Below are 288358 nucleotides of genomic sequence, written 5' to 3'. Positions count from 1 at the left end.
CTGACTTCATAGAGCTAAGGATATTAATAACTCATTTAATATTTCAAACATAAATTTTAGATCATTCAATAAGAATTCAGATGCCCTTAATGTATTTTATGGTAATTTGGACTTAAATTTTGATGTAATTTCTTTATCAGAAATATGGAATGTGTCAGATAAAAATTTGTTTTCCACCGACGGGTACAATTTTGAAGTAAATGTGAAAAAAGGTACCGAGCAGAGACTATTTCACTTCAGAGTGCTTCCTTTTGGTGTTGTCAATAGCCTTGCTACTTTTCAGAGACTGATGCACCATGTATACTAGGAGACCTCATTGGTACATTGTAGATGTTGATCCGTCTATTTGGACGACATTGTTTGCTACTCAACGAACATTGCAGAACACCTGGTTGACCTACAGAGTGTGCTCTGTATATTGAGAATTGGGGCCTCATAGCACTGTCAATGCTGAAAAGTGCCAGTTCTTGCACCGGGAGATGAGATAACTTGGGCACATTGTTAGTGCAGGTGGCCTGAAACCAGATCCTGCCAAGGTCTCAGCAATTGAACAAAACATATGTAGAACCTGCATCAGTAAAGGACCTGGAGAGGTTTCTTGGCCTTCTTGGGTGGTACCAGAAGTTAATTCCTAGGTTCACTGACTTAGCTGCACCTTTGTATAGGCTGAAGAAGAAGAATCTCCACTGGTAATGGACAGAGGAGTGCTCAGCTGCTTTCCAGTCATTGAAAGATGCTCTTACCAGAGAACCAGTGTTAGGTTACCCAGATCGGCAAGCTCAATTCGTTGTGCACACAGATGCCAGTGATGTAGGTTTAGGGGCTGTTCTGAACCAAAGACAGGGCTCTGAGACCCAAACCATAGCATTTGCCAGCCGTACATTGTCTGGTGCTGAAAGAAACTACAGCACCACAGAAAAGGAATGTCTCGCAGTGATATGGGCTCTTGAAAAATGGAGGCCATTCCTAGAGGGTAGACCGATCACCAGGTCCTCTGCTGGCTCTTTTGTAAGAGGAAACAACTGGACAATTGGACAAGGGGGATAGAGTGCATATTAAGACATATCCCATCTCAGACGCAAAGAAATGCTTCATCCCACCAGCAAAGTTGGCACCCCACTGGTCAGAAACCTTTCTCGTTACGAAAAAACTAACCCCAGTCAATTTTGAAGTTGTCAGTGAAAAGGACAAAGAAGAGAAACGTGTGGTACATGTGGACAAGCTAAAAGTTGTCTCTAGAGTGTAACATATATACATAAAGGCAAAACTGAAGGACAATCAAGACTGAAAGGTTCATGAAATAAAACTGAAGGACAAACAAGACTGAAAAGTTGATGAAATAACACTCTCAAGTCATGGTGTTGGGTCAAAATTTAAACAGAAGTATATGGCACCACCCCTCACCTTTTTGTAATAGTGCGGTGGACTTGTTAGCCACGCATTCTTTATGACTGAGTAATTTGGTTGTATTACATGTTGAAGAAAGTGTAACTCAATGATTGTTGTGTATATTTTTCATACATGTTAGTGATGTTTTCAAAGTTTCATTGTGACTAAACAGCCAAAAATCATTGGCTCACATATTGTTATGTAGATGTGCATGGTTTGCTCCCTCCCTTCTGCTGTGCTGGGGAGTGGAACATTTTAGTGGAACATAAACATTGAGTAGGGAAAATCATACTTTAAGCATTACTGAGGTATTACACTGTTTTGTTGGAAGATGTAACTCCCATATTTTGTATTGTGTTGTTCATGAATGATTAGATTGGAATTAACAAGATACAACTGTACTGAGGTGTGAGTTAGAGCTGATGTACTGTCAAAATTGAGATTGAAACATAATTTTGTCTCACAAGAAGACTCAGATTATTTATGGACGTTACATGTACAAATTGTAGGTTGAGTGTTAATAATTGAATATGTGTGAGGAGTCTGTTAGTGTGTTAGACATTCAAGCTGGTGATTAGCTTAACTAAAACGTGATGACAGAATTCTAGTTGCATAATGCACAGTTATTATATATGATGTTTAATAACTTTATTATGCTGATGGGTTGGAGTACAGAAAGAAATTGTAGTTATGATTGTTCTCTCTGCTCTCACTTTGTATTTTGCGGGGTTTTTGTTCTTGTTTTGGTTTCTGTTTTACCTTGTTCCATATTTCCTCTGTTGGGTGCTGACTTTCGCAGTGCGAAAGATTAAATTCTTTCACCCCCCTACTTCTTGCGTGGTCTCGACTCTTTTGGCATATTGAGTACATCCTGACAACGTGACACAATCACCCCAAGACCGGACTACAAGCTCCCATGAGTACTAGTATATATTTGATCCCCTTTAGGTGCCTCACAGGCAGTTTTGAAAATGCAACATGCTGGCATAAATACCAATGTGCAGCAGATGATTAACCTGGACTCCAGCTTTTACCTACACAGTGAGGGGAGAGTACTAGTACCTTTGATATAGTACAATGGAAATGAAAACTCCCGATATGTCTTTGGAGTGAAGACCTGCTGACACAGCTCAACCAAAGCCATCGCAGCAGGCTCCCTGCAGTTCTAACCACCAGGCTGACCATTAATAAGAAGTGTCTGACCCTCATGAAGCCAAGGACTGAGGGCAACAGCTCCAGTTAGAGTAAAAAAGCCCTGGAGGAGACTCACAGTGAGTGGGGCAGGAAGATGATTGGAAACCTAGCAGCGTGAGCTTCTTAAGACTTTCATGCCACTACTGAGAATGGGTGATCCAACTACATAAGGGTAAAAATGGTCACAAGTCATATACCTGGTACATGTCTGCATACCAGTAAGGGTTGTAGGATTACAAAAGGACATTCTTTTTTTTTTTTTCTTACTGCTGTCCATTTTGTGCAAGGGGTCTTAATTTTGCCTCAGTCAAGGCATTTTTGTTTTTGTTTTTACCAAAGCAGCTCCCCAAGGTCATACAGGAGGCTGACGAAGAGTGGTTAGCCCATGTCCTTTACGACGACCAAGATCATCTTGGCATTTCATACTGTCAGAATTGGTACATGCCGCTACCACCTCCACAGAAATCATTTTCACCGTCATTGCCAGGGGCAGGGGATTATTTTTGCCAAAGGCTGTTCATGTGGGCACCCATGAGGATGTTTGGGATCCCATTTAAGTGCCCAACATGCAAGGTAAAAATGCTGCATGCGGGTATTTACACCAAGGCGTGGCAGGTAATTGACCTGGACTCCAGGTACTACCTCATCACGGGAGAATACCCTTTATGTGGCAAGTGCAAGGTTCCAGTGTGTCCATGGAGTGAGGATCTGTTGTCACAACTCCATCCAAGTCACTGCAGCATGTTTACTGCAGTACTCACAACCAGACTGGCCCTTGACAAGAAATGTTTAACTCTAATGAAACCAAGAACCGAGGGCAACAGCTCAAGCTACAGCCAGAAAGCCCTGGAGGATGTCCATAGTGAGGACTGAGGCAGGAGAGTGATCAAGTATCTGGCAGCATGTGAGAATCACAAGAGGGGGCAGGCTTCATGCAAGCTGCCAGTTTATGAGCCACTGCCTCCAGTGGCTTGAAACAGTACATGCAAACCACATTTTGGGTCACCTTGATGAGCACAAGAACATTATCATCCAGACACATGGCCGAATACTCAAAATTGGCTCGACAAAGAAGGTAATGTGGCCATTATGATATTTTTATATGTTAACAGTTGGAACTATACTGTGTATAATATGTAACAAATATAGTTGATACAGCCAAGGGTGTTTGAAAGACAAGGGAAGCACAGCTCCTTAACTTATAACTTGAGCTTTCATGCTGATATAACTTGAGCTTTCATGCTGAAAAAATCAGCTTGACTAGAGGTGTGAAACAGACGTGAGAACAATCAACTTTATTTTTATTGAGGTAGAGCTTGTACCTTCACCAAAAAAAAAAAAAAAAATGTTACAGCCTAATTCCTAATCTATTGCTATGATTACATATGTGTGACTACCTCATTTCATTTTTGTTTTTTATTATCACCTGACAATTTGAGAAATTGTTCAGCTATTAGAAAGAGAAAAGTTATTCACTTCATCATAACCTATTTATCTTCTAAAATTATTTTGAAAGTGAAAGTCAAATTTTCATTCACACTAGCTTTAAAAAGTGTTGATTTGATGATCATAAGACTGGATACTGTTCATCCTGTAAGCAATATCAAGAAAAGTCGAGAAGAAATTGTTACTCCAAAAGAGTGAATCTGTAGTTGCACATGTGAATTGTGAATTCCTGTTCACCACTCTAGAATTCAAATCATATTCATATTTGTTGATTTTTATGCCTCTACTTCGATGATTGTAACATGTCTAACATTTTCTGTGAGTCTATTTGTACACCCTACACGTTAGATATGGTTTACTTCCTACTTTTCTCCAACATGACGTATACTAGTGGAGTTTTTGTTTTGGGGTGCTATAAGAAAATCTTTAATAAGAATTTCAGTCTTGTGATGTGGTTCAGCTTTTCTGAACAACTCATTTTCATGCTTTCAAAGAGCCAAACTTCTAATGATGTATGAAGAACAATTGCAAATCCTTCCCCAGCAAATGGCAAATGCCAAACTGTATAGGAGCTTTAGACGGGAAGCACATCATCCTTTGCCAACCAAGAAATTCAGGCTACACTTTCTGCCTCAAAAAAACAAAACAGAACACACATCAGTTGTCAATTGCGTGAATGGAGAATTTCATACTTTACTGCTATGACTGCATGTATATATGTGTGACTACCTTGTACGTATCATCACTTGACAATTTGAGAAATTATGCAGTTGTTGGACTGAGGAAAAAAAGTTATTCAATACATCACAACCTTGTTATACACTAAAGTAATTTTGAAAGTGAAAGTCAAATTTTCATTCACACTAGCTTTAAAAAGTGTCAATTAAATGATCAATAAAACTTTGGATACCGTTCATCCCATACAATTTCATGAAAAGTTTTGATCCGACTACATTTAGGGTCAAAATGGTCACAAGTCACATACATGTCTACATACCAGTATTGGTTGTTGGATTATAAAAGGATATTTTTATCTATTTATCTATTTTCTTACAGTGCTGTTCATTTTGTACACATATACAGGTCTTATTTTGCCTCAGTCAAGGAGTTTTTTTTTAGCAAAGCAGTTCCTCGTGGTCATACAGGAAGCTGACGAGGAATGGACAGGCCATGTCCTATATGATGACCAAAGCCATCTGGGGGTTTCATACCATCAGAATTGGTACATGCTGCCACCACCTCCACAGAAGTTGTTTTTACCGCCATAACCAGGGATTATTTTCGCCAAAGGCTGTTCGTGTGGGCACCCAGGAGGATGTTCGGGATCCCATTTAAGTGCCCAACATGCAAGGTAAAAATGCTGCATGCAGGTATTTATACAAAGGCATGGCAGGTAATTGACCTGGACTCCAGGTACTACCTCGTCGGAGGAGAAAACCCTTGATGTGGCAAGTGCAAGGTTCTAGTGTCTCCATGGAGTGAGGATCTGTTGTCACAACTCCATCCAAGTCACTGCAGCATGTTTACTGCAGTACTCACAACCATAGTGGCCCTTGACAAGAAATGTTTAACTCTAATGAAACCAAGAACCGAGGGCAACAGCTCAAGCTACAGCCAGAAAGCCCTGGAGGAGGTCCATAGTGAGGACTGAGGCAAGAGAGCGATCAAGTATCTGGCAGCATGTGAGACACACAAGAGGGGACAGGCTTCATGCAAGCTGCCAGTTTATGAGCCACCGCCTCCAGTGGCTTGAAACAGTACATGCAAACCACATTTTGGGTCACCTTGATGAGCACAAGAACGTTATCACCCAGACACATGGCCGAATACTCTAAATTGGCTCAACAAAGAAGGTAAGGCCATTATGATATTTGTACATTAACAGTTGGAACTATGTGTATAATGTGACAGATATATAGTTGATACAGCCAAGGGTGTTTGAAAGACAAGGGAGTCACAGCTCCTTAATCTATATTTACTTGAGCTTTCATGCTGAATTGGGAAAATCAGCTCGACTAGAGGTGTGAAACAGACGTGAGAACAATCAACTTTATTTCTGTTGAGGTAGAGCTTGTATCTTCACTAAAAAATAAAATGCTACAGCCTAATTCCTAATTTATTGCTATGATTACATAGGTGTGACTATCTCATTTCATTTTTGTTTTATCACCTGACAATTCCAGAAATTGTTCAGTTGTTAGAAAGAGAAACATATTATTCAATTCATCATTGAAACCTAGGTACCTCCTAAAATTATTTTGAAAGTGAGAGTCAAATTTTCATTCACACTTGCTTTGAAAAGTGTTGTTTAGATGATTATTAGACTTTGGATACTGTTCATCCTAAGCAATATCAAGAAAAGTCAAGAAGAAATTGTTACTCCAAAAGAGTGAATCTGTAGTTGGACATGTAGCAATTGTGAATTCCTCTTCACCACTCTATAATTCAAAACATATTCATATTTGTTGATTTGTATGCCTCTACTCCGATGATTGTAACATGTTTTACATTTTCTGTGACTCTATTGAATTTGTACATCCTACACGTTAGATATGGTTTACTTCCTTACTTTTCTGCAACATGACGTATACTAGTGGAGTTTTTGTTTAGGGGTGCTATAAAAAAAAAAATTTTATAAGAATTTCAATCTTGTGATGTGGTTCAGCTTTTCTGAAGAACTCATTTTCATGTTTTCACAGAGCCAAACTTGTAATGATGTATGAAGAAAAATTACAAATCCTTCACCAGCAAATGGCAGTATGCCAAACTGTATAGGAGCTTTAGACGGGAAGCACATCATCCTTTGCCAACCATGAAATTCAGGCTACACTTTCTGCCACAAAAAAAACAACAACAACAAAACAAAACAAAAACACACATATCAGTTTTTAATTCTGTTAATGGAGAATTTCCTAATTTAATTCTATGACTGCATATGTGTGACTACTTTACTTTATTTTTGTTTTATTATCACTTGAAAATTTGAGAAATTATTCAGTTGTTGGAATGAGAAAAAAAAAGTCATTCAATACATCATAACCTTGTTATCCACTAAAGTTATTTTGAAAGTGAAAGTCAAGATTTTCATTCACACTAGCTTCAAAAAGTGTCAATTAAATGATCAATAAAACTTTGGATACTGTTCATCCCATGCAATTTCAAGAAAAGTTATGATCCGACTACATTTAGGGTCAAAATGGTCACAAGTCACATACATGTCCACGTACCAGTACGGGTTGTTGGATTATAAAAGGATTTCTTTTTTAACAGTAATGTTCATTTTGTACACAGGTCTTATTTTGCCTCAGTCAAGGAGTTTTTCTAGTAAAGCAGTTCCTCGTGGTCATACAGGAAGCTGACGAGGAATGGACAGGCCATGTCCTATATGATGACCAAAGCCATCTGGGGGTTTCATACCATCAGAATTGGTACATGCCGCCACAACCTCCACAGAAGTTGTTTTCACCGTCATAGCCAGGGGATTATTTTCCCCAAAGGCTGTTCGTGTGGGCACCCAGGAGGATGTTCGGGATCAAATTTAAGTGCCCAACATGCAAGGTAAAAATGCTGCAGGCGGGTATTTATACCAAGGCATGGCAGGTAATTGACCTGGACTCCAGGTACTACCTCGTCGGGGGGAGAATACCCTTGATGTGGCAAGTGCAAGGTTCCAGTGTGTCCATGGAGTGAGGATCTGTTGTCACAACTCCATCCAAGTCACTGCAGCATGTTTACTGCAGTACGCACAACCAGACTGGCCCTTGACAAGAAATGTTTAACTCTAATGAAACCAAGAACCGAGGGCAACAGCTCAAGCTACAGCCAGAAAGCCCTGGAGGAGGTCCATAGTGAGGACTGAGGCAGGAGAGTGGCAAGTATCTGGCAGCATGTGAGACACACAAGAGGAGGCAGGCTTCATGCAAGCTGCCAGTTTATGAGCCACCGCCTCCAGTGGCTTGAAACAGTACATGCAAACCACATTCTGGGTCACCTTGATGAGCACAACAAAGTTATCACCTAGACACATGGTCAAATACTAAAAATTGGCTCAACAAAGAAGGTAAGGCTATTATGACATCTGTACATAAACAGTTGGAACTATGTGTATAATAAGACAAATATAGTTGACACAGCCAAGGGTGTTTGAAAGACAAGGGAGGCACAGCTTCTTTATCTATCTTTACTTGAGCTTTCATGCTGAATTGAGAAAATCAGCTCGACTAGAGGTGTGAAACAGATGTGAGAACAATCAACTTTATTTCTATCGCGGTAGAGCTTGTATCTTCACCAAAAAAAAAATTTAAGAAAATAAAATAAAATGAAATAATAGTCTGGGGAGACAAGCCCACATGTCCGGTCACGTGTTCTGTTCCCGCCAAGGCAAACACGTGTATATGCCTTGGCTCAGCACTCCTATACTGACAAAAGGTGTGTGAAAAGCAGAGCTCAGTACAGTCACCAGTAGGATTTAAAAGCCTACAAAAATCATCAGCCGAGAATGACAGGGCATTCAGACACAAAAAATTTATACTAGAACTGTATAGCTATACCAAAACGGTATAGCTATACGACGGTCAGAGCATCGTTTCGAACTAGAACTCGACAACGAATCAGCATTCCGTGTGCGTCTGAACGTATGGCGACCATAGAACGGTATAACTGGGCAGGGCCTAATGTAAGCGCGCGAGAAAGGCGACCCCAGCTCTCACTTCCGCTTCCGTTCCTCGACCTTTAACACAGCTGTTTTCATTGACAATGCTCTCGCGATGACTCAGATGTGTAATTCAGTACGCTCTCGACTCACGTGTGTAATAATAGTACATGTATTATGCTTTGCTGTTGTTTTGACATCATGAATTGGTGGTGCTGGTACAAACCTGGTAATCAGTGGTATACGAATGCGTGCAACCAGAACAAGAACCAGAACCAGTCTGATCAAAATAGTAAGTAAAAATGTCCAACTCTTCTAAAGAGCGAGGCGACACGTGGAGTATTTTGGAGATAAATTGCTTGCTAGACGTGTGGGGGAGCAACCGGGTACAACGCATGTTCGCGGGGACCCACCGAAACAGAGAAGTGTATGAAAGAGTGAGCATCAGTCTGAGCAAACTTGGCTTTGAACAACGATCTTGGGAAAAAGTGAGGGATAAGGTGAACAGGTTGTGTGTGGAATATATAGGAAAATTAAAGACAAGCTGAATAAATCAGGTGAGGGCAGGGATGAGATCCAAATACCAGAGTGGTTCAAAACCATGGACGGAGTGTTAGGTACTAAACCTGCTACGAAGCCTTCTACAGTCTTTGACAGTGGGACTGTCTCTGCTCAAAACGAGAAGGAGTCCGATGAGGAAACTGAGCATACAGCAGGTACTGGTAAGTAATTAAGATTAAAGAAATCAAACTTTTTACTGAAGGTATGAATTGATCAGAATCGTCTCTCCATTTGTTCAAAAATAGAATACCAATACTATAGGTGATCAAGATTGGTAATTATAAAGCTTCTATTCATAGCCTAAAATTGTAGCTAGGACACACTCATTGCATTTAATACTGTATTAATGGCTGTCTTTTCCAGCACATGCAGTGTGGAACCACTAGACTCTGAAACAAAAAATGAAAAAAAAAATGCTTAAAAGCAACAAAATGAACGACATCTGTGCCTCTGAAATCATACCCTACTCTCTTAATTTCTAGGACTTAAATTTTAAATCTTTCTTACGACTTAAAATATTTTTAAGTCTTTAAGACTTATTTTTAAATAGGTGGCTTCGATTAAAAGTTGAATGTCGGTGCTGGTTCGCAATCTAAATCTTACAAGGACTTAAAACTTTCAGCCAATCAGATGACTTGTAAATGACGTCATGTGCTTGAATCGCCTAAAACCGGAATTGCCCTGGCCATCATTTTGCTTCATGCGATATCGATGCCCAGATAGCGCGGTCGCAGGCCCGTAGCCAGGGGGGTGCGTCGGGTGCGTACGCACCCCCCCCCCCCAAATTCTGAAAGGTCCACTTTTTCATAATAACGGTTTTTAGCAATTCTCAAGATAACAATCCAAATAAATATAAAGACACATTATATGCTACGTAAATGTGGAAGAGTACGTTTAACAATGTTAAAAATAATTGTACGAAACCCTTTTGTTGTATGAACCATCGGATCGTTCCCATGCACACAAACACAAATGTTATGTATCAATTTGTGCGAGCTATTACATATTGAAAACTTTCGGTTATCTGCGAAGCCGCGCTTCTGCGCGAACGCTACAACACGTAAAACGGGTCAAAAATCGACGCATTTTTCCACAAAATCTGCCATAACTTTTAAACTGTTTAAGAAGCAAACTTGGGGCGCCCGGATTCTGAAAGTGGATACTTTAGGGATTATTTATGTGTATATATCTTTATTGTAACATTTGTAGCAGTGACGCAAATTAGATCAGAAAAGTACCTTATGAGTAGAATTGTCTATGGCGAACAGTCCAAATTTGACGAATTTGAGCATATTTTGCCGTCTTGCAATTCTTCCAGACGGGATATCTCGAGAACGGAAGATCGCACAAACTTGGGGCGCACAGTTTCAGAAAGTAGAGGTTCTGCCCATTTTTGTGACATAAGAATCTTGTCCATTGGTTGAGCAGTCCTGACGCAAATTTGCAGTAAAGCTAGACTACCCATTCACAATTGCTGTCATAGGGAATGTGTACAATCCATACAGAACTATCACGTGACGAGACTACCAACGAAAATTTGAGCCGTTGACCTTCACTGTCTGCCGTTGTCAGCAGTGTGACAGTTCTATTGGTTCTCATTTTAAAGTGAGCCAAAACCTAAGAACATTCTCACTTATAATTTCCAAAGAGTATTATGCAGGCATGCAAACTCATTTTAGTTGTATTTCATTTAAATGTAATAGGTAAGAGGGTATGAGAGAGAATGGAAAGTGCTGAGCTATGAAGTAAAATGGTAAAGTAAAAAGTTTGTCAGATAGTATTACAAAAGCCTGAATATTGCAAGAGCTCCGGAGTAAAAGCAGTCAGTGAAAAAACCCTATGTATGATAGCATTGTGAGAGCGTTAGACTGCATTGTGACGCATCGTTATTTAATTTACATTCTTTATTGATATATTTTCATAAATATCTCAGGTAATGAGTCGGATTGGATTACAATTCTCACTTACAGCTTTGTAGAAGTCTGAGTCAACAGTATCACACAGTACTTCAAGACATATTATAGTACAAACGATTTCTTGAGCCTGCACCGTTTCAGGCTCTGTTCTGGATACGGCGGTAGAAACTCATTCTTTTTTGTTGTTTATTTTATCATTATTTACTAATCTCTTTTCTAACTTACAGGTAGCGGATTTCTTTGCAGGCCAAATTCGGAAATGTAGTGTTGATTATTACTTATACATTTTCTCATGTTGTGACAGTTCTATTGGTTCTCATTTTAAAGTGAGCCAAAACCTAAGAACATTTTCACTTATAATTTCCAAAGAGTATTGTATGCAGGCACGCAAACTCATTCTAGTTGTATTTCATTTAAATGTAATGGGTAATAGGGTATGAGAGAGAATGGAAAGTGCTGAGCTATGAAGTAAAATGGTAAAGTAAAAAGTTTGTTAGATAGTATTACAAAAGAAACTCATTCTTTTTTGTTTGTTTATTTTATCATTATTTACTTATCTCTCTTCTAACTTAAAGGTAGTGGATCTCTTTGCAGCCCAAATTCGAAAATGCCTAGACAGCTAGTAACCAAATATGCTACTATAATTTAATAAATAAGAAATAACCATTCCAGTATGTATCTTAGTGTGCACAGTAAGATAGATCAAATCAAATAGGAAAACATCTGAGCACTAAGCCTGAGGTCTGAATTTGCACTCAACTTCTTCCAATGGCTATTAAACGGATGTTTAATTTTTGAATTTCACTGACCTCCAAATTTCACAAAGAAAACCTTCTTAGCATGATGGTTAATATGACATTTGACTGATATTGGAGATGTTTGCGAATCGGATCTACTACCTTTAATATTATTAAATCTAAAATGATTATTTGAAAGTTCAGAAATGCTGGAAATATCCTACCACAAGGAGGCAAAATATAAATGGTTCACATTTACAACTCATTTTGTTTTAAAAATTTTCTTATTTATTTTCGTTTTTGACAAACTCGCATACCAACGGCTGATATACTGTATAGTAAAGTGAATGTTTCATCTTACAAACAGCATCCAATGGGATGGAAAACTCCAACTGAAAGGTGGACACCGTGACCATACTCGCTAAAGAAAACGCGTAATAGGGGTCGTTTTTTCTCACGGATTAGATGGAAAGTGTGATGTACTAGCGTATATAATCAAAGGGTATCAAAAAGGCCGAAATTTGGGAAAATGGTATATTGTTCAATCATGATGAAGTACTTCTTTAGGGTGCAGGAAACATTTAAGGAATACTTGTTTTTAAGGCCCGAAAAAAATCATATGATCATTACTCGTTTAGGGGCCATTTTGAAGGTCCATGTATGAGCATGGTGTTCACCTTTTAATTGTCGCTACCCCTCCCGGGACAGTATCAAAGGACCATTTTGTTAATTAACGCAATCCCCCCTTCCTTTAAAAATCCTGGCTTCAGGCCTGCTAACGCGGGTATACAATAGAAAAAATAAAAGTTAAAACAACACCAGGAAAATCACTATTCTCAATTTTGCGGCGCGCTACGCGCGCAGAGTCTCGAACACAATTAAACTTTGCAACTTCCTGGCAAAATGAGTTTTTACTATTTCCTAGATGAAATACCGTAACGCGATTGCATGCAACAGACAAAAATACAAATTTCCTCGAGACTTTAAAACGTCATTAAAACAGTCAAAATTCACAATTTGCGGCGCGCTTCGCGCGCAAATTCTTATACAACTTTTGTAGTTCAATCGTCCAAAGAATATATATATAATTGTGTGTGTGTGTGTGTGTGTGTGTCATCATTGGTATTGGTACCGAAGGTCCGTTTTTTTAGTGACCGCACCCCCCCTTGAAAAATCCTGGCTACGGGCCTGGGTCGTACACACACACATGCAGTGCACATACCATATCATTGCAAACGCTATTGACTCGAACAGTTGGTCTTGAAGGCAGAAGTCACGCAGGCCGGAGTTTTTCGAGGGCATTGGTTCTGACGAAAGCTTGACCAAGTTGCTTAAAGGTCAGCTTTTTGCTGTATGAATGCTTAAGAATGTGTTTGATAACTCTGGGACTCAGTAGCCAAAGATAAAGATGTTAAGATGTGCACTACATTTTTGGCGAGTTTGAGCCTTGCCGCTGTTTCCAGCGCTGTCCGCGAAGCGCCAGTGCTAATGTTAGCTGTTCACGGCTAGTGTGTCTAACATTGTATCAAGTTACATGTAGGCTAACGTTATACTGGGGGGGGGGGGGCTCTATCTCGGTGAAACTACATGTAATAATACAGGGACTCTTATAAAGCGCTCGTTCTACCTAAATTTTACGGTGTTAGGGTCTAACGTTAGAGTAGAGTGTGTTAGATCAAGACTAACGTCACACTACAGTGGGTGTAACGTCGTGTCTTGACACTTAAAAACTGTTAAACTAACGTTAAAAGGTAAAGCCATTAAAGAACAGGCTACTGTACTGTACTCGTAGTGTATGCCTAAACTGTCGGTCCACCCCTTCCTACACTCATGTAAGGTTTAATTTATCAGTTTCAACGTAGGCCTTAGGCCCTATGCTGTGATAATATGTAGGGCCTATGCTCAGTCAATATATGACGTTTGACGTCTATTCTGTAGTGTTAGATGGGTTTATACTTCAGCATTATAGGCCACAAATAGTAGGCCCTATATTTTATGGGCGCTAAAATAGAACTGCGACCAGCCCGAACACGAAGCCCCCTGTGTGATGAGCGCCCGGGGTTTAGGGTGCCACTATGGCAGTGCCATAACAGTGCAGTGGCGTCAAGCTTTGAACTTTAAAGACTGAACTATCACATTTTGGTTACAGGGTAAAAAGAGTAGAAAACGCTTGTGAATATTCTGTGATGACATGTAGGCCCTATTTGATCATTTGGACTTGGTACTAACACCTATGTTGTTCACGCTAGTTCACTACAATTTTGTACTTGGAAAGTCATTTGTTTGAGCAAAATGGATATCGCATGGCTGACATCACCAATTTCCATTGACTCCCGTATGTATGTTAAACAGTTTTTGTTCCATTCAATGCATGACTAGGCCTACTGAGTCAGATGTCACAATAAACAATTACCTTTGGCGTGTGCACTCAACAGTTATAAGCGCGTATCCTGTCACTCATTTTACTGGAGTAAAGAACTTCAAATGCTATTAACGCTCGGCTTCGCGTATGTAATGTGAATGTGCTACTCATTTGCATCCCATGAAAATACTAGTAGTAGGCCTAGACACCTAGGCCTTATGGTTGTCATTTCTCTACTGAATTCACGAATCTGTCTGGAACTACATGTAGTAGTAGTATGGTCTGTTATCGTTGAAGGTGTTGTATGAAACAAATAGTGTATGGAATTTACTCGTACAATGGAACAAGATTTCACACTTGGTGAAAGATATCCTACTCCAGTCTTTCTGTATGTAGCATGATCAATGTGATGATCTGTGTTTGAGTAGAAGGATCTAGTATTAGACTTAGAAATTCTATAGATCTACACTTCTGGCTGAGATATGCACTAGGCATCACACACATCAGTGAGGGAATGTAGTGAAGTTTTACAAATGTGAAGTCTTTTATTTAATTTTTTTTTTATTTCGATATTTTTTTAAGATAAAGGGAATGAAAATTACCTGTTATTTGTATAAGTTTGTACTCCAAGGAGTAATCTCTCAGGACTATCCCTTCTTGGTGTTTAGATATGCAAGACATACCTGCGGGTATTTCTAAAAATTGATTATAACGATAACATCTCAAACAAAAATCAGAGATATCGGTCTCATTTTTTCTCCAGCATGAAATACAACCGTCGAGACCATAGAAATAATTCATTACATAAAAAGCTAGAAATGTTTCTATGGCGACCGTTTATACCCCTGGTGCATGTTTGTTTTCTTCTTTTTTTTTTTTGTCAAACATTTCTGTTTTTCATTTTCCACTTCCTTATCACTGACATTTCACAGTTTTTGTGTTTATTTTCAGATCAATGTGGACTTTGCCCAGTTGTACCCAGAAAAGTGCGATGAGATGGAGAACACATGGGGGCCATCCGACATCAAAAGAATAATTGCACTTGCCAAGCGAGACTACCCTAAGTTGCAAGACATCAAGAAGATATGAAGACATGGATGGAGACAGTAAGTCCTTCCTCATCAATCTTGTGGCATTGATTATGATTATTGGAACAACTTCTGTCCAAAGTGTACTAGTAAAACTTTCCCAATTGTTTATGCTTCATTGATATTACACCTTTCAGGAAAGTGAATGTGTACTAGTCTGCTCTCCATAGACTAATATTGATAATAAGTCAAAAACTTAATGTTAAAGATTGTCATAGCTGATACAATACGTCATATCTAATATATTAAAGATAATGTGTGAAATACTTGAAGTTGAGAAAAAAAACAAACATTTGTATTGTGTTGCATATGCATATTCTATAGGACTTGTGTGGGTTGTCACTACTTGCAGCGATGCTTCACAGACCCACATGTAGAAGAAAGGGACGGGACCTCTCACATGTCACATGCTTCTGAGGGGATGCCTAGCAGTACCTGGTGCAGAATGTGCCTGTAAGTACAGTATATGCTTTATGTTTATAGACTTGAAATCAGTTTATGATCAAATCATTGAGCTTCAAATTTTGAGAATTATCAATATGCATGTTTCATTGGGCTTTTAAGTACCAGCACATGTTTAGAGAAGAATATTGAGCTTCGTATCTTACAAAGCAAGACTCGTGTAGACATCTACATGTAACAGGTTGAATTTAAAAATCTGAATTTCCCATGCTGTCGTAAGAAATTTAGTTTTCTTATCTGATATATCAGTGTTTTTGAAGCGATTCTTCTCAAACTACCTTTAGAACATTGAGCAATGAGTATTGTGTATCTATTTTGACATTTTTCTTTTAAAATCGTTAAATTAAGGATTCAAAAATGCATGCTGACTTCTATTGATTTGTAATAATATGTACATCAAATATCTTATGAGTCTGGGACATGTAAATATCATGTAGGCCCCCACCCCGATGATGTCAAAAGAGTAATCTGATTTCTGGGATTTTTTTTCAAGGCGTGAGGTGTACCATATAAGACAAAATGTTTTAAAATTATATATATTCCAAAATATATTTGAAATATTTACATCACAAACTAAAAGGTATGTGATGAATATGTTATTAGTATTTAAGATCAATATGTAAAAATGTATCTTAATGTTTTTCACCTCCAGAGTGCCCTCTCACTGAGAACTGAACTTCCCTCTACGTGATGCAAAGTTCACTTGATATAATTGTAACCTTTATCATTTGCTCACACGATTCAAGTGAAATTTAGTTTGAAATATCAGTAGTACTAGATGCATTGTACATGTTTAATCTCTTTTCAGGTAGCAACCAATGTTCAAGGCCTTGCTGATGCAGAGACTCCAACCCCAGCCCCAAGCATCTTCTGATCTGGAGATTCTCCTGCCTGAAAGCCCTAGCAAACGCCAAGTTGATCCGCGCGAAACGTACATCACGAGCGAGAAGCGCGAAGTTCAGTGATGCTAAAGATGCCACCTTTAGCCAGCCTGCCTAGTCAGATTAGGGAGTGACAAGACATACATCCAGTACTTTCTCATCCTGGACAAGACCATACTAAGTCCAGGCTGGAGATGACTGGAAGCAAGAATTTGACAGAGTCTTTAAAGCCCACTGTGTCTTCATCGTCGAATATATTTGGGTGCTTGAAGCATTCTATCATTTTGTGGCAGCATATCTTACAACGTACTGCTACAATCCCAAGTGAGGGCTTCCGTCTGGGCATTAGTCACGAACTTCAAGAACACGTCAGTGTGTGGTGCTAGTAAAATTTTCCGACATTGCGCCACAAACCCATGCACACAAGAAGCATATATCTGACATGCCCTGATGTGCAGCACAGTTTTCTGGTTTTTTTTGCGCCACAAACCCATGCACACAAGAAACATATGTGACATGCCCTGATGTGCAGCAAAGTTTTCTTAATTTTGTGTGAATTAATAAATCAAAGTAACACAGGTAATATGCAGCAATATTTCCTTTGAAGGTACTATCATGCATAAAGTGACTCCTGGATATTGAGTTATGTTATGTGTTCCTCACTTTTACATTTATATTGAGCTACAAATCCATGCACACAAGAAGCATATCTGCCATGCCCTGATGAGTATGTACATGTAGTAAAGTTTTCTTTTAATTTTCTTTGTTGTGCATTCTTAAATCAAAATAACACAATAAGGAAAGTATATGTAGCAATGTTTCCTTTAAAGGTACTATCATGCATAATGTTTGACTCCTGAATATTGAATTATGTGTGTGCCTCACTTTTGCATTTGCATTGTTAGATGAACATTTAAACAATATTTCAAGTTTTTATACACGCCCAGTTTCAATTTGTTTATTGTTCATCTTTGGCTTGTTTTCTGTATATGTCAGGTTGATGATAAAAAAAAGTAATGCCAGATAGTTGGCATATAGATAAGATTTAAATCGAAAGAAGAAAGTTTAATTTCCCCTGAACACTTTTGTAATTATTCAAAGATTACCTAATTTTGATCACTCCCACAATGTTGTTGAGCCATTGTCCAACGCATTTACTGAGCAGTGATTTGTTGCTAGTTTTCACTATGACGTTGTGGCTATACACTTTATGAAACTCTCTATAAAGAAAAAAACTTTGGTTTTCCTACCAAAGTATGTGCTTGAATCCACGAGGAAGGATAGATTCAGCGTAGATGGGCACCTTAAACCATCATGTGGAATCAATATAAACTTTAAGACATTGTTATATAAAAATTAAGATGGCATCACTTCGACATAGTGCTTTGTTACGAAATGTGACATCAAAGTAATTAAGAAACTAGCGGTCCATCTCACTTGAACAGTCTCTTGAGATGGTCCCCCTGTCATCAGTTGAGATGGATCCTTAAATATCAATAAATCAAGCAGGAATTTGTATATTCTTTTGTCAAACAGTTTGTCCACCAAAATGCAGTATTAAAATAAACTTATGTAAATCCATTTCAGACAATCGATATTGAAGGAATGAGCTAAGTAAGTTTAGCATGTTAATTGTTATTTGAGCTTGTTAAAGGTAGGGAATCCCATTTGCATGCCTTAAATGAAGAGTTGTGTAAACACAGTGGTATGTTGAAGAGAGTATCATTTTAGAAAATCCCATAAAGTATTGAAAGTGGAAGGTAACATTTAGTGCATTTTAATTGACCGTTAGATTTTGAATTGAATTTTTTTCGGGGCTCACCGTAAATTCCAGTACATTACTAGGCTACCTTTGCAGACCCATGCACTGCATGTGTGTCCATCGTGTATATTTTGTGAATAAAGTTCATCAAAACTTACAAACATTTCTATATACATTCTTGCCACACACTCTATATGTTATTACATCAGCTCTTATACTTTTAGATTTGTGTTTATAGATAAAAAATACAGAAGACTGCAACAAAAAGGCTTAAGTGTGGCTGACACACAGAACTACTGAGTAGTTGAGTTTTGTGCATTATTCAAATTGTAGATAACTGTTGACTCCCAAATTTCTAAGCAGTGGCCTAAACAAGTCCCCTGAGGTTCATATTTAATGTTTTGCTGCATTTTGGGAGTTCTGTAAAAGGTATCCCCTACCTTTAATGTTCAAGGTGAATTTACTTCAGAGTTTACATAGATCTTGATCCCTACTGTTGTATGTATTACACAGTTCGGATTCAATTTTAAATTTTCCCTACAGAATATTGGAAAAGAATCAGGAAAGTCTGGTAAGAAATAAGAAAATTTAACACGTTTTCAGAAAACATTTCTCGACTAATCCGTGCGAATATGCAAATACATGCAAGTGAAACCATATCCCTGTTTTACAACATGTCGATAGATAGTAAGTTTTACTGTCTTGTAGCTAAATTACGAGGTTTTTGTCATTTCTCTCAATGAAAAGTGTAAAAATATTGTGACGGAATGACATCATCAATTCCGTCATTTGGACGTTCATAAAGACTGGACAAGAACTGTTTTCTAAAAATGTGTGAAATTGGAAAATGCCATATCTTCCTTATTTCGTAGCTGATTTTCATAATTTTTGCACCATCCTGTATAGGGAAATTCCTTCTCTTTTCTGATTTGATTACACTAATCTTGGCCTTTACTTCCCTCTTCATTAAATTTATACTATGTGTTATTTCAAAAAATCAAATAATTCTTTAAATTGCATGCATGGGACAAAGCGTGTAAATTTACACATCGAGTTAATGGAATATTGTTTATTACACGACATCATTTCTGAGATTAAAGTTATTAGAATTTATATATAATCTTATGTTTGTTCATAGTTTCCATCTTACGACTTAACGATGCTCACCAGGGAAAGAAATATATAAAATGAAAGTCTGAATCGAGTCGTATGGAGTCATCTTGCAAGAAAAAAGAAAAAGAAAAAAAAAGTAATCTGTTTGGCAATGAAGGTTCCAGTCGTCTAATAACTTGTTTATAAAACACAGTGAAAGAAGCATCAGTAACATTAAGGTGAAGATGTGACTATCTGAGACTATTGCAAGAAATGCACTGTTTTCATCATGTCGTATTTCCTTTTTTTCTGGAGCCTGCATGTGCATGACAATCATCTTTATATTTTGTAACTTATCGATGTTTGTGAAATATATGAATCAGTTTTATCTTAATGAAATAAATAGACCTTTACATGTGCAGAAAGTGCATCAATTGGCTGTCATTTCCAGTAGTCTGAGTTTAAATCCATGATGGACTTATTTGAAATAAATCCAAGGAAGGCTTGAAATCAGTCTTTCATCGTTTAAATCCAAGCTGGATTTATTCTAAAAACAAGTCCAAGAAAGGTTTAAATGTAATCTAATAAGACTTAAAAAACAAATCCAATAGACTTGAAATTTAAATCGTACATAGACTTAAATTTTTAAATCCTAGCTAAGACTTACTTTTAAGTCCTATGGTTCTGTCTGTATTTACAGTCCCCTAGGACTTAAAGAAATAAATCCTTAGGACTTATAAATAAATCCTAGAAATTAAGAGAGTAGGGAGTAATAGTGCAAATTGTACACTCACCTGCTTTGAGTTACCAATCTCTAGATTTTCATTTATGAATAAAGTAAAAAGTTGTTATTATAGAAATGAAAAATGTAGTTAAAAAAACAAGGGCGAAGGGCGTTCAAGTGCCTCAAACACTATGGGTTTAGTGGTTAATGCCCTTATCATCCTCAGCTGACGTATTCATCTCTTTCAAAACAGACTGGAGTGAAGATGAAATCCCTAAGAACAGCATATGGAAGGCTCCTAAGAGTAGAGAAAGTGAGAAGTGGGGAATCAGCAGGGGGCTCTGCCAGTTGGTTGACCTGCAAACGCGAGATTTGTGACAGTATATACACATCTGAGCCAAGAATCATTTTCCAATTCAGAGACAGCGGTCCCATGTTGGAAGTTATACAAATCAAGACTGTACTACAATTCCTAATCTATTGCCATGATTACATTTAAATGTGTGACTACCTCATTTCATTTTCGTTTCATTATCGTCTGACAATTTGAGAAATTGTTCAGTGGTTAGAAAAAAGTAAAGTTATTCACTTCATCATAACCTATTTATCTTCTAAAATTATTTTGAAAGTGAAAGTCAAATTTTCATTCACACTAGCTTTGAAAAGTGTTGTTTGGATGATTATAAGACTTTTGATACTGTTCATCCTAAGCAATATCAAGAAAAGTTAAGAAAAAATTGTTACTCCATAAGAGTTAAGCTGTAGTTGCACATGTGGCAATTGTGAAATCCTCTTCACCACTCTATAATTCAAAACATATTTATATTTGTTGATTTTTATGCCTCTACTCAGATGATTGTGACATGTTTTACATTTTCTGTGAGTCTATTTGTACGTCCTACACTTAAGATACGGTTTACTTCCTTAGTTTTCTGCAAACGACGTACACTAGTGGAGTTTTTGTTTTGGGGTGCTATAAGAAAAATTTTAATAAAAATTTCAGTCTTGTGATGTGGTTCAGCTTTTCTGAACAACTCATATTCATGCTTTCAGAGCCAAACTTCTAATGATGTATGAAGAAAAATTACAAATCCTTCCCCATCAAATGGCAAATTCCAAACTGTATAGGAGCAAAAAAAGCCAAAACAAAACACACATCAGTTTTCAATTGTGTGAATGGAGAATTTCCTATTTTACTGCTATGAGTACATATGTGTGACTACTTCACTTTATTTTGTTTTATTGTCACTAGACAATTTGAAAAATTATTCAGTTGTAGGAATGAGAAAAAAAATATTCAATATATCATAACCTTGTTATCCACTAAAGTTATTTTGAAAGTGAAAGTCAAAATTTTCATTCACACTAGCTTTAAAAAGTGTTGATTGAATGATCAATAAAACTTTGGATACTGTTCATCCCATACAATTTCAAGAAAAGTTAGGAAAAAATTATTACTCCAAAAGAGTTCGACTTGCACATTTGGCAATTGTGAATTTGTCTTCACCACGCTAAATACATTTCTGGTATCGGCGGGTTAGGATGCATGTGTGAGTTGCTCTTCTATTTTGCTCCCTACACCCATCAATTTATATCTTTATTGAATTTTTTTACATTGACTGAACACTTTCTCTAAGCTGGACCTGTTTGTGAGAGTACTTTGTGACACCTCACCACCATTTGGGGCTTTTTTCAACATTTTTTTAAAAATCTTTCTGGGATATACTGTATTTGCTTCAGATACTTTATGTCGAACTTCATCATCAATATCATAGTAAGGCATCATATGTGCATCTTTTTGTACACTAGAAAAGAGCATGTCAAAATCTATGGTGTAAGGGAAAAGGAGGACGATATGACCAGGGTCGTCATTGAGATGGCTACAGAGGTTGGGGTCAACGTGACCACACTGGACCTGAGTATTTGCCATCATCTCGGGAGTGGCCCCAAGGGAAAGGGCACCATCACAGCACCCTCTGCAAAGGAGAGAGGCTAAGGCTTCTCTAATGAAGAGAAAGAAAGACATGAGGAAAAAGGTGTCGCTCAAAGAAGTTTACATCAACGATATGACGAGAATGCACGGCAAAGTTATGCAGGAGATGAGAAAGGACACCAATATTCTGAAGGTATGGACCATCCACGGGGAAAATCAACTTCAAGTCCAAAAAGGATGAGAAGGCTGTCAAGGTAATAGACTTATTCGATAGAGTCATGATGCAACTTGGGTGTGATGAGAAGAAATTGAAAGAGTTTGATATTTACTTTTACCTATAGGAACTCGAGGCACATGTCTGCAAAGTTCAAGGACACTGTGCTTTCCAATACCACAATTATTGCAATTTCTCTGCAATCAAACTTAGATTATTAGGTCTTAACTTCTACAGTCTCAAGGAAAAATGTGATTATGGAATATTAAGAGAATACATAAAGAATTTTGATACAGTCTGTTTATCTGAAACTAAAACTGATATCATCATTGATCTGGTTTGCTTCCCTGACTTCCACTGTATTATCGCATAGAAAAAGAATTGAAAAGTTCCCATGCTCTTGATGGTGTTCCTGGTCTGGCAATGATAATTTCAGATAAATATATAAGTGACTATGAGATATTGGATGGAACAGAGTCAGATTCAGTTTCATGGACCAAACTGGTTTTAGACTCTATCAGAATTTTAAGCATTGATTAGGGGCAGTTTATATCCTGCATGAAGGTTCAAAATATTTTGAAAGCAATGTATTTGATACTATTACATGTATAAATGATAGCACCAATATAAAAGCCAAGTATGATATTCCCTTGCTGTTGGTTGGTAACTTTAATTCTAGGATGACTTGTCTCCAAGATTTTGTTACTATTGAGACTGAAATTCAGAATGAAACTGGTTTGCATTTTATGAATGATTCCATTTTCAATGTAAGAAATGAGCTTGAATCTCGTGGTATTTGCACCAACAGATACAATATGCATCACATGACCAATAACAGTGGATTTAAATTGATAGAATTGTGTAAATGTTTAGATTTGCATTTGTCAATTGTAGAATTGGTAATGATAAAGGTAAAGGTAGCATTACATGTGCAGATGTTAGCACCATTGACTATGCAATAGCCTTATGTGAACTTGATGTGAGTTTCAGTATTTACTTTTATGGAGATATCCCTGATGACATATGTGCGACTACTTTATCTTATTTTTGTTTTATTATCATCTGACATATTTTGAGCAATTGTTCAGTTGTTAGAACGGGAAAGGAAGAGAGTTATTCAATACATCAAATCCTGTTATCCTCTAAGTAAAGTGCAAGTCAAATTTTCATCCACAACAGCCTCAAAATATGTTGATTAAGTGATCATAAAACTTCAAATACTGTTCATACCATGCAATTTCAAGAAGGAGCCACTAGTTGCCTCGGAGTCACTGATGGGAAGCACATCATCCTTCAGCAACCTAGAAATTCAGGTTACACGTTCTACAATCACAAACATCAGCTTTCAATTGTGTTAATGGAGGTACTAGCTGATGCCGATTACAATTTTCTCTACATTGACATTAGGAGACAGAGGAGAGTATCTGATGGAGGGTTTCGTTTTTTTTTCCCCCATGAACTACATTACAGCATGCTATCAACTCAAACTGTCTTAACAACAGACCCATGTCTAGTCACTCTTTGCTACCTAATTCACAATCTGCACTGTAAGAAATAGGTGAAAAACAGAAGGCATCAAAAAGAACCTGGCTGTCAGTCCACTTTTGTCACTGTAACTGAAGAAGGTAAGTCGGTCATTGACAAATACGAAGCATATCCAGCAGAAATGCAAATTCAAGTATGATTAGGGTATGTCTTTCATATATCCATCAAAATTAAGCCTAATGAGATAGGACATTTAGGAGAAGTTAGCAGTAGCTTTTGGTTCAATGTTGACTGAAAGGATTAGAGAAGTTTACAACTGGGTATTTTAGGGTGCATTTGTTAGGGTTGCTGAGTACTCAATGAATAACTGAATTTAATTGATTTTAAATTAACTATTTAGAACATTTTTTCATAATAAATTCAGGTTGGATAAAGATTGAAACAAAAACAAAAACCCCTAAAAACAACCAGCACCTACAAACGCCACTGATGCAATGCTTGACCCTACCACATAAAGTGAAGGTGGCAAAGGATCCATGCTCTATCTGAATCTTGTTCAAGACCAATACAGAGAAAAGAACATGGCCTTTAGAAGATGGAGTTTGTTGAGCCACCGAACAGAGAGGGAGAGACTTCACTACAAGCGAGAAAATGGCTTAACTCTCAGATAAGCATGCAGGCACTGCGAAAGGCTCTCAGTGATGCGGTCCCGCAGCCAGTCCAGTGGTAACCTCCTCTTGTGTATCCATGACCCTTAACCTCCATTAAAGAATCACTAAGGTAAATTATGTACACACCACCAAGTCTTGCTAGACCAAATTGGTGGAGGACAAATGCTGCTCAAGCAGACCAAGGATAAGGTCCTCGCAATGTGAGCCATCTTGGAAGAGGTAAATTAAGAGAAAGGAGGTGCATTCATATTCTACTTGTATGTAAAAAGCCCAAGACAAATAAAAGATGTGCACGTGTAAGTGACAAGAAAGCGGTATGCCTGGAAATGGGAAAAAATGTAGAGGAGTGGGAGAGCACTCTCTACATTTGGTAATTACCAAACTGTCAGATGTTGCCTACCGAATCCAACAGAACTTCAGGTGGAACCCCATGGTGGTGCACATTGACAGAATGAAGCCATACTGTGGTCCAATACTAACAAGCTGGTTAAACATGCTGCCAGTGAGAAGGAATTCATAGATTTTTAAAGTGACTTGGGTATATGTATGCATCCCTTGTTTAATTAATTCTTAAAGATGCCTTCTTGCTGGCATTGCCAACAGTGGGAGCCAAACTATGCTGACATGATGGCTAACGTGACAGATGTACTGTATGGATATTATCCAATGATTTTTAAGTGCCAGAGGTGCAAAGTGTCTACAAAAACTGGGCAGATATTAACTGGCATTATAACAGGCAACACCCTCATCACAGAAGGGAAACCACCTCTATTGTGCCAGAGACAGCACAGGAGGAATTTAAACTGTCTGCTAATTATCGTTCATTAATTACATGATCAGAGCAACATTCTGATCAGTTTCAAAGTGGAAGAATGGGTGTGGTTACATCGAGTGCAGAGAAAGAGAGGTTTTTGCCCTAAATTCGAGCACAAGTGGACTGGTCCATATTTGGTCATTACCAAATTGCTAGATGATAAACAGAGTCCAATAGGACTCCAGAGGAAGCGCAGGGTGGTTCACGTGGACAGAATGAAGCTATACTGTGGTGCTGTGCAAAACTAAGAAGTAGATTAGACATGCTGAACGTCAGAAAGAATCTGACCTACACATGTTTGCCTGCTGTTTGTAATAAAAGCAACCACCGTGTGTTGAAAGTTTGAAGTAATGCAAGGGCAGTGACGTCCTTAAGTTATGATCTTTGAAACATGGAGCAGGACAACCATTTTGGCGCATAATGAAAACACCTTGAACTAGAACTAGATGTACATGTATTTGTTGCTCAAGACTGACTGTATAGTCCAGGCTAGGCTCCATAGAAAGTGCACCTAACCTTGTTTTTTTATATATACAATGTTTTTTGATGGTTTCTTGTCAATTCGAGGGTGCTGATTCCAAATCCGATTGATGCCACTCGCGTAACCTTGAGCATTTTCGGCAAAATGCAAAAATCCAAAATGGCCGCCAAATATGCTAATTGGCCGTGATAATCACAATAATGTGCATTCTGTGACCAATTATTCCACCAAACTTTGTACATTTCTGTTCCGAGAGCTACTTTAAAGGGAAGGTAAACCCAAAGAGCAATGTGAATTGAGTGAAAGCAGCAACATTACTAGAACACATCAGTGAAAGTTTGAGGAAAATCGGACAATCGATGCAAAAGTTATGACTTTTTAAAGTTTTGGTGATGGAACCGCTGGATGAGGAGACTACTAGAGGAAATGACGTATGAGTGGACAACGATACAAAGAAAATATAAAGGAAATTCAACAAAAATTCACTTTTGTAGAATTATGAAAGAGCAGTGGACCAACCGCTTTCAGAAAACAGGGGGAATAATTGCTACCCTTAACATATGTCAATATCAAGTTGATGGAATTTGTAATTTTCATGAAAAATGGATTTTTGTAGTATTTTCTTTATATTTTCTTGGTATTGTTGTCCACTCATACGTCATAACCTCTAGTAGTCTCCTCATCCAGCGGTTCCAACACCAAAACTTTAAAAATTCATAACTTTTGCATCGATTGTCCGATTTTCTTCAAACTTTCACTGATGTGTTCTACTAATGTTGCTGCTTTCACTCAATCCACATTGTTCTTGGGGTTTATCTTCCCTTTAAGTGCATTCACAAGATAACTTTCACTTCATATAGTTTCATTTGGCATTTAAAGCTCATTTCCCATTCAAAATGGCCGCCATTCCTATGCTCATGTACAATATGAATGGCAAAAAGTATGCATGGAAATATATAACAAATTTACTGTATTTCCAGTTCCGTACCTATGCTGTTATAAAGTGTTGCATGTGCAATGCAAATCTGATGAGTGCCACTAGCAAAACAAGCAAACAAGCAAACAAACAAACAGAAAATATATTGTTTTTAGGCTTATATATTCTTCTTAAAACAAACCTTCAAAATGGGTGCCACTAATATTCCTCTGTACAATATGAACGGCAAAATTCACATGGCAATAAACAAATTTTTTTTTTTTTTTTTTTTTTTTGGTTTTCTGTCACGCAGCTACACTGGTTATCAATTTGGGTGCTGATTATCAATCAGAAGGTTGTCACTAACAAAACAAAAAGCTGTTTTAGTTGTGATGCAAACATCCAAATTTGCTACATTGTATCTCAATCTGGATTTTCCCCTAGGAATTGGGGAAAAACCCACCAAACTTGAATTGACGCCAACATCAAGATCTTTTATCAGAAATCATTAGATATGAACATTTGATACTTATTTGCCTTGAAACTGATGTTCAACATCATAATATTCACTGTGTTTCTTGAATTGAAAGGCTAAATCTTAGATGATGACACTAATGAAATTTCGAAATAACTGTTCTGTTCTACATTATCTAAAAGCGATATTACACAAACTTTTCAACACCCTCATCCGAGAAAGAACATGAGGCAGGGGAAAGTGGAACAAAGGGACCACCTCACTTCTTTTCGTCAAATCTCTGAAATAAAAAAAGCCCCACATTTTGCCATGTTAACCCAGAATTATGATTTGCTTGAAAACACAAATGACAAATGACCTACTGTCTTATCTGTATATCTGCATGATTTTCCCTACTTGCTCAAGGCTGGTTAAAATGTAACAGCACGGACAAGTGTGTTTGGAGGATTACAAAGAGTTTGGTAGAGTATTGATAGTGGTACCACTATAATTTTATGTTTTATCATAGTAAACAGAAAGTCCATCACACCACAGTAGTCCTATTTTGAAATATCCAAGAATGATTTTGTATTTTCTCTAGGAATGCAATCACTTAAGGTTGTAATGGAATCGACGCATATGATGCAGCCACTGTAAAAGGGACTAATTTTCTGTCTGGAGAAGTACTTTGCTCACACCTTTCCTTCAATGATGAGTTGTGGAATCATGGAATATTTACCAATGTTAATATAACGCAGAAGATTCATGATGAATATATGTGTAATGGGTCCATTTCAGTCAAAGGGCTTGTTTTACACCTGCTTGCCCCCATCGCACCTCTGTTGCTGTCCAACCGTCGGTTCCGCGACCCCTGCAATCCTGCAATTGCCTTACAAGTAGAAACGTTTTGTCTGACAAGTTTGTCTGACAAATTTGCTCTCAGCCAATCAGATACAAGGATTCTAGTAGCTTATAACAGCTTGTTTAAAAAAAAAACTGACAAAACGCTTCATGGCATGCCCCCCGATCAACCTGCCATCAATGCGCTTGAAATCTCACAAGCCAACCTATAGATTTCCCTCCTTCGCTTATTATTATTATTATTATCATTATTATTATTATTATTATTATCATTATTATTATTTATTCGGCTTTCATTCACAAATTTCATAGTACATATTTCGAAATCAGAACATACACTGGAGTGGTAAGGGTGCACCAGGTTGGGCAGCCCGGGTCTGGAAAGAGCCAACTAAATGACTTGGGCCCTCAGGCCATCCTCCCCAACCCACCTGGTGCATCCAAAACAGTCAGTTTACAATACTAAAAAAATACAAAAAAGTACAAAAAAAAAATACAAAAAATACAACAAAAAACAACAAAAAAAAAAATACAAAAAAATACAAAAGCTTCAAAGCTTTGATCCCAAAACAGGGTGGTGCAGATGTTGGGCTGATGTCATCTCTGATACCACCCAAGTTACCTACAACACAGTCTCTTGCCTGGCGACAAAGCCAAAGGGCTTCAAAGGGTGGTGAAGCAAGTCTTTGATGTCTTCATCCTGTTTCTATGGCAAAAAAAAAATTACCCTCTGACCCCGGAGGAAGTCCTGAACATAATCAGATGTGGTTGCAAGTAAGGCAATTGCAGGACTGATATGTATCTTTAGCCTGAGAATCTTGCAAATTTGGGGCTGATGTCACCTGCTGCCAAATATCCAATTAAAGAGATCTTTAAAGACAATAAAAATGAAGAAAATCAAGTTTGCTCGATAATATCAAGGCGTCACTCCTAAATTATAATCATAACAAAGCGATGGAGGTTATTATCTATTTAAAACTTGCCTCAGGACTCCCCCTCCCCCATCTTCGAGCTGGAAAAAAAAAGCTACATTGTAAAGGGTTTTGTCATTAATGTTTTTGTCCGCAATCATGTATTTCTACAGTACTGTATATGATTTTTCTGTACCTTATTTATAATGGTTTTAGGGGAATACATCTTAAGCTTTACTTTCTAGCTTCCACTCCATTTTTAACACTTGATAAATGATATGGATCTAGGCTTCTTAATATATTTTGTTAGTATTACACTTTTATATTCAAGCTGCTTGTAGAATATGATGGTACATTATTGATTTTTTTTTTTTGCGTGGTGTTTGGTGCACTTAGTATATATATTCTTTGTTGAAACAAAATAAAATATTTTACATTGTGTTAAACATCGCAAGGTCTATGATTGTTAAATGCTCGAAACTCCATCCGTAATTCCTAGTGAAAATCCTAATTTATGTGGTGAATCGGGACTTTTGCATCACAAAATAAAAACTTTCTGTTAAGAACATCCTTGAGATAATGATCAGCACTAAATCTTAAAGGTAGGGAATCCCATTTGCATGCCTTAAATGAAGAGTTGTATAAACACAGTGGTATGTTGAAGAGAGTATCATTTTAGAAACTCCCATAAATTATTGAAAGTGGAAGGTAACATTTAGTACATTTTTACTGACCGTTAGATTTTGAATTGAATTCTTTTCGGGGCTCACCGTAAATTCCAGTACATTACTAGGCTACCTTTGCAGACCCATGCACTGCATGTGTGTCCATCACGTATATTTTGTGAATAAATCTCATCAAAACTTTACAAACATTTCTATATACATTCTTGCCACACACTCTATATGTTATTACATCAGCTCTTATACTTTTAGATTGTGTTTGTAGATAAAAAATACAGAAGACTGCAACAAAAAGGCTTAAGTGCGGCTGACACACAGAACTACTGAGTAGTTGAGTTTTGTGCATTATTCAAATTGCAGATAACTGTTGACTTCCAAATTTCTAAGCAGTGGCCTAAACAAATCCCCTGAGGTTCATATTTAATGTTTTGCTGCATTTTGGGAGTTCTGGAAAAGGTATCCCCTACAACTGTACCTTTAACAAACTATGTAGCTGCATGTCAGAAAAAACAGCAAATTAGTTTTCTATTTCCACGTATATTTTTGCTATTCATATTGTACAGGAGAATAAGAGTGGCGACCATTTAGAAGAATAAAAATGCATGTAGGCCCCCTATATTGTAATTGGCACCCATCATATGTTATTAGTAGGCCTATTGCACATGCAACATTTTATAACAGCATAGGAACGGAACTGGAAATACAGTAAATTTGTTATATATTTCCATGCATACTTTTTGCCATTCATATTGTACATGAGCATAGGAATGGCGGCCATTTTGAATTGAAAATGATCTTTAAATACCAAATGAAACTATATGGAAATGAAAATTTTCTTGCAAATGCACATGGAGTAACTCTAGGAACAGAAATGTACAAAGTTTGGTGGAATAATTGGTCACAGAATGCAAATTATTGTGATTATCAGGGCCAAATTAGCATACTTGGCGGCCATTTTGGATTTTTGCATTTTGCCGAAAATGCTCAAGGTTACGCAAGTGGCATCAATCGGATTTGGAATCAGCACCCTCGAATTGACAAGAAACCATCAAGAAACATTGTATATATCAAAAAACAAGGTTAGGTGCCGTCTAGCCTGGACTAGTAGTAACCTTTAGTGACAAGCCAGCACCATCAATTGCCCAGATTGCTCTTCAATTTACAGCAGAGGAAAATGAACAGAAATTTCCTGAGGCAGCAATGCAGGTAATTCAAGGAGATCACCTACATGGACGATATTGCTTCTCAGGGATTCAAAGTAAAGGGATCATCATCAGATGAGGACATTTTAGACAGATCCACGAAGATATCAGTGAGGAAAAAGTTCCTGGGGCCCGTTGCATAAAACTCCAACCGGATTTTTTTCTGGTTGAAATCACAAAATTCCGGTTGGAAACTCCCAACCGGAATTTTACGATTGCATAAAACTCCAACCAGAGTTTTCTACGGTTAGCCTGACAAAACTCTGGTTGAGAATATGAAAAATTCCGGTTGGTGTAACCCTTGCCCTCACACTAGCGGTTGCTACGCTAAAAACTCCGGTTGGACTTCTTTGTTCCAAAATGGCTGCAATTCTGCAGGCAATTCAGGCTGGGGAAGCTCTCAAAAGAGAAAGAATATTCTGAGATCGCCTGCATCCCTTAGATGCATACGACGACCAACAATTAAGAAAATTATACCGATTCTCTAGAGCTGGGTGCATTGCCATCATCAACAGGCTTGCCCCAAGGATTCAACATCCAACTCAGAGAAATATGGCTCTTCCACCCAGCCTACAAGTGTTTGTGTCACTTCGATATTTTGCCAGTGGAAGCCTTCTTGACGACATCAGTTTCGTTCATGGGATACACACATCGACTGCATGCAGAACCATTCAGAGAGTTGCACACGCACTCTTTGATATGAGGGATGAGGTAATTATTGATTTTATTTTGGTTCCCTTGATGAGAAATGATTGCAAAGCTAAAGCTGAACCAGTGTAAACCTTGCATGGCCTTGCCCTTGGATTTGATCGCTCAGCCAGATTAGAGGCTGGCCTGAGGGGTAGACTAACAATTAGACTAAGTATAAACACTGTATTCTGCCAGGATTCTTCAACTCCCTAAACTAAAGGCTACAGTTAGGCCTAGCAGAGTCTAGAGCAGCTTTTCAAGATGTGCTGTGATGTAGCAGACTATAACTTTGTATCAAGTAAAATCGTACTGTCACAGCAGCTGGGAGTAGCTCGCGCTCGCTACAGCTACCCTGTGCCAAGGCTGAGCTGAGCTAACCTGGAGTTGTATGGGAGCAAAAGATTGACTGATAGTCTCTTACACAGAAAAGACAGAGAAAGTTCAAGATAGCAAGAAAGTATCTAGATAAGAACTGACAAAGGAAAAGATCTTAAGCTTAAGTTTAATAGCAAGAATCTTCTACACATTTGGCTTTACTGCAGCCTTCTTTGAAAAGGGCAAGATTGGATTGCGGTGCTTGCAGGATTTAGCAGGTGGCTGGGATGATATGCTGACTAGAGAACAGTGGAAGAATTGAGAATACGCTGGTAATCTGTTGAGATGTTTTTTATTTTTTCTTTACTGATATCCTCCCCACCCCCTGGGTTTTCAGTGTTCTAATCACACACAAACAGCTAGTCCAATGTCAAGTATCTGTAGACATCATTTTCATATCCTGCTAGAAATATGACTACAATCTTACTGATTGGTCAACAGAATTCTGAAAATTCAGCACTTTTCACTGTACCCTGCTTTAACATTTCTGCTTTTTTCGTCTACTCCAAGGCAGACATGACTCATTCCAACAGAGGTCCACTTTCATAATCCTTGTACTACATTATGATCTGCAAAATCATAACATTATACATGCATACACCTCTTTGTTCTACATTCCTTCTCTTATGCAGTACATATGGGGGCAACACAGTACATCCTAAATTCAACACTTCCAGAAGCAATGGACTATTCTTTGGACAAATTTTACACTACATGTTCATAAGATACAGAGCCTTCACTAACTCTACTGAATGTACAATTGTGTACCTCACACTCCAATCAGTCCATCATGTACATCTTGCTCTCCAAGTGCTCATTAGCTGTTTCACTCATTCCTGCAAAGGCTTTGGTCTCGTGGTTGACATAAACAAGACCAATGTCCTCGGTCAGGATGTCAGCTCGGCTCCCTGCATCTCTCCATCAGTGACTGCACCTCTGATGTGGTGGAAGACTCCACATACCTTGGTCCCACCATCTCCAACAGTCTCAACCTGGACACCAAGCTGAATTCATGAATTGGCAAGGCATCATCAGCAATGGGCCACCTGTCAAAGAGAATGTGGAGATTATACTCATGTGATATCATCTTTATTCAGTCATTGAATTTTGTATGGTGTTTGCATGGTTATGATGATTGTGTATGAATTAAGGAACATCACAAGTGCAAATCTGATTTTAATCAAATCTGCAAAATATATAAAATACCAGTACGTATTTTGTTTCTCAGTTCCTGCACAAAGACATCTCATGGATTAGGGCCTAAATTGGTTTGTGTGATAGTGATACCACTAATGATGAATGTGTATGACGAGACTGGGGGGGTATTTCATAAAACTTCAGTGACAACAGTTTAAAGTATACACCAGATTGCATCCCTTAATATGTAAAATTGTCAAAGCTCCCTATTGTAGATGGGGAACACTTCCCTTCACCTTGAAATTTGAACGCGCGAAGCACCATCAAAAGCCAGGCCAGTGCCAGGGAGCCCTGGAAGCACCCAGATTGCCGAACAGTGCTGTGGTTGGTTGATGAAGCTATCTCGGTCGTCTGAACTGGTGACCACTCCCACTGGTGCATGGTGTTAGAGTTCTCTACGGAGTCGGTAGAGCTGTCTTCACTGTGCAAACAGAACGAAAGCCTTGGACCTTGCCTTCTTCGTTCTTGCCAATCTTGGTATCTACTCGCAGTGACTCTAATCTATGAAGTGCGGTGCATAACCAGTAAGTCGTGACCACTTCACTCTGCTCTGACCACGTCTGAATTTTGTCGGTAGAGTTGGTGTAGATGCACTTCAGGGCCGGTGTAGATCAAATGAGATCTACATGTAGATCTAGTTCAGTCAAGGAGGTAACTCCTTGGTTCAGTGATGGGAATAGTCCTGACATTCCGACCGACATAAAATGTAAGTTTACACTAACTGCCAGCAGCAGAGTCTAGTCAAGTGTCCCTTTAATTCTCTCGTCTTTCCAGCTCACACAGTGCTACTGCTAGGAGCTAGGTGCACGCACATGAGTGTCGGCCATACCAGTGCCGTATATCAATACCCACTCTTCTGAGTTCTAACCCGTGGTGGCAGCATACGGTTTATTAGTCCAAAAGTCCCGCGTTCGGTGCATGCACAGTAGAGTTCTGTGGTTCGGTGTTGGCAGTGATTTGATACTGGTAGTCTGGTTTACAAACCCTTTATATCTGTAGTCCCTCTCACAAAATTTCTCTTCCATGGTGACGAAGTCATGGCCTGCAACAAAGTCGCCCCTTTTACTGAACGCAACCAGAACAAGCCATCTCAATCCGCTACTTCTTTTTTTTCATTTATTTAGAAGACATTGATATTCTTTGGAGCCTACTAGTACAGCATATGGTCTGGAAATTAGTCTAATGATTCGATTGCGCAAGCATTTTTTTTTTCTCACGGATGATTTCACTCGATTTATATACTGTAATGTGTTTGGTTTTTTTTTTATATGCCCTCGTAAGTGAGAAGGAGTTACAGACTTACATGATTCAATATATTCAAGGGATATAGGTTTGGTACATGTCAAAACTTTCTCATGAAGAAATTGTTAGTAGGGATGACTTATAATCGAGTTATCTATGTTGAAGAGAGATTATTTGCAGTATAGATTTACAAATATATTTTTTTGTGTTTTGAATCGCATTTGTACCGTTTTTTGTTCATGTTACACCCAGAATGGGTTGATTTATGAATGATTTGAATGAAATCAATAAATATCAAGGAAAAACAAAAAAAAAGTAAATCACTGTCTTTACACAAAAGTTCTAGTTCTGTGTCTTGTCACAGTGACGTGTTCAAGATTTGATAAACAGTGTCATTGCTATAATAAATATTATCTATTTATTTGTTTGGTTTTGGAGTATTATGTTCAGTATTTATATTTAGTCAATGTTAGGCTGCGTTCACATAGAAGTATACTATTCGGGTATTCGGGCTCGTTTTTCGAGGGCACGCGAATAGCTTGAATCGAACGATAGGATTTCCTCACACCGGTTCACATAGGAGGGCACTATTCGAAAGTACCGAATAGCTGCGAAAAGTATAGCAAAGTGGGTATCGAGCTTGTTCGATTTTCTCTCGTTTATGAAATAATCACACTATTTGTCTGGACTTGTCCTTTAGCAAAAATAAGCATGTAGACTGACATTTTGATGCAGTTTAGAAATTGTTAATAAGATTTGCTGGGATGTAGGAGGAAGAAATCCTCACTGCATGGGATGGTGAGTTGACGGTGCGGGTGATGGTGTACTCGGTGCCTGAATAGCGAATAGCGAATAGCGAATACCGAATACCGAATACTTCTATGTGAACGCAGCCTAATACGGTAATATCAACTCAAACATGGAGTGGAGTTTCAGTGTAAACTGTAAACTGAATGACATGTTGACGAGAATACAAAATCATACTTTTTCATATTGCATCGATTTAATTTGGCAGGATATCAGTTTCTGAATGTATATAATGTATGTGTTTCTCTCTCTCGCTCTCTCTTTCTCTCTCTCTCTCTGTGCCAGAACTACCAGATACAGCTTGTTTCAACGGGTTTTACCTGTTTTTGGAAAGCAAGGGATAATATTGTATAAAAAGGGTTGATGGGAGGATCGACAAAATATTTTTACAAAAATGACGAAACAGAAACTAGAGTAGAAAGAAGGCCTGCTTTTGATACTGAGTATTCGATAACAACTGCTTTAAATTTCTGCTGATCTTTGCTAAATCTACCGTTGTGACAATAAAGGGACTCGAATTTTAGGTCACGCAAGTAAAAGTTCGACGAGGATGGGATTCGAACCCACGCGTGCAGAGCACAATGGATTAGCAGTCCATCGCCTTAACCACTCGGCCACCTCGTCACCACGAAGGCTACGGTTGTCGTTGTCAAAGTGTCTCTTTATTGTGATATTTACAATGTCAGGTGGGCTCTTATGATTACTAGTATACTCAAAATAAACGTCCCCCCCCCTCTCTCTCTCTCTCTCTCTCTCTCTCTCTCTTTGGACTTGTCTCGATCATGGACCTATAAATACCACACATAGACATTCATCGCTCGTTAATTAGTTCGTGCACCTGTTTCTGTCAAAAGTGTCACAACAACATTTTAACATGCTTTCCTGCTTTGATCCAGTGTTGTCCATCGGCAGCCAGCCTAAATAAAAACAAGACGGCGCTTTGATGAAATTGTTTTAGCGATGATTTCGCAATATACACTACAACTGCACATGCATTTTTCTTGATTTAAGAGAGTTATTATCTTCTGCGCAAGTAGTTTTTAGATTTCTCAAAAATCTAAAAACTACTCGCGCAGAAGATAATAACTCTATTAAATCAAGAAAAATGCATGTGCAGTTGTAGTGTATATTGCGAAATCATCGCTAAAGCAATTTCATTTGCGAAATGCAAGTACTTTACAAGAAAAAGCAAAAGCAGATTGACTGTGATTTGTAATCTATTTTTCCCCATTTGTCGCACATTGTTTCAGAGTAAACATGGGCAGTGACAGCTGCCAGACGACATGCTTGTCTTGCCATTCAGGGATAATATATGCATGGCTGCAAGTGGCCGCTTCAGTAATTACCAATTTTGTGACGCAAAATTTGTTCTTGTTTCAGGTTTGGTGCTCCCCAACATTGGTGTTTATTCAAAGGCTGAGTCGAGTCTGAAAGGCACCTCAGCCAAATAGGACCGGAAACGAGGGAGACTGGGTTCTTTTGTCAGTGATGATGCACGATTACACAATCGTCATTGTCCAAACGTCTGAATGTACTCATTAAGATACACATAATCAGGTGGCGGTGGTGAACATTGGATCAAAGAAAGACCTCCGTTCATGGTCCATATGTGTAGTAGGTCCATGTCTCGATGCACTTGTAGCAGCTCAACTTTTCTCTGCTTCTTTCTCCTCCACAATCTCCTTCTCTCCGCTCCGACCTCTGATCTCTGTCTTCCACACAATATGCACTCTCACTCTCTCTCCTCCTCTCTCTGTGGGTCATTTATCCTCCCCGCTGGTTCTCTTCAAAACAATTCCAAGGTAACCGCTTGACAGCACTGACCACTTGTTTGTTTCACTGTCTGATACCAGAGAGGTGAGTCACCTCCTGTACATGTATAAATACCGACTGCTCTTTGTGTAAAAATGCAGAGTGTATCACAATTTCACCGTTGTCACATCAGTGACTGGCTCCCACAACTTGGTGCAGAGCCTCTAATAAACCATCCAATCTACAATGTACGCTCGGAGTGCTCGATGTCTTCATTTCCTATAGTGTATTCGACCTTGATTAATTAGTGAGTAGGTGTTGCTACCACTACACAATCATCATCAATACCACTCACTAAATTGGTGACCCCGTATTACGAACAACAACGCAGCAATCATGACTGACACGACATTTCAACCACGCCATTTACGTCCTACTGACTACAGTTAGTCTTCGTCAACCGCGATAGCCGGACTTTACCCGAGCACGATATAATCGCAAGCGATAAAAAGACTCAGTCATATTCAGGACATTCGTATTGGACACTCATTTCACCGTTTGTATCATGATTTACATTTTGTATCATGTCTGTCAAGTCAGCATCACTTTGCACATTTCAATTGTACTACACGTATGATCGGATGAGCATGCTTTTATTCTCTAAATTTCTATGTTGCCTTTCGATATGCGATAACACGGTTTATAAACACTGCCTGCAACGACACGCGTCAAACTGCCAGTGATTATTTTTGTATCGTCATCTTGAAACGAAAACATGTAAATTGACAGAATTATTGTGTGCAAATTCCAATTGTTCATACGTTTACCAAATCCCATGCATTTTAATTGTACATGACGCATACAATTCGATAAGTTCATTGCTTTGAAACGTTCAGCATAATTGGCATTTGTTCCGTTCGCATTTCTCGAACCACGTTCACTTTGGCATTGTCATGTATACGATTACATAGCGCGTTTCATGCCTTACAACGGTTCACGAAATTTAACATAACGAATGTTAATCATTATGTACATTTTTCAAACCATTCTGTACATTTTATAATTTCCATGTGTGCTCTAGCCTCGCTGCATACTTTTACATTTTCTATCGTTCCCATCTCTCTCTTTCACCTTTCGAGAAGCTCACTAGGGGGGAGCTACTGTAGCAGCTCAACTTTTCTCTGCTTCTTTCTCCTCCACAATCTCCTTCTCTCCGCTCCGACCTCTGATCTCTGTCTTCCACACAATATGCACTCTCACTCTCTCTCCTCCTCTCTCTGTGGGTCATTTATCCTCCCCGCTGGTTCTCTTCAAAACAATTCCAAGGTAACCGCTTGACAGCACTGACCACTTGTTTGTTTCACTGTCTGATACCAGAGAGGTGAGTCACCTCCTGTACATGTATAAATACCGACTGCTCTTTGTGTAAAAATGCAGAGTGTATCACAATTTCACCGTTGTCACATCAGTGACTGGCTCCCACAACTTGGTGCAGAGCCTCTAATAAACCATCCAATCTACAATGTACGCTCGGAGTGCTCGATGTCTTCATTTCCTATAGTGTATTCGACCTTGATTAATTAGTGAGTAGGTGTTGCTACCACTACACAATCATCATCAATACCACTCACTAAACACTCATAGCCACCATTGGGATACAAACGACTATAAACTTTATCTGTGTAGGATAATACCCCGCGTTCCATATAAATTTTGTCTCATCAGTCACTTAAATTGTCAGAAACAAAGTTTGCTGCTTCCGGCCACCAACGGAAGTGTATCGGTCTGATTAATTCGACTGGTGTTGGTCTACTATCAGGTCAGTGTCATACGTGTTGGGTGATGATGCGATGAACTAAGCAAGATCGTTCGATGAGGATCACGCGTGACATGTCTCACATTGACCTCATAGTCGACCAACACGAGTCGTAATCAACAGACTGCGGTCCGATTATTACATTTCGGTGGGTGGCCGGGAGGCCGGGAGCAAATAACTGTGCTTCCGACTCGAGTGACTGATGGGAAGAAAATATATATTTTAGGAATGGGGGTATATATAGTCGTATTTCGGACCCTGATATGATATCAGCAACAAACGTCCTACCTTAAAATCAAATTTAAAGCAAGTTCAGTCTGCAGTCTACTTGGTATTGTTTCGCTGATATACATCTTTTGTGAACGAGTTCAATCTCTAAGCTTCAGATGACTGGACCTGTGCAAATGCAATCCGAAGTGCCCATGGTGTATAAAATGGTGTCTGGATGAACCTAGTATTTTTAAATGCAAACCTGTTCTGATATTCTCTTTTTATATACATGTTCTTCTAATCCTAATACACGTACCTGTGCAAATGATAATAAGAAAAGAATTTAGCATACAGTAATGATAGTCCATAATTCTTTTTTTAATGCGCCCTTTTGGCGCGACTTGCTAATGTGCCCAATCATGACGTGACGGCAGCCCTTTTCATATTGCCCTCGCCCATGCGCGTAATGCGCTCATAATATAGGACGAGTAGCAGACGACATCATGCAGGCACATTCGTGTGTACCCGGCAATGACTCTTACGCATGCATAAGAGTAGGCAATTCACCGTCAAAAATGCCAAGTAGTATTTTACAATATTGTATATCATTTGCGGGGACTGGCAAGGGATTCTCTCTTCTTCTTCTTCTTTTGCTATTCCTAATCAACGGAAAGACAGGGAAATGATATCATTACATGATATTTAGCTACGAAACCTCGTGCGAAAAAAAAAACACAAACAAACAAACAAACAGACCGCCAAGCAATTCGCCTTTGCTATTATACAAACTTCGAAAAACCCGGCGCCGTACCGACAAAATTTCAGCACAGGAGATATTATGGAGACTGCGAACTTAGACATTCGACTTTCAGAAGGAAGTGAAAGGAAGAATGTAATGAGATATATGCATTTTCTTTACTTTCTTGATTCTTCACATTTTGCGATGATGATGCGTACCATCCACTGGATTATCATCAGATTCTATACGCCTATCCAAGCCTCAGTGTATTCATAACCCAACTACAATGTATACTCGCCGTGCGAACCACAACTCAACGCGAGAGACAGTATGACAATTTCGTAGAAAAATTTACCTCTGATTTCGAAAAATAGATCAATTTGGAAATGAGTCTTGTTGAAAAGTAACAGAAATAGTCAATTTGATTTTGAATTAAGACCTTGAATGTGATATTATCTATAGTACTTGAGGTTTCTTCAGTAAACAAGTCTAGAGTTGCATGGTTGTCTTACCAAAGACGGAGTCGGGATGCCGTAATGACGAAAATGCGCATTTTCTTTTCTTTCTCCCCCCCCCCCCCCCCCCCCCACTGTTTGCTATTATCATTTTCCAAAGATTTATTATACAAGCTTTTCTCAGATTGTAAAGTTTTTTCTTTCTTACAATTGCTCTTCCATTTAATATATTATAAGACTGAAAGAAAAAATATTAAGACCTGTCAGTATACATAAGTCTTCATTTAGGGTGCAAGATGGGTGTATATATCGTTTGGACTATCAATAAAGTTGGTTAATGCCAATCTTTGCAGAATAACGGTATACCGTTGTGACAATAAAGGGACTCGAATTTTAGGTCATTCAAGTAAAAGTTCGACGAGGATGGGATTCGAACCCACGCGTGCAGAGCACAATGGATTAGCAATCCATCGCCTTAACCACTCGGCCACCTCGTCACTGTGACGAGGTCTCTAGCTGTGGTTGGCAAAGTTTATCTTTACTTGGTTATTGCGATATATGTATTGCGATATTACAGGTGGGCCCTATATGATACTCAAAATAAACATCGATCCCCCCCCCCCTCTCTCTCTCTCTCTTTCTCTCACACACTCTCTCTCCCCTTCTCTCTTTGACTACAGTTTTTATATACTCACTTGTCTCGATGCACTCAAAGCCACCATTTGGATACAGCCGAGTACACATCATGTAATCTGAATAGGATATGGCGCAATCTAAAAGGTCCCTGTAATCCAAAATAAATGTATGTTGACCTCTGTTGATTCCTTTTGATCTATATAGGCCTACATAACCATTTTACTGAATACTTAAAGAGGAATTCCAGATGATTTCACCTCATATATATGTATATATATATACATATATATATATATATATATATATGTACATATATATATAATAAAACATTATATCGATAGTGTCACGTAAAGATTTATGAAATTTATTGTGGTCCTTAATTGAGCAGATAAACAGATACACTGAAAAAACAAAAACAAATTTGTCTACACTGAACAAAAAAGATAACATAGGAGGCTCACACTTCCTGGATATAGCATTGTAATTCCATTATACCATGGCTTGCCTAACAACTTCACCTGTGTATAATTTTATGCATGCTTTCTATTTTTGTTCTGCTTCCTTGAGGATCCAATCATGCATTCCTTTGCATTGTTTCGTTTATACATTTACATCAAGGACACGCAATTCAGCCTCTGGGCTGCTGGTGTGTACCTTCCTTTTGATGAAATGAACCAATATCTCTATCTATCTCTATCTTTCTATCTATCTATCTATCTATCTATCTATCTATCTATCTATCTATTCCTAATGTGAAGCTGCCATGTCATCATCTTCGTTTATTGTGATTTTTAATGAATTTTTAAAACATTCTTATTCCTCATCCCAGTCACTCCAAATTCTGAAACTCTGTACCCAATGTAGGATTAACCAGTAGTCTGAAAATCAGCCACAAGTCTCCTTTGAATAAGAATACGCATCATTATTTCCGAACATTTTTCTGAATTTTTTCTGCACCAGAGTGTTAAGCCCATCTCTGAAAAAAAAAATCATCCAGATCACCTTTCTTCATATTCTTAGCTGCGATATCATCCCCCTGTAATACTTGAGCCTATCAATAGACACAGTAACATGCCTTACCATTCATTGCTACTATACCTGCATTTACAACAGCATATGCAAATGTTTCTAACGAAATTTTTGATGTAGCAATGAATGGTGGAAGGCACATAACCGTGTTACTGTTCAGGTCAAGTGTTATGGAGGGTGGAGTCACAGCTGGAATATGAACAAGGATGGTCTGGCGTATTTTCTTAAAGATATTCTATGGGGCTTAACAGGGTGCAGACTGTATGACGCATATTTTTTTTTTTCATGAAGCACTAGTGATTTGGTCATGCACAAACAGGAATCAATTGAGGTCAACATACATTGGGATTACAGGGACCTTTTAGATTGCGCCATATCCTATTCCAGGGCTGCCAACCTTGAGTGAGAGTTTGGCGTGAGACACTACGAGGGAGCGGAGCGACCTCGCTGGCTAGCACCTGGCGGCCTGCTGTGCGGCCGTACGTACGTACGTACGTACTACGTACACAGTCAGTGTATGTAAAGCGATGTAATGCACACGTCATAGCCATACAATATGTACTGTAATTTGCCAAAAGTACACGCTACGCTCACGTGGTATAGGTAGAAGCCAATCGTAATCCAATAGCTCGTCTTTGCGCGCGAACCGAAAACGATTATTATTGGTTAAGCTTTACACCCGCGCTGGAAAATCTCGACATTTTGGGCTTGGGCATATCGATATTCGGAATATCAGAGAATTTAGAGATATATTTATTTTTGTAGTCATGTACAGTCCATTTAGGGGGTTTAGCGTGAGATTTCGTTTATCAGAGTGAGACAGTCAAAATTGGTTGAATTGCGTGAGTCTCACGCTCAATGCGTGAGAGTTGGCAGCCCTGCTATTCAGATTACAATGATGTATACTTGGCTGCATCCAACACTATATGGTGGCTCATCCTGACAAATGAATGGTCAAAGAGAGACAGAGAGAAAGGGGGTGTCAGCAATGTGTATTTTGAGTATCATTATAGGGCTCACCTGTAGTATCGCAATATTGCAATTTAACCAAAAGGGCCATTTGCCAACCACAGGTAAAGCCTTCGTATAGTGACGAGGTGGCCGAGTGGTTAAGGCGATGGATTGCTAATCCATTGTGCTCTGCACGCGTGGGTTCGAATCCCATGCATCCTCGTCGAACTTTTTACTTTACATGACTTAACATTTGATTCCTTATCGTCTCAACGATTAATTCTGCAAAAGATTGACATGGTTTAAAACAGTTATTATCAATGTTTTACTTATCTATAGGTTTTCCCATCCATTTTTGCACTTTTGTCCTTCAATTCAAAGATTTATTATTCAATTTCGTCCCGAGAAGCACGTGGAACGCAAATCCTAACTTCAATTTCGTCAATTGTCATTGTAATTCGTTTTTCGTCAAACATTTTCGAAGACGTAGCATTCAAAATCGTCAATTGTCATTCAAATTCTTCCCTCCCGCTGACGGATCGCAGAATGTGAAGATCAAATTCGTTTTTGTTCACACAATTTCATGAATTTTTCATTCAAATTAGTGTCAGTGTTTTCGTATGCGAGACGGTACGTCTGTTTGTATCAGTGTGTACTCGGATTGCTTGAGTGTGTGTCTTATCTGTGGTTATGTGTGTGGGTGGGGGGGGGGGGGACACTTGTGTGTATGTTAACAGGCGCGCCGGAAGCAGTTTTGGATTGGGGGGGCAAACATTGGAGGGGGCTCAAGATTAGACCATACATATGTTACTCAATATACACATACACACACACACACACACACACACACGCACACACATCTATTATATATATATATATATATAGAGAGAGAGAGAGAGAGAGAGAGAGAGAGAAAGTGGCGTACGGTGGGTCGAAACATGGGGGGAACCACAAAGTAATTTTGACGGTCTGTATGCTTGTGCGTGTGTGCGTGAGCAATAATGGGACTACAATACATTACGGAATGTGATATACATTCAACAACGCAGTCATTGAGGAACATTGTAAGTTTTCCTTACATGGATTATGAAATGACGGTGTGAAACGATCGACAAATTATATACTGTCAGCAACATAAGGTGAATGGCATAACAATAAAAATGCGAGCGAGCGAAGCGAGCGAGCTTGAAAATTTTGATATTCTACAGTTCCAAAACTGGAGTTTTAATTGTATAGCTATATATTTCGCTTTGGAAATAAATGGGGGCGCATCGGGCGCAACTGCTGGCAATTATTGGCAGCAACATAAGGAGAACGGCATAACGATTGAATGCGAGCGAGCGAAGCGAGCAAGCTTGAAAATTTTGACATTCTACAGTCCCAAAACTGGGGTTTGCAGCTATATCTTTCACTTTGGAAATTAATGGGGCGACGCATCGGGCGCAACTGCTGGCAATTACTGGCAGCAACATTAGGAGAATGGCATAACGATTCAATGCGAGCGAGCAAAGTGAGCGAGCTTGAAAATTTTGACATGTTACAGTTAAAAAACTCCCGCTTGTAGCTATATCTTTCGCTTTGGAAATTAAGGGGGGGCATCGGGCGCAACTGCTGGCAATTACTGGCAGCAACGTTAGGAGAGTGGCATAACGATTCAATGCGAGCGAGCGAAGCGAGCGAGCTTGAAAAATTTTGACATGTTACAGTCCCAAAACTCCCGTTTGTAACTATACCTTTCGCTTTGGAAATTAAGGGGGGGGGGGCATCGGGCGCAACTGCTGGCAATTACTGGCAGCAACATTAGGAGAGTGGCATAACGATTCAATGCGAGCGAGCGAAGCGAGCGAGCTTGAAAATTTTGACATTTTACAGTCCCCAAACTCCCGTTTATTTATAGCTAATATTTATCTTTCGCTTTGGAAATTAAGGGGTGGGGGCATCGGGCGCAACTACTGGCAATTACTGTCAGCAACATTAGGAGAATGGCATAAAGATTCAATGCGAGCGAGCGAAGCGAGCGAGCTTGAAAATTTTGACATTCTAGAGTCCAACAACTGCCGTCGTAGCTATGTTTTTCGCTTTAGAAATTAAGGGGGAGGCGCACCGGGCTCAACTGCTGCGAGCGAGCGAAGCGAGCGAGCCTGAAAATTTTGACATGTTTACAATCCAAAAGCTGCCGTTTGTAGCCATATTTTTCCCTTTTATTCATATATATACATATTCATTTTATTTTCTTTGTTTTATTATTTTTATTATTATTATTATTTTTTTTTTTTTTGGGGGGGGGGGCTTTTTGGGGGGGCAAAAATGCGTTTTGCCCCCCCACTTTTTGGATTGGGGGGGCGGCCGCCCCCCCTGCCCCCCCACTTCCGGCGCCTATGTATGTTAACTCCTGAATGTAAGATGTGAACGGTTACAGAAAAAATACATGAATGACTGGGAAATCACACCGGATAGAGATATGAGACGAATATGAATGAAAATTTAACGAAAAATTAGGATTGACAAAAGACGAAATCGATCCTGCTTTTTTGAGTGCTGCGAGTGAGACTGACGAATTTGAACTGTAAATGACGAAGATGTATGCCAAATGACTAAATTGAATGGACTTTATTTGAAAATGAAGGACGAAAGACGAATTTGAAAGTAAGATTTGTCTATACCCGACATTCCGCGACGAAATTTAAGTAAAAATTTGTGAAATTGAATGAATTGGAAAACCTATATTAGTGGTCAAATTGATATGAATCCATATTGCACCCTAGAAGAAAACTGTTTACTGACATGTTCTAATAGTTTTATCATTCTTATCTTTATTATGGAAGACCAATTGCCGGGGAAAAAAAACAGATTTTAAAAAATCCAAGATAAGCTCGTAATAAATCTGTGAAAAATGATAATAGTGAGCAGCGGACCAGAAAAGAAAAGAAAATGCATAATGAACGGCATCCCAACTCCGGCTTTGGCAAGACATTCAGCTCTTGTTTATTGTAGAACCTTTAAGTACTGTATAGATAACAATAGTCATCATAATTCAAGGTTTTATAATGAAATCAAATTGTTTGACTATTTATATTAATTCTCTACATGACTCATTTCCAAATTGATCTATTTTGCGAAATCAGAGGTAAATTTCTGTAAATTATTGTCTGATACTGTCTCTCGTGTTGAGAGTCGTGGTTCCCACGGCGAGTGGTTGGGCTGCACTGAGGTTGGGATATGGGAATGGTGCGTATCAGTATGGGAAGATGTATGTCAAGAATTTTAAAAAGGTAAAGAAAAATACATACCTCATTTCTCTTCGTATCACTTACCTTCTGAAAGTCGAAGGTTTAGTCTCCATAGCTCCTGTGCCGAAATGTTGGCAGGTCTAACAGATTCACGGGATAGTGGAGCCGCAGCTGGGATTATGAACAGAGATATTTAAAAATGTGAATGCATATTTTGTCATGAGTGTGAAGTATTTAGTGATTGGTTATGCACAGACCAAAAGGAATCAATAGAAGTTAACATACATTTGAGGTTAGCAAACACTCATAAATATCTTAAAATCAAGCTTCAGAAGACTATATGGACGTGTGCAAATGCAATTAAAATTGACGGAAAAAAATAATGCCGTGTTTGCATTTTCTTCTTTTTTAATTACTCTCCGACCGATGTATTACATGGACCGGAAACCATTTGTTCCGACTAGGTCTCCTAAATAAAGTAGGCCTATGCCGCTGTCATACCAATCTACATAAAATGGGTGCTGTTCGTTATTCCGAAGGTTCGCTATTCCGAAGGTTCGTTATTCCGAAGGGTCGTTAATCCGAAACACGCAAATTCCCTACACCTACAGGTTCGTTAATCCGAAAATGAAATAGGGTTCGTTAATCCGAAAATTTGTGTCTTTATTCCGAAGGTTCGTTATTCCGAAGAATGGTTGATCCGAAAATGAAATTCGGAACAATGAACCTTCGGAATAACGAATTTTAGGAATAAAGAGCTTTCGGAATAACGAACCTTCGGAATAACGAGCTGTAACCCATAAAATAGCTAATGCTTATATCAAACAACAGAAGGTTGTTGCGCTAAACAATCCGATTTAAGGACTGTGGTTTTGTAGCTATGCTCCCATGCTTTATTTCTTCTTCTTTTTTTAAGTTTAGGATTTTGTTTTTTATCAACATTCATAATGATATTGCTATAATTAGAATTCAACAACAACAACAACGTAAATGCACCCTGATAAATGATATCAATTAATAAGAACACGTCATTTTCCATATTATTTCCCAACCATTTATCGAAAACTGAACAGTTGTTTTTGTTTATTCAACATGTTTATTCCAGCACCTTTACTGAAATCCTCTAAGATACTTCTCTGTATTTCCCCCCCCCCCAAACCTTCAAAAACCTAGGCGGCATTGAGTCTACCACTATTATAATATGAGTAATTTGCCTAAAAGCTAAAGTTATTAGAGCAATAACTCATCCAAAATAATATTTACAGGCTCCTTTTTGTCAACTGTAAAGATTTTTTTTTTTCAATGTGGATATTTTTCCCCATTCTAAATCCAAAGCTGTATCATTATTGAGATAAATATAATTTCCTAAATATCTTGCTGGTTTATTCGACCACTTCAGGTGAAATATCAGGTGAAAACTTCTAGCATTTACACTGTTCACCCAGCCACATCATAAATGTTTTATCTTTATCAGTCTTCGGGCCTGCTACATCACCAAAAAAAAAATGCAAATCTTTTGAAATTTCAGCAAACGATTTTTTTTTTAATCTGAAAAAATAAAGTTTCATCATCCTACTGTAACGATTTAAGTTGAAAGTCATACTATAATCTGCCAGTTCCACTGGCCGAATGTTTTTCTTTTTCCTGGTAGGCCTAAATAAATTGGACATACAGTAATATTTTTATTCAGGAGCCCAAATAACTAATAATTAGTGATGGCAAAGGACATCCTTGTCGGATATCTCTTTCAGCATTAAAACAGGCTCCTACGAAACGGATGTACTTCCTGGAGCTGGCCAATTTGCTCTTTAAATACCCTTTTCGTGAATCTGCCACTGACACCGGACAGCTGTTGGTCTACTACAGATGTCATTTGTGAAACTCCTCTGAAAAGTTGGAAAAAATGACAAAACCAAAGAAGAAATTTCATGGTCAAAAACCATGAAAGAAAGACACGTTTGATGACAACAGGAGGAGCGAGCGCCTGAGAAGTAATATTAAAGCAACTTGGAATCTCATAAATACACTCTTGAATAGAGGTGGTAAATGTGTTACTGATATGCAAATGAAATGTTATGGTGAACTAACTACTGACTCTCACAAAATTGCAAATGCTTTTAATTCATATTTTACTCAGGTTGGTCCAAATCTTGATAAGTTGATACCACAAAATAATTCTAACTTTATGAGTTATCTAGTGAACCCTTGTTTGAATACCATTTATTTTCATGCAACATTTGAAGCAGAGATATGTAGCATTGTCAACTCTTTTCGGAATAATACAGCCTCTGGAAGTGATGATTTCAGTCCTCGTATAATCAAACATACAATAAAAGAAATGAGCAAACCGTTATGTCATATATTCAATTTATCTTTATCATCAGGAGTCTTTCCAGATAAATTGAAAATTGCTCGTGTAACCCCTGTGTTTAAAAATGGTGACAAAATAAATGTGAATTGTCAAATTATAGACCAAATTTCAGTGCTTCCTTGTTTTTCGAAAATTTTGGAAAGGATTGTCTACAACCGTACTGTTAAGTTTCTTGATCAAAATGATATGAGAATAACATCTGAATTGAAAAAAAAAAATTGAATTGAATTGATGCCCAGACACCGGCCAGCTTTCGGCTAAGAAGGAGACCAGTGTAGTGGTGCCATGCAGTGCAGCTGCTCACTCCGTACCATCGACCAGGACAATGAGAGCGAAAGTTCTATTGAACTTGACCGAGACAATTCAAAATTATTGAAAGTTACGTGTATAATATAGTTTGTGAAGACCACCAAGTCTTCGAGCATGCTGCGTTCGGAAAAAAAAAGACTGAAAAGCGATTTGCTTTGGCTACAAGGCGGCGAACAAACCCGCAGAAAGTCCTACAAAAACGGACCTATAAAAACCGTACCGATAGTTCGTCACATCAGCTATGGAGACTGCAGGTCTAAACCTTCCACTTCCAGAAGGAAAGTGATAAAAAAGTGATGAGGAACGTGTGCATTTTTCTTTACAGAATTCTTTACATACATTTTGCGATACTGATGCGTATATACAGGGCTCCACACTAACTTTTTTTTTGGTGGCCCAAAGGCAAACATCCGACCTTTTTTGGTGGCCACCAAATTATTCATTTCTGAAATTTTGGTGGACCGACGTGCGTTTTTGGTGGCCCCGGGCCACCGTTAGTGTCGAACCCTGGTACACTGGTATATACCATTCCTTTATCATCTATCCCAACCTCAGTGTAGCTCAACTAGACGCCGTGTGAATCACGGCTGTCAACGCGAGCGGCGTTTTGGGGTATATGACTGCACGTTTTATCCCAAAATTTACCCCTAATTTTAACAAAATAGATTAATTTGGAAGTGATTCATGTTGAGAAGTAACAGAAATAGTCAAACAATTTGATTTTGAATTCATATAAAAATTTGAAATATGATCGTGTGTGTGTATGTGTGTGTGTGTGTGTCTGTGTGTGTGTGTCTGTGTGTGTGTGTGTGTGTGTGTGTGTGTGTGTGTGGATGTATGTAGGCCTATGTATGTAGTACTTCAGGTAAGGTTTCTTCAGCAAATAAGGGCTGGTTGTCTTGCTAAAGGCGGAGGAAGGCTGCCATGAATGCATTTTTTTCTTTCAACTAGCGGCTCGCTATGGATTTTTTCAAAGTACGTGTATAATGGCAGGCTTTTCTAGGGTTTTAAAATCTTTTCTTTCCAACAATTGGTCTGCCATGATAAAGTTAAGAAGTATTAAAAAAAGTCAGTAGTCTTCTTTTAAGATCCATCATGAATATATCAATTTTGGACCTCTAATAATAGATATGTACATCTACATGAAGATGCGCAAGTAATGATTGACACGGGGAAAAAGACCTCATGATTCCATAGTCTCCTTTACATGGAGGAGGCGGTCAACTGGATATGTTAACTAAAAGGCAGGCAAGTTGATAGGCTATCCTTTCCGTCTCTCCCCCCCCCCCCCATCACTCTGCAGACATACACACATGTAAACATGCACATACATCCCTTGACATCATCTGTAGACTATAAAATGTATGGTCATGATGTATGGTTCAAGCAATCTACATGGATGTACCTGCTGTCTGATGTTGTCATGGTGTAGCTATGGCTGAGCTGGCAATGATCTGACTGAAGGTGGATGTAAGGTAAATACTGTATTAGCTATAGCCTCCACTTCAGTCTGTCTCCACAGAGACAAAATCACAGCAAGGTCGACTACGTAATTAACGATAATGATAACAAAGGACCACGATAATCAAGAGACAGTGGGTACATTGGTAAGCAGTATGATTAAAACTTCCTCTTTTATTATGTATACAGAACAAACCTAAGTTATGATGCAGTGACTCTTTGCCCTTTTTGAGTAGCTATAGTGTCCCCACAAACCAATCTCATTACACCGAGATAACTAAATATAAGAAATACAAAAAGTCTTCATATAATGGGGAGAGGCATCTGTTCATTATTCCCTTCAGAAAATATCTGAGCACCAATAATGAGTGAAGTGTTGCATCAAAACTGACTGGACTTTTAAGCTCTCCAACAGAGAAGAGAATTGAAGAAATTAGAGCAGTAGATCAGATAAATAGACCTAAAAGCATTGGTACATCTTTTATCTGAGAAATTCCAGCAGACTATCAGCATGTATTCTTTGAAATTATAAATGACTGCTCTGTAGCATAATTGAACTCGACCATCTCACATCAGTGAATGATCCACATTAGCTCTTCTGATTTCAGATAAAAGCATCTCACATTTTTAATCACTATTTTCAATAGCAGATTGCAAATGTAAAGTGCACTTTGCGGCATTCTATCACCACAATCTCAATGTACGGGACATATTAAACACAATGCCTTGCCACGGGTTGGGGTGAGATGGAAAGTCTAGAGAGTTCGACAAAATGCCACACATAATGCATAGTAAGGTGTTAGTTTACTTGAAAAGAAATATCTTAAAGTTGCAACACTTGATACTGGTATGGTTTCACACTGAGATACTCAATTGAAAAACAATCTCACTGCAATCCTCAACTTATAATGAAAATACAAGGGGGAAAACACCAAAAATGATATCGATATGAGTAAAAGGATCTGATGGTCCAGTGTACTATAGATGGAAAATAGCAAAGAAAGTCTCAAACTTAAAAAGTCTACATAAATACCTCCCAATTACAACTCAAATATGTTTATCCTCTATACATCCAAGTCTGCAAGCATACTGGCAATATACCTAACAGCTTAAAATCATCATTCAAAACATGGTTACCACTTTCAATATAAGTTGTCTCTAAAACCTCTTGAAACATTTGTGTGGTGCCTTGTGCAGTTGAAAATGAAGCATTTACATGTCTGGTCCAAATATCCATTTCATGAATTTTATTCTATGCCATTCCAAAGAGTATCTGATGTTAGTAAACATGTACAACTGCTTTGCATAAAACTTATCTACATCTAAATCTATCGCACACAGCCACAAGAGGACACAATCAGTTATTCAACCCACTCATTAGTGCCATGTTGCTGAATTTTGTGGTTGAAACTACAGATTACATATTATGTTTTGCTGTCATTTCTCTTCCTGAACATAACATTTGTTATACACAGTCTCAAACCAACCATATATGTGAATGTCAGCACTAAACTCTCAAACACAAGTAACCTCTACCCCTCTGGCTTCTGCCAAGCTTTCACATTTGCCTGTTAGATGTACATCGTCCCCTTTGAAAATCTGAAAGGTTATCAGTGAAAAATGATTCAAAAGTCTTGATAAAAAGTGTGACGGGCTACAGTAAGAGTTTGTGAGTGTGCAAAAGACGCCTTCTTGTGCCTGACTTCTGAGCATTGGCTCATGCCCACTGACAAATAGTGTACACTATCTCATTGGTTGAGAAGTGCTCTAAGGGACCCTATCTGATTTAGTGGAGAGTATACTGTACATGCTTTACAAAGCAACTGTAATGCCTCTCTTTAATCCCACCAGAGAAAATAAGACAAGCAAACAAGGAACTCTATTAATGTCTTGAGATTCTACAAAAGTATCAAAATGTCCCACTAATGTCCACAAAATGATTCTAAAAACACAGCAAGCAACAATATCCACTTTAAGCCAGATGAAAAACAAGTGATTATCTATACAACTCTAGAGAAATTCCCGCATGCCAAGCTTGTCATTTCCAGAGGATCCAAAATGCAGAAATATTGACTGGAGGCAACAAACAGTTAGACTTGGAAAATGACTCACAGGATCACTGGTGTGACCTAGCTGTCAAAATTACTACCACGGATGTGTGAATACTCCCTTGAGCACTTCTTTTTACCATACAAGCAACGAAAGGCACTGCATATTGGTATGTTCCATACATTCAATTTACATTTTATGCATAAGGTTTCTACATGAGTATCATGAGGCCATACATTTATTTGATACTAGTCTTGCAGTCTTGCATCAAACCAGTAAGATTGAAAGCAGTACAGAATTCATCCTTTACTTCGACCCTCACTAGATCTACTCAAAATTCATGCTACTGAAGCATCTATAAAGTCATATTGTCAACAGATGTTATCTAATATTGTAGTTGCATAACATTTGGTCAAATTATAGAAATTCATCTTGACTGTTGACAGCAACGATGCATAAACGGTATGTAAATAAATCCAAAAGTTGAACAGGTTAATTTTCAACCTAAACCAATTATGACAGAACTTCACCGAGCACTAGTTATGTCAGTCGTTGAAACATCAAATACAGCGATAAACCTTGCAAGACATATCTTTGACCTTTGACCCAATGACCTGACACCTTAGCAGTTCTTTGTTTAATGGTAGGGCACACATGAACCCAGTTTCATTCTAGGTCTTGATATACCAAGTTTCATTTCAAAGCTCTTCCCCAGTTATGTTGGTAACAAGAACTGATTACTGACAGATACACAAAGAACCTGAAAACACACTGCCTTGCACATTGCATAGGCATTACACAAAATTTAACGAGGCAATAAGCTTGTCAGAATAACTTGCGTTGAAGGTGTGCCTACTCTCTCAGGGAGTGATGACACTAGTAATATACAGATATCAGGATGCACAAGACTGGCAACCCTAGTTCTTTTGTTGATCCGTGTCATGACAGCACACTCCAGAGGAGTGTGCGTTATCAGAAAGGTTAACAGATACATTCGAGATATGAACACCAGTGCAACAGATAGAGAGAGATAGAGAATTGAAAGAAAAAAGAGAAGAAAATAAACCAAGAAAGACAAAAACTGAGTGGACAAGATGTCAGGCAACTCGCGAGCAAGGAGCACAGCAAGCTTTTACATACTGTGAAGCATTTCGCTTGTGCTAGAGTTTTTGACACTTCCCCGTGAATATAAACATGGAGTCATTAGGGAAAGAATATGATTATTGAATATTCTGCCAAGATGTAACATCAACACATATACAAGGCACATCATTTATCATTTATGACATTTCTCATTAGATACTAAGATGTCGACAATAGCTGCTGACAGTATGTTAATCTTTATTGTACACTATTATTGTGATGCAAATTACCTATGTTAAAACAGTATCAATGATAGAAGAATAAATGCTTAAAACCTATGAATACCTCGGCACACTACCATATTTAACACAGATGACCTACTTCTTATTTTAGTTTTCTTTTAGGTTTACACATCTGAAGAGGGAACTGTATAAAAATCCTTAAAATCAGATCCCTTCCAGATCATTACACGCCCTTAAAGACAACAAGAAACAAACAAAAAAGGGCAGTTCCACTCAAAGGCCACACATTCACATGAGCCACAATTCAAATCAGTACCAGACTGTTATTCATGAAGAAGCTGTGACAGTATGCATGACATGATGTACGGTACTGTACGCAACACAGGCTTGATATTTCAATCACAGATACAAAGTGAGAGGATGAAAGGAAAATACATCATCTTTCTATCAAATACCTGTACAGACATGCAGCTACCATTACATTGGGGGGAAACACATTAACAGAAGAAACAAAGCAATAACAAACAAAAAGGGAAGAAAATTCATAAATTACAATCTACAGTCGTAATAAATATCTAATACCTCCTGATTACATCTTCGGTCAAAAAAAAAGAAAGAAAGAAAAAGAAAGTAGAACTATAGGTATTCTTCTTATATACTCATTATGCTTTGTCTATTTACATGTCTTTACATACCAGGTAAGTAATATTGTGTTCATGCATTCTCATTATGAAGCTCATCTACCATAAACCCTAAATACAGTCAGGCCCCTGCTTCTTTACAATTGGATCTGCAATGTCACAGTGGACCTAACAAGTCCTTGTATCAACTGCACAATTTTTTAGACTGATGCCTTTATTACATTTATTCCCTTTGAAGGCCCACAAATTAGATTTTTAAACTCTAAATTGTGACTCAAACTTCAAAATGTGTACCTTCTGAACAAAAAATTCCAATGCTCAACAGTTACTCTACCATCTCAATCAAAACATACAACAGCACATGATCAACCGCCGATCCTGACCCCATAATGTTAGAGACGTGCATCCAGGTCCGCTCTTCTGCTGATTCACAGGAGAGTTAACCTGCAAATCCCAATTTTAATCTTCAATTGATGCCACTTGCAACATTTTCATACCACTATCACCAAAGTACCACGCCAAATAACCATGGCAAGAGTACAATGAATGAAGGATACCCTGCCTACACTTGCCGGACACAGTTGTATGATTATTTGGAACAAACCAGGAAACTGGCGGATAGCCATTATGACAGCCATTTCCGTTACAGTTTGATGCATAAAAAAAAACAATAATTTAAAAAAAAAATGTAAAACACAAAAACAAAACTCTCCTCAGTATTGGCAAATGTTCTCCCCTAAAACTTACACACTCTTAAGCTTCCAATACTGCCTTGCCCGACTTAGGCTTCCTGCATTGCTGTGTTATAGACAGATAAAAACATGGACTTTCTGTTGACTGTGTGGCTCCAACGCCCCATAAGGTTCCACAGTCACAGTCCTGCCTACTTCTTCTTGCCTTTGGGAGGGGTCACAGGTCTGCCGGAGTTGATTCCTGCATACTGGTATTTTGCTTTCTTCTCTGATGGTTTCAATATCTGCAGGACAAATTTTGAAATATGGAGATATAAAGATTACAGAGAAAATACTAGACTACAACTTATGATATAAATTCTGGTATGTAAGGGCATAACCGGAAGAATATACTGTAAAACGAGGAATGTTCTCGTGCATTTTAATTTCGCAAATTTAGTGAGCGTCAAGATTTGCGAAATTAAAATGCACGCGAAAGTTCTTGCTTGCACAATATGCATTGGATACCAGTGGCAAGTCACGAAAATTTCATGCTGCGAGAAAGGCCATCGGCTCCAATTTGCGAAATTTTCATGCCACGAATATATCGTGTTTTACAGTAATCAATTTGTTCATGCCAGATATCTGGGTTTCTAAAAGCAAACAAAATATGAGCAAAATGACTTGACATGAAAGCTTGATAAGCACATGACAAAGATCAGTGATATGTTTGAGACATCACACTAAATCTTAAATTTTGTCAAGCACAAAGAGATAGATACCAGGTAAATAGATGAATAGATAGATGAATAGATAGATAGATAGATAGATAGATAGATAGATAGATGGATGGATGGAAGGACAGAGAAACAAAGAGAGAGAGAGAGAGAGAGAGAGAGAGAGAGAGAGAGAAGCTGGCACGGACAGATCCACATCATCAAGGAAGTAACACACAATTGCATGCACACATGGACAACGGAAGGAAATAGCTGATTCAACACATGCAAAGTCTTGAATGGTTTGAATAGCTGTTTATCTCATCAGACACACATAACGCATGAGATACATGGAAAGATCTGGTAGTGTTATTTTTGTAAATGTATTTGTGGAAGTACAAATCAAACTTGAGCACTTAAACTGTGGCACTATTGAATGGGATGCCTCTGCCTTATCACACAATTACTACATAGTATGGTCCATCATTACAGTGGTGAGAAAGTTCACTGGTGAAATGATCCATGACCATGAAGATTGTTTACTCTGCTGAACACAAAGGAATTTGTCCAAATTTATCTCTATTGTTATTACAAAATTGCATCCGGTTGGACTTCCCATATAAAGAAATTGATAAAAAGGAAATTTTTTGGTCACGGGTAGATGACCTACGCCCTTGAATTTTGACTTTCTTATGAGTCAATATCCGAACGTCCAGCTCAAAACCCACAAGTTGCCAATTAGAATTCTCCGTATTGGACCAAAATAGTCATTTGGGTTGACTGACTCAAATCTTTTAACCTGTTGAGGACGAGTCCCGAGTATACTCTGGCAAGTGTTGCAAGTGTCTATGGGAAATCCATGTTGTAGCAAAATTTAGCCCGTCCTCAACGGGTTAAGAGTGTTTTACCTGGGCTGGGAGAGTAATCTTTTCTCTATCTACTGTCTAAGTTTGGCGGTTTAAAACAAAACTGGAAACAAGCTATAGACAGCTTTTCTGGACCTTTTTTTTTTTTGACAGGCGCTACTTTCAATGGGAAATATGTTTTCATTGCTTATTTTGTACAGCCTGCCTGAGTGATCATTCAATCCTCTTTTCTCTCTTTTCTGTGAACCAGCACCTCCTAACTCTGCCTTATTTCAATCACTTTTTGAATAGGTTAGGATGGTCCACATTTAACAAATTATTTATCATTTTAAAGCTTAGAGCTATACTCTTAAACTATGTGAAAAAGTGGAAATTATGTTTGGCCTACTTTTTGTGGGTCTTGAGCTGGGCAGTCATATATAATATGACTGTATTTCTAACCTTCCTTCTAACCAAATCATCCTGCCAAGATAAATTTCCAGGTGTTATTATGGCTAGAATATGTCATTTTGGCTTCCATCTATTGACCTTTGATCTTGAGGCAATTTGCAAAAATTCCTATAAGAGCACCAACAACCCATCATCCACCTTTGAGACTTTCTTAACTGCACTCACAAAATCTGGTGCAGATGGACAACTTGCAATGACAATGCTTCCAGTGAACTTTGTGCACAGAGGCATAAAGATTTAGCATGAGGAAGATAACTTAGTGATGACTCCTTGGTTTTTTAGCCTTTTGTTTTTTCAACAAGAGACAATGTGATGATGGCTAGATAGAGATATACTCACCTGGAATGAACACATGAGCGTGTCGTCTACACTCATCATTCCTCCAGCGTTGTCAAACTCCCCACAATAGTTGGGAGCTGAGAACAAAGTCACCAGCTGACGCTTTGCAAAGAACTCATAGCCGTCTTCCACCACCTTGCAGCACAGGGAAAGAAAATACGAGAGATACAACAATGTTCACTTTTTGAGGTAATCAACAAACACATGAACCACAATGCTCAATTTTATTGGTCATACTGAGCCAAAATGTTGCATATTTTTAAAAGGATAATTTTGGAAATGGACAAACCCTACAGGCACTCTAGTGTTCTCAGAGAGTTCTTTCTAAAAATTTTCTCCTGTTGCACTCAGAAGGATTCTACTCTAAAACACAAAAAGCTTGGTGGGTTGGAACCACTGTTTTCAAACAGACCATTTAGTGTTAATGAATAGATGGTACTGTACATATAATACATGACCATAATAATAATACATATTATCAAACTTTATCAACAACTCAGTACTAAATATAAATGTCAGAGTGACTCATGCAAAATTTCTTTTGGTGGCGCTTCTTAGAAAGAAAAGAATATGAATTCTTGATTTTTCCAAACATATCTCTAACCAGAGTAAACTACAAGCCCTTTTTCGATAATGAAATTTATAACTTCACTCAGCAGCCATCAGCCTAAAAAGGCACAAAGTAGTCATCTTGATAGCATCTGTACCTGATGGGCTCTGCAGATCAGGTCCAAGTCATGTCTGTTGAGGAACTTTGCCACAATATCTGCACCAAATGTAAACGAGACCCCACGGTCGTTTTCACCCCAGCCGGACACATCTTTGTCAGGGTCTGACCAGAGCAAATCGCAAAGCAAGCCTGTTTGGTAAGAGATGAAACAACGCAAAATATAATTTCACATCTTTTACAAAGGACTGTGGAACTTGGAAAATCAATCAGTCACAGTAGAATATGCAATTTGTTCAATTCACTGTGCTTTTTTAGTTTCAACATTTAACAATACAAACGCATGCAAAATAAGGGAAACACATACCAATACATATATTTGCCGTTATTCTTGCATCCATGCTACTTGTTTAGTCATATTCTATCAGTAACAGGTGTCATTTTAAATAACATACAAGTTTGATTTGACATTTAAGCAGAGACGAAAGTCTTAATAATGAAAGTCATTCCCTTGATTTTATTGTTCTTTTCATCATTAAAATAAATCATCTTCTGTCAGTTAATATTCAAAATGACATGTCTTGCATGAGGCATTGCAACACCATATTAAGAGAACATCAAATCAAACATCACAAACATGAACACCTCCTCACCTACTTCTTGCAAATGATTATTAAAATATAAATCTACTGTAAAACTAGACACTTTCGCAGCATGAAACTTTCATGAATTGCCACTGCCATTCGATGTATTGTGTAGACAAAACCTTTTGTGTGTTCTTCCACGAAACTTTGTTCCTCCCTAAAGTTGCAAGCATGCAAAAATTTCTGGTTTTACAGAACACATTTTGAGTCACAAATAACTAGATCTGTGACATTTTACTATTTTCATCTATATACATAAATTGTAACTCTTTTCCTGACTTCCATTCACAAATGACTTTGAAGCCTACTTATCAGTAATGGTGAATTAAAGCATTTACAAAATCGATTAATGTGTAATATATTCAAGTGTATGCCAGAAAAAATATTTTGCATGATCACAACAGTCATAGAGTAATATGCAGAAAATAAAAATACCAAAAATAGACTGAACACAAGGCTTGGTTTTGCTCAGTTATATGAGTCCTAATACCTACATTTTCTTAAACATCTTGGGAGGGGCACTGTAGAGGAGATTGAATTGGACTCTGGATGGATTTGAACTTGAAGGCACAAAATTCCTCCATTAAGAAGGCAAAAAAAACCCCACCCATGTCACTTAAAAGTTAAGGCAAGTGAGTGTGTGTGTGTCCACTTGGCTAATTTGCCTCTGTGCCCTAAATACACGAGGAAACTGGAGAGAGATTAGTGGGGTGTTTTTCAAATTTAGATCTGACATCTAAGAAGGAATATCCTATTTTAAAAACAATAATCATGATTTCCTTCATCAATCATACAAAGAAAATGATACAAAAAAACAATATCTTTTATGAATAGCTTAGTGACCCAATGGATCATAAGAGTATTACAAAAGCTTTTGAGCTACAAAAATATAAATAGCAACTGGAAAGAACATTGTAACACACAACGTTGTACACTGTGGCCATTCAAAACTAACCTTTTTTTTTTTAAGAAGAATTTTTTTTTTTTCTTTGGGATAGTCACAACGAAGCATGATTTTTCTTTTCAGGAACTGTGACAGAGCTTGGATTGAATCCTATACAAAGACTGACAAAGCTGAGATTGAAATATTCTTTAAAGGTTGCCAAAATTAAAATTCAAAATGGCAATTGAAATGAGGAAATAAAAGGGTATGCCTAGCACAGAAGATCTTGTAAATATTTTAGTATCATGTGCAAAACTTTACACTTCTAACCAAGATTGTTGCCTTGGACTATGCACACAGAGGAAGAGAAATAATGCACATAACATGCAATGCTGCCAGCCACTAGCATGATGTAATGAGTCATGAATAGGCACACAGGATGTGCATCATGAATGGATGTGGAGGAACAGAGAGGCAATGGCTAATAAATTCAGGGAAATATTTCTAACGAGCCAGGATTACCTCACTTTCTGACTAACCGTGCCAAGATTACACTTATAGACAGCAATGTGAGTAAAAAGCATGCTGGCTTGATGAAAATTGATGTAAATGGAGAGAACGACAAGAAAGACCCAGACACTGTTCACACTTGGTAAAATGGCAGCCCTTATAAATTTAGATCAGAATGAACTTGTGTGTGTTTTATGCTGCCAATGTCAGTTTTGAATATTTCATAAAATCCTATATCAGTCTTGTACAGCAAAGTTGCAAAGAAATAATTGTATTGGTTCTAGGACCAAAAAAAAAAAAAGCCTTTGCATACACAAAGCTAAAAGTTGAACATGTGACCTCATCATAGCTACAAGGGATGATTCATTGTACAAGCCAAACACACAAAGTTGTCATAAGTTAAACACGCACATTTTGACACACCATATTTGAACAGATAATAGTCACTACAATTAGGTAACAACATGCTCCATATTAAATTTCTCCCAGACAGTATACATAATGACAAATTGTGTAAAAGCTTGCCTTAAAACATTTCATGTTGTTAATATTCTTTATTAGCGATAAAAATCATATGTAATGCACTATTACAATAAAATCTAAGGGCTGCCTCACTTATCATCTTCTGTATGGATAGGTCAAAGAAGATGCCATTCCTAACAGGTTAGGTAATCAAAATCATAATGAATATCATGTAACTGGCCATGTCTGTTATACCTGTTTCAGGAACGTCAGTTGGTCTCATTATCCTTCTGATCTGTTCCATTGACTGCAGATCTGGGGATAGTCCTGTGTGGGGAAGGATTCATATAATACGCACACGTCACTGATAACGACAGTCAGTTTTGCAGGCACTGTTAGACAGTGCTCAGTATAAAACTACTGAAGACAATGCTAAAGAATAAATAGATAAATGCAGTCAAACCTGTCTATAGCGACCACCGTCAATAGCGACCACCTGCTGTATGCGACCACTAAACAAAATCCCCCCCCCCCCACCCCCCCCCCCGAGAAAGGCCATGCTAACGACCCTGTCTATAGCAGCCATTTGTCTACAATGGCCACTTTTTTATCTCCCTTGGGTGGCTATTATAGACAGGTTTGACTGTACTTAAATAAATACACAATAAATAAAGGAATATGTACACACATACACACATGTACGCACAAGCACAAACACAGATGGAGACAGAGAAAACGGTGTGCCTCCATGACAGACTACATCTGGAAAGGAAGTGGCAATATAGCAAACAAATGATGATACAGCAAAACAGAAGGGAAACAAAATCCAATGTAGTACAAATTACTATCAACACGATTCAGTGTGGTCATGTACATAGATACAGTGTATGTGAAAAACAAACATTCTAAAGCAAACTAGGACCGACCTACCGCCATGGCAACAGAAGATTTTCTCATCAACAATGGCTGCGACTGGCAGGCAGTTGAAGCAGTCTGTGAACGTTTTCCAGATCTTGATGTTGTAGCGTCTTTTGCCTTTGTACATAATGTAGAAATTCAGATATGGATCATTGTGTCATTAGTCATCATCAGCAGTTCATGACTGAGCACTGGATAAGAACAGCTGGCTGCATATTTCACCATTTCTTCTTAGGAAAATTTGCTTCAACTTTCTAATATCAAAGAAATGTAATTTGCAATGATCTTAGTTTTGAGCTGTTAAAACTCATTTGTTCTATATTAGTTACGATAACACAACATAACACTACAAGATACTAAAAATACAGTACAATTGTACTTGTGGCAATTCTCTAACCCCCCCCCCCCCCCACCCCCCATAGTTCATGGTCTTGACTCAGAGCAGGACTATCACTCTCCTGAATAAATTGTGATTGTTAGCAACATAAACAAAATCTCAACAAACCCATGTAAACTCTATTTCTTCACAATTGACAGTTACTGAGTGAAAGAATGATTAAAGTCACAATGATATTTAAAACTTGCACAAGCCAGTTTCCTGACTTAATCTTAACCTGTACACGATATGCATTTTGACATGTTGACACATTCACCTAAGATGCATTCTCAATATCTGCAAAGCACAGATACATTTGTAAAGAGGTTTCCATCACATTGCAGTGACATGCATACATGTGCACATTATGCATCACATTACGCATTATATGTATTATACTTACATTCATCATAGAAGCCATAGATTCTGTTGATGCTTGCACATTCATGGTTCCCTCTGAGCAGGAAGAAGTTTTCTGGATACTTGATCTTGTAGGAGAGGAGAAGACAAACTGTCTCCAAAGACTGCTTTCCTCTGTCCACATAATCACCCAGGAAGAGATAGTTTGACTCTGGTGGAAAGCCTCCATACTCAAATAGTCTGAGGAGATCTGTATACTGACCATGGATGTCACCTAAGTGCGAACAAAACAGTGATTTTGCATTTGTTAAGGGGTGGCTCCTTGAGCAACAATGAAATTCTGTGAAATGACTCTATTTCATGGTTCAGGGGCAAAATCTGACTTTAATTTAAGTTTAAATCAATATAACTTTCCAAACAAAGTGTTGCAAGTACCATCACAGTACAAGTACATCTGCAAATGTGTATTAGAGCTACACACTGTACAAACATCAGAAGCATGAGACATCTGTAATCTTGTTAGAACATGCACAGACGTTGCATTATTTTAGGTCTGATATTACTCTGTTTATGTGAACATTAAAAGTAAAATATGATAAATACTGATATTCCAGCTTCACATGTACAGCTGTACAAGTGTTTAATTTTCCTGTGCTAACACTATTTTCCCACTTGAATTCAAAGGTCCTTTTTTCCATCTACATGGACAAACAAGTCTACCAGTATACTGTACCTGGTAGGCCTACCTTTATTTCAAGAGTTTGCATTATTCTCAAGTACATATTTAAGTTCTTTGAGAATTCTTGCATAATGGTTCAGTAAATCATATTTTTATCAATGTGACTCTGACAACTTGAAATGAATAATTCCTTTCCATTATCAAATGCAATGATGGCATCAGTCAAGCATAAAGATGAATCTCATATTTCATAATTTTCCACAAAATGTACATCTTGTATATAAGCCTGCCATCTATCAATAGACTGGGGAGATTTTAAGGTACAGTAGGATTCACTCTTCAATGCAAGTGACTAGTACAAAAAGACCAATTGCCCATTTCTTTTGTGGGTGCATTTGATTTTTTTTTTTTTTTTTTTTTTTTGGGGGGGGGGGGGGGGGGGAATAAAGCATATGATTCAATAGACATTTGTTGAATTACATGCATGGTACATTCACTCTCCTGTATGAGCTGCATAGAGACCCTGTCCATGTACACATACTTCCTTGTACAAACTTGCATTGTACATTATATTAGGTCAATTATGATCTCATGTTCATCACATGGCTGTACTACAGAGCATATACAACCGTGAGCCAATAGTCCCTACAAACACAACTGAGTTTACACATTTTCCCTGGAGACTGAAAACAGAATACCACAGGTAATACAATGTATGTTCCGTCATAAACAACTGAGTTTTTTACACATTGCTTTGACTGCTAGTCAATACCAAAGAAAGGAAAATACATTTGCATAACCATGTTTATATCACATGAACTTGGCCAATGACACTCACAGAAGTTAAAGGTATGGTACAGTATTGGTAGAGGTGAGAAATGGGCTTTTATCTTTTTGCGAGATATCAAGAAACCGTTTATAAAATAGTAGAGCGTACCTTTCTAAGAGGAATTCAAAGTTTATTTGATGAATATCTGTTTTGGAATGGCTGAGACATCCAAAAATAAAGCAAAACAAAGCATCGTAATAAAAGGTGGGTCCCACATTTTATTAGAATTACTCTGCTTTGGGTATCTCAGCCATTTCAAAACCAATTTTCATCAAATAAATGTTGAATTCCTTTTGAATTACATGCTCTTTCATATTTCATAAGAGGTTTCTCATAATCTCACCCCAAAATGTTGGAAACCTGAGATTAGGTCTCAACCAAAACTATACGATCCCTTTAAGGTACACATACATGTACACGTACATTGTACGTGTAGATAAAAGGTTATTGAAATGTTACAGTGCCAGTCCGCAAGGTTCCACACATACAAAATACACACACACACACACACACACACACACACACATTGCTTGGTCTGTGAACTGAAGACTACAATGCATCCATACAGAGCTTACTGTGGCCTTATGATACTGATCACGACAGCATCTATGAAACACCATAAGAATAAGAAAACCACTGAAACATACAATGTAGGGAAAGTATGGAGTTCTATTAACTTGCTTAAATACTTCACACTGTTTAAATAAAATGGTATGTTGGATTTACATAAAATGAAACATCTTCATGAGATTTTCCTGGTTCAAGTATGTCATCCATTCGAATCTGTCCTACATTTGTGCAATGTACCTGTAATAACTTTATGAATCATATACTGGTCTACCCGCACAATTGCCTTCACTTTGAGGGAAATGGCAGTACAGGTGTAATGATGCTGATGACACAGATAACATAATGTACACCATATGTACCTTAAGTTTTCGAGTGATTTCTGTGTATAAAGACATAGCAGTTTCTGACATGTATCACTCATCTATAAAATAAATATGTTTACAGATACACGTGTAGCATGTGATGTAGGCTGACTGAATGCAGACATCAATGCAGCCTGTATTCTGAGACTAGGCCGGCATCCAGTGCTCTTACATTTTGGCTGGTATGTGAATGGTATGCCAAAAGTGACAGTAGGAGCTTTGGTATGTGTGCATCATCGACTGAGTGCCCAGGGCAGCCTCGCTGTCATTATGCATATATCTTTCTGTAGTACATGTACATATACTCTTCCCCGCTTTCCCTTACCTTCTCTGCAGTGGCCTTTTCAAAAGATGTCAATTGCTCATGATCATATTCTTGCTCAATTTTACTTCTCAAATTTCACAAGCATCTTTTTTTTTTCTTCTTTTTTTTTGTCAGTAACTGGTAAGACATCTGTACTGTTCTATAATTTTACAGTGAAATTGATACTCATTTGTTTTGCAAAGCAGTGAGTCAAATTTATTGAGTCAAATTTATGGGTAATTGCGCAGCAAGCCTCCATTCAGCACGGAGAAAATATTTCCTGCTGTGTACACACACACACACTCACACACACACAAATCTGCAAGAAAAGAGAACAGTATTAGAACCAATGAGTTATAAGATGCAATACTTGGTACCCTCGGGTGCCAAATGAAAATTCGCCATTTTTCATTTTTTTTTTTCAGCCCTCTACCCTGGGTCACCAAAAAATGTGTAAATATGATTTTTGGTATTGTGCACAAAAATGCCTTCTTGCTTATCAAATGATTATGCAACAATTAATGCATGCAAATAGAATGATAACTTTTTTCTCATTTACCTGCTATGTTGTATTGCTGTCTAATGATTGTGTAATAAATGTAACTGTAAAAAAAATAATGATAATAATAAATTCTTGAATAGTTACTCAGTGAAATTTGTATTATCATTGTAATTAGATGAACACAAGTTGACATGGAAGGAAAATCGGCACTGGGATCGTTATCGCTGCTCAGATTAATGGCGGTGCTGGTGATGAGAAAAAAAGTCACCATGACAACATTGTGCAACTGTATGATAATGGACATGAGATGGCGCTACATAACGCTGTACCCTGGGATACGGTGTGCCGATTCATATATATTTTTCATGCGAGTGTGAATGACAATGTTGCTACAGATGGGAATGCTCAATGAAACCCTGAAGTTTTCCAGTTTAATAGGTGGTTAAAATGGGAGTAGAAATTAATACATTACCAACTGACACTAAAATGATAAACTGTGAACTCCCGTATTTCCAAATTATGATCAGAATAGATGATGATAAGCAGGAACACAGTACTAATGGTTCGGTGAAGCCTACACTGTTTACTTGTACACACAACAGCAAAATTAAACCAAGGAAACTCCACCACAAATAGATCATGTCTGTGGTGAACTGACACTGCACATCAAGCTCTGTCTCGTGACAGTGCACAATCCCCACTATCTGATGTACAGTGTATTGGCCATAAGGTTCTGATATGCAGAAGCATTTACCATGAATTTTGCAAAATTGCTTGAAACAAAGGAAGCGATATCTCACCTGCATATCATAATCTGTATATGTGACCGTGCACCTCAAAACGAACATAAAGTCGCACACACTGATTTTGCGTGAGGACTGAAAATAAGTGAAATGGGTCAACCTAGCCGAACTTTATTTTTTCATATTTTCTGAAAGAGCGGGTCTTCTTTTACATTATGCTAAAATTTGGTATCATAAAACGGGCAGGAAAGTGTGTTTTTTTAGCAGTTTATCTCACACATTTTTGGTAGAATAGTGTGATTAGGTGTGTCTTTAGAATCCCTTTTTCATTTCTGAAAAACCTTGTCCACACTCTTCACTTTCAACTCTAATAACTTTTCAAAGGATAGTGCTACTGCTTTGAAAGTTGGCATTAATTATGGACAGAATGTGTTAATGAGGCATGTTTAATTTCAGTTTAATCTAATAATCCCTTCATTGTTGTTACTCTGGTGGTTTACTTCCTGTTTTTTTGTCCCATTCATCACACTCCCAGCACGGTTTGGTAAAAATTAAGCGCTTGAATAGACACTGTACTTCAGAGCCTCTTTTCTCAGTTCACGCTTTTCCTTAGTTTGTGCTTTCTTTCCAATATTTAGATAGGTTAGGAGAGTCCATTTGATTTGAGTTACACATCATTTTAAAGCTTAAAGTCTGCTCTTTCAGAATGTGGTCTTAACTAAAAATTCATGTCTGGCGACTTTTTGTTTGTTTTGAGGTGCAGGGTCACATATGATGGTTTAATAACTTGACACAATTCCCAAGTGAGGGAATGTCATAAAGACTTGAAGTTCTCTATTAAAAGAGCTCTAAAAAAAACAAAACAAAACAAAACAAAACCATGTCATAACTCAAAGCTACAGTATGGAAAGTTACTCAGTTTAAGTTTAGTTTATTTTGCACCAAGCTTACGATAAAAACAAGAAGGGACAAGATGAGGTACAAATACACAAAGTTCATAAATCATACAACATACTATTTGAAATAATGTGGTGGTAGGAACATCCCAGAAAAGACAATGCAATTGGTGAGGGAAGCAGCAAGGAAGGAAAAAGCCTTTGTGAGTAGCTGACCCATATGAACATGTACCTTTAACAGATCCCCTATGAAAATGTCAGTTAAGTTGACAAAACAGAACAATTCCAAACAATACAGTCAAGGCGCTAATTCCTGTAAGGGGCTTAATTAAGGAGTTCGTTCAACCCACCCGGCAGAAAAGGTTTGACCACACAGGGTGGTAGATGGGACCTCCATGAACACCCCCAGGTAGTATGTGATTCCAAATTGTGGTATCAATAAAATTTTACGGGCCATTTTTCATCATTATTTGTTGGAACAAACATAAAAAAGTCGGCGTACGCCAAGACTACTACATGCACCATGGGCACTTGTAGGAAGCTCTATGGGACGCACAGTGCCAGTGCCGCGTGTATTAGTCTTGACGCAGGCTTTTTTCGACCAAAAAAAGGTTTGTGCCTGCAAACTAACGGAGCTGTCACACCTTTCCGGGTAAGCTACGCCGGCTTGTAACGAGTATGGATTTTCCAGCAAGCAGGAGAATTTTCTGCGGGCGGACAAAGGTGTTGGCGAGTTCCGTACTTGTGTCTTACCTGCTAGACGCGTGCTACTTACCTGTTACTCGAGTGTAATTCCGTGTGATCTGCGCGAAAGCTTTGAAACTGACCCGTTTTCAGTTACGAGCAAGGTCTGCCACTAAGGGCCTCTTACTTGTGTTCTGCGTGTACCTCTGCGGGCAACCCCCCGCGACTCACCATGAACAAGTTTTGAGCATGCTCAAGGTCTTGTCAAACCGTGCCTGGGGAAGCCTTGCGGGTTGACTTGCGGGGGGGAAAAAATAGCTACCTGGAGCTCCCCGCAGTTGGCCCACACCTGGCAGTACTTATCTGGTATCTCGCCCGTAGTTGCCCGGAGGTGCGGACGCTAATCCGATACATTTACCAAGTTTTGAGCATGACCAAAACATTTTCCGAGTGAGTCGCGGAGATTGCCTGCAGAGGTCCACGCAGAACACCAGTAGGAGGCCCGTAGCTGCCGCAAGTCGCAAGCAGTTGATCCGCTTGAAGTATGTAAGTTGCCTGTGAATCTATGCAAATCGAATTCCTTTAGAAGGATTCCTTCACCAAGTTGTCAGCCCTCATTCGCCACCCATGCGTCTGACACGCAGGTCACATGGAATGCACTGAAGACGAACGTAAGTAGCACGGGTCCAGCATGTAGGACGCACGTGAAACTCGCCCAAAGCCTTGTCTGCCCGCAAAAATTGTCCTGCATGCAGGAAAATCCCCACACGTAACAAGCCCGCGTAGATTGCCCAGAAAGGTGACGGGGCCTAAACTTGACTGCGGGTAAATGGGACTTGCGTGCACAACTCCGGGTAACTACGGGCGAGATTCATACTAGGTACTATGATGATCATGTGCGGGTTATTTGCGGGGACCTTTCCTCTGCTCTTTTCAAAGGTTGTTTCGAATAACCATCGCTCTGTAAATATTCAAAAGAGGTAACATTAGAATATCATTGGCTTAATTGCTCTCTGTATTCACATATATTTTTAAGGGAAATTTGTGTCCATACATTGCTAAAAACTACATTTGCGTGTACTTTGAAGTCAAATTTGTTTTGAAAGTATGACGGATGCAACTTTTTCATGCATTTTACTATTCGAAAATGATATCTTCCTTTCAATGGCCGTTTACTCAAAACGTGTTTTTATATGCCTTTGTTTACTTTTCAAATTTTGCTGTAACTTGAGAATGCCTCAATATTTTCTTCCTATAGGCGGTACACTTATGCAGAAGGACATGCTTATCGAGCTTTCTGAAATTATGGGCTTTAGTTTTAAGTAATTGATAGCTGAATCCTGATTGGATAATACTGGTTGCCATGGCAACAGGAGAACTTTTCTACAATAATTTATAAAAATGCTTGTTTTTTTCCCACATTGCATCTATCTAAAAATATGAACGAAAATACCAAAGTTTGAAGCAGTAGGCATTTTGGGGTTACCAATCACCAGTAGGCATCTGGTTACCATGGTAACCATGCACAATATTACCTTACAATGTATCCCATTGTATTGCTGACATCTCTAGCTACATGTACATATATGGTATAATGGAGTTTTGATGAATTCTTCATGAAGTAAATGCGAAAACTGTGATTATTTTGTCGTTTTATAGCGACAAGTGTCACTGGCCCTGGTCTAGTTTCTAGCCGTTTTTATTTCGTCTTTATTTCTGTCTTGCAGCTTGTGTATGTGCACAAGCCCGCTGGCCCATACCCAGTGATTGCGACGGCAAAAAAAAAAAAAAAAAAAAAAAAAAAACGGTTCAGGCGTCTCAGTCTCTGGGTAATTCATGCGCCCTTACTCAGCTTGCTGCAGCTCGGAAAAATTAAGACGAAATAAAAACGTCTAGAAACTATACTACACCGACCCCAGCTTGGCATGAAAAATTAGGTTGCTGGCAAAAACCCTTGTTTGTTGAAGAAAAAGTCTGCGTACGCTAAGACTACTACATGCACCACTGGAGCTGGCGCCTCTAGCAGTGCTAGTGGTTCGTGTAGTAGTCTTGGCATGCGCAGACTCTTTTTCGAACAATAAGGTCTTGTCGCAACTAAAGTGGCCTGTAAAATTTTATTGATACCACAATTTGGAATCACATACTACCTAGGGGTGTTCCAGAGGGTCCAACTGACCACCCCATGCAGTCAAACCTTTTCTGCGGGGTGGGTTGAATGAAGTCATTTTTTCTGGGTCCCTGCGCCTTGACTAATACAATCATTTCAAAATAAACTACATAGATATGAAAAATAAAAATACGAACAAAATAAAAATGTGCTCTTGAATTAGCTACACTATTGCATGTGTATAGTCTTCCACAAGGAATTGTTTATATTTGAATTTACAATCATTTACAGATTTTAACTCTTTAATCGAGTACATGTAACTGTAAAAAAAAGAAAAAATCATAAAATTGCAGCATTTTATACAATTCATATAATATTGAGAGTACTCCCCAATTGTGTGATTAGTGTTTCACAATGTAAGTTCATACAGCTACAAAAGATTGTACATGTAACTGTATACCTTTTGACCTTTGATTTTAACTGGCATCTTAAGGTGATGTAGCTGTGGTGAGAATTTGGTAGTCATGACTCAAAGCTGTGGACAGTTATTGACACAACAACACAATATGAGTATAGTGCTTGTCAGGTACATGTATTTCACTGACCTTGTCAGGCTGAAGCAATATTTATACTTAACCTGCATCTTAGGTGATGTACCCGCGGTGTGTTTTGTGGTCACGGCTCAAAGCTGTTGAAAGATGATACTGTGAGTACCATGCTTATCAGCAAAAGTTCATTGACATTTGTCTTGTTGGACTTCACCCACATTTGAACTTGACATGCATTTTTCCCTCTGCAAAGGGAGGAGGTTATGTTTTCGTTACCGTGGTTTGTGTGTTCGTTTGTTAGTTTGTCCGTGTGCAAAATAACTCAAAAAGTAGTTAACGGATTTGGATGAATCTTGCAGGAAAGGTTTAGAATGATACAAGTAACAGATGATTAAATTTTGGTAGTGATCCGATAATTTTGGGGGAATTTATGAAGGATTTTTGACATTTTGGCAGGTAGGGTCAATGAACTTGGGAGTTCAGGCTGCGCGTATTGAGGTTTGCATGCACGCACTAAAGTGCGTGCTCTAGTTTCTGCTAGGGCGAGGCGCGCCGTGCAGCTGAGGGTTTATGACATAACAAAGGCTTCTATATTGGGAAATCGGGCAACTTTCAGTACATGGGTGGAAATCACTGATATCTCTATGGAAGACCAAGATCAGTGGTGGAAATCAGCTGCACGCTTGGCGGAGGTCCGCGCTCTCAGAGTGCTTTTCTAGTTACCTCCACTAAGGGAGAGGGTTATGTTTTCGTTACCGTTTGTTTGTTTGTTAGTTAGTTCGTGGGGTGAGGCGCGCCGTGCAGCTGAGGGCTTATGACGTAACAAAGGCTTCTATATTGGGAAATCAGTCGACTTTCAGCACTGATGTTGTGTATCTCTCTGGAAGAACAAGATCAGTGTAGCGGTGGAAATAAGTTGCATGCTTGGCGGAGGTCTGCGCTCTCAGAGTGCTTTTCTAGTTAGGTTATGTACCGGTGGTGTGAGTCTGGTGGTAATATTCTGTAGCTCAACGCTGTGGAAAGTTATTGAGAGCACACCAAATTGCTGATGCCGCCGCTGCTGCAGACGACATTGACAATGACGAAGACAGAATGGCAATGCTTACATCTCGCTTCCACTAGGCAGGCCAGACAAAAACCATACATGCTGTGTGCCATCAACCTATCCAGCAAATGTGACAACAACTTCCAATTTAAGTAACCTTTTCTTCCTATAAAACTGGCATAGCTTTTGCATGCAATGACAACAGAGAATTGTCTTTTTTTTTTCATCAACAGCAATGTCTAAATCACTAGATGGGTTAATTGGTGAGCCTGTGGAACTATGCAAGACGGTTCCATGACCTTTGCTCCTGTGACAATTGCTCCCATAAAATATCTGCACACTAAGCCAAACATAAATTCTACCCACAAACATAACCTTAATCCTAATCCTAATCATCACATCAAAGTACTGAAAACCTAAAACCCTACCCTAACCCTACATTTGCAAGTCCTTTAGAGAAGATAAGACTATTATATAGCAATTGTTGCAGAAGCAAATGTCATGTCACTAGGCAAGACATACTGTACATAATGTGCGCAGGAGCAGCTTTGGTTGAAAAAAAAAATACATAAAAAATAAATAAACAATAGGGACTCATATTAAAGACACACGAAAAGAAGCCCTTTTTACACATTTCTTTGGCATTTTGGGGATCAAAACCTTAATCAATGATTCTTTTTTTTTAAAGACATCAGTGGACGAAGGTCGGAGTAACCATTGTACAACCTTGCATTTCACTGGCTTGTGGATGAACAAGAGTGGAGCCTGAGGCAAGTTCAAATTCATCACACAGAGATACTTTTCTACGCAGAATACATTATGTAGTTTAGAATTCTGTTAAAAAACTATAGCTAAACAGAGTGAGTGAGAGAAAGAGAGAGAGAGAAAAAAAAATAAAACTAGAAATGTCACTATGGCGACTGGTATGCCTTCGCCATAATGCATGGTTCTCTTAATACAGTTCGTCCTCGATTATCCGGCCTCCTTTTATCTGGAAATCTCTATTATCCGGACGCGTTCATGCAGTGAAGGACTTTTTTTTTTCATCCAAAAATTAAGAAAAAACAGTGACTTTAAACTCAATTAAAATTTCTACAAAACTTACATGATTTACCTACAATATTCCCGACAGAACTAACATAAATTCACACCACATTATCACCGTAAAAGTAATTTAAGCAGTCATCACCACCGTTGCGGGGTACGCCACCTGCCTAGCTGCCAGTGCACTGGGACCGTCACGGCAGCTTGGACGGCAGCTACCGGTATATTAACATTGTGTCTCCCATATCCGGCCAATTCGCTTATCCGGATGAGTGCCGGTCCAAACATGGCCGGATAATCGAGGTCGAACTGTAGGTCTATAGTACATGTGGACAACGTGTGATTACATTTTCACAAAATTGGCAAAATATTAAAATAACAAGTTTGTCACAAATGTGTTGAATGTTCACCTTCCTTGACCTAGGTTTAATTGGATGAATAGGAGAGCATGTACAGTATTTGGAGATTTAAGAACTTTAACTTGACTTTGATCCATTCATAAGTTTATGCACTGAGTAATTTTCAAGGTATGGAGAAAAAGTGTAATTTCTGTATTGAATAGTAAATTGTTGCCATTTTCATCTGGCCTTTGACCCTAGAATTCATATTAAGATAATCAAGCAGAACATGCAAAAATATGTAGTAAGTTTCAAAATAATTTGAACCATTTCCTAGATATGGAAGAAACAGTTAGTTCAGCACATTCACTTGATCTTTGACCTTTTGACCTTTGAGGCAAAAAAAAAAAACCAAACTTAACAGAGAATGTGTACACCAAGTGTAAAAAAAATTATCCTGCTGGCATTGCATAAATATGAGGGAAATAGTAACATTTTGAAGTGTTGCCCTTGACCTTTGACCCCTGACCTTTGACCCCATGAACCCTAAATTCTCTAGATAATCACTGCCAGTCAGTACATGTACATGTACAATGTATATATACGATTGTACTATGTTCCATGAAGATACCTTGAACAATTTCCAAGGTACAGAGAAAAAAGTGAAATCTTAATATTTCTACTTGACCTTTTGACCTTTGAACTTTGACCTCATGACCCCAAACTTTCACCAGAGAATCTTAATTGGGTAATACATGTATACACTAAGTTTCAAGAAAATATTTTCAGGCGATGCAGAGATATGGAGGAAATAAAGAAATTTTACATATTTGACCTTGACCTTTTGATCTTTGACCTTGAGCATGTGCACCCAAAAGTTGATAGGCACAACTTCACCCCCTAATACACATACGTTGTACATGCCAAGTTTCATTAGGATACCTCAAAAGGTTTTTTAGTTACGCTTGCCACAAAATTCATTACGGACGGACGGAAGGAGGGACGGACGGACAACCCGAAAACATAATGCCTCCGGCACCACTTCGTGGCGGAGGCATAAAAACAGAAAAAAGAGATACTGTACTGTAAAAGCTGATTTTTTTTTTTTTTTGTATACATTAATTTTCGCAATGTCACACATTTAGGCTACCATAAGTGCGCTAATGCCTATCCTTTCGCTATATTTTTGTGTGTTGCTAAATTCACGGCCAAACAGTGATTCGCGAAATTCATGAATTATTAAACCCTTGTGAAAACAACTTTTACAGTAAAGCGAGACCAAGCATCCATGTTCACATCAGAATAACCTCCATAAAAGAGAATGTATGATTTGAACATATTCTTCTGTATAAATGAAACATTAAGTTTTGTGGATGTAAGGAAACAAAAGCAAGATTGAAAAAATTAACAAAACATAAAAACATAAATTTCTAATTCTATGAATGTCAGCACATACACTTACCTAAAATAGTGTTTGGCAAGCACATCAACTGATACATAAGTCATCTACTACATGTAGGGCATTGGATATGCATACATGTACGTGATATTCTCTGCATAATACTAATCATGTGCTCTGAGTTTTGATGATATCATTCCAAGCTCATCTTTCACATTTAGGTGATATCTGTTTTTTAATACTCTGCCCATGATGTATTAAAGAACTAACATGAAGTCTGCATTTCTACTTAGATCAAGGAGTTGTTTTATAATCTGGCTAGGACTAAAAGAAAAATATGAATTTGGTGGAGTTTCAAAGAATTACATGACCACATGGACTAGGGGCCATTTTTTAAAGGTCAATGTGTTGTGGGACACTATAATATATGCCTGATGATTTAAGACATGCACAGTACCAACAGTGAAACTTTGTACTTTTCAATTCTGCATTATACTTCACATATATTTTCTATGTCATGTCTTGATTTCACCATCTGAATTTTTTTCTATTTTTCTTTTTTGCCAAGTCCTTTTTAAATAAATCCCCTCTAGCTTATAAACAGATAGATGACTAATCACTCCTTGAAGATTTGGAAGTAAAATAATACTCAAAATATGATGTCTACCGTATGTTTACGATAGGATGTAGTTGCAATGCCTCCTCTGTCTTGCCTCAAAGGCAGTTCCACTCATTATCTGTATCACAGTCATCCTTAATGTAAACATTCTCATTGTAAATTAATGTAGGCCGGGTAGAAACAAATTACATTATTAACTGTCATTCTAAGGAGTTAGCAATATTGTACCAATACTGATTCACGATCATCAGATGACTGTATGAAGGTTTGTTTATTAAATACAAAATAAACATTGTCCATGAATAACAGCCAAGATTCTGTGTAACTTGTGGGTGTCTTCTCAAATAGTCCCTGACAATATCTGTATGTGATGCAGTTTTCAGTAATTTGGGGTACGAAATAGAAATCCGCCATTCTGTCCAATTATTTACATATTTTCATTCTCATTTTTTCTAGCACTGTACTATGAGTTACCAAAAATTGCGTGAAAATAATTCTTAGTGTTTTATGGAAGAAAATATTGTTGCAAAAGTGATCTCAGCAGTGCACCAGCATCATAACAGCAGCACTGCTCATCACACACTCTACCAGTGATCGATGTTAAGCACAAACAGCTGCGCCGCACTCTGCATTATAAATCCATGAAAGATGTACAGTACGCAATGTAGAATATCAAAGTAATAGGACAAGTTCATGGATTAACATGATCTTATTCTCAATTACTGTTCAGAATTGTGATAACATGTTTTGAAAACATACAAAGTATTAGATATTATTATCAATGTGATTACCGTGAAAAAAAAAAAATCCATAACAGGGCTGAATTGGCACTTGGATCATTATCTCAGAGTGCTGAATTTTGGCCACCACGATCTCAGTGTGTTTCTCTATACCTCTTCCGAACACATAAAGTACACCAATGTAAAAGACACAGATGCATGTCAAGAATCTTGACATAAACATGTTATGAATGCAAACACCATCTACTATGCCAACCACAAATACACAAAGAAATCATTCACTGGATTGTGATGAAGCAATTTGAAACTTACCACATATTTTCAGAGGGGCCTCTAACTCTAGGAGAATGGGCTGGCTCAGAAAGATTTCTCTTGATTTCACACAAAGCCCTCTGACCTCTGCTTCTGATAACACGATTTGTTTGAAAGGCTTTCCTCTGGCTGTTTGGGGACAAGAAAGAGAATTTAACAATATCTGGACATTCAAAGTTATTCATTTTTACAAAGTTCTGATGATATCCATGTGCCATCATTGCTGGATAAAAAGGATAACAAAATTCATAACTTTGGAACAGATTCTCTTGATTTTATGTATCTAAATTTCCCCCTATATACGGTACAAAATTGTCAGCTAACTTTCAGACAATCTGAGGTACACATGTCTCATGTGTTACATAGAGAAAATTATTACAATCACAACATGATTTATGATTTGTGAAATATGATTTACAGCCTCAATACAATACATTGATTCCTTTGAAAAGTCTCAAAAAAAGATCACAAACTCATAAAAATAACTTTGTAAGCCTTTGTAAACTCGGCTAGCCAATTTTCATAACGAGGAATGTCAGATAGTTGTTGTCTTATTAAAGAAAAAAGGAAGAGAGAGAGAGAAAAAGATTGTTGTACACAATGAAAACAATCGATACATGTGAAAAAAAAAATGCAGATTTTAGTAATAGAATGTAACACAAATACTTACACAGAGAACTATGATTATTTGATTATTTTTAATGACATGATACATTATATATAAACTTATACTGTGATGGCAATAAAAAAAAAAAAAAAAACTTATACTGTAATGTTCACTTCGACCAATAATAATGTCCAATCGTGCCCTGCTGCCTGCACGCAGAGTGAATAAATTTGTCAACACTGACAACAGCAGCTCATCGTGAGCAGGAAATGGTGGAGTTTTTTCAGTGATCACCCATTTTCTGATAAAACTCTTCTTTTGTTACCACAAAGCTTAAATCTAAGGTTGAAAAAGGATTGTGTAGTGGTTTATCAGTGATGCACAACTGCAGTCAACATACAGCTGTAGCGTCGAGATCTACACATGTAGAGCGTCTACAAGATCTAGAGAGTAGGAAAGTGCATTAGTGGCCCAATATTCCTCTTTAAGCATAACACTAATGTCAGCATGAAAATTTAGTCAATAGCATATGAATCTCAGTATGCTGAAAACCTACAAAGATGTATTACATGCCAAATGATGAGCCCTGTTGCTATACACAAGTGAGCTTTGCACAGCGTCTGGTCGGGATAACACAGAACTAGATCTAATAAAAGAACACTTGACTTGCCTCTTTCAGAAGGCGGGGTGGGGGGGGGGAATAACATTATATCTAACTTTACCCTTAGGCTTAATATACATTTGTACGTCAGTGACAAGTTGAGGGAATGTGTACCTGTTGTTTTTTTAATAATAATGTTTGTGAAATTCTCTTTAGGGTAAGCTCTAGCTAGGCTCCATATTTTCTTTATTAGACATCTAGAATCTATATTGTTCTATGCATGTGACATTATCACTGTACAAATGTAGTAGCCAGTCTTCTCATCCAGCAGTGACTGTGCAGAAACTTTAAAAATTCACAACTTTTGAACAGATTGTCCAATTTTCCTCAAAAACTGAAATCACTGCGACTGATCAGTGATGTGTTTCTACTAATTTATGGCCTAAATATATGGAGTACCATGGAAAATGGATTTCAATGCAGCAGCCCAACAAATTTGTTATCAATGGAAAGCTTGTTATAAAAGAAACACAATGGTGTTTAAATTAGCTTTATATCTTTAAATCTGACAGAGATATGCAGGTTTCACTGTTTTTGTAGCAAAATTAGAACTGTAAATTTCAAAAGTGAAATAATTAATGAGTAATGACTATTTTCCAATGTACTGAATCTTTGATAGACTTTCTCCTGTTGCAGCTACATAAATATGGTATCACTGGAAAGCTTGTCACAAAAGAAACACACTGGTGTTCAAATCAGCTTAATAGTCATACCTCTAAATTGACCAAGTTATGCAAGTTTTATCATCATTGGTACAGCTTTTTTTTATAAAAAAAAGTAGTGAAATGGTGAGTAGCAACTGTTTCCCAATAGATTGGAATCTTTACAGGCATTTTCAAGTTGCAGCTACATCAATTTGGTATCATCGGAAGTACACTGTAAGTAAACCCACTGGTGTTTAAATCAGCTATAAGCCTCTACATCTTTAAAATCTTGTGCTAGTTTAACAATGTTGCTGGTAAAGTGATATCTTGTTGAAATTTTCCAGTTGCAGCGCTCTATACTTAAAAAGGCATAAATTACCATTTGCAGATGAAACAAAAACCCAGCATTAGTGCTTCAAAAACAGTTATAAAATGTGAGTTAGGGATCTGAAACAACCAATGTAAAACTTTGAACCAGTATAATTAATGTTAACTGTCGTTAAATATAAAAAATGTGAACAATAGTTATAATAAAAATGTTTCCAAACTAAACCATCAACAGTCATGGTTTAATGAGAAAAATAGTGATATCTCCTTATATTTTAGGCTTTATTGCAAAAATTTTATATTTAAGATGTTTTGTGATACAACTGACCTACACATACAAGTATGCATCAAAAGTGAAACATTTTTGAAATCACTGCTCCCTACAGTATGGTAACAAGACTTTCAATTTGGTATCATTGCCAGGGTATTTTAACTTTGTTGGACTCTCAGTTAAATATACCATAAATACAAATGTAAATGGATATCAATTTTCTTGTCAAAAAGGAAAAACATCGGTGTTAATATACAAATAAATTGAAGGGAGGCTATTCCCTGCCTTCCAACCATTTGTAATCTTAAAAAAAGATTAATAAAATAAAGCAAAACAAAAACACAGATCCCCAGCTTTGTCAGCAATGCCCCCTTCAATAAAAAACAAATAAACAAATAGCCATGATCACTGCATGACATTCAATATTCTACTGTATGCACTCTGTTTCAAAACTTACTCGAAAAACAAACTCCTATATTTGTTATTGACAAATCATAAACTGCCCATATTGAGCTTGAAGATACAAATCAAGTTGATCAACATGTAGGTTCTTTAAACCGCATTGGTGGCCCTAACCCAGGGTGGTCCACAACTTGAAATTTTAGCATGTTGCAAGCTCAGAATCTGAGAATATTGCAGAAATTGAATATGCGCGGAGCGCACACGATGAGTACGTAGTACGCAATATTTTGCTGCTTATCTCTCTTTGTGCTGCTTACATTCAATGTTCTCTCTCATGTTTTGCACACAAATATCTAAAGTACCTGGTAGTTTGATGTTTCTTATGTCATGCACATGTTTTGCACATTTTTGAATACTTTTACTTTGAGCTTGTTGCAAATTCTTGAGGATGTTGCATAGCATGTTGCTGGCTTTTTAGGATGTTGCACAAGAATTTTAGCATGTTGCAGCGACATGCTAAAACCCCTCATGGACCACCCTGTAACCACACTGATACGTTCCTGGTCATAGCGCCTGGGGTTATGGTGACCCAAACACTTTGTGTTCGGAGCCGCCTGTGTGCATGTAAGGTACATTGTACTTGTATATTCTCTATATCCCAAGATGGCCAACAACATCAAAATTGGCAAGTGAACATCTTTTTTTTTTCATCGGAAAAGCAGAGTAGGCCTATCGTAGTTATGGGTAAACTCGGCCACTTGTAATGCGCGCGCTGGGGCCAAGTTTACCCGCTAGGCCAAGTTTACCCATAACTATGGTAAAATAGAGGTCTATTTTCTTTACATGTGAGTAAAACTTAAGGCAAATTGACAGAAGTAGAACTATCTATAATGACAGAAAAACATTGTCATTAGGTTGATGTGTTGGACACCCAACTAGACCTACAAGAAATAGGTTCTAGTAACTATTCTATGGTAGAGTCTAACTTTAATGTTTAAGAATGAAGGTGAACTGTCCTTGGCATGCCCTGTCGCTGTCCTAGCCCGACCAGACCACGTACCTACATTTGTACGTACAGCGACTGGGCTGTGTATAGTTAGCCCTGTCCTTTAACATGTTGAACAGTTTAAATAAATCATGTTTGCTTTTTTCATTTTACAATTACATCATTACCATTTGGGATCTGCTCTAGACTAAATTTATGTCTACGAATAGAACCAAGTAATACTAGCTAGCCTGGCCTTAGCCCCAGAGACCGCGCCGCCAGGCGCGGTCCTGGCGGCTTCCCCGCAGTTTCGCTTATGTGAGAATAACGAATAGCTCCCCTATTCTGTGCGCTTGTGCAAGTGATTGTGAATTCTGTGAACATCAGTGAGCTGCTTATAAGACATCATTTTGTGCATCACAAGCAATGAAATGCATCAAACAGTCGCCGATGATAGTCATTTAGGTTTCATCGACCCATGTAAGTATTCCTAGTAGTTTCTGTTGAAAAATTAAGGAAATATAGCGCCGCAAAGGCACCCGTTTGTTCAACATGAAGATCTGAATGGGAGCACGGCGCAGCCGCCACACGCTGCGTGTGGCGGCTGTCGCAGTTAGCCTGGCCTAGGTATCACTACGAACATACACGTTCTACTTCTAGCTATTCACTAATCTGTTCTCCGTAGTGATTTGCCTGCGAGAATACGGCAATAGAATAGAGTCTACTAGATTCTACATCAAGGTTAGATCTATTCTAACAGTTACTACAGTAGAACTAGAGACTAGTAGTTTATATCAGATCAGCATCATAGCATAGGGTCTAACCGGTTACATTCGATGAGATAGACCTAACGTTACGTCCTACGCGGGTTGGCTACTTCGAATTCAAGTCTGACTTGCCATTAACACTGATTAAAAAAACCTTGCATTTGACTTTTAATATCACCTTACCGGACACCCATAAGATACCTGCCATATTTAGAAATGTAAAGGGTAAGAAACAATGAAACGAAGTGACTCACCTTCTAAAAGCCGGCTGATTATGCTGTCGATATTCAGTTTCTCGTCCGCCATGTTTCCTGGTTCTTCCAAATGTGTGTCAATCTTATCTTGATAGTTTTCGCTAGTGGAGCGCTTCGCAATAAACAGAAGCAGTATACCGAACAGTACACCGCCTGTGTTCCGTGTTTGTACGGCCGCCCCTCACCACGGTCGTCGTCCTGTGATAGATGTGTATGAAGTGTGATAGCGAGCTAGCTCGGCGTAGAGAACAATCGAACAAACATCCGCGAGAAATTATCGATCGATCAATAGTAGCCCACCAGCGCAACGTGTACACCGTTGGGGTACCGTCCAACTGAGAAAAACACAATCGGTAGCTCTCGATAGACTCGTATTCGTAGAGATGAAAAATAATAAGGACAGAAATGACTCCAAACATGTATTTAGACTTGCTATGTGTATAGAGCGTTACTTGATGTTCAGAATCACGCATAATCTAATGGAATGTGAATTATTTGGTGCTTCATGTATTTCATATTTACAAGTGAAATGGAATAAATCCGTGCTCCTGTATCGATATCGCGGGCAGGGCCGAAGGCTGGGTCATGACGTCATGGGTTATAGAAGATTCCCTTATTTGGGTGACGGGTATCCCAAGGGTATCATTCGATGGCGATATGGAGAGAAAAATAATGTTAGAAATGTTCTAAATCATCAAATTCTGTGAGGAACGTCTCATGTTATGGCAGTAAAATTCTGGCTGTTCAATGTCATTTATCTCGAAACGTCTTTTTTCTTTTTCCTCCCTGAATCACACCCTCTACATACAACAGGCTGGACATCAGAATCAGTTGCGCAATCTGGCCCCATTTCATAAAAAAGTTGATGTGATAGCAACTCTTGCTGGAATAGCAATTGTCATGGTAATGACAATACATGTAATTCACTTTTCTGATCGGGTGTTGCTATGGAAAGTTTCCATTTCAGCAAGAGATGCAGTGCGAACATCTTTATGAAATGGAGCCCAGCTGTTTATACATGCCGTTATATTTTGTCATTGCGTGTGGTGACAGATATATCAATACCTGATTATAGCTATTCACATTTCACTGAATATCAATTTTTCTTTTTGTTAGTAAAAATTTCGCAAATATTTCTCCGAAAGTGTGCACACACTCAATGAAATTCAAAAGCTCTCTTAGTGTTTAGGAGCGGATATATGTACACCCCCTCCCGTCCCTGCAATTCGACATTTTATGAAATTATTATATCATATTATTGTATCAAAATGATTATATAAAACTGATTCGATCAGTATTGAGGGAATCGTAAACAATCATAGAATTACGGGATCTAGTTCAGTGGTTTGGGGCTTTTTCTAGCAACTTGTAAGATCAAGTAACCAACATAGGATTATCGTCCTATATTTTTTGAATGAAATTTTCCCAAATGCGCACCAGATTGTTGAAGTTCATTCTTAAACATGCACTCTTCCTCGTGTGGAAGAGAGGCGTTTCCCCTCCCACACCGCCCTCATCAAACTCAAAATATATACTTATTCAATCTTTAATCATCCCAGTGGCGAATCTACGGGGGGGGGGGGGTTAGGGGGTTTAAACCCCCTCCTTGGGCTGCCAAGTAAAAAAAAAAAAACACACACACACAACTTGATAAAAAACAAATAATTATCTTAAGACCAAAATGAACATTTTCGCCCCTAACGGCGAATTAATAATATTAACATTATCATAGGATTATATACACTAATATTTACTTATGAGTAAATTTAGTGTAGGCCTATCAAGGGTTACAGCTCGTTATTCCGAAGGTTCGTCATTCCGAATTTCATTTTCGGATTAACAAATCTTCGGAATAACGAACCTTTATTCAGAATAACGCCACAAAATTGTTCGGATTAACAAACCCTTTTTCATTTTCGGATTAACGAACCTTCGGAATAACGAACCTTCGGAACAGCGAACTTTCGGAATAACGAACAGCACCCAAATCAAGATGGTAGCCTTTATACGTGTCCTCGAGTGTGCCCCGTGGAACAGCTTTAGTAAACCCTATAAACATTTTTCATTTTCTTCTTTGTTTTAGTAATATATTATAAGAATAATTTTTATTGCTCGAACAATGCAATTACGTTATAGCTTTTAATGAATACATTTTAGACGAATGGCAAAGTATACTTACAGTAAAATGAATAGTTTGCATAAGTTATGACATTGTCCTTCGCAGTGATATTTTTTACTATGTTTAATTCCCTAGAAATTTGATTTCAATGCTCTATAAACGCCATTTTTATACTCTGTTTTTACAAAAAGTCCCTGCCGTGGGAAGGGGTATTCCCCTCCCACATCATCCTTCCCGCTCGGTCGCTTCGCTCCCTCGCCGAGGATCTCACACCGTCACATAACGTACCCCGTATGTTATGATTATAGTCCTTCACAATGATTCTTTCCACTGTTTAATTCCCTAGAAATTTGCTTTTAAATGCTCTATAAACGCGACTTTTGTTCTCCGTCTTTACAAAAAGTCCCTACCGTGCATGGGAGGGGGTATCCCCCTCCCACACACTCCCCCCCCCCCCCCCCCCCACCGGCTCGGTCGCTTCGCTCCCTCGCCGAGGATCTCACACCGTCACATGAATGTGCCCCCGTGCTCCGGCTTGCAGCCCCCCCCCCTATTATTTGGGCAAAAAAAGATAAGAAATAGAGCATGCAAGTATGCTTAAAATCGCAAGCTGGCAACCCTAAAAATGAAAAATCTCCCTACTGTGGGAGGGGGATACCCATGCGAGTGAATACGTATATACTGAAGTAGGTCCTATCATTTCACACTTTGTTCAAGGAGACGTCAATAAGAAGTGTAAAACCAAACAAGCATAATGGTGAAGATCCATGAAATTGGACTTATAATCCATAAGGAAGTCATGGAATGCTTCACATATTTCTATAAAAGTGATTTCATGCCAATAACATAAGGTGATGACGTCATGGCCTCTATACACATGACTTTTACTAACTTTCATTTTGTGTATGTCGATGTGTATGAGTGTGTGTGTGTGTGTTTATGTGTATGAACTCAAGCAGAAAAAAAAATGAAGCAAAAATCTAGCGGATAGTTCCCTTCACATTCCAAGTGCAGTGGATAACCTGGTCATTTATTTTGTTTGTTATTTTGGGGGATATCGTATAGGGACATGTATAAGTTTGGTGACTCACTCACTAAAACATAAGTTTTCATAGACAGTTCGTGATGTAAATAAATGGAAGAGTTGTGAGTTGAAGACAGTATCATTCAGTTCAATTCAATTTATTCAGAAATTATTTAGAATCGTTACCAAATTTAATTCATATATATATATATATATACATATAATGTGAAGGGACCAACATTTTTTACTTCAAAATATGATTAGCATGAGATACTTCAAATTTTCATAAATTCGACCTGTTCATCTGCTTTTACTATATACTTTACATTCCATTAAAGTGAACTTGAACAGGGTGTATTGAAGATACCGAATTAATCATGTATACAAACATGAGTTTCATTGTAATAGGCCTGTTACACAAGATGGCTCTGAAGGCAAATGAACAATGCAATAAAGTAACATTGCAATTTTCCAAGAAATTAGTGACAATGCATCTGAGAAGTTCTATAATGTTCATAAATTCCACTTTCTCTCATATTTGTTATGATGAACATGCCTATCGCCCATGCTGTCACATTATCATAAAGTGTTTGAATGCAAAAACAGATAAACGCTATTTTTGAAGTCTTTTTTATAAAGTAAGATAATTATCAGAATCTTTTCAATGATACCACACTCGTTACATAACAAGACATCGAAGTCAGTGCAAACTTCCAGTCGAGGTGACAAATCATGATGAGTGTCAGATTAACTAGGAAACCCTTAAATATATCATATATTTTACAGAGTAATATTGTTAACAAATGTTTAGATATACATGGTACAGTATTACAATGTAATTTCTATCAAAATGAACTGAGATAGAATTCTTTTGGCCTGGTAAAGGTCAAGGTATAGTTTTTAATACATATACAACGCTTTGTGATGATTCCTGACAAGATCCAGTCCAGAATGATCCAGTCCAGAGTCCATCGTGTGTTTATTTGACCGAAAATCAGTATAAAAATCGGATCACGAATACAGTTGATGAAACATTTTTGTTAGCTCACTTTAACATACGCAGTATCAATAAAAATTTTGATAAGTTGCGCTTACTCTTAGAAAACCCAGATCATAAATCTTGCTCCATCATAGGGCTAACAGAAACATGGTTGAACTCTAATATCAGTCATTTATTTTCTTTACCCGGATTCGAATTTGTATTTAGAAATAGAAATGAGAGAGTTGGTGGAGGAGTTGGTTTGTACATCTCGAAAAAAATTAAATATATTATACATGAGGAGATTAGTGTTATGAGCGATGTACTCGAATCCCTTTTTATTGAATTGATAAATCCACATGGAAAAAACATTATGATTGGTGTAATTTACAGGCCCCCTCGGTCGAATTTGAATGATTTTTTGACAGTTTTGCAGGATTTAGTACAAAATCCCATGATATCTATTAAAGATACATTTCTGATGGGCGATTTTAATATCGATCTCATGAAATGTAACTCCCAAACAGTTCAAAAGAATTTATAGAAACATTAATGTCTGCTTCGCTTTTACCATTAATTTCCAAGCCTACCCGTGTCACCAGCCAATCGGCTACCCTCATAGACAACATTTTTTGTAATGTTCTTCCACTTCCTGAGTCTGGTATCGTCCTCTCAGACATCACTGACCATTTTCCTATATTTGCTCAGGTTCCAATTAAACTGAATAAACAAAATAATTATTATAAGCGTCGTAAGATTACTGTAGATAATCTAAAAAGTCTCCAAAACAGTTTAAAAGAACTCGATTGGTCTTCTGTATACAACACTACCGATGTCAATTTGTCTTATGATTATTTCATATCTACTCTTACCTCCGAAATCGATAACCATATTCCCCTGCGTAACATAAAAAATAGATATAAGCAAATTCCAAGACTCCCGTGGATAACCCAGTCTATATTACGATCTATAAATAGGAAAAATAATTTGTTTTATAAATATAGATGTAATCCCACTGAAAAAAATAAGAAAAAATATGTTTCATACAAAAACACACTCACCAAATTATTGCGTACGCAGAAGAAATTTTTTTATGTTAATCAGATAAGCAAATATAAAAATGACATTAAAAACACATGGAAAACATTAAAGAATGCTATGAATACACCTAACAATTCATCTAATATTTCTGAAGTTCGGTGGGGCAATGCCTCCAGCAACACTCCCGCTGGCATGGCTGAAATTTTTAATGATTTCTTTTCTTCAATTGGAAAAAATCTTTCTCAAAATATTCCTCTTTCTAGTAAATCTTTTAGTGATTTTTTAGATACACCTAACTCTAAAACTATATTTTTTGACCCAACATATAAAGAAGAAATAATAAAGATTGTTGCCAATTTGAAAGAAGGTAAAAGTCCTGGCCACGACGGAATTGACAACTATTTGATAAAAAACATAATTCCTCAAATAGTGGATCCCTTAGTACATATTATCAACTCATCGCTTGCAACTGGCCATGTGCCAAATAGCATGAAAATTGCGAAAGTAATTCCTATTTATAAGAAAGGGGAGAAGGATGATGTCAATAACTATAGACCCATATCTTTATTATCTTCTATTTCTAAGATTCTTGAAAGAATAGTCTACATCAGGACAGTACGTTTTCTTAAAACCTACGACATATTTTCAAACTTTCAATTTGGATTCAGGGAAAATCACAGCACAACACACGCACTACTTGCCCTCATCGACAAAGTCACACACGCACTCGACACACTTTCACACACAATAGGTATCTTCTTGGACTTCTCCAAGGCCTTTGACACGATTAACCACGGAATACTTCTCGCCAAACTGTCTCATTATGGAATACGTGGAAAGGCCTTGGAGTGGTTCACGAGTTACCTATCAGAAAGATCCCAATTTGTACATGTCAACGGCTTTGACTCTCAAAGTAAAACAATTGCATGTGGTGTTCCACAAGGGAGTTTATTAGGCCCATTGTTATTCATTATTTATATTAATGATTTTCATAGATCGTCGGAGAAACTATCATTCATATTATTCGCGGATGACTCTAATCTTTTTTTTTCCCACCCTGACCCAAATATCTTAATAAGAACAGTTAATGAAAAATTGATAAAGGTCATACAATGGATATACGCAAACAAATTGTCATTAAATATTCAAAAAACAAAAGTTATGCTCTTTAGTAATTCTTTAGATAGCCTCCCAGGCAATATAACATTTGATACTACTCCCTTAGAAGAAGTTTCTTCTTTTAAATTTCTTGGTGTTTGCGTTGATAACAAGCTTTCATGGAGGAATCATATTGATAACATATGTAAAATTATTTCACGTAACATTGGCGTAATGAATAGATTAAAATATTATCTTCCTTCATCTGCATTATTAACTCTTTATTCTAGTTTGATACTCCCTTATTTAAACTACGGGATTCTTGCTTGGGGTAATACATATCAGATGTTACTTGATAAACTTCTTTTATTGCAAAAGAAAGCGCTTAGAATTGTTTTTAATTTACATACCCGAGAACATACAGATGCTTTGTTTTCTGACCATAAAATATTAAAAGTAAATGATTTGTATGTGTTTCAACTTGGTCAGTTTATGTTTAATTACAACAGTACCTTTTTACCTAAAATATTCCACGATATATTTCATCGAAACAGTCATGTTCATAACTATCCCACGCGACGATCCGACGAATTCCTTCTTCCGTTAATGAGAACCGCACATGCCCAAAATACATTTCTTTATACCGGACCCAGACTTTGGAATAAATTAGATAATACTTTAAAAGATTCCCCCAAATTTGTCACATTTAAATATAAACTCAGAAAACATTTACTTTCTACTTATAATCTTAGATAATCTAAATTGTTATAATTTATGCTTGAGCTTTCACCTGTCCTGATGTCGCAGCACTTGGCGTGTTCTGTGTGCAGACCTCTCTTCTTTCTTCTCTCCTTTTCCTTTCCTGTCTATTGTTCTTCGTAGACTTGTATTGTTACCGTCTTCTCTCCTCTCGGTACTGTCTCGCGTCCAACAGTGTATATGCGTGTGGGTAATTGAATGTGTGTACGAATGTATTGTCCTTGTCATATTTTCCCGGTACACGTGGTTCAATGAACAGTGTCCGGGCACTATAGCATTGGTATTCTATATTTTTTTCCCGACCTGTGTATCTCAAAATAACTACATGTATATTGTTATAGAATAGTATATCATTCACTCATTATTTATCTAGCGATCCACGTCCGACAAGCTTTGCTTTTTAGTGGATCACTATTTTCCATGATCGAATTTATTTTCCGCTCGCCCACGTAGTATTTGTACAGTATTCCTCTTTATTATTGTACATATATGTTGTTCTATAATTTGTCTCGTATATTACATGAATCTTTTGCAAGCGTTTGAACAATATCATTTAATGACATGTATACATTGTACTATGTTTTTGATTTTCGTTGATTGGAAATAAACTATGATTGAATTGAATTGAATTGAATTGATCTAAATAAGTAGGTCCTTTATACTCTAGATTATGCTAGTGCACAGAGAGACCTGACATGAAGGCGAGACCATGACTTTCAAAAATTGTGTTATATCTACATCTTTTGCTGATTAACTGGTTTGTTTTTTTTTCAACAGAAGCCATTACACAGGTATGCCATTAATGTTTAATTGATCAGCGTACATCCGGTGTAGGCCATATTCGCAGCTGGTTAGCCTCATTATGACATAAAATTTTAACATACGACTTGCAGAGTCATGCTATTTCCAAGTTCCCTCTGCTCCTGCTCATCCTCCTCCTTCTATTGTACTGTTGCTACTACTACTGAGTCCTACTACACATATTACTATTACCCAGGCCTACTACTACTATACTACTACTACTACTACTACTACTACTACTACTACTATACTACTACTGCTACCATGGCCGGCGGAACCCGGGGGAGGGGGGGGGGGGGGGGCTCGCCCCCACACTTTTTGTGCACCATACAAAGGAATACGTAGGGTGTCATTACTCCCCCCCCCCCTCCCCCCACTTTTTTACCCCGCCGAAGTACGTGACACTAAAAAGAAATAGATAGAGGTCTTGAAGTGTGAGCGTATTAAGGTTATGTTTTTGCGCTGAAGCCCCCCCCCCCTTTTTTCTTTTTTTTTTCTTGTTAACTCATGAAACCCGGAAATGCCCCCCCCCCCCCCCACACACACACACACACACACACACACACTTTTAAAAACGCTCCGCCGGCCCTGACTATATTACTTCTTCTTCTTCTTCTTCTTTCACTTTCACTGATCAGAAACTCAGGCGGTTTTCAATCATAGCCACTGACTTTACATTGATGAATTTCATTACTGTACTCTGTAAAGAATAAGTGTTGATGGACAATTGAAGCTCATACCCTTACATTTCATTTTAATCTGGCTAAAACTTCCTACAAGAATTCATGTCTGCTGGTGATTTTCACTCTTTTGGATGCCCGAGACTGACTGATCCTTGGTATAGCTGATATATAGATCCGTGGTTTGTTTCTTGCGTGCGCGCGCGTGCGATGCGACAACGCACGATGTGGCAAAGGCCGGAAAAGAGAACGAGCGCGCGCGCACGTACGTATTACTATGGAAACTCTACGAAGCTTCCAGTGCCGATCTTGAGAAAGGAAATAGATTCTACGTAAGTGCATGAATAGACTTGCTAAAAGTTACCTTTTAGTGGTCGTATGAATTATTATCCAGTGTATCTGCATTCATTACATAGTTAATTGTAAACATTGCTTATTCGTTGTTTAGGGCTAGCTCCTAATGCCTGTGGGAGTCTGAGGGCGTCCGTCAATTAGCCGAGGTGCAAGTCTATATTGGGTAGCCCCATACATAAGAAATTTTGTTAGTATTCGATTGAAGTTTCCCGTACGTGCAGGGATCAAACTACATGCACACCGTATCACGTTAAAAGACTATAACAGTTAGAATCTAACTCTTATAGTTAGATTATATCTAACCCTTAGAATCTTGTTAGTCTTAGCGTTTAGAGTAGAATCTACATGAATGTGGGCGCAAGTGTATTTTTTATACATGTAAATATCTCGAATTATATGTCATAACCAAATTGAATCAAAACCGCTACCTACTACTAAACCAGGACTCAGGAGTCAGGACCTAGTTAGGCTTATCTACTGGAAAAGTGGATATTTTCGCGTGACTGATTTTTCACGCTGGGCGAGCTGAGAAGAGTTTCGCGTGTTTTTAATTCCGCGGAATCAAGACATCGACTACTGGAACATAGACAATATGGCAAGCAAAAATATTCGTGTGCTTTAATTTCGCGCTAGTTTCCGGTTGCGCGAAATGCGCAAAAATTTCAACACCCAAAAATTTCCACTTTTGCAGTACCTCTAATGGTTAGATCTAGGTATTCTAGGTCTTTGATAAGTTTGAAGATGACATTTTATTAAAATTTTTGGTAGCTGGATTCTGAGGAGATCCATGCGATGTATCCACGGGATGGTCAGTTTATGCAATCTGGATTAAATTTGTTAATGTTTCTGCTTCCAGTGATCATTGAGCTTAGACTTAAAGCTGTTCACTGATGTTGCCTCGACAGCTTCTGCACAAAGGCTATTCCAAGTATTTGCTACTCTCTGAAAGAGTTCAACCTTTTGCTAGTTCGACACCTTCCTTGTTCTACACAACTTAAATTTATGACCTTGTGTGACCTATAGAGATTAGAGTCCTAACTAAGGAGAGGGGTGAAGATATGAGCAGTCAATTTGACTGCAATTTTTAGCAGTCAATTTGACTGCTAAATTTGTAAGATCACAACTGCTAATCTACATTATTAAACATGTTGGAAAAAAAGGAGCCAACAAATTTTGAACTGATGCTATTAAAATGTCAAGCCCTGTTGTTGTTTTTCATTGTCCAATGATATGCAATCTGTCCCTTTTTGCCGACATTCAAGTCCTGGTGATGTATGCTCAACGTTGTCTTAATGATATTACCCTTTTGTCTTTCACGTCCTTTTCCTTTCATTTGCAATGCAGTTCTGTAAAAGAGAGTGGAAACATTACCATCAAAATAGAGAGACTACTTACAGCATCATGGCAGCAGAAGAGGAGCAGCAGAAACAGCGCCCTCCAGAGCCAGTGAATGTCACTATTCTAAGAGCGAGAAATTTGGTAGGTGAACTTTTAATTCCATAGAGATGTAAAATTATGGTATTTTCCTTCTTTGTTTTTCTTTTTTTTCATATTTGTCGTGCTGACTTTCAGATTATGACAAGTTGAAAGTTTGTCACCTAGAGATGTTGTATTATTCAGTGCCTTATCTGCGGTGCTATGTATATACAATGTAGTTACTTCTTTTTTCCAGAACACTCAAATATTCTCTAAAAGAAAGATAAAATAGCTGTGTAGAGTTGTATCATGTAAGTGCTTTAGCATTCATTTTGGCATATTTTGGGGGCTTTCTTGTCATGTCGTTATGATATGTTTTAAACATGACTGAAAATTTCCTTTTTCCAATGGTTTATCTTTGTTGATCTTTCTGCATTCAATATTTTGTTTACCAATGTCAATCAACAGAAAGGGAGTAAGGCAGAGACCCTTAATTCTCTTGTTCGTGTGGAATATGGCACAAATCTTCTGGGAGAGTCTGCTAAGGTTGATGCTGGTCCAGACCTCTGTACTGAGTACAATTTCAACACAAAGTTTGACTGCAGCTTTGATGACCCGTCCATCCTGGATGAAATTGCATACAAGCCAGTTCTCGGTAAGGATTACTGGAATATAATGACCATTTGGCCTGACCACACTGCTGTTTTTCAAATGGCTGATATAAATACCAATGAATGCTGTACTGCTATGTTTTGTTGAAGATGATTCATGTGGTCATGAGAATGTAACAATAATACTCGAATGACAAGAAAACAAAGATAATTCATGAAAAAAAATCTGATTTATGGTATTGTTGACAACTGCCCCATGAAAAGGGGCATGTTCCAAGAGCTACAATTTTTACTTTCTTTCTGGTCACCTATAGTGAATATTGTATGCATATTTTTTTTCCTTTTTTTTTTTTTTTTTGGTAATGATAATAATTCAAGTGGCACTGGCCGTATTCAGTAAGATCACCTCACTTTTCAAAACTTGTCCTCAAATTGTATGTACAATATTTCTGCAAATGTACATTTTGAAAGTTGTCTCCACTTTCCAACAATATGAAGTATGAATTTTGTGCTGTTATCAAAGGTGTGTTTTAATTTCACATTTGTTACTTCTATAATCCTATCCATACCCTCTCTTTGTCTCTCTCCAGTGACATTTGTGGAGGTTCTTCCAAAGGAGAAGAAGCAGAAGGAGGAGAAGACTGTCCTCCTGGGCCAGTGCACCATTGACCTCTTGCCCCTAGTCAAGGGAGAGACCAAGTACCGGACTACTCTTCAGATCCACCCTCTCCAGGGATCCCCTTTAGAGGGCGCTGCTCCAGATGCCCCAAAGGTACTTTAGAATCTTGTGGTTGGCGGGCTTATTTGCATCTTAACCCGTCAAATCTTCGGGGTATTTTGCTGCAGAGATTCACATGTTGTCATCATTAATATGGCACCCTTGAATTTCACTGCATATCTTGTATTGGAGAAAGATTTTATGGAACTGGTTGAATTCATTGAATCTGGAGAAAATCATATGGGGAAAAATACAAAAAATTGCTAATTTGAGATAGAAAAATGAACTGTGATCATGTAGAATATTTTGCCAATGAAGGATCAGGACTTGATTTAGTGATTTAGAAGATTTTGATAGTTCTACAATCAAACTGAACAATGGTATATGACCAAACTAGGGCTAAAATGAAGGTTTTTATTCTACCTTAGCAGTAATGCAGCATTACTAGCAATACATGATAAATATAAGGATAAAGTGATACAGCATCATCCACATTTTCATGAGTTAGTGCCATACTTTTTTTATTATGACACTTACCAGTCACTGTTAATGCTTCGTGTGTATAGTAGCAAATCTCTTTCATCACAGCTCTTTGTCGTCTATTTGTGTTTGTTTCTGTTGAAGAATATCAGATAGCCTCTCAAGACTTGATGTGCCACAAAGGTTGTATGCTTGAGAAAGATGTTAAAAGATATCTTCCTTATATTTTCCTCACTTGAGTTACTTTAAATACATCATAGTCTTCCTGTTCTGGAATGTTCGATGTTGTGTAGGGTTCCTTCATAGACTTTGAAAAGTTGTTTAATGAAGAGATATGTACACTGAAATGTATCTTTAACTAAATGGTATGAGATCAAATATTAATGTCTTATGCCAAGCCCATATTTTGAATTTCCTAAGTGTCTGTAATGTTTTTGACCCCAAGAATTTGATTGTGTAGTCAACAAAGATTAATAAATCCTCAGTGTTTTCAAACTGCTTACTATGTCTAAGCATGTACTCTATATGAAGATATGTATCCTATACCAAGGAAGACCAATTTTCAATTCAATTCAATTCAATTTATTTTCATACTTCTCAGTGAAGGAATGTACATCAAATATAATAAAAACATAGTGAATCATAATATCCGGCTTGGATGTACAGTAAATTAATGTAAGGATATAAAACATTATAAAACAATTGAATAAAAAACATATAAAAAACATATAAAACAATTGAATGCTTGAACTGCACAAGAAGAAGGAAAATATAAATTATACATACATATAACCTTCATTCATCCTTCCTTAAAGAAAAGCAAGAACTGTGCTAATATAATTGTCATATGGTCTACTTTCTTTCCTTTTTCCATATTTCATAGCCTGAGATGGATGTTGTAGTCTTTGTCAATGAGCCCCTGTTGACTGAAGACCAGCTAAAGAGTGGCAACCTCTTGACAATCACATCTGAGACACTGTACTCTGTCCCTGAGGCCTGGAATCCCACTGGCACACAGTACATGTACAATGTCACTCTGCCTATTCCGCTCACTGAGGAGGTAAGTGTGGACATGCCTCTAACTTTGATTTGATTAGATACCTTTGAATTGCATTAGGAGAAAATTGACAGTCTAGAATGAGAAAGTGTACATGCTATGACAGGTTAAAGACTGAATAAGAAGCCAGTTGTTGTCAGACCTCCCAACCATTCTGAATTTGGAGGAAAGGATCTGAATTTTGACCATTTCTAGCTTGTGTTTCAATGGGAGTTTTTTATTTTCCTGATAATTTTTCTACACACTCCTATGGGAACTGTTCTTTCTTTCCTTCTTTTGAGCCAAATCATCCCTTTTTTAAGTTAGAAAGGTTAGGAGGTTTGTGTTGTGTGAGTAAAAGAAAAAGAAAGAATATACAGAGCTTTGTTGTAACATGCTTGATAGATTATGTTGAATGTAGAAAATAATGAAACAGAAAGTGAAGTTCAAACAGAAAGTGAAGTTACATTGTAAAAAGAAAAGAAATTCAGCTCAGTCACCTCTACCTAATTCTAACAGGTATTTGTATCACACCAGGGGGGTGTTTCATCAATTTAGTCAGCACTGACAAGTTGTCAGTCTCTGACAATTTCAGCAAAATCCTTGGTTTTGATTGGCTTAGATGCTCTGGTCACTGACTGTTATTGTGGTTATTGTCAGAGACTGACAACTTGTCAGCGCTGACTAACTTGATGAACCCCCCTGATGAACTTCTCAGCCATTGACTGCATTCTACAGGCTTTTCTTCATATAATTGAAGCATGATGACATTCCTCAGATCCTGGCAGTGATGTCATGAATGATGCAAGAACTTGCTGCTAAATGATGATACAGAGGTGGCATTGAGATGTGTAAAAATGATGTGAAAAGTGTTTTAGCAAAAACATGATGTAGAAAAGAAAGATAAATGAAGAAACACTTTTGAAGCTATCTTTCAAACTAGTGTTTTATGATCACAATAGATTTCACAGCTGATCTGTCTGTGCTCCCTTGGTGTATGGGTAAGCAATGCAGAGATAATGTGTGAAGGACAAAGCTGACCTCTTTTTCATTATATCTTTTTTTTTCTTCTTTTTGACAGAGAGAATCAACAGTGGTAATGTCCAATGGTGTCCTTAAAGCGGTCAATGATAAAGAAATACCGTCCAAACAAAAGAAGTGGCCCGTCCCGGGTGGAGCACAAGGTGGTGCCATCTACATCCCTGACAAGTATGTTTTTTTCTTCTTCTACTTCTTTCTTCTTCTTGTTTGTGCATTGCAGAACTATTCCTACTACTATCGTTATTAAAGTATGCCAGATTCTTGACGTTGTTCTCAGCTTTCTATGACACTCAGGATAGTGTAAAACCTGTTCCAATTTTCACTGTATTTCAGCCAATAATATTCATTTTAGTTATTCAATTTGAAAAGAAGAAGAGGAAGAAGGACATTAGATTTTTAAGACATATTCAAGATTGTTGAATTTCTCTAGAATTTCTTTGAAAATTAAATATTTGGGATTTAGAGCAAGTACTGAGAATGACGTATGAGGAGGAGAGACTGTGGAATTTTCATCTAGTAATGAATTGAAGTTACCCAAAGTGTCATGTACTGAATGTCTTCCTTGTTACAATTTGTTACAGATTTGTTCAACCTAGTAGCTATGATCAAGAAGATGGTGAAATGACTTCAAAAGAAGTAAGTAAATCTTCAACCTTTTTTGTATTTTCTTTTTTTCTTTTTTTCTTTATTGTTTCATTTACATATTTATTCATTTATTTCTTGCTTATCTTGTAGAGGCCATCACAAGCCAATAAAGTCCTCTAGTCACAGGGAAACCTTAGTAGTACTATAAAGTTGTTTTCGTTATTTTTGTGATAATCAAGTCACAGCTTCTGTAAGTAATAGTAATTTAGTATTACTTTCTTTTCCATTTTTTTTTTTTTTTTTTGCTGTTAGTAGCTTTCTTCTTGCAATATATCACATCACAAGAGGTTGCTCTCTCAACCAGCATATTATGGATGTGACTTCTTCAGAGTAAACCCCTCAAATTGTCAATACTTCCCCCAAACAGTATCAACATTGCTGGACTGCTGTGTCGTATGTGCATACCAGGATTCACAGTAGATCATTGTGTGACTCTAGTTTGCTAGTTTGTGTAACACCCACCATTCGTGATACCAGGTCTTTCCATAGTTGATCAAAGAGCATATTGAAACAGCTCTAAAAGACTGATGCCTAGATATTTTTTGATAGAATGAAATAACTCTAAATCCTTGATTTAAAGTTGTCATTAATCACGCTTGTTCAGTGGATGAATCAACATTAATTAGTGATGTGTTCTTACTTTGAGTGTAAGAAAGCTTGTGAATGAAGACTACAGAGATGAAGAAAGTTCACAAACATTTAAACACAAGCTTTGTGGAAACTGAGGAGAATGACTTATAATTAATGAAATTCTGGACCCCCCCCCCCCCTTCTTTGTAAACAGGATCGGGACTTCCGCGCTGAAGCAGAGGCAGAGAAGAATAGAGTGTACTGGAACTGTGAGAGAAGGGCTTTCATGGACCCCACAGCAGTCCAGAGGTAATTGTGTTGTACATGCTGACTACACACCTGCTTTTTGTATTGATAACTGCCTGTATTTCTTTCTTCTTCTTTTTAAAATCTTCTCATTTTTTCATAGCTGCAAAGCACACTAATTGGGAGGGAAACAACAACATGCAGTCACTATTACTTGAATACACTTACAAAAACTCAAGTACCTTAATAGCAGAGACATATCACATAAGGAAAACATCAGATTGAAATTTCCTTTCTGCTGATACCAGAAAGCAAAAAGAAAGAAAGATAATATAATTGATGCTAGTAATGGAACTTTCAAGTTCATTTGGATAAAATATAGAGTGGTCATCAGATAAAAATCTCTTACCAGTGCATCTACTGTATGTGTTATGATGTTTGCATCAAACTTCCATCAATTGTGAGTCAAATAAAAGCAAGGCAAAACTCGTACATGACTTGTAGATGTAAACACATACCAAAGGCTCATTATGTGCTCAGTTTTTTTGATACATGTATGTACGTATAATGCCAGATACGATTTTCAGTTCATGTTTTTGTCTTTGTTTGTTTGTTTGTTTGTGCATATGTGTGTGTTTGTGTATAAATTGAAATAGTCTTCAAACCAAGATTGCTCAGACCCGGTACTGGCCTGTTGAGATCATGAGGATGCCAATGCCTTCAGCTGCCAAGCCCAAAGGGAAGGTGAGTCAAGTGCTTGCTTGACACTATTTAGCTGCTTTGTATCAGTCTTATGCCAAGAGGTGTCATGCAAGCAGGATTTGCATGACTGAAGTGGGCAACAACAACAACAACAAAGAATAATTTGATTCGGACGATGAGTGCTATGTCAATCAAGCCCCCTTTTTTTCTTTTTTTTTAAAGAATTCTGAATATTGTCCTTAAGTTTGTTGTGGTACCACTCACTCATTCAGAATGAGTTTTTTACTATGTCATTGGTATTATTTTTTTTTTGTAGAACTTATCCAGCTGTGTTCCTTGATCATTTTTTTTTTTAAATATAAGTAGAAAAATCAATAACATTGAAATTCCATGTGTCCTTCACCTGTAGAAATGTGAAAAGTTGTATTTCATAGTTATGCAAACTGAGGTGCGTTGTGGCCAACTGTATTTAATGTCTGTTCTTTTACAGGAGGAAGACAATCAGATTTTCTTCCATGGTGTTGCATTTGTCAACATGGCGCCCTTGTTGTATCCAGGAGGTGAGACAGTACTTGGTTGTTTTTTTGTTCAAACCTTTGCCTCTGATGAGAATTTTTGGTCAACTGATGATCTGGATACTAATGAGGATGACAACAGTGATAACGGTTATGATGATTGCAATACAATTGCAAAATTGTGTCATGTTTAATGTCATTGTAAATGTACTACAGAAGACATTCCACTTACGACTGTGGCCTGTAACTCTGCATTGATAGGGAATTATTCTCATCTGAATTCAGTCACTGTTCCCAAAATATGTTATTTCTATATTGAGTTACAATTATCCAAACCTTCCAACTGAATACATCAAAACTAGTTGCAAATTCAGTATGTTGAGGAAATATGAATATATCACAATCATATTTTTACCCAGGTGAATACAATGAAAGTAGAAAAGTGATGTACTTGTAATTCACTTGATTTAACTGTGCAACTAATTTACATGGGATTGTATGATATCATCTGATATCATACAAATTCAAATTTGAATTTGAATTTGATAAGAACTTGACATAGTTAAAAGCTATAGATTGTAGCACATCTCAGAACATCTGCTTTTCTCTTCCAAATATCTGCAGTCAAGAAAATTCGAGGAGCATACAGAGTTCACGCATTCACTGAGCAAGAAGTCTTTGAAAAGGTGAGGAAATGTGTATTATGTGATGAAGTATATACTATGCCTAGTTCACTGTATAATATGTAATTGAGGTTATGAAAAACTGCCATGGTGACAAAACATTTTGTTAGCGCTACACATATCAATGATGCACAGGTACAGTTTGTCAATTTATCAATCTGTCAATGGTGCAGCTGTTGGATCAGTATGTAGCTTCTTCATGCATTACTTTTACCGCCAGATAGAAATTTGTACACAGATATGCTTATTGTGTGTGTGTGTGTGTGTGTGTGTGTGTGTGTGTGTGTGTGTGTAAGAGTGTTGCCATAATATGACTAATATGACATATTATGATTCTTGGATTCATGTCACTGACATAATATGACTCTTGGATTCATGTCACTGATAAAACATTTTTCAATTGTTTTCACAGTGCAAGAGGAAAGGAGGTTTGGCCGAGGAGGCTGCTCGCATGGCAACCAACATGCTGAGGAATGCATCCCCCTTTACCCGGGGAGCAGGGAAAGGGGGCAAGGATGAGAAGGGGGGCAAGGACAAGGAGAAAGAAAAGGACAAAGATGCTGCCACCAAAAAGGTAGGGAAAAATTGTGTACATTTTGCCCCAACGCTAAACATTCACTTGAAAGAGAAAACAATCTTAAAGTATACTGAATGGTTCCCTTACAATCCTATATGAATTGATATACTTTTATGTGAATAGATATGTGATATGTCGTGATATGTGCAGATTTTGTGTAAAAGTTTGTGAAGTGTTTTTTGGCTAGTTAAACGGCAGATCAGCCCATAAAACACACACTTTTGCACTAATCCTATCCTTGTCGCCAAACTATTTTTTCAGACAAGCTGTGATCATGTGATTCCCCGCTCGTACCACTGACAACCGCTCTCAAGCGCATACGTACCCGGTACAATAGTGAAATCATCATGCAACATATGTGTTCATATTGGTCACTGTGACTTTGTATATATCACAAGATGATAATCTCATTTGATAATAATCTGACAAGATTAGGTACTGTAAAAGTGGATATTTTGGCGCAACTGATTTTTCACGCTCAGCCAGGTAAGAAGAGTTTCATAGGTTTTTCATTCCGCAGAATGAAGACATCAACTACTGGAACATATGGCAAGCAAGAATATTCATGTGCTTTTATTTTTGCACTAGTTTCTGGTTGTGCGAAATGTGCGAAAATTTCAACACTGCGAAAGTTTCCACTTTTACAGTATGTTGTTTATCAATGTTGATGTAGTAAAACAAACTGGCATACAATAATGTGAAAATATAATATGAAGTGCAGGTATAAAGAGATGTTCCATCTTTATACATGGATATCATTTTAATCATGTGCCAATATGGTCTAGAAATAGCAACTCACCCAGTGGTTGGCTAGTTGTTTGTTCTTATTTTTTTTTATTATCATTTCTTTTCTTTTTTTGTGTAGTGTTCTCAGAATTTTGCTTTCACCTCCAAAAGACCTACATGTTTACATGTCTTGGTCAATGCCTGTCCATAAACCAAATCTCTCCTCACCCCCCACTATATGACATCCCTCACCCCAACAAACAGCAACCCTCCCAGATGCTGAAGCCAGGTGCCCCAGGGACGGAGGCAGCGGCAGACACAGAAGCCCCACCCCCACAGAATGTGGAAGGGATGCAGTACGAGGAGGCCTCGACGTACATCGTCATAGAGTTTGAACTGGACTCACCAATTGTTCCAAAGAGGGCGCCAGAAGAGTTGGCAAAGAAGTGAGTCATTGTTCGTGTTGCTTGTTACTGTTCAGACAAAGACAATCGCTCCTGCTTTTACTGTAGGTGATGCTGCAAACCTTCCTTTGGTTTACATGATTATCCTCAGTATGTCAAGCAAGGTTAGCTTGCTGTATCACAGTTATTCATTGAGGTGCTTTGTTGTCAAATGTAGAATTCATAAGGGTAGAGTCATTGCTTCAGTTATGCATCCATGCATAGTTTCCAACATCAATGTCATTTTGTAGTTCTACTAACTGTCACTGGCATCTCATTCAGTGAAGGGTATACAAGTAGTGCAGTTGTTGGTAAGAGCACCCTTTGTATAATGTGATTATTTGTTCAATCAAAAGACAGCAATAATGATGGCACATTTATGGTGTTAACGATTTTGTGTCTAAAGAATTCCCCACAATTTATTGTCCTCTCAAACATTTAATTGGCTCATCATGATGTGTGTTTGTACATTTCTGTGCTTATCTTGGCTACCTGCAGAGTGGCTGAATACATTCCCCCGAGGCCCCTCTTCCCAAGGAGGACCAATGGAGCCCAGAAGGCAGTAGAAGACTTCCACACACAGGTGGCTAGCATCAGCAAGCTGGTGCTGGAAGAATTCAGGCAAGTTTTAAACCAAAACTAGAAAAGCACTCTGAGAGCGCAGACCTCTGCCAAGTATGCAGCTCATTTCCACCACTGATCTTGTTCATCCATAGAGATATCAGTGATTTCCACCCATCGCCCGATTTCCCCATGTACATGTAGAAGCCTTTGTTACGTCATAAACCCTCAGCTGCACGGCGCGCCTTGCCCTAGCAGAAACTAGAGCACGCACTTTAGTGCGCGCATGCAAACCTCAAATACGCGCAGCCTGAACTCCCAAGTTCATTGACCCTACGTGCCAAAATATCAAAAATCCTTCATAAATTCCCCAAAAATTTTCAGATCACTACCAAAAGTTAATCGTTTGTTACTTGTGTCATTCTATAATCTTTCCTGCAAGTTTCATCTCAATCCGTTGACTACTTTTTGAGTTATTTTGCACACAGACAAACGAATGAACGAACCAACCAACCAACCAACTAACAAACAAACCAACGGTAACGAAAACATAACCTCCCCCTTGGCGGAGGTAACTAGTGGACTTGTGTCTAAGATATCTATATCATAGCTATATAGTGAAGATGGGATAAATTCAGTTGTCAGATTGTACATGCATATTTGTTCTGCTATTTTGTGGAAACAGAAATTGTGAATCAACATTTGAATGTGTGGATTAGATTTGCAATGAGAGTAGTTACCATGTGCATATTCTTTGACCATCTAGTTTCTGTCATTTATATATCTTGTCTATGGATATGTCTATTGTATAAAGACTGTGTACTGTAACAGAGAACAGAGATTTGCAGTGATTCCAGCTACCATGTCAACAGAAAGAAATCTTAAAAGCTTGATGTGCTGTTGTCACACGGTGATGATCGTAAGCTCCTATTATGGTGAAGTGTTTACAGAATGGGGATTAGCTGAGGATAGGTGGTAACAAGCCCACAATAAAGACAGTGTGCCATGTGTGTCACTTTCATAACACAGGGGCCTGTTTGGTGACCCAAGTACAGATCTCACCAAAAACAACAACGATGTACAAGAAGAGAGACAGCGCAAACTGGTTTATGAACTGAACACATCCGGGAAATACTTTGCCTTCAAGGAACAGCTTAAGGTATGACTGAATTCAGTCAAGGTTACATTGAGAAAAAACAAAACCAACATTGTGCCCATTCAGTAGTCACCACACTGTGTGCAAGTGAGATGGTACATCATGTTTTCAGTTTGTCCATTCATCTGTTGTCTGACCATCCATTAGTATGCAAATGATGCACAGGATAGAGTGCGTTAGTGGAGATGTAGCGCTCGAGGGTATTTACAATTGTGAAACATGCACGAGGCGAAGCCGAGTGCATGTTGCACTACATTGTAGATACCCGAGAGTGAGCTGCATCTCCACTAACGCCACAAAATAATCCTGTGCATCATATGTTTTATAAAATGGGTCGAAAACTAACAGCATTTTTAACGTACCTTTGTGGGTCAATACCAGTCAAAGAGTCAAGATGTCCGAAGATGTTCGTCCCAAACATTTACGCACGTCGCCCTTGGAAATCCCGCACATATAAGTACTGTACGTATAAGAGTATACGTACGCCACACATGTTATGCATACAAGAAAGGCCGGCCGGCAGCCCGATTTAGAAGTTGTTTACAGGATTGACAGCGTGTATAGTAGCGCGCGACGCACTTGTAACAACTGATTGAGTGCGCACTGCTAGTGTAAACACTGTGACGTCAGGCCGTGCATGTTAGTGAGAAATTAATACAGGCACACGTGACTCATTTCAGCGCTTCCAATTGGCTACATTCTGGAACCCATTTTATAATATGTGATAATTATTTGTGTTGCTGTAGTCACTTGAGAATGATTTTTGACAGGAAAAAAAAAAAATGTACTTTTTCCAATGTAATGAAGGTTTCGGGGCATAGTCAAAGCCAAAGTTGAAGTCTGAATCTGAGACCACTTATATGTCTGAGATTATTAACCTCAAACGTTTTGCAGGATTTTGTAATAACTACTCCCAACAGTCCTTTGCGACATTTCTGTCATGTAGCTTGTCGATAGTTTACTTGTTTCATACTATATCAGCAACAATGTTCTCCATCATGTGAAATTAATAATTTGCAAAATAAATCACAATAGTAGGAAAAAAGGAATTAGATTTCATATTCTGAAAGAGAACTGATTAAAATAAGAGATCAGAAATTACTTCACATGCAGGCAGTCACAATATATGTCTCTCCTGCTTTATTCCAGCACTCCGTAGTCAAGATTGTCAGAGAGAAGTACTTGCGAACCAGCACATTTGAAGACAAGGAAGAACTTCAGGTAAGGCCTCTGTTTTTGAAGAAGGACATACGTTATGACTGAGGAGCATTTTATTAATCCAACGTTTTCCAAAGTTTTGTTCATTCTGTAATTCTAACAAAGCAGTCATTTGAATACCATATGGAAATTCAACCTATCCCTAAAGTAGTCTTTATTTGGTTGGTGAAAGTATGTAGGCTGTATAATCTCTGCTACATTAATGTACACTGTAGTATGCCGGTAGTGTTGCTTACTTGTATATATGTGATGAAACAATTAATACAACACCATTAAGAATCACTGAATCCTAAATCCTGTACAAGCTTTAAAGTTGTCATTCCATTTCTCTGCATTTTTCCGGGATTGCTGAAGAGAAATTGTCTTAAAGACCATTGAGGATTGCCATATCGAACATGAATTCATGTTGGAAGGTTCTAACAAGACAGTATCAACAGCATTTACTAGTAAGGTTCTGTGCGTGTTCAGTACCATGACTTCTTGAGACTGATAGATAATTTTGATCATAGAACATATGTTTAATTAGATAGTAAATTGTAGATAACTGACCATTTAATGTAAACACTGATGTCGTCTGTGCCTTGGGTCTTTTTTTTTTTTTGGGGGGGGGGGGCAACTTCAAGTTCTGACAAGTTCATGTCGAGGAATCAGTCCTAGATTTTTAGATGTATTTTAGAAACTTTTAGATGTACTGTTTCCCGTAGGACATAAAGCATCTTACACTGTATGTCAATTTTTGACACAATCTGTTATCTAATTTTGATACCAATGCTGTCTTATATTATTAAAGTCAATAGGCTGTATAAGCAGATACAATGTGTACTCATTATTTGATCATAACACCATACTTTGCACATTCTTACACTTTAGTTACTGAATATCCATGAGGTGCATCAACAAATAAGATTTCTCCTGTTCCCATACCAACAGGCATTCCTTAGCGAGCTGTACGTCTTCTTGGTGGACCAGATGCATGTTGGGATAGGGAAAGTGCTGTCACTAGAGGATGAGACCCCAGTCCCGGCCCCACTCACTGACTCCGCCCAGCTCAAGCACTTTGCCCGGGAGGCTGAGGTTAATGACAACCCTGAGCTGGCCTCCAAATACTACCAGGAGGTAAAAATTGCAAGGCCCGTGGGGGTATGGATGGAGAGAAACATGAATAAATCATGATCTCAGGGGGGCATTTCATGAAGTGTTTTTGTCCGACAAATTTGTCTGACAAATTTGCTCTCAGCCAGTCAGATGCAAGGATTTCAGTAGCTTATAACAGTTTGTCACAAAAAAATATCCAAGAAAAGGATTCATGAAATGCCCCCTAGAACTGTATGGTCTTTTCCATTGCCCATGTTAATGCAGTGTTATTCGTTAGTTCATTCATTCATTCATTCATTCATTCATTCATTCATTCATTCATTCATTCATTCATTCATTCATTCATTCATTCATTCCTCATTCATTCATTCATTCATTCATTCATTCATTCATTCATCTTTTCATCCATCAGTTTCATCCATCCATCCACTCATTCATTCATTTATTCATTCATTTGTGCAGTCAATCATCCATTCAACCAAGTGTTCTGAGGCAAGGTCTGTAGTTAAATTCTTGACTTTGTATATATTCCCTCTTTTTGTATTTCTAGCGTATCGCCCGCAACAGGAATGATGCCGACCACTGGTTTGACTATGGCTGTTTCTGTCTTTACATCAATGATGTCGCAAAGGTTAGTAAATAATCTCCTTCATAAATAGAGTTCTTTATTCAGTGATGGAAATAAAATACTGTTAACCACTGTATTATGATATACACTTGACTCTCCCCTATATACCAAAGTAAACTTTAACGTGCAGTAAAATTTACCTTCATATATAGATGTCACTTAATGACTATTTGTATGATGCATCACATAACAGTGAATGCCTAAATTATCACTTTTAGCTAGTCCCGGTCTTGATCCCCGCCTTTGATGATGTACATGATAAGCCATTGCGTTGCAGACCATTTGCATGTTGACTAAGTTACGTCCTACCCAGAACACTGCTTGACCTTCCCCTGACTGACAAGACTTCATTCTGTTGCGTCACCAGGCGGAGGAGTGCTTCAAGGAGACAATCTCCATCAACCAGCGTCATCTCCATGGCCTCCTGCTCTATGGTGTGGTCTGCGCCATGGAGGACGGCAATGACGCCGCCGAGACGTTCTTTGAGGCGGCCACCTGTGTGGACCCATCCAGTGTCTTAGCCTGGACCATGCGTGGTATGGCTGCAATAAATGATCAAAACATACTGCAAACACTCAACTGTCATTGACGCATTTATGGTCCTATCACCTTAAATTTGAGTTACTGATGTGAAACATTCTTTCCTTTCCTGCTCTGCGAAGACCAACAAGACTTTTTTTTAAAGTTGTCTTGAAAAAGAAATGATAATAATTAACAGGACATTCCTTATGTATTGTCAGCTGTGTGCTCTTTTTTTAGTGGAGTTTATCTCTTTGTTTGCTCTTGTTTTGTTTTGTCTTGCTGCTGTATGTGGAAGCAGTTCCCTTTTGACTTGCTTTGTATATTCAAGAATATATTACCAAGTCATGTGTAAGTACATGTATATGCAGTAGCATAAGAGTCATGCACAGGCAAATACGTGCACATTGTGTTGCACATGGTAATCATGTGGGTTTGTCTACTGTCATTGACAAAGCACAAGAAGCATAGAGCAGGCCATATATCGAGAACAAACGATTTAGTGTCACCACTACCTGCCTTTCTTGTGTCATGAATTCTTCAATTTAATGCGTTGCAAATGATTTGATCATGTTTTCACCATCTCTACCCGTGGTAGGCCTTTATTACGATGGCATAGACTGTGACATCCAGGCCGAGTATGCACTGATGGAGGCACGTCGTCTCAACATGGCTCACGCGGCAGCCAAGCAGCGTACGGCCAGGGTCGCCAAGGATGCTGCAGCGGCTGCAGCTGCTGCAGCAGCAGCTCCCACTGAGGCACTGGACGAACCAGAATCCATTGTCCCACCTGCTGAGGGAGAGGAAGAGGCCTCTCCAGAGGGAGGCCAGGAGAACTCTGCAGCAGAGGGAGGTCCGGTGGAGGACACCGCTAGTGAGAAAGGTTAGGAAGAGATTTTGATCAATGAATAATGATGATATCCACCCATTGAAGTCTAGTCCCGAGAATACCCAGGCAGGTGTGTATGGGAAATGTGATATAGCAAAATCAGTCCGTCCTCAACGGGTTAGTAATACAGTGCTTGTATAGCACACATCACTAACGTAGTGTCTCTTGGTGCTTTAAGGGAGAGGGTTGGAAATGGAAAAGGAAGTCCTGTGCATCTTGAAAATAAAGCAAATAGTGGTAGAAATTTAATCAAATTCAGACACAAAATGAGAAAGTAGCAGGATTTTAAGTTTTGTGTTATTTCAGGACATTGCAGTATCTATTGCAACCGCATTTGTAAATCAGTGTACCGTTTTCATGAAAGTTGTCAGTCTCTGACAAGTTCAGTAAAACCCTTGATTTTGATTGGCTGAGAAGCTCTGGTCACTGACTGTTACTATGGTGATTGTCAGAAACTGACAACTTGTCAGGGCTGACAACTTTCATGAAACGGTGCCTGCAGGTGATGCACAAGTGTCCCATTGACCTGCACAGATATCTTCCATGAGAGACTTGTGTGGCAATTACATCATTACCTCACCAAACTGCATGGGTGTGTGTGATTTCAACCATTGTAGGTTTCACTGTAGACCCACTTCTCCATCAAGGTCAAATGGGCATGGCATGGCACTGCACTGTTAACCAAATGTAGAATATATTTATCTATTCAGTCTATTTGCTTTGTTTGTTGTTTTTTTTTTTAGCTGTCTACATATCCTTAAATCATGGCAGCTTTTGCAATACCAATCTCCTTTTTCTTCTGTTTGCTATGTAATTGCTCCTTCAACTGTCTACATATATCCTCACATCGTGGCAGCTTCATTTCATATTGACCTCTTCAATGGAACACTGGAACCTGTGTGGAATGTATTTATGCTGCCATGGTGCTTGATTAGCCAATTCTATTCTTTGCACAGATTGTACGTCATCCTAACTTGGTCTAGCATTCATTTCTGCTGTTACTGCAGAGAGCTCTGTGCCGACGGTGAACAAAGTCCCTGCCACTCCCACAGATGTTGGGAAGGGCCAAAACAAGTCTCCAGCGGTCAAGCCTGCACCTCCAGCCACCAACAAGAAGAGAATGTCAATTTCATCCAAATCAGGTAAGGCTCTAATTTTCAAGAATGTGGCTGGGATTAGCCCATAGGTGGCTAGGATTAGGATTAGAATAGAGCAGTTTAAGAGAGAGAGAGAGAAAAAAAAAAAAAAACCCACAAAGTTTTGTAATTCTGACTGGACTGGACTGGATTACAGCATTCATTGAAAAAATTGTTTTGTGACCATGATTTACTGAGCAAGATTTTGTTGTTAATGTCTACATTTCTCATATTGCACATACAGTTTGCATTCATTATATCTGTTTTGTCTTTGGTTTGGTTTGTTTTGTGTTTTTGTTTTTACTGTTTTTAGCATCATCTGTTCTGCCTGTCTCTATCACTTCTTTATGTGCAGTGAGACAATGTATGATGATAATGATCATAAAGTTTCCATTTAAGATGTTGCCATCACATTGAACCTGACATGACCAATATAATGGCTTATTGCGATACAGCTCATGACACAGCACATGATCATCTGTGGAAGCTCGACACACTTTTGTGGCCAGTGGGCATTTGAATCACAGCAAAGTTCATTCCTCAAAAATCTTTTTGTCAAGAGACCAAAGAGAATAATCCTGTGCTCCTTGCCTCTTTACCTAGCAGTTTTCCTTGGATTTGAGGATTTCTCCTTGGTCTTTGGCTAATGACAGATTAATCACAGAGAAAGTGAAGTTTTATGTGTGAGAGACTCCTTAGCAAGGCAAAGTACATAAGAGTTATGTCACACATTATGTTATGACATATACTCATAATGTAATACAGAGCAGTAGACTTGGAGTAGGAGCATTTTAGCCATTGTTGAATTCTGCTTTTTTTTAAATGTCAGAATATAATGCCAAATTCAGTTTCTTTTGATATCATGAGATGTGAATAATTTATGTTAACTAATAATTCTGAAGATACGGATCATAGCTAGTGTGTCATCAAACATGTCTATTACCCTTTAGAGAACTTTGACTCTTTACCAAAAATGCTCATAATGGAATAACATGCATGCATGACTTGTCATATCATTTTGTGGTTGGTTGTTGTTGTTGTTTTAAGCTCTTTCCTTGGATGTTTTTTTTTTTCTTTTCTTTAAACATTGGTTGCATGAAAACTTTTTGTTTGTGTGTCAGAGTGTTGTTTTTTTCTCAAACCTTGTTGGTTGTTGCCCCGTTTTATTGCTCAGACTCTCTTCAGTCACTGAACCAAATCGGCGCCAAAGGTAACACAGGTTGATGGTCAGGGCAATCTTCTACTAAATGTATATAATTATGTAGTTCATCTGTAATGTATGCATTTTTTCATTTTTTTTTTATTTTACTGCAATGCTGGTTAATGCAAATTTTATATCTGTCACAACTATTTTGACTTCTTTTCAATATGATTTAGAAAGCAGGGACAAAGTTGTGAAAGCTACTGTGTGCAAGCATTGTCAAAATGCACAATTGGAAAAAAAAAAGAAATCCCCTTCTTAACATCAAGTCATTTTAAGACAAAAGTAGCTTCATGTTGACTACTAACAATGAAAACTGCAGCATTACAGATGGATACATGTGAAGGTGCATTGTTACCAGGGGAAGGCTCATTCGTCATTTTGTGCAACATTTTGACCACTATTTTGTATTGATATATTTAGACATGGAAATACAAATATGATAACACTAATCCAGTTGTAATATTCTAGACAAGCTTCAAATCTGCCTCACTGTACTAGTGTGTAACTTGCTATTTGCATTTGGAAAAAAAAATGTAGACACTGTAGATTTCATTACAAATCCAAGTTCAACCTTATTATATTTGTAGGAGCAGTAGCTCTTAAAAAAAAAAAAAGAATGCAGGAATAGAGTACATTCTAGATGGGAAATGCTGGGACCTAACCAAACTCCATATTATGTAATCCTTTTTTCTTTTTCTTTTTTTACTTTTCTTTGATTTTGTTTGTTAGGGCTTATCAGAATAATACTATGTATATATTTGGCAATTTCAAGTAACACAAAAAATGTTTTAAAGACACTAAAGCAAAGCAATAGAATGATAATGATGAGCATGCCTTAAACTACTCTGTACCTTTGTGTCACATACCTAAATCAGCTAATATCCTGTGTGCCAACTAAATCAAATATCAAATATCTTTTCAAGCAATTAATGTTGAAATTAAAACTGATACCTTGATGACTGTGCCACTAATTTTTAAAACTGAAATAACCATGTGAACTATCAGTACACTCATTTGCTTCTATTCACATCTGTCCTTAATATGCACTCTGACATCATATACATAATTTTATGTATATGTGAATATGAAGAGTTTGCTTGCAAAACGAGTTAAAACTCCTTTCTTGTAAATTTCAGATATTTGTGATTAAGTCTGCTAGAAACAAAAAATTAAAGAGAAAGATTTGGGACGTTTTTAATCATAACTTCAAGACTAGTGAGGTACCACTGGAAAGGTTTTTATTTTGCTCTATCTGATGATGGACTTACTTTGAAATGATTTAAAAATGGCTTTAACCTGTTTTTGCAATGAAACTCTTCATGTGTATAGATAATTTGACAGATAAAAAGAAATAATAGATACTTGTATGCGTACATATATAAGCAAGCAAGCAAGATTGTACACTTACTATGATTACACTTTCACGCTGTAATCAAACAGTGGAAAGCATAAACTCTTATCAGGAGCAACAGCTTATGATATCAAAATGAAATCACACAATAAGAATGATAATTAGAACAAAAATGACAGTGATGAAATGATAATCATCGTCATCATTATAATGATGATAATGATAATAATAATAATGATGATAATAATAATAACAATAATAATAATAATAATAATGATAATATAATAATGATAATAATCATAATAATAATAATAGTGATAGTAATAATAATAATGATAATAATGATAATAATGATAATAATGATAATGATAATGATAATGATAATAATAATATAATGATGATGATGATGATTATAATGATATTGAAAACAAATAACATTTATATGGTGCTCATGTGGTCCTATAGAAAAAATTGGAGATGAATTATGAAAAGATGAATGGAGGAAACTGGCAGGAATAAAACCAAAATCACAAGTAAAGTTTTAAAAACAAAGAAGTGATTAGTTTTGTATCTTGCTGTGTAAGATTCTTACATTAGTTTGATCATGGACCTAACAGAAAAGGTCCATGGTTTTGATCTACCACTGTTTAACATTGACTTCAGCAAGTACACGTATGTACAGTGAGAGATTCCTCACTTTCAAAATCCACTCATCTTGACTATGCAGGTCTTTGACCGTCTTCTTGTATCAGTTTTGTCGACTCAACTGCCTAAAATGCGACTGTCATTATTGAGCTATGCATGTAAATCATTTGTTGCTAGCCAGAACACTGCAAAAAACATAAAACAGCATTAGTCCCTGACATAGCCTTGATAGATGACAAAGAAAACATTACAAAATATGACATTTTAAAAAAAGACATTTATTGAAATGTGTGATATTCAGCAAATGTGAAAGTTAGATGAGTTCTCATATACCATGCACCTTTTAAATCAACAGTTAAAGTGGCTATTGTATTGCAATATAGTTGGTAGCATTTCCTTTTTAAATCACACTCCAATTCTTGTTGAAAAAGAAAAAGAACCGAGGAAGGATACAACTGGCCATGTACCAGTCATTTTATCCTGTCATAGTAAATTCCATGCATAAGTAGGAGCAAAAAACTGAAGTCATTTATGAATGCTGCAAATGTGCAAAAGAATATAAATTTTATCTGTTGATGCCATGCACCTGAGAAAATTCCTTTAGCGAAGAATGGTCACTAATTGCAGATCACAAGATGGGTCTCGTGGATATCATATTGCAATCTGACAGAAATGTTACCACAAAAGCATTGTGACATGTAAATGTACCCATTGCTGTAGTATGGCTCCTTAACTTATCATCGTGTTGGTGTCTGGCATAGCTAGAAAAATTGTCATTGTTGTTGTTGCTTGTAGGCATGATGTTTTTGTGTGCTCATGTTTGAAAACAATGCCAAAGCTTACATCACATTGCATATGAAAAGTCCTAGCATTGCAGTGGTCATAAATGTTTGACGGTTATCCATTCACTATCGGACCAAGATCCCAAGTTAAGAACACAGGGATGTACATGTCATCGATACAGATTTCGGCTCCTTCGAGATTTCAAGTTATGATCTTCTGCAGCCCGTCGTTATCCCAGTGTGATATACTGGAGCTGAGCATTAGGGAGTGGTTGTACACTGAATTCCTACCTGTTGCCCCACCATTTGTTTTGTTGTTTTCTTTCTTTGATCTCCTAAAGGTGTAGTCCTGCACTCATGATATGATTTGGTAGCCATCAGTTAGTCAAACTGTTACATTTGTAACTATCTGCAATATCTGCTGTGAAAGTGTGGTGTGCTGTATGTGAATAATATACAATTGAAAGCTAATAGTGTTCATACCTACCAAAATTCCAATTCTTTTGCACAGCTTTTAATTTGTTCATCTGTCATTGTTTGCTACAGTTACCCAAACCATTCAGTGCTTTTTCTTTATTTTATCTCTTTTTTTTTTGCTTCATCATGAACCCATGAACCCCACATAATCGTGTGTGAATGCATTACATGTGCTACCCAAATATTCATGTTACATAAGTTCAACCCCTTCGTCAAAAACATCATCGTCATTTATTAGACCCCAAGCGTGTGGGCAGCGCCGCCAGCGGTTAGGGCGGGCAGCGTCAGGGCCAGCAGTCGGCCGGGATCTGCCGAGCAGGAAGCCGAGGGGGCGGGGTGCCCCCGGGAGAGCACCCCAGTCCCGGAATCCAGCATATTCATGATTGCTGTAGAGTTTCTGCTCGAGGTCAAAGGCATGCAGGTAGGTTGTGGCAGCTGATCAGAGCTAGAGAAATAAATGTCAGCATTGTGTGTGTGTGTCAGTGTACTCTACATCTTATATATTTTCATGAATGGAGACTTGTAAGACAATTTGCAAAAATGAGAAATGTTTATCTCTTTGGGGAGAAAAATATTAATTTCCCACCTTGAAGCTGATATACAACACAGTTGTGTTGTGAGAGACAAATATTTTTGTCAGTTGTTAATTTCAAAAACATCATTATAACCCATGAAATGTGCAAAAAATAGTAACACTGTGTATGAAATATACCACTTGTAAATAAGTTCCAATCAATATCTTGTGTATTTTGTTTAAGTTTTTTATATTTCAATGCACACCAAGGAAAGAAGCACAGCTACAGTTATTACCAAAGAACTGCACAAGTCTTTTTTTTTCAGTTTCAGTCAGATACTAAGAAATTTATCAAAAGCTATACAGAGTTTGGCTTGTTGTCAGCTTTCATATATACCAACATTCATTGTTTAACAGGCATGGCCTTACTCCGAAGAGGACAAAATTGGAGTAATATATATATATATATATATATATCTATATATATATAATATATATATCTTTTTCTTTTTTTTCAGAAAGTCTAATATTTATAATGAGTATTAATGATGTACAACCAAAAAACACAGCACTTTTCCATTACTGATCACTACATGATTTATTGCATCTAATTTCTGTGCAGTAAACACATTCCAGTCGTACAGAAAATGATTACCTTCCGTCTTAAGAGATGTATTACGTTAAGATTTGTGTTCCAATCGTGTCTAATCCTAGTTTTGTGAGCGAGCCCTCTCCCATGAGCTCCTGGACCCAAAGAGGTGGTCCCACCTCTGCCTACCATGTGGCCCTGGCCAGACTCAAGCTTCAGAAGAAGGAACTGAATGAGGCCAATGAGAGCCTGACCAGGCCTTGGTCCTGAACTATCAGGTGAGATGACACAGTGTTTGTTTGTTTGTTTGGGTTTTTTTTGTGTTGTTGTTGTTGTTTTTTTTTTTGGGGGGGGAGAGGTTTCTGGTCCAAAGATCTGGTAATATTTTACATCACATGTGTAAAGAATGTTGAAAAGCTATATACGCCAAATATTTTGCTAGGTTTTTATTTGCACAAAATTTGGCGAGTCAGGTACTATTTGCAAATTTAAAGACATGCTAAAATATTGACTCTGATTCCAACATGAATGTGACATGCACACATACATTTCTCCATTCTTTTTTTTTTTTTTTTTTCCAACTTTATTTTCCCAATTCACATGCTGCTTCATATACCAAATACATGCAAAATAATGAATAGTACATTATGGAAAAAACATACATTTATAACATAGAAAAACTATGGTATAAGAGCTTGCCATTTGCTCACATGAAAATCTAGACGATTCTTTTTCATAGCTATGATGCGTTCTGTATTTTCCAAATGCTTCATAGAAAACAGAAACGGATTTAGAGTTGGAATGATATTTTTTGATTTTACAAGAAAATATAAAATATTTTGCATAATAGATAATTGTATTCACGAAATGTCCCCTTCCAACATGCAAAGTTCCAAAACAGATTTCTTCATCTGTGAACATAACATTGCGGACATTTTTAGCTTTGAGCCAAAGAAATACTTCATACCAGAAGGATGACACATGGGTAACATTTCAGAAATAAATGTAATAATGTCTGTGGATGAGAGTCACAAAAATTACAAAGTGCAGAATCACTGATACCTATTTTACATAGTAATATTGAGTAGCGATTTTTCTATGTACGAACTTAAATTGAAAATTACGAATTCTGTTCTCTATCGATGATCTATAGATCAAAGAAAATCGAGACTTCCATAACAAAGAATCTTGTAAGTTCAACAGTAAATCAGTTTCCCATTTTACTTGATGGTCTGTCTCTGAAAGTGTGGTTTTATGATTCTTTACAAAGTATGGGTAACAAAAATTTGAAACTCTTTTGGATTTAAGAAAATTGTTCAGTAGAAGATCACAAGGATTCGAAAGTAATACAACACTTTGACAATCCATATTTTGTTTTATGGTGAATTTCCATTCTTGAGGAATTGCATATACTATTGAAAAATAAATCAAGAATGACCCTGGATTAAATTTCTGTGATATTTGGTCATAATTCATGAAGGAACCATCAGGGTTGATAATATTTCCTATGTAAATCATGTTTGATTCAAACAAATTTCTAGAATAAATAGGCTGACCATCAACTAAAATATGGGAATTAAACCATAATGGCTGTGAAACAATTTCCTTGAATTTAACTGGATTGTAGTACTTGTAATGACACCATGCAAAGAGAACATTGTACCAAAAAATATCAATATTATCATTTAGAATAAGGTGCCGAGGTGAAAGATTCCATTTAAAGAACATATCACCGCCCATAGTTGTTACATACATTCTAAGAAAAACTTTGTGTTTACTCTCATTTTCTTTATCAAGGTACCTCTTTACCCAAGTTATTTTCATACCAGAGGTAAAAGATTGCAGATGCGGCATTTTCAGACCACCCTCATCATAATCATTATACAACAAAGAACGTTTTATCTTATCGTTCTTATAACTCCATAAAAACCCAAAGAATAATTTTTGAACCTCATCAAAGAAAGATGGAGGAGGATTTGGCAATATACTTAAAGGATAAATCAATTTTGGAATTATCAAAGATTTTATAATAACAATTTTTCCATAAAGTGTCAAAGATCTACAATTCCACAAATTCAAAAGTGCTCTTATTTCTGCAATTTTAGGTTTGAAATTCAAATCATAATCGTTGGTACAATCAGAGAGGGGAATCTTTATTCCTAGATACATAAACAAATCTGTTGGCCAAATAAATGGAATGTCTCGACACAATGTTTCTGAAAAACCTCCAAGTCTGACTACATTGCATTTCTCAAGGTTTATTTTTAGGCCTGACATTTCTCTAAAACTATCCAACACTCCAATACATTTTCTTAGATTCAATTCATTCGGCTTCAAAAACATAATTGTGTCGTCTGCATATTGACATATTTTCACATCTATATCGTATATTCTTAATCCCTTGATTTCCTCATTTTGTCGCATTAAACAGCCAAGTAACTCAACTGCAATTATAAAAAGATATGGAGATAAAGGACAACCTTGTCTCACTCCACGTTGTATATCAAAAGATTTCGAAGAAAACCCATTATTTATTACGCAACCCTCAATTTTGCAGTATAGCAATTTGACCCACTGAATAAAAGACTGATCAAAACCAAAGGTATAAAGAGCATAATATAAGAAATCCCAATCTAACATATCAAAGGCTTTTTCAAAATCAATGCTTAAAGCAATACCTTCCATGTTATGCATTTCACAATAATGTTTTATATCAATGAACAACCGTATAATTTCTCCTATGTATCTACCTTTCAGGAAACCATATTGATCCCTACTTATTATATAAGATAAAACCTTTTTAAGTCTTTGGGAGAGAATTTTTGCCAAAATCTTGTAGTCACTATTAAGAAGTGATATTGGACGCCAGTTCTTTAAAAGTAACAGGTCTTTACCTTTTTTTGGAATCAAAGTTATAATGCTTCTTCGCATTGAATGTGGAAGAGATTTTTCCTCAAAACATTTATTATACATAGAACATAACAAATCTCTAATCTGAAACCAAAATATTTTGTAAAACTCGATGGGTAAACCATCAGATCCCGGTGTTTTATCGTTTGCAAACGACATTATAGTTTCATAACATTCCTTCTCTGAAATCTTTCCCCCAATGAATCGTTCTTCATTCTGATGCAGTGTAGGTAACACCAAATTTTTAATTGGATCAACATCTAATTTTTTCAGATTGTCTTTGGTATATAACCGGAGATAAAATAACCTTTCTTCTTCAAGAATATCAGTTGCATCGGTTAAAATGCCATTGTTTGTAGATAATCGAGAAATACACTTCTTTTGAAAATTTCTCTTTTCCAAATTAAAGAAATACTTAGTATTACGTTCACCTTCAGCAATCCATTTGGCTTTGGTGCGGACAATTACACCACGCACGACTTCTTCCTGTAATTCTTCATATTCCCTTTCTTTCCTTTTCAGATCATTCAATAACACATTGTTATCATTCAATTTATCTGTATTACGCAATTTATTAATTTCTGATTCTAATTTACTCAATCTTTTCTGACGGACACTTTTATTTTCTTTTGAAATTTGAATACACTTTTGTCTTACTTTGTATTTCAAATATTCCCAAGTCTTTATTGGGTTCGAATCTTTGTTTTCAGTCAAAACTAAATCTACTACACTTTGTATCTTTTCCACATTTTTTGCCGAAGCTAAAATAGATGTGTTGAGTTTCCAAAATCCCGGCCCCCGCTTTGCAACGGACTTCATTAACATCAAAGAAATCAAAGAATGGTCCGTTTTATATCCAAAGCGGATATCACATTTTTCAACTGAAGTGGTTAAGCTTTGGGATATCAAAAAATAATCAATACGACTTCCTATCTTACTGTCATGAGACATCCAAGTGTATTTCAATTTTGATAAATTAAAGGATCTCCATATATCAATCAAATCAAAATCTAACATTATATCAGTTATGGCCTTGAAGCATCGTGGATGATTTTGGATCAAATTCGGAAATTTATCTAACTTAGCATCTAAAATTGTATTAAAATCACCACCGATTACATATGGTTCTTCCCCGTGCATTGCAAGTAGCTTATGCAGATCAGCAAAAAAACTATCGTTGTCATTATTGGGGCCGTAAATATTACCGAGTGTTAACAAATTTGCATTTAATTTCAGGACGACCAACAATATTCTACCATTGTCATCTCTAACAGTGTTTACTATTTCAAAAGTTGCAGAAGGTTTCAGAAGCATACATACTCCTGCACTGTCAGATCGACCATGGTTGAATATGATTTTATATCCCCATTCTTGACACCATCTTTTTTCTGAATCTGGTGAAGAATGCGTTTCTTGTAAGAAAATCACATGATAATCTGAATTTCTTATCCAATTAAAAACGCATCGTCTTTTAAAGGGGTTTCCAAGTCCCCTCACATTCAAAGAACAGAGTTTGATATCAATTGGCTCACTCATGACGTACGTAAAACATTCTCACAGTATTATACGGATTGTACAGACAATATGTGAGAAGGAAATTGGCATGTATTTTCATTCCGAAACTCAAAAGGCACAGTATGAACAAGTGATGTGAATTGAGTTTTTGGCCTAGATTTGTAGGCAGATTTGAAATGAAACAAAGCAAAAAGCACCACCACCCAAAAGAAACCGTAAAACACGAAAATTGCTGATTTGCGATTTTCGTTTTTCCGCCAGCACACATTTCCGTGGCGTGCGAAAAGGAGCTCGTCATTTGAGTATTTTTGGCCTTCTAAAACAGCATGAAATAAAATAACTCACATTATTTGACTTTGTTATCTCGAGCAAAGGATCTATATAGTGTGTCGTTTATAATAGTTACGTCTCTGTGATAGCAATTTTGTCTTTTATTCTAAACATACATTTTACAATAGACGTAATGGACAGAATAGCTACCTCCATAGAACATCATTCTATGCACTAAAGACTGTACGACCTACACTTTATGCAAATCTGACAACCTCAGTGTTTTCAGAGAACCGGGGGAATCTTTAGGGCCATCTTTGTACTTGATAAGTCTTGGTACCGAGTTCGGGATGAAAGCGAACTTGTTTTCCTCCCTGAGCTTTTTCACTTTGACCATGAGCTGCTTGTGTTCCATCCGCGTGTCTTTGTGTACATCGTCGCTCACGCCCACTTTGGATCCGCGAATGGTGACACCTTTCAAAACGGAACTACGCTTCAGAATCGCTTCGCGATCAGTGAAACGCAGCAGCTTGATATGGATGGGGCGTGGTCTCGAGCGGCTACCTTCGTTCCCAGTAGGGCGGTGTACACGTGGTGTGCGATGGGCACGCTCAATCTCCACCTCACGCATATTCAGATGAGTCGCCAAGAAGTCGCGGGCATAGGTTACGCAATCCTGTGATCCATTCGACAATTCTTCCCCTTCTGGAATCCCGTGTAGTATGACGTTGTTCTGCTTGCTGCGGTTGACAAGGTCAACAACATTCCTGCGTAGCTCATTTACATACTCAAGGTCGGCCTTTACTTTGCGAATTTCCCCAAGATCTTGCTTGATTTCTCCCATTTCTGTCTCCATATATGACACTCCATGTTCAAGGTCAGATATTCTAGTGTCTAGGCTTTCAATGTTTCCCTCTATCTTCGTGACTTTTTCGGAGATAACATCAATTTTTTTGCACATACCATCGAGCATCGACACCTTTTCTAGAATGTTACGTAGTAGAGACTCGGTATTTTCCGTACGTACCTCAGCAATGGAAGGTGATATGGGAGTGGCACTTTCACTTACTGTTTTCTCTTGGTCCGCTTCTCCTGATTTATCCTCAGAACTCGACACACGGAGACGTTTGAAACTAAGCATGGCTCTTTACTTTCAGGAAAGAAAAAACTGTTAAAGCTTGGTCCAAATGAAATTAGGCCGTCAAAAATAATGGTTGAAGCGCAGCTCCAAATTTTGCGTCCTCTCTAGCTCGACATCAAGCTACATTTCTCCATTCAGTAATGTGCTCCATGATCGTGAAATCATTGAGAAGTCCCAGAAAATTAGGCTCGCTAAATGTATGGCGTATACAGTATATGATCGTGCTGATAACAGTACAGGGCATGCATTGTGACCATTTTAGTTTATTTGAATTAGATTTAGGTGTGGGGAATGTGTTATCACAATTGCAATTGCAAATATAAATACGTGAAGAGTTATCAAGTTCACGAGAGTGGCAAAATATAATTTTCAATCAAGTCATTAACAAGAAGTGTATAATGTTTATTTCTGTAAGTCCAGCAATTGTCATTACGTTGGGAAAGACAACAGAAGGATTTTCCTCTCCTTTCTGTTCTCAGAACTAAGAAATTTGTGATTCAATTTAGAAATGAGATTTCTGTGCACAAATAGTCAAGTGAATATAAAGTTGGTCCTTAACTCTCCATCTTTGTGCAGGACCCAGATGCCTGGTCTATCATGGGCCATCTGCGCTATCTCCAGGGCAACTGTGAAGAGGCCAAGGACTGCTACGAGAGGACGCTGTCATTTGTGGCCGACGCCCGAGAGATGCATGCAATATACCTCCGACTGGCATCCATCTACCTCCAGGATGGACAGGTTAGCATCATAATTCACTGTTTTGTCACAGCTTCTTTGCTAACATATATGTCATATGCTGATTAATTACCTCCGCCAAGGGAGGAGGTTATGTTTTCATCAGCATTATTTGTGACCGTGCACCTCAAAACGAACATAAAGTCGCACACACTGATTTTGCGTGAGGACTGAAAATAAGTGAAATGGGTCAACCTAGCCGAACTTGACTTTTTCATATTTTCTGAAAGAGCGGGTCGTCTTTTACATTATGCTAAAATTTGGTATCATAAAACGGGCAGGAAAGTATGTTTTTTAGCAGTTTATCTCGAACATTTTTGGTAGAGTAGTGTGATTAGGTGTGTCTTTAGAATCCCTTTTTCATTTCTGAAAAACCTTGTCCACACTCTTCACTTTCAACTCTAATAACTTTTGAAAGGATAGGGCTGCTGCTTTGAAAGTTGGCATTGATTATGAACAGAATGTGTTAATGAGGCATGCTTAATTCCAGTTTAATCTGATAATCTCTTCATTGTTGTTACTCTGGTGGTTTACTTCCTGTTTTTTGTCCCATTCATCACACAGCCAGCACAGTTTGGTAAAGATTAAGCGCTTGAATAGACACTGTACTTCAGAGCCTCTTTTCTCAGTTCACACTTTTCCTGAGTTTGTGCTTTCTTTCCAATATTTAGATAGGTTAGGAGAGTCCATTTGATTTGAGTTATACATCATTTTAAAGCTTAAAGTCTTCTCTTTCAGAATATGGTCTTAATTAAAAATTCATGTCTGACGACTTTTTGTTTGTTTTGAGGTGCAGGGTCACATTTGTTTGTTGGTTGGTTGGTTTGTTGGTTAGTTTGTTTGTCAGTGTGCAAAATATCTCAAAAAGTTCTGAACGGATTTGAATGAAACTTGCAGGAAAGGTAGAGCATGACACAAGAAACAGATGACTAGATTTTGGTTGTGATCCGGCAATTTTGATGGATTTTATGAAGGACTTTTGATGTTTTGACAGGCAGGGTCAATGAACTTGGGAGTTCAAGATGCGCCTTTTTTTGTGGTTTGCACTAAAGTGCATGTTCTAGTTTCTGCTAGGGCGAGGCGCACTGCACAGCTGGAAGTTGATGACATAACAAAAGGCTTCTATATTGGGAAACTGGGCAATTTTCAGCATGCATACGTATTGGTGGATATCACTGATCTCTATGAAAAAACACGATCAGTGGTGGAAATGAGCTGCTTAGTGGAGGTCTGCACTCTTATAGTGCTACTCTAGTTTGATATGAGCACCTAGTGATATGCTTTTCATCTTCTGGTTGTTTTTTGTTTGTTTGGAGTTTTTCTGTCGCTGCAAGCCATTGTGTGTTTTCAGAGTTATTTTTTCATGTTACAATAGCAATTAATGGACATTGCAGTCATGACATCAGTTCTTGTGGAAAAAAAGAGAAGTTTCAAAGCAGAGAGTAAAATGTTGGCCGACTCCAATTTCAAGGGAAGCAGAGGAGACCTACACTTCAGTTAAACTGCAGTGACAAGCAAGCATGATTTTGTTTTAAAATATAGCATTCATTCTCTTTTTGACAAAGTCATTTGCACACATACATCAATTCAAAAAATTGTAAGTGCGCTTATAATATGCATGCCGTTGATTAAGTTATCACTTTTCATGCTACAGATAAGTGTGCATCATTGAAACAATCGCCTGACTGATGTAAGGTGTTTTACTGCTCAAAGAATTAGATTGCAAGAACAGTTTTCTTAGTAACTATCAATTTCTTCATTTTTGTTGATTACTGTGATATGTATCATGTCTTTGTAGTATGAGCAAGCAAAGACGACGTTCCTCTTGGCATGCAAGAACTCCCCATCCTGCATATCTTGGCTCGGCGTTGGAATAGCTTGCTATCGGGTGAGTATAACCCCCTCTCAGAGTCTGTGCTACCAAAGTAACAAGGCTAGAGGTGATTGCCTTATCTTGATGCTCCTGTTGTCGGTGAGAAGGGGGGCTAACGCTGATGATTTGTGGCAGCGGGGATTGTGCTGTTTGGGGTGGATTTAGTATAATATCATGCAACCATCAGGAATGGCAATGAAGGGATCCATGGGAATTGAAGATCTCAAGTCTCTATATGTATTATTTGTGTGTTGTTATTTCTTTCAAAGAACCTCCTTCAAAGTAAAGACTGCACTTGTAAGAATGCTCACTGAAATTCATTATGAAAATTACTTCCTTTGCCATTATCTTCTAATTCTCCCCTTTTTTCCAAGTGACATGATCATTGTATCCGACAGGAATTTATAGCACAGTTCTTGGAACAGTTTATCTTCAAATATTCTTTTTGAAATTCGTTGCAAGTTAATAACAAATTTCCTGCTTTTGGTATGAACACACTTTAACACTGTAATGATGTAGTACATGTAGAAGTGCCATCAAGTTCCTTAAAGCATTTTCTTGAGATAATATGAACAATACCATGGGAGTGATAACATGCACTAAATGAAAGAACCTACTTGAAATGATGATAGGGCACACTTCTCAAATAGCATGCCATGGAAAAACAGTTGTGATGTTCTTACCCTGCCTCTTAAGTTGACTTACAATGAATTTAGTAGACAATTGCCATCAAGCATTTGCCAGAGTCTTGAGATACTATCTTCTCTGTTTGCTTTGTTCTAATGACATGAAGGAAACAATGAGTAATGTTTGCTTACTGTCATGCTCATTTCCTGAAGTGACCAAAACTCTTACTAGCTACAAGGAAATACTTTGACTGTTTTCTGTTAAATGCAGTGGAGCATACAGTACTGTAAAGGTGGAAATTTTCACGCATTTCGCACAACCAGAAACCAGCGCAAAAATAAAAGCACACAAATATTTTTGCTTGCACTATATGTTCCAGTAGTTGATGTCTTGATTCCGCAGAATTAAAAATACGCGAAACTCTTCTTACCCAGCCCAGCACGAAATATTAGTCGCGTGAAAATATCCACCTTTACAGTATCCTTTTTTTAAAATATATATATATATAAGAAGCTTATCTGTTATACCAATCATGTTTCCAAACTGCTGTCCATACAGCTTGGTGAGCTCTCTGAAGCAGAGGACGCCCTCTGTGAGGCAAACATCTTGAACAACAGCGACCCCGAGGTCTGGGGCTACCTCTCCCTGGTGTGCCTGAGGACCGGACGCCAGCAAGAGGCTGAGCAGGCCTACAAGTACGCTCTCAAGGTTGGACTCTGTGACGAGGACCTCCTCGGAGAGGTGCACGCGGTGCAGGAGGAGGTTGGATTTGGCAATCCTCAGTTTTAGAGGGCGCTGTTTGCGAACTTGAATCCTGGACTAACATAATGTTGACTGGCTAATGGGGCAAGACAGGCAGCTAGGACAAAAATGCAAGAATGCTTACTGTCAAAACTGTGGAATGCGCTCATGAATAATTATATGGTCAAATGTATACTGCAACATGTCATACAGCTTTGCCTTGTGGGTGCAATGACAATTTCTGTCTAGGAAGTCACTTTCTCACAAAGTTCCATCACCTGTATTCTTTAATAAGGTTACTACACTCCCAGGAAAGGGACCATTACTGTAGTCGCATTTTGTGATGTTGCAAACAAGCCCTCATGGAATAATCATTTCACAGGCTCGTTGCAAGGGAGGACAAGGCTTTCTCCAGAATGTATTAAAAGTGGTGGGTGAAGATAATCAATTTCCCTTGTGGGGTAGTGTATTGAAACCAGAAACTGCATCTGCACCTGTGTTTTCATTTTAGAAAAGATATTTGCCATCATTGATAGTATCAATGATTGCAGTTAACCATTGACAGCAACAACTTGAATGCTCAGACTAACTGTGTGTCTTGTTGCTTCTGCCCTAGGAACTTCAATGAATGCATTTTTACAATTGCTGTCTATGAAATAGGACACCAAAGTACTGGGACTTTATTCATTCCAGTTTATTGTAGCCAAACACAGTGATATGCCGTACAACCAAGTAATTGTGTCATGGTGTACAGACACTTAACTCACTCTACCAGTCATTTCATTCATTGATAACTTAATCACTTTTCATAATGAAACAATCCTCTGTGTGTGAAGTTTTCCCCCCTTAAGCGTGGATGTCTGAAGTGTTAGCATTTGTCATGAAAATTGTCATATTGGGCTTGGGATCAGAGAGAAATGTGGTATATGAAAAGTCTGCGACAATAACCCCCGATTGCTTCTCAGTTACCTGCAGCATCAAATATATGAGATAAAGCAAATGCATGCATCATTTATACACCAACATAAATATTCTTCTTGAGTATTCTGATATTTCCGTCCACTTCAAAGAACATTCAACACCTATATGCAATCTTTCAAGACTTGATAATATATTTCTTATGTCATGTACATATGTAAGTTGGGATTTTTTTGTTTTCACTCTCTGTGTAGATATCCTTCATACCATGTACTGTGAATACTGTTATCTCCATATGTAAGAATATAATGTGTATAATATAAAAGCAACCCTCAGCAAAGGTTTTAATGGACATGGACTACATCTGTGCCTTCATCATTGCTGGATTTGATTTTTATCACACATTGTTGATGTTTATGTCTTTTTCTTGAGGGTGCTACATGACTCTACACATGAAAAGTGCATTGAGAATTGCCAAATAACATTCCTACTTACTTGTAGTGGAGTGCCGGCCCAAATTCATTCTCACTCAACATCTTGATCCTTGTGATGAAATGAATTGTTTTTCTTTAAAAAAAAAAAAATTTAAAAAAATTAAATAAATGAATTAGATAAATGAATTAGATGTAAAGGCCTCGCACAAGAGAAAAGGCATTGTCACCTGCCATGCAACTCCACAAGCACATATTGATATAGCATATATGATGTGAGTTTGTGTGTGTGTGTTTTCATGTGTATCTGTGTGGAGAGCATATGGGTTTCTGTTGTATGGAAATACCAGCATGTGAGTGCCATGATTGCAGAGATGTCATTGCTGTGGTTCCTCAAAGAACATCAAGGATAAAGACCGAAGTGATGTATGACAATATCCATTAACCCTCTAAGAACATTTTGTAACTTTCATGACCCTCAGCCATGGCCTTTCTCTTTTCACATTTTGTTCATAACTTTATCACTACCATTACAGTACCTCCACATTCTCCCATTTGCAAAGTGATGAATCAATGTATTAATATTTAGATGTTCCCTGGTTAATCAGATAGTTCATAGTAAAGCATTTAAAAAGTGGAAACATATCTTAAACATTTCAAAACAGTGTATGCCTGTAAACCTCCATTTTTTTTTTCTTCACAGTCTTCATGAGTGATTGAATAGCACTATGACAGTGTATTGTCATTAAAATAGAGAGAGAGAGAGAGGCAAACACACACACACACACAACAGACTGTGTTCATTCTGTTTGATAACAGTGGGACGTAGCAATGGTGGTCATCAAGCTTGAAACAATTGTAATGAAACACAGACACAAAGCAACTGCTTTAACAGAAGAAGTTTCTAGAAAAATGTTTCCTTCCTATCTTTATTCATCACTGGCTGAAAATATTTCATTGCTGCTACAGATAAGACCCCCTTGCACCCAACTATTCTTTAAAAAGGTGAAAAAATACATGTACTTGCATCATCCCACTGGCATTTCTCAGGTTGCTCACATGTTAAGTACAACTTGGAAAGAATCAACATTTTGCAGCGACATAAAAATCAATACACTGTTCATGTGTCAATCCTCTACGACAATTGACTTACGTGACATAATTTCTTTAGAAAGGATTCCTGGCCAGAGGTGCAGTGTACGAACATCATATGAATGTTTTTTTAATTCATTTACGCTCTGTGCTCTTCTTCTTTTGCCTATGTGTACATACACACACACTGTGACATGGATGCCTACCTGGCAAGACAACAAATAAGAAAGCTTTCTCATCACATATGTGACAGGTTAAAGTTATTCTGGAAACACTTTACACTCTGCCAATATCAAGTTCACTGTCAAAACTTTATACATGAGCGCATCAAGTAAGGTTACCACAAAAATAGGCATTCATGTCCTATAGTTGTTGACACAACTCTCAGAGTAACGGGTAAGTGATACGGAACTTATTGATATACAGTATTGTATCAATTTTACCACAGGAAGATACAAGGTACCCATATACAATGTGTACTGGTAGGGGTGGCAGCTGATAGGTGAATGAAGCCCTTAGTTATCCAACCAGAAATATTCTTAAAGGAAGAAGGTACCATATCGTATCTTACCATCTTCTTTTTCCAGGGAAAACACAGTTTCCTTTCTCATTTTTTTTGCTCTCCTATAGCATCTCTTCATGATACATTATCTCTTTTTTTTTTCAAGAGACAGGAAAGGGGCTTATCTTTGAGCTACGCGTTGCCATCTACAATCCAAACACCAGCAAAGTCCCTTCCGAGCAAATGTAACATGATCACAAATCTGAATGAGATGAATAACTGGCACATTCTGGTCAAAGCTGCACCTACATGCAGTGACATATGCCACTACCATGAACACACATACACACCGTATCTAGTGTGTGTTGCCCAAGTATCAATTCCAGATTATCTCACATAGGACCACGGAATTCAACTCCTTCAATGCAAAAACTATGCTTTGCATCCAGACATGATTTGCACATAATGAAAAATAGAAATGCAATAGTTTAAATTCACACTATTTACACAAAATGTATGACTTTAATACAGCAGGGAGACCCCTAAAAGCCTGTAGGAACACACCAAGCTGCATCTTGGTGCTCTTTACTTGTATAAATAAGTCAAATTATAAGACAAATTTCAGTAGGATCACCTTGAATATCAATCTCTTGTATGAAGGGAAGGACCTTCTTGATTGTTTATCAAAAATCACATTTGTCATATACAATGATGCAATGCACAGAATTAATAATAATAAAAGAACAATCAAACACAACAATAAGCGATTAAGAGATAAGTTGACCTCTTTCAACTTTGATTCTAATTGTTTCAAGGCATGACAAACCAATGACTGATACTCACAACTGAATGTATGATGAGAGAAAAGCTTTTACTCCAAATAATTAACAAGCCAAGAGGTTCAAGAACCGAGAGATAGTGGTATTGCAGTTCTCAAAGATAATGATTCATTTCAATTACAAAAAAAAACCAAACAAATCTAAGAAAGTAACAGGAACATTATTCTGACAAAAATAAAAAGCACCTACGATACAAGCTCCATAATTGCTTTTTCTCCCTTGGTCATGGCAAGATGATGATGATAAAATCAAACTAGCTCTTGATTGAACTACACAGGATTCCAAACAGACACATATCAGATTCCACAAGTTTTATTCCACTCTAAGTCTTAGCAGAACACAATCACCTTTACAGGCATGTGGTTCCATTTATTGCACTTTTCAACTGGCCATAACAGCCATATATTATGTATAACTCGTCTCAGTACACATGAAAAGGTAAAATTTGGATATTTTCAGCATTCACATGTCACAAGACAGGGATTCTTCTTAGGGGCATCGTCCTCAGAAAATTATGTTGATTGAATGAACACAGAATATCAAGAGAAACTGTAAACTGAGCAAATTTGGACAGACTTTAATAATCTTTTAAAGATTTTTTTTTTTCTTTTAGTTTTGGTCAAATTCAATGAAATCATTATGCCATCCATACAAGTTGGCAAATATGCATCATGATGGAGGAATGTCTCTCCAGTGGAAATGGAAACAAAAATACACAAGCATGGCATATATCTCATTAAATAGACACATTCCCTTATTTCTTGTAAATCAAGCATGTTTGGGAAATTATCACTCTGTACTGTTTTGAAATGAGATCCACCAATAGCTTCACTTTTATCCAAGAAAGTGACATGTGTGAAAACTTATACAGAACCAATAAAGGGTGATGCATCCATGACATTGCATCAGGTTACCAATGTATGATGGTACAAGAAGGATTTCATGAGATTACACCTACACTTCCACAATCATACCTCTCATTAAGGATAATCCCATTTACAGTCATAGTATCATGTTTGGGTTTCTGTAAGCATTCTGCATCTAATAACTTCAACTATTGTTTTCTGAGGACTGCCCTACAAAGAGAAAGTTGTCAAAATTGTTGTTTCATGAAGCATCTTAGACCTTGCCACATTTTGAAGTGGTTTGCTAGTACTTGGATGTTTGAGGCATACACAATATCCACAAACAGTCATAGGTAATGAGGCTACATACAGATTCATGAGGTTGACATATATACACTGTAAAGACAGCCATTGCTGTATTCTCTCCAGAAACTCCTCCTGCCAACACACGCACATACATTGTAAAGTTACATGCAACACAACATGATTTTCAGAGATGGTATCAGTGATTCAAGCAACACTAACGATACTACGTCATTGTTGATTATGGCGTAAACACAACAGCAGCAAAATATAGAAACAAAATCATCATGAAGCATTTAGTGGACATGTCAGTAAATACAGTCAATGCATTAATGCAACACACCAGACAACAAGAAGAAATAAAGCAAAGTAAGATTCCTTCTTCACAAAAGAAACAATTTCTAACCCCATTTTGAAATAAACGCAGTCACTAATCTAAATTATTCACAGCTCTACCAAAATTTGACGAGGCATTCTCAAGTGGAAGATGAAAATGTACAATAAGGGCCCAATTTTTTCAAGATTCCTTAATTTGGGGGAATTGGGGCCCCCTGGGGCCCTCTGGGTGGGGCATGGTGCCCAGTTTGATAAATTGAGATCCTGACCACCTAGGGATGCTACCTGCCAAGTTTGACAAAAATCCATCATGAGGTTTTCAGGAAGAAGATGAAAATGTACAATTCAGGCCTCCATTTGGACCCTTCCAACCACCCCCCCCCCACCCCCAAGAGGGGCACCCCTGGATCTCCTATGAACAAACTTGAAACTACAGTCATTACTGTACTCACTCATAGTATTATCTCAGCTCTATAACTTCTGATTCTAGAGAAGATTTTTAAAGATTCCTTCATTTGGGGGGTTTGGGCCCCCTGGGGGCCCCCTGGGCGGGGCATGGTGCCCATTTTAAGAAATTGAGATCCTAACCCCCTAGGGATGCTACCTGCCAAGTTTGGTGAAAATGGGTCATGGGGTTCTCAAGAAGAAGATAAAAATGTACAATTTAGGCCCCATTAGGACCCCTCCTCACCCCCCCCCCCCCCCCCCCCCCCCCCCGGTCCAAAGGGGGGCACCCCTGATTCTGCCATGAACAAACTTGAAACTACAGTCATCAATGTGCTAACTCATAGTATTAACCTAGCTCTATCACTTCTGGTTCTAGAGAAGAAGATTTTTGCGGATTCCTTAATTTTGGGGGGTTTGGGCCCCCTGGGGGCCCCCTGGGTGGGTCATGGTGCCCATTTTAACAAATGGAGTTCCTAACCCCCTAGGGATGCTACCTGCCAAGTTTGGTGAAAATGGGTCATGGAGTTCTCAAGAAGAAGATGAAAATGTACAATTTAGGCCCCATTAGAACCCTTCCCCACCCCCCTCCCCTGGGTCCCAAGGGGGGCACCCCTGATTCTGCCATGAACAAACTTGAAACAAAAAGTTAAGCAGCAAGCAGTGTACAAACAATAATCCCATGCCTAATATTCTGTTTCAAGGAATCATAGAATTCGGACAAATGTAAGTTCAAAATATATTTACAGTGCCATGAAAGTTCACATAATGTATGTTAAGTTGATTCTAGTATCGAATCTAAAATTGCCACTCCCACTAGCAAGAGATTGCGAAAGCACACAATAGCGACTGAACCATACCAATCGTCTCAAATTGAGGTGAAGCAGAACAATGCACTGCATCAACACATCTCACAACAGTAAAATTTTAAAAAAGATTCTAATAAAGTATCTAAAAAAGAAAAGTTTACATTACATGTAACCCTAACTACTGACAATTTAAAACCTAAAATGGAATTCCATGGGCCCGTAAAATGGATTGAAATCAGTGCATTGATGAATACTGTAAAAGTGGTTATTTCAGCGTGAGTAATCTTTTGCGCTCAGCAGAGTGAGATGAATTTCGCATGTTTTTCATTCTGCGAAATCAAGACATTTATTAGTGGAACATACAGCGTGCAAAAGTATTCATGTGTTTATATTTTTGTGCTGGTTTCTGGTCATGCGAAATGCGCAAAAATGTCCACTTTCACAGTACAAACAAATCAATCAAATACAATCAAATATCATATTTGTCACATTGTTATCTGTCACTTCTTTTGTAAAGATTGAAAGGCTACTTTGTTGTGTACTACACAATTACCTGTATTTGCTTCAGTGTTGCAATTGACTGCCACTGAAACACGGCACACAGTTCTGTATAAGTACAAGGTATCTCTTCATGTTTATCAGTTTTCTCTTCTCAGTCTTTCACATGCAACTAATTGCATGCAAGACTTATGCAACACCGCTGCAGAAACTGCACGTCATGCAGAGAATCCTGCAGCAGCTGGCATTCAACATTGGACATTTGCTATCTATCCATCTGAGCTTGTTCAATAAGGATTACATGCACTCCGTGTGCACTCTGCATCACCACTGTAACATCACTTGCTTCAATTGCACACTTTCTTTATTCCAGTCCAAGTTTGTTGTTTTTTCAGTTATCCTATTTGACATTTTATTTCTAAACAAGGCAAAGTGGAATTCATATTTATGCAAAGACAGACAAGAGAAGGTTGCATGAGAGATTTGCACTTGTGACCCGCCAGTTTAAGTATCGTGCTGAAAATTCCAATGCGCCATAAGAGAATTACAAGACATACATGTATCAATTTCAAAATCGACAAAGTCATATGATCTACGCATAAGTAGAAAAGTTGGAAGACATGTGGAAATTCTGATTTAATTAAATATTTCCGAGATAGTATATCAAAATACATTTCCTTGAAATCTGAATACCATCAATGACCGTGATATTTCTGACTACCAAGAGAGATTCCAGTCCAAGGCATTGTCTTTAGATCAACACAGGGGTGCATAATTCTTGACTTACACCTAGATGTTGTCCCTCGAAACGCATGTATCCAATATCATTCCCAAGATTACCTTCATCAAACACAACAAACAGAAAGGACAAAGCACAAAGACCCAAACAAGATAGATGCACCATGACTGAGAAACAGCTGTGCACACACACACCCGAAAGATCACAAAATATAGTCTGGTATCCATTTGGAACTGTGACTAGTCCTTTCAGATATTCTAAATACTTGGAAAGGATGACCCTCCCAAGGTTCAAATTGAACATTAAGACAACATTTTTGTTCCCTTTAGTGGCTGGAAGTGTGTGCATGGCACTTTTACCCTGCTCAAGTGTCAAAGATCCATTCTAGAAATTGGAATATAAAATGCAGGTCAACCAACCAGCCAAGAAGTTGATATCAAACATGTTGGCCGACTACAGATATAACTCTCCACAGAAAAAAAAGAAAATCACTGTAAAAACTGCACAAATCACTGAGTCATCACGGATTAATATCTGCTTTGTCCTCAAGAGGGTACTCTACACTTGAACGTTAAATGCATCCAAATTTTTTGACAACTTTCCACACAGCCCTTCAAATGCCCCGCCCCGTCTTGACCAGCAGATATTGATATTATTTGTAAATCATTCCTTGGAGCCGAAACACCGCCTCAGAGAAATCAAACTGTTTAATGTATGGGTGTGTGTTGAGGCACAGTCACATTTAGTCCCCTCTGACTGAGTGTTGCATTTGTTTCATTCATATGCACCAGAGTCCCCCTACTCATATTTCTTCACAGTCAGCATTCAGTCGGCCAGGCGTTGTGGCATGCGCCTGTAATCCAGCTACTTTGGAGGCAAGGGCGGGGATATGGCTCAGTCGGTAGCGCGTCTACCTTCACATCCAAGAGTACCAGGTTCAAGTCCTGAGTCTCACTGAGCAATGTTGTGTTTAAGCATCCTGTCCCCTCTAGTAATAGGCAAAAAACAATCTGTCCCTCAGATAGGACATAACATGGAGGTCCCGTGGGTGTGTTAGCCACGATACATGCACATTAAAGATCCCACTTCATTTATCGCAAAGAACAGGGTGTCAACCCAGTGAAGTAGTCCCCTACCCACCCCCACGAGAAAACGGGCAAATGATACCAACCCCTCGTGGTTCACCCCAGGTGACTAGCAATAGTCAGCAAACGGTATCAACCAGGCACAATGTGCCATACGCTCAAATGAATGAATGTATGAATGAGCATTCAGTCACTGTTAATGCTAAGTTATTGGCTTCTTCAGACTGAATAGGATGCATGGCTGCTTACAAGGTTTAAGTGGTCCCATGCAATCAAGTTCTTTTCTCGTTTTCCCTAGTAAGGACCAGTAGTCTTTTGCCGGAGCCATCAACCAATTTTAGTTGTCCCTCGAGTCTCCATACAGACATGGCACTGTAGGGCTATCTCGCCAGTAACTGAAGAATTACTCAGCACATTAAGGCTAGACATAATTATTACTTCAAAAACATTTTGATGCAACATAGACAGAAATTTTGTCATAATGCCACGGGCTGCAAGATTCTAGCCATTAAACTTCTACAACATTGATTCACTCTGAGAAGTAGGTTAATATACAGCCAATTTTCTATAGCAAAAGCACATATGCCATGAGCCCTGTAATATCATATTTCTCATAACTGTTAGCAGCTTTTTAAGTTTGTAATTTGAGGGACAAAAAAAAATGCACATTTGGGTTTAAAAGGACAGTAACATTGCCGCAATGGCACAGGCATATTACGTATAAAGCACTGCGCTTGATTACTTAGTCTTTAATTGCATAACCATGTTATGTGAAGAGTAGAACCCTGCAGATAGGATGCATGTCTTCCAGGCACTGATATGGCACAAGAAGAAAGAATTCCATTCCCCTGACTGAGAGGACTTGGGCTAAATAGCCTTGTAACAAAGTGCACACAGTGATTTACTTATAAGGTATAGAAATCAATATTTTATGGGGAGGGGGTGTCTTTCTTGTACATATGCAATTAAAACAGCTTTGCTCCTCCTCCCCCCCCCCCCCCAAAAAAAAAAGGAACAACAAAATGTCACTATTAGTAATGTCTCATATGGATAGGATGCAATGTGACACAGTCTAGGGGCAACTACAGGTAAGGAAGGGCTTGAAGATAGAGATAATCCATTAAAAGTGATTCAGTGGCAACATAGCATGTAAGAGATATCTACTCACAAACACACTTTGGCAAGTTTTACACTGCAGCGTTACTTCCACTTGTCACATGTCCTACATTATAACTTGGAGAGAATTTGAGAGGTCTTTGCCGGCAATATTTCCCCACCAGGACATGCGACAAAACAGCTGCTCCACATGTTTCATCCCGTGCCGTACTTGGTGACGTCAAAGGCCCCCTTACGGAAGAAAGGGTACCAATCACACAGGACCTGCTTGGAGAGGACCCGGCCTGGCCCGGGAGCAATGGGGCACTTTGGTATCCTCTGGCAGACTGTGACAAGGTTCTGAAGATATCTCTGAAATTAAAAAGTGAAGGACCCAAATACATTCAGATACCACAGTGTCACACAGCTAGTAATTTGCTATGCACACAGAATGAAAACATAGATTTAACATTTATTGAATTCAAAGTTAATGGAAGAAATGAAATTGGATAACATGATTATCAACTGATGAAAATGGTAAATTTACGTGTAATTACAAGGTTCTTATATTTGGACTGGGTTACCATTTCTATGATGCAATGCTGACTTATGATATATGTATTATTACGATCTCATTTCGAGGATGAAATGATTATTTTTTACCATTGTTATCATGCTTTTTGGTTCTTCTTTATTTTTTTTATTTTTTTTTTATTTTTATTTATTTTTTTTTTTTTTGGGGGGGGGGAGGGGGGGGGGGGGGGGGTGGACGACAGGACATGAGCACTGACATCTCAGAATTTACTGAACATAATACAGCCATCTTAACAGCAGCCGAACACTAGCTGTTTCATGTTTGCAGCACACAACACCAAGATGTGACTGTGAAAGACAGTGCATAAAACGTTGAAACTTTACTTTACTTTACTTTACTTAACTTTACCCCCCCCCCCTTCCCGAAGTTGAGATAACTGTCATTTTGTTTAGAGTCCACTGTTTTCCCACAATTCTTAATCTGTGGCAGATACTGTACAATCAAATTTAGACACAGGCAAAATCTGTTTCCTCCCTCCCTCCCTCCCTCACCCCCCCCCCAAAAAAAAGAATCATGATAAATATCAGATATAGACAGCAAAAAAACAGAAATGTACAGCAGTATCAAGGACTAGTTCCCTCACCTCTAAGTCCACCCTCCTTCTCAAGACCACTCTCTCAGACTTGTTGCCAAACAGGTGCCGAGGAGGGAACTGGATCGCCCCAACCTGAATGGACGAAGAGAGAGATGCACAAAAATTTGAAGGAGATGCATTACATCTGAAGTTGCACTATTACCACCATTTGCACACAGCACAGAGAAGCTGTACCATTATGGCCAATAATCAATACTGTAAAACGAGGAATGTTCCCGTGCATTTTAATTTTGCAAATTTCGCGAACGCCAAGATTGTGAAATTAAAATGCATGCGAAAGTTCTTGTCTACACTATATGCATTGAATGCTAGTGGCAATTCGCAAAAATTTCGTGCCGCAATAAAGGCCGCCGGCTCCAATTCGCGAAAATTTCATGCCGCAAATATATCATGTTTTACAGTACATAAGATCCTGTCACTAACATGAGAGAATGAAATGAATGGGTGGATTGCTACAATGTAGAGCAAAATCACAAACAGATTCCAAATTGCAGGAGCATGATGAATCTGATGTTATAATTGTCGCATGCATACTCAGATAATTAATATTGAAGCTAAGGGCAGCATATAGTTTGAGTCATAATTTAGCATTTCTTTGTATATGTGCAATGGGCACACATAATTTTTGGAAATTGGTGCTACACAATATCTAGTATGATTTTTCGTGAAATGTACACATGACTCTGGAACAAATGACAAGCTACAATAAATTCATGATATAATCATGGTAGCTGCATGACGCATACATTTGACATTCCTGTGCTTCACATGGGTAGACAAACATTTTAGAAAAATCTTGCTAAATACCAGCAGCATTGAGAGAAACCAAAACATATCCAGCACAGCCTTGATATTGATGTTTGCTTCCTAACATTGGATTTTTATGCAATGCACATAAAACTAAAATGACTAAAATTTATCTTAAATACATTTCACTGCATTCTGATCTCTAACATGATATCATGATTAATAATATGTAGGAATGTTGGTAAATCTTTGGTACAAGTTAGCTTGGCCTGGGCAAACATAATTCACAGCCAAGACAGGTATCATGTACTGGTTTTGGTCCCTTGAATACTACATGTATGGACATTTGCCCTGTGTCTGAATGGTCATGCAGGGAAAAACAGTGCTTTCATTGCCCCAGGTAACAGCAAAATTGAATAAGGAATTCATGCCTTGTTTACAATTATCAGTCTTTAGAAATTGTTATCATGATGTTTACAGATTCTCATCCCACACCATAATGACAGACTCTGGTTTAATACTCATTTTTAAAATTTATTTCATTCCAGGATGGAAAGAGTTGGTTTTGCTTTGCTTTCATTCTCTGGAGGCACAATTTTCAGTCAAATGTGTAGTTCAGTCCCAAGATAACCTTACCTCATTGTATTTTCTCCTCATGTAGTCGTGCAGCTCCCTGAACTTTCGGTAGCGCCGAAAGACCACCCACGTCTCGTTCAACACCCTTAGCTGTAACAATATGGAACAATGAATTTCACAAGATGTTACCTGGACCATCCTGAAATGAGATTTTGTCTAATGCCAGCTATGGGCATTGGGCTCTTTATAGAATCAATTCTTTAATAAATTCATATACATTGCAAGCACTCAAAGCCAACTTCACTTTGGGACACAACATTGCAGAATTTCCATAGTGTCAAGAATATATATCAGCTAATTGTGTTGCTTTGAGGGCTAGGCACAGAACAGCAATGGGTGTGTGTTTTATAGACACTATTATGTGCATGTATATTCGCAATTTTGGCTGCAAATTGAGTCAAATTTATTTTCATTCTGCAAAGCTTCACTGACTAGCAGTAAGGTTTTGAACAATTTTCAGAACTAGTATTACTAACATGCAGATCGTCTCTCACGGCAAAGTATTAGAGCATGATTAAAACAGCGACATAGACATCTAAGGCCATCATTCATTTTGTGTGCAAGTGCAGAAGACCAGAGTAAAAAAAAAAAATGGAGAAAGCTTACATGGAGTTCAAAGACAAAGAAGGAGTTCCAGCCGTGTCCACGCTGCATGAAGCGTGGTATGGTGATACCAATCGCATCTCGGATAGCTTCTGTGTGCGGGGCCTCAATGAAATCCTAAATATTACGAAGAAAGTGGGACCCAAGTTGGAGTCATTATGAAGTTGCCATATTATAACTTTCCCTTTTAAAATATGTTGGTATGCACGTACATACCACAAATGTTAAACTTGCTCTGTGTCAATCTTTTCTTCTTACATGTCTTTTTCTATGACAACTATTTTTGAAGCGCAAATGGCATAGAGACTAATGGGCAGTCCACATTCCACGATCTGTTTACAATGCTTTTTGATATGCATGATCAATACTGCTTCATTAATCTTTACACTGTTAAAGAATTTCACAATACCAATTTATCACATAAATAAAAGCAAATATTTCTCAAAATATGAAGAGTTTGGAGGGGAAAAAAAATAAAACACCAAATGGGAAGAGATAGGATGGCTACAAACATTTAACCTCGATTCTGGCAAATTAACAATCTATGACTGATTAGATACAATATGACATCTACAATCATGTGGTGCAACAACTAATATGCTTATGAACTCACAGATATTCTCCTTTGCTCTGTTGTGTATGAACCATCTGCACTAGCATTCTGAAAAAAACAAAACAAAACAAAACAAAATACACAAATCAAATAGTGTAAAACAATGGAAAAAGTGTTGGTGCAGTCATACCTTTTGAGCTCCCTCACTAAAATCAGTTTTTGCTGTTTTTTTAATTAATAAATGATAATATGATCATAAGAAATAACATTATATCTATCTGGTCATGACCACCAATACCCAACCACTAAATGTAGGAGTGCAAATTCCCATTGTACAGTGCAGGGCCTAATCACACACATTTCTTGAATTCATACACACCTGTGTACATACTACGTACCTTTGGCTCATTCACAACCAAATCTTGTCATGTAATGATAAATCAACAATACCAACACAAAAAATAGCTTTTTAAAAAAGAAACATCAAAACCTAATTAAAGCAAAATGTAAATGGTCAAAGAACCACTTCATGGAACATTATTTACTTACCAAAGATAATCTTGATGAGCGCAAATCAGTAATTGAGTGACTGCCCCTGGAAAGACATGAATTACAGTGTATGTCACTCTATTATCTAAACAAACATGACCAAAAAATAAAAATAAACTTGAGAAGACAGTATCGTACATTCTGATAGAACTGACACCATCTAACACAGAATATCAAAGGAGCAATAAAATCTAACAGAAGAAGCTCAGTGTCATTAGCAGGGGTCGCACTTAACTTTTTTTTTTTAACTAGTCAGGCGGACTACTTAGAATCAATTTTGACACTGAAGCAATATTTTGGCTAGCCAGACGGACTAATAACCTCAGAATTTTATGATTTTTAGCTAGTCCGACGTGATTTTGGGTGGCCAATGGCCAGCGGACCATCGCTAATTTCGAACCCTGATTAGGGGACACTTTCCTATTTGTTAAAATACACCAAGGCCTTTGAGGTTTACATCAGAAGAACAAGGTATTTAGGATGTTTTTTGCCATTCCTCAAAGGATGCAGAAGTACACAAGGTTGTGCATTCACTCTTTCTTTTGATAAAGAATCTTCATAAATGCATTTCTCTGTAAAAAATTTGATGAGAAACAAAGGGAAAACAAAACTAGATATATCGCTACGGCTACTGATATGCCTCCGCCATAATGCATGGTTCTCCTAATAGGTCTATAGTACAATGTCTTGACAATGTGTGATGACAGTTTCACACAATTGGCAAAATATTAAAATGACAGGTTTGACATAAATAAGCTGAATGTTCACTTTCCTAGAACTAGGTTCAATTGGATGAATGATTAAAATGTCAGAGTGCAGGTATTTGGGGAACTGATGATTTTTACTTGACTTTTGACCCTTTTATAAGTTTATGCATTGAGTAATTTTCAAGGTATTGAGAAAAAGTATAATTTCAGTATTGAATGCGAAAATAGCATTATCTAAACCTGGCCTTTGACCTTTGACCTCACAGTTCCAAAGAGAATCACTGTTAGGTTGAACATGCATAAATATGTAAGTTTCATGATGATACCTTGAGTTACTTTCGAGATATGGAGGAAAAAGTGCAATTTAGCACTTTCACTTGACCTTTACCTTTTGACCTTTGACCTTTTGGCAAGAAACTTCCCCAAAAATATATATTGGGTAATACATGCCATACATCAAGTTAAAAAAAAAAAAAAACTTCAGGCATATTGCATTTTAAGGAAAGTAGTGATATTTTGAGGAGCTGATCTTGACCTTTGACCCCCCTGACCTTTGACCAATGACCCCCAACTTCCCTAGATAATCACTGCCCATCGGTACAAGCATATATACTAAGTTCCATGAAGATACCTTGAACCATTTGCGAGATATGGAGAAAAACATGAAATTTCATTTTTTTTCCACAAAATAACCTGTGACCTTTGACCTTTGACCCTGTGACCCTAAAATCCACACAAAGTATTATCCCCCAAGGATATACCCTCATACCAAGTTTGATGTAAAACCACCACACGGTTCTTGAGATATCGACAAAAACAAAACGGGACGGACGGACGTACGGACGGACGTACGGACGTACGGACGGACGGACGGACGGACGACCCGAAAACATAATGCCTCCGGCCACTTCGTTGCGGAGGCATAAAAATTCCAACCGACAGCCATTTAAACATATTGTTCAAATTTGTATCAATCAGTGTCACAGTAATTGAATGTGCCTATGATAATTTTGATCTACTTAAACTGACAAATTACAATCCACGCTTCATGTGTAGCTCATAGAGCCAGACACACACTCACAAAACAAGAAAAAGAAACTAAAGAACTTAGCAGTTTCTCTCCAATTTGAGATTTAGTTGCCATGGTTACCTCATGGCCAGCTGATGCCTCATCTCCGCCATCTCTCTCTCATGGGCGTCACGCAGGGCGGCCATCTGCTGCTCCTTCTCCAGCCTCTCCTTCTCCTTCTGAATGAGGGCGCTGTTCTCCCGCTCCATGCGCTCCTCAAGGAGGCGCTTCTTCACTTCCTCTTCGATGAGGCGGTTGATCCTATCAGCCAGAGTCGGGTTAAAAGGAAAGAATAATCAAGATCGCTTTCCAGGTTAACACATTGCAAGAAGATGCCCTTTGCAAACCTACTACAAATTGTGGATGCAAGGTGAGTGTTTGTCGTTTGTTTTGTTGTTTGTTTGTTTGTTTTTTTGGGGGGATACATATGAGCAGTAACAGTGGTGTATTGATACCTAATCTGACTAATGGACTATCATAAACTAGCTTTGATTTGTATAGCATCCCACACAAATAAGTTGAGACCCTGTATTGCTAAGGGTTTACATGCCAGACATAAAAGCAGAATGGAGCCACTGACATACATGTTAGTCTTATCACCAGTCTAAACAGAATTTTGAGCGTATCAAGGCCAAGTTCTGTGGAGAAAGTATGCCAGAACATCAATCATGCCATCCAGAGGGTTGACCAACATGTAACTGGATATTAGACTAGTTAGTGAGGCTGTACATTGCATAGAGTTGCATCCAAACATCATCAAGCCACTGTGATCAGGAAGCTGCTTTGTTTTCCTATTAGTAATCACCTCTCCTGGTTCTCAAGGTCACTAAGTTTGCTCTTCTCTTCCTCAATCTTCTCCAGCTCTCTCCTCCGCTCCTCCTCAAATTTCTCACGCTGCTTCTGCAGCTCCTGCTCCGCCTGCAGCATCTGCTCCTCGTGAACTTGAACACTCTGGTGAAGTAAAAGAGAGAAGCAGGTAATCTCCACGCATCATCATGTATGGACATGCATGCTTGACTTAAGCCCTCCATACACTATACGAGCCAATCAGTTGCACGACAACTACGGCAATAAGCTAGGTCATACAACCAGTCATGCGACTTGACACCACTCATCATGCGATCTGACTACACAGCTAAGCATCTGATTGTACTAGTGTCAATATATCATATACCGTAGTGTGATTGGCTGAAAGTCCACAACCAGTCTTGAAAATTTGACATGTCAAATATCTACTGCTGGTACAGCGACCAAGTCTAACGTCTGGAAACTGGCAAGGCTTGTGAGTCCACACTTCCAGGCTTTAGGTCGTTATGACTGGTGAATCGTGGCAAAATCTTGTAGTGTGTGGTGGGCTTTAGTCCCAGGTATATTATTTTGTCAATGGTCTCTTTATACAGTGTATATCTACTTCCATGAATTGGTGAAGAATGTGAAGAATACTCAGCTATCCATTAAACTCATTGACAACAACCATAGATCATGTTTACATTCACACCAATGGGTGCATTCTAATTGGTTTTATTATACAAAAAGAGCTAATGTGGATTGCTTCCAGGGTAAATATGTCATCTTAGCACCAAAGTCATGTTACCCAATATCACTGCTGGTTCTAAATTTATATGATATTGCCTCTCCTTTTCATCTAAAACCTGTAGGATGATGTAATGTTAGTGAATAATCATGATATGCTCTCTTTCTTGCACAATGAAGAATACCAGTGTACACAAAAACAATGACTGAACTAAGTAGAGATCTTTATCAGGATTGCATACTAAGTGATATTGATACAAAATAGGGTAGGGTTTGAGAATGAGCCTGTGAATTAGCTTACCGAAAGCTTTTGGTCAAGCTTCTTCTGCTCCTCCCTAAACTGGCTCTCCATAAAGCTCCCAGTCTGGTTGAGTTCCTCTAGCTTCCCTTGCTGCTTGACGATCTCCTCATTGAGCTTCACCAGCTCGGCCTCCGTTGATGTCACCTTCTCCTGGTAGCTCTGTAGGATGTCCGCCTGCTTGTTCTCCATACTTTCCACCCGTCCCTTCTGAACCTTGATGGCGGCCCCACCCTCATCGTGTGCATCCACCTCCGCAATCCTCTGTTCCACCCCAGCAATTTCACCCTGTAGACCTCGCTCACGGTTCTTAAACTCGTCCTTGAGGACTGTCCGTTCCGTATCCAGCTGCTGCGTGGCAGCGGCCTCCTGGCTACACAGGTCATCCTGCTGCTGGTGGTAGTTCTTCAACTGCTTCTCCATGTTGCTGAGCTTCTTCTTCTGCTTGTCCCAGGCCATGGATCGGTCCACCACCTCCTGCTCGATGAACTGCAGGTTAGCCGCCTCGATCTGCAGCAGGCTTTTCCACTGCTCCTCTAGCAGCGTCTCATCTTTCCGTTTGCGCTGCTCAAGCACCACAAACTCATCCTCGATCAGTTTTTCGACATTCTCCTCCTCTGCATCAAGTGAGTCTCTCTCCTCAAGGACAGTTTTTTTCCTCTTTCCAACTTCCTCCAGAGACTGTTCGAGGAGTGTACGCTCCTCATCACCAGTAAAGAGTCCATTTTCCAGCCGATGCTGCCCCTCCCGTTCCCTATCATCGAGTCCTTGAAGTTCGCTCTGCAGCCGCGACCGCTTCTCCCAAATCTTGCCCACCAGAAACTCCGCCTTGGCCTGGATGTTCTTCTCTGCTTCCTCCACAGCATCCAGCTGCTGCTGCTTCAACTTCTCAAACTCGTCGCGAGCCTCGGCGATCTGACCGCTCTCCCTGGACAGTCTCTCTCTGGCAGCATCGTCCATCTGTGCGGATAGGCCCTGGGCGATGTCTTGCTTGTCCCGGAGGGCATCCAGCTTCTCTCGTTCCACCTGTAGGAAGTGACGCTCCTCATCCCTCTCCTGCTGCAGCTTCTCCTTCTTCATGTTCACTTCATCTTGCAACTGTTCAACAAAACATTGGACATTACAAATAAGTGCAAAACATTGCAAAACATAGCTGCAATTAGCAACTTTAAGCCTGCACATTCAGGATCTCTGAACAAAATCATCCCCTGAATATATCTACTTAAAATGGTAATACCCTATTATTCATACTAAGAAAACTCCCTTGGAACATTGACAGCTGCATCACATATACTGCTATCATCTCTCAATCTGCAAAGGTACTTACTGTTACTTGCAAGCTGATTATTTGGCGTTTTTTCATTAGCATTCTGTTCATTCCAAATCATCTGACCTCATTACATGTTTGCATGCCAACTTAGGCACAACATTTTAAATTCAACAGGAAGGCCATGGTGTCACAATATGGATTCGTGGGGATTAGGTCACTTCCATCAATCAACACGTAATTTTTGGACATCTCTGCCAATCTGTGAGGAAGGCACTTCAGCAGATGTGCCACTTGACATAGCAAACAAACATTAGTAAGAATTGAACAATTCTCAAATGTTCAGGTGGTAGGAGGCTTAACAGTGCACCCCATATTCTTTCTAGGGTGTGTACATGTGTGTGGCCCTAAAAAGGGCCTACCCACTCCTGATGTTCAATAAGCATGTTCTGGCCATTATGGAAGAATATGTGGTGTATCGTCAAGCCTTCTACCACCCAATGTTCTACGGCCACGGAAGCCTTCAAAGATTCATCTCCAATGTTCTTGATTAAGACATCCTGCTACTGCTAAGAATTGACTATGAATATTGTCATGGTGAAGCAGAAGAAAAATCTCTCAATTCACTACATGTTATAACTTCCTTCTTCCACCAAAGCAACCCAATGAACACTGAGGAATGCAGACAGACCTTTTTCATGGCTTCCCTCATCCCCTTCTCCCTCTCGTCAACTGCTCTCAGATTTTCTTCCAGTCTCCGCTTCTGCTCTGCGAGTTGCTCCTCAAGCTCTTTCTTCTGCTCCGTCAATTCTCCAATTGCTGCCAAGACTTCTGCTGCCCTCTTTTGTTCAAGCTCTGATAACTTGGCTTTCTCAATGGCAACATCCTCTGTAAAAGAAGGGTTTCCATCATAATTTGACTGTTGTATTCCATTATTATATCATTGCATTATATGAAAGTGAATTTCAAATGTAGGTGGACAATCAGAGCAATGTACATATCTCCACTGATGGGATATTTTGGTTGGTCTTGTACAACCCTAAGGATATGTCAGCTAAAGCCTACAGGAAACAAATCAACTCTATACAAAAATGTTTAAAGAGTGTGGAGCAGATATGGATCTGGGTATGTTATTTTCACATCATTTTCTCTTATCTAAAGTCAGTTGGCCCATGGTAGGGAAGGTTGTATGAGCTCCACAAAAGAATTTGGCATAAAGATGCATGTGAAATAGACATGGGTTCCTCTTCAAAAGAAGATAAACCTACTACATCGAAGCTCAATTTCTCGATGCATTTGAATTATGCAAGTTAGCACACACCAGCCTCATGAATGTTTTGAGATCGAGAAATCTCTCAATCCTGTGAACCTCAACAATGCGGATGCTCAGTAGTCACACCACACACACCTTGGATGTCCTGCTGGCTCCGCTTCATCTGACCCTCCAGCGTGGTGCGGATGTGTTCCAGCGAGGCCTTCTCTCCCTCCAGCTCCCGGAGACGCTCTTCAATCTCCCGCTGGTGCCTCGTCTTCTCCCGCTGGAACTCCGCCAGCTGCTGCATGATGTCCACGCTCTGGCGCTTGAGCCGCCGGCGCTCATGCTCCAGGCGGCGCTCTGCCTCCGCCGTCTGCTGCTGGGCCGAGAGCCCTTCCTCCCGCAGCCGATCCAGCGCCACCAGCCGCTCCTGCAGCCCACGCTCCTGGGCCTCTTGCTCCTGCTGCCTGGTAAGCTCCTGCTGACGATGCATCTCCTCCAGCTGCTGGATCTCAGATCTGTGCACATGTGTGTGTGTATGTATAAGAGATAGAAAGTCATCATGAAATATACTGACAAACAGGGAGAGATAAATGAAGAGAGAGATATATAGGGGCATGACGGGAGATATATATCATATGTGTACATTATTATATATTATATAATCAAAATGATTTCATTTCAGAGAGCAAGAGAAAGAGAAAACGATCCAAAACAAAGACATCAACACATGGAGAGTGTAAGAGAAGAAGAGAGATATCTGTTGTGAGACAAGGAGGGAAAGGCAAATAGAATGAGGGGCAAAGGTAAAAAAAAATTTTTTTTTAATGAACAGATTGGAAGACAGAAGGGAAATTCTAATGGACAGCTAGAGGACAGAGAAGAAATTATCAAGGCAGGAAGATGGCAAGATGGCAGGAGAGAGGACTGAGATATTCAACAACACACATCAGCTGAGAATAGTGAACCAGAGAAACTGAGAATACAAACAGAAATGTCTTAAGCACACACACACACACACACACACAAAAGGCAGGCATAATAACATAGGGACAGAGAGACAACAAGACCTAGAGAAAAGGTAGAGAAAAACAGAGACAGGCAGATAGTGAGACTGTAAAAAGATTTCTCTCCAAACCTGATCATATAATCGTGTACGCTTTTCATGAGTAGAGATCCCATGCATGGCAAGCTGCATAACAATTCTATAAAGTTCTTTTTTTTTTAATGTCTAGTCCTGCTAGTGTATGAAAGGACAAGGCATACATCCTCAAATGATATGGTATGTTTAAAGGCAACAAAACATGGTAGGAGGATTAGCTTCAGAAACCAACGGATAAAATGTGATGCCTATACAGTTCATTCAACATGTTACATACATCCCCTCGTTTAGTCGATTACAATGTTGTTTAATATTCTCTTATTATTGACCACATACATATTTGCAATAGTATAAATTCCATCAATACATGCAGTGATATATAGCAGACTTCACCATGAACAATATAACACACATACACACAGAACACACACACACACAAATCATGGCCATCCAAGGTCTAAGTTTGTAGCATGGCCTTTCCGAGGGAAGCTGATATATTTCCTGCATGCCGTTGTGTGCATGCTGTGCAATCGGCAATGGAAGCAGATGAAAGCAGTGGATGACTGAATGTTAGTAGGTGCATGGCTTAAGCTCAAAGCAAAAACCTTCGGCAAGATATCATGAGAAACTTTTCGCTGCGATGGAAAATTCATTTTACAAATCATTTGGTGACAGCTCCTTCAGAGAAGAGAGAGAGAACAAAAAAAAAATGTGCAGAGTAATAACCAATTTCTGATAATGTCTGCTTCTTTCCAACAAACTTACCAGATCTCGCCATCAGCAATGTGATATTACATCACACCCTAAACTCACATGCCAGACCAATACACAGTCTAATATCTGCCATTAAATAACTGGGGAATGTATCAGACATGCAACCTAAAGAGCAGCTGTGATATCATCAGTGACATCACGATTCACCAGAGTAAATTTTGCTAATGCCATGTCTTTCATCTGACTCTGGGGTGAAGGAACAGTCAACAATGATCAGCAAATGCATTCCTTACACAGACTATTTCATAGAAAAAGAAAGTAATGCAAGCATTGCATATATGCAAGATGTATGCTATAGACATCCCCTTTTATGCTACAGACATCCCCTTTTAAATCAAACATCTAATCAATAACTCTACAGGCGCGGCGATACGGTGCAATTAACTCGCCAAAAGCATATGACCTTGAAGCCTCATTCGCATAAAGTAGACAGCTTGTGTACGCAAAACCGCTGGGGAAGTGTTGCAGGACAATCGCAATATCTCACCTCAGAAGCCATCAAATGATTAAATCCACAAAGCAAAATGAAGAAGAAACTATTCTCCAACTCGCAATGTTAGTTATTTTGGGTTTTATTGAGGATAAACCTGTCAAAATAACATCGAAACTCAGATTCCAAAACAGAACATTTGGTCTCAAAACAAGTGTTATTTTTTCACGTTTTCCTTCATTGCCCAAAAATGAAACTTCGGTATATGACTATTGTTAGTATATCCATACTGTGTTCCAAATATCTTTTCTGTATCATTTGGCACATGGATATGTCCAGAAAAATTTGAGATCACTGTCACTCGTGACCCACGTAAAATCCATAGCATAAGCAGTACGCAGTCCGATGTATCAGTTTTTGTACGTGCTGCCTGAAACAGTTGAAGCACATTGCAGGGTTCCTCTCTTGCCCACTCACCACCCTGTGGACCAAAAACCAAACCCTGTCGCACTGCGCCGAACCTGACACCACTGATTGGCTAAGCATGCACTGACCAGTAGAGAATGCATGCGCAGGAGGATGATCTAGTTGTGCATGTCCAGTATTTTTCTCTTTAATTGGGTTATCTTTTTGATCTTATTTTCACCTAACGACTAATTGCGCAAATACGAAATTTCGCAGGCAGTGAGTCTGGTGTATACAGACTAGCAATATGTTAGTCAAATGCATATTCATGCAGGCCAGACTTATGTCCAGAAAAAATCGTAACCCTTTCCCACGGTCGACTCAAACAGAGAAACACACAACATACCTCGAAAGATACATCAGCATTTTCGCCCAAAAATCATACGAAGGATGATATATCCATATTAGATATATGTGTGAAGTTTCAAGGGATTTGGTGGTAAAATAAGGGAGATACGAGGAGGTGAACTTTCGAGATTTTTTTGTCCTTCCCTCCGCACAGTGCTTCGATGACCCATACAAATTCAAAAGCTTTGGCCTCTTATCAATCAGTGAGTTGATTGCACCGTATCGCCGGGGCTGTCTACTGTATGAATATCTTTTTTCTCATATCCATTACAAGCAACAATATGAACACTATTGTTCTTGCAATAAAATGTGCCATCTTGAAATGTAGGCTTTTCATTTATAACAGGGTATTAACCACAAAATACTGCCATCTCCTTATATGAAGATCATACAGTTGTATTTGCTGGTATATGAATTGCACCCCAGTTTTCAGCCATCAGGCAAAAAAAAAGAAGAAAAATGAGCACCCAATTGGCAATACTGATGGTCATCAATTAACCAACATATTGCAACTGAAAAAAACCTGTTCTGCTCATGTGTTTACTCTCTGCATTAGTGCGTACACTGATGACAGGATATGATCCGGGAGGACACAAAAATGGGTGAAGTATGCTTCTAGCAGCACTTGTAAACAAAGTCATGGTGGCTATGTTTTTGCAATTTTTTTTCCTCATTGCTACCTTACCACAGACTGGTGCAGCCTCAAAGTGCAGCAGCTGTTATCAAACAGTGATATAATATTGCTTTAATAATCTCATTTCACTGACTTTTCATTTGTATAGAATTTCATTTACTTCTTGAAGACAGCATTCTCACCAGGTAATGATGCACAACTAGTGGTAAAATGATGTAAACCAGCTTCAAAAATTCATGCATGACAGCTCGACAACACATGTGGTAGGGTAGCAAACCCTCCCCCTCCCCCTCCCCCCCCCAAAAAAAAATAATAAATAAATAAATAAATAAAAAATCTTAACATTTTTCCACATCTGCCATATGAACAGACCACTTCAAAGAAATATGTAAGTGATCCACTGCCAACATTACAAGAATAAACCAAAGTGATATTGAATGTAGATGTTGATATGCATATTCTGTAGTGAATAAAAATCACTTACAGATAACTGTCCACACAAATATTGAATGATTAGATTACCTGTACTCCAAAAGTTTCTGGCTTTGGGTTACAATTATCTTCAGATTTGCATTTCCCCGGATTGCAAATGCTAAGCAAATATCTCAAATCAACACAACTATATATTAAGTAACTGCAAGTAATTAATGTAGTATATGTAAATGGCACTGGTGTCATTTCTTTTTGTTCAAATGGTTTGACAGCCATGTCAAACTGAACACAGTATTGCTAAGATGCATATTTTTTCCCCGTTTTTGTTTTGTTTTGTTTTGTTTTGGTTTGGTTTGGTTTGTTATTTTTGGTCATCATCATGGCATTATAAACATAAACATTATAGTAAAAGTTAGGAGTGGACATACAGTGCCAGTAGTGTTTGAAGTCTTTGTGAGAAATATTTATATTCCATTTTTCTGAATATCATACAAGACAAAATATGAGATAGCTTCTATGGTATTTGTTCTCCCAAATATCTCTGAAATGTCATATTACTCTGGAATTATATTCAGTGGGAAGAGAAACTTGAAACGCATTACCTTTGCAGAGGTGTTACTTATTCAAAAATCAAGCCAATATATCAAGAACTCGAAAAGTGATCATCAGTTGGTGGAATGTTCATTTGTAGCACATATATATATGGTAGGAGTTACAAATTTCATGCGTTACAAGTCATAATTATGATGAAGAGATATACTGACATGTAAATGAATAAAGTTAGAATGGCTGATCAGACTGATTGTCTGTGGAAAGATGCTTCTACATAATCATACACACAAGATTTAAGTAGCACACCTGATGTTTCTAAATTCCATGCTTGTTAACTGACCTAGCACTGATATGATATCATATCAAATATGCAAACTATATATGCAGATACAGCACCGAGATACAAGTGTACTCCCAAATTCCTCTGTACAATACTCACATGATTTGTGCGAGTTTGTGTCTTATCCTTTCCAGCAAACTACATCAGGCAGCATATATTGTGAAATTAAATGGTATTATTATATAGAATTATATGGAATATTAATGGAAAATTATATGGTAAAATTGAATGGGAATCCACTGACTGCTTATCACAAATATTTGCCTTAACATCTCTTTGCATTTTAGAAATTTTCTTTGAATATGACAAGACCGGTAGTGTCTGGTTGTTTCAGACAATGTATACGCTACCAAGGATTATTTTCCCCCTGCTTTTTTTCTCAATTCTGGTTTGGTTTTTTTCTGCTTTGGCTGTATGAAAAACTAAAATGAGTGAAAGATGACCAAATCAAGATCCACAACAACAGTAAATTCTGCTGAAGGAAAACAATATAAAATATACAAAAACAAACAAACAGAAGAGTTAAACTGGTACTTCAATCCTGTGGGCAAGAATGATTATAGTGCGAAAAATAACAATAACTGTACTCATCACAGCGCCTGGGCCCCATTTAAAAAAACAAAAATAAAAATTGTTAGGATAGCAACTCTTACCAGAATACAAACTTTTTGTAGTTACAGCCAATCAGGAAGCTGGATTTTTGCTATTACCATAACTATTGCCAATTGTCAATAAGACAATTGCTATTCGAGCCAGAGTTGTCCATCATGGTAACTTTTTTATGAAATGGGGCCCAGGTATTTTGTTCTTGAACTTTATACTGAATAAGCTGTTATTTTCACGCACAGATATTTCCACAAATGAGGAAGACGCAGACTTTGTCACGTGATGTTGTTTTCGCGAGTTGACACCGAAGCTATAGTAAGTGCACTATCACTCCAGCACGCGGTGACATTTTTGCATGTTGTTAAATTCGCGGTCCAACAGTGATTTGCGAAATTTGCGAAAATCAAACCCTCGCAAAAATAACAGCTTATACAGTACGTGCTTTGACAAGTAAGTATCACATAGTCCAATGGCTGAAGAAAAAAAAATTAATGGAAAAAAAAGTTAGATGAGTGAACTATAATCTTTGATGATGGTGGGTCAAAGAGGCAGTGTCAATTATTGTGGCTCTCACGGCAGTGAAAACAAAAACGTCAACGACACTAATCAAGCAGCGCAGTTTGCAAATTGGCAATGTTCACTAACAGCTATTTTCACATTCCTGAATTTTGCATGCTGTATGACTGTCATGGCGATGAGGTTAATTATGACATCACAAATACAAACAAAAATGAAAGAAGAAATGATGAAGAGAGAACATGTCGCAGGCTCCTGACCTCTTGAGATTCAGGTTATTCCACTCTTGCTGGTTCTTTTCTCTGATTCTAAGGCTGCAATGGAAAAATACAGTTTTACTTTCACAAATCACATCACAACATTCACCACTTTAAAAAAAGAAAAAAGAAAATGAGAATACGTGGACAAATAGCAGAATGGGTTGATTTATGATGAAATAGTAATAATCAACATACATTCATATATTTTGAGAAAGGAAGAGAGACAGAGAGAGAAAGAGAAAGAAACAGAGAGGGAAGGAGATTTCAAGGAAAAATATTAAAGGGATGTACAGTTTCGGTTGAGATGGGATTTTGGGTTTCAATTTTTTTAATGATACTTTTTACGAAAATTGGTTTTGAAATGGCCGAGATAACCAAAACAAAGCGATCCTAATGACCTTTCATTAGGATTGCTTTGCTTTACTTTGTTTTGGGACATCTCAGCCCTGTCGAAACCGATTTTTATTGAATAAACTTTGAATTCCTCTTAGAAATGTATGCTTTTTAACATGTCATAAAGTGGTATCTACGTATCTCTCAAAAAGTTAAAAGCTGAATCCTCACCTCAACCAATAATATACCATCTCTTTAAACAGCATGTGCAAGTTATTTTAATGAGATGGACAAAAGACTTACAGGACTGAGACAATGTGATCCCAATGAGACCGTACTATAGGATATGATTTTTTTTTTTTTTTTTTTTTTTTTTTTTTGGGGGGGGGGGGTATTCTAGTTCAGACACCAGCGTACACAGTGGTCTGAATTCATAATGGCAGTTAGAATCAAAGCCATAGCTTACATTTCCTCCAAGGATGAAAACATATGGGAATTTTGCTCACCCTGTGATATGTCAGTGTGCATTCATGATTGGATGTCAGTTAGCGTGTGCAATGTGTCACGCATGTGTACGCAGTTGAAATTTGCATATTATTAACCTTTGGACTAGATCTGAACTACCGTCATTAATTCTGGCCTGAGGGACCATTTCATGAAGTTGTCTGCAATCATTCAAAATTTGAAGAGGTGCAGTTAACATGGTAATGATTTCAATACCCAATAATGAATTAGTTGTTTTCTTGCTTTTGTCCAACAATCTTGGTAATTGTTGCCTTTGAAAACAATCACAAACATCTTCTTGGTGTGTGTTTGCATGTTTTGGGGATGTTGTTGTTGTTGGTTTTTTGTTGTTGTTGCTGTTGTTGTTGGGTTTCGTTTTGTTTTTGTTTTGTTTTTTGTTTTTTGTTTTGTTTTGTTTTTGTTTTTTTGGGGGGTATAGTGTGGACCGTAAGAGGCACAAGTGCACAGACAGTATAGGATAATGATGAAAAACTTGAAGTAAGAGAAAAGAAAGGAATGGCCCTGTAAACATGGAACATTCCAAAGGTTATTATCTCATTGAAGAAAATGAAGCCAGCATTTGAACAAGTATTTTTATCCAAAGGCAAAAATGGAGGAGAGCCAAAATGCACCCTTCTTGCCCAAAAGATGTTGCAGCTGACGCAAGGATGACAAACTGTTTGTTTCCAAGGACCACATCAACAATCACATACTATCCATCTTCACAAATAGGCCACAGACTGCATATGGAGTTATACACAGTGCTTTGGAGGGTAGTTTTCATGTCACTGTGCCATTTCCAGTATATCTCCTTTCTTTCTTTTTTTAAGCTACATTGTAAACTAATTTTGGGAAAAAGGGATGTCTGTGCAAGACAGCAAGATCAGTCCAACAGTGTGTGATGACTCATTCAAGTTGATATACTGTATACGCCACATATTTAGTGAGTCTAATTCTTCGCAAATCGGGACTTCCCCAAAATTTTGCAAGTGGTTGAATTTGTGATTGTGAAGCACGAGTAATGAACAGAGGGATGTATGTTTGCACATCACACTTGTGTCAGCATCAGAGTAAATACTTTCGAGTATTGCTAAATTCGCAAAGAGCACCGGACTTTAAAAATTCACGAAAATAAAAACCTCACAACATACATGGCATAACAGTACTGTGTGTGATTGTGTATTGTTTGTTCAGTACAGAGACAAAGTGGGATTATGAACATTGGTTAATTTTTTCAATTCAGATTTTGATTATGCTTGACTTAACCCAATGGCACTTTTTCTCATAAAAAGCTGAAGAAGAGTAGAGGCAGACACACAGTATTGTATTTATATCACTGCACAGAATTGCAACTGCATGATCATTCTTTATGACAGCAAGCAGATGACAATGCTTATCTAACACAGAAAGTATAAAACACTCCAGAAATAAGAAAGGATTCCCGAGTTGATTCTCCAGTGACAATTTATAATGTTGAATAAGCGCAGGTGCAAGATGAACTGCAATGTGAGCAACAGTATGAATACAAAACATACAGGAAGGTAAAAACACCCAAGTAATAGCAAAGCTTATCCATGGTGAGGACAAATCTGGTTGTTATGGTTACCATATTAACAGCATCATCATTCTTTTTTTTACCTGTCATCAATGAGTGTCCTGTTTACAGAGCATCTGAAACTTGAACTTATATGAAATTTTTCGTATGATGAGATGTAAATATCTTTTTCTCTGTCAAAACAAACACACCACTCTTTTCTCTGTTCAGAGTCCTGCAGCAAAAAAAAAAAAAAAAAGTAACAGAGGACAAGTTTATTTGTTCTCTTACCCAAGTGGGGAGAAGAGCGAGGGTGCCAACAGGTTGTCCATGGAGCGGTACAGGGAGAGGTCATTCATGGACTTGGACTTGAGCTCCCGACGGAGCCGCCTGGCCTCAGCCGGGTGCTTGAAGCGGAAGAGGTTACTCTGGCCGATGGACACAAAGCACCCTGTAGGAGATGGGAGTGGAAGATGAGATGGAAGGGGGGGGATGGAGGGGGGGGATGGAGGGGAGATGGGGATGAGAGAGGGAATGACAGAAGGTGTGTGTGTGTGTGTGTGTGTGTTCAAAACAATATAGATACGAGTAGAAGAGGGAGAGAAAGACATGAGAGAATAAAGGGGAGAGAAAAAGTGTAGATAGAGGAAAGGAATAAAGAAAGATGGAGAGGATATGGACAGAGAGGAATGGTTAGAGTGGTAAGTACAATGTATATTATACAAGAAATCAAAAACTGGGCAAGGAATAGCATTCAAAGCTAAGCAACCCTGTCCATATCAATTTTGCTTCATTCCAAAATCTTGTAACAATCTCCAGAACCATTGGAGATCCCTATCTCAGCACACAGAGTTTATAATCAACTTTCAGTTTGTGACATACCCAAACAAGGAAAGATCACTGACCTTTGTGACTTTGATACGTCAAGGAATATCTTCTGCAATTACTACAGAGGGATTCAAGACTTGCTGCAAATGTCAGGGGGAACATGATTGCACCCCCCCCCCCCCCTCCACCGATACACATATTGAAACGATAAGAGGTTATGTAAACATACAAGAATCACTGAAAATGCCAAAAAAATAACAAAACAAAAACATTCATAACAAATGCAAGAGGATATCATAAAAAGCAATGAGACATCCATGCGGTTTTACCTTGAGTTAGCTTCATAGGCTCTGTGACCAACTTGCCATTGACGGCACAGTCAGCCTCCGGGATGGGGTGGAGAAAGACGCTGTCATTGGTACAGACAAAGCGACAGTGCTCATCCTGAATGTCAAGACCACTCAGCACTGGAAAGAAAATAGGTAACCAACCACAGATTATGCAGGTTGTCGGATGAATTGAAGATATTGCAATCTGATTTCTCACTGCATTTGAATGCTCTTCATCTTCATAAATCTTGATATACATTCCTGACAAAGTTTTGCATACAGCTCCACATAAGTCAAAAGTTAGCACATTTGCACAGTTGTCATAGCAAGTGAGAAGCATGTGTTTGTTTTTTCCTACCCATGATTTCATTGATTACCTTAAAGATGCAATTTTGAGGTGTGAGTTTTCTTAAATTTGTCTCCCTCTACAAATGAAATTTGTCAGATCGCAACTGCTGATCTATAATTTTAACAAACATGTTGGAAAAAGGAACCAAGGGACTCGAACCTGTCATCTACTGCTTTCCAGGCAGCGTCACTACCACCAAGCTATTCCTGGTTGCCGGCAGTGACACAATGAACTTGGAACAAATACCCATGCTCCAAAAGTCTGACACTGTTATGTTAAGTCATACGGGATTATAATTTAGGGCAATGCATCAAAAACCCAGTTGAACAGAGTTTGTGTCTTACAAAAACGTGCAATACGTATCGTACACCATGCTTCATATCTTGCCCTTTCAAAACCAATCTTTCATTTGTATAAGATGCTGCAATTTTATGATATTTATCTTTTACAGTTGGGTATTTTTATGTACTTATGTTACAAAAAGTTACTTCCAGAATCCCTTTTAGATTATTTTTTGCTGAACAGCACTATCCATAATTACGGAACAAGAAATTCTGCAAACTATCATCTATATCACATGCGCACCTCATTTTTTTTAAATTCAGTTATATATCAGGGCTGTCATACATGGTATTCTATCCCCAGAAAAATTAAAGCATCAAAATCTGCAAATAATTTCAAAATTAAATATAAACAATTTTATTGGAAGATTACAAACATAGCTAATTCAAGGCATATTTTGTTGTTGCTATTTTCTGTGTTGTTATCGTCCATACCTCAGTAGTTTTGTTTTGTAATGATTGCATTGTTTTGACTTGTTCTGTTTTGTCAATTTAACTGACATTTGTGTTTAAATCTGTCAAAGGTATTTATGTTACAGCACATGGGTCAGCTACTCACAAGGGCTTTTTCTTTTCTTGCTGCTTCCCTGACCAATGGCATTGTCTTTGTATGTAGTCATACCGCCACATTATTTCTAATTTTATGTTGTATGTCCTATGAATTTTTCTCTTTTTGTATCTCATTTTGTACTTTCATGATTTATTGTATGCTCTGTATATTTTTAATGCTTGGTGCAAAATAAACAAAACTGAAACTGAAGTAGTCAATGGTGGACAAGGCATTAATAAAAGCAAGAAATTATTAAGCAGAGGGGTGAAGGTTGACGTGTTAATATCATAGATCTTAGCTGTTACGATCTTACAAATTTCATTGCAGAGGGAGACAAATTGAAGAAATCTCACACCTCTATCTTGCACGAATGAAAAACATTTAATTTGTTTTATATAACACCTAAGAATAGATGCTTGTCATTTGATGTTTTATAAATTTAGAAACAAGAGAGAATGCGCAAGATCTGAGATTGAGAGAGTGCGCACTGATCGCTATACGCTATCGCACTGTCGGTTAATATGCTTGATCGCATTGCACACTCCAATGCAAGCGTTTTACATACATATTGTGCCCAGCTCTGGAGCAAATTGCAGAGATCCAAGATTGCACAGTAACTGGAGCCACAGTTGCAAGAATGATGATGTAATAGTAAAATGGGACAAATGATCAATATCAAACAACCAATCAATTGACAAGGATCTATTTAGGTGTTATATAGATCACTCTGTGTCTCTTAGTTTGTCTCAATGGGTCTAAGGCAATTATCCCCTGGGCAATTACCCCAGACCCTTCCCATGACCCTAACCCTAATCCCAATCCTGATCCTAATCCTGATCCTAACCCAAACTTTGAACCCTAAACCTAACCCTAACCCTAATCTTTACTCTAACCTTGTCACTAACCAGTATTTAGGTGGGGGTAATTGCCCTCCGGGGGTAATTGCCCTGATACAGTATCAATCTACTGGTATCTATCCATCTATCCATAGTTCTTTCTTTCTATCTCCCTGGACATTCTTGATAAATGATGACTGAGATGGTCTATCTCTGTTGACACTTTTATTCTACTCTACGAAACAGTAGTAAAGAGCAGTCAGAATCATAACAAAGAGATTATGTAATTATAGCACCAAACCACAAACTGTGGTTTCTTTAGTAGACTTGGTGGGTTGATGAAGAGTGTAAAGAGTCAGAACTTACTGATGTCACATTTGTTATCAGCATCTTGGTGTCCCACAGTGGTCGTACCCTCCTTGATGTGGTACAGCTTCAGCCCCGTACTCAGAGGGTCATCGTCGATCACACTCAGGTGAGGCAGCTCGGAGTCTAGGACCACACCCACACCTTCCGAGCGCAGTGCAAGCGTGCGTTCCTGTTTAATAATCGCACAGGGACAGGAATGCGAGTCCAAACACAGTATGTGAATATGTTATATATGTATACACACATACATAATTTGCCATGTACTGTTTTTATGTGCTTGTGTATGCATGTGCATGACCTACTGCAAAAGACACACAATTCCTGATTCAATGCCATCAAATGCAGACTAGCAAATATATAGTATATGTATAACATACACACACACATACTCTAATACTCTGATTAAGCGGCAGTCCATTTGAAATCTGTTTTACATAAATGGAGGTTGAAAGCAACTTCAATATAACTAAACACTCAGTCCACAAAAGATTACCATAGATAGATTCGTACTGGAGGTAGAGTCGTTATAAATTACTGTATATTTGCATAGAAGATTTCAAAATTATGCACCCGAGTTATAAAGTACCACGGCTGAGTAACAAATCACTCCAAATTTGGTGCAGTAATCTTCTTACCGTGGACTCCCCCATGATTACAATGGTTTCTGGTAACCTAGCAACAGGTTATAAAAGAATGAGGGGAAAAAAAGTACATGTACATGGTGATGACATTGTATCATCTTCAAATTGATATCTCACCTTGAGAAGAGTTTGCGTCTCCTTCCACTTTGATGCCCACTCTTCGGTCAAAACCTTCACCTGTTCACACACAAGAAAATTATGTCGATATTGAGATGAAACCAACTAGGATACTGGTTCACTGTGAACAAATTCTCATAAAGCACTTAGATCTCCTCTCAGTCACTGAACAGTACAACATAAACATAGTTTGACACAGTAATCATTAAACGACATGGAAAATGCTTCATGCAAGATTTGACTTAATTTTCAGGCATTCTCTGAATATAAAGTACATTTCTCTTTTTTCCAGCACCTCATACAAGAAAAAAAAAAAAAAGGAAACCGATGCATACATGAGAAAAGTCAAATTTATACCTGTTATCAGAAAGCAGATGTGAAAGCCTACCTTCAGGTGACACATGAATGTTAGTCATGATAGGAAGCATACGACAGAATATGCAACACTGAATTCCATGCTAGCGATGCTGTTTTGTTTTTGATTTGTTTGAATAAGGTAACAATAAGGCAATGCGCAATCATGACTCATTCTTTTCACTCTCAGCAAGATCTTAATGATTTTTCATTAAATAATATTCAAGAGCCTGTGTATTTCTACATTATATAAATATATTATGGTATCACTTCAAGCTATCTTAACCATGTCAATCAAGTGATATTTCATGCATGACAAACATAACTCACCTGAGCCATAAACTGGTACACAAATCATGACACACATTTGAAAAGATCTAACACTCATGTGTTGTAAATGTACGGCTACAGATTTCACAAGAACAAAAAAGAAATGTACACTTTGTGAGTTTTTTTTTTTTATTTTTTATAAGAATAGAAAAGAAGAATATGGACCAGGTGGTTTGGTATTCTTAAAATTATCATACAATAACTAGACAGTATCACATTTAAAGGATTAACAAGATAGGTAAAGATGAATATAATAATAATTATGTGGAACATACCATAACTCAGATTATAATGAAGAGTTAATATAGCATTATGAGTAAATGCAGGATGGGTTTGGACATTAAAGGCACACATACAGGCAACATAACCATCTACTGGGTGCAACAGAATAGAAAAAACAAACAAACAAACAAACAAACAAACATACACTCAAACAAACAGACAAACAAATGAATGCTGCAGCCGATTGCAGGGTAAAAAAATCATCAAACCTCGAAACACGCCCTTAAAACAATGGCTACATAATCATGAAGAGTTATTCATACAGTGAAATTAGATGAAAGAGTACGAATGCATATGATGGTATTTGCATGTATGAATCCTTTAAAAGTCTATTTCCGCAAAACACTTTTTATTGTCACACTGGTAGCACAGGGCGGAGTACCCATAGATGATCAGAGTACAACCCATCGCTTGAGAACTCAGGGGGGACTTGATGCATGCACGTACATGTAACATCATTAGCCAGGGTTACTTTCTGAAGCCTCATGAGACTGTGTTCTTTGTTCACACGGATGCTGCACGCCTTTAACAAGTTCTGCAGGGATTTTTCAGCAGCAGTCATCCCTTGGTGCGCATACATGCAAACAAGCTTTACAGTTTCATAACATATTTAAAGATGCTCCAATTATCCTCAGTGACATCATACTCATGTCATAGAAATAATGCAAAAGTTCAGGTGTTCACGAAAGATTGGAATAGATTACAACCAATGTGCTTAGGCACTTTAATCAGTAATTCACTTGAACTTGACCCAGTTACAGATTAGGTCAAAGCCAATTCAGTTATAGTCCTGGTCCAATAGTTAAGACCATAGTGACTCAAGAGGGATTAGGGGGATTAGGTAATCTCTATTCATTGACAATCAGGCTGCTGACATCTGTGCAATTGGCAAAGAAAACACTGCAGGGTGCATGCTAATCTGTGGGTTGGGGGTCAAAGGAGAGATCTCCTAAGTGCTTTTTCGATATGATGTAGCCACAACACCAAGGCCCTAATGCATAAACAAATATATCTAAAATCATAATTAGGAGCAGATGACTGATTTAGATTGGATTAAGATTGGGTGGTCTGATATCATGAAAATTTTCCATAGTGCTTTTGAGCTCCAGCCCAGAGCTGAATTTGTGCCTTTCCTATATTAATCTAAAACAAATGATTCAAATGATAACAAATTGTCTGGCCACACAGCATAAAAACTAGCTGGTGATTGGTCAAAATGCAATCACATGGCTAATACAGTAAGGATGCAACATCACATCAGGTAATATCATAGAAAAATTTGACTGGCTGTTAACAGGGCTGGGATAAGACGATGACGCATCATTACCTGTTGACCATATATATCATATTACCTTGTGTGTATTTCCCTGTTGAGACAATATCTCTAGGGGAAAAATCATTAACTCCTGTGTGAGAATGAGAAACATTATATTACGCCACCTCTAAAAGGGCATTACAGTGAAAAGACCCAGGCAGCTAAAGTGTGTGCATATTTGTGACTGTATGTTTGAGAGTGATTGCATGTATTTCTGGGAGAGAGAAAAAAGAAATGGGTGAATGATGAGAGGGTGGACAAGAATGTAATCCATTTACCTCTGCCATCCACTCTCTTTTCTGGAAATATGCATTACATTAAATAAATATTGCATAATTTTGAATACATTGTACTAGATTGTATGCATGACAAATTCACAATTAGCCCAAGTGTATTTTCATTTCAATGAGGCCAAAGGCTAAGAAAAAATAGAATTGCACAAGGGCTATGTATTTGGAGTGTACATTGGCTAGGGTAGGCTAGCGCATGAAAGAACATGTACTATTTTTCATGGCAAATAAAGTGTATTTTAAACACTGATTTTTCTAGCTCTAGGACGGTCTAGACCAGGACCGTACATTCTGCACAAACAACTGAAAATTCTAGCTTCCAACTAGACTACAAACTGCAACTTTGTCATGGTTTGACATACATGTACATTTGTACCAATACCCTGCATGCCTACTACACTATATAGCAGTCCATTAAGAATTAAGCCCGAGTTTCCTAAGAATAAGGGGTACAACCACTGTAAGATTAAAATACAGGTGTCATCCAAGTCTAAATAGAATGATAGGTTCCATACCACTGTTGTGTTAAGACCTGAAATGGGGCCTTCAGTTCACACTGCTTGCCTCTAAGACTACTGTAAACGTGGAAATTTTCGCGGTACATTAATTTTCGCGGATTTCGCGCTACGTTCGGCTAGCGCGAATTCAAAAACGCGCGAATATATCTTCACAATTTTCTATGCACATTTTGAACGGGATGAATTGTGTGTGCTTCATCGATGATACTGCTACGTAGTACAGTACAATGTACAGGCATGTTTACGCTACTAGTACTGTGCGAAGAGACGATAGATTGCTGTGTACTGTAGCATGCAGTGTGCACCGCGCGCACCGATGCTACATTCCCCCGTGACTACGGTACTACAGTCACAGCTGTACTACGTATTTGAGTGCTTGTACTCGCAGTCGAGCCGCTCGCTACGTCGCTTGTCGTACGCTGGCATAGCAAGCTATGTAGCAGAGGCTTTGGATGAAAGCAGCGAATGTGTACTACAGTAAAGTAACCTGCTGCGGAGCGCGAATTTAAGAACCCGCGAATACGTTTTCGAGCCGCTCAGCGCGAAGAATTAATCGCGCGAAAATAATGACGTTTACAGTATACATAAAATTGTGACATTATGTACCGACTACACAGAGCATGCAGTAATTGTACAATTGAGCTTAAATCGAGCACAAAGTTACCACTGGAATTTATATTACATGCAGATATTTTATGATACCTGACTTTAAGAACTGAGATGAAATGTTTGCACAAGGGAGATGCTTGCTTTTTACAAATGTCCACAGTCCATGTAAGTTGTACATCCATATTGAAATAGGTCAGTTTGCATAATTCATAAACACATATATGCAAAGAGAGGCATACACAAACAAACGAAAAGAAAAACACAGTCTATCAACACAGCCAACGCATACACACAGATACACACACATTAAAGGACAAGTCAACCTTCATATACATGTGGTTTGAGTGAATGCAACAATATTAGTAGAACACATCAGTGAAAATTTGGGGAAAATCTGACAATCCGTTCAAAAGTTATGAATTTTTAAAGTATTTGTGCAGTCACTACTGGATGAGAAGACTACTACAGTGTATGATGTCATATGCATACGATATAAGGAAAATAAAAAGAGATTTAACAAAACTTTACTTTTTGAATAAAGTGCACATTTCTTCAAATTGTTACTGGCGTATGTTAAGGGTAATATTATTCCCCCTGTCTTCTGAAAGAGAGAAGTCGAGTATTCTTTTGCTATGAGAGAAAAGTGAAAATATGTTGAATTTTCTTTATTCTTTCTTTATATCGTTGTACACATGTGACATCACAAGCTATAGTAGTCTTCTCATCCAGCTGTGACTGAGCAGGAACTTCAAAAATTCGTAACTTTTGAACGGATTGTCCGATTTTCCTGAAACTCTCACTGATGTGTTCTACTAATATTGCTGCATTCTCTCAACCCACATGTCCATGAAGGTGAACTTGTCCTATAACTTTCTTCACACTGAACACACTGCATACACACACACAAACACACGCACACACACACACACACACACACACACACACACACACACACACACACACACACACACACACACACACACACACACAAATGTTTGCTCTTGCGCATGTACAAATCCACCATGGATTCTGCCTCCTCCTAAAAGGACCAGGGCATGGCAGGTTGCCTCCCCCAGCTGATTGGCTGTGCACTCACCATGTGACACAGTGACCACTGTCCAATGGGGATGGTCATCCTCCTCTCACCCCCCATGCCCTTTGTGACAAATTGTGAATGCCCTGATTACCTTCAGTCACCACTGAGCCATGACGGCCATCAAATGCATGGTATCAAGACCAGAGGAAGTTTACTGGCCATCTCTCTCATGATATCAGTAGTGACTCTGGAAGGGGTTGGGTCCATATGTATGGTTTTTGACCCAAGTGTGGAGTGGTTTTGCTTCTATTTGCTGTGATTCGGTGACAACCTGAACCTTCAAACATTGGTGACTCTTCCTCATCATGATTCATCAGGTTAGTGTCTCATAAGTATTTATTTCTACTGGCAGTCTGAAAATCCTACTACATATCAGAAAAAAATTACAACTACCACTGAATGAGATTAATAATCCAATCTAAAACTGTGGGAGTTAGCTTAACCCACAATATTTTATGTATGTTTTTTATTTTGAAAATGCTGTTACCATGGCAATGCATTATTCAACATTGATTAAAGGTGTGTTCTGCTCATCAAAATTTAAGTTGGTCACACATGCCAAACTGCAAGTAAAATGCAAAAAAAAAAAAAAAAAAATGAGTGAGTTGAGCTAAATCCACTAGTAATTTGTATGATTTTCATTTAGAATATGCTGCTACCATAGCAATATTGTTTGACATTGATGAAAGATGAAGTTTGCACATCTATATATAACATTACAGTCACATGTGCCTAATTTCAACTCAAATGCTGAAAAACTGAGGGAGCTAATTCAATTCATAATTTTTTTGCAAGATTTATACAGTAAAAAAAATGCTGTTACCATGACAACACATTGTTCGACATTGCCTGAAGATGTGTTTGCACATCTGAAATTTATTTTTGTCACATGTACCAAACCTCAAATCAAATTGTTCCAAAACTGAGAGAGTTAGCTAAATCCACTGGCAATTTGTATGATTTTCATTAAAAATAATGTTGTTACCAAGGCAACTACCATCTGACAAAGACTGAAGATGAAGTCTCCACATCTATATACATGCTACACCAGTCACATGTTCCAAATTTCAAGTCAAATACTCGAAAACTGAGGGATTTAGCAAAATCTACAATATTTTGCATGATTTGTTATTGCCACAGCAACACTTTGTTCTACAATGACAGAAGATAAAGTTTGCATATTATCCGCATACAATAGTGGTCACATGTTGCCACACAATTTTGAAATGGACTGCCCGATGGACTGCCTGTCTGACCAACCACCCGGCCATCCAACCTCAGAGTGATTCTTATTTACCTCAATATATACACTACATGTGTGGGTGGGGTATTCACAAAAAAAACACACTCATCAAAGATGAATTATTGTATGGGGGTACAGAATCTAATCAAGGTGAGTCTAATACCTCCTTGGTCTCATATCAGAAGAAGAAAAAAAAAATCAAATAAAATATCTTACATATTCCTCTCCAAAAACTGAAACACAATTTACTTCATTACGTTCAATCAGAGAAATTAACCATTAATCATTTTGCTGTTTCCCCCTTATGAGCAGGAGACATACCAGGTATGACTTCTGTATAACACATGCTCTTCAGACTGTACACCAGTATTGAATGTCCTCATAGACATTATAAAATTACTGTAAAACATGATATATTCGCGGCATGAAATTTTCGCGAATTGGAGCCGACAGCCTTTTTCGTGGCATGAAATTTTCGCGAATTGCCACTGGCGTTCAATGCATGTAGTGTAAACAAAAACTTTCGCGTGCATTTTAATTTCGCGAATTTTGGCCCTCGCGAAATTCGCGAAATTAAAATGCATGCGAAAATTCCTCGTTTTACAGTAATTTCTTTCTCTCTCCATTCTCCCCTTTTTTCCAAGAGATCAACTTTTCTCTTGCACCCCTAAACAGAACAAGAAAATAGTGGAATAAGCAAAAAATTTTGATTTAAGCACCAATGTAATTCTGAAAGACATAAATACCTATGGAGTCAACTATTAAACCCAATGGTACCAACTGATACCTGTGACATACAGCACTACACACAAGGGAGCTTTAGATTTTTGCTACACAGACTTTCAAAGGAAAAAAACATACTGTGTGCATGCATAAAACTGCTCATCAAAATCCATCTATATATATATATAAATTGTAAAAGTGGATATTTTCACGTGACTAATTTTTTGTACTTGGCTTGGTAAGATGAGTTTCATGTGTTTTCAGTTCCGCGGAATCAAGACATCAACTGCTGGATCATATGGCAAGCAAAAATATTTGCTTGCTTTTATTTTCACGTTAGTTTCTTGTTGCGCAAAATGCGCGAAAATTTCCACTTTTACAAAAGCTCACATCATCTGAGTTTTCACCACGCGTGCTGGGCTACTTTCACATCCACTCAATTCACAACGCAGAGAGCTACTTGATGCACTGATCATATGGAGGCACTATTTAATTTTTTAGAGGTTGCGACCTCAGGTAATCTAAGGCTATTATGCAACATGATGCAGGGAGAGAAGAGAATAGCAGATTAAATCATTGCCTAAAGCGCCCACATCACTAATCGTAAGCTCCCAACAAGCAATGAAGAAAATGAAAAACAAGACTATGTCACATTAATCATATATACACTTCCAGTCACTAATATGTTTCTTCCTTAAAGGTTCCCTGAAATACAAATGCATAACTTGCATGTTCCCTCACCATGTCTTTTGTTAGTCACATTAATATCACAGAAACATGTAAGTTATGCTGAGTAGAGGGTAAGGTGCATTCCAATGTCTTTTGTTAACTCTTAACGTGCCATGGTCGCCGATCGGCGACCATAGTCCTGACGTGCCATGGTCGCCGATCGGCGACTAAGAAGAGCAAGAAAACTCCTGCTCATTAAAATGTTTGTGGTATCATAATTACTTGCACTATGAAACTGCCATTGATATATAATGATAGCAGATAAGTGTATCTATCGTTTGAACTAAATATTTGTGTATGCTTACATAGGATTTTTTAGAGTAAATTCATGATTTTTCGACAAGGTATGTTTTCTTCGCGCCGGGAAAATTCGGCGTGAGCGCACCCTCTGTGAGCTGTGTATAAATCAAAAGTCTCATTGGTAAACCACGCGTGTGTACGCTATTGAGTCTGCGTGTCTTTTCTATGAGGTTCCAGTCGTCTTGTTCCGCTTGGATGCTGTCCTGCGGGACGGCTGAAAGCATGCTTTCATTTTGTCCCTCAGAGAAGGTCAGCTTTTATTTTGACGGTCAAGCCTTTCATCCTTTTGTCTGTTTGATGTACTGTAATCGTCCCGACGCTTACATACAATCAGATACAAAAGAAGAAAACGCCTTTGTCCTTGTGTATGCACGCGTACCAGCAAGCGAAAACTTGACTCGTGAACTAAGCCGCACGGCACATCCATATAATTTGCGTTGACGTGATCGTCATTGTTTTTAGCCTGTCATTGCCCGTCTCCTTGTCCAAATGAAAGTGAATACCAGGAGAAATTTAGGTTGGCGTACTTTAGGACTAAAGACAGAATGGGAGAAAAAGAGGGGGAGGTGAAAAGGGTATAAAGATACCCAGGTATAGTCCCCTTTTGTGTGTGAATGTGTCATTACATAATATCATTAGCGCTAGAAAGAGTTCGATATACACACCTTGAGAAAGGGAAGTACTGAATACATAATGCAGCTGGTATGGTATTGCCCGACATCATAGTAATTTCGTATGCATATTTCTGCGTACTTACGATCTTCAATACTCGCGGGACCTCGTAGACTGGCCTCACAAATCGTTTATAAGGACCGAAACCGCAAAAATAGAATGCAACACAAAAATGCAAAAACGTTAAGAAATTCACATTTTACCTCAGATTTAGAAGAAGATGTCGATTTATCGCAAGATTTTATCATGGGAACTATTCAAAATGTTCGTATTAGACATTTTGCGGTGAGAAAAAAAAATGAGCCTCATTAGCCGATTCTTTTTCTCTTTGTCCTCCCCTCGGTAAGAATACTAGTAGGTACATGTAGTGAACCTTGGGTAAGAATTGTGGTTCTGGTGCAAGAACAAGATGTGAAAGCATTGACTATGCCATTACGAAAATCATGTACCTAATTATAATGCGATTTTTTTTTTTGCGGTTGTAAAAGACAACTTTTGATTTTTTTTTAAATTTTTGGAGAGAAAGATATACTTGAAGCCTATTCTCCAAAAACCTGAGTGAATAATTTGCGTACTTTTGCTGAATTCGTATTTTCAGGACTTTGTGAATAACCGGTGTTATTTTTTGCCGACATTTCATCCACTTTGTGCTGAATTCAAAGCCACAAAAAAAAAGGCGTTCGGTGATACGATCCGCTCTCCTACTGTATACATAGTAAACGATTCATAGACATTCACAAAGCACACATCGCGATAGCTAATGTCCTATCTTTTTGGCCCTTTGTATGCGTTTATTGTGTACTTTCTTCTGACGATAAGTGTCCCATGTTTTGTAAAATGGTAAAGTGCTCAACAAAACTAGTCAACAAAAGGAATTCCAATGTTGACATTGATCAAATCCAAAAACGTACGTGAAGGACTTTCCAAGATAGCGGAAGTCATTCAAACTGACTAAACTCTCACTAAAACCCTGTGGACTTACGAACCTTATTGCTATCTGCACCGCGTAGTGCGCCGTGTTTTCATTTCTGTTGTTGTTATCGTACGTATCGAGGGCTGCAAATTATTATGACGTTACACTTCTGAAGATCGTTTTATAACGGATTTTTGACTCGGTGAAAAATCCATCGGAAATACAAAATAAAGATATTACTTTTGATATTTCTGGGCAATGAATCGAACCGCGATATGTCTTTATTTCTTCTTATTGTTGTTGTGTATCAATGAGCTCCTCATATACTTGGCGAGCAACTCTCTTGCACTTCCTCTTCTACAAAATTTCGTGAATAAATTTGGCAAATACAACAGATCACAGTACTGTAGGCTGTCTTACTTGACACCTGACGCTGTTTTACGTAATTTGTGCAAAGTGCAACGTGATTTTGACCTTTTTTTAGCTTAGCTTTTTTGTTCTAATCTAAGATAGAACTAAGTGTACCCGTATAATCAAACCTTTTGTTGTGGAACTTGCCTTGATTCTTGTTTGTGTGTTGTTTGATATGTGTGTGTGTGTGTGTGTGTGTTCTTTTTTTTTTTGGGGGGGGTACTATCCATACAAACGATCAAGACGCAGCCTTTTTCAATATTCAATAATTGGTGCAATTTGGTCATACAAGAATGTCGTTAACTCAAATCTTTACTTCACAAAATAAGTGAAGAAGTCGAGGTAAAATTATTATATCTCTCTATGATATATGAATAACTTCAAATTATTGTTGTAACGTTAACCTCAATATCCATCTGTCCCTTCTCTCTCTCTCTCTCTCTCTCTCTCTCTTTCTGACAGAATAGCTTTGTCTCTCAAACTCTTGTTGTTACTAATACCCTATTGGCGAATTTCATTTCTTCTTCTTTTTTTCTCTCTCTCTCTCTCTTTTTTTTTTTTGGGGGGGGGGAGAACTATATACTCTAAAGAGGAATTGCTGTACAAGGCTTCGTGCATTGTTTCTTCGTACCTTGCGTCTCGTATGATTTGATGCGGATATAAAAACTGTTAGCTTACATGTTGACGTTGTTGTACAGTACGTTTGCATGGAGTGTATGATTTGATGAATTCCTTTGTTGTGCATGTTTTCAGCTTCGCTTATTATACTTTTCCAACCTTACATACAACTAAGTGTGCTAATAATCATACTCTTGCTTTGTTTGTATGTGTGCTTTTGAGTCTTGTTTGTCGGTTGTTTATTTGATTTTGTGTTTTTAGGCGAAGAAGAAACTGACGACCTCGATCTATGTATGTATACAATATATATATATATATATATATATATATATAGAGAGAGAGAGAGAGAGAGAGAGAGAGAGTAAGAAATATACGCATATTATATACTTATATATTTATATATATATATATATATATATGTATGTATATATACATATATATATATGTATATATATATATTATATGCACACATGTTTATTATTATTATTATTATTATCGTTATACTGTATGTCATAGATAACTATTTTTGGAACGTCGAGTTCCATTTCCATTCGTCACTTTCTCTCTCTCTCTCTCTCTCTCTCTCTCTCTCTCTGTCTTTCTGGCAATAGTATTCTCTCTTCAAACTGATCTCACTCCACATATACAACCTGTTACTGAATATACATTGCACCTTCTCTCGTCAATATCTCTAGATACTACTAGTATCCTTCAGTAGTTACATACACTTCAGTTTTGCAATCTCACTATAATTGATCAGCTTTGATCTGACATTACACACTCAGCAACGCTGATTAAATTACAAATAAGAAACAGATGAGTATAGTTTATCTCTTTCACTCGTCACTGTGAATAATGCTTTATTTTCAATTCCTCATTCACACGATGACTAGTGATATCCGGAAAAGAATTCACTGCTCTTACATTGACAACTTACATGCATGTAATATGTGGTGATATGACAATTACTTATTCAAATGCGATCGTGGAACTCGCTGTAAAATCATGACAGCGGCTACTTATTGTTGAAGAGCCAAGGAATAATTACACAATGACATAAATAACCCCACATAATCTAAAGTTTGATAAGATACACCATTGAATTCATAAACACGACAATATACCATCGAGATTCAGAATTGCCACTGACAAGTATACATTGTAAGTGTAATGAGCACTACACAAATCCATAATTCCATAATTTGTCGGACATATGTATGTATACAAAATAAATTACTAGTACAAGTTGATAATAAACTTGCTAGTGGCACAATCACTGGCATATCACTGACACCAGTTACTCATGGGGATCGATTTGACCCATAATATCAACCTTTTCTGATAATACAAGAACTTGTGAGCTACATCTCAATAAATTATCACATTGTCATTGATATTTTGTGTATAACCATATCATCAATATGAACGTTTATCTCTTTGTACAGTATTTGATTTTTTTAATGCTATTAATTACTATTTCGAAGACTTACGGATAATAAATAACCAATCCTTACAATTACGGGAATATCACCATTATTGTAATGTACATACATTGTGTGTACACTGTAAATAGGCAATGTAATATGAGAGATAACTTGGCAGAGAAATTCATGTCTAAAGATTTCACGTTACCCTGGCTAATGACATAATCATTGGTAATTGGGATCGATTTGACAGACAATAACCACCTGGTTTTGTGTACATGCAAATGAGTACAAGTGAGAGTACACGGAACGTTTCTTTTGGGGTGAAGTTCAGACAGATATCGCGATTATACTTCAATACATCTCAGTCTTGGATCGTAAAACCAATAATGTCCATGTAATTACAATGAATCATGCACCTGGAAATGCTTGCCATCTGTGAGCTGTAATTTGAACATGCATATTCTATAAGCAACGGTAGACAGGCCTATACACGACAAGTTCATGACATTGTTTAGAGTTCATGTCATCAGAAGACTCAGTGTTTGTGACCTATGATCGGAAATCTTTTCTGGTGTGGTAGATCTCGAAACACGGGATGCAACACATAGCAAGTCCACATTGGCGGCAGTATGTCCTCGTCTGTCTTCGCCTTCCCCTCCTGCGGTCCGAACACACGTAGCAGTCAGGACGATGTTGTCGATCTTCGAACTCTGCTGGGAAGTGGCGCTCAGTCAGTCTTGCCTCGTTGTCGGCGATGGGAGGTGACGGTGTCCGACGATAGCGAGATGCTCTGTAGCCGTTCAGCAGACCCTCAATCACCCGACATCTGAAGTCGCGCGTGGACATCTTGTGGCCAGCCATGCGAAATGCGATGTAAGCGTTCACGAGAGCTACTTCCATGGTGAAGTGGTAGGTTACGCGGTATCCCTTGATTTTCTTATGAGGGTAGCGGTAGTAGGACATGCGTTGATCCATTTTGTCCACGCCGTTCATGAACCTGTTGTACACGTCAACAGTTGCTGGCTTCTGAATCGTACGGCGACCTCCTTCGGCGTTCTTACTCCGTATCTGCTTCTGTTTGAGATCGTTGCTGCTGACGGTCGACAGCACGTTCACGAGTTTCACGTCATGCCAAGTCACTGCTGACATCTCCCTCCCTTTGGCGAAAAACACGGGATCGTCACCTTTCGCAAGGTGCAGACCACCACGTCGGATCTCTTCTGGAAGTCCTCGTCGGTTGCTCCTCACCGTTCCACAGGCTCCAAGTCCGTTCCGTGACAGATCCTCGTAGAGCTTTACGGAACTATAATAGTTGTCCATCACGATCACGCGATCCGTGTTGTAGAATGGCTCCGTCAGCTGTTTCACCAGGGCTTCAGTGGCGCTGTCCCCATTGTCTTGTCCCTCGGCTCCGACATACTGCCGCCACCGCAGACAAAATCCCGTTTGGGCGTCACAGAGCATCCAGAATTTTATCCCCCATTTCCGTGGTTTGTTTGGGATGTACTGTCTGTAGGAGATTCTTCCTTTGAACGGCGCCAAGCTCTCGTCGATTGACAGGTATCCCCCGGGAAGGAAATGCTCAAGGTACGTCGGCTGGGACATATCGATGAGGGGGCGCGTCTTGTGAAGGGGGTCGAAACCGGGCTGTCCACGGGGCACGAGCTTCTCGTTGTCATTGAAATGAAGGAAGGTGTTCAATAGCTGAAATCGATTCCTGGAAATGACGTCGGCAAACCCAGGAGTCACTAAGATGTCGGAGTTCGTTTCCCAGTACTGAGGCACAGATGGCTTTGACACCAGTCCCATCGCTATTTGAAGTGCGGTGAAAGCGCGTATCTCCTCCTCATCGGTGTCCAGCCATACGCCGAATCGAGAAGCCTCTGGGAGGGGCGCTGGGCAATCGAAGAATTGTTGCGCATACTTGTTCGTTTCATCTGCTATGTGGGCAAAGATGGGAGTCGGATAGAACTTCGTAAAAAAGTCCACTGGCTCCAATCCTTCAGCGTCGAAAAGTAGTCTGGGTTGGTCGTCATACACTCGTCGACTTGACTTGAATCGCTCGTCAGGCTCAAGTCTCCGCCAATCGTGATCGGAGAGTGGTTCAGCATGAGTTGTTGGATGAGGCGGAGGTAGATCATTGAGGTGGTCATCGTCACCTCCATCAGCTTCGTCGCCTGACGAGTCTTCAAACAGTGATTCACCGTGCTCTTCAAACTCCGGGAGAAGACGTGAGGAATCACGTTCTTCTGTGCTTTCACTGCTACGAGATGATTGCGTGTCTTCTTCCCAGTTGTTATCTACAATATCCTCGATTTCGAAGTCAGAGTCCAACATGAAATCACGGACCTCTTCGGCAGTGAACTCACGCCTTCGCCGTTTTCTCGGTGGAGCCATAGAAGCGAGCACACTTTAGCTCATTCAGAAGAGACTGATAGAGTATTTAGAGATTATGAAGCAGTAACGTTGTTGAATCGCAGGAGAGATCGAGATAAATGATGATCACTGGCAATTTCCCCCTTCTTATGTAAGTCAATGTGATCAGTTCGGGTGATAGAATAGCAGGATTAAAACTATCAACGTTCGATACCTTCGCCAATCACGTATAAGCAAAGGTTATTATAGCTCTAGAATAAAACTTTCGTTTGAAAGACCTGAAAAGAAAGAGTACCGCCTATTTCCAAAACCTAGCCCATAATAAAGACGCGGCACGCGTGAATAGATGTTTCATGGCCACCGCCACCTCACCGCGGATACAATAAGAGTGCCTTATTTGCATAGATGAAAGCGCTTACCGAAAGACCGCCTCAAACAAAAGAAGGCCTTGACACCCAACCTTGGTCATGGTCTATTACATTCGAAAAACATGTGTCAGTATTTTGTTGGTCAAACTATGGAAATACATGAAAATATCCTGTCGAAACAAGAATATCGGTCTGTAAACACTCGTAAAATAATTGGGAATGAGTGTTTTGAACTGGCAGTAATTCAATTGCGAATGTCAACCTTACCTTTTCCCTGTTATATTGTACCTTTTCTCCCAGCAGATTCAAACGCGTTAATAATTGTGACAGACTATAATTATCATGCAGTTGATTTTAGTCAGTAAATCTAAGTTTCATCAAATATGTCAACGAACTAAACATTGTAATAAAATGAAGTACATTCATTTCAATAAACCATTACCATGTCGATTTAAAAGACACATGTACATATATATATATATATATATATATATATATATATACACTCATATATACAGAGTGGGAAAAGATAAAGGCATTCATGGACGTATAGATAACGTACATGTTTCACGTATATACAGTATACACACATTCGTTGAACTACGTTCGTGAATGCCCTTATCTTCTCACCCTGGATGAATAATGAAGTAGCTACATGTACACTTGTTCTGTACAAGGCGCCTTCTCTTCCTCGCTCTCTCTCTCTCTCTTATATGTATAATATATATATATATATATATATATATATATATATATATATATATATATATATATATACATATATAAAGATAAGTAACAAAAATACAATGAATAATACAATAATATAAAATGAATTTTGTTATTGTTCTCTCAGTATCAACACTTGAGAAAGGGCGGCGAGACGCTCGAAAATTTGTGTGAAGAAATAAACCGTTGGTGAATACAGCATGAACTTTGTTACAGCTTTGTTACTTATCTTTTTATCTTGCCAACACGTGGGCTACCTTATCAACATATATATATATATATATATATATATATATATATTCATATTTTTAATACACATATGTGTATCTTTATAATATATATAATTTTGCCTTATTCTGTTCAAATGTATGCAAATTGGTTGCTTTTTTGCGCGCTTTTGTGTTTACGTCCCAAGCCCTTGAAAAAGACTGGTAACTCCGTCGAAAGCTTGGGAGAGTAAAAGGCTATTAGTGAACATTACTGCAACGTCTGCGAGCAGTCTTTCCCGTCACACCTACACATAAATATAATTCAGCACCCACAACGTAGGAGGCCAAGCCCGCTTCACCTTATATGTTGTATATATATGATTATATATAATGAAACGTTTAGTCCGCGTGTTGGTACCAGTAGGTATAGAAAAGATGAAAAAGTAGAGTGGTAATGCATTTTGACAGTCTTCATCTTCATCATCATTTTTTCTGTCTACATGTATATAGAAATATATATATATATATATATATATATATATATATATATATACCAAAATATATGTATCTTACATACAATTATAAATTCAGCAATGTTATAACAACTGCACTTGATAACCTAGGACGGCGCTTCTTCTCTGTCATAATAGTATAGGACAAAATATGTACCATGTAAAGCAGAACATAAAAATGCTTCTCCTTCATGCTTCAGTCAGATTTTTTTATCCCGTTTTGCAAAGCTTCTTCAGCATACATAATACCGTGTTGTTGTAGCCTATAAGAAAAGCAATCAGCTTTTGTGAGAAAAAGGAAAGAAAGAACACAGACAAGTTTCAAACGTAAAACTTGCCATTCATCTCTCTCATCTTGACCACACAGTGGTATAAACACGAACTAAAGATTTGCCACGCAAACGCTAAGAGGACGCTAATCAGGCAGATCATTATGTTCTGAACATGCGCGACACAGCCAACAGCCATGATCATTGTCCAACACGGGAGGCTGCGCCGTCTTGATGTTAGCGTCGCCGATCTGAAGAACTCGCTGTTACCACAGATCAAAATTGAAGATCGCGGGTAGTAGAATACCCATTTCCATGAATTTTGGATACTAGAGGTATTCACATGTGCATAAAAAAATCACACTATCGATCGAGATAAATGATGATCACTGGCAATTTCCCCCTTCTTATGTAAGTCAATGTGATCAGTTCGGGTGATAGAATAGCAGGATTAAAACTATCAACGTTCGATACCTTCGCCAATCACGTATAAGCAAAGGTTATTATAGCTCTAGAATAAAACTTTCGTTTGAAAGACCTGAAAAGAAAGAGTGTCGCCTATTTCCAAAACCTAGCCCATAATAAAGGCGCGGCACGCGTGAATAGATGTTTCATGGCCACGCCACCTCACCGCGAATACAATAAGAGTGCCTTATTTGCATAGATGAAAGCGCCTACCGAAAGACCGCCTCAAACAAAAGAAGGCCATGATATCCAACCTTGGTCATGGTTTGTTACATTCGAAAAACATGTGTCAGTATTTTGTTGGTCAAACTATGGAAATATATGAACATATCCCGTCGAAACAAGAATATCGGTCTGTAAACACTCGTAAAATAATGGGGAATGAGTGTTTTGAACTGGCAACACCTCAATTGCAAATGTCAACCTTACCTTTTCCCTGTCATATTGTACCTTTTCTGCCAGCAGAATCAAACACGTGAATGATTGTGACAGACTATATTATCGCGCAATTGATTGTGGGCTGTAAATCTAGGTTTCATCAAGTATGTCAACGAACTAAATATTGAAAAGAAATTAAATATTCATTTCAATAAAGCATTGTCATGTCGATTTAAAAGATATACATACATACATAATATGCAGAGTGGGAATAGATAAAGGCATTCATGGACGTATAGATAATTCAACGTACATGTTCCACGTATACACACATTCGTTGAACTACGTTCGTGAATGCCCTTATCTTCTCACCCTGGATGAATAATGAAGTAGCTACATGTACACTTGTTCTGTACAAGGCGCCTTCTCTTCCTCGCTCTCTCTCTCTCTCTTATATGTATAATATATATATATATATATATATATATATATATATATATATATATATATATATATATATATATATAACAGCAACAAATAGTTTCTTCTCGGAGTCCTAAGAAAGTATAGATTCACTACAGTAGGTCAATATAAACTCCGTTGGAGACGTAAAGTGTCAAATGTATTGACTTGACAAAGCCCTATGGGCGAAAATGCGTCTAATTTACGTCTCCAACGGAGTTTATATTGACCTACTGTTGTGAATATATATATATATATATATATATATATATATATATATATATATATAAATATATATATAAATATATATATACGATTTTGCGTTTACTTATTCTGTTCAAATGTATGCAAATTGGTTGCTTTTCTGCTTTTGTGTTTACGTTCCAAGCCCTTGAAAAAGACTGGTAACTCGGTCGAAAGCTTGGGAGAGTAAAAGGCTATTAGTGAACATTACTGCAACATCTGCGAGCAGTCTTTCCCGTCACACCTACACATGAATATAATGCAGCACCCACAACGGAGGAGGCCAAGCCGCTTCACCTTGTATGCTATATATATATAGATTATGATTATGTATTATGAAACTCATAGTCCGCGTGTTGGTACCAGTAAAGAAAAGATAAACAAGTAGAGTGGTAATGCATTTTGACAGTCCAACAGTGCTATTTATTAGCACATTCGGACTTTCAAAATTCATTACCATTCTACTTCTTCATCTTTTCTACCGACATGTATATAGAAGTATATATATATATATATATATATATATATATATATATATATATATATATATTGACAGTAATGTTATAACGACTGCGCTTGATAACCTAAGACGGCGCTTCTTCTCTGTCATAATAGTATAGGACAAAATATGTACCATGTAAAGCAGAACATAAAATGCTTCTCCTTCATGCTGCAGTCAGATTTTTTTGTTTATTCCGCTTTGCAAAGCTTCTTCAGGATACATAATACCGTGTTGTTGTAGCCTATAAGAAAAGCAATCAGCTTTTGCGAGAAAAAGGAAAGAAAGAACACAGACAAGCTTCAATCATAAAACTTGCCATTCATCTCTCTCATCTTGACCACACAGTGGTATAAACACGAACTAAAGATTTGCCTCGCAAACGCTAAGAGGACGCTAATCAGGCAGATCATTATGTTCTGAACATGCGCGACACAGCCAACAGCCATGATCATTGTCCAACACGGGAATCTGCGCCGTCTTGATGTTAGCGTCGCCGATCTGAAGAACTCGCTGTTACCACAGATCAGAATTGAAGATCGCGGGCAGTACAATACCCATTTTCGTGAATTTTGGATACTAGAGGTATTCACATGTTCTTAAAAAAAATCAAACTATCATTTTTTTAGCTCTGTATTATTCAATTTTCAAAACAGATTCAAATTCTGTCCATTCCAGTTGCATTACTCCTGTCTCGATACCGGTGGGACGTGGCTGTTGTGATGGGTCCGTACATGTATTTCCATAACCATCCTCCATCATGTCTATAGCAACGTGGATTGACTGTATGCATTGTGCCAACGATTTTCGTGTACATTTTTCAAGAAGTGATTATGTCAGTAATGCATCTAATTGTTATCAAAAAAAGAAAATCAACAAGCTGTATACAGGTACTTGAAATACGTGGGGTACCTTGTATGAAGAATGTGGTAATGACAGGGTGTTGAAGGAAGGCCTCTGATTTCGACGGACTGTGAGAAAAAATAGGAAATGATTATCATTAGCGCAGATAGGGTCTTTACCAAGAAAGAAGAGTCAATCAGAGCAACGTACAGAACAGAAACCAAGAATTCAAGAGACCTCCCCTGATGGTAGCATAAGTTGTGAAGATTTTGCATGTTCAAAGAAAGCTTTAGTTCATGAATAAACGCAGTATAAGCATATACAAACTTCGCCTTTTGTGAGAGTTCTTTCGGTCGACTTTCAAATACAGTGAGCATCGCGGAGCTGCAAGAAAACGATACATGTTTTATGAAGACTAGAAGAGCCCTATGATAGTTATAGTCGAAGCCTGTGAATGAAACTTATATACTAGCGTGACACCTACGCTTTATTGAACATGGTTTGAGTTTTTAGGTCAGTAAAACACGTTTCCAAATTAATCTTTGACAGGAATTACTTCGACTCCCTTTGCCTATAGCATATTTTGCTTCATTTCTGTGCACAACAAAATATGAGTTTCAGTACCACCTGTGTTCTGCATTCATTCCTTGAAACCCTTCAGTTTGTAGCGAAATGAAGCATCATCCTATATGCATCCTACAGCATACGAGTGATTGCATGGGTGTATACGAAACTACAAACGTGAAAAACAGCTCATTCTGTATTTGGCGTGTACATGCATTCATTTATTATGTATAATTATTATCATCATTGAGCGTATCTAATTGAACTCATGAACCAGACGGCGAAAACTTCCCCCTTCCTTTGCAGCGATAGTGATTACTATTGACATTGAGATTATCGTAACTTCACAGTCAATTATGCCTAATGTGAATAACAAGTCAACGATCAGAAATGAAGAAGTTGAGGGGCAAGATATAAAGAGAGAGTGAGGGAGAGAGAAAGAGAGGGGGAGACAGAGCACATACTTTGATTTATGCAAAGGCACGATCAGTGATCGAAATCATAAAAATTGATAAAGAAAAGTATGAATAATGAAGCTAGCATTCTACGCTACACCGGGACGACTGAACTTCGACAGTATAGAGTGTAAATACTGTTTCTGCTAGAGAAAAAGATGACACTCTGAGTTACAAGACGTGTAGTGAACAGAATTAGCAGCAATAAGAAAAGCGCCTCAGATCTTCCGACAGAAGATAGCTGTATTGACTATACTGCTGAATAACGTAAACTAATCAGGAGCGATTAGCGAGTAAGGAGACGTAATTTCAAAAGAGAGATAATGACATCAAAAAAGCCCACATTAGCAGAGTTTCTAAAGGTTGTCTTTATGTTTGTAGTTTCCTTTCGTTGTTTGTTTGTTTGATTGATTGACATCTTGTTTCTTTGCTTGATATTTTGTTGCCCCGGCGGCTCAATCCCACTTACCAGCATTGCCTTCTTCTTTATAGCTGCTACACGGGTACGATGATTTTTGAAGTCCTTTGATTCTCTCTTTCTATCATTTTGCATCATGGTAATTTTGTTGGAAAGATTTTAGTTTTTACTGCACCTCAAATGTTTTCCCTCATGTTTTTTTTTTTTTTTTACCTCAAATAACGTGATCATACTAATCATATAATGTTCAACAATTTTATATATATTTTCTTTTTTTTCAAAACATAAGGATGCGTGCTTGACTTGATCATATTCTTTGATGTGTGGATGCATGACTTTCGCGACGGATGAGTGCTAGACTTTACATTCTGATTTTGCAGTTTTCTCCGATATTACTAAGGTTGTGAGACGTTAGCGGTTAAAATGTCGGGAAATGAATCTGCCGTCATGCGAAGGTCCAGCATCTAAACACTTTTCCGAAGTGAAGTACAATTTCTGGGATACCTCTAATATCGCTGATATTCTGTTTGTAAGTGTTACCCAACACCCAATGTACCGATCACGTCAAAAAGCAAAGTAATAGATTTTTTCACATGGTCATGATATTGGTGCGATACGAAAATGAAACTCACTAAGCTCCAAAATAATTTCAGTAAACAATGATATTGTTACCGATCAAAATCTTTTGGAATATTCAGAAATAGGCAAACCAAAAATCACTCTCTCCCTTTCTTTACGCCTCCCCCCCCCCCCACGAATCACCGCACTGCAGTGCACGCAAATGAACTATCAGTAACCTTTGTTTATTTCATATGGATGTGTAGTTCTTGGTCTGTGTGCCATTATGTCCTTCATTTTGAAATAGACTAATTAGTTTGAGAATTTCATATTCCTACAAAACGATGTTCGCATACAGTTCGCGGGAATATTAGACCTAGATGAGGGTCTGATTGCTCTTCAAAATCTGGTGAACGTTTCAGAATGAGGATTATGGAGATATGTGTAGTGCTATATTTTCAAATTCCACTTTGTTCCACGTATCTGGTTTCAACCAGCGCTAGGCGCAACAAGCACGTGGATTCAACTGCAGGTTTCAGCGGCTGTCCTCGTGGTGCTGTGAGTAAATCGCTTGTTGTGAGCCAAACATGCGTCGTTGTTATGAAGTTACTAAGGTTACACTTTAGTCATGCCGCGATCGCTTTGGTGGTGGGTAGCTACGCAAAACAAGGAACTGACCATTGATCGATTACTCGTAGACTTTTGATGAAATAATAAGGAAGGCATGCGCCGCATTGTCAATAAGATATTTTTTGGTCCGACAGTGTAGCACATTGTTCAAGGCATCCTCGGATTATCTCCGCCTGTGACCATGGGCTCGCACGCCAACGAGCCCCTCACCGACAAAGGACTGCCGATTTCAATAGGGCACGCTCGCCCCTCACACTAACAAAAGAGGGATTACTGTTGGCACTTCCTGCTCAAATGGATAAAAGAGTGGAAAGACTCTCCTCCAAGACCCGGGACAATTACCTTTACTCTCAAAGAGGAACCGGGACTAAATAACCAAAGTTTGGGAATGAACTACTCGGTCAAAAAAGTAAATTGCATGGGCAAAACAAACTGCGAATATCTTTGAAAGTATACGACTCTAGTTGACAAATGTGGTATCATTCGAAAGAAAAAATGTATATCTAAAACTTTGTCACAGAGTCAAACACACGTTCTATTGAAGAAAATTCACAATTAATTCTTCCTTTTCATGCTACCCAAAATTTCTTAATAATTTTTTTATGATATGATTTCTTTCAGCAATATTTCAAATTAGGATAAATATTACTGCAAACTGACGACATGGCACGAAAGAATTACCATTTCTCCACATTTTTTGTGCAGACAACATTTCAAAACAAGCAGTAATTACAGAGATATGACAGTTTGAAATTACCCTGTCTATCCAGATTCGGAGCTTCCGAGCACTGGCTAAAAATCTCTGGCACGTTAGGGGTTTTGGGCCTGGCACATTAAGAGTTAAACATATCAGTACTTTAGCAATGATTGACAGATGAGGTCACAGCAGAAATATTGGTATGGAAGGATTTTTTTGTGGACTTATCCAAGTAATCTGAAGAAAAATAGAATAAAAATTATTTAAAAATATATGGATGTTATTAAAAATTCATTTCACCACAAAGGTGATGTTGAGGGTATCATAAGTCAACTCAAATCAACATGCATTTGTATCTCAGAGAACCTTTAACCCTTGACGTGCCCAGGCATAGTAGCTGCCGAGCTTCTTCATAAGCATTCGGTAATCCCACCAAACTTGACCCAGTTTTAGATTAGACAAAGTCCATTCAGGTATAGCAACAGAAAGGCCATGGTGACACAATGGGGATGAGGGTGATGAGGTAATCTCTTGCACCCATCCAGCCAAAGAAAGCACTCCAGGCTGCTGTGACAATGAACACACTAAGCACAATAAGGGTTTACTCCTTCAATGCCCCTCATTACCACCCAATATCTGCAGCCTTGCACATCCCACTTTTGGTCTCTTCCATTCATTCATTCATCTTTTACCCCCATCTCCACACCCCCACTTCAAACTGAACAATCTCCTTTGGTTTCTGCACTTTAATGTCTATTCCTGTTGGGGTACTTAATACAAACCTTAAAGGCATGATTTACCATTTGCAGAATGATGAAACAAAAACCTGGCAATAGTGCTTCAAAATAGTTCTACAATGTGAGTTAAGGATAGAAACAACCAATGTAACAAACTAGTATAATCGATGTTAAGTATTGTTAAGTATACAAAATGTGAACAATAGTAGAAAACCAGAAATGTCGCTATAGCGACTGATGCCTCCGCCATAATGCATGATTCTCCCAATAGGTCTATGTATGGTACAATGTCTTCACAATGTGTTATGACAGTTTCACAAAACTGACAAAATATCGAAATGACAGGTTTGTAAGAAATATCTTGAATGTTCACTTTCCTTGAACTAGGTTTGCTATAATTGTCTAAGAGTGCAGGTACCTGTATTTGGGGAATTGAGAATTTTTACTTGACTTCTGACTGACCCTTTTATAAGTTTATGCATTGAGTAATTTTCAAGGTATGAAGAAAGAGTGTAATTACAGTATAATTTTTTTTTTCATTTAAACCTGGTCTTTGACCCTTAACCTTTGACCCGTTGACCTTCTGGCAGGAAATTTCCCGGAGAATCTCCATTAGGGAATATATACATGTAAGTTTTAGTTTTAAAAATAATAATGCAAGCATTGCATATAATAGTATGAGTGAAATAGTAACATTTTGAGGAGTTGACCTTGACCTTTGACCCCCTGACTATTGACCCATGACCCCTACATTCCCTAGAAAATCCCTGCCAGTCAGTACATGCGTATGCACCAAGTCCCATGAAGATACATTGAACCATTTGCGAGAAAAGTGAAATTGTGACATATTCACCTAACCTTTGACCTCTCTCTGGAGAATCTTTATGCAGTAGTACATGTCTACACCAAGTTCCAAGAAAATACCTTCGAGAATTGCATGGATATGGGGGGAATAGCAATGTTTTTAGCATTTGACCTTGACCTTTTGACCTTTGACCTCTTGCCAATGTCATTGAAATCTACTCAACTACTGTATACGCCAATATTTTCGCGTACAGATATTTTCGCGAATCACGGTATCAGTGGCATTTTCGCGTGTTGTTAAATTCGCGATTGATAGTAGTAGTAGGGTCTACTGCCAAGCCCGAGAAACACGTTCAAACACTTGCCAACGTACTCGAAACATTTTTCCATTTGCATTGTGACTCCCAAACATGAAAATAGAAATGACATAGTTGAAGATTTATAAAATAAAACAATTACGGCATTCACAAGTACTCAGTACCTGCCAAATGTTGCAACAAATAGACGAAAAAGTTTCAAAGCTGCGCTAGCGCTAGCGAAAGTTTTACATGCATCCTATATACTTGGCCCTGTCGCTGTACACAAGTGTCGCACTAGCTACACCTAGCTGCGCATGGCGTCTGTACGGCCCTGCGCACACGGCGTCTGGTCGGGCTTCATGCATCCCTAGGCCTCACCCGTGTACCCAACCTCGTCGAGCCGGTGTTCGTTTGCGTACGGGTAACGTAGCACGGAGATAGCGCATTTTAACGCACGTTTAGCATCGTACTGCACTTCCACAATCGGTCGCAGCCAAAGAGGTTCTATAGAACCTCTTTGGTCGCACCATAGTATAGCGTACGTACTAGTAATTAATATAGTATGTGTACGTACTGGCGATGTAGCCGCATTCTGGTCCGGCCAGCCTTGGATGCATTTTGTCATTTAATTGCACATAAGGTATGACGGGGTAATATTTTCGCGTGTCTTTAATTTTGCGATCAGCCCGAAGCTCGCGAAATTCGTGAAAATAAAACCCTCGCGAAAATAACGGCGTATACAGTAATTGCCCCATCAAACATCATCCTTGCATCAAGTTTGGTGAAAGCTGCTTCATCCAGTTTTGAGTTATCAAGCAAACAGATATATTTTAGGATTTGACCTTGATCTTTGACCTTTGACCTCTGTCCAATTTCACTCAAAAACTAATCAATTATACATCATCCTCAGACAAAGTTTGGTGAAATTTGCTGAATCCAGTCTTGAGTTATCGCGTAAACAGATACAATTTAATGATTTGACCTTGACCTTTGACCTTTTGCCGATTTCACCCAAAATCTAATCAAGTAATTGCCCCATCATACTTTATACTTGGACCAAGTTTGGTAAAATTCAAGTCAATATTACTCAAGTTATCGCGTAAACGAATGCGGATGGACGTACGTGCGGACAACTCGAAAACATAATGCCTCCGGCACCACTTCGTGGTGGAAGCATAAAAATGTTTCCAGACTAAACCATCTACAGTTATGGTTTAATGAGAAAAATAGTGATATCTCCTAATATTTTAGGCTTTATTGCAAAAATCCTATAGGGTAGGATATTTTGTCAATTAACTGACCAACATGTAGATGCATTAAAAGTGATATCTTGAACATCTTTTAAATCACTGCTCCCAAGGGTAAACACGACCTTTAACTTCAAGGGGATGTTGATAGCAGCAATATCATTAATCTATGAGCTGAAAATGTAAAAATCATAAAAAGCAAGAGTGTTACAAAGTGACACTGTAGTATTAAAATACAAAACAACTGGGAAAAAGATGCACTTTTGAAACTGGTGTGTGACAGTATAGCATACGCCCACAAAGACACTTCAGTGTTTTTGTTTTTGCACTATTCCACTCTGCTGTTCCTTTTGTCTTTCTCAACCTTTCCTGTAAGTTTTATCTGTTCACAACTTTCTGAGTTATTTTGCATAGAGATGAACAAATAAACAAACAAATAAACCAGCGCCGGTGAAAACATAACCTCCTCCCTTGGTGGAGGTAACTAGCAATGAAACTGGAATGATTATCCAACAAAGTGACATTTCAAAACTCAAAGTTTAGAACTGAAAATGCTCAGCTTCAAAGTAGATTAATCTCATGGTTTGCTTTTAAAAGATTCTCAGGATACATATGGATGAAATTGGATGATTACATTTATATACATGTATGTAAATACAAAATGGTCCATTTTTCCTTTCAACTGTTACTTTTTGTCATGTGTTTTGGCTGTGTATTTTACAGGACATTGCAACCATAACAGAACTTCTCAATGAGACAACGGAGTTGGTTCCTCCTGGCGTAGTGGTACCAAACTATACCTTAATAACGATAATTTGCATCCTCATTGCGGCCATTACCACAAGCAATTGCCTGTCAATCAGAACCATAGCCTCCTCGTCCAGTCTCTTCAATCAAACAGGTGAGTGGCGTCACTCTACCAGAGAACTGTCAGGCGGCAACTTAATTGCTCACAAAATTGTGAGGCAATTCACAACCGTTGGAATTAAGTTGTTTGTTTTTCATTCACTTTGGATCAATTGGTTATCTTTCCACCAACCAGAAAGGAGTACTACAAGAGGGCATGGAAATGGTTATTTCAGAGAAGTGATATTTAAAGGCTATATTGTACAAATCCCACAATGCATCACTTTCATTTTTTTTCTCTCTAGTAAATGAGCATACACCATAATATCAATGTAAAGTTAGGGGGAAGTAGAGATAGTAAATGAACTGTAAATAACAATCATCTAGGCGTTAATTTCATCAAGTACTAAAAGACAATATGGTTGATAAGAAAACAATTTGGCTAAGAAGAAAACATTAACATCATCTCCCTAACATCTACTGTTCTTATTCCTCCCTCCTCATAGGATTCTGTCTCATCAACCTGGCTATTTCCGACATCACAGTTGGGGTATTCTGCCTTCCATTTTGCTTCCCTGCCACACAGATGGGAGACAAGTATTTCTTCTGCCGCTTAATGGTTGCTACATCCATTGTCGCTGGCGTCGTCTCCATCGTGACACTGGCCCTTATTAGCGTGGACCGCTACATCTGCATCTCGAGGCCCTTACGCTATCAGCAGCTCTTCTCCAAGCAGCGCATCACATGGCTGCTGCTCTTCACTTGGATCTATGGAGGGGCAGTGGCTGCTTCTTCTGCAGCTGTGCCACACTTCGCTGAGTTCCAGCCCAGAGTTTCCAACTGTGCAGTCACCGTGACAACAAAGGGGACCTTGTTCTACACTCTCACTCTGCTTACATGTGGCTTCTATGCCCCCCTCTGCATCATTTGCTTCTGCTCCTACCGGATCGCCTGCATCAGCTGGAGAGCCCAGCGGAGCATCTATCTCCAGAGGGCAGCCTTACAGGATGGGGAACTTGACTCCGTCAGGGAGACTCAGCAGCATGTGAAGAAGGCATTGAGGGTGTTTGTTGTCTTTGTAGCCTTCCTCACCTGCTGGGGACCCTATGTAGTGGGGATGCAGTACCGCGCCATCACTGGAAAACAGTTCCCGTGGCAGCTTAGCGCCGCATTTGGGTTCCTGGCTAAGTTCAACAGCACAATGAACCCGTTCATCTACATGATCACAAATTCTACATTTCGCAGAGTCTTTTTCAAAAAGCACTGTCCATGTCTCTGCAGAGAAAGGAAAACTGCCCGACACTTGACCCCTGCACGAGGAGCCACACAAACATATGTGCACAGGTTTTATAGTCAATATCATCATCATTTCTAAGGTAACTGTAAGCATTGGACAAACCTGATTTTCCTGCAAGTGTTATGAATGCATTGCAAGCCTACTTTTTCTCATGATGCTGCACTTTACTTTTTTCAGTCGTCTATTGCAATATTTATGCTGAATATCTGCGACTGGGTGAGATTAGATAGACATAATAAAAGAAAACTAGAATTAATGTTACTATGGTGACTGGTATGCCTCCACCATATCGCACTATTCTCCCCTAGGTCTGTTGTACACATTGATAGTGTGAGATGACTATCTCACATGATTGGTACAAAATTTAAATCACGTGTTTGAAAGTTTGATGCCACAAATATTTCCTTACAGAATCATTGTGCAGTAATACAAGCAAATACCCAGCTTATTAGGTGTATGCACTGGGTAATTCTTAAGATATGGAGAAAATAGTGTAATTTCAGCATCAAATAGCAGACTTTGGGATGTTCACCTGACCTTTGACCCTTGAACTTTGACCACAAGATGCAAGAATTCTTGAAAGAATCATTATCAGGCAGATTCTGCATATATATATTAAAAGTTTAACACAAGCCATTTCCAAATTATGCAGAAAAATGTGAAATTTTAACATTTTTACTTGACCTTTGAATTTAAAATCCATGGCTCAAAGCTTTCCCTAGAGAATTTCTACCTGGTAATACATGTATACACTCAGTTTAATAAAAATACCATAAAGCAATTCAGAAATTAGGGAAAATTTTAAGAATTTGACCTTGACTTTGAGCATGTGCACCCAAAAGTTGATACGCACAACTTCATCCACTCATCCCTACAAATACGAAGTTTCAGTTGGATACCTCACATGGTTTAAGTGTCGCTGTCCACAAAACTGATTACAGACGGAAGGATGGAAGGACAGACGAACAACCCCAAAACAAAATGCCTCCAGCGACACTTCATGTAGGAGGCATGAAAAAGGCATCCTAAAATTTAAACAAGACTTATAGCAGCATTGTCTCTCTCACGGCAAATTGCAGTGATATTGTCTAAATGTGAGCATCTGAAACGATCTTGTATGTGACATGAATGCTGTTTTTGTTTTTTTGTTATGTTTGTTTTTTAAAGAAACCTTGTAAAACTTGAATCTCATTTGGGTCCATTATTCTCATGAGCTACAGACTAACAAGTAGGCAACTTTAAATTTGTAGAATAGGTGCTGGTTAAATTAAGACAGTAATGAAGAAACATTCAAAATTCCTTGCCGAATCTCAAGTTTTTAGTTATTTCTCATTACTCTGTCTTTGCAGACCATAATTGTGAAGTCACACCTCACAAGGTAAGCTAGAAATGATACATACGAGAAGTGTACTGTATGGAAACTCATCATTTACGGCAAACAAAATATTTAACGTCAAGTCACCCAGCAGGTGAATTTGCATACAAAAGGAAAAACAGACACATGATGTTAAGAGCAGGTGGCCTTTGAGGACAGGTTGATGGTCATACTTCAGTTATTTCAGTGTGGGAAAAAAAAGATGATGGTGTATATTCACCAAATCGAGTTGTAGTCACCCATGCCACATCCTCATATTTGTGAGTAACATGATATTTGAAGTCAAAGAGAGACACAATGTATCTGTGGACCATTCTTTGAAAGATACACGTAGACATGTTGAAGTGAGGTGACATTGTTTTAAGGATATTAGAGTTGGTAGTACTTTCTGTCATTAAAACAGCTGGGGGTATTTCACAAAGAATTTAGGTCCATCTTGAATTTTAAGATCAACTTAATGATGGGCTGTGCGTGATTTCAATAATTTTCTTTTTTTCATAAAAAAAAGAATACTTTGAAGACTTTTTGATACAGATATTAATGAACAAAATAAAGTAAACATTTTTTTTCTGTAAATTTTGATAACAATTTGAAGTGGATTCTGAAAACATTAGATACAACTGAAAAGAGAAACCAACAGCATTCCATAATTCTAAGTCGATCTTAACTTTTAAGTTTGACTTACATTGTACTTTCTTTGTGAAACACCCCAAGGACTACAAAAGATTACAGCTACAAAGCACTACGAGTTTGACAGCCAGTGAGTCAACTTGAACTTAAATGTCAATGAAAACAGTAGCAGTACTGTATATCAGAATATGGATGTGTGACATTCGATTTTAATTTTATAGTTGATGCTGAAATTCCATGCCACTCCCCATGAATGGGTAAAGTCTTGCATTCATTATATCATGTCTTTATGTATTACTAGACATGAGTTGAAAATACCTGTACATTTTTAAATGAATGCATAAAAAATAGAATTATTCATCTCTAAGAAAATTCACAATACCACAAAGGAAATAAAGATTATTTCATAAGAAAAACTGATAGGACAGACTGTATCAACATCACTTCATAATGCCCACTCAAAGCAATATTGTGTATGACTATTGGCGGGTACTGGCATGGGATATGACATTGTATTGACATCTGATTAGCAAATTATCAATTTTTAGGCAATATTAAGAGGCAGTGGCCCATTACAAAGGACAGGCTGACAAAATGGCTGTAACGCATCCAACACTTGGATGGATACAGGGCATAAACTCAACAGCTGGTAACATCTTTTCCTGTGTTTGTATGATCTGTAAATCCAAGTATGTTACCGTAATTTACAGCAACGGAATTGCAAGTAAAGTCAAGCTGATGTTAACAATTTATGTCCTTTTTACTTGTCTTTGGTCTGTACTGTAGTGTACTGTACTGTACAGTAGATGCCATATGTTTGCAGATACGATATATTGCGAATCAAGAGTTGTAAGACAATAAGCCAGTTCGTAGTTCCACTTTGCGCATGAGCAGAAACAAGGTCATTTGGACCAACAGGCATAATGGTTTTTAAGTTCACTGGGATAAGCATCTGTAATGTAATGATTATTCATGAGATACTTATAAATGCTGCTTGCCAGCACATCCACCTGACAGCAAAAGTGGTATTTGGCAATATCAATAGAAAGAGATTGTCAATACATTCAATGCAAAATAATGAAATGGATGCTTTCCCAAGTGTAAATTGACGGATCGTTCTGCTCATCTGGTCTACGCAACTCTATTCTTTGTTTGAACAGGATTGTGAATCCCATAAATTGTTATGTAAGGCTTATGCATTATGTCACTCTAAAACCAGTTAAGTGCCCCTAACCAACTGAGAAAAGAGAAAGGTCATTCGTACCAATGCGCCCATGAGCTAACTCCGAACTAGCTTATTGGTTGAATTTGAAATTGGGAACCACCTATTAGCAGAACACAGTAAACAGTAAGCAAGGTCTCTGTGTTCAACTGTTGTCCTCTGCCAATGTTGCATGTTTGTACCTACAACTTGTACTATCACTCTCATACCTAGTGCTCACAATCTACACTGGAGGGCAATATTTAATTCATTTATTTAATTCAAATTCTACATATTTTTACTCACAAAATTAATGATCATACCCTCTGTGAAAATGCTCAGCATCCACAGTACTATACAATATATGTATGTATGTGTGTATGTGTGTTTATGTGTGTAAACATGTATGTGTGTGCATTGAAGTGGAAGAGAGATATCTTGCACCCCTTGGTGTGTATGATGGTGTGTATGTGGTCATGAAATAATGTCCCACACATCAGTGTGGCAGTCCAGATAGCACCACAATTCACCACAAACAAAAACAAAAAAAACCCATCAAAACATGAGACAAGTTGCTGCCTTATCTAGCATCAAAGTTGTCAAAATGAAAAGAAAAAGCAACAAGTGCTGCAGCTTTTCTGCAAACTTAAATGCTTATCACATTCAACAAACTATGAGATTCAAAGATTGTTCTGCCAATACAGATGTCAGGCACTGAATGCACCCCCTTGTAAAAAAAAAAAAAAAAAAAAAAAAAAAAAAAAGATTATTATTATTATAATAAATAAAGAAAGAAAGAAAAAAATAAAAAATAAGAAATGGCCAATGAAGCAGCGAAAAAAAAAAAAATAGTCAAACTAGGAAGACGAGAAAATAAATGAGTCAGTAGTGTTCCATGCATTGTGATATGACAAAGCAATTTCAACACATGACATAAAGGATAGATGAGATAGCATACTCAGGACTGTGCCAAGAATCAATGGGTGAAAGAGGGTTAATTCAATGGTGCTTTCTAAATTATGAGTGTATCTGCATTACAGCAATGTCCTTCCATTAACTGCAGTTACCACTGAAGACAAATCCACATCCACAAGAGCACATAGATAAACATCAGGTTACACAAAGACAGACATACAGATCAAGAGACACATTTGCCGTAGGACTACCAGTTAACACCCGTGCAAAATGCTTGGTGATTTACTCACTCTTTCTTCATTCTCATGCAATTTGTCCTTCATATTACTACCGATCTGGAGATCATCAAAGTCCTTCGGAGTGAGTGGGAGAAAGGGAAACATTGGATTTATCGTTAAGTTAATTCTTAAATCTTAAAACAAAATGTTGTTACTAACATCAAAACAAGATGCCATCTGCATGTTTAACTTTGCATATGGCATGGACAGCATGTCATCTTGTTGGCAGATAAAACCTGTGGTGGTGGACTTGGGATGCATGTGTTGAAAGAGATCAACAACTCACCATATAGAGATATGACAAGCACCATTATATCTCAAATCACTAACTTTGTTAAACATGGGTCAGTATGATCTGGATGATATGTACATTCATGGCAGATATTAAAGGAACAAACAGCTCAGATACTCAAGTAACATCTGAACTCAAAAATTTACAATTCGATAGCCAAGATTTTCTACCAAAAAATATTTTAAAAAATATGTGGCACATGTAGTGTTACTGGAAAGAACAGGGGCCAAGAAATTTGAAAAACTCATCAGATCATTTCCAAAGCATGAAGACATACACTCTATGTAGCTCCCAATAAAGTCAACATAGCCATCCAAACCCTTACGTGAGCATGAACATTATGACACCTTCTGGCATTGAAAAACTGCAACATGTTTCAAAAAAAAAAAAAACACAAAAAAGAAACCCTTGGCAGAAATTGCACAGTGCATAAATCTATGTAGAATGGGCCTTTTTGGAGGGGGAAGGACGGCTACGAGGGGTCACTCTCACTGGCAATGTTTTGGCCTCTATATGGAAGCAGCATTGGGGTGCTAAGGTGTTAATGGAAGGGGAAAGGTGGGGGTGGGGGAAGGGAGGACGAGCCAAGCACAAGGTGTATCAGAAATGGAATGACAAAGCAGGACGGAAAATGCTGTACTTATCCTCTTTCTGTTCATTAATATGACAAATTTCACATCAACATTTGGAAGTCTTCATCAACTAGTCAAGGATTCTTCATGAAAACTGATTAGATAAAACAGAATGAAACTGCCTTGTCTGTTACACAAAATCATCTTGACACTTAAATTTGCATATATTCAAAGACAGCTAGAATAAATTCTCACATTATCTGAGAGACCCATTCGACTTGTACAGCCAGTTGGAAAATTAAATGCTGCTATGAACTAAACTGAGGTTGGTTTTATCACTGTGCCACGCCATCAGAAATCTTATCAATACCAGTATGAAACAAAATGTCCTCCCAAAGTACATGCGTATATTTAGACATCTACCTCAATGTGTTTTTGAAAGTTTACTTTTGGAGAAAACATGATTTTTCTCCAATTGAAGTTGTATTTGGTAGAGTGGTTTGACTATCACAAAAAGGTTGTAGAATGACAGAACATATTCAGCTAGTGATATTCTTGGAAAGGACAGTACTGTCAATACCATATTCCGCACAGATGATGTAAATACTTACAGACGTTCCAAGCCTCCTCTTGAGTCTGGCAATCTCTGCTCTGAGCTCTCTGATCAGCTTCACGTTGGGATCCTGAGAGGAGAACAATGAATCACTCAGGATGAAGCTAGTTAAATTACAAGTCATTTACTGGGATAACACACAGCATCCAACATTAGTCAAGCTGGTAGTTAATCTTAACTCTGATGATCACAGTTTCTACATTTGAAATGGTGGTCCTGATTTTTGTCTGTGAAGATTTTACCATAATCCATGTCTGCTGAAGCAAAGGACTGAAATCACAGGTTAAACCAAAACCACAATATTTTAGGATGAGGGTAGCATGAAGCTAGTCAAAGTATCGTAAGCTGAGAGTTAAAACCATGGTTTAAATCTAACAAAATGGTCACTAGACACAGGTTGAAGATGTCAGACCCATGATGTACTGTATGTGATTGATATTGATTGGTGTCAGTCTAGCAAACCTCCTGGAAACAAACAACAACATACATGACAAAATAACTTTCTACCCCAAGTGATTTCATTTATATTGAAGGTTCTCAGTTCAGCTCAACAAAAGCCACAAACATACATTTATTTTCTCCATCCACATAAACGGACGATCATACCTCATTGATGGTTGGTTTGTTGATAATATTCTTGGCACGGTTGGCATACCGCAGCGTGCTCAGTGTCTCCCCATAGTTGACGTCTGCAGGGGAGATAGCTGCAGGAGGAGAGAAAAGGCAGAAAAAGCTAAGGTGAGCTTTAACATATTAAAAAAACAACAACAATACGGGAAGAAAGAGTTAAAGCTGCTGAAATATTGATAAATACAATCTATGGTTTATTTAAAAGGAGACAGAAGAGAGACGGAAGCAGCTGTCCAGTGCTCCGTTTCGCTAGCATGAGAACTAAATCTTGCTGAATGAAGAACCCAAAGTTGGGACAGATTCAGATCAGAGCTAGTGGGGAAGGATACACAGACATTTATGATGTATTCTAGAATGTGGCAGGGTGTGTGCAAGATATTGTTCCCAAATGGCTTAGAAAAATAGTTTCAAACTTCTGAGGACCACTTGATCCCAAACTTATCCCTAAGATGAATTAAATTGAACTTGGGATGGATTTTAGAGCTTGGTGAAACGGCCCCCAGGATTCTGAAAGAAGGACAACAGGAAGTCCTTTACAAAGTAGAAATATATTCCAACATTACATATCAGTCTTCGGTCAATTTGACTATGTTGTAGGTTACAGCCACTCAGTAATAAACTGGGATTCTACATGAAGGGATTATGTAAGTCACTAGACCAAAAACTGGGCTACATGGCAAGTAGTTTATTCTTGGCAAAGCCTTGCCACATTCTCTCAGACAAGACCATGGTATGTAGCACTTCTGAAAATATTTGATTAAACACTAAAATTGAAGAACTAACCAGCTTTGCATCATAGGGTACCCTAGGCAATCACTCAACCAACCAACTAACCAACCAATCGATCAACCAATCAATTAACCAATTAATTAATCATCCAATTAATCAAGGGATCAACTGATTGATTGATCATTCAAGCATGTACCTTATCAATATACTCACATTCAAATCTACCCATTTATCCCTCTATCAATCATCTACAAGATGTGACAGAATGAAAGACAGATACATCTAGAGAGATTAATAGATCATATAGATTTAGCTACGTCAGCATAGAAGTATGATAGACCTAAGAGATGTATTACCTGACCTACAAAGAAGTAAAAGTTTGAGTAATCAGAAAATCAGCACCACAAAATTTCAAGGAGCCACCTGTTCTGAGGCCTGTGGCAGCACTGACCTTTGATAAGTGAGAAAACCACTGAGTGAGCCAAAATTCTTGGATGACTAAGAGACCATCATGGTGTCTCCTGCCCAACATGTAGCCACACTTCAGGAAATGGTTCCATGACATTTGGTCCTGTGACAATTACTCCCATGAAATATCTGCACACTAAGCCAAACTTAAATTCTATCCACAAATATAACCCTATCCCTAATCCTCACATCAAACTAAACCTAAAACCCTATTACAACCCTAACCCTAACCCTAAGTCCTTGGAGAAGATAACACCGGAGCAACTGTCGGAGGAGCAAATGTTGTGTCACCCAGGAAACACATCTGCTGTGTTCTACACAAACTCATCACTTAATCATCTTCTCCCTCCTTAATCAACAGAGCAAGTGTCACAACATGTCTAGGAGTCACCTGGCAGAACAAGGACATAGTTTTTATTCATAAGGGTTTCTACATCTGGTTTCATCATAACCTCATGTTCTGGCCAAAAAGAAAGAAAAAAAAAGTAGCTTCAACCCTAAGCACCTCTTAAACAGGAAATTCTCCCGCCTGGACCCCCTAGCAAACTGGAGACTCTTGATGGCATGATCATGCGAACACTAAACTATGTGCTGGGAGTGCACATCACAAGCTTAAAGCGTAACGTCCTTTGCGGCCGAGTTCTAAAGCGGGTCCTGGAAGCTCTAAGGTTGTAGATGTTCTCTGGTTCTATCTCAGCTTTAATTTTGAACCTATATGATAAAATAAGTGTTGGACAGGAGAGACCTAAATTCTATGTGGGAGAAAATACATCTTTAGCAGGAAACACACCACAACAGCAGGAGACATTCAAGCTCAAGCAGGAGAGAGGGAAATTTTGAGAAAATGGTCCCAAGGTGAGTAATCTCCCACCTCACGCAGTAGAGTTGGAATCCCTGAAGAAATGATGTAAAAACACACACACCTAATTTTTTGACTGCAACCACCCTGTATATCACACATCACATCCTCAACGAAGATAGTTCTTGATGAACCATGAAAGAATGCATGACATTTCAACTACTTCTGATCAGTGATGTAATCTCAAGCGCACTACTATCAAGTGCGGGTATAGAGAACTAGAAAAAGGAATAGTCGATTTAGTACCCATAAAAGAAGCAGCAAGGACATAGGTAGTAGTAATGAAGGTTGTAGAATTAGAGGTAACAGTCACTGCTATAGCGCAGAAGTAGCAGAACTAGAGTTAGCATTATTAGTAAAGTAACAGTAAAAGTAGTAGTGTAGTAGTAGTAGTGCAATAATAGTAATGGTAGTAGTAGCGGTAGTAGTAGTAATAGGAGTAATAGTAATAGTAATAGTAGTAGTCGTAGTAGTAGTAGTATTTGTAGTAGCAGTAGTTGTTGTGTCAACAGTGTTAGTAATAGTACTATACCACTGTATGTGACTGCTAATACTATGCTATTACCACTACTATTACTACTTCTACTACTACTACTACATCTACCACTACTCTGACTACCAAGTGGTACTATTACTTTTACTACTGCTACTACTACAACTACTAGTACTAGTACTAGCAATACTACTATTGAATGTGCACTGCTACTACTCCAACTACAACTTCATCTTCACTACTACTACTACTACTAGTACTACTACTACCATTACTTTAACTGTTGTTGCTACTAGATCATTTGTAACTGAGATATATGAATGTGTAGTACTTACTTGCTACCATGATAGTCTTGGAGTTTCCACCTAGGCTATCCTTCAGCAGCCAGGTTAGGACCGAGTCTCGGTACGGAATGAAGAGTGACTTTTTCCTGTTCCCTCCTGGACTAGTCACTGTGTTTGAGGCATCAGCTGGAGAGAAGAGAGGGAAAGGATGCCAATTTACAGGTTTGCAAAGAAGACAACATACCAGATGATACCCTTGGACAGAGGATTTAGTAAGAGTCTACAGAACCTTTGACCCACTGTTCGATAACTTGCATACTATAGGGTGTGAATATTTCAGTAACATAAAGACATGGCTCGTTTTGATCTGTCCCATATCTCATTTGCCTTAATGATTCTGCCAAAAAGAATATAGTAATAAATGCAGTACCAATTGCTTAAAAATGAAAATGATATATTGTACAATTTATAGAAATACATGAATTGCTTTGATTTTGTGTTGCTTTGTTGTTCATAGTTATTGATGTAATTAACATTTGTTACTGTACATTGTACACCTCTGTTTTTTATCACACAGTTGAAGAATATGCCTACTTTTCATTCTTAATAGTAGATCTTTTGGACAAAAACAATATATCTTGACTTGAATTTTTAACAATCTGATCAGGAGACATGACTGTGAGTAAAAGATAGCATGTATTTATAAATATTAACAAGAAAAACTTGAAATATGAGATCATTACAAATGAGTACGAGTGAACTCTCAAAGAAAAAAAGTGCACGATTTGCATCTTTTCCATACTGTCTTAGAGGTGCTCAAACAGCTGTAACTCTCCCATTCGGTGCAATTTTACATTTTATTGCACCTTGAAAGGTGGCCAGAGTGTCAAATAACTGACTTTGACACCAAAATATACTTTGATGGGGTCATATACCACAATCACGCAAAAGTAAATATTGTTGCCACTGTACAAGTAGCATCTGGTAAACACACACCCACAAGCTTGGACAGCACATGACCACAAGTACAATAAGGGGGGGGGGGGGGGGGGGCATACCAGACTTTGATTGCCAGCCATGAGCAAAGCAAACAGCAAACTCAAACAAATACATATAGGGTATACTTTTATTCCCCTGGACAATAACAGACTTATTTCATACTTACCGGTATGTCTATTGACTGACTATATCTGATTTGAGTACCATCATTTAAAAGCTTATCAAGTGAGCAATATTGTGGTGCAGGGGAGCAAATATTGCAAAAGCGCAAACACCCTCAACAGCCAGCCACAGACAAAACAGACAAAGCTTACAGGCTGTCCATCCAGCGGTGCAATAGTTACCACCATTGGTGGTAATGACATTGACATACCAATGTGTGGCATCTACACATCAGTATTTCCCTAAAATTTTATGTTGTATTTTTGATTGCCAACAACTTAAGCCTTTGTGTGCCCAAGCACTTCACTTAATCTGCCAAGCTTTTTTATCCACATTCAGTAATCCATCATAATTTGACTTATAGCTCCATCAGCAATGAAAGCACTCCAGCATGAACAGAAATCTTTGAAAATAGCACAATAAGGTTTGACAAACCTTTGAGGCATTCTATCCACATTTAACAATGACAAAACTATCCTCTCTAGACAATATATGAAGGCATATCTAACAAATAGTTTTCCATGCTGGTTCTGCAGCAGGCCAAAATACAGTACTTACTAAATTGTTTTTTAAAAAAAAAAACATTTTCTACTCATGGCAACTGTAGAATCACAGGATATGGATTTTGATACTTTTTAAGGATGGATCACTGAATAGTACAGATTTCAGCAGGATTACGATGGCCTGGTAAATTTAACCCGTTGATGACGGCCTGATTTTGCTACAACACGCCTTTCCCATAGACCCCTGCAAGAGTATATTCGGTACTCATCCTCAACAGGTTAATGTCCAGCACTAATGTCAGTATCTAACAGCACCAGTATTAAAAGTTCTTATTTCATTCAGAGCAGTAATGTCTGATGAACTGGACTGTAGGCCAAACATGACTTACCAAGGGCCGAGATTACGTTGCCAAGGGTAACCAGTGACTTGTTGATGTTGGCGCCCTCTTTTAACCTCTCTCCGGTAGCACCTGTAGCATTGGCACGCTCACTGGAACAAAAGGGGCCAAAATTTATTCGAAAATTAAGTTTCCAATCTTGAACTTCTCCTGTCTGAATTTTTAGGTAAATGCAATGTCCTACAGGCCAAACTGCATCTGAATGTCATAGTCACTTTCTGAAACATATAATGCTTATCTGCTGACAGGCTAAATTACCTTCTCCAGGGGAAGTTTTTGGAAATAAAGTAGGACATATCATGAGATACTGAAAACCATGGGAATTCAGAAATTTGACCATGTTGAAATTACAGTTTGACTTTTGTCGGTTACACAAGGTGATGGGCGACACACATTTTGCTGAATATTAACTGCAAAATTCTACTGATGATTAACAAAACTGTAAAAAATAGTGCTACATTGTGTATGATTTGACTTCAGTCATTTGCTTCACGACACACATCTTCATCAGCATCAAACAAGGTTTCCATTCTTTGGTGAAAATAGTTGCACTTTCAGTTCATAATCAATTAACAAATAGCAGCAGTGCTAAATAAAAAAAAGCAAATTAAAAACAAAATGAAACAAACCAAATGCAAAATCATAGAACTCTCAAGAGCAAAGACTCAAGAGCTAGGACTCAAGAGCTAGGACTCAAGAACTAAGACTCAATAGCTAAAACGCAAGAGCTAGGACTTGACAGCTAAGACTTGAGAGCTAAGACTCAAGAGCTAAGACTCAAGAGCTAGGACTCAAGAGCTAAGACTCAAGAGCTAGGACTCAAGAGCTAGGACTCAAGAGCTAAGACTCAAGAGCAAAGATTGGAGTGCAATGACTCATGTACAAGGATTCGAGTACAATGATTCAAGAGCAAAGACTCAAGAGCAAAACAGTAGATACAAACTGTCAATGATTAGATAGTCAGTCAGACATGATGTTTTACTTTGTCATAATCACAGCTAATTTTAGCTTTCCCAATTTAGTTCAAGTCTGCTCGTACTGTCATGAACAAAATAAAGCCATGAAAAGCAAAGTGCATATGGGATTCAACAACAGTGATTTTTCCCTTTAAAAGACAAGTTCACCTTCATATACACTGTACATGTGGATTGAGTGAATGCAGCAATATTGGGAGAACACATTAGTGAAAGTTTGAGGAAAATCTGACAATCCGTTCAAAACATGAATTCTTAACGTTTCTGTGCAATCACTGCTGGATAAGACTACAAAAGTTGATGATGTCGCAAGCGTAGAACAATATAAGGAAAATACAAAGAGAATTCCGTAAAAATCAAATTTTTACAAAATGTACAAATTCAAAGGTGATATCATTCCCCCCCCCCCCTACCTTTTAAAAGAGGCAAGTCAAGTGCTCTTTTCTTATGAAAAAAAAAGTGAAAATATGTTGAATTTCTTTATACTTTCTTCTTATCGTTTTATGCATGTGACATCACAAGCTGCAGGAATCTTATCATCCAGAGATGGCGGCACTGAAACTTCAAAAATTAATAACTTTTGAACAGATAGTCTGATTTTCCTCAAACCTTCACTTATGTATTCAATTCACATGTATATTACGGTGAACTTGTCTTTTAATGCTCATGGAATCACTGTCCGTAAAATGTTGTTACTATTGCATGAGACTGTTTTGCTATAGGGGGAGGTGTTGAATTCTGGGGACTCTCTCTCTTCTAATAGCTTCCTCTCGACCCAAGCAGTTTCGGTTTCCCACTTTCAATTTGCTGCCATCACATTTCTCTTCGATGAACTCACCTGCCAGCTAGGTCGACAAGGTTGATTTTACTGACAGTCTCACTTGGCATATCAGCAATGTATTTGGCCTGAAGAGGAGACAAAATAAACGGTGTGGTGGAATGATGTCATGCCTAATCGCAATGTGCTTTTGGTAAGATTTTGTGAGATGACAGAGCATTGATAGTCTGAACTACGTGGTTTGCCAACATTCTGTGCATTCTATACAAATGACTGATGGCTGATACTGATAAAAAAACAAACTTGTCACTATGAGACAAATTGGACATTTAAAGTACATGTAATGGACAAAATCTAGGCAAGTAGAAGAATTAATTCATAACAAAAAATGCTGGAAGACTTTGATTCTCTTATCTCTGCTTGCTGAGAAAAGTGGGGCAGTGTGTAAAGGTGACCAAAAAAAAAGTACTATACAACAAAAACAAGCTTGATATGGATAACAAGCACTATCAAATGACTATTCTAATTAGTTTCCTCTTGGATAAATTTGTGAATTTCTAACAGCAACTTCAAAATTTACGAAGAATAATTCTCACACTCCAATGAGAAATTTATCACAAAATTCTTCAGTCTTAGAATTGAATATATGAGCAAATAAATAGATAAGATTAAATAAAATAAATGAAATAAAATGACAAAAAATAGGATAAATCAAAATAATAAAAACATACATAAATACATCAAATAAACAGATCAAAAAAATGCATGAAAGGTAATAGAGAGGGAATCACGAGTTTCAGAACTTGAGAAACTTCCACTTACTTGAGTGAAGGTGATTGTGAAGATGGCATGGGATCTGCTACTGGTATCATTCATGTTGGTGGAAGCAGTTGTCCTGAGAGAACAATTACACAAAGACTATAAGTATATCTCTGAGGCAAACTGCCACATTTGCCGCTGATGAGGCTGCAACAACCTACAAGCTGGACCCAGATTTAGGTGATTTTAAAAGAGAAGCCCTGAGTGGCATTTACTCTGATAAAAAGTTTAATTCACTCACACCGTACAACTTCCTAGAAAATAGCTGATGTTTTGCCTGAGATAGCACTATTGTGTGATGCACACAGGGTATGTTATTGCATTTGTTGCTATGGCTAAATAAACTTACTTGTTCATGCTGCACCTTCTGTTTAAGACTTTGTCTAATCTCCTCAAAATTGGCATGGAAACATCAGTGATTAGTAGCTGATGGCCAAAAATAGTTGTCACTTGATTGTGGAACATGATATTGCTTCTACAACTGATTAACTCCAGAGTTGCTCATTGCCATTTTGCATAGTCCCATTCATAATTATGTGTGATGGTTGAGCAGGTGATTCCCTGGGTTGGAAAGACCATAATTTAGTCACATCAGATTAATCAACAACTGCAAACCAGGTCTTCACATGGAAGGATGTCTACATTTCAGAATTCTATGTGGGCTGCAATGATAAACTGTACATTGATACTCTCAAAATTTACCGCTGTATATTTCCTTTGTCCATAAGTGTCTTGACATCATAGTAGTCGGATACAAGGTGTTTGGACAGATCTGTTGACAGAGACAAATAAAGAGCACATGCATTTTACAACAAATTCAGAGCTCCTGGACCAGTGCACACATTGTGTGTCCAGAAATATTAACATGCAGTTGAACACGTAATCCAGTCAATACACATTCAAAACCATGGATTAAATGTCATGTATTTCACTTCTAATCTTTATGATTCAACAAAGTTTTGATCACATAACAAGTAACAGGGAACAGGGGTTTATGATGCATTGTAAAAGTCATAGCTATTCATGGTGCTCTCAAAGACATTCAGAGCTACCAAGTCTCACGCATTCTGCGTGAGACTCAAGCATTTAGGGGCCATCTCACGATCTCACGCATGACACCCATTTTTCTCACGCATCGGGCGAAGTCTGCAACTTGGGCTTATAATAATGAGCATAGCTCAAAAGATTAAAGTGATAGTTGCAATGGAAGGTATATTTCCCTTTTGTCTTTCCGAATGAGTAAAAATTAGTCACTTAAGTATGCACCTGATCGCACCTTCAAGAGCTAAAAATTGAAAAAGCTCCCTACCGTGGGAGGCCAGAGGGGGGGAAAAACCCCTCCCACACCCTCGCTCGCGCGCATATTCGCATGCCGAGATGCCGAGTCATGAAAATCTCACTCATAAAATTTTTTTGAACTTGGCATCCCTGGACATTCAGAATGCAAGTATCACTGGAAAAACAAACAAACAAACAAACTGATCATCTTTCAAAGGGGTAATGACAGTAGACCAGGACTACTCTGAAGTGAGCTTTCTTGGTGACACTGCGGTGGAACTTGCCTTGTACGTAGGGTCCATCTCTTGGATGTTCCCTTACTCTCAGGGTGTGCTCCCGTCTTGTCTTCAGCAAGTCTCGTACACGCTCGCAGTAGATCTCAAGGTAGCTGCAAAAAGAATCACAAAAAACACTGATCCCTTATTCACGACATTTTATGGAGACATCACTTAAAAATATCCAAAACTTATGACATTTACAGACATCTTTTGCAAAGGGTTACTGCAATCACATGGCAATCATTCCATGCTTTTTGCCATCCTAACCATCGGTGGCAAGTTGCACCATGAAACTTTTAGAGTCAAACTATCTGTCTAGCTGGACTTTTTATTACTGAATATTGAAAACACTTCTCATAATTCATTTCTCTCACTTCTTTGTGCAGAAGAGCCATATGACATAATGCAGCTATACATAAACAAGTATAGATACGTGGACAACCTAAATATTTTTGCAGTGCAATGATTGTATATCATAATCATATGGAAGATGAAAGATGAAACTACAGCAGCAAATATACACACAAGATGTCAATTTCATATGATTATATGATTGCTGAAATTTTATCCATATTTTTACTATACTCTAATGTTTTGCCCTCCCCCCCCCCCTCCCAACTAAAACACACACACACACACACACACACACACATATTCTAGTTATGCTTATGGGAGTTTTGCATCATATAATTATCTGCAAAAGAGTACACTTCATGTCAAAATCATGATGCAAGCATTGCTTTTCAGAATATTTCTCTAGCAAATGGTGAGAACAATGATTCTGGCACACACTTCTGAGCCAACAAAAACAGTACAAATTGGTCTATTGTACTCTATGACAGCAAATATGTCTGGCCCTGTGTACATGGTTGGCCAGTTGTTCCTTGTTTGTGTACACAGTGCGTCACATTTCCCCTTGACACTCCCCATGATGTAAAAAACATTGCACAGGCACTAAATATACACCTACAATGTCTTATGAGTGAGCCCTAACAATAGCAATATTCATTTCTTGGAAGACAGAAGTGGGGAGGGATGACTTTCACAGGAAAGACAACATCATAATCAATAAGTGGGACCAAAGCATCAAGAGAAATTGTTCTCTTAAACTGAATTCATATCAGCTTCAAAGAGTATTTAATTTCTTTCTTTTACATGCCTCTCAGCCGAGATATTTTCACACACCATCTAGCTGCTTGGTGGCTGGAGACACATACAACTTTTATCCCTATATAAACTGAAGTTTACAGCATCAAGCAAGTGTAGAATCTTTGTAGTCTACTGAATTGTGGGTATGTTACCGGGTGGATATTTACTCTTATGTCAGTCATCTGTGCATTATACTCCCTCCCACTTCCCCTCCCATGCCTTGTTTCTGTGGTTAAGACTGAATCAGACATGGCTCACAGCCAGGCTCAGTTTGTATCACTGTTTCCATTGGGAGTCTATGACTACTTGCTTCTGTCCCCTTCTTATCCCCCTTCCCTTCTCTCATCATATCTCTCTCCCTCTCTCACTTTCCTCTCCTTCTTCTTTTCTCCCCTGTCTGCCTATCTATCTCTCTGCCTATCCATTTCTCTCCCTCCCTCCCTCCCTGTCTCCGCCTTTCTTCTCCTTCTGTCGATCAGTCTCATTGTATTGTTCTCATAGCCTTCAAAATGACGCGTTACTTCCATTCGCAATAAGGATCGCGACATAAATTTAGAAATTTTTACAATGAGAACAGAAATAATGTGTTGTTTTGCGTGATTTGGGTCACAATCCAAGATGTGATACTTTTGTATGATTTTTTCTCTTTTTTTTGCAAAAAGATGTGAGGTTGTGCAGTGAGAAAGGCGACCACAAAAAATTTCAAAATCTTATATCCCACAATGCAACGTGCTCATCACTCCTTGCTATTTTTACCGGCTGTGATGTGGCGCACTGACTACTGACTTGGCTCTGCGATGTAGACTAGCGAGCATACCCTTCATAACATGCACAGGTCAGCTCTTCTCATATAATCGCGACCCAAAAAGTTTCTTTCTTTTTTTTTTTTACAGTGAAAATGCTGAATCAAAAAAGACATGACTGTGATGGCGACCCAAATTTTGAAATTTTTGCAATGAAAATGGCACTATTCTCTCACTCACCTCTCCCTCCTACATTTCTCCCTGTGTAATCATCTCCCTCGCATATATCTTTTATTTTCTCCTTCCTTCTCCCTACTGCTCTCCTTTTCTTATTGTTCTTCTCTCCTTCCCTCGACTCTCTCTTCCTGCAACTCCTTTTGCTCCCATCTGTTTTGATCTCTTCTTTCCTCTCTCTTATTGTTCTTCGTTCTTTTTCTCTTTTCTGTCCTTCTCTGTCTCACTATTCTTCTCTCCCTCTCTCACCCCTCTCTCTCCCTCACTTTCTCATCCCTTTTCCTCCCTCAGTCTGTCTGTTTCTCCCCCTCTCACTTTCTTGTGGTTTTGATATTTGAGGGATTTGAAATAATTTGTCTCCGAGCCTACCTGACTTCTGTTCTGTATGACACATCATCGTCTGACTTGATTCTGGCAAACAGGCCCTGCAATTCAGTCAGGGAGGGGTAAAAATGTAAAGATTAGTAGGAACGAGCAAAGTTTCAAAACTGAACACAAGATCTGACAAGAGACATATGATGCCAAAAATAATGAACAACTACTTTAAGAAGCAATCATATATGATCTTTGAAACATTCAATCGACTAAACATTAATCATAAACCTGAAATCATACTAGGACTAAAAACTTCTTGGGGACAAATTTTCAAATTCCACATACATACTGCACATCTAGAAAACATTACATATATATCAACAAGTTCAATCATCACAAATGTGACTGAAGACAATGAATTGAACTGAACATCCAGAAAATAATTCCTTTAAGACAAGATATGTCAGGAACAAGAAAACAGAAGAAGATTAGTCAGGGAGGATCCCTGCTTTTCCTCCAGACTTTGAAACTCACCTCACATATTCTTGGGATGAGGCCTGGGCCCTCCTGCAAAATGAAGAACACGAAAGAATGAAAGAAAGAAAAAAGCATTAGCACAGACACCAAGTTCTTGCTGTGAACATCAATACTGAATGGATAATGTGATTATAAACCACCTTGCAAGAAATGGTAGTTTCATGAATAATCATGTGTTTCATGATGATCACGATAATGATGAAGATGACAATGATGATGACATGGATAGAAGTAGTAGTAGTTACTACTGCTAATGATAATGATGATGATGATGATGATGATGATGATGATGATGATGAATAATAATAATAATAATAATAATAATAATAATAATAATAATAATAATAATAATAATAATAATAATAATAATAATAATAATAATGATAATAATAATAATAATAATAAAATAATGATAATAATAATAATAAAAACATTCATAAGAATTTAACCTAATTTAATTCATATAAGTATATACATATATATATGAAGGCAGATATCCCATACCATCATTTCATCTGAACATATATCATTTAGATGGCACTGCGCACAGCTTGTACAGTGCACTCGCAGAAAACTGATACATGGGTCAGGTGTGTCAGTAACATCGCAAATGAAGCAAAATTGAAAACGTGAGTCACCTGCCTAATGCAGTCAACACTACACCATTCCTGCCCCAATCCTGAATGCAGAGAACAAGCATCTAACTAATGTAGTTAACTTCATTTCGTTTCTGCATCCATCTCGTATGCAGAGGACGGGCATCGAGATGACTGGACGCAAAGTTGATGCATGGGTAATTCATCACTACTCATTAGAGTGAAAACAGAATCTTATTTCCCCCACTGCATCATCCGACCATGTCTCTTCTGGCACCATGCATTCATCAGTCTGGTGGCATGTGGTAAGAAGTATGAGAGACAACCCTCTTTTGTCCAGAAAACAAAACATCTTCCCCCACAATGACATATTATACATATTATTGACACAGAGATAGCTTTCTTCCAAGAGAACATTTTACATTGACACAGAAATGGCATTAGACCCCGATGCTCAGCAACCATGATTGCATTCATAACACAAACTCACTCCAGAGTTTAATACCTATTTAGCATTACTCTTCCTTGACACGAGAGGGAGAACATGACATAAATGACATTTCTTGCAAAACCTTCTTCTACCTACATAAAGGGTGACCAGCGTCATCATTAGTTCATTAACTTGACCAAGAAGGTTGTTCTTTTCACCGACACGTTTCTGTTTGTCTGTCTGTTGTGAATGCCGGTTGTGAATGGACCCAGGGAGAAAAAAAAAGGTTCAAGAAAAGTTAGAAATGGGCTTCAAAACAAATTGTTTGTTCCAGCAGTTAAACTTATAATACTGCCCTGATCCAGGGATCATTCTTTCTTTTTTTTCTTCTTCTTTTTCTTTGGGGAGGGAGGAGGGGGGATAAGATTCTTTATAATTACAGGAGAGAGGCAGTTTCAAAATTTAACTCCATAACTCCAAAACAGAATACCTGAGATGCCTAAATGAAAAACGTAAGGCAACCTCACCATCAGTTCTGTGTTGGGGCCTGAGTTTGGGACTATTTTAGTTCCAAGTTAGTTCTTGGTTTAGTCTGGGATAGGTCTATGATCTGGATTTCTGGCATCATGGTACAGATAACAGTACATTTTATATTATATGCTTTATAAAAAGCCAACATAGAATCAATGTCTTGTCTACTGGGTAGAAGAAAAAAAAAATCATATCTGATTGTAAAAATTGACTAACTCCTGCAGCACATGGGTTCATGGTTGGTTTGATTCATCCATGATTCAAAATAGTGTGATAGCCTGAAATATGGGCATCGTGTATCATACTTACTCATTCAAGCTTTCTGATCAAAGACAGTGGCAATGAAGCCAGCACACACTTACACCTTAATCGTTTGCCCTGTTTCAGGCTATTCCCCAATATGAATGACTCATACTTGTAGGCCCTTAATGAGCCTGTGAGACCGTGAAGAAAATAAGAATGAAGTACAATTGCTTCATCAGCTATAATGTGACAGATTATTAAAATTGGCCTATAAAATATTAATAACATTGCAGAGGACCCTCCTCCCCCCCCCCCCCCCCCCCCCCCCAAAAAAAAAAAAAAAAAAAAAAGAGGAAAAGGGTATAGCAAAGGAATTTGTCTTAAAAGCTATAGGCCTATGTATATCTCTGGCATTGTCATACAATATCACCTGCTGCTCTGATAAAGGAAAAATATCAATAGTACAAAATATGAAGATATCATCACCCTTCAAGAATACAGTACAGCTGCAAGGCTAAGTACAAAATGGTTTCAACTAGCCTACTAGGAGAAACATTTTACCCTTTTGGCATCAGTATAAAGACAGAAAAAAAAATCCCAATGAATTAAAAACAAATGAATCTTGATATATTTGTCACCAAATTATGAAAATAAAACCTGCAAATTGCTCTTACAGAAAGGCAACTTCTGTTGTGCAAGGTAAACAACATTTCATGTTCACATAAGCTAGTAAAGTAAATACAAATATGTGAAGTCACATATGAACCTTGTAAGTAGGAATGGGCCCCATCACCCACAGGCCTCACACGAGTACACTAATTGTTGACCATACAGTGTGTACATTCATCTCCTGGTTTAATGACCACTCAAGCATTGTTAACCTTCACTCAATGACCCTATTTGCAGATTTAAGAGCTGATACTCAGTTTAGCAAGAGCCTTAGTGGGTGAAACCTGGCTGAATGCAACAATTTTCTGTCATATAATGCTCATCGCCAGTCTTCAGAATTTAACAACATGTTAACAATATTCTTTCCTTACGAAAATACATGTACATTAACCATATTGAGTGCTTCTGGTTCATGGTTGCATGGATTATCATATTAATTACATTTTCATGTGATAACAATGATAATACTGAGTATTTGTTTGTGCTTTTCTACCAAAGTATCAATTTCTTGCAAGTTAAATCCATCATCATGAAAATGAGTCAATTCTCAGAAGCCTTTTCAATCAACTGTGGCGGCTTCTCTCAACTCTGTAGGGATGGTGAGTATAACATTATTGAAAGACTCCTTGAAAAGGTACAAGCATATTTCTTAATCTGTCATGGGAAATGGAACCTTGCAGGAAGAAGGCATTTCAAATGGGATCTCCTGTTAAAGATATTTTCCTGAATAGTTCACTTCAGATAGTTCTGGATGTTATTCATACATGTACTATTAGCAGATAGTTTGGGTTCTGTTGCTGTACAATGTACATCAATTGAATAAAAGATAAAAAAACCATGAGACTGAGATGCTTTCAATGTTTGGACAATATTGCATTAAAAGTAAAGCAAAAGTCATAAGGTTGCACCAAGACCAATACATCAGCACACATACACAAACACACAAAAATTTTTCATTTAGTTTTTGGCCTTACATGACTGCAGCAATAGCTATTACAGATTCCTAAATGAGACACATGATTCTCTCAATTTGTTTTTTCCAGGTATTACAAATATTATGTTTAGAGCAACTTCAACCAGCTTGTGAGAAACTGTGCCATTCTGACTTTTGAAAGCTCACATAAATACATTGTATGTTACAAACAGCACTAAATTCTTGCAGCCATACTGAGATTTCCTTTTCATTCAAAGCCAGGCAACGCTGCAGAGCCATCGAAGGAGGTGTCAAAACAATGCAAACCATGTGTCATCACAGATTCACTATGTATGTTTGATTCATTAAGCCCTGGTACTGCAGATATTGGTTTACAGTTCGAACATAGGCTAAACATCTGGCAATATTTCTCTGTTCGAAGAGAAATGAGTCACAGCTATGGCTACATGTACATCTGCAAAAATGGAGAAGCGAATATATCCATCTATGGAGAGTCCATATTGAAAGCTCTCAACACACACCACACACAACAATTTTTTTCAAACCTGTTATATATTGCTTTGATGTTCTTTTACATACCAATAAACATCGGTCCTATGCAAAAGATTGTATGACCCCCTCCCTCTCCCCTCCCATCATTTGTACAAACTATGATCTCCAATTCCAACCCATAACGCAAACCAGATGCTGGACGGTGAGTGACCGAACAGCTCACTTGAGCCAATTGGTTCACTTCAGGTTCATCATCACACATGGTAAATGTATTTACTAAATGAAAAAAAAAAACCAACAAAGCAAAACAGACACACATACACACACACCAAAATTGCAAGCATGTCATGAACTGTATTAGCAGCACTGACAAGAAACATGCCTCACTCCTTTAAGCATACATTTCTTGTGTTTTGTATGAATGCCAGTCATAAACAGAAGTTTGAATGCTTTGACCCCTGCATTTGTAAATAAATACACAAATATATATATATGAATATGAATATTGAAATATTTTATAAACAAATGAATACTCAAATAAATACATAGGCCTACATGATTAAATTGAAGAGTACAAAATTGATAAAAAGGAAAAATAAGTGAATTAATCCATCACTACATTTAAAAAATAATGGATATATTAGACTTAAATACAAAGGCAGTAAGAACTTACCGGATCACCCATCATGGTGAAAGATTTTCCTGAGCCAGTCTGCCCATAGGCAAAGATGCAGGCATTGTAGCCCTCAAAGGCTGATTGGAGAACATCTTCACCGAGGTCAGAGTACACCTTAGGAGGTAACCCAGAAAGACACACAGACAGAAAGACAGACAGACAGACAGACAGACAGACAGACAGACAAGAGGAGCACAAGTAAGAGAGAAATAAAGAGAAGTGATTAGTTGCTTGTATCAAGAATGCTAAAACAGTGGTATTTGCTCCATTGCACTTATGTACCAAGAAGGTACATTGTATTTTGTATCTTGGATTAATTTGAGACAGTTAGTCCAATCGTCAAAGGCTGTGGGACACAGAAATAAATTTATATGCGCATGAGCAAAATTGTCTTCATTCTGAATTATCAATCACATGGATTTAAACTAGAAATGTCGCTATGGCGACTGGTATGCCTCCGCCATAATGCATGATTCTCCTAATAGGTCTATAGTACATGTGGACAATGTGTGATTACATTTTCACAAAAGTGGCAAAATATTAAAATGACATGTTTGTCACAAATGTATTGAATGTTTACCTTCCTTGACCTATGTTTAATTGGATGAATAGGAGAGCATGTATTTGGGGATTTAAGAACTTTAACTTGACTTTGACCATTTCATAAGTTTATGCACTGAGTAATTTTCAAGGTATGGAGAAAAAGCGCAATTTCTGTATTGAACAGTAAATTGTTATCATTTTCATCTGGCCTTTGATTTATAAGAGAAGCACTGTCAGGCAGAACATACATAAATTCAGCATGTACTAAGTTTCAAGATAATTTGAGCCACTTCCGAGATATGGAGAAAAAAGTAAGTTCAGCACGTTCACTTGATCTTTGACCTTTTGACCTTTGACCTTCTTGGCAAAAAAAAAATCCCAGAGAATCTCTATTGGGTTAGACATGCATACATCAAGTTTTAAAAAAAAATATCCTGCTGGCATTGCATAAATATAAGGAAAATAGTAAGATTTTGAAGTATTGCCCTTGACCTTTGACCCCTGACCTTTGACCCCATGAACCCTAAATTCCCTAGATAACCACTGCCAGTCAGTAGATGCATATACACTATGTTCCATGAAGATACCTTGAACAATTTCCAAGATACAGAGAAAAAAGTGAAATTTTAACATTTTACTTGACCTTTTGACCTTTGACCTTTTGACCTCATGACCCCAAACTTTCACCAGAGAATCTTAATTGGGTAGTACATGTATACACTAAGTTTCAAGAAAATATCTTCAGGCATTGCATAGATATGGGGGAAATAGTAAAATTTTAAGCATTTGACCTTGACCTTTTGACCTTTGACCTTGAGCATGTGCACCCAAAAGTTGATAGGCACAACTTCACCCCCTAATACACATACATGCCAAGTTTCATTAGGATACCTCAAAAGGTTTTGGTAGTTACCCTGTCCACAAAATTCATTACGGACGGAAGGACGGACGGACGGACGGACGGACGGACAACCCGAAAACATAATGCCTCCGGCACCACTTCGTGGCGGAGGCATAAAAACAGAAGCATTCAAATTGTCCTATGATTACACACGAGTAATACCTTTCATCTTTATTATAGCATTCTGTGATCTAATGTTCAACTGACTAGCATATGGTGTGCAGTAAATGACACCAAGGTAACACTGCCACCTGAATGAGTACACACTGCATATCATTCAGCATTTGTCAGACAGCATTCGCCTAACTTCACATCTTCTGTGACAGGAGATTGATAGGATAATTTGTGGCGCGTGACACAATTGACCATTTACTGCACCCAGTGATTCATGACTTGGCTAACATATGCACAGCTTTTTTCCCCTAACTCTTTTCCATAAAAAGGTCTGCCACTCAATTTCCGTAACAACCTTGAATCAGTCAATATATTCCACTCTGCCAACAGCGGCATGCAGTGTACAGGAGTGCATATCCTGCTGCACATATCCACTCAAGGTGCAGTACACAAAATTTACCTTCAGCATCTGCATACAGGTATCCTATAACACACAGGATGTATCCACGATGTCATTTACAACAACCATGAATCACATCAACTGAAGTGATTCTCTACAGAAACACACATTGGCCAAAATATCACGTTAAAAATGATTACCAATGAAGTACCGGTACATCACATATTTACAAATTACAGCACCTGTACAAGACTAAATAAAGGTATTTGATTGATCATATTGCAAACATTTTGTATCCCTCTAGGTTAACTAGGAACATGTGTGCTCAATACTTCCTGATAAATGAGATAATCAGTGATTAGTTTTGATAGGTTTAATCATTGCTACAGAGCAAATATCTGCCCTGCTTCTGAAAATTCATCATGTTTGTCTTTAATAGCCATATTTGAAGGATTGTACAGGAGATTACTATGAACTGAAGTCTGATGTACAAAATCTAGCTCAATAAGTCTTTTCAAGACATACCATCTCTACCCAGAAAGTATGATAGCCTACCAAAAAAATAAACAAACAAAACAAATAAGCAAACAAAATGCACAAGGACAGAAACAAGACATGTACAGTGTATCCACAATTTCCATGATATGCATATAAATTTTTATGCATGTTCTGAATTGCTAGTGATCCAATAATCAGATTCTTAATATCTTTGCAAGTTGCTTGTAAAAGAATAAGCAAGTAGAATAAAAATCTCTTTTTTTTTTCTTACCCTGATCTTATTGCTGAATTACATTTCTTATATCTCTGGGCATAAATTGTGCATTTTGTTAGTATAATCGTGTAGTTGTAGGTGTCAAGCTCACAATATAGTACATTAGATTTTCATTTCAAATCAATGCACAATGTGATCTGAAAAATATATACATAAATAGATTAAAAAAAACATTTTATAACATTTTCAAGGTAAATGAAAATAGGTAAGAATGGAATTTGAGGAACATTTCAAACAACACTAAGTAAAAATATATATATCAAGGGATGCCCTATCTCACTAAGAGAACAAATGCAACAAAACAGACTACTAAGATGACATCATGGCTTTTTACAGAATATTTCAGGCAAATATTTCCTGAAGATTGACAAATGAAACTAACATTTTTCCCCAACACATACTTGCTTTCCTTTCAGTTTTGTTTCTCACAAGCACTACGTAGTGAATTCCCTTTCTGTAATACTGGAAAATCCCACAGCTTCTGTGCTAACATAATCCTTACAAAATGAAACAGCCTCTCCATACTGGACATTGACTGCCAGAAGCAGTGTACAGTGTACAATGCTTGTCCGTTATCCAGTGCTACTTCGCAGTTAATTACACATCACACCTAATTATCATGAAATGGTTAGATGCACCAGAGGAGATGGACCAAGATGAAGGTGATAAATTTAGATACCAGTAGTACATCATTGACTGCCTTTGAGAGGCGACTTTGGACTTCTCACAATTCTGACTGCCCTACTGACAGATATTTGAAAGTGATGACGAATGTGACAATTTTTGCCATTTAGTCCATCTATCGAGAACCTGCAAAAGCGATAAATGTGCATATGCTTCAGCAGCACACACTCAAACTGTTATTTAGAGTTTTTAATGATATCATCACCTAAACTGTTCACAAGATCACAGATCAGTGGAAAATCTCACAGGAAAATCATGTAAGCTGCTCCTGTACTTTGGAACATTCTTCTCCTACGGATTGTATAATATCAGGCATTCCACCACTGCTAAGAATTTCACTTGCTCATAATACACAGTGCTACATAGTTTGTTGTAGCACACAACTGCATACACTGGAAAAAATGATAATGTTCATGGGCTTACTCTCCTTGCACTCAATCTATATTATTCAAGATGTAATTTACATGTTTTTTATTTGCCATTTCAAGCCACTTTTTTTGCCACTTTGCTTGTGGCAATAAATACTTACAAGGACAAAACATGGTTAACAAAATATTTGCATTTCTGTTGCTCTCACTGCTGGCATTAGAGCATGAAATGCAAGCAAATTTCCACACCCTGAAATGTTCCACATTTACCTTACTGGTATTTGTCCAGCTATTATGAAATACCATACTGGTATTTGTCCAGCTATTCTGAAACGTTAACCTAAAAAGAAGTGACCATATACTCAGTGGAGGTTTTGTCACACTATTTGCACACAGAGACTATGCCCATCACTTACTCCTAATATGCCATGGAAAATGATCTCAGTCTCTTTGCATTTTTGTCCTAAAATGACCCTAGAGACCACTGAGTCACGGACTGTAAATGTCTTCCACTGAGGTCGTGCCAAGGTCATAGTCAGGGTGAGGAAGCTCCTACCCCCTCCTGTCACAGAAGAGGAGTATCCAGTCAAATCGCCGTCGAACGAGGAAGGGGAACATTCCAGGGGTGTGGGTTTGTCACCCTCATCACATCCCTTCCCTTCCCACTTGCCTCCCTACCTGACCACACACTAAAAAAAAAATACAATACAATACAATACTATATCATATGTTTACCAGAAGTACATCTACAATTGTACATGTATCATAGGTTTTACCCCCCCCCCCCCCTCCAAAAAAAAAAAAAAGAGTAAATTCTCTTGATACACTTGGACAATGTATTTAAGCCAATACATTTGTATGTCCCAGGACATTTTCATTCATGGTCGTCTAGGTGTATGTGCATGTATGTGTGTGTATGCATGCATGTTGTGTGTGCTTGCATTCGTATAGAACATGTCCATATTTGTACACGAGTATGATATGCAAGATTATAATCATGTGTGTGTGTTGCATATTTACGGGATGATGGGCGTTATCCACTCTATGACCTCATGCCCTCTCATCCTCTCTACTACAGATGATCACATTATATCACTTAGATAAGTTCATGTGACTTGCAAGAAGAAATCCTCCTCCTAGAACATGATACATTGAGTGTTCTGATGACTGTAAACATTTTATCTCTTTGATTTCATTCCTACCCTAGATTTCAAACATTTTGGTCCACCTCTTCAACAAGCATACCCTTACACCTCCCATCCCACCCCATCCCCCCCCCCCCCCCCATTTCAGACATCTCAAAATCTGAAATCTGTAATCTGTTGTAATGCTGATGATTGGAGGAATGCTATGGTGAGGTTCAGGCACTGTTCTCACTGCTGTCTCTACATTTGTTATGGTGTACTAAAGGGGGTGTGTCAATGTACATGTATACCTCTAACCCCCTCCCCCCCCCCCCCCCCCCCCCCATCTTGAGGAGCTGACTGAAGATCCTGCCTTTACCTTCTCCTGAGATGCAAAGTGGGGATCCCCCTTCTTGACAGACCAGTAGGAGTAGTCATAGGTGAAGGTCTTGACTCGCTCTCTCCCTGTCACTCTCTCTGATGATGATGGAGGTATCTGGCAACAACAACAAAAACAAAACAAAACAAAAATGCTAGGAGAAATAGTGAGAAGAGAATCAGCATCAAATTCTATCACTCATCAATCTGTAAATTGCGAGGGCAGCCACATAGATTAACCCGTTGAGGACGAGTCCCGAGTAAACTCGGGCAAGTGTCTATGGGAAATGCGTGTTGTAGCAAAATCAAACCGTCCTCAACGGGTTAAGGTCAACTCAGTCTGAGAAGGAAAGTAACCCCTTGTTCAGACACAAGCCAGTTTATACCAAAACTCAATACAGAAACAATGTATAAAGAATCATCGTATAGCCAACAGACCATTCAGACGCTAATGTCGACCGTTCTGGAAAACGTATAGATGAGCAGTTTCCCAGTGCGCATGCTGTTATGGTCATGAGTGACAGCTATGGGGTCACCTTTCGTGTGCGCTCCCATTAAGCCCCGCCCAGTTATACCGTTCTATGGTCGCCATACGTTCATAACTATCGTTCATATTTTGTATATTTAACAATTGATTGCACTGATTAAAATTTTTACATTGGTTGTTTCTATCCCTAACACATTAAGAAATATTTTGAAGCACTAAAGCTGGGTTTTTGTTACATCTGTAAATGGTAAATGGAATTCCTGCAATGAATAACATAAAAGTCATACTAAAATGTAAACTCTGACAAAAGAAATGATTGTGTCATTTTTAATTAGCCAATGAAAATCATGATATCTCCTTGGTAAAATTAATGCCAATTTGTCCAATCAATTCACTGACTTCAGGTAAAGTCTTATAACTTCTTGCCTTGTATTTAAACCCAGTGCAGTAGTAGCAGCTAAATGAATTCTATGGTAAACCCAGATCTCCAGATTGATGTTGGCATGTCAACAGCTGAATTGACTAGTGCTTGTTGACAACACACACATTTTTGTCTGCCCTGGTTGGACTTTGACCCTTGGATACCTGGGATGCAATAGCCCCTCCCCCTCTAATAGTGCCCCCCCCCCCCACACACACACACACACCCCAACACTTCCCCTGTCTACTCCCCCTATTCAAAGGGATATGCATACACTTGGAAACAGTGCATTTACTTTGGTATTTAGTATACTACATTGTAGGGTATATCAGATTGACACCATCTGCAGGATTTATCAGGAAACATTTCCATAGCAGTTTGACTCTCATAAAGGGAGGATTGTCAATCATCACTATTGGTAAAATCACCCTCTTAGAATGGAGCAGTGATATGAAATACAAACGTCATTTTCAAATTTTGCAAAATGAGGTCATCATCAAATAGACAAAAAGATTTTCAGTGACACTGTATACATAACCACTAGTCTTGTACAGTACTTGTATACCATGTGTTAAGCACATTTTTTATAATTTTTCACAAAGCGGGACTTCCTGACAATTTCACAAGTGGTTGCATTCATGATCACGGAGAACAGTAATCAACAGACAAATGTACACGCACACATCACATTCATGTCAAGATCGAAATTAATAATCTTGCATGTTGTTAAATTTGTGAATAGCACCTGACTCATGAAATTTGTGTAAAATAAAAAATAATGCAACATACAGTGTACAGGTGTATGTAACAAATCAAGTCCCACAATATCAAAGACGTTTTTTTTTTATTATCACATACATTCTAATCAATTTCTTTGTTTGTTTTTTACCATGTGTTTTTAATCTAAAAAATCTCGCGTTCAGACAAATTGACATTTCATGAAATTTTAGTATCTTTTTTGTATTTAGATTCTTCTGTGTAATGAGGCAATTTTTCCATTTTCCTTTTCAAATAAATATATAGAAAAATACATTCTAAAACATACAAATTTTTGCAATGACAGTATTTCTCTGATTACATAATCTGAGATTCACCTGATATAAAAATAAAATCTATTTGCTATACTGAGAATTATACTGTCTGACAATGAATGGTATCTTTTTTAAAAAATGGCTTACATGTAGCTATCACTGATATTACTCTGCCATGACAGTTTTTAACAAAGAAATCATGGCCAGCTTTGGTAACTGTATCTCTCCTGATGTCAATAACAACTGCATAAAATTTTCCCTCAGACGTAACACATTCTGAAACACAACATTGATTCATACCAGTCACATTCATATACAGGTATCAATGCATGTCTTCTTCTTTTTTTCATTTAATGATAAGAACAGTCTGCAGAAGAGACAAATATAGACACACGATTAACATGAAATGACAAAAGTATGTGGAAATAGGTTCATTTATTTTTGGAAGAGGCTGCTGGGATGGAAATGGGGGGGGGGGGGTGGAGGAGATACAGAGAGACGGGAAGGAAGGATGTCTTGTGGTATCAAATTTTTGCTGAGAGACACCACAACCAGGAAGTAATTCGATGTACTTCAAAGCCGCCACTGATCCCTGGCTGAGAAGTGGAAATCCAAGTTCTCAGCGTTTAAGCGAGTTTACACAGATCCACGCAGACACACTATCCCTCACACGAAGGCAGACTCGGCTTAAAAAACACGAGAGTTCCTCACTGCCACTGGGATGAAGCAAAGGCAAAAAAAAAAAAAAAAAAAAGAATGAGGAAAGGGTTAACTAGGGCTCATTTTAAAAATCTCGGTGGCTATTTGTGTGATCTTGCTGTCTGCTGCCTGGCTTTGATAAGTGAAACTCAGAGCTTGGCTTCCTGCTCCTAATCTGCATATGTTTGACATGGACATCAAAATGGAGGGGGAAAAAAAACAGCCCAAGTGACTGTCAAAAAAAGGTTGGAATTCCAAGCAGGAGATACAACATACAGGCACTGCCCAACAAATGTGCACAAAAATCCAGCCTTCATGTCAAGCTGATTAGAATGAGACTAGGGCTATACACTCACATGAAACCAAACACATCGCTGCTAACAAGTGTCAATATGTATTTAGCATCGAACCAAAATCCGAGCCCTGAATACTGCACAATGGATAGACAGTCTAGAACCTCCTATTGAATCTCTGTACAAAGAGCCAATTGTAAATTTATGACAATGACTTATTAAACAAGCTTCACTGAACTGAGGAGGGTTTGGGTTGGAATAGTATCCTATAGAAACACATGTCAATGATGCTATGGAGTACATCTTTATTCCATTTCAAAGAGAATTTCATTGGCATGTTTTGGAGACACAAATGAGTCATCACTGGCATCACACATCTTACTCACCTTCATTCATCTCACCACCTATTTTACAAATAAAAATTATTTTTTTTTTTTTTTGGGGGGGTGGGGGGGGGGGGGGTGGGGGGTTGTGAGTTGAGTAAAGGATGTGATATACTCTCAAGAAATTATAATTCTCCAACAAGAAGCATTCCAAAGCAATAAAGGTCAATTCCACCGAAAGGTTGCATTTTATGAAAATCAAACTATTGAGTATAGATGATTAATGAAGCTTAATAAGATGATCTGGTATTGTTTACTCAAAGCAGCCTTTCACAACGGATATTTTGATACCTCATTTGTGAACATCGGTGAATGTGGAGTGGAGTTATGTCCGAAAAATTTTCATTTTTCATGAAAATTGCTAATTTTTGCAGAATTTATGTATCATTTCTGATACACTATTATGACCATAATGCAGCTTGTGTAATTCTCAGATGGCTTATTTTCTGAATGTTCTTTGGTCATAGATTGGTTTTATGATGTTCTAGAACTTGTTCCGGCATGAGTAAATATTATTCTGTCAATCTCAAAATGTGGCAGTTGATAGCGTCCCATAAGTCACGTTTTTGTGTCCCATCAGTCACACTGGTTTTCCCTATCCTGCTACTGTACCAATGAGTAGATATTCATACCGCTTGACTCAGGGTAAGCACCAACCCTTTGCTACATTCAGGAAAGAAAATATCTTTCCAGAGACTCTGTGTGTAAGAATATTTCAGAACTTACTTTCCCATGTGAAAAACGGTGGTCCTCAGATGTCCCATAAGTCACGACAGCAACTTTTCGTTGCTGTACGTAATGCAATGATACTTTTCAAACTAAGTACATGTATGGTGTTTTCATAAACTGTGATATGATGGATCTAACCATGAACTGAGAAAAATGCATTTGATGCAACTATTTTGTCAAAATACTGGTTTGAAATTGCTGAAAATTGTCACTTTGTCCCATAAGTCACAATGGAATTGACCTAAAGCATCTTGCTTCCCTTGTAGCGCTAACCTTTGGATATGTATGTTTTATGCATGTGCGGTATTAGGCTTTTTCACATCAGTCTGATGTTTCGAAAAAGCATGCTATTTTCAGAATCTCACGCTTGGATTTTCATAACCCAGTGGCGAAATTGGTCACTATTTGATAATGTGAATTCAAATTAGTGCTCTAATTTGAAAGATAAACTTGAGGAAATTTCTCGACTCAAAGTCGAGAAATTTCCGAAAAAACAGGATGATTTGCAAACTAGTGCACCATTTTAACCCGCCTCAAGAAATTAGCATGATGTATCCCATCATGTCTAGCGTGTGTGACCCGATTGAGGTAACCTGCACACAAATCACAGGTAATTTTTTGAAGGCACACGCTCTACCGATGCTGTTTGTGTATGCTCAGCTATTGAATTAGTTCAAACAAATTTCAGGCTGATGTGAATACAAAATAAAATACCGCACTAATTTCTGATTTTTTTTTTAAATCTCAAGCTTGAATTTTTCATAGGGCTGATGTAAAAATGCCTATTGTTAATAATTCCATCAGCTCTTGCTACAAACATTCATGGCAGTGTTGTATTAATAAACACTTGTATGTTACAAAAATTGTGTTACACAAATTGCATCTCTGTTCACTGGGATTTCATAGGGCAGAACAGGGCTGCCTTTTATGAGACCGTGTACATTTTTCAATAGATTTTAGACATTGAAGTCAAAACAAAACAAAAATCTTGACTTTTTATCTTCCTTTAAATTTTGTTATCAAGATAGAGGATGAAAATGGAAACAGAGAAGAAAAGAAAAAGCAGAACTTTTCCACCAATTTTGGGAGGGTTATGTGTGCCGGGTGTCAATCCTGAAATCAACAAACTACAATGTATGAACAATGTGTAAAGATATTGGTTCATATAGTATACCGGTACTGACTTTTGCCCTAAATCAAAAACTTATATTTTGATGTTTGCCTGGCTTTAAAAGCAGGCCAGTTTATCCAAACACCAACAACCCATACAAAGGACAATATTCTTTTTGTGTTTCTTTGGCCATGAAATTTGAAACGAGGGCGGCTGGTTTGAGGAACAGCCAGAGCCTTGTACAGACAAGTTTGTTTATTCCATAGTGCTCAGTGAGGCATCCACCTTGTACCGGTAAGGTTTGTAAAACCAAGGATGGTAACAGTGGATTTGACCTCATTAGAAGACAAGGCTATGATATGAGTATCCATTTAAAAGGGTTCTCCATTGTACAGTGGGTAGACTATTACTCCAATGGCATGGAACTGTGTGTTGCTGTTGATCATCTGTGATGGGCAGTTTACTGATGGCTTTGCATCACCGAGAATCAGTCTACCCTGAACAGACTGTAATACTGTTCTGAACAGACTGTAATTCTCTTCTGCTTTGTCCGTAAATACAAGTGTAGCACAAGGCAATATTCCAATGTGATACAGCAATAGATGACTGATATGTGTAGGAGACAATCAACCTCTTTCACTTACTTCATTCACTTTTAATACTTCTAAAGGAGCTTTACATGATCCACTCGAGAGACAATCTAATGATATTATCATTTACCATCATTATCTGACACACAAAAATGCCTGTCACGAATCAAAATATAAAATCTGCAGTACTGTCTAGCTTTGCTTGTACATGTTGCTTATATGCAACATAGACATGAATTCCGATTTATCTCAGCATTCATGTCTTTCCATGTGCCTGAATATGTTCTAGATTTGAAAATTCAAGCATTTCTTTGAAAACTACTTTGCATTCATAGCAGAAATATCATTAAAGTCAAATTTCTGTCATTAGCCATGACTTATCAATCTAAATCTCTCTATTTCCAGTATGGCACTTCTGTCTTCACTAAAAGAACAAAGCAATGATTCTCATGCAAATACAAGGAAATAAGAAAGTCCAGAGATAAACGTCATCCACCATGTTACAATGTACATTTATACTGTCAACTGAAATGATGTTGCTAGAAAGAACAAAGACCAATAGGATAGCCAGTGTATTTCAGCTCATATTCCATTCCACATTCTTTGAATTATGAAACAAGCATTTATCATGTAAATCATTGTAGTAAATAATTAATTTAAAGTGCCCCAACGTACATTAGTGTATTTCCCCGACACGACTTGCTCAAAAGCGTTGTGCATGAGCCTATCTTGCTTATCCAGCAATCACTTATCCAGATGGGGACCAGTCATGACATGACAGGATAACTGAGGGTGGACTGTACATGCACCAGAAAAATCAGTTAAATTTTTCTTTCTTTCATAGAAGTTACAAAATAATGATTCAGGTTTAAACTTTCCCAGTTCTACTGACAACCTGTCTGTACACAATACCTACTGAGGCATATTTTGAGGTGGCAGTACTGAAAGGGTTAATGGGTATGAAAAGCATATTTACTACAATGTATGTTGCACTTCGTAGATTCACTTACTTTAGACAAACAGTAGGTATGTCACCATGGTAACCGCATGTTCAAGGGGAGTTTCTCCAAGACATACATTGTAAATACACTCTTTATGCACACAGTTTGGGGAAACGCTCAAGAAAAGTTTGAGGAGGCTTTCAAGTTCGAATTTTCTTCTGAAATTTTGCACTTTTGCCTCTTCATGTCACTGATGTCTTTATATTGGATTTATAAGCAACATGAAAGAGTGTTACCATTTAATCCTCCACCCCTTTTAATCCTCTGCTGTACTTCACTGAGGACAGATTTGCTGGCAAACTAATGGGACTGACCAAAGCTTGGGGTCAAGCCAGAACCAGGAACCATGTGGGGAAGCAGCATGATGAACCCAACAGACTGTCCACCACAGGGCCATCACAGGTAACAGACAATAGGCCTCTCAACTGGACAGAGTAACTACATGTACACAATTCACTGATTAGAAACTACAATGTAACCAGTCACTTTCTTCAGCATTATTTACCATGATTCTTAGGGGGTTGAAAAGAATTGAGGATACAAACAACTGTTTTAATTGTCATTAGCTTTCTGCAACTCTTCTTTTTTCCCCTTTTTTTTCTTTCTTTATTTTTTTTGTTTTTGTTTTTGTCTTTTTGTTTTTGTTTTTTTTAGCTGATAAGTCAGGGGTTGACAGAGATTCATGCATAATCTTGGGTTGTCAGGGGGCCATCCAGAAACAAGACTCATCAGAGTCATTATAGGGCTACATGCATTAGACAGCCAGCATTTGTTGTACATTTGTATGATGTGACTGTGACAGTGACCTTTTTCTCAAATTTTTTTTCCAACAAGATACCAAATTCTGGTTTGGGGAAATTAGAGTGTAAAAAGTACTGACTTTTAATTGTCAACATAAGCAAGCACATAATTCATATTTAAAAAAAAAAAACATATCTGTGAGTGTTTCGAAGTGAAATTCATTTCAAATGAGGAAGTACAGCAGATCTACAGAGAAAGTCATGTGTTGTAATTGCAGAGAAGTGAAAGTAACATCTCTAATAAAATATGGGCAACAGCACATAAATGAAATGATTTTGACTATTTACATGCCAGCCTTCCAGATCCTTAATTGTTTTACATGTACACAACAAGTAAGAACCATCTTCTTCTTTTTATCTATCTTATCTTTCTGTTACAAAGTGAGTATGTATATCTGCATAAACTACATAGGGGGGGGGGGGGGGGGGGGGAGTCTGTAATGATGTACACAAATAACATTTTACTACAGTATATAATATAAGTATCTTGAAAAGTTTGGGCATCTTTTTCACCCTCTGTAATATGCATGTACGAAGCAAGAAGAAAATACTGTACTGTATTGATATTGATCAACAGTATTCATTTTATCAAGGTATGTAATTGCCGGTATATGAATTGTCATGGGATGATGTCATAACATGCAGGATAACTGTATTTCTATGAATCAAAACCGTGTTTCATTGATTAAAGAAAATTTGAATGCCAATATCAAAATAGCTCACGATAACAGGCATACCACAGTCCTAAAATGGTCTGAAGACTTCCAAAAAATTACTGATTTCATGCATATATCTGACACATGTGCATGCTGAATTACAGATTTAGGACATCAGCCTTTTTTACCCCCCCCCCTACACGTGTATATTGAAAGCAATGCTTTCCTTTGCATGTTTTTCATTTAAATTCTTGCAACATCTGTTGCACAGACAGCAGAGTACACCATAATGATCAATACTATTCCTCCCATATTGCATACTTATCTCTCTATAGGTCAGGAAATAAAAGACAGTTTACATGATTGCTCATGGTATCAGACCAGAGAGAGGGGCATTTCTCACCATGGAGTCCTTTAACCACATAACAGAATTTTGCAAGTTTACTGGATGAGTCATCATCCATGATTGTTTGTGTGTTTGTTTCTGCTTTTTTATGCAGTGTTGAAAATTTACCTTACCTTTTCCCTGCTACAAGCTCCTGAAATGATGTTTTGCAAAATGAAGTTGCACATTCAGCCCTTGCTTATCATGAATTCCATGTGGTATTCCAACAAAAGAAGTCACACACTCTCACCTATTACTCTGATTTAGCAAAATACTTAGTATACGTTCATGTATGCTGTTTCTGTTTTACAATATCCTGTCAATTGTAAGCCTGTGTTAACATAAAATACAGATAACTATCTGAATTCCACCACCCACTTGTGGTGCAAGTGTTACATCTTTCAAATTCATGGATGGCAATGATCAAGTACAAAACAAGTTCAATCACAGCAAGCATCTGACAGAATATGATATGTGGATTATGACTGTCTCACAGTATTACAAATATCAGCAAACACACCACTATATTTATCTTTCACTGCTATCAATTTGAGAAAATATAATTTTTATATCCTAATTTTACCATATATGGGCTTCTTGTCATTATCCTCTGGATCAAATTTCAGATTACAAGAATAGAAACATAAAGAGCACTATATATGGCATACCCAGCTTGACCTACACATAAGCTTGTGGCCGGTTTAAACTGGTAAAGTCATCAGTACACCACATCACCTTCCTACTACCCCTGGGTCTCAACAAAGGAGATTTTCTGTTGGCAGGGTTCTCTAGTCACCGCCAACAAAAAAGCCAGGACAGACAGCTAAGTTTACCAAATGCTCATCTGATTTCACAAATGGAAACACTGTATGTGAGCAAGCCCCTCTTCATCTCCATTTTTCTCTTTCACACCACCCCCCCCCCCCTTCAGCTATCTTTTCTAATTCTTTCCCTTTTCCCTCCCCTTTGTATTTGTAACAGCATGTATTACATGCACTGTGAAACCATGAAACATTTGCAATGTTATTCTTACTCTTGTCTCCTTTCTCCCAATCATCATCAAATCTGACTAAAGTGAAAAAAATAACTGATAATACAAACGCTGTGGTTGATGGATTTTCTGAACATTGCTTAAATTGTAATTAGAGAAGGTATGCGGTCTGACCAAATCAAATAGCAGCTCTGAGGAAATACTAATAAACTGACAAAACCGTAACCCTAAATAACAGAAATACATGGTTTTGTCATATTATTTTCAGCCCAAATAAGAAATTGCTAAAATTTACATTTGAATAATTAAAATACCAAATCGATTTGAAGGCTTAAATTTTGACAGATGAGAATTCTCACATAGATTAGTGGGAAAATCAAAAACCTGAAATCGGCCAAAATTTTAGACACATGCTTCTGCGAAATCACAGCCGTACTGTGGGCACACTAACAGTCTAATTCCTGTATAGTGCTAGACACATTCCTGCTCACTGAATTCAGCCAAGTTGTGAAAGCAGCTCCTGTCCCATATACAATGTATTGAGTACACGCTGAATTTCATACTACCTCCCCAAACAGACCTTTAGAATTATAGATTTGCTCAAAATAAAGGAAGGAAAAAAAAACTCTATTATTTTTTTTTCTTTCTGCAAAAATTCTCTAGATCTTTCCCGATTAAAATATGAAGAACAAATTCTTCTCCCTCATCTGCTTCACAGGAATACATACAGAGGTATAATATACAACCTGTATTACTGCTTCCAGAATCATTTCTCATTCAAAGTGAGAGGAAATTGGTAAGGCCTATCATTGTGATCAAGCACCAACTTCTATCATCACAGCCAATAACACCAAACCCTTCATGTTGCCTTCTACTAAAAAGGCAATCTAATCAGCTTCAAGGACAATTCATTCATTATACAGAATATCCGCAGCCCAAGTTAAACACTAATATGTCTTGGCAATATCATATCTCCAGCTAAAGCAAAACAAAAGAATGTGTCACACTGTCACCATGGCAACACATGGGGTACTACTGTGAGGTACAATTTGATATGTAATGACAAAATCAGCAGGCTTGTAAAAGTGCCTATGATACACGTACGGTGAATGAAGGCAGGGTTTCCTTCATTGGAGGAGATTCCAGGTAATGAAGATTGAGAGGTTTCTCTTTCAACCCTACTTACAGTAAACATATGTATATTTCTCTACCCTGTGATTGTATGCATACTATTACCTTACATGTTGTTGTTTTTTTTCAGCAATATTACCAATCTGTTTCTCTGTGCCTGTGTGGGTGTATATGTTGACATAACCTGCTATGCATGATCACCCACCTACGCATGCGACCAGATTGATAATGATGTTTGCTGCTCTGTAACTGCAGCTACAAAAATTGTGTAGTTCCACTCTCTTTTTTGACGTTACAAGCAGACAAAATTACAGGATTTTTTTTTAAGCATCCATACTCAAAGAAAAAGGCTGTAATTTTCATCCAATAATGAAAAATTATACAATTCCTACTTTTGAAGCTTTTCTGTTCTTATTTTAGTTTAATTTTCAATTGGCAATTTTTGTTTCTTTCTCTACATTTTCAATCATAGTTTATACTAAAACCTTACAATGTGGAATCAGTTAATGATAAATATCACAGATACAAAAAGTATCTTCAATTTAAAGTTAATAGAAAAAAAAAAAAGATATAATGGATAAATTATAGTATCTTCTGTAAGACACTACTGATACATTTATATCAAATTTTGCATTGACTGGGTTTTAATTGCAACCTGACTGTATAACATCGCACTCTTCAGCACTGATCCTTGGAATAAATCATCAATTTTAAGACGCATGTTTGACCTTTGTAACTTACCTTCAGATTTGTTATGCTGGTCTTTTTATCTTCCATGGATATGATACATGACGATCCAAGATTTATCTCCCTGTGTGGGAAAAGAGAAATCAAAGTCCAGAAGGATAGAAAAGGAGGTTAAAATGAGTATACAATGTAAAACATATCTGATTCATAACAACAATGCATGTCATTCATAATACTGCCCCCCCCCCCCAAAAAAAAACAAAAAAAAAAACAGACACACACACACACACATGTGGAGATCTGTATAATGAAAGAAGGAAATCATGTTAATAAGAGCAAAAGGTATGTCTGTGAATGTTCTCAGTCATCCAGGTAAAGTATCACATCAACAATATCGGTAAATCTAGTCAACTGGACTTACTTGTAATTTGGAGTAGCGATGTTTCGCGTCCGCTTTGGGACGCTTCGTCAGGCCGACTGATCTTTGGCGGCAATTGGTTGTTGACCCATAACAGGGTCGGGAAATTTCGGAATTTCAGGCTCTACATTCGTACACTGGAATCTCACCAACATACTGGTTCCGGTACGTAGATGATACGTTGGTAAAAATCAGGGAAGACCAACTGGATTCCTTCTTTGACCACATCAACAAGGTGAATAAGTACATCAAGTTCACACAAGAGAGCAAAGGAGGGAAAACTCGCTTTTCTGGATTGCCTGGTCAATATTCAGAGTGACGGTACGCTGCACACATCAGTCTATAGGAAAGAAACACACACGGATCAGTACCTTTCCTTTGATTCGCATCACCCCCTGGTCCACAAGCTAGGGGTAATCAAAACCCTACTCCACCGGGCAGATATCATCTGTTCTGATGAGGACACGAAAATCAAGGAAAACAGGCAAGTTAAAGAGGCACTCAGCGCATGTGGATACAGCGGTTGGACATTCCAGAAGGCAGTTCATAAATCCACACCAAGACACAAGGACAAACCGAACCAAAGCTTGACAACGACAGAAAAGCGGAGGTACAACGTGACGGTTCCCTATGTCTCTGGACTTTCAGAGAAAATCCGTAGAATCTTCAGCAAACATCATATTCCTGTCTCTTTCAAGCCTACCAACACACTGAGACAGAAGTTAGTCCATCCTAAGGACAAGACCCCGAAGGACCAACAAAACAACGTGGTCTATGCTATCCAATGCAAGGATGATGAGTGTGATGAGCTGTACATAAGAGAGACAAAGCAGACCTTAGCCAAACGTATGTACCAGCACAGACGAGCTAGCTCGTCTGGTAGTGGAGACTCTGCCGTACACTCCCATCTGAACAGCAGTAACCACACCTTTGACAACAAGGACGTAGTCATCTTAGATCGCGAGGCACGGTGGTTCGAGAGGGGAGTCAAAGAGTTCATCTATTGGTACGTTAAAAAGGAGGAGCCATCCCTAAACCGAGGAGGGGGCCTGAGACACAACCTAGTCGGAGCCTACAACCCGGCGGTTCGGAAGATTCCTCGGCGCTTTCCGAAATTCCCCGACCCTGTTACAGGTCAACAACCAATTGCCACCAAAGATCAGTCGGCCTGATGAAGCGTCCCAGAGCGGACGCGAAACGTCGCTACTCCAAATTACAAGTCCAGTTGACTAGATTTACCGATATTGTTCAAGAGCAAAAGGTATTTTTAGAAAAAGGTTAACATGAATGCAATCACTGCAATTGTACATCCCCTTAAAATTTTAATTTTGGTACATATTACAAACATTGAAGACATGTTGTGGGTTGGTAGGGAGATTGGCTGTTAACCAAAATATTCCAGGATGAACTCTATTTCACAACCATGCTGACTTTGCAATTGAAAGAGTGACTACTGTACACTGTATGTTCTTATTTTTTTGTTTGTTCTTCTTTTATGGGGGAGGGGCATGTTTAAAATGCTTGGATGATAAGGACTTTATTTCTCGGCTGATTGAGTACTGTATTCCTGATGTGAATGCCCCATTGCAATCTGCCAGGGCCAGTATATAGCATATTGTACATAGAGTATCTACTGTATGGTTTCTCATTTCAACTACCTTTCTCACTTGGCATCAAATTGTTTGTTCATTGCCATGTGTTCGTTTGTTTGTTTGTTTGTTTTGTTTTGTTCAGTGCAATGAACCATAACAGTGAAGTGAAAAAGCTTTTCTCTTCAAATTTTCAAGATGAGTAAACATACTAGGTAACCAAAAAGCTACAGACTGAACTCGACTGTGTCATAAAAAATGCAAACAATATTTCCTGCTTTGCAACAATCTCTTTTCTCTTCTTCTGCTATTTCACTTTTATAGTAAATTGCCTCTTTCTGTGGCCTGAACCAAATATGATTTGTTGTGACCTACTCCAAAACAAGTTTTACTGGATACACACATTTGCTGCTTGATTTTCATTACAATCTCACAAAAACTCATAGAGAAACATTTATAGTTGTTCTGGATGGTACCTACATTGTACAGTCTACAACAGCTTGTGTCTGGTATTGTCTTTTTCTTTTCTTTTCTTTTTGGTCAGAAAATTCATTGAGATTCTGTTTTTTCACTCATTAAAATCAAAGTAAACTTTCTCGCAGACTTGGGTTTATAAAATCAAGTCGTATAAAACAGAGAAGTTACATATAGCATGCTTACTCAAGATTCCGATTAATTGCCTTTCAGAAATTACTAATTTCAAATCTCCAACATCAACCACACACAAATTATGCCTATAAACATTAGTACATGTATTACAGCACTAGGCCTACCACTTTCCGAGCAAAAGTCAAAGGGGTCGGTCTAAGGGGGCATTCACACGCTACTTTCTAGTTACTAGATCTACTGTGGCTTTGTCCATGTTTCTTCACTCGACAAAGCCTATCAAAGCATTGTCGTATAAAGCGGCTTAACATTGCAATTTAACGCCAAGACGCCAAGTGTTACGGTAAGGTTTCTTTTGTGCGAAATAATCCCTATTGGCAACGCCACTGCCACTTACAAGTGAAGTGTTGTATACCAAGGAGTTCAGAGGTACACCTGAGACAGACAGTGTGTGAGCCGGGCGCGCTCTGGCGCGAGGACTGCAGGCGGCGGCTGAGTAATAGCGTATTACCTTCAACAACGGCTAGCAGACCAATGCTCGCTCCCAATGCGATGCTCGCTCCATAAACACAAACCTTGACATAAAATTGCACCGACATTCAACCAGCATATTCTATACACGCACTGCATACTTACCTGGCGTTAATGGGTCTAACTCTGACTGCTACTTTCACCGAAGCCATGATTTCTGTGATAGCACAGTCCTTAAAATCAGCGAAATATCGGTTTAAGATCGACTACCAGTACCAGACTGTTTGCCACTTTATCACATGATATTATTTCCCACAAATGTTGATCAACAAATACACACACACGTAACGTACGTGAAACACGCACTTTCGGGCCTGTACGGTGTGTGTGCAGCAGCACAAGCCGGCCAGGCGCGCTGCCTGGTGCTATGCTGGATGCAGACACCAAAGCTAGCTGCACACCATGTTCGTCATACATAGATGGCGCTAGAATATTTTGCTCACAAAGATACTTTGCTGGCAATGAATGCTCCTGCCGGAACTCTCCACTTCATTTCGCAGCACAGAAAGTACTTGTATAGAACAATAAATAATTCTAAGGTAATAATGCACAGGTATTGGACCCGTGCGCTATACAAGTAGCCACTATCATTATTGTTATCATTCTGCATTAATTGAATAGAAAGAGGTAATCCACGCAGTCTCTTTACCTCAGTAGCTGGAATACACAGAGCAAAAAATAAAAAATAAAAAAGAATTTAAAAAAGATGGTACACAAACTATAATGCACAGACTGCATTAAACATGTTCAAAAAGTACTAGTATAAATTATCATGTTAAACAAAAAATTTATATATATGTTCTCGTCCTATCTCGCCTCGTTCACACAAATCCGAAACTCAACGTGTCTTTTTTTTTTTTATAGAAAGTTGTAATGAGATGCGAAAGCAGATAACTCTTGCAGTGTATGAATCTATGGGCCTAAAATTTCTATCGCTATCATTTATTAAGAAGTGGAAATAATAGCACATGCAGCAGAAACATGATTAATCTGTTTGTTTGTTTTTGTTTTGTAAGAATAATCTTACGCTGATCGAACAAGGTGGTTCCAGGAACACTACCCCCTGGAAAACCACCCTCCGGATAACTACCACCCGGATAATTACCCCCCAGGACAATTCCCCCCTAGGGCAACTACCCCCCGGACAACTACCCTCCAATGGCAATTACCCTCCAGGGTAATTACCCCCTAGGACAACTACCCCCCGGACAACTACCCTCCTAGGGCAATCACCCCCTAGGGCAATTCCCCCTTAGGAAAACTACCCCCTGGATAACTACCCCTCGGATAACTACCCCTGGATAACTACCCCCTCGGATAACTACCCCCTGGATAACTACCCCCCCCCCCGGAAAACTACCCCCTGGGTAATTACCCTCCGGAGAACTACCCCCTGGATAACTACCCCCCGGAAAACTACCCCCTGGGTAACTACCCCCCGGAGAACTACCCCTGGGTAACTACCCCCAGGATAACTACCCCCCGGATAACTACCCCCCGGATAATTACCCCTCGGATAATTACCCCCCGGATAATTACCCCCCGGATAATCACCCCCCGGATAACTACCCCCCCCCCCAGATATAATTACCACCAGGATAATTATCCCCATGTTAATTACCCCCTCCTCCGAAAACTAGACCCCAGATAACTTCCACCCGATAACTACCCCTTCCGATAACTTCCCATGGATGATTACCCCGGATAAGTAGGCCTACAACTCCCCCTCCCCTATAACTATCAAGAGGAAAATTACCCCCAGGACACTGCACCACGCCAATTACCCCCTGGGTAACTACCTCCCGGGTCATTGCCCCCACCCCCACCCCCAATCTTACTTTTAATATTAAAAAAAAATCATTACTACAGGAAACGAAGTTCTTTGTATTATTTGCCAGGAATCACGGAGATGCCATACTGATACATCATCTTATGAAAACAACATCTTAAGGATTTACGATTTGTATCGTTTGCATTTAGGACGATTTATGTACAAGCTTAATTTCTCCCTCTGTATTTTGACTCTATGTTCATAAAAAACGAAGCTGTCCCTTCATATCCTACCCGGTAATCCAGTAAATGTCAATGCCTTTAACCAAAACTATTTTCGCTAAATCTGTATTTTCTTTTGCTGTTCCGAAATTTTGGATTTCTCTTGATAGTATAGTATAAAATAAAAGTTTTAAGTTTGAATGCCTTTATCATTGAACTAAAGACATTTTGAAGAAATGTTACACTTCAGAATGAGTTAAACTTTTTGCAATAATTTTTTAACCACAATTGTCTATCGTTTACCACAACTCCATGTAACACTTCTTTATTTTGAGGCGCTTATATCTCATGCCTCACGTGCCCTGGTTTTGACCCATCATCTTCCTCTTCCCTCTCGCTTTTCTCTGTCCACCGTGAAGGTAGTCTATTCCTGTCATTCATAACTCACCTTTCCTCTTTCTCTCATTACAAGGGATTTATCTCGTGTGTGTTCATGTGCAGTGCACTCCCGTTAAAACGAAATGCTCAGGACCGGCAGTTTTTTTTTTTTTTTTTCGTTTTAACGAAATTTCGTCATAACCGAACAAATATAATATGCAATGTATAACGAAAAGAAGGAAACCACGCATAAAACTAGAGATTGTAATTTGTCATTACTGACAAATTAAGGTGATCCGATTTTTTTTTGATCAATGATTCGAATCCTGATGACCATACAGGTTTCATCTGTGTTTAGAGACATTGGCCGTGTGATGTTTGGATTCTCATTTAGAAAAGGAAGTCATATCTGCCATCTTTGGTACCAAATTCTGCATACACTAGATAACGAAGATACAGCAACAAATACACATGACCTTTGACCCACCTTTACACTCCCAAGATGGCATCTGAGCAAAAAGTGGTTATTTTGTGAAATGATTCTTGCGACATCGTCTATACGTGTGCAAAATATGGGAAAGATAGGACAGGTATTCACCAAGATACTAGATAAAAAATGTATGACCTTTGACCCTAATTTGCATACCCAAGATGTTGTCAGATCAAATAGTTATTTTATGAAATAATGTACGTGACATGAACTAAACATGTGCCAAAGATGGGGGTGATAGGGCCTGTTTTTTCTTGAGTTATTGCAAAGACAGTTGCAGAAAGAAAGAAATATGAAAATACATCGAAGATAAGCTTTCATTTCCACCAAGTTTTTTGACGTGATGCCGACGTCATATGAAAAAGGGGAGGGCATATGACGATAGCCCAAAGTCTCAGCTACAACATATCAAAATCTGGGAGAAATTCACCGAAGGTTAAGTGAGCTAGGGCTCGATAAAGACAATCACGTCAATTTTCACATCTAGAAAAATTCTCTCCCATAGAGATAACACGTCATAGCGAAGATACAGAAAGATGTACATATGACCTTTGCCCCCACTTTGCACAGACAAGATGGCATCTGAGCAAAAAGTGGTTATTTTGTGAAATGATCCTTGTAATATGGTCTTTGCGTGTGCAAAATATGGGAAAGATAGGACATTTATTCACCAAGATACAGGATGAAATATTTATGACCCTTGACCCTAATTTACATACCCAAGATGTTGTCAGATCAAATAGTTATTTTATGAAATAATGTACGTGACATGAACTAAACATGTGCCAAAGATGGGGGTGATAGGGCCTGTTTTTCTTGAGTTATTGCAAAGAAAGTTGCAGAAAGAAAGAAATATGAAAATACATCGAAGATAAGCTTTCATTTCCACCAAGTTTTTTGACGTGATGCCGACGTCATATGAAAAAGTGGAGGGCACATAACGATAACCTAAAGTCTCAGCTACAACATATCAAAATCTGGGAGAAATTCACCGAAGGTTAAGTGAGCTAGGGCTCGATAAAGACAATCACGTCAATTTTCACATCTAGAAAAATTCTCTCCCATAGAGATAACACGTCATGGCGAAGATACAGAAAGATGTACATATGACCTTTGCCCCCACTTTGCACAGACAAGATGGCATCTGAGCAAAAAGTGGTTATTTTGTGAAATGATCCTTGTAATATGGTCTTTGCGTGTGCAAAATATGGGAAAGATAGGACAGGTATTCACTAAGATACAGGATGAAACATTTATGACACTTGACCCTAATTTACATACCCAAGATGGTGTCCGATCAAGCAGTTGTTATTTTATGAAATAATGTACGTGACATGAATTAAACGTGTGCCAAAGATGGGGGTGATAGGGCCTGTTTTTCTTGAGTTATTGCAAAGAAAGTTGCAGAAAGAAAGAAATATGAAAATACATCGAAGATAAGCTTTCATTTCCACCAAGTTTTTTACATGATGCCGACATTGTATGAAAAACTGGAGGGCACATAACGATAACCGAAAGTCTCAGCTACAACATATTAAAATCTGGGAGAAATTCACCGAAGGTTAAGTGAGCTAGGGCTCGATAAAGACAATCACGTCAATTTTCACATCTAGAAAAATTCTCTCCCATAGAGATAACACGTCATGGCGAAGATACAGAAAGATGTACATATGACCTTTGCCCCCACTTTGCACAGACAAGATGGCATCTGAGCAAAAAGTGGTTATTTTGTGAAATGATCCTTGTAACATGGTTTTTGCGTGTGCAAAATATGGGAAAGATAGGACAGGTATTCACCAAGATACAGGATGAAACATTTATGACCTTTGACCCTAATTTACATACCGAAGATGGTGTCCGCTCAAGTAGTTGTTATTTTATGAAATAATGTACGTGACATGAACTAAACGTGTGCCAAAGATAGGGGTGATAGGGCCTGTTTTTCTTGAGTTATTGCAAAGAAAGTTGCAGAAAGAAAGAAATATCTCAATACATCGAAGATAAGCTTGAATTTCAACCAAACGTTTTGACGTGATCCCGACATCGTATGAAGAAATGAAGGGCACACTTACGATAGCGTAACGTCTCAGCTACAACATATTAAAATCTGGGAGAAATTCACCGAAGGGTAAGTGAGCTAGTGCTCGAGAAAGATAGTCGTGTCAAATTTCATTTCCAGAAAAACTGCACTCCCATAGAGATAACACGTAAACTGGTCAAATTTGACAAGATTACATTCAATCCATTTTTACGAGGTGATGCTGTCATCCAATTAAATTTTTGTTAATATATGTTTGAAAGAACATTAAATAAGCTACAACATACTGAAATTTGGGTGAAAATTGACAAAGTATTAATGAGATACGCTTGAATAAACTTGAAATTTGATGACGTCATTTTGAAAATTTACTTTTTTTACTTTATTAAGAAATTTGATATCTTTTAATCATTTTGCCAGCATTGCCACCCCATTAAATGACATGTACAACTCATCAGCTTTCAAAATATGTAAAGAAAATGGGGGGTCACCGTCCATCCTGACGAGTAAAATCGGATTTAAAAATGGCGGTTTTTGGGCATAGTTGCACTGTATATCACCATTAACGCGCGCGCGGAATTTCAACTTTGACGAGCCCGTATGATGTCATATTGAGTCGGATTGACTTGAAACTTGGTAGAAATATTCCTTGACACTTCAGACATCCGATCCGTGTGCAAAAACGGGATATTTTCGTCGTATATGAGCTTTGCGCGCGTATATGCGCGCGCGCGTACGCGTCCGTCGATTTTTTCTGAAATACTCCAAATGACCTGAAACGTATTCAAAACAATTTTGAGCTCGATTGGAGCACGTTAAAATTTCAACGCGCGCGTACGCGCTCGTTTACCAGGGTCGTGATCAAATTTCATGAATTATATCGATAGAACTTGACTTGAACTATATGATATGTAAATTTCATTGAGAAATTCCATTCCATTAATGAGATACGAATGTGAACGTGATTTCAGATAATGACGTCATAGTGACGTCATGGTTGTCTGATCACAATGATACATTAGATCTGTCGTCCTTATGACGTGATACATATATGGTGTAAGTTTAAAAGTGATAGGTGAATGGCTTTTTGAGTTAACCGCTGCACAACATTTGAGGAGAAAGAAATAAAGAAGAAAGATTCAGTACAGATACAATAGGTGATCCGAGAGGATACTCGGATCACCTAAATATTGGCAGGGGTGAGCCTCGAACCAGGGACCTTAGGATTACGAGTCGGATGCGCTATGCAATGACCTATTTCATGCTCCATAGGCCCTGTGTATTAAGCAAAATGACGCTGCATCGAAGCCACGTGCCATTTTTCAACCAAGTTTTTCGACGTGATGCCGACGTCGTATGAGAAAATGGAGGGCACACTTACGATAGCCCAAAGTCTCAGCTACAACTTACCAAAATCTGGGAAAAATTCACCGAAGCATAAGTGAGCTAGTGCTCGAAAAAGATAGTGATGTCAATTTTCACTGCCAGAAAAACTGCTCTCCCATAGAGATAACACGTAAACTGGTCAATTCTTACAAGGATACTTTCAATCCATTTTTACGAGGTGATGACGTTATCCAATTAAAATGTTGTTTTTACCTTAATGAAAGAACATTTCATAAGCTACAACATACTGAAATCTGGGTGAAAATTGGCGAAATTTAAATGAGATACGCTCGAGTGAATTTGAAATTTGATGACGTCATTTTGATAATTTAATTTTTTTACTTTATTAAGAAATTTGATATCTTTTAATAATTTTTTCAGTATCGCCAACCCATGAAATGACATGTGCAACTCATCACCTTTCAAAATATGTAAAGAAAATGGGGGGTCACCGTTCATCCTGACGAGTAAAATCAGATTTAAGATCATCGGTTTTTTGGCATAGTTGCACTGTATATCGCCATTGACGCGCGCGCGGAATTTCAACTTTGACGGGCCCGTATGACGTCATATTGAGTCGGATTGACTTGAAACTTGGTAGAAATATACCTTGACATTTCAGACATCCGATCCGTGTGAAAAAAATGGAAATTTCTATTGCATATGAGCTGTGCGTGCGTATATACGCGCGCGCGTACGCGTCCGTCCGATTTTTTCAATTTTTCAAAAAATGCTCTAAATGGTCTGAAACGTGTGCAAAAGAATTTTGAGCTCGATTGGAGCATACAAATATTTCAACGCGCGCGTACGCGCACGTTTTAAGATATAGATGAATTTTGAGAATATGAGTAGAATGCGTTTGACTTGAACTATATGTGACGTAAATTTCATTGAAAAACTCCATTCCATTAATGAGATATGATTGAGAATGGGTTTTCATATAATGACGTCATAGTGACGTCACGGTCGACTGATCACTTTGATTTTAGTTCGATTGCCGTCTTTGGGACACGATACATACATGGTATAAGTTTGAACTTGATAGGCATAGCACTTTCTGAGCTAACCTCTGCACAACTTTTGGGGAGAAATAAAGAAAGAAGAAGAAAGAATCCGTACAGATACAGAAGGTGATCCGAGAGGATACTCGGATCACCTAAAAATTATGTTTGTTGAATCCTCATCATACGCTGGAAAGCTATGTGAAATGGGAGGATACCTTTTTAATTTCGTTTAAATATTACATTTTAAAAAGAGCATAAAGTTGTTTGTGTTGTCACACATGTGTAGAAAATGACGGTGTACGATTTGGTTACAGTTCGCTATTCCAAAGGTTTTTTCTTACTAAAGTACGTTACTCCGAAGGCTCCTTATTCCGAAGTTTCGCCATCCCCGGGATTCCGATGGTTTGTTTATGTGAAGGTTCGCATTTCCGCAGAATCATTATTCCGAGAGTTCATAATTTAGATCAAAATAATATATTGTTCATTTTCCGAAGGTTCGTTGATCTGAAAATGAAATGAGGTTCGTCATTCTGAAGGTTTATAAATCAAAAAAAGAGAAAGGTTCACTATTCAGAAAGTCCGTTGTTCCGAAGGCTTTTTCATCCGAAAATGAAATAAGGTTCGTTATTCCGAAGAAATTTTGTTAATGAAAAAAAAATGAGAATGGTTTGTTATTTCGAAGATTTATTTATCTTAAGACGATTATAAGAATTGCAATTCTTAAGCTTTGTTAGTGTACTCTCCTTTTTCCACCATGGATTAACGATACTTTTTGTAATGTTTCGATTAACGAACGTTTTGAATTCCTGTCATTTTCGGACTAACGAACCGTATAAGAATAAGAATAAGGACCATATTTTATTATCGGATTAACGAACCTTTGGAATAACGCCAAAATGTGCTTAATAACAAACCCTCTTTCATTTCCGAACTAACGGACATTTAGTTGTATCAGAATCTGTGTGTTTTGTATTAAAGGACTTCGGAACAATGAAACAAACCTTATCTGAATTCAGATTATTGTATTACAATAACGCAAGTTCCCCTCGGAAACTGTGCGTGATACACGGGAGTGAACATTCAATGATGCGTTCGCTCATGCAGAGACGCTTTAAAAATGCTTGTTCCGCTATGCATTTTCGAATGCGATCCGCATTTCGTTATAACGGAGCACATTTCTTTTGTTTTTCTTTGTCAGTGGCGGTCAGAAAAGACTTCGTGATAACGAAAATTTTGTTATAACCGTCTTCGTTGTAAGCGAATTTTGTATACATAGACTTTAATGGCCATAATTTTGGGACCAGAAGTTTTGCTTCGTTATAACGAAATTTCGTTATAACCGTGTTCGTTGTAACGGGAGTGCACTGTATCTTTATTTGTGTACTTCGTCTCTGTCTTAATGTGCTTTCTTTGTATTGTTTCATCAATTTTGTAACTATTTTACTGTTATACCGTTAACGCTCATTTCAGAATTGCCCTACTGCATTATTGGCCATTAACAACTAGTATATCAAGGATGTGGGAAGAGATTGTCACCTCCTTGGTATGATCACCGCAGAGCATTACCTCCCTTGACAATTACTCCTTATTAAAATTAGGCTCCAAACAATCACCCCTCTTACAATAACTCTCCCCCAGAAAAGTACGTCTCTCATTATTATTTTCGAACAACGTTTGCTATTTGAATTGAAAAAAAAAAAATCATATCATCTGGTTTTGGTCGAGACCTAACTTCAGGTTTTAAACTTCTTTTGGGTGAGATAATTAGAAACCCCTTACGAAATATTAAAGAGCATGTTATTCCAAGAAGGATTCAAGTTTTTGTGAAAAAAAATACTCTTGAAATGGCCGGGATAAAACAGAGCAGCCCTATAATGTAAAAAGGATTCTGTCAACTACAACCCTTTATAGATCTATTCAAAAAGAGGGTGCAGGACAAAAGACTTCGTTAACAACTAGGGGTGTTTTGTAAAAAAAAACAGAAATGCCGTTAAACTCGTAATATTTTACTCTTTCTAATGAGACTAACTTATATTTGAGCTGGATTTCCTCTTAAAGTGTCGAGAACATTTAATTTGAAAACTAGCACAATTCTACTTGTATGTAAAACAAGCTGTAATTTTACTCTTATGACAGATTAGGGCACCGTTTGATAAAAGTTGCCAGTTATGACATCTTGTTAATCTCTAATAATTTCAATAAAACCATGGGTTCTGCTTGATTGATAAGCTCGAGTCACTGACTTGTTACCATGGACCTGCTTTAATCGACCTCCAACGAATGGTAATTGTGTGGAACTGACAGCTTGTCAGGACTGATAACTTTCATAAAACCGTGCCCGGATCCTATTAGAAATTATGGCTTTATATCGAAGGGTCCCTCGCTAATGTTAACGGAATATGAATTGCAGTGAAATCAACTCTCCTTTTCTTATGTTTATCGTCTAATGTGTTGTAACGGTAGAAAATGACAAGCCAAAAGAGTAAATGTGACCGTGCACCTCAAAACGAACATAAAGTCGCACACACTGATTTTGCGTGAGGACTGAAAATAAGTGAAATGCCGGGGTCAACCTAGCCGAACTTGACTTTTTCATATTTTCTGAAAGAGCGGATCTTATTTTACATTATGCTAAAATTTGGTATCATACAACGTGCAGGAAAGTGTGTTTTCTTAGCAGTTTATCTCGAACATTTTTGGTAGAATAGTGTGATTAGGCGTGTCTTTAGAATCCCTTTTTCATTTCTGAAAAACCTTGTCCACACTCATCACTTCCAACTCAAATAACTTTTGAAAGGATAGTGCTATACTGCTTTGAAAATTGGCATTAATTATGGACAGAATGTGTTAATGAGGCATGCTTAATTTCAGTTTAATCTGATAATCCCTTCATTGTTGTAAATCTGGTGGCTTACTTCCTGTTTTTTGTCCCATTCATCGCACAGCCAGCACGGTTTGGTAAAGATTAAGCGCTTGAATAGACACTGTACTTCAGAGCCTCTTTTCTCAGTTCCCACTTTTCCTGAGTTTGTGCTCTCTTTCCAATATTTAGATAGGTTAGGAGAGTCTATTTGATTTGAGTTATACATCATTTTAAAGCTTAAAGTATGCTCTTTCAGAATATGGTCTTAACTATAAAAATTCATATCTGGCGACTTTTTGTTTGTTTTGAGGTGCAGGGTCACAAATAATGACAGTGTAAGAGAAAGGTGCATCTTCTGATATGGTGTTATGAACTTATGGAAAAATTACAACGGGTGGTAACTTTCGGGGGGCGGGGAGGGAGGGTTGTCCTGTAGGTAAGTATCAGGAGGGGCGGGGGGGGGGGGGGGGGGGGGGGTTCGGGGTATGGTTATGGGGGGGGGGGGGTAGTAATCCGAGTGGTAGTTATCCTGGGGGTAGTTATCCGGGGAGTAATTATCCGGGTGGTAGTTATCCTGGGGGTAGTTATCCGGGGGGTAGTTATCGGGGGGGGGGGGGGGTAGTTATCCGGGTGGTAGTTATCCTGGGGGTAGTTATCCGGGGGGTAGTTACCCAGGGGGTAGTTCTCCGGGGGGTAGTTATCCAGGGGGTAGTTATCCGGGGGGTAGTTATCCAGGGGGTAGTTATCCGGGTGGTAGTTATCTGGGGGGTAGTTATCCGGGGGGTAGTCATCCAGGGGGTAGTTACCCAGGGGGTAGATATCCAGGGGGTGGATGTCCTAGGGGTAATTGCCCATGGGGGTAGTTGCCCTAGGAGGGTAGATGACCGGGTGGTAGTTGTCCTAGGGGGTTATGGCCCTGGAGGGTGATTACCCTAGGAGGGTAATTGTCCGGGGGGTAGTTGCCCTAAGGGGGAATAGACCTGGGGGGTAATTATCCGGGTGGTAGTTATCCGGAGGGTAGTTGCCCAGGGGGTAAGTGCCCGGATACGAACAAGGTTACTCCAATGAGTGCTTTTGACATCGGTGGTCCAAGCTATATCCTTCAGTCACGGCGAACACTTGCAAATGTTGATGTCAAACTAGGAGTGAGTTTGATATATCGAAATTACATTTTACGCTACCTGTGAGACTCTATATCATTCTGTGACGACATTTTGTGACAAGACTATTGTATACTGTCACAAGTGGCATGAAATTCGAGACACCTCGAGGAACCCAGGGTAAGGGAATCGCATCCCGCACCACCTTCTGTTGTCAAAACGGTGCATTTTGCACACTACAGTAGTGATACTGCGCCCTCTTGCGTTTGTTTGCTTTTGTTGTTGTTGTTGTTGTTGCTGCTGTTATTTTTGTTTATATTGCAAGTAAATCATCGCGATGGTCACATTGATAAAGACCTCTAACAAAGAAAACAGTAGGACGTTTGAAGAGCACATGAATGACTATCAAGGTTACATAATATATAATAAAGACCTCTAACAAAGAAAACAGTTATTGGACGAGTGAAGAGCACATGAATGACTATCAAGGTTACATAATATATATTTTTTTTTTAATTGGAGTCAGCAGGTAAATACCTTGATTTTGATTACATCGGTCTGGATGTCCTTCGCATTCACCTTACTCTACCCAAACCTTTCTTCACATGTGCACGTCAATTTATATTTTCCAAGTTATATGGAACAGAAGTCTGGATTATCCATTCTCCGTTAATGCGTTCAGTGTTTCAGATTTGTGTGTCTAGCAAGCAATTCATTTGTAATATATTCATTGTTGCGCATCAGTTTTATAATGCACGCCGTATACCAATACGTTACCTGTAATCAAACCTTTTGTGCACATCAGAAATAATATATATTACATAATTTTATGGTTGTTGGACAGGGCCTTCACTGAGATGAAAAAGAAATAGTGAGTCAACAGTTAATACTGCGTGCGTATCTTTTTTTTTAAGTAAACGGGTTGTCTATAATGAAGGCCATGATCTCTCTTAGAGGATTAATCCTATAAGAGATCAACATTGTTGGGCTGATATATAGGCATAAATGCCACAGCGAAAACTTTGGGCAGTCTAATGTACAATGTACTCGAATTACTTCTTTCACATACAGATCAATGAACGTTGCCAAGGAGTGATTAGAGTTGACCATGCATGAGTCATTGTTGTAGTGCAATAGGGCTATAGATGGGCAAGGCTATAGTCTCCACCCTCCGTATCAATCTATACTCAATTGGTTCATAGTTATTTAGTGAGTTGTAGTTATCGTTTGTTTGTTTGTTTGTTTGTTTGTTTGTTTGTTTGTTTGTTTGTTTGTTTGTTTGTTAGCATTCATTAAACCTATATGGATGAAAGGGTATCAGGGATGCTTTGTTTGTTTGTTTGTTTGTTAGCATTCATTAAACCTATAGGGGTCAAAGGGTATCAGGGATGCTTTTTCGAGGACTATAATTTTGATAGGATTCTAAAGTATTTATCTAGGCCCTATTGTACCACGATGCTACAAAAAGAGAAGAATTGATATATGGGACTAAATGGATGGGAAGGAATATATAGAATAAAATGAAGTTTGATAATGAAACATGATTATTATGCTGATTTCTCAACGACTTCTGCTATCATATCCAATTACGGTAAAGAAAATATCCTGATAAATATACTTATCGGCCTACTGATGAAGAGACGTTTCATGATAACCTATAACTTGACAATGGAGTTTCGGCAGTACCTTATCGTCGTCACGTTATCACATTACTATCACACATTTCAATAACAAATCCTACATCATAGTACACAGTAACATAGGTCTGCAGACAGCAGAATGCATGTCAGGTAGATATTGGTTAAAATAAATCCCAGATAAGTTACTAATACAAGATCATGTTGTCTTTATAAGGATCTTCTTGAAGCCGTATTGTGTGTTTACAATATGAAAATCAAAAATAAGAATAAAAGACACGGGATTCTGTTACTTACCAAGACATGAAACTGTGGATAACGGTATACAAAATAAATGTATAATGTTTCCACTTTGTTAACTGCTGTGTGCTTGTGCAAGCCATATTGTACAGTGCATTCCCCTTCTTTAGGGCGTATATACTATAGTATATAAAATAAATTGGCATATTTTGTTGTGTACTAGTACTATATACACTGTAAAAACATCGGTGTTAGATTTAACACCACGGGTGTTAAATCTAACACCGATCAAACTTCAATAAAGGACCACACCCACAGGTGTTAAAAATGCACTGTGATGGTGTTGAAAAGTGTTCACCTGACACTTCGTGGTGTTAATTTGACACTGTACCTGGTGTTATTTTGACACTGTACTGGTGTTAATTCAAAAATGACACCACATGGTGTTGATTTGATATTTGTTGGTGTTAATATCAATGGTTTAACACCCGTCCAGCTTCAATAAGAGACCACACCAGCTGGTGTTACTTTGGTGTAAATTTATTTTCACATTTTTTCAAAAATCTGGTATTTTAATGTAAAATTCTTGATCGTCTTGTTTAAATCAAAAATCAACAAGAAGTGCAGTTACTAAGAAACTCTTAAAAAAACAGTTTAAAATTTGGAAATGACACCCGGGGGTGTTAATTTAACACCATAAATGAGCACCGAAAATTTAACACCAGCTCGGTGTTCACTATTTAACACCGGACTTTTTGCAGTGTAGAAGAATAATGGTCTGGAGGACTGGCCGCCAGCTGTCCCTGAGTGTTTCACGGTCGTGCTTCTTCTGTTGTATCTAGACAACAAGGACGAGCTCCCTTATTTGCAACTTTTAAGTTAATACCATACATCATACCATAACCTCAACCCCTAGCCAGTTCACCACTATATAACGTTCTAACCCAAAATATTTGTTTATAAAGTAAACCCTTTTTAACCTGCTAGGAGGTGAATAGCGAGTTTGTTTATCACTACGATATGGGCATAAGAACAATTTGGTATATTTTTTTATTTTTGGGGAAACTAGAATTGTCAGTGCACTGTTGCATAGACGTTATGCGGATTGAGTAAATTATGCAGAAATTTTTTAGCAGTAATCACGTCAATGAAATTTGAGGGAAATGTGTATTCTCACAATAGTAAATAATGTTCATACCTTTGACTTGCTACCACATACTTTATTTAGAAAATAACATTCCCCAGCCTTTTGAAAGAGGCGTGTCAAGTCTTCTTTCATTATGCGGGAACAATGAAAATATATCGAATTCTCTTTTTGTTGTATAATGATATAATTCCCCTGCTATCATAACATCACATCACCTGAACCAAAACTGTAATAATTCTTCACTTTTGAACGGGTTATCATTTTCCTCTCAAAATAATTCATTGATGCGTAACAGTAGCTATACTGTTAAAGCAAATATTAGATGCATACTACAGTCTTTAAGACGAATCGATCACACAAAAAGATTGTTGACTTGACTTAATGATTTGGGAGAAGAATCCACAGTACAAAGAAAGCTGGTTGACAGATTCTTTTTTTTTAATTGTTCTAATGATGCTATGTAACAGACCGCTGACCCTGATATGTATTATGAAGTCTATGATTATGCCAATCATGTCTGTTTTGACAACACAAGAGTATAGGTGAAGTGACTTACATGTTTTCTTTCATGTACACTAAGAAGGATTGGACGGGGAGGGGGAGTTGTGTTGAACTTTGTTGTTGTTGTTTTTTTGTGTGTGTTTTTAAGTCCACATCAATGAAACCCGTGCTATACATAATTAACCTGCTATATCACGATTGACATATAATTACTTTTCTTTCTTTTTCTTTTTTTAGCGTGCGTCGTGAAACATATACTTTATATTGTATTCGACGAACTGTATTATCAGAATATGAATGAAAGTCAAATTGACAATTTGTACGGCTTTGAATCAGGCTTTCCTTTTCTTCTTTGATGGAAATAAATAAATTACTGAATTGAATTAAACATTGCCATAAGCTGCCATATCATAATTGACAAGATAGAGAAGCAGTATATAATTCAGAAAAGTGTACACGTTTGTGTGTGTGTGTGTGTGTGTGTTGGGGGGGGGGTTCGATAAATCTCATCCTTTCAATTTTACACTATATATGGTGATACTATTTAGAGGGGGCATGCGAATTTGACCCTGCAAATTTTTGTAATCAAGTCATTATCGGTGAATGCGATCCGCTTATTAGACTATATCTCTTTACTATTTCCTATGTAAATTTGGTCCCTTCGAGTCCTTGGTTAGTGCACAACTCGTGGAACTCTCACATTCCTGAAACCAAGTAATTGATCACTCAAGGTAGAGAATTGAAAATATGATAATGATAAAAAAAGAATTAAAAAAATTGTTTCACGTGTCTTCGAATGTGATGAGTAGGATGCTCAGGGAGAAACAAACCAGCAAACAAACCATGCACTGTGGAAACCTATAGTACTAAATATTAGTTTGCAAGTCAGTAGGTTCGCAATATGGCCTATCACTTGTTGTTGTTGTTGTCGTCGTCGTCTTTGTTTATACTATCGAGCAGCTAAAAATATTAATGTGCAAAGGAAAAGCTGGCTCTCCATACTTGTTGAAAACGTGTTTTCGTCTGAGTAGCATAAGGACAGATACGTCCTTTCTGCATGATATAGTCCTTTCTTCAGGAACAATAAAGGCTGTTTTATTCTTGCAACAGATATGTATTTCATCTCATTCATGTGGTCTGCAGCAAGGGCTTCATAAAAAGGACTTTTGCGCATATTAAGCGTTTCATGCTATTCTTTAGATTTTTTTGTAAACATGATTATTCGCCATCGTTAATCGTGCTAAAGTGTTGCTATTTTTTCTATGTTTTACATTGCAGGCATACAATAAGTGTCTTGTGCCTTTAGCCGTGTGATCAATAGTGGATATCAAAATATTCATCATTATATCTACTTCAAGTATTCAATATCTCAAGTTAAGTTTGTATTCTCTTAATCTTGACCAACGTTATCATGATACATAATATTGTCAACGTTGTAATGATATACGACGTGCACGTTTATACATTGTGGTGTTGTTTGAGACTTCAATGGAAATCCAAATTCAAATCAAAAATCTATTTTCATTTTTAAACAGAACACAAACTAAGAAGTATAGTGAATGAGATGAACATTGCCATAAGCTGCGCTATCATGACTGACAGATTGAGATACAGTAAAATCAACTGGCAATTATCATTCTTTTAAAACAAATACGCTTACCACGACGATGAAAGATAAGTTGAAAACATGTTCAGCAAAAATGGATTGACCCACGGAAAAGCAGTGCTTGCATTGTGCTGTTCCCTCAAATGAAATCCAAATAAATGCATGGCAGATTATTATAGACCGCAACTCCAGAACACATATTATTCACTCCAGGACATGGGACATGTGCGACGGGATAATACAAAGACACGAGAAAGAAATACGGGAGGCAATATTAAACAAAAAACAAACATACAACAAACAAACAAATAAAAAAAAACAATGCCTACTGATACATATAAAGAGTGAAGTGAAGTTTACCGTATCCAAAGGTGTCATAAGGACAAAGATTAGACAGAGATCTAAAACATCTGATTGTAGTACAATTTGTACTGTAACTTCTTGAAGCTGCATTAGAAGTTTACGAGATGTATATGCATGAACTGGAAATGTTTTGATATATCCTATGAAATACTGTAATAACTTAGATCATTAATTTGAAAGTAAGATATGGTGTAAGAGAGAAGATATGAGTTGTTTGCAGTTTGAAGAAAGTAAGGGACATTTCATGCGACCGTAACAAAGAAGATTTGAGTTTGCTAATGCTACGTTTACACCAAGTTCCCGGCGGTCACGGCAGCCCCGTTTGCCCGAAACGTATAGTGCGCCGTGGGTAGACGAGATAGTCTCCTGTTTTTCCCCGGCACATTCTAGTCTTGTTCATTCCAGTCATCGCTCCGATGAACACGTAACTATCAGACGCCGTTCTCACAACGTCTAGTTAGGTTAGAATACACAATATTTTCCGTCGCGTCTCAGTACGGACACGCCTCCAAGTTTTGTTACGGCCTTTTGTTGCGTTCACCCCGTTTTATAACGGTCTACAAGATATCTCATTAGCACCGGGACTGCCGTGGCAATTTTTGACAGTTTAAAACTCTGACACAGCCACGTTTGCCCATCCCGTCCCCCGCGTTGTCTCACGTCTATCCCGTTTTGTCCACGGTGGACTTATGGAACGTGATTGTCGTGGTATCTATAGCCGGGAACATGCAGCTGTAAACGTAGACAGAAAGATCCGTCTGTCCGGAGGACTCTTCTATATTTTGCCATTAACGCTGTCCTCCGGGATCCGTGAAGCCAGACGCAGTCTCCGCGGAACATTCCCCGACGGACAGATACAGACCGATCTTTCGGTCAACTGTAAACGCAGCATTACGAATTTAGTGTACAAGTTTATTTACTATGAATGCCAAGAGAGTTATAAAAGAGGGAACCAGTACAACTAAAAAGTACTCTGAGCTAACAATGTTTGCACCGTTTGCAATGTTTGTTCGGGAGGGGCGGGGGATGAAAGACATAACTCGTCTATAGTATAGGCTGTTTGTGAAAAAGATTGCTTTTTTCTTTATGCTTCTTTTCATTCTTTTTTTTTAACACTTGAGTTTAGTCCGCGTGAAGTTGGAGCCGCATTTACAAAATCTTTTTACTCAGTGTTTGGAGAAAAGTAGCATACTATACATGTGAACTTAGTCTGTTTGTCTTTTTTTTTTGTGTTCTTGTTTCTCTTTTTCCGTACCCACAGGAACGAATGACTGTTATAAGTTCTAAATAGATAGATAGAAAAACGATTATCAAAATAATTTGGTGACACCATACATCAAAGAGCGCGGATAAAGCTCTTTGAAGTGTGTGTGCCTTCATGCTTTTCGCAAGTCAGTCAGGTAAACACAATATATAAAAAATTCTTTGTGTTGTTACTTTTTCCATCCCTCTTTTTTTTCCTTTTTTTTTTTAGTGGCGCTTTTTACCGAGCCGTACAAAATAAAAAACAAACAAGCAAACAAACAAACACCATGTTGCCTACATGTTGTACGGCCACTGAGGCTGCGCGCAAGAATAGAAGACAATGCTGGTACTAAAACGCTGGGGTAATGTAGTGGCACTCATTGTGCAGATCAAACAATAGAGGGCCATGCAGTAGAAAACTTCTGAATACAGCCACGTTCACTTCGAGAAGCTCACTATAGATTTTCAACTGCTCACTCCAGAAATTAAAAGATTAGAAGTCTCGAAAGTCTGTTGATGATGGGAGCGTATAAATATTTTTTATGAATATATAAGTAGGGCCTATTGTATTCTTCACAATGTTGGATTACTACCACTGAAGGATTTCGTGTTAACCAAGGCAAGCTGGTCCAGGAGTCGAGGGCAGTTGTGTCGATACTCCGCAGTTGTAAGGTTTCGCAAGCCACGAAATTGTATATCTTTTTTCCAGACGTATAGACAAAATGTCTTACCGGACATGAAATGTCTGGAGACGTTATGCATTTGCTGGAGTGATTACAATCAAAATAAAAAAAAAACACACACACATACACACACACACACACACACACACACACAAATTACAGCATCAAAATAAGCATTCCAGCCATTATCAATGCCGTTGCTGGCGATGTTAGCAAATGAATTAAACATTATTCAATTCAGTTGATTTTTTTTTTATAAAGAACACAATAAAAAGTTTCTCAACAGCGAACATTCATCCATCTATACTTCAGGACTATAACAGTGTACAATATGAAAATATTTTGATAGACTTAGGAGAAGAAGCTGTTATATGTCGGCAATATATTATCCTATTATCTCGTTTGATCTGTTCAGAGATTGAGTACTGTTGGTGAGATAGAAATTAAAACTGATCGAAATAGTTTCGTTTCCTTTGACGATGTGACATTAAAACAAAAGGTAGATAAAAGAACGAAAAATAGAAATAAAAATGGCCGAGCAAAATTACGCTCTATCACGACATGAGAATGTATTCAAACACTGTCATGAGGATGCATTCGTTCTTGGATCATGATAATTATGAATACACGTAATAATTATGTTCGCATATTCCTCGCGATGATCATTGCAGCTGTATACGCATGCAGGAAGCGGCCAGCAGAAGCATGCAGCTGCGTCCCCCACGCTTGTAGAGAAAATATTTATGAGACAATTTAATGCCTTACATAGTACGTAGGACTACTACATGTATTTCATTAATTGAGAAGATGTAAAGACTAATCATGTAAGATAACGTTATCATGCATAGAGTATTCAAAATCATAATTTATACATGAAAGAAACATGAAATCACGAAAGAGAGAACACTTCAGAGCTTTTGGCTCTTGGATTTTATCAATTATTGTACGTAGGCCCTAATTTATAACTTCCTCCGAAGCTAATCCTGTCATACGTATCTACAAACTAGTATTCATAAGATCTATCTGCATGATATTTCACAATACGTCTTTATTAACACATAACAGTTTTATCATCAAGCGTTGGACAGCCTGTCACAATGCATCCACGTACATGTAGCGATCAGCGCTTCACAGACAATGCAAAATACATTACAAAGACTGCCATATACACATTGATGTACTGGAGGTAATTCTCACCATGTGAGATGAAATCATTCCAAATCAGTCAATGGTCTAGAGCCCCCTTCCCACATACAGGTATAGTACGGCGTATATATCGACGGCGGATGCCCATCCCTGCTCATCCGGGAAACATCCCTGAGGATCCCCAGTACACCCCTGGGCATCCCTAGTAGCCGTGGCGGATACGGCGAAGCGGTGGCCACGCCGCGAAAATTTCAAACATGTTTGAAATATCCGAAATATCCGGGACTCTGCTCCCGGTGAGACACACCCGTAGCACAGCCGACGGACATACGCCTACACCCGGCGGCTAATCCGGCACATACGTGAACAGCCGTGGCAGACACGTGGCGTGTGAAGTCGTCGGATCCACCACAGCTCCATGCCGGGTGTGCAGGGATGCGTCACGGATAGTCGGCGGACAGTCGACGGACAGTCGCCGGACAGTCGCCATATTAGCTGTCCTTGCCGACGAGTCCCTAGAGGCATCCCTACTGTTTTACTCCTTGTATCCGCCGACTGATCCGTACAACCCGACGGATCGACCGTCACAGCCGGGCCTAACCCCTGCTCGTCTGCACCGAATTCGGCGTATCACCCGCCTGACAGCCGCCGGGCAGTTGGCGCACATCCTGCACACCCGGCGACTCACCCGTGCACTGCATTTTTCCCGTCGCATCCGCCAGCAATCCGCCAAATTACGTTCCGCCCCGCATCCGCCGTATTCTACCTGTATGTGGGAAGGCCGCTTTGGTAGTCTTTCTTGACCTTGTATCCATAATATTTTCCATCTGAAAGGCACGTACTTTGTGTTATTGTACCTGACTTACCTGGTATGATATCGTTTGACTGACGTGTCAAGATTGGGGCTATCTCAGGCACGGAGAAGTCGAGAGGACAAGATCTCTCGGATCTCGCCTCCTATCTCCCACTTGGACCCGAAAAGGATGAGAAGTCGATTATGTTTTCTCGTCTTTTTAGTGGCGTCACAGCTTTGTCAATAGTGGCTTCATCTGCAGAGCATTAAAGGGATGGTGTAGTTTTTGTTAAGATGGGGATTCAGATTTTTTTTTTTTTAGATAATTAGATGCCACTTAAATGAAGTATTTCAGTTCTAAAAGAAATTGAACATATTTTATTGATGAAAATCGGTTTTGAAATGGCTGAGACGTCCAAAAACAAAACAAAACAAATACAAAATGGTTTTTATTAGCTTCAATTTCCTTGGCGATATTTCGAACATTTCAAAACCGATTTTCATCAAATAAACTTTTAATTCCTCTTGAATTATATGCTCTTTATTATTTCATATAACCGGTTTCTAATTTAAAACCTGAATCCCCATCTCGACCAAAACTATACTATATCCTTTCAAAGGAATTTTCAGGGTTGTAGCGCGTACACTGCATTCAGAGATAAAACAACCCTAGAATGGATTGGGCTGGTACCCTTACTGATGAAGTTGAATTATAGTTGTAATAGTAACGCTATATCTTTTTTTCTTTTTAGCTTCGAGCAGTGTGTTGCCATGTTTGACAGCATACTTCTTACCTTTTTCCTTTTCTTTTAATTTTTTTTTCTTAATAAAACCTGTTCAATTCAATTCAGAGATATCCAACTACATTACTAAGTATACTATAATAATGGAGGGGGGGGGGTAGAGGGGAGGGATGGAGGGAGAGAAGCACTAACACCCACAACAGTTCATCATTATACATGACACGGTACAGTGCGTCACACCTGTGCACTGGATCGGAACCCTTCAAAGAGCAGATATAATGTTTCGTGAATTCACGAGTCATTTTGGAGGTGGCGAGAACAGCCGATACGGTTCTATGCCACAAACACACATGGTATGTGACCTCAGTAATGGAATCACGGCTAGGAGCAAGATGGGGGAGCACGTTTCTCCTTCACATCATCTTTATGTTGATCCTGCTAACTTGTCATCTGCATCAGATCGCGGGAGGAGGTAAGGAGGATTCGTTTCAACACCATGCTCTTCAGTTCTGTCGAGTTAGTATATAGGACCACTATAATGCCTGGTGAAATTCTGCACCATACTCCACGGGAGTTCTCACCCCGTTCTTCGCTCGATGAGGTGCGGGTCGGTCTGGGTGTAAAAACGGTTAGGCGTGACTGCTGCATCGAGATAGTTTAATCGAATCATGTTCCCAAATATCAATTTGAGCTGGTGAATGTGTGGAGCTACTGTACTTTGAAAAACTTGCGTCTATATGTGAGTTTATGTGAACATAGATCGTGTCTGTTGTGTGTATCTTGTGAGTCACGCAGAATTGGTATAGAAAATTTGATATATTATATGTCTAACGGGGGGGGGGGTATCAACATCTAGGCCTACACCTGTTTCGACGAAATTAATTTGAATGCTATCAATTTTGAGTGAGCAAAGTTGACTCGAGCTGACTTAGAATGTGTATCAAAAATAGTGAATACAAAGGAGGATGAAGTTTTCTTCACGCAAGAAACAACCTTTGGAAAATTACGTCTTACGTCTTACGACGTATCAACGAAACGCTTGGTGAGAAACGAAAACCACGTGCCGAAGTAACTTTATTTGTCACTTGAAGTCTGATTATCACAGCAGTCCAGATATTACTGGTGCTGTTGTTTTTCTATGATTTTTGCTGACCTTGTCATTTTTGACTTGCTCCATGTGAAGAATTTCTTGTCAGTTTTCTGTTTGTATGTTTGTTTGTTTGTTTATTTGTTTGTTTGCTTTTCGAGCATATTTTCAACACTTGTTTTATCTGTCAGTGCAGAAATCAAAGGACGTTTACGATTAAATCACTGTGAACATAACTTTCTTCCGAATCACACGACAAGTCCCAAAGCAACAATTGTCTCTATTACCTGTTACCTTGAAGAATCGGGAAATCTGAGTCGTTCACTTTTTTTTTTTAATTCCTCTCACTCCTGCATAGCCACTAAAACTACCATGTCATCATCTTACAATGTCTGTTCATTTATCATTGAGGCTTTTGTGATGATTTGAGAATGTTTGATTGTTGAGCCTCTTTTTACTTCGCGTTTCACCAATTTGGCCAACGTCTTTGCAATAGGGTCCATTTTTAGTTTTACTTGTGTCAACATTTAGGAGCCTGCTTTCATGTCATCATTTATTAACAGTAACTATAAATGGGCTGATGAACATAGTAACTGCATGACTACCGAATGAAAACGCAGAGAACCTAGTATGCGTACGTCACGTCAAGAAGACAGTAGGACACATTTGCTTCAGGCAAGACGCGTCGTCAGTCCGAGTTGTTACCTTTCTGTTATAGCCAAAGGATATGAAACGAAAAACATGACGGCTGTAGAACGAAGTAGCTGGTGTATATACTGCACATCGTAAATCTAAGTCGTTTATTACAGAGCTATACAACAACGCACGGTCGAAAACATATTCAAGCCTCTTGACGTTGCTTGATGAGGAATACCACGTCGCCAAACCTTCGTTGTGAATGTCTCACGGGTGAGACGTGAGACCTTACAATGAAAAGACTTATTCTTAGACTTGAAGATCTCTTTGACACATGTTTAGTGCGGCCATTTAAGGGGAAACAAGCATGCATGACTGAACTTACTATAGCATTCAACGAGAAAATGACTTGCCCGGTTATACTGGAAATCTTTGATACGAACCCTGGCTTAAAAAAGGAGAGCTTTTCGCACTATTTCTCTCTGGCGCAAACCCCGCATGACGTCATCGTATGTGCAGTACTGTTTCAATTTCTTTAATATCTCTGCAACCTTCCTGAGGAGTGGACGACGGATATGATAACGAGCGATGAGAAACGTAGAAAATAAAGAGTATGTTTTAGATTATCATATTCAAATTTGCTGTACTCCTAAAATGTTGAGGCTAAAATGAAGATGAGAAAGCAAATTATTTCAGAATAGAAACACGGTTAAAATACCTATGATGTCACTGTTTAATTGGCAGACATCTTAATGTCCATGATTTTCTAGTACCCTTGATGTCAAACGGCATTTAAATTGCTTTCAAGTGAAAATGGAAGCTATAATAGGATAACTTTATGTTGAAATGTATCACGATTATAGTTGGTATAACGGTTAAAATCAATTTTTCATTTCCAATACTCCATCGTTGTAAAATATACCAGGGCAATGTCACAATAATAAGACAGTGTATGTTCATAAACAAACAGACAAACAATCCAAGTAAACAAGTGCGAATCTTAAAGAAAAGCAGATAATGAATTATTTACGGAGGAGTTAATGATTTCACAAATTCACCTTTATACAATAGGCAAGATACATTTAAAGGTTCTGTTTATCTTTGAGAACTTTAAAGGTTCTGTTTATCTTTGAGAACAGTGATTAAAAAAAATTCTAGACATGACATTTAATGCACATTGTGTAGGTTTGTTGTGCCACAAAACCTATATAACATTTTCGTGATAAAGCCTAAAATATAAGGAGCTATCTGTATTTTTCTCAATAAATCGTAACTGTAGACGGTTTAGTCTGAAAACATTTTTATCATAACTATTGTTAAAATTTTGTATATTTAACAATACTTAACGTCGATTTTACCGTTTCAAATTTTTAAAGTGGTTGTTTCTATCCGTAACTCACAATTTACTATTCTAAAGCACTAATGCTGGGTTTTTGTTTCATCTCTAAATGGTAAATCATGCCTTTAATACAAATTAGGAATCATCAAAATAACAAGGGTAAAAACGGAATTTGTTTGCCAGTGGAGTTCATTTTGTCGGCATAGTGCGAAAAGTTGATGATATCCATCTTATGACGTGAACCAGCTCACTTGCAGGCACCTGTACGTGGCACGCCATTGATGAAGGTATATAGTTACATGATTATTATTTGGTATAACGATCAATGAAAGTGTTTCAAGCAGTTCCCATTCAGTCATCCTAGATATATGCATGTGCTTAAACTTGGAGAAAGTGTAACTTTGGATTTTTACACGGTAAAAATCTCTTGCACACACAGATCGCTCTTTCAATGATTATGTTGCTTATTCAGCTCCGCTTTCCAAGGGCTCAGGTACTTCCTTAAATTCCATTTATTCAATCCCAAACACTACCACAAACAAATTTGCTTTCAATCTAGAAATACCTGTTTGGACAAAATTTGTATTGTTAATGATATAGCAACAACACAATTATCTTGCACTGGAATATATCATTATAGAAATAATTTTGAAGAAGTCAGTTTTCGCTTCAATGATTGCGCATTTTTGCAGTTCACGTGTGGCAGTTTGGAACGAGCAAAATAAGCTTGTTCCGGCGTATTGGCACGGTAACACTCCATTCGATGTGTAATAAAAGCCCCACTATAGAGGTAATTGCGTGAGGAAGGTGTTAGCAAACCTCTACCAGTCAAATGCGTCATGCAATTTTAGTTTTGCATTCTTTCTAGGAATAAAACTTGTGCAAATAAACAAAAGGCAGCTTAGTTTTCAATGCTACAGAAAAAGATGACTGCACTGCCAGCTTGCTTCCATTGTTTTTAAACTCTTTGTCACGAAGTGACTTTTGTACTGTCAAACATCTACGTCAATGAAACTCAACCCCGCTTTTCAAAAGTATTTACTGCATGAATGTACTGTAAAGACAGTGCAGCCTTGCGAAATTGATAATTGTCGAACAGTCCCAGTAAACAGCATATTTCTCTCTGTGTGTATATCATGCAATATCATTCTGTAACATGTATCCTCTCAGCTAACTTTGTGTCTCCTTTGGAAAAGAATTGGTATAAGAATTGGGCAATTATTGGTATATGGAGACCAACACGTATTTAGCAACTAATTTGGGGGTTGTTTTCATTCATTCATGTATTTTTTCCATTTCAAAAGAAACATGTAAGTATTTTACCAAAATTAAATACATGAATTACATCACAATACATAACAAAAGATAAGTTTACGGAATATTTTAAGTACATTCCTTTCTGGTCAGTTTCCCTCTGTTTTCGAGTATTTCAAGTATACGGAAATGCTGGAAACGGGGAGAAGTAAAGCAGTGCTAGTATAAATAGGGTGCATCCCCTCCCCCACACGTACCACAACAAATCATAATTATGATTGATATAGGACACTGTTATAGGCTACATAAAAAGCGAAATTACAAATCAGGATATCACAAATGTAGAATCACCCATAATTATGTAGCCCTGCCTTTAGCATTTTGTATCAAATCAGTTCCTTGCCAGTCAACAATAACTCAAATGAATGTGTTTTCTTTGTTGGATACCTACCGATGTATATGTTAAAGATGCACTACGGTGTTTGCGATATTGTTTATTCAATTCAATTCAATCAATTTATTCTCACATCGTGACTAGAAAGACATGACATTACAAAATTCATATCGTACATAATGTGAGATATATGTCATGAATAGGTTGAAAGTGGGGGAATCAATAGTGACATAAAGGCCATTCAAATGCTGATCCCTGTAAGATAAGCTAACTAAACATATATATATGTAATAAGTTTTGCTGCCAATATATAATATATATAAGCTTATATACAATGTATATATTCGTTTGTCTCCCTGCCTATAAAGGTTTTACATTGATTGACCCAAAGAGAAAAAAATACGAGGGTCACATTTTTTGGTGATTATGTGGATTCTTTACTAAAATGTTTTTCCAACAAGGCCGGATGGTGAATCAAGTCACCATATAGGCGCCGCGTAAAATATTTGTAGATTACATACAATACGTAAAGAATGAATAACAAGAAATATCTGGGGAGCCGCCCAAGAAATCTGTTCAGTTACCTTGAAATATTTCATTTTATAATATTTTATTTCATAATATTATGAGCTATCTAGCAACCTTCATAAGATTCCTTCCAAACCCCATTCTTTGCTGCAATAAGGCGACCTTGTGAAGGGCTGTGTAAGGTTTTAGTTCTTTTGTCAGTGTTTGATGTGTTTTAGTCACTTTATATTTATGCTTCTGTCTACCCATACATGGTTACATTTTTGTTCTTTACTAATATTGGTTTTGAAGGGAAAGCATATTACAAGCTCTGCTTTTTAGCTTACCCTCCATTTTCAACATTACGCAGTAAATAGCATGTATACGTTTACTTTTTCTTCCTCAATTCATGGTGTTTATATTTCGACGTATTGAGAATTTTTATTTTCATTTTCATACTATTTATTCTTTTCTCGTGATATACCTGATATATCTGTACCAGGGTTTTCACTCTTTGTTTACAAAAAAAAAAATGAATGAAACGAAACGAAGTTGGACCACAATGAAATTCCTTCCTCAGTTGTTCTCGTTATTATCTGACCAAATCTCAGTGACAATCTGAATTGAGAGGACAATAAACAATAAATTATTATATCCAAAATATTGTCCCCCCCCCCCCTTTCGAAGGGGAAGACAGTTTTTCACACAATTTAATGAGTGAATGAGAAAATCACGCAACAATGAAAGATTTTAGGTGCATTTTTTTCTTGATATAGCTGCTAGCTATGTTTGGTAATAACGACAACATTTCTTGTTATCCAAAAGTGTGAAAATACTCATTTATCATGACATCTGTCACCACCTAATTAATTTTTCTGTCGTTTACTCTGTACTGGCCGGCGAATGCAATCCATGCACTTCCTGAAGACACACATGCGATTCGAGTGGTGACAGATACCACGATTTAGCCATTCGCATATTTCCTTAATACCTAATTTTCTTACTTTTTTAACGCAAACATTGCCAAATAGCGCACGTAAAGTGCACATCAGATCGTCAAATTCCACAATATTATTCTAAAAGTGCAGAAGCTAGCCTATACCTCATGGGGGAGAGAGGATGCCCCTCCGATCCTACACACTCACTTGAGTGTTTTTCCCTCCACATAACTCACCTCCCGGAAAAATCGGTGTCATCCCACGAGCTACACACTCACGAGGCATAGGGCCCATATACGGCCCACGAGCTATAGACATGAAAAAAGGTCCATGAGTCATATATACCGGTACATCCACGAGTCATACAGCCCTGACCTATGGACACCAAGTAAAACAGGCCCATGCACAAGCTAGACACTATATAGTTATAATACATGCTGTAGGTCAATAAGTCTCGTTGACCATATACAGCTCGTGAATAGTCCTATTTTACTTCACCTCGTGCTCGTGGACTTTATTCATTTCATGTCTGCAAGGGTTGTATGAGTGGTGAGCTGTATAAATCGTGGACTATATGACTCGTGGGCCATTGACTTGTACGCTGTATGACTCATAGGTGTCTGGCTTGTGACAATGTGTACCCGAAAAAAAAAGAAGAATCCTGCCCATCTTTACGGCCATGGTCACAGAGTGGTAATGGGGGGGGGGGGGGGGAAATATATGACATGCGCGAATACTCATGACATCATGGTCATGGGAAAATTACAATATCACTTTGTTATCCAGGGAACAGCTTCGTGGGAAATGACAAGTGAGTGTATAATTATTTACCTCCTAAAATTGTGAGAGTAATATCTTTTTCATTCATTGCGAGATCGGATGATACTGATTCCCTCGAAAATTGTCCTAACGGAGATTTTCTTCTGACTATAGCGTAGATATTGAAAATCGAAAGTTGAAAACTTTGTATCGAATTTAGATCTCCCCTATTTACATGTTAATCGAGGATGAGATGAAAATGTATTCTTCTTTCACCATGCTGATGATAGCTGAACTGTACGTTGATTGGTAGCCTTTTCTCAAAGGCCCTCATGCACTATGTTTTCGCATCGCATGTCACTTTTCGCTTATAATACATGACTCTGCCTCTCGCTATCATCGTACACTTGCTTCTCTTACAATAACTACAGGAAGAAGGCCTTGATAAAGGCTAGCTGACTGACCTCTTCATCGTTATGTCTAATAAGGATTTCTTGACGAAAATAATAATCATACAGTACAGTTCTGTTGAACCACGGGGAGACAAGGAGGCACTGACATTGGTTTCCCAGTGAAGCTTACATATCATGTGATTTGGACCGATATCATTATACTTCTCGAAAGCATATTAATATACATTGTAACTAAACAATTTATCACGAAAGAACTCAAATCTACACCCTTTAAACTCTTTATTCCTTTTTCATGAAACATAAAATGTTTTGTTTGTTTTGCCTGATGTCATATTCAATTGCATTTTTAACAACCAGCAACAAAAGCTTCCTCATTCCAAGAGTGATTTCCGTCGGTGCACACTTTAGGCATACTTTATTCGCGCTGAGTAAATGCGTGTTTTTGGTTTGCTTTTGTTTGTTTGTTTGTTTGCTTGCTTGCTTGTTTTCATAATATCGTCGTATCCTTCAATAAAGTGACGTGGTAGAATGAGAGACTCTGTTAGCTCTATCACAAGATAAATTCCGTTTAATGTTAAATACCCTGCCACAGAAAGGTGCCTACACAAACTCGTTATATGGTCGTTCACTAGAATCACAACATGAAATGATCGTTCCAAGATGGAAGCAACTTTTCTACATCCACTGCGACATTGGGTATCTCATTGGTCTATAGAGACGAAAGGTGGTGACCTGTTGGTCACTCGAGTCTCCACTGGTTGCAAAAACGTCTCCACGACGTCTCCTGGCGACAGACAGATCTCTAGGGGATTAAGGGAGGATGGTGCAAGTTCCATATCGTTTTTCCGGGAACTTTCTCCATAGTCTCCAGCTGTTCTCGGAGATGTCTCTCCGACATCTCCATTATTTGCGGCCTCGTCGCGGAGACTAGTTTTGTCTTGCGACTTCTCCGCAACCATGCGGAGACCAATGACGACCTAACGCTGATGATGTGAAGACGTCTCGGAGAAGTCTCCGCGACGGCCGGAGATGTTACCGCAACGTCGATCCATGCGATTGCCAGGCGAATAACTTGTCATCTTGATTGGAGACGTCTCGGACGTCTCCCTGGAGTCGCCTTCTTGGTCAGAGCGCGAGTCAATTTTTAGTCTTTCGAGTCGCACGAGTCGCTGCGACTTATCGGTTGCGACAGTCTCCTCTAGTGAGATAGGCCTGTAGGTGGGAAGAGAGGGGACGTCAATGAGAAATTCATTACAAAGCAAGATTCTGAAGAACATGTGACAGATGCGAGAAAAATTATACAATGCCAATAGTTGGTAACTTGTTGACAAAAGGGAACAAAGATATTGATAATGATGATGATGATCATCATCACTTTAGTTGTCTTTATCTATGAAGGTATAGCCTCTCCTGTGTTGCCACTCCTCTTCATGAGGACCCACTACTATTATTGCCCTAGCGTTGCCACTTCCCATTTATGCACTTGAACTGGGGCTGGGTTTTCGTTTGTTTGTTTGTTTTGTTCATTTCCTTCTGAGAAGATGGATGGGTAGCCCATATTCAGCTGCGACAGCTGGTCTTCCATGGGATCCAGTTGGATGTAAGGCAGGACCACTTCACCGGGTTAAACACCCTGCTCTTTGCAATAAATAAATAAAGCGGAATCTTTTACTTGCGTGAGTTGTAACTCTCTCACATAGGGGACCTCCATTTTATGTCCTATCCGACGGACAGAGTGTTTTGCCTCTTACTAGAGGGGACGGTATGATTACACACAACATTACTCAGTGGGACCCAGGTATCCAACCGGGGTCCTTTGGATAGTGAGGCAGACGCGCTACCGACTGAGCTAACACATCGCCCTCGAGTCGAGTATATATGGGAACATGGTTCGAGTATATAGGAACATGGCAGAGGTAAAAACATCTTGTCCAAGAACATTATAGGCGCTTGATGGGATACGACCTCGGGACCTCCGTCTGATAGTCAGATGTCTTACAAATCTTACCCATTACGATATGTCTCAGGAACAACATCCCCAAGTTTGCTTGGCTACGTGACACTGAAGTTTCTGGCGCTGCATCAAGAATACTGAAAACATTAAACGAAATCACATTTTAAAAAAAGAGTGTTTGAAAGACCTGTCTTACTCAATTTGCAATGAGCTCATTCGGGAAGTAATGTTTTGTTGAAGAATATATATAATATAATAAGTGGCAGTCGGGGATATACAATTTTAAGAATAGATAAAATAAAAGGAATAAGAAGTGGCGGGTAAGACGTACAACACAAGTGCGTCGTGGTCACTTGGTCTGGACCATAAAAAGGGTCATAGAATTTATGGAACATTGTATGAGAGTAAAATTTAAAAACGTTCATAGTTTTTTTCTAATTATTTGTCTAAACCAGTTTAACATTTCTCTATTTGTTGCAGTTATTTTCACATTTCTAATTATGACAGAAATTACTTGTTATTTTTGTCGGAGTATAGCTTGCATTATTCAAACTTCCCAAACAATTTTCCCGTCATTAGATACTGAGAATCCAGAGTTTAACTTCTGTCCGCAAGACCGAGTTGAGTTAATCTTCGTTGGTGAAACGGAAACAGCGGTCACCTGGACGGAGCCAACGGCGTCAGACAACTCGGGTACGGTGACGGTGGATTCTACCAGGTCTCCGGGCAGCACGTTTGGACTCGGCAACACCATCGTGCGGTACACGGCCACGAACTCCGCAGGGAAGTCGGCTACATGCGAGTTCACGGTTACAGTACGAGGTAAGCGGGTCGTCCATGCTTCTAGGAGTGGTAGGAGGATGACCGTTAGAGTAGTTTTTCGAAAGGCAGCAGAGACATTACAGTAGAATGCACTGCAAACATAATCAACATCATGCAGATCAATGCGGCATCGCTATCCACCCAGTTAAAGCAAGTATATCGATTAGTACGATGTTTCACAACTTTTAAATAGGATTTTTCAGAAGCGAAATAACAAAACTACGAAGTCTTTTACACTCCGAATGTATGATCAGCCCTCATGAAAGTCACTTCTTTCCCATTTGTCACCGACTTTGGGCAAATCAGAATTATGCTAACGGTCTTAAGACAGTGCATTCTCGCTAATGCACTAGGACCTACTTATGTAGGCCTAATGTTATGAGTCTCCTTTCAGAAATGCATGTAAGATTGATACAAACACAAACAGATAAATATCTTCCTTTTTCTTTTCTTATGACGCCATCGAACGAGTCAGTTTCCGATAATGAAGCTTGTTCCATGTACTACATTGTACTATTTACATTTTTGTCCCTTTTTATATGAAATTCACGTTGAGATTATCACTTTGACAAACCATCACCAACTGGAATGCGTTCTTGGTATATTACATTGTAGATGAGTGGATAGTTGGTTTCATGTGGAACTAGTGAGGGTCTGTGGCCTTAAAACAAGCCTGTGGCTATTTCCGCTGTTTAGCGATTCGTTATGCACTCCTCTTTTTCCACTCTGTTGATGTCAATATTGTATCATCTCCCTAAGGTTCACTCTTGGGTCACATTGCGCTACTTTTCCCGGTGTTTAAATCCCTCAGTCGCCACACAAACAATCTGCTCATGTAGGACCTTACAGCGTTTTATCTTTCTTTCCTCTTCTAAGAAAGAAAAAAACTGTTTTCCTTGTTGCTTTTTTGTTTGCTTGAGGGGATGGTAGAATAATTTGTTCTCGAACAGCAGTCGGGAAGAAGACAGCCTGCAGCTTATGTGATTATGTTAAAGATGAAGAGACTATCTCATAACATAAATATTCTGATATTTGCCCGAGGCGTTTCACATTTAACTGAGCTATTTGGCAGCCCCATGCCAAGTTTCCTTTCTCCTCTCGTTTTATATTGTGGAAATCTGTTTGAGAAGTACATGTATATGTGAATGTGCAATTGGTGTGTGGATGGATGGGTGAAAAAAAAACATTCTGCATTTCAGAGAACCCGACTAGCATTGTAAAGACGAGGCAATTCATTTCTCAGGGTAGACAGCAAACAAGAGAAATCCTATCACAATATCCACATAATGTGCATGTCCACAATGACATACAAAGTCGTAACTGCATGCAGAGCATGGTTTCATTCCTCATTTCTAACAATGCAGTGGGTTTACATAAGATTTACTCGTACAAGACCAGCTACAACAACAGCAACAGCAACAAAAATGAGCCGACGAAATGATTGATTGAAGCCTAGCATTGATCAAACGAACCTGAATGTAGAAACCTCACAGAAAGCTCTAGACAGTAACATTCTGCGGGTTGAGCAATATGATAAATAATTTCATGCCTTCAGCATGCAACACAAAAGAGGGGAGCTGAAGTTTGCATTCAGAGAAACACGTGATTTACGTCATGTCTCCACATTGTAGTTGCTGTTTGGACTTCCCGGAATTTAACAATGAAATTTTAAAATTCCTTTTTCTCCTTCTTGCCCTCTGCGAGATGGTATTTCGTCAACCACCCTTACCTGCATTTGTGTTTATCAAGCATCCATTCTTGCTATTGTGGTATAGATGATTTGCCCCATTACATGCTGCTGCATGCTATTTGATAATTTTTGATACGACAAAATAATAAATTATATACTCGTAATGTGTATCCACACCTTTCATCAAAATAGTTGGATCATTATGTTAATCTCCTATCTCATCTTTTTATGTATATGTAGTGAGAAAGAAAACAAACTGGATGACATGTATGGTGATAATGTATATCATAATGGACGTACATGGTACACGTCACTTCCAACAACAAAGTCACATTGTGATGCAATCCTGTAGATACGCTGTTGTGGAGTTGCTCAGGATTAATTCTGGTCTTATACATTAGCTACACAGCCAAGAATGTCAGCTGCATATTTTTTCTTTTTTGGATAGCTTAGTAGATAATGTATGTATGCAATTATGTTCTGTTACCATCAGCGCCGAGCATTTACGGCTGCCCTGACCGTGCGGTGGTGTTCGACACCGAGCCGGGACAGGGCAGCGCCCTGGTGAACTGGATTGAACCCCAGATACTACACGCATCACCCAGTAGTAACCTCAATTCGAGCCTCGAGCCCGGGCTGCGGCTGCCCGTCGGTCAGATCACCGTTACGTACATCCTGGCGGACGACGGTCCGAACGTCGAGACATGTCGCTTCCTCATCGTTGTTAGAGGTAAGAGAGTTTGCACGCGGAAGAATAAAGTTGAATGTACACGTGAGCTGAATCACAAAATATTTGTCAAGGAGGTAGGAAGAGACTCCACCAACTCTCTGAATTTCTTACTAGTTCTAAAGTAACCGTACTCAATTCTGATCCCTATTCTCTAGAAATTAATGGTCCTCCTGTGTATGTATAGACAAGCCCTTGAAAGGACTATTGTTTGGCGAAAGAAGACCCTGGGCAAAGGAGAGAGAAGAAAGGAAGGGAGATAGAGAGAGTGAAAGGAAGGCAAACAGTGACAGTCGACAGGACAGGTGAGCTGGAATTTGAGGTTGAGCTAATTGAAACGAGAGGAAAGGAGAAAGGGAAGAATAGAGTGTGAGAATCAGATCATGGTTTGGGAAGTAGGTGAGAGGAGAAAGATGAAGAAGAAAGCATGAAGGAGAAAGTTGGAATATCTTGGAGATAGGAGAGAAAAAGGTGACAAAGACATGGACTTCCGAGAGGTGCTAAATGGAAACAAAGCGTGAGAAACGAGACGGTGAGATGATGGGGAAGAGGGATGTCGACTTGACTGTCCTTTCATAGTCACTGAGTATGATTCGATAATATGCGAGTATTCGGTGTCTTGAACTATCGCTCGATCGTTTATTTCCTCTCCAGGAAGATTGCCCATCATTCTTTTTCCTATAATCCTTTACATTCTAACTTCTCTTCGACTGTCCGTGCCTTCCTTACACTATGTGCTATCCAAGGTCGTGTCCCTTTACTCTCCTCCTCCTATAGCCAAACAACATTCCTTTCAAAGACTTTATTCACAATGTACTGAGGCAAACCATTCGTCCTCATATACATCACCATGCGAACTTTCAAACTAAATGGTCCTCATCCCAACGATTTTTATCAGCTGCATGTTCACAAAGAAATTCCAGCTGCAATGGTTCCAAGCCGTCTCAAGCTCCATTTTCAGAGTCATACAGAACCAATTTACCACACACTGCAAGTAATAATGTGTGTGTGTGTGTGTGTGTGTGTGTGTGTGTGTGTGTGTGTGTGTACGTTGATACCGTAATGGTAAGTCTAGATGGTATTTATACAATCTGTATGAGTCAAATACACACCCGAATTACCCACATTCTGAAATACCATATCACTCACACAGTGTAAACAACAGCTGGCGACTTGAATCTCTTTAATAACATTCGCGCTGAACACGTTAATAGTCCTTTAAAGTGTAGCTTTCATTTCCGTAGTCACTAAAAAAAAATTCTTTTACGTTTTTTTTTTTCAGTTCACTCTTGAATGTGACACAACCCCTTCTCTCTATCTCTCTATCTGAGAGTTAATTGTTTTACAAAAGGTTTGCAAAGGGTATATAATGCATCAACCATCGCTGAAATTGAAATTATGGTTAGCATTCTGTCTGACAAAAATGATTGTTGGCGTAACATAAATGGGCCTCCGAAGTCGCTTGTTTGTGTGTTTGTTTGCTTTATTGATTCTTTGTATATAAATTTCCACGAAAGAGACAAATGGGATCAACGTGAAAAGGGGTTGTATAGCGACCGAAAATCATGAAAACCGGATGAGCGACCCTTTCAGATGAGTCCATTTTGAAAACAGTTGGGTCTTTCATGAGGGGCCCAGAAAAAGGGAGAATGAAAGGGAAAGAGAATGAGATACTGTAGTGAGAAAGAAAAACAGGGATATAGGGTATCTGTGTGGGGAGCGTGTTTGTGTGTGTTATTTATTCATTCTGCATCATCGAGTGGAATGATTATACTTCAGTGTCATTGTTAAATCATTTGCCAGAATTCCATTTTCCATTTCCAACTAATATTGAAAAATATGTATGTGTGTCTGCTTGATGTATTTGTGCATGTGATATAATGGTTTCATTATTCTCTTTCTGTTTATTATTCCAAATGTTTTGACGAATAATCCAGTCAGCAATGATATTGCAAAAAGATGTTAATGAATGAGAGAGCATTTTCTAAGTAATACAAATGCGATCCGAACGGCCGTATGATATACACGGCTGTGTAACATCGTAATTCTTATGACAATACCAGGGCAGGTCTTGGAAGGGGCGCGTCACTCAGCTGTAAAAGCAATAAGTCAAAGCATGGACCTAATATGCAAGGACACTCATTGTAAGGTATATTAATTCATGCACCTATCCATCTCAAAAGCGCCACAAAGACATTTTTAACATGCTTCTCTGCTTTGATCTCATCATCGTCGCCGCAAGCAAGCCGGGAGAAGAACAAGACGGAGATTCGAGAAATCTAAAACTATATGCGCAGAAGAAAATAACTCACAAAAATCAAGTAAAGTGAATGTGCAGTTGTGGTGTATGTTAGGAAATCATGCCTCAAACAATTTCGCTTGGGAGAAGCAGGCAGTTTTTAAAAGAAAGCTTACATTTCAGCAGAATGATTGTCATTTGTGATCTCAATATTTCACTTTTCCGCAGCTTATTCCAGAGCAAAAAGGGACGGTAATGGTAGAGAACAGGTGTATCTTGCCATTAGACAAGGTCTTATGCGTGTGCGAAAATGTGCAAATCAGCAATTACCCATCTTTTGACACAAAATTTGTCATGTTCTCAGGGTGTGCTGCTCCTCATCATCTGTATTTATTGAAAGACATTTCCGTCTGAAAAGGCACATCAGCGAAACAAGACTGAAATGAGGGAAGCGATTCTTTTGTTAGTGACAATACACGATCACACAATCGTTATTGTCCAGCCACCTAGGAGTGTTTCATAAAGCTGTTCGTAAAGTTACGAACGACTTACGAGCGACTGGTGATCAGTTCTTGTGCTGAATTATGGAAATTCTGATAAGTATATATCACATCAGAACTGATCACCAGTCGCTCGTAAGTTGTTCGTAACTTTACGAACAGCTTTATGAAACAGGGCCCAGAATGTACTCATTAAAATGCACGTACTCATGTGTCGGCGACGATGATTATATCATAGAAAGACTGCCGTGAACAGTCCATGTATATATTAGGTCCATGGTGAAAGGCAGCATGAATACTATACTACATCAGGTTTATGCAATGTAAAGATGCAGTAAAACTCAATACACAACGGTTAGTACAGAAGTAGCCCGACTGGGAGTTGCAGCGACTGGGCTGTGTATAGTTAGTACAAAAGGGGAAGACAAAAAAGAGAGAAAATTAAAACATGGACGAGTCTACCCAATATAACAAACATGTTTTCTGTGCCGGTCCATAGGCTTATTAATGCGGTGCTTCTTTTTTGAAGGAATCTTTTGAATGATAGAAAGCATGCCTCTATTCAAATCGTATCAGGTAATGCATTCCAGAGTTCAGGTCTGGTACAATGGGATCCATTCAATCTTGTTATGGGATTTGGAATATTTGTTTCCCTACCGGAACAAGATTTTCAAAGAAGGTCATACTTACGCTGTGATTATACTGTTATGGATGCATTCATACTTTTGCGTATTCACCAAAATGCCCAAAATGTGTGTTAAACAACCAAGGCTATGGATTTAAAAGGTTACATGGATTGATGGTGATTCCGAGGCATTTCTGAGTGAGATTTTTTTTTTTCATTTTAAGTCTTTGTTCTACACTTGAGTTTACTTTTGGGCAGAGTTCATAAGGGTAAGGGTCAATTCATTTTTAATAACATAGCCCGAGACTAGGGTTAAAAAAATCAAGAGTTTGAAGCATTTTAGCATAGACGTAAATGATTAAGGTTTATGTATCATCAGCATGCTTTGATATCGATGTTACTTTGACAGGTATAGAGAGGGGGACATTGTTAAGTATACAGTAAAATAATTACGGGGGCTCTGTTTTACGACAGATACGAGAAAAGAGGGGAACCAACCGACAGCATCAGAGCTGAGCCCTCAGGGTGTGATTTCATTTTGGAAAAAATATGCCCGCCTATTTAAGGCCCATGTATAAGAGATATTATTCAACTATTCATCCACCACAGTTAAAGTGCTTTTTCACATGAACGCCTGGGTCAATTACCGTGCTAGTTCTTGCCAAATATACTGTATATTTTTTTATACAATATTTATTTTAGAAGCTTCATAATCATAACGACCTTCTGAACAATCTCTGATGACAAATGCATGCAATGTGGATACAATTCAGTAGCTTTCTAGTGTCATATTTATCGATGAATAAATGAATTCAAATATCGGCTGCACTCAGAATGCCTTTTGTCGCGTGTGTGTTAAAGTGCCAAAGTGTTTAGGGAATCTCGAATGATTTATGCCACCATAGATGCGTATACAAATATTACACTCTATTGAAGTCAATAAGAGTTCAAATGAATTAGATTGACAGTTGGGAAACAAAACGAGTGTAAGGTTCAAATTGCAGTAAACTTAGTTGATTGATTGATTGTTTAAGTGGTGTTTGATTGAATGGTGGATTGGTCGGTTGATTGATAGGTGGAATCATTGATTGACGGATTAATTAATTGATTGATTGATTTATTAATTCATTGATTGATTGATTCATTGATTTATTGATCTATCCATTGACATCTGCTTTCCGTTAAAAAGGTATAGAACTTTTAGTTAGAAAACTGCTTTTCTGTGTCGCCTTCTTCACTGTGTTTGAGAACAGCGTACACTGAAGAATTAAACCAGCAAAGGCAGTGGCGGATCCAAGCGGACACCCCCGTTAATTTTTGTTAAAACAAAAGAAATGACCATAATCTTTGCAAAGTTTATTACAATGCATTCTGGCCTAACCAAAATTTGGCGTTTAAGTACGCTTTGGACATTATTTACACAAAAATGTAAGAGGTACATTGTATCACCAATGAATGCTAACCTTTCATAGCATTCAAGAGAGAGAGAGAGAGAGAGAGAGAGAGAGAGAGAGAGGAGGGGGAACGAGATGTTATTATGTCAGCTGTAGAAGGGGTTAATCTTTAGGTAGTTCAATAAAAAATGACGATGGTTTGTCGATATCTCTTAGGGGCAAAATAGTTTTATATTAGTATGGTTAACAATTTCTGCTTTGAGGCACCGGCGCGCCGTATTGTCAGCTCTATCTGAAAACAACTCAAATGGTGCTTATTGTCAAAAGTCTTTTTTTATTTTCAATCAAAATGCACCTTCAGTTCTCCGACTCTGCAGACAATGTCGGTTAGATGGATGAAATAGTGGAAATTTTGTTTCCTTTCTTTACAGTGACTCGATCTTTGCTGGTCATTTCCAGTTTGGTTACCATCCATTTTCTGACGGAAGGTTTGTGTGTTGATTGTAAGTTTGTTTGCATTCTTTTGTTTTTGATAACCTAAAGTATAGCCTTTGTTTCTCCGAAATGTTTGTCCCGTCCACAGATGTCGAGCCCCCTATGTACACCTTCTGTCCGACGAGCATTCATCGGCGTGTTCTTTTCAGCGACGAGTGCAATAGCACTGTGTCTTGGCAGACTCCAACGGCAACGGACAACGCCGGAACGCCGACGGTGACGACTTCCCACGAACCTGGCAGCCGGTTCGACTGTCGCACCACTACTGTGACCTACACGGCTGTCGATGCGTCCAAGAACATGGCAACTTGTTCGTTTGATGTCACGATACAGGGTAGGAAAACCATATGAAAGATGGCACCCAAGTAACCGTGGTTAATGCAGTCGTTGGTAAAGTGGCAAACACAAACTCGTTTTCTTTCATTATCAACATCGTGGTGTCCGAGAGCCTTGATTTATATATGTTTCACCCTTTATCGGGCTGAATCAAATCTGATTTGAGTCAAACAATTCTTGTGCGTTGACTATCACTATCTCGATTTATAATCAGGATTTTCAATAGTTTGCAGGAGTGAGTTTAAAGTATCAATAATTATGCGTATAATCACAGAAAATCATGCGTGAATTTTCAACAAGACTTGTCAATCATGCCGATGATTCATTGCTCTTGCGGAATGTTAACTTTTTTCTTTACAAACTTTAAAACTCGAATCTTTCCGAGGCATCCGTTGGAACACCTGACAATTCAACAGACACAAAACAGACCCCCCCCCCCCAAAAAAAAAAAGAGTAAACAACAAACCAAGCATACAAACGAACAACTTCCCCCGGATATTTGGTTTAGTCAGTCACTGTTTAGTACGATAAGCGACACGAAAGCAAACATACTATATGCCATGTATACGGCAACATTTCCTATTGTTGCGCTTGTGAAACTGATTTCTAGAGCCTCATGCAAATCGACCCGTCGAGATGGTGGCCTTGATGATTTCATGCTTTTCCCCCGCGAACAGACGGCGCCTACGAAAACTGTCCAAGTGATGTGACGAAAGACAATGACCCCGGTACGTTCTCGGCCGTTGTGTCGTGGACCCCGCCCACTGTCCAGAACCCGTCGGCTGATTGGATAGAAGAAAGTAGCCACAACCCAGGGGAGATGTTTTTCATCGGAGAGACAAACGTCACATATCGGCTCATGGACGGATCAGGAAGGGAAGACGTATGCCACTTTACTGTCACCGTCAATGGTACATTGAACTGGGTTGAACTGAATTGAACTGTATTGAACTGAATAGAGCTGTGTTGAAAATGAATTCTTCATAAACCCAAAATGGAACTCTCATTTGTGTCAAATCATAAGATATGTAAGATGAGCGTCCGGTACTCATCATAAACTATATGTTACATCTTCCTGCAGCGATCTGACTTGATCATAATTGAAGTTTCTTGAACTTTCACTTTACGTTTACAAATTTCACCGGTTGTGACAAATATAGAAATCTTGAGCAGAATATGACTTCATGTAATATACTTGACGACACTCTAACCCAAAAATGCGATTTATGACCTGCGGGCATCAGTTCAGTGCATCATTACTGTTTAGTATTAAACTTGCATTATAAGCACACTGTAATCGACCACCCCTCCCGTAATGCATATTGTATTAACTAACCCCCCCCCCCCCCCAAAAAAAAAAAAAAGAAAAGAAAGAAAGAAAGAGTAAAAACACATATACATGTAACAGCATATGCATGGAACATATATATTTTTTTATATTAAATTTTGCAAACGATGTGGTTTGTAGATGTTGAGGACCCAATTTTCCTGACTTGCCCCGATGACATCGAGGAGCGGGTTCTGTCGCAATCGTCGTGCGGGAACCCCATACACTGGGAAATCCCCCTCGCACAGGACAACTCGGGAGCCTTTCGCGAAACGTCGTTGTACCAACCCGGCGTCACTCGCTTTGAATGCGGGAGAACTTTGGTGACTTACACGGCCGCAGACTCAGCTGGGAACAAGGCCTTCTGCAGCTTCAACGTGACAATTGAAGGTACATATTATTATATAGCCCATTTCCTTTTACAAATTTACCTTATCTTCCGATGATGATCAGAACGGCCAATGGTATGAATCTTGATTATGCTATGGTAACTACTGTTAACAGAACAATCGATTTTTATTTTTATTATTATTATTGTTTTTTTTTTTTTTTGGGGGGGGGACGAGGGTTTCCTTTGTCATAAACATGGACCAAAGGTTGATGGGGGTGGGGGGGGGGGGGTGGGGAGGGGTGCAGCCCTGCAAGGGGATAGGCCTCTACTCCCACTTTTTTTTTCACAGCCAATACAATGCACTCCCGGCATCGGCAGTTTTCCTTCGTTCTATCGAAATTTTGTTACAGCCGAACAGAAAAGTATATAAAGATGTATAGATGATAATTTGGGTACCTGAGATTTTACTTCGTTGTAATGAGAATCATTGCCAAGTTCGTTGTAATGTGAATACATTTTAGAAGCCGTTGTGGTCCAGTGGTTATGACCCCGGACTCTCAATTATGATGTCGCTGGTTCGAGTCCTCTGTCATCAGCGGTTGTGCTCCTTGGCAAAGCACTCTATCTCATAACTTAGTCCTTGAGGACCTGAAGCTGATAACGTGCACAAGCTATGATTCAACACACGCATATATAAATATACATATGCACACACAGACACACACACGGACACACACACAGACACACACACGCACACGCATGCACACAAACACACAAAACACTTAGGAAGATGACCCTGCCTCTAGTAACACCGTGCGGCGTTAGGTAGAATCGCGTGTTTACAAAATTGACCAAAACAGAATTTACTTTCTGCATAAAAATGTTTTACGAACCACTGGTTACGTTTTCTATGTGACCAATAGTGCATGCTGTCTTTCCCATACAATCATGATGGTTATGGCATGGTTTGATGAGTCTCGAGAATTTAGGAAAGTCAACAATAAGACAACAAAAGAAGAATGCATTCCTCCCAATATGTCACGCTGTCCGGTCCCCATTTGTTGTTCAAAATCCAATTTCAGACACACTGCACTTCAAAACTTGTTATTTTAATCACTTCTTTACATCAATTTTTTTTGACCAAGAAGGTGTACTTTTAGGGTGCTTAAACGGTTCATTACAAAATGTTTACAACATATAGAATAAATAGTAAAGATGGAAATATTTTTCATTGATGCCATTGTCCATTTGGCAGAAAATTAAAGAAGCTGGAGAAAATTAAAAGCCTGTATAGAACCAGACCATACGTATGCCACAATTTCGTTTCCAGAGAGACGTTTACATGAGGAATATCGAGTGGTGGTAACATTACAGAGTTGTTTTCGCTTAAGTTTATCTCTCCATCTTTTACCCACATCTTGTGATGTCGTCATTGAATGATTTGAATAATTGTAACTTATGAGTCAATTGTTTCACACTTTCATCGACAGTCATTTCGTACGAGAACTGTCCAATGAGCGTGGTCGCAAACAACACGGCCGGCATGTCGACGGGCGTGGCGACCTGGACTCCTCCCACCATCGTAAACCCTGACTCGTTGTGGACGGAGACTTCTAGTCACTCTCCCGGACAGTCGTTTACCATCGGGATGACCACTGTCACGTACACGATTTCGAACATCGACGGCGACTCAGACGTGTGTTCATTCGTTGTAATTGTCAATGGTAACTCCCTTCCTTCCGTTAAAGTTAAAGATTTGAAAAAGTGAAAATTAACATAGGCTTTGGGCAGGAGTTATCATGTTTGCATCAGGGCCGGCGGAACCGTCACAGTTCGTTATTCCGAAAGTTTGTTATTCAAAAAGTACGTTATTCTAAAGGTTCGTTACTCCAAAATAAAATAGGTTCATAATGCCAAAAGTTCGTAGTACCCACCTTCTTTTCATTTGCGGATTAACAAACTTTCGAAATAACGAACATCATTTCGTTTACGAATGAGCGAACCTTCGGAATAACGCCGCGGATTCGGATTAATGAACCCTTTTTCATTTTAGGATTAACGAGCCTAGAGTATCACATAGAGATTTTGTGTGTTTCGGAATGAGCCTTCGTGAGACCAACATCACCCTCCCATGGCAACGAGTAATTGAGCCATGATGTACTGTCCATAGTTTTCCCTGTATAACCCATCACGTTTTACACACTAAAACTTGCACTTGAAATGATCGTCAGGACATTATTTGACCTCTGTCTCAATCGGAAGAATGGACTAACAAGGCTGCGCACACATTGGCGGCAAACAATTGAATAATGCTGCAACAAGAAACTTGAGAGTTCCATTCACTTTTTTGGCTTACTGATTACACGGGTTCTCTCCACTCATTTATCACAGCAATACCAAACATTTAATGAACTGGTAACCACCCTCTGGAAAGTTTAGCGATTGAAGAACCGTGTTTGTGTTTTATTAAGTACTTGTAGTCATGGCTTCGAAATTATAAATTGAGATTTGTAATTGGGGCCATGTGCTCACTTTCTAACACCAAAATCTCTTAATAATCCACTGAACAACGGAATCATGACATTAAAATCACGACGTTCTCTTAAATTTTTCTGAAGTGACGGGTGTACAGATATTCCTGAATAATTATGACATTAAAGTTCACTCGTCAACAAAGCTCTCTGGAGAAACTATTGCAATGTATATAACCAGATATTAATTGAGTTGTCATGTTAAACAATTAATACAGTTTTTTCCCTTCTTCTTCTGGTTAAGTCTGACTCCTTCAATTAGCTGAAGACTCCTTGCAGACTGTAAGAATGTACCCATATCTCCTGTAAAATACAATTTGACCTTACCTTTGCCAGATATCGAGAGTCCCACCTTCACATTTTGTCCTGGTTCCGTGGAGGACCGGGTACTCTCGAACTCTGCATGCGGCTCTCCGGTAGACTGGACCATTCCCGTGGCCGAGGATAACTTTGGTACGCCTGCACTGAGCTCAACGCGACAACCGGGGACAGACCTTTTACCCTGCGGAACTACGCCAGTGGTGTACACAGCGACAGACTCCTATAATAATACCGACTTCTGCGAGTTTAACGTAACAATCCTTGGTAAGACATATAACGCGTTTATGATGGCGGGCAAGTTTTCGACACCATTGGTAGCAGACAGTCTCTAAGCTATTTATGAATCCAAGATTATACCGAAATTAAACTGACACTCACTTATCTTTGTCATGACGAACTAGATATCTAGATTTTCGCTACTGCAACATTTCTGTAAACATAATTCTTCTTACAAAAAACAAACAAACATGAAAGCTCATTCGCATCACTTTGCTTCATGTCTTATCCCATGCAGTGGGAGCTTACACTGGTTGTCCGGACAACGTTAACGCCAGCAATTCGCCAGGTCTGGCCACGGGAATCGCCTACTGGACGCCCCCTACGGTCATCGATCGTAAATTGGAGTGGACAGAGACCGTGAGCAATACTCCCGGAGCGCCACTAGATATCGGAACCACCATCGTCACCTATCGCTTGCTAGATCCAACGGGATCGGAGGACATCTGCAGCTTTAATGTCACGGTGTTTGGTAACAGCTCTTTTAGCATGCCTTACGATAAAACAAATAAACACAACGACTAGAAACAACGACGACCTGGAGATATAACACTATTATGTTCATCGTCGTCTCTGTTGTACAGTTGGTAGTTTATCGCAACTGACTAACCCAAAAAAAGTGCCCTTCATCAACCTAAATGAATACCGATTACAGTAACCCATGTTTTAGTAGTAGCCACGATGGCGCAAGAAACATTAATTTGAATGAAATACGCAGGTCCCTCTGCTATAATGAATCAGAACCATTACTGGATATCTGGTGGACATGACGCATGTCTATTGCAATCTGGGGTGTTTCATCGTTTGCCAGCGCTGACAACTATCAGCACTGACAATTTCAGCAAATTCCTTGGTTTTGATTGGCTGAAATGCTCTGGTCACTGACTGTTACTATGGTGATTCAAGTTGTCAGCGCTGACAAACGTTGATGAAACACCCCCAGGAGGTCGTTTATCTTCATGATATTCTCCGGTGATTAATTTAAAAGTATCAAAAGATGCAAATTATCAAATCATCGGTCTTTGTTTGACAGCTCGGGACGCTTTTATTGGAATGCAGAAAACGTTCATAATAATCTGCAAGACAAATCAGAGGGCAAATGTGCGTATTACTTCAAGATTACTTCAGGATTCCAAGGTCACAGTCCCTTTGTGATGCTTCCAGTGGGTCTCAATTTGGTTTATGGAACGCAAGATCCTTGACGAATAAAGTCGATGCAGTGTCAACTCTGATCATAGATAATGATATTGATGTGTTAGTCATCACTGAGTCATGGCTTTCAGGTGACCAGAGGGATGAGCCTACCCTTGCTGAATTGAAATTATCCCTTCCAAATTTCAATATTATCAATCATCCCAGAAAGACATCTAGAGGAGGTGGTATCTGCGTCCTGTATAGGTCTGCTGCGCGTTGTGTTGTCAATGACACACACAAATTTATGTCTTTTGAACTGCTAGATTTCACGATTCATCTCACTTCTTCATCTACTGTTCGGGTTCATTGCATTTATCGCCCACCCCATTCCTCTCGTCACACCTTTACCAGCAACGACTTTCTTGATGAGTTTTTAACTCTCCTTGAGAGTGCTGCTGTTGATGCTCATCCAACTATTCTTCTTGGTGACTTTAATATACATGTAGATGATTCTGCTGATAGTTTCGCTCAGTCTTTTCTCAATGCCGTTGAAGCCTTTGGGTTTCATCAACATGTTAAGGGTGCCACTCACCAAGCAGGCCACACACTTGATTTAGTCTTTAGTAGGAAATCTGAAGATATTATTTCCCATATCACTGTATTGCCATCTTTGCCATCTGATCACTCCGCCATTCTTTCCGCCATTAATCTTAAAGGCCCACCAAATCCTAGAAGGAAAGTAAGCTTTAGAAAGCTTCGCAATATTGACACCAACTCTTTCCGCCAGGATATTAAACAGGCTTTGTTGACTTCCCAGTGTACGTCTTGTCCTACAGAAGCAATTTCAATGTATAATGACATGCTGAGTAATCTGTTGGACAAGCATGCCCCTGTTAAAACCGTGACTGTGACAATTAGACCCAATGCCCCTTGGTTCTCTGATGAGATTAGGGAGGCCAGGAGGCGTCGGCGTCGTGCTGAACGTCGCATGTTGAAGTCCGGCATGCAGACTGACATGGACCTGTATCGTCAAGAATGTGAGCTGTACTACAGTCTGATTACTGATGCAAAGTCCCAGTACCTGAGAAAAGAGATCGCCAATGCTGACTCGAAACGACTATTCAACTTCGTGAAGAAACTGTCCACCCCTTCTGACTCTTCTATCTATCCTGAACACTCATCTGATTCAGAACTGGCGCACAGGTTCAGTATATTCTTCATGAAGAAAATCGATGATATTGTATCTTCCTTTGTATCTGACGTGAACCATTTGGAGTTATCCGTCCAGGCTCCTGAGAACTCTTTGAACTGCAACCTGAGCGAGTTTAATCCAGTCACTGATGAACAGCTTCGACGTCTCATCATGCTATCTCCACCAAAATCTTGCAGTCTGGACCCTCTTCCAACTTGGCTGCTCAAAGAGTGCCTTGATGAGCTGCTTCCGGTTCTAAAAAACATCATTAACACATCATTGTCATCGGGTATAGTTCCAATACCTTTCAAGACATCTCTTGTTTCCCCTCTGTTGAAGAAACCGAACCTAGATCCCGATGTCCTGAGGAATTACCGACCAATTGCCAATCTGCCATTTGTGAGTAAGCTTCTTGAAAGGATTGTGTCTACACAGTTAATGTCTTATGTTGACAGTAATCATCTGCTTCCCACAAACCAGTCAGCATACCGCAACCTCCACTCAACAGAAACTGCCTTGTTGAAAGTGCTCAACGATCTCCTTCTTGCTGTCGACAAGGGCAATGAGGCTGCTCTTCTTCTTCTTGACTATTCGGCTGCGTTTGACACGCTCGACCACACGTTGCTACTACAACGACTTAGTAATGACTATTCCATCACAGGCACTGCCATCCAATGGATCAAGTCATATCTTCAAGATCGCACACAGAGGGTGATAATCAATGGGACCTGGTCATGTCCTAGTCCTATCAGCTGCGGAGTTCCGCAAGGATCCGTTGCCGGCCCCCTTCTTTTTCTCCTCTATACAGGTCCACTCACCAGAATCATCAATTGTCATCATGGAGTCAACTACGCTATGTATGCTGACGACACTCAAATTTACATAACTATGTCACCTGGCGATAGGATTGCTGCTGTTAATTCACTGAGAGAATGTCTCAACGACATCAAAGCCTGGTCCACTGCCAACAGACTCCGTCTGAATGAAGACAAGTCTGAACTCATCCATTTCTCATCACAGTTTAGGAGCACAGTTCCTCTACCAGATCTAACTACTCGGGATGGGATTATTAAGGTCTCTGACTGTGTTAGAGACCTTGGCTTTACTTTGGACAAACACTTAACTCTTAAACACCATATCACAAACATTTGTAAGTCTGCATCATGGGGTATTTTCAAAATAGGGAAGATCAGGCGTCTGCTTGATCAATCATCAGCTGAGCGGCTCGTCCATGCCTTCGTCTCCTCCTATCTGGACTACTGCAACTCCCTCCTTGCCGGCCTCCCTCTTTCTCACATATCCCCTCTCCAACGTATCCAAAATTCAGCCGCTAGATTAGTCTCCCTTAGTAGGAGACATGACCATATATCTCCTGTTCTCCGCTCACTCCATTGGCTTCCAGTCCATTCCCGTATTACTTTCAAGATCCTACTTCTGACGTACAAAATCACACGTAATCTTGCACCCATATATCTTCAAAACCTAGTCTCTCTCCGCTCCTCCTCTTCTGCCAGACCCCTCCGTTCATCTTCCTCTCTCCAATTACTTCATGGCCCACGTACAAAAACCCGTTATGGTGACCGAGCCTTCTCTTCCATTGCTCCCACTCTTTGGAATAAACTCCCTCTTTATATTCAGAATGCCTCATCTGTCGAATCATTTAAAATTCTTCTTAAAACTCACCTGTTTAATCAGCTGTAATTTTTTTTTTTCTGGAGGCGCACACAGTTATCAATTATTGTACCATTGTATCACATGTATTTTTCTTTTCTTTTCTTTTCTTTCTTCTTCTTTTGTTACTGTTAACGTTAATTTTGTTAATGTTATTGTGTTTTCTAGTCTATTTGTATGAGTAGCAAAGTGCGCTTAGAAACGTCAGTATGAAGCGCCATATAAATGCAATTATTATTATTATTATAATGTAGGCCTACCCTGACATTAATTTCTATAGTATTTGAATCGTTTGTCTATTATTGCGCTTTTGATCTAATATAGACTGGAACGATTTGTAAATGTACATTTTTCGTTTCTCTATGCGCTGCACGACTTTTCAGCAGATCTCTATACAGGAATAAAATCATTGTTATGAATTGTCGATATCAAATTAATGAAATCAGACTTATTTTCAAGTATTGACAGACTGGACTATAGATTTTGCTACCTCCGTTTTTATCTTTTATATTTGTCATTGAATTTGTCTCTACAAAATACAAGATTATATCTAACGACTGGAAGGCAGACGCTCTTAAAGGGGATGGCTAGTAACTGATCAGTGGGAATCAGTGGGAATACTGGAGGATGATTGTTCCAATCCTTGTGGGATTCATTCAAGAGTACACTATATATCTATTCTTGTGTGAAAAGTATTTGCTTCAGAATGGTCTCATATTCAAGTAATGTGCAGTTTAATATTTCCAGGTAAGCGTCCCTGGTCAGTGACGGGGCATTAATCTGCACATTACTTGAATATGAGACCGTTCTGAAGCAAATAATTTTCACACAACAGTAGATATATAATGTACTCTTAAATAAATCCCTCAAGGATTGGAACAATCATCCCTCAGCATTCCCACTGATTCCCACTGATCGGTTACTAGCCATCCTCTTTAATGACAATAAAATTACGAGGTGACTATCTCTACACTGTTGTCTATAACAACAAACCATATCAATATTGTAAGTGTGAAGTGAATGTTATGCTATGTCTACCCATAAATCATGTTTTGTTCCTTTTGTATGGTGAAATTAAGGATTGTTTCTTTTTTTAAGATAAGGAAGGTGAGGTAAGCAGGTAAAATGATTATCACTAAAATGGCTATACAGCTGTATCTACTTTGCATCTTAAATCAAGTTGAAACCCGTTAGGCCTATAGTAAATCTCAAGCAACTGGTAAACTTACATTTGAAGTTAAAAGACGATCTGATTTTGGAGTGATATTCTAGTTCGATGAAATACTTTTTTTTCCCATCAGATGTCGAGGAGCCAGTCATCATCTGCCCCACCGACATCAGCGTCATAGCAAGCAGTCCCGACGGGAACGCCACGGTGGTTTGGAGCAGTCCGTTCGCCACTGACAATGTGGAGATTAGCAGCGTAGTGGGCAGCCACGATTCCGGGGACGAATTTTTATCGGGTGATACCACTGTAACATACACCGCGAACGACACGGCTGGAAATAATGCGACGTGTGACTTCATTATAGGGGTGCAAGGTGAGGACCTATAGAGCTAACAGTCTGGTTACAGGGGGCGCGGAACTTTATCTTATGTGGGAGGGGGGGGGGATAAAGGGTCATGGGGCACTTAAAGGTTCAGCCCCCGTCCCCTTCTCTGCAGCCCCTGGGTTAGCCCCGCAAAAACTGTGAAAGTATCATTTTTTTATATAATCTAATCTCAGCAAAGAATAGTGAACATGTTTCCACTGAATATGGCACCAATATTACAGAAACAAAAACAACAACAACAACAACAACAACAACAACAACAACCTTTATATTTCTACTCCCCCTTGAGTGTGGTAGATAGTTTGCTTTGTTGTTTTAAAGTTTACATTTTTCTGGCTTCTTTGTTGATTAAGTTGATATCCGATGGATAAAGGAATTGATTTCACATAATCATTGTTTGGTCATGAAAATTACTTGAGCGACTGATGAGTGGTGAATCAAATGTGTAATTTTATTAACTCGTAATTATATAACTTGATGTGATAACATTAAGGGATTTCTGATGCAGGCACCAGCATTAGATTCAGTCACTGAAGAGTTGAGTCCGAAAGCCCATTATAGATTTGATTCTTGTAGTCTACCCCTGATAGTTTCTCCTTTTCCAGCACTAAGCTCCCTCTCCCCTATACCCACGCCCCTCTCTCTATCTCACACAGGTTTTGTCCTAAGCCTCTTTACTCGCATCGAAGGCCAGAGCCTCATCGGCAACGACGCCCGAATCATCGCCTTCACAACTGTGGAAGGCTGTCTGGACTCGTGCATCGCCGAGGCGCTGTTCATCTGCCGTTCGGTCGACATCACTCCCACGGGCGAGTGTCGACTGAGCGAGACGGTGGCGAGATCGGCGGGGGATTTCCAAGCAGTTAGCGGAGCCGTGTACTTTGAGAGGATAGGAGGTAGGTCTACGTGATGATTGCCTGTTGAGTGTGCCACGCAAACATCTCCGCGATCAAATCATTTTTATACCGATTAGGCCTAATTAAAAGATATTACGGCTTTGAAGATTTCCTGGTTCATTTGATATTATAGCAGAAGTATGTAGCATTTTATAACTTACATATTCGGTTGGATAGTTTCGCATGTCAAAATATTGAAAGCATGAAACCATTTTCTCATTAGACAAAGAAATCCGTCTGGCCGGAGGATTTTTTTTAAACTTTAACGGTTCTCCTCCGGGATTCCATGAAGCCAGACGTAGTCTCCGCGGAACATATCTCGACAAGATACAGACCGATCTTTCTATCAATAATCTCACATGATTCTATAAATTTTCATTTCGATGTCTGCCTGTATAGTCAATACTGTAAGATCATTCTTTATTCAGACAACATCCCGCCGGTGATCATGGACTGCCCCCTTGATATCGTCCAAGAAGCTGACCCCGGGCTGACCTCAGCGGCCATCACCTGGTTCGCTCCACGGGCAATCGACGACAGAAGTGGAATGGTCAATCTCGTTTCGTCCTTACCGACGGGCTACCGCTTTGAGCTCGGCACCACGGAGGTCATGTACACAGCCCACGACGAGTCCTTCAACTACGCCACATGCTCGTTTTCTGTCACGATCGTCGGTAAAAAAAATGCAATTTATTTCATTTTTTTAAAGGAAAAGTACATCTTCCTTGGACTTGTTACATGGTATATTGCTAGGGGGGGGGGGGGCACAATCTACAAGCTTCGCTTTTCAGTGGGTCCCCCATCTCCATCCTGATTAATTTGTCACTATAATGCTAGTTTGTATGATCCCCTTTTAAAGTATAATGTACCTTTTTGTAGTGATTGCTTAATATGTTGAAATTCTTTACTTTCACCACCTGTTCACGTACACAGTGCATATATATGTTATTGATTATATTGCGATGGAGAAATATTTTAAAAATGAACTAAACTGAACTTAACTAAACTGAACTTAACTGTACTGTTACTGATATAATAATGAGGGTAATATTACTCCCCTTAGCTTCTGAAAATGTAAATCCAGTACGTGCAGTTTCGTTGTGCTGAAAGAAAAAAAATACGTTGGATTCTCGTTATCACTTCTTTTTAGCTTTGCTGTGACAACAGAGGGATTGTAATCTTCATATTCACAGATGGCAGGATTTGACCAAATCAACAAAGATTAATAACTTTGAACGGATTCTCTTATCTTACTCAAACTTCGCTGATCTGTACTATACAGTTCTGCTTTCACTGATTCCAAATATTGCATATGGGAAATTTCCCTTTAGTCTATGCTATCATTATTCTGTGTATCTAACTTAGATGTGGAGCCACCGGTGTTCACGTACTGCCCCGACCAAATCTCGGGATACGTTCATGCGAGCGACTTAGATACAGCAGCGGTGTCGTGGAGAGCTCCGCAAGCGACCGACAACACGGGTTTCGTCACCTTCGACACCAACCATCAACCTGGATCCTTGTTCCCACTAGGCGACACGGAAGTGCAGTACACTGCGATGGATGAAGCAGGAAATACAGTGTCGTGCATTTTCACTGTGTCAGTCATTGATATTTCAGGTAATTATCTAATTTCCTTTCCGTGATGTTGAGATGTAGGCCTATAGATTATGTTCATCACATTCAACTTACTTAGATAGTCTGTATTCATCATCAGTCGCGGATCCAGGGCGAGCTCACCGGGCGCGCGTTTTCCCCCTTTTACTTTTTGTTAAAACAAAAGAAATAGAAAGAAAAAATGGTTGCATGCACCCCCTCTAATTTTGTAAAGGCGCCCCTCTTTACGGAATTCCTGGATCCGCCCTTTATCATACAGTATACGATAATCACAAATTGGTCGCTGATGAAATTATGAAGTTACATTCATACATCTATCTTTACTTTCCCATCATTAGCTGGATTTAAAAAAAGTGACTAGTCTTCCAAACGATATCCTCTGCTCTGTGAAAACGTATGTTATGCTTGCAAAGTTTGCAGTGATACCTATGCATTTAGTTATTTGTGTTGAATATAGCATATACATTTTCCTGAATATTCTTTCTCGTCAACCTCAGAGTCCAACAGGTTCGAAATCGAATTCCTCCTGCCAAACTTCGCCTTCTCCAGCAGCCTTCTCGACCCTTACTCGGTGCAATTCCAAGGATTCAGTCACATCTGGCAAACCCAGGTATATCCTCATAATTAATGGTGGCTTGACGATCATGGCTGTGTAGCATTTTGCCTTAACGCCATAGAGGAGTCGGAAAATATTGTCCTAGCAAAGCGGCTGAGCCTGTATAATAATTATGATCATCAAGAGGGTAATATTATATTTTTGGTCTTTGCCGACGAACGAAAAGGTGAGAGAACGTCGTCACTGTACAGGGGCAGATCCAGGATTTCCGTAAAGAGGGGGGGGGGGCAAAGGCTTAAGGGCAATTCAATTGACTGACAAGGATGGTTTCTTTACAAAAAAAAAAAGGTTTAAAAAAATAAATAATGGGGGGCCCTCCTGACTCCGCCATTGCTGTATTACACACAACATGACTATACAATTTGTTGGGAGTTTGGAAATGTCATTATGTACAATAGTTTTTTTAATGCAACAACATGGGATGCCGGAGGGGAAAAAGTCTTATCGTGGATCATAATGTATTAAAGACATTTGATACTGGTAGGCCTATATGGTAAGATGATGTCAGTGCCTTCATTTCGTCTTGGTATAGAAGGGATCATTAAATATAGGGTAACTGTAAGTGTAGTGGTTTCTTGCCTTTAGTAATTCCCAGAGAACGAAGCAAAAGAATTCACATAAAAAATACAGGCTGCAGCTGTGTATGTGTGGTCATAATTATGGACGCCATTAACAAATTTGGTGTACACGCGTATATATCCTGCGTCACAACAATTCACCCCAAATCAAGAAAAAGACGTTCTCGATTTTCCTCAATGCTGTGCTATAATAATGGTCTATTGTCCTTACCATCATCTGATGTAGGCTGACATCGCTTTCCAAGGGGACAGTACTTACCTTCACAGCACAATCACAAACATAAGGTACGTCTTGAATCAACTTTGCTATACAACAGAGCAGGACACTACAATGATGAATTTGTTTAACGTATTATGTTTGTACCTGTATTACTATTTATATCGAGGACAACAACGAAGGAAAAGGAAACACCATCAACGATTCAACAAAGTTGATTATATAGTATGGTTGTGTAGCGTGAAATATTGTAGCTTATGGGATAGGAATGATTATGATTATAGTACTCCGTGCTACTCTCAGTCCAGAATCGAACATACAACATACAGTGATACACACGTAATAGGATGCAGTACAAGTTAGCAAGTATGATGTACTGCTGATGACTTAACGTTATAATAATGTTTTGTAAACTGACGACGTAATGGTACTGTGTTCCGTTTGTAAATTTGACAATTCTTTGTGTCGCATAGTACATGTATAGTATTTGTGATGTGACCTCTGTAAATAATTATGAAAAAGGTGGGTATTTATTTGAAGTATTTATGTTCCACAATGGCGCTTGGGAACGTATGCACCATTCATAACACAGTTTCTATGGGTAGTGTATTTAGCTTTCGATTCCCTTGCAAAAATTAGATATGAGTGTATTGAAAATGCAAAGATTGCAATCTTGTATATAGTGCAATTATGTAAAAGAAAAGAAATAACTGTGTGCTCCCATGTACTCAAAACCAACAGTAGATCGGGGGACAATCGCGATTGTGGAACGATCTACCTCGGTTCGTCCGCATTTCCCAATCCCTTGATGTCTTCTAGAAGATTCTTAAGACTTTTCTTTTTGATGCCAATCTGTGAATGAATTTTGTTGTAAAGTGCTGTGAAACCAGTCATTGATTGTGTAAGAGCGCTATGATACATAAATGATCTGATTGTATTGTATTGTTTTGTATATTGTATTCTCTTGTATTGTATTGTATATTGTATTGTATTGTATTGTATTCAATACAATACAATACAATGCAATATACAATACAATAATATTGTATTGTATTGTATTGTATTGTATTGTATTGTATTGTATTTGTCATTGCTGGTGTTAGTGTTGCTGACGGCGGTGGTGTGTCTGTCCTGACAAGCATTGGCTTCTCCCAGCCCGTTGAGCCTGAGGAGCGGCGAAGCGAGATCAGGTCTCTCCTCATCTCGCTCGAGAGCGAGGGTCTCGGTGGTACTGAGGTCGAAGACGTTTTCATTGTCAACGAGGAAGGTGAGATACCAGCCAATACTCCTGTGGTGATAATGGCGATGCCCTATATGCTATAGTTATCATTAATTTGACATGATTGCTGTGATCATTTAATGCGTCATCATGATTATCAGCGCCTCTTTGACCATTCCTGTATTCTATTCACTGCTTGTTTCAGTGTCAAAGCATGACAGATCATGAATATACATTTATGTGTGCATGGTCGAACGTATAGCTTGTTGTCAAGCTTTCAGTCTTTTTAGACCTTTATCAGGTCTGTACAGAAACAATACATGTTTGACACACTGGCGTACATAATATTATACACAAAGTGGCTGCACACAGTAGCACTGTAAATCCAACTAGCGGGATTGGTTAAGTATACTACAGTGTATTCCTGTCATAACGAACACGGTTATAACGAAATTCAGGTTACAACGGAAAAAAATCCAGGTCGCAAAATTATCAGCTCTATACGTTTTTTATTGTGTATTTGTTCGGTTATAACGAAATTCTGATATAACGAAAGAAAACTGCCAGTCCCGAGGACTTCGTTATAACGGGAGTCCACTGTACTACTCTACGTACTACGAAGAGCCATTACATCAAGGGGTTTATAGTGGTTAAGTAACATGAAAAATTACAGTAATGTAAAGCTGAGCATTCTCGTATTGGAACATACACATTATTATATACGTATATATGCATTTCTGTGCAAACTAATGTAGGCTATAAATTATCATGTTACTGTGACCACCTCTGCCATCATCCTCACCTTTACCACTATTTAGGCGATGATATACCAGTCGACCTGTGTTTCACCTTGCCGTGTCCGGAAGCCATGAATTGCACGGTGCGAGATCTAAATTGTATCTCCACGTGCGCCGACAACCCGACCTATTGCTTGAATGGCGCCTCCTGCTTCAAGCCGGCTTCGTCCAACCTTATCTCGTGTCTGTGAGTTCACCATTTTACTTTGTCTATATAAGGTCCAGTTGAAATGTCATTCCATATCAAGGTCGATTGGTACATGTACATGTATAACAGGAGGCTGAAGAGATTTTTTCTGCCGTTGCTTCTTCAGTTCTCATTCAATTTTGAATGTTCTGATGCACTTTCGAGGCCGTCATTCCAGTCAGGTACACTGCTTATTGATGACGGTCTCCTATACTTTGTACAACCGTACCTCGAAATATGTAAAAGTGTACACGTATATGTTAATAGTTCTTCCATGTACCTGTATATGTCTACATAATGTTGTGAGTGAGTTCAGTTATCACTGATTCTTTCTCATTCTTAAATTGCCGTTGTAATACATGTATTTCGTTTTGTTTTATTTGCACAAGTGGACAAATAACACAAATGTTGAACTGAACAGAAAACTTTTATATTAAGAATGAATGTGAAACAAACCATGCCAAACTTTCAATGAAATCATACGGTACATGTATACTGAGGAAATCTCTATTAACGCCACTCTAATGACGCTTGAGAAGTAGCAACCTGTGCGAAAATATCTCTGCAAGAAAGGCACGTGTCTTCCGTTGCTTAGTGAAAATCGTGCAATTCATTATCTTTACTCTTGCTTAGGGGGTAAATGGACTTTGGTTCTGTTGTAAATCCAGTAATCCCAATCTGTCATAAAACAAAGAATATTCTCACACACGGATGATATTTCTTCCATCGACTTTCTCTCCATGCAGATGTTCCGAATATGCATACTTTGGAGATCGCTGTGAAAAGACGGATTTCGTAAATGGTAATATTTCGTATGCCGAAAGGTTTTAGAGTTGTTCGTTTAGAGTACGTTGTGATTTCCCTTGTACTAATTCCACGTAGTCGCGCATTGCTCCTAAACAAGCGTAATGCTAAATTCACATACCATGAAGTACTAGTATTTCTTACTCCCTCGAATTGCGGTCCATTCAAAAAACTTTCTGAGCAGTCAACTCGTTATTTGACCAGCACCATTTATGCATAAAGGCCCTACTAGAGATGAATGAATTAATTAATTACTGTAATTGCATTGATTATCCACTGCGGAAATTCAGTATTCACCGGTTGGTTGACACTTTCGCAGAGTGTACACATAATTTATACGACAGAATTTGCATTTAAGAAGTGATATGAAAGTATCTATACAGGGGAGTACTTCACAGTGCTCTAAAACAAACCAAAGGTCTTAGAATCAACACGTTATCATACTTCGGTAATCTACTATAAAATACAGTACAATACTTATCGTCACAATTTACATCAATTTTCAAAACATTAAATTACGAAAACATCAACAATAATACAAACATTTATTCCAATTCATTCGAACTGAAAACTGTAACTTATATTCAAATCAAATTTACAGCCACGGTAGGAGCTTGACATCTAAAATTCTGCATGTAAATGACTTGGGAAGTTTTGGTTGTACAAAGCGTCAAAGAAGCTTATCAATGGAGTATAATTTCATCGTTGAGGCAATCGTGGTTAATTTGTGATGCTGTTCTCCCTCTTTTATCTCTGATGTTGGTCCTTTGATTTGACAGAGCCCCAACTCGTCGCCACCATCGTAGGCATCGTGTGGGCGGCCATCTTGTTGCTGCTGCTTCTCCTGTGTCTTCCTGTCCTCTTCCGTCGCTGCTGCTGCCGGGATGACTTCGACGAGTAAGACTAAAATGAAATGGGGGGCTGGGCGCAACCTAACATTGACATTGAATCAATATCAAATTATGATACGAGTACGTAGACAATATATAGGCCTACATTGTAAAATACAACAGAGTTACAACGAAGTGCTTATACTAGCTGTACAAAGCACACCATTCAAAATGGATTAAAAGTATCTCATGGGGCTCATATAGCTGACTTTACAGGGCAGACTATTCCAGACGTTGGGGGTAGCAATAATGCTTTGAAACACTCCCCACCTATTTAATATCACAGAAAAAAAGATTGTTCTTTTGATTGATAGTGCAGTGGATCAATGCATGCCCGTAGTTGTTAACATTACTTCCACCACTCCAGACTCGTAAAGCAGGACACTCAATGTTTCCTCGAGTTCTGCAAGTGTGCATGGAAATACGGGCCATGTATGTACGTGAGTGAGCGATGTGTCTGTGTGTATGGATATGACCTGCGTGTAGCTTCTCTTGCTGTTTGCGAACATCTTCACAATGTTGTGATACCAAGAGTGGGTGTTAGAACGAAACAGATTTGGGCTTTGACACTATTCCCAACACACTTTTTATTGTTTATTTTGATGATTCGTAAGTCTTTGTGACAATACCATCAAAATCTACACATATCAGCAATGATCATCTTCTAACAAAATTATATTATGTCCATTAATGCTGATGTCTTCATTCGTCTTTGTTTCTTCAGAGGTGAATTAGACATCGTGAAACCAGACCTTCACCACTTTGGCGACAGCGAGGATGACAGCGGAGATGCATTCGAAGCCGTCATCAGCAAGGCGGTCGATGATTCAGCCAGCCAGGGCAATACAAATCCCGCCTTCGAAGGGGACGACCAGCCCGATGCGGGTCACAGCGACGAATCGGATGACTCCGCCCTGAATAGCCGCCGCAGTCCGTCTGGCAGATCGCTGAGCGATGTGAAGACCAGATTATCGGACGAAATCAACACGGATGACGTCGATGGCGTCGAAGTGCATGCTTCATCTGGTTCCCTGGACCCAGCAGTTAGAATGAAGAATCAGAATGAAGTCTCGATCCACACAGGCTCGCGTGCTATCGATGTTGATATTGGCCCCAGCAGCAATTACGAACAGCTCACTGGTGGTGCTGGCCGTGGTGGTGATGTTGGTCGTGGTGGTGGTGACGGTGGTGACGGTGGTGTTGGTGTTGGTGTTGCTGCTGGTGGTCTCATTTTGGCAGGTGCAAGCGGGGACTCTGCTCGAACAATCGACCGCCGGACATCTCAGCAGTCTATCAAGGTAATGATGCACAGCACCAGTCACGACGACTCCATGGACTCGGTGCTGAATGGCTATAACGGCAGTCAGTTGAACCGATCGCAAGGAGACGAAAACCGCACAAACACGTCACAAGGGACAAGTAGAACCAGCCAAGACGTGCATTTGAAACTCCTTTCCAACGCCAGAGACCAAGTGATCACTACGGAAAACGAGATAATGACATCGCGCCTGGATAATTTGAATTGGGCCACATCGAATGAAAAAGACCAGACCAGTGAAGATTCATTGAATGCGACCAAGAATCGAGTGTTCAACAGACAGGTGTCGCAGACGTCTATCAAGGTTTTGGCGTCCCGTGACAGTGGAGACTCGGGAGGGGCTACTGGAGATACAAAGCGTGTTAACTCCAAACGACATCAGTTGAAGAATCAAATTTCCCAAGCATCTATCCAGCTAACGCCAGTACGTGTCGATCAGGAAGTGAAAGACTTATCCTTTGATCAGACAATTAATGTTGGAGTTTTGTTTGCAGGTGCTAGCGGGGCCAAAAATCGTGTCGACTCGAAACGAATCATAACCCGTCAAACTTCCCTAGCATCCATTCAGCTGTCGGCACCTCCTGGCAGAGAGGAATCAAGTTTATCCCACGTACTAGACATCGGAGAAACGAGCAGCAGTAAATTAAACGTGTCGATCTTGCCGGAATCCCGCGTCCAATCTTCCACGGTGGAACAAACAGTAAAGATGCAGGACTATCCTAGCAGTGGAACGCTGGAGCAGCCCTACGCGGTAATAAAGCGAAGCGGGTCAGACCGCAACTTCCAGCTAGGCAGCAATAACGCAATAAACGGTAATTTTGAGCTTCGCGCTACCCCAGATGACTTGGGAAGTGTACGTTCCTAAAGCCACGGTGAAAGAAGAGAACGCACAAAACAACAACAACAACAACAACAGCAACAACAACAACAAAAACAGAAATGTCACAACGATCCGAAAGTTTGCGACTAACTGTTACTGCTTACATGGACTTTTAATAGCCTTGGGAACGATTTTCCATGGAAGAATAAAAAAAGTTGATATACCTTTATGTAACTTTGCGAGACGGGTACATCGCTCACAGATTTAAAAGTACTGAATATTCAACTGCGCTTTGACAGTTGCGGTTTGTCAAAAACTGTCCACATTTACCTGTTGTCATATCTAAAGACAGATGCGATTTAAAGTTTACTCTTTGGGGGTTGGTTCTGGGTAGACAAGAGGTTGATGTTGTAATCTACAATCTTAAGACCCGGTCACACTGCCCGAACTTTGTTGGAGCGTTCCTTGAATAGTAGGGAGAGCGGGCCGAATTTCGACAACGCTCGTCACCGCGCACAAAATGGGAAAAAATCGAAAACACGGTCGTTGCCTTAGCGGTGCACCGCTGAAGCCGGCGTTGCTTTACCGTTGGTTTGACGGTAGCGAGCGGAAGTGAGCGTTGATAGAGCGTCATTCTGCGTATGTGGGCGTCGGCTCGGCGGGGGTTTAAATTTGGTTTAGCGGCATACCGCTTTTGACTATATACGGAGCTGAACGGATCGCTTTGATAGAAGTTCTGATAGATTTTTGATAGAAGTCGATAGTTGAAGTTCATCATGTTACGTGGACAAAAGAAGAGGAAGGCTGGAGAAGGAAAGGCATCAGCCTCCAAGAAGATCATTACTGAGCAGGCAGCTTTGTCTCTCTCTTCTCCTTCTGTCAACGGCTTGTTGAAATCTGAGGAGGTTCTGATTCTGCTGCTAGCTGCACTAGTGCACCAATCATAGCAAGTCTCTCAGCATTCATGGTAGTACAGTTTTACTGTAACTTTGAGCAAATTCGATATAAATGAGGTCTTCACTCAACGGCAGCTCGATTTCAAATGGGCTCCTGGTCCATTTTCCCCGTATTGATAGCCAAATTCTGGTCCCGCTCCGACACTTCCACACCAACGCCAAACCAAAGTTCATCACCGCAATGGATCGCTGCTTCAACGCCCGACACCGTTCCAGCAATCCCGTGTCCGCTCGAAAACGCTCACAACCGCTCCACCAAAGTTTTGGCAACATTTAATCACCGCCCGGGCAAAGCTAGCGAAGCAGCGGTGGTCCAGCGTTCAAGATTTCTGCGTTGGCCTAGCGGACCCAAGCGTTCACGAACTTGCGTCTAACGGTGCCAAACTTTGACTGGGCGTTGTTGGAGCGGTGGTGAACTTTGCCAGAGCGGAAAATTGCCCGCTGCTCACCGCTCGCGATATTTTGTGCAGCTCAAAACTTTCGGAGCGGTAGGAGGGACCATCAGCGGTGGCCGAGCGTATACGGCATTGCCTTTACGGAGGCAACTTCTGTTAAACAGTGGTGAACGGTTACGAGCGGTGATGATTTTTTTTTTCACCGCTCTAGGAACGCTCCAGCAACAAAGTTCTGGCGGTGTGACCGGGCCTTTACAGTAGCACTTTGAGGACCGCTATTAACGAGAAGCATGAGGAATGTAATACATGTACCACCGGGGAGGTGGAAGAGAGAGTAATGGAACGCCCTACACATAATGAAGTATTTAGAGATCCATTGTCCGTTATGTCAGCTAGTATCAAACGGGATTGTTCATCTTGAATTGGACAAAATATAGGGAACCTCGTTAGACCGAGTACCTAAAAATGGTGGCGATAATCTTGTTATACAAGCGTAAGATTTCTTACCTTGTCAGGATACAAAAACAAGAAATTTAAAGAATTGGGAACTGCAAGACCATCTCGTTG

The 288358-nt window shown here is 38.5% G+C and overlaps 3 protein-coding genes and 3 non-coding genes across 6 annotated transcripts; 2 read left to right on the top strand and 4 right to left on the bottom strand.

Annotated features, from left to right (window-relative positions):
- Positions 1-35743: 35743 nt before the first annotated feature.
- Positions 35744-35825, bottom strand: Trnas-gcu (transfer RNA serine (anticodon GCU)). The gene has a single exon. It is a non-coding gene; the product is annotated as a tRNA-Ser (tRNA).
- Positions 35826-40588: 4763 nt separating this feature from the next.
- On the bottom strand, positions 40589-40670 carry Trnas-gcu (transfer RNA serine (anticodon GCU)). The gene has a single exon. It is a non-coding gene; the product is annotated as a tRNA-Ser (tRNA).
- Positions 40671-42929: 2259 nt separating this feature from the next.
- On the top strand, positions 42930-43015 carry Trnas-gcu (transfer RNA serine (anticodon GCU)). Its single transcript has one exon. It is a non-coding gene; the product is annotated as a tRNA-Ser (tRNA).
- A 7316-nt stretch (positions 43016-50331) lies between these two features.
- On the bottom strand, positions 50332-80775 carry LOC139713642 (serine/threonine-protein phosphatase PP1-beta catalytic subunit). Its single transcript, XM_071625350.1, has 8 exons — positions 80677-80775; positions 75759-75887; positions 62081-62311; positions 61314-61418; positions 60639-60710; positions 57925-58076; positions 57218-57352; positions 50332-55151 (listed from the first exon to the last, which is right to left on the bottom strand). The coding sequence occupies exons 1-8, from the start codon at positions 80726-80728 to the stop codon at positions 55059-55061; spliced, it is 969 nt and encodes a 322-aa protein (XP_071481451.1). The 5' UTR covers positions 80729-80775; the 3' UTR covers positions 50332-55058.
- An 8710-nt stretch (positions 80776-89485) lies between these two features.
- On the top strand, positions 89486-122989 carry LOC139713646 (cilia- and flagella-associated protein 70-like). The gene is given in 30 exon segments (XM_071625353.1): positions 89486-89509; positions 90876-91010; positions 91416-91602; positions 92149-92330; positions 93640-93816; positions 94874-95001; positions 95415-95469; positions 96263-96357; positions 96951-97038; positions 97487-97556; positions 98136-98197; positions 98607-98768; positions 99762-99943; positions 100439-100561; positions 101531-101660; positions 102807-102878; positions 103806-103991; positions 104521-104601; positions 104966-105134; positions 105716-106000; positions 107014-107148; positions 108317-108361; positions 110315-110373; positions 111840-112022; positions 112830-112868; positions 112870-112954; positions 112957-112982; positions 119117-119278; positions 121074-121163; positions 122334-122989. Coding segments are annotated over 29 exon segments (3567 nt in total). The 5' UTR covers positions 89486-89509; positions 90876-90932; the 3' UTR covers positions 122565-122989.
- A 9435-nt stretch (positions 122990-132424) lies between these two features.
- On the bottom strand, positions 132425-226941 carry LOC139713643 (kinesin-like protein KIF16B). Its single transcript, XM_071625351.1, has 31 exons — positions 226787-226941; positions 223592-223661; positions 212144-212260; positions 206856-206972; positions 202285-202317; positions 201805-201860; positions 199316-199419; positions 198456-198525; positions 197757-197829; positions 196995-197062; positions 195174-195274; positions 193172-193306; positions 190264-190361; positions 189656-189727; positions 188193-188255; positions 156050-156109; positions 155289-155460; positions 152847-152984; positions 151981-152140; positions 149319-149372; positions 143013-143377; positions 142296-142492; positions 140341-141435; positions 139312-139457; positions 138588-138767; positions 136731-136776; positions 136242-136289; positions 135632-135745; positions 135026-135115; positions 133631-133714; positions 132425-132824 (listed from the first exon to the last, which is right to left on the bottom strand). Exons 1-31 carry the CDS (start codon positions 226831-226833, stop codon positions 132669-132671), a joined length of 4329 nt encoding a protein of 1442 aa, XP_071481452.1. The 5' UTR covers positions 226834-226941; the 3' UTR covers positions 132425-132668.
- Between the last annotated feature and the right edge of the window lie 61417 nt (positions 226942-288358).

This window comes from Diadema antillarum, unplaced genomic scaffold (genome assembly GCF_040938485.1).
Source record: "Diadema antillarum isolate AM-2024a unplaced genomic scaffold, OU_Dant_1.0 seq00002022_RagTag, whole genome shotgun sequence".
NCBI classification, from domain to species: Eukaryota; Metazoa; Echinodermata; class Echinoidea; order Diadematoida; family Diadematidae; genus Diadema; species Diadema antillarum.
This window is presented reverse-complemented; position numbering and strand designations above follow the sequence as displayed.

Excerpts from the sequence above, each read along its gene's own strand:
- LOC139713642 (XM_071625350.1), bottom strand. The coding sequence starts at position 80,728 with ATGGCGGACGAGAAACTGAATATCGACAGCATAATCAGCCGGCTTTTA. Across the intron at positions 75,888-80,676 it reads AATCAGCCGGCTTTTAGAAG|CCAGAGGAAAGCCTTTCAAA; the intron begins GTGAGTCACTTC and ends GTCCCCAAACAG. Across the intron at positions 61,419-62,080 it reads CTATGGCTTCTATGATGAAT|GCAAAAGACGCTACAACATC; the intron begins GTAAGTATAATA and ends TTATGTACAAAG.
- LOC139713643 (XM_071625351.1), bottom strand. The coding sequence starts at position 226,833 with ATGGCTTCGGTGAAAGTAGCAGTCAGAGTTAGACCCATTAACGCCAG. Across the intron at positions 190,362-193,171 it reads CAAGACTATCATGGTAGCAA|CTATCTCCCCTGCAGACGTC; the intron begins GTAAGTACTACA and ends CTCCTCCTGCAG. Across the intron at positions 132,825-133,630 it reads GAAGGAGGGTGGACTTAGAG|AGATATCTTCAGAACCTTGT; the intron begins GTGAGGGAACTA and ends TTTTAATTTCAG.